The sequence below is a fragment of the Macrotis lagotis genome, chromosome 1 (assembly GCF_037893015.1).
Source record: "Macrotis lagotis isolate mMagLag1 chromosome 1, bilby.v1.9.chrom.fasta, whole genome shotgun sequence".
In the NCBI taxonomy this organism is placed as follows: domain Eukaryota; kingdom Metazoa; phylum Chordata; class Mammalia; order Peramelemorphia; family Peramelidae; genus Macrotis; species Macrotis lagotis.
In genome coordinates this window covers 926,724,560-926,984,805 of record NC_133658.1, presented here as the reverse complement: position 1 = coordinate 926,984,805, position 260,246 = coordinate 926,724,560, and the positions used below count along the sequence as shown (strand labels likewise).

General features: G+C 39.0%; 3 protein-coding genes and 4 pseudogenes across 5 annotated transcripts; 5 read left to right on the top strand and 2 right to left on the bottom strand.

Moving 5' to 3' along the window:
• Positions 1-5,844: 5,844 nt before the first annotated feature.
• LOC141511517 (ribose-phosphate pyrophosphokinase 1-like) lies at positions 5,845-6,833 on the top strand (annotated as a pseudogene).
• A 13,660-nt stretch (positions 6,834-20,493) lies between these two features.
• On the top strand, positions 20,494-43,279 carry LOC141510895 (uncharacterized). Its single transcript, XM_074220300.1, has 7 exons — positions 20,494-21,020; positions 21,558-21,731; positions 22,261-22,403; positions 23,114-23,343; positions 30,719-30,845; positions 32,623-32,718; positions 38,255-43,279. Exons 1-7 carry the CDS (start codon positions 20,755-20,757, stop codon positions 40,774-40,776), a joined length of 3,558 nt encoding a protein of 1,185 aa, XP_074076401.1. The 5' UTR covers positions 20,494-20,754; the 3' UTR covers positions 40,777-43,279.
• Positions 43,280-68,678: 25,399 nt separating this feature from the next.
• Positions 68,679-69,775, top strand: LOC141511588 (uncharacterized; annotated as a pseudogene).
• An 8,347-nt stretch (positions 69,776-78,122) lies between these two features.
• LOC141510965 (uncharacterized) lies at positions 78,123-108,603 on the bottom strand. Of its 3 annotated transcripts, none has more exons than XM_074220350.1 (5): positions 108,450-108,603; positions 107,870-108,042; positions 98,931-99,057; positions 96,751-96,846; positions 78,123-87,234 (listed from the first exon to the last, which is right to left on the bottom strand). In XM_074220350.1, the coding sequence occupies exons 2-5, from the start codon at positions 107,900-107,902 to the stop codon at positions 85,049-85,051; spliced, it is 2,442 nt and encodes an 813-aa protein (XP_074076451.1). In that variant the 5' UTR covers positions 107,903-108,042; positions 108,450-108,603; the 3' UTR covers positions 78,123-85,048. The 3 variants fall into 3 exon arrangements, with proteins under 3 accessions (XP_074076451.1, XP_074076445.1, XP_074076440.1); XM_074220344.1 differs by having other exon boundaries at positions 107,870-108,011; XM_074220339.1 differs by having other exon boundaries at positions 107,870-107,940.
• Positions 108,604-108,851: 248 nt separating this feature from the next.
• On the top strand, positions 108,852-129,400 carry LOC141511158 (uncharacterized; annotated as a pseudogene).
• Positions 129,401-138,794: 9,394 nt separating this feature from the next.
• Positions 138,795-166,826, bottom strand: LOC141511068 (uncharacterized). The gene is made up of 2 exons (XM_074220387.1): positions 163,105-166,826; positions 138,795-152,824 (listed from the first exon to the last, which is right to left on the bottom strand). Exons 1-2 carry the CDS (start codon positions 163,136-163,138, stop codon positions 150,717-150,719), a joined length of 2,142 nt encoding a protein of 713 aa, XP_074076488.1. The 5' UTR covers positions 163,139-166,826; the 3' UTR covers positions 138,795-150,716.
• LOC141510033 (protein EURL homolog) lies at positions 165,639-168,080 on the top strand (annotated as a pseudogene).
• Positions 168,081-260,246: the final 92,166 nt, after the last annotated feature.

Below are 260,246 nucleotides of genomic sequence, written 5' to 3'. Positions count from 1 at the left end.
GAAGCCCCCTCCCCTCCCCCTCAGCCCCAGTTCACCCCTCTGCAGGGGCAGCTGGGGGCCCTGCAGTCGGGGGCCTGAGTTCCAATCCGGCCCAGACACGGAATGCTTCCTGGGCCGTGTGGCCTTGGGCAGGTCACTCCAGCCCACTGCCTCCAATTAACAAATTTTCCCAAGAAGCCTTTCCCGCTCTCAGGATGGGATTAAAAAGGGGCTCTCCACCTTATTGTAGATTGTCTCCCACGGAGAACGGCACTACTCACCGGAATCATCGGAGCAGACCTCGGGGTGCAGGCCTCACGGGTCCTGTGGGTGAGTTTAAGGGCCCTGATCACAAAGACTCCCATGGCTGCTAGCCAAATCTGCTGGGGATCCCGGGACCTCCATCTCTAAGTTGAGCTCCGTGGGAGCCCACCTTTTGCCTCTACTCTAGACCAATAATTTAATCCGCGTTCCTGGACCTAATGTAACCAAGTGTACGCAAAAGCTGTTTTGACTGACGGATGGACCCCTAGCTATTGAGGGGCCTTGGACCCCCATTTACTGGCAATTGCTTAGCTCTGCTAACAAACTGATCATGCTCAGACCTTTGTGCTTCAGTTTTTCTTTATTGCTGGATTTTGTGGCAATCATTGGCAAACCCAGATGGGACCTGAGGGAGGGCCTCCAGCTCCTGAGACGGCCTCGTAGAACTCTTCTCCGGGGATCATCCTGGAGCCCGAACTCTCCTGGAGCCCAGGTAAGGTGCTGAATGGAAGAGCTTTATCAATAGGCCAACAAGGAAATCTAGGTGTCTAGGGCATATAGACAGTTATTGTACAAGTAATGAAATGGAGCACTGCACTTGGAGTCAGGAAGACTCATCTTCATGAGTTCAAATCCAGCCTCACATACTTAGTAGCTGAGTGACATGGGTGAGTCCCTTAACCCTGTTGTTCTCAGTTTCCTCATCTGTAAAAGGAGCTGGAGAAGAAAACAACAAGCCACTCCAGTATCTTTGCCACAAAAACCCTAAAAATGGAGTCACAAAGAGTTGGACAGAACTGAAATGATGAAATAAAACCAGTTGAAACAGATAAGTCTTAAAATCGAGCGTGCCCATTAGAATTTCAGCAGAATTAAAATAAGCAAAATTCATGAAGGAATTGAGGAAAGTCATGAAGACTGAAGAAAATTTTGTATTGCCAGCCATTTCTTCTTTACATCAGCTGGCCCCATATAGAGAAATGGGACAAGATCAAGAAAATCTAGTACCTCTGGCGTGAGGGCTGCCAAGCTTTTTTTCAGGGCTACTTTTCTCCTTTGATGCCCACCTGAGCTCATGCTCACTTGGAACTCCCAGAAGCTGTGGCATGCACAGTGGCCCCACCCCGGTAAACCATTTTGGCAGCCGGGCCAAACCAGATGGAGAACAACCGAGGGGAGCTGAACTCCTGTAGTGAATTAGAGGGGTGTCTGCCTCATGTATGTGAAAACTTCCTCTGGTGCAACAGGCAAATGAGACAGTTGTTCTAAAGGCCATGAAGGCAGCTGAAGCACATGCTGTGGAGTGTTTAGAGCCTAGTTAGATGTCAAAGATGCCAAGATCATCCTCTGTATCTAGGACAGTCCATCGTCCTGACTTTCCTGCCCTTGGACTGTGATGACTCTGGAAGAGAGATTATAGCCATGGACTTCAAGCAACTGTGCCTCATTTAAATCCAATTTATGCACAAATTAAAAGCCATCACTCGTACCATTTTACCATTTTTACTTATCCCAAAGTTCTGTGGCCAAGAGACAAATGGCCAAGCAACAGATGTGGATACACTGGGAACCATAGTCACAAGCATCGGGTAGCCAAAGCCACAGGGTAGTCTCCACATTGGAAGCAGCAGTGGGATTTGGCAGCCCCCTGGGGAACTGAACAATCTTTTATAATTCACTCAGCTCACTTCCAGGTGTGAGGAAGGGTCTAGAAAGGTTTCCTACAAATTGTCTGCTAACCCAATCCTGGCCTGATTACCACAGCAGGTGGAGATCCCACCCTATGGCCAAAACACACAAAAAAGTACAAAAATTCAAGTAAACATGATTCCACTCAACATCAGTACATGAAACGTTTATATACTTATAAACAATATAAAATCCAATAGACCTGAAAGACAAACAGTTTTTGTTGCTAGAGAACTCAGCAGGTATCAAATCCAAATAACAACCCTGAATAAAACAGGACCAGAAGGGCTGCAGTGAAGGGGAACATGTGAAGCTGGGGTTGGTAGATTTTACAATCAAAACCAATCTAGTGAACAAATTTGTACGCCTAAGAAAAGGAGTGAATGATAGGTTCATGACAATGCGATTGCCACTTCCAGGGAAATGCCACACTGCTATCAACAGTGATGAACCCTGATAAGGTCAAAGAAAAATTTTATGAAGACACGGAGATCCCTCATTATCAATGTGCCAGAAGAAGACAAGCATATAATTCTCAGTGACTTTAATGTTTGAGTAGGCACAGTCTACCAGACATTGGCAGGGAGTCCTTGGGAGGAATGGAGTTGGAAACAGCAACAGCAGTGGTCACCTACTATGGGAGTTTTGTGTATCTCATGAGCTTCTGATCATAACTGTTTTCTGTTTACTTAAACACAGCAAAACCTCCTTGATGCACCCTTGCAGCAAACATTGACATCTAATAGACTATGTGATTGTCAGGAGAAAAGACAGACAGGATGTGAGTGATGAAGACAACGTGTGGTGCAGAGTGCTGGACTGATCATAGACTTAGCCTCTCCATATTAAACATTCACATTTGACTGAAGCAGGAGCTTCAAGGCAAGATGAGAGGTTAGAGGGCTCCTCTGAGTAGGAACAATTCTTGCTAACTTGGGAGAAAAGTTGAGTCAATACACAACTGGAAACAGAAGCAGAAAAGGAGTGGGTAGCTTTCAGATATTTGGTGTACAGTATCGAACTTGTTCATCTGGATCAGAAGACTTGCAAACATCAAGAGTGGACTGATGAGAATGATGGGGAAATACAGAAGCTGCTAAATGAAAAATGAGACATTCCACAGGATTTACCAGCAAAGCCTAGAGAGATGCAGGATTCTTGGATCAGTAAAAAGGTAGATTTAATTCAGTTTATGCTGAAAATAACAATCCAAAGTGCATTTTATGTTGCCCTGAAAAGCCAAAGACTTATGGTGTATCTCAAGAATGCTGTGCTGATGGAACTATATTGATGAGTTTAAGGACATAATCCTGGAGAGTTCCTAACAGACTATCTTGAATCAATGCTAAAGCCATTCATCATTTACCTCAGTTTGAACTCAATCCCTCCCTTGTCAAATTTCCAATTGAAGAAGAGGTTTTGAATCCAATTAGGTTCCTGACCTGTAACAAAGCACCTGGTGCTGAAGCTATTCCAACTAAGATTTGCAAGGTGGGGGTTCACTCTTTAGACAAAAGCTGACTGGAATTTTCTGGGTTATATGGCAAGAAGAGATTATTCCCCAGGACTTCAAAGATACTGTTTTTCCTGGAAAATAAGACCAAGCAAGATTTTTCAGGTTTATAATATAAGCCCTATCTCCAAAATAAGACCCAGTTAAGATTGTCAGCCAGATGGATGCATTTAGTATATCCACTGTGACACACACAATGGGTGTATAAATTATAAATTAATAATAATATATAATTAAATAATATTTATAATAATACTTAAAATACATGATAATAAATTATAATTAAGTCTTTGTAAATGCCCAAATGATCACCTTTGAAGGAGAGGTAAATGCATAAGTAAACAGATGAACTTGAAACCTATTGCTGAATGACTAATTGGAGTATAGACACAATGCATGAATACAGTGTGCACTTGATAATAACTTCTGGATGGAAAGAAAGTCCCACCTCTAGTCATCTCTAAAGGAAAGAAAGATAAGACTGAATATGCAGTACATGCAAGCAGTTGTATGTAAGTGATCAATTTAATGCTGTCACTTTTTTAAAATTTTATTTTTATTTTTTATTTTGAATTTTTTACAATTTTCCCCCTAATCTTGCTTCCCTCTCCCCACCCCCCCATCTGTTAGTCTTTACATTGTTTCCATGGTATATATTGATCTAAGTTGAATGTGATGAGAGAGAAATCATATCCTTAAGGAAGAAAAATAAAGTATTGTGCCTGATTGTTGTACTAATGGAATGAGCAAGGTCATCAAGGTTGATCATTACTCCCATGTTGCTGCTAGGGTGTACAATGTTCCTCTGGTTCCGCTCATCCTGCTCAGCATCAGTTCATGCAAATCTTTCCAGGCTTCCCTGAATTCCCATCCCTCCTGGCTTCCAATAGAAGTTCCATCACATACACATACCACATTTTGTTAAGTCATTCCCCAACTGAAGGGCATTTTCCCAAATTCTTCTCTGCCACCATGAACAGAGCTGCCACAAATAGTCCTATACAAGTGATATATTTATATATATATATAATTACTAATATATTCTTGTTTAAGAGTATACATAATACCCCCTCCCCCTCAAAAATATAGAACCTCATGAGAAATAAAGTAAAAGAAAGAAAAAAATGTGTTTCAGTCTGTGTTCTGATACCATCAGCTCTGTCTCGGGTGGATCATATTCTTTACCATAAGTCCATCAGAGAAGTTACTTCCATATTTTTCCACTGTTGCTGTTGCTGATTGTAATTGCCTCCATCCATTCCTCCCCACTACCATATATTATATTTTCTCTCTCCTTTCACTCTATCCCTCTTCTAAAATGTTCTGTAGTGTAGGTGAGTGGTGCAGTGAACTGATCAACAGCCCTTGGGCCAAGAGGCCCTGAGCCCATATACCATCCCTGAGACCCAGCAACCACCCAGCCCTGTGGTCTTGGACAGGCCACCCAGTCCCAGACCCTTGCAAGAAGTAAAAAAGAAAATATGTTATATCTGACTATTCTTTCCTATGGTCTACCCTCTCCTCTATCACTCACATCTGCCCCTGCTTTTCCCTTTCCCCCTACTCTCCTTTTTTCTCTATACTGTCACTTCTTTTGTGAAGTGGCCAAAAAGGGCTGCTCGTCTGGGATTCAGCCAGCACTCACTACACTAAAGACATGAACTTCCTTGTAGAAAGAAGAATAGGTCAAATAATGATTCCCATAGGAATGACTGCCTGTCTTCAGACATCCCTTGAAAATAATCCCTAATGCATCTTTTGGAGCAAAAATTAATATAGGACCCAGATTTTTTTTGGGGGGGGGGAATACAGTTCCTCCATTTTCTATCTATAAAGCAAAGGAAATATGTTGCCTTGTAAGGAACACAAGGGACCCTCCCTCATAGTCATTGCTGGTGAGATTCTTGCCAGTCTTTTTTTTTTTTTAGATTTTTTGCAAGGCAATGGGGTCCAGTGGCATGCTAGGTAATTATTAAGTGTCTGAGGCCGGATTTGAACTCAGGTACACCTGACTCCAGGGCCTGTACTCTATCCACTGTACCACCTAGCCGCCCCCCAGTCTTTCTTAATAGACTGATCCTTCACCTGGAAGATGGTCACCTACCTGAAAGCCAATGAGGCTTCAGAAAGGATCAAGGAAAAGTCAATATGATGTTTGCTGCCTGATACTCCAGGAAAAATGCCAGGAGCAGAACAGAGACCTGTATACATTGTTGTATACAAGAACTCTGATACCATTGCTTGGAAAATTATGTTAAAATGTGATTGTCTAAGATGGCTGAGGTGTCGTGGTAAGTGCGCCTCGCTGCCGAGTCACTCATCCCCAGCCTCCCCGGCCGGCCTCAGGCCTCTGCGCCTGGACCGCTCTCCCACTCGGTGGCCGCAGAGGTCCACCCAGCCAGGCCCGCGGGCTGAACATGCCGAACATCAAGCTTTTCAGCGGCAGCTCGCACCAGGACTTGTCCCAGAAGATCACCGACCGCTTGGGCCTGGAACTGGGCAAGGTGGTGACGAAGAAGTTCAGTAACCAGGAGACGTGTGTGGAAATTGGTGAAAGCGTCCGAGGGGAGGATGTCTACATCGTGCAGAGTGGTTGTGATGAAATCAATGACAATCTGATGGAATTTGATCAATGCCTGCAAGATCGCCTCAGCAAGCCGAGTCACTGCTGTTATCCTTTGCTTCCCTTATGCCCGACAGGATAAAAAGGACAAAGTAGGAGCAGACTCCAATGTGAGCCGAGCCCCAATCTCAGCCAAGCTTGTGGCAAATATGCTGTCTGTTGCAGGAGCCGATCATATAATCACCATGAACCTTCATGTCTCTCAGATTCAGGGTTTTTTTGATATCCCAGTGGATAACTTATATGCTGAGCCAGCTGTCCTGAAATGGATAAGGGAGAACATTGCTGACTGGAAGACTTGCTGTATTGTATGCCCTAATGCCGGTGGAGCTAAAAGGGTAACTTCGATTGCAGATTGGCTGAATGTTGACTTTGCTCTGATTCACAAAGAATGAAAGAAAGCCAAAGAAGTCCACCGAATGGTATTAGTTGGAGATGTCAAGGACCAAGTGGCCATTCTGGTGGATGATATGGCTGATACTTGTGGTACTATCTGTCACACAGCAGATAAACTCCTCTCAGCTGGAGCCACCAAAGTTTATGCCATCCTTACTCATGGAATTTTTTTCTGGTCCAGCTATTTCTCGAATTAACCATTCCAGCTTTGAAGCAGTGGTTGTCACAAACACAATACCTCAAGAAGACAAGATGAAGCATTGTCCCAAAATACAGGTGATTGACATCTCTATGATCCTGGCTGAGGCCATCCGGAGGACTCACAATGGCAAGTCGGTTTCCTACCTGTTCAGTCACGTTCCTTTATAATCATTGTTGCTCTTCACTTTGGAGGCTTTTCTGTGCTAAGCCATTACTTGGTATATTTCAAAAGTTCAGTAGAATTCTCCACTTGTTCATCTTGCTCTCCACATTTTTTGCTCACATACAGTTTCCTGGGAGTCCGCTTTTATTTCATTAGTCTATGTGAGCCTTTCTGCTTTCACTCTTAACTCTGGAGAGCCAATCCAGTCAGGGAGGGGAGGGCAAACATAACACTTTGCATGTAAACTTCAGTTCTGGTTGGTTGGTTTGTTTAAAAATAAAAATCTGCAAAGCCTAAAAAAAAATGTGATTGTCTGGAGAAGTTTGTCAGTACAGTACTTCAGTTTCATTATGGAATGTTTGCCCAGATTCTGGACAATGGACAACACACTCATGCTGCTTTCCTGATCACCAATGGAGTGAAACAAGGTTGTCTCCTTGCTCTTATGCTTTTTAGCAGGATGTTTTCAGTTATTTTATCAAATGCCTTCACAAACAGCATTAGGATCGGCTACCATACTGATGATAAAATTTTCAACTTGAAAAGGTTAAAAGTCAAGACTAAAATGGAGGGAGAGTTGGTACATAATTTTTTGTCTTCTCAGGCTGAGATGCAACAAAGAATGGGTCAGTTCTCTGCTTATGTTATTGGACTAACAATTAACATCAAGAAAATACAGGTGCTGCACCAGCCAGCACCATCCCAGTCCTATGTGGAATAATTGGTTTCAGTAAATGGGGTTTTGAATACTGTGGATGGAGTCACTTACATCCTGGGATGTACATTTTGATAAACAGTTTCAAGTATCATCAGAGATAGCTCAATGTGTGGGAGACTCTTAAAAGAAAATGTAGGAGAAAAGAAGTATTAGACTACCTACCCAACTAAAAGTCTGCAAAGCTGTTGTGTTGACCTCATTAGTGTATGCCTGGACAGTCTACCGGTACAAACCAGAAAACTGACTCACTTCCATTTGAATTGTCATAGGAAGATTCTAAAAATTCCCTGGCAGCATAAGAGAACAGACACTGAAGTCCTTTCTCGAACAAAACCACCAAACATTCAAACTCAACTACAAAGAGCTCTGGTGGACTAAGCATGTTGTTCAAATGCCAAACATATGCTTGCCTTAAACCCTATTTACAGAGAATTCACCCAAGGCAGGTGCTCACCTGCTGGTCAGAAGAAGTGATACAAGGACACTCTCGAGGCCTCTCTGAAGAATTTTGGAATTGATTGTACAATCTGGGAGACACTAGCACAGGACCACCCAGCATGCATGGCATGCCCTCATCAGAGAAGGTGCTATGTTCTATGAGCAAAGCAGAATTGAAATAGCTTAAAAGAAACACAAGATACACAAATTTAGAGATTCCATCCCAAATGTTCACATAAATATTTATGACTGACCTGTGATAGAGCATCCCAAGCTTTTAGTGGTCTAATCAGCCATGGTCAGTCATGCTGAGAATGTAGAACAACAACCAACCCACCAACCAACTAGGCAAAACAAGATGGAACTTCAGTTGTAATGTCCCCTTACTTTTAAGTGGTATTGGTATTAAGGGATAAAACAGCTTTTCAGTTGATAAAACAATTGACTACCTAAGTTAATTTTTTTTTTTTAGGATTTTGCAAGGCAAATGGAGTTAAGTAGCTTGCCCAAGGCCACACAGCTAGGTAATTATTAATTGTCTGAGGTCGGATTTGAACTCAGGGACTCCTGACTCCAGGGCCGGTGCTCTATCTACTGCTCCACCTAGCCACCCTATAAGTTAATTTATTTTTCATAGACTTTTCTAAATTGGCTCAGTCATAAAAGAGGAAAGACTGTGGGTAATCTTTGTATTCCAGGCCTTGACTGAAAGAGGGGAATGCCCCCAATCTTTGCAACTGTCTGGTCACTTCTGGCAATTTCCTAATTACTGAACCACTTGTGATTTCTATCAGTGGTTTCTCATTTAATATCCTTTCAAAGGATGAAAATGGAAGTAGTTAGCAGTGTTCTCACAGGGCCCCTCATAGTGCTAAAAAAAACTGGGGTCAAGGTAAGCTGCCAGTTTTGCTAAGAATAAGGAAAGCACATGCTGCTTTGTTAGACTGAGTAACTTTTGTTCTAAGACTGCTAGAGGTTTCAACTGATGCATTATTTTGGCATGAATCTTATACTTTCAAATGTTCACTGAACAATCTCACCCAAAACTGGGATGTGGAGCAACTCTGCCTGATGGGACATGCTCACTGCTCTTTAAAAGGTTCATTTCTGTCTATCCTGTTGTGTCTGTACCTTCCACCCTATTCTATTCTATTTGGTTAAAAAAAAAAAACTAACCTCTTTTAGACAAGAAGGATTGGCTGCTGGAAGGTTTTTCTCTCCAATAGGCTTGGTGCCATTCAGCCTGGAAATATGATACTCTTGAAACTCTATTTTATAATCCCATAAATTCCCCAATATGAAAGGAGAGATTAAAAAGAGAGTGAGAGAGAGAGAAAACCTAGATAGAAACCTCAGGCAACCTTGGTCATTGCCCAAATACCTCTGGTTCCTTTTTGACCCCTGTCTGAGGAAATGGGTATGCCTTTATTGCCATAAAAGGAAGCATTTTACTAGAGATTGCATAAAGAAAGTGGGACCTAAGAATCTTTAAGAATATAGAGTACTACAACACTCAGGGACAATTTGGGGCTGTCTGCAATGGAGAATACCATCTGTATCCAAAGAAAGAACTGTGGAGTTTAAGCAAAGACCAAAGACCTTTAACTTAGGGAAAAAAATCTGTTATCTTATTATGTAATTTTGCTCTCTCTTATACTTTATGTTTCTTCCTTAAGGATATGATTTCTCTCTCATCACATTCAGCTGAGATCAGTGTATACCATGGAAACATTGTAAAGACTGACAAATTGCCTTCTGTGGGGGGTGGGGGGAGGGAAGCAAGATTAGGGGAAAAATTGTAAAACTCAAAATAAATGAAATCGTTCTAAAAAAAAGAAATAAAAAAAGTCTAAAAAAAGAATTTAGAGCACTGGCCCTGGAGTCAGGGGGACCTGAGTTCAAATCCAACCTCAGACACTTAATTACCTAGCTTGTGGTGACCTTGGGCAAGTTACTTAACCCTACTGCCTTGCAAAAAAAAAAAATTTAAAAAAAAACTTTAAGAATGAAAATGGGGTGCTGGATAGCAAAATAGAAATTTACAGGATGAAAATATAGAGGAGTAAGTGTCTGTCTTTTCTCTGTTCTTTGCTAATCTACACCACCAAGTTTTTCCAAACCTTGGTTTTGTTTCAGATCCTGATAATACACCCTATCTTTTTACTTTGTCCTAATCAACCCAGGGGAAAACACTGTAAAAAATGAAACTTTCAGAAGTCTTCAGAAAAGGCAAATATCTCTTTTCTCTATATTTCCAATACTGAACATGTTGGAAATTGCAGAGATTAAAGACAGACTTTAAAAAAACTAATAAGACACTAAAATTGTAATTAAAATTAAAAAAATTTCTCTGTTGAAATTTCTAAATTTTAATTTGAATATTTTTATGACTATTTGGTGAGATGAGAGTACTAGTAAAGTTTGATGAAATAAAAAAATTGGTGAATCAATTAGAATATTTTAAAAATGTTTTCTACTTAACATTAAAATAATTTGTTGAAGTATTATTAAGTGACATTAGATCTCTAACTGCTCAGGGTTTACTTAAGAAAAATCAGTTCTACTTTTTGATCAGCAGAATACTTCCAAAGTGTTTTCAGTTTGTTAGTTTTTGAGTCTGAAGTTTATGGGGGCCACCCTGTGCAATTGATTTTACAAATTCTTGAAAAATGAACTTAAAAATTGTACTAAAATGGGGTGGCTAGATGGTACAGTGGATAGAGCACCGGCCCAGGAATCAGGAGGACCTGAGTTCAAATGTGACCCCAGACACTTAATAATTACCTGGCTGTGTGGCTTTGGGCAAGCCACTTGAACCCGTTTGCTTTGCAAAAACCTAAAAATAAAAATCAAATAAAATTTAAAAAATTGTACTAAAATGGGATGACGGATTTTATTATGGGAAAGCAATGTGATTTTTTTCTGATTAAAAAGGCAGAACAGAAAAACTCAGACCATCCTTAGTGTTCTCTCTCCAAAACAATAAAAGTAAGTAAAGTTGGAACTTATTTACCCATCTGTTTCTTTTTGCTTTTAAACAAGCCACCTGAAGACACCATGCAAGCCTTCTTTTCAGTCCCTACGTGGCGACTCCCATATTGAAGGTGAATCCCAAAGTGCTCCCAGAGAGAAAAAGTTTGTTTTAAAATCAGGAATCAACTGGAAAGTAAGTAAAATTTAATGGTTTTCTGTTAAGGCTGTAATAAGTTAGGGTAAGAGAACAGAAGAAATAGACTTAACCTCTGAGTTATTTGAAAGATAATAGAGAAAAGATTACACTTTGAGCCTTTCAGAAAATTAGTCTCATCATACTGTTTTTTCCCCCAGTGGTGCAGTTCTTGTTAATTAATATATAAAGTAAAATTGTGTTTTTAATAGAAGCTGGTATTTTAAATCAAGAAATTATTAGGCTACAAATCGAAGAATCTTTCTAATGCAAATCTTTGTTGATCATTTGACAATGAGGCAAATTGTATTATAGATTATAAAGGACAATCTGACATTAGTTAGTAAAAACAACATAAAGTCATTAAGGAAGGGATATTCAAGGCTATATGAGTCTCTTTAAATGTCAAAGATCTTATATGATGTTTGTCCTTCATTATTGAAGAAGACCAGCAAGGTGATGCTACAACAAGCACATGAATTGGATTTGAGTGGGGGTTGGGGGGTGGGCTTTGCTAAGTCACCAGTTTCATTTTTCTCATCCAAAGCCATCTGAGTCCAGTGGCCAGATATGAATCAGCATGACTGGAGATGGCCTTGGATGTGAGGCAATCAAGGCTAAGTGACTTGTCCAAGGTCACATAGCTAGGAAGTGTCAAGTGTCTGAGGTCAAATTTGAACTCAGGTCCTCCTGACTACAAGGTCAGTATTCTCTCTACTGCACCTCCTAACTACCCAAGGATTTGTCTAAGTGTACTGTCAAAAGGTACTGTCGTTTCAGATATACTTCACTGAATCAATGTGATGTTCACAATTACATCAAATCTCACCATCACTTTTCAGAGTTCATTTTTTCCAAAACTTAAAATTAAGATAGCTGATATCAGTGGGTCCTAAAATTTGAGATTCTGACAGTTAACAGCCCTTATGAGAATTGAGATTTTAAACTGCTAAACATTAGTGGTTATAGAACTATTTTAATTTGGTTGAATCCAAAAATTAAATGTGTGAAGATCACTTTTCATTTAAAATCATTAGAAAATTAATTTTTCTTTGAAGAGAGACACAAACATAAAAACTCCTAATTGCTTAATTAGATACAATAATTTAATAACCTACAGTGTTAGAAATATCACAAATTTTGTAAAAGGAAAAAAGGCAATTAGGAACTAAGATCATTCATAGTCCCTAACTCTCATAATTGGAAGGGATAATTATAAAAGAAATCATTTGATTTTTTTTTGGGCAATTTAAAAAATAAACAGTTATGGGAAGTTAAGGTGACCAAGAATTTTTTGTCTCCCTTTATTTTTATAGTGATGGACAATGGAGGCATTCTTGAATTCCTGGGGAATAACCTCCTCATACCATGTAACCTGGAAAATATCAGTCAGTTTTTGTATGAACCTCTTCCCCCCCACCTTGTAGATTTCAGCTGGAATAGAATCAATACCAGGTGTTTTGCCACACAAGAGGAATTGGCATCCAAAATCTCTTCAATTGGAACTTCAACTTAAGACATTAATCTGAACCAAGTTGTGTCAAGTTCTAGTTGTATAATGTCAAGACCTTTTCGTCTGGTATCAGTGGACAATAGTGTCCCATCTCTTACTCAGGAAGTAGCAAAAATATATGGTCCTTGCTTGCTACCCCATGGCTAGCCCGATATACCTTAGATACCTTAGAGGAAGCAATACAACCCTAAGGGGCAGATTCTAGGTCAGAGAACAAAGTTGTCCTGGGGATGGCTAAACCAACTGTGAGATGTGATTGTAACAGAAAGTCACTATGATGTAAGAAACAAAAATCATGAGGAATCCAAAGAAGTATGGGAAGATTTCCATGAACTGAGGTAGAGTCAAGAAAACCATCCTCTATGATTTTTCTCTCATCACATTCAATTTAGATCAATGTATTCCATGGAAACAGTGTAAAGACTAACAGACTGCCTTCTGTGGGGGATGGGGGGGGAAGCAAGATTAGGGGAAAATTATAAAACTCAAAATAAAGAAAATCTTTCTAAAAAAAAGAAGAAAACCATGCTCAGGATGATGACAACAATGTAAGGAGAGAAAGACCAAGACAAAGCAAACAAAATGAAATGTTGCAAACTTGGATCAAAATAAACGCACAAAAAGAAATCTCCCCCTCCAAGCCCTTGCAGAGGTTGAAATCCGCAGGTGTGGGACACTGCATATAAAATCTGGTTTTTTAAAGGTGTCAATCAATTTTGCCAATTTTTTTCTTTTATTTTAAAAAATTCTCTCTAAGAATCTCTTTGGAAAGGGGGGTGCACAGGGAAATGGCGGGGGAGATACAAAATCAAAGGATATTGACAAAAATATGTTTTTTAAAAGGAAAAAGTTGTCCTTGCCCAGGGAGGCCAGGTTTCCATAGTTCTCCAACATCATATCTCTTTTACAGGGCCTTCTTTTTTTTTTTTTTTTTTGCAAGGCAATGAGTTAAGTGGCTTGCCCAAGGCCACACAGCTAGGTCATTATTAAGTGTCTGAGACCAGATTTGAACCCAGGTGCTCCTGACTCCAGGGCCAGTGCTCTATCCACTGCGCCACCTAGCTGCCCCTACCCAGTCTTTCTTAATAGACTGATCCTTCACCTGGAAGATGGTCACCTACCTGAAAGCCAGTGAGGCTTCAGAAAAGATCAGGGAAAAGTCGATATGATGTTTGCTGCCTGATACTCCAGGAAAAATGCCAGGAGCAGAACAGAGACCTGTATACATTGTTGCTTTATCCACTATGCCACCTAGCCACCCCTTTACAGGGCCTTCTGACCAGGGTCCAGCTCCTCCCGGGTGAAGTCAATAGTCATATCCTTGAATGTCACCAGTTCCTGAAATATCAGACAGATTCCTGGCCATTCAGTGTCCCTTCTTCCTCACATATCTGTAGAAACAGAGGAAGCAGGGCATTAGTTTGGTATTCAGAAGGCTGATAAAATTACTCACACTCCTAAGAGAAATCTACAAGTTGATATGATGTATAAATCTCTGAGATCTACTCAAACTGCCTCATTTTATAAGTAAGGAAACTGAATCCCTGGGAGGAGAAGTGAATGGCCCAAGGTTACATGAGTCTTTGAAATGGCAAATTTCAGCCACCTCATTTGATTTAAACCAGATCTTCTGTCTCTGGAATCAGTTCTCTTTTCACTCTTTCCCATGGCAAAAAAATAGAAATTTCTTTCTAATTTCATAATGACAAACTTTTCTCTTGGTTGCTTCCACTAGGCTTGTAATAACATACCTGGCAGGGAACTTTTATTGTGGACTTAGTCATTTCCCTTTGTAATGTTGCTAGGCAGTACAGGAATCGGGGTTTCTCTGAAGTTTACTGTGATATTTTGCCTAAGCAGTTAAAAAGGGAGTTTTCTTTGGAGAAATTCACTTTCACATATCCAACTGTCTGTCCAGCGTGATGTAGTTCTGGGTATTCTTTTCACATTGGTCATATTTCAATTGCTGTGAAAATTTTAATAAAACTTGATACCCACTATGGAGAAAATCCTTAAAAAAAAGGACTAAAATTGATTATGTTCTTTGAAAAACTTGGAGTTATCTTTTGCTTTTTGATGGCCTTCATTTTCCCATGAATTTCCCCATCTCCTGCCCAGAGAGTTTTCCTTATAATAAAAAATAAAGAAAACAGATCAACAAAGTTAAGCAATACATCTGTCAATTGACATAAAGGAAATTCTGTACCCCAGTGTAGCAAAGAAGAAAAGGTTGGGGTATATTCTCCTTATGCTTCTTCCAGGACAGGCTTATAACTTTGAGTTTAGCTTCAACTTATTTTTTTGGCTTTTGGCACAGCAATAGGGTTAAGTGACTTGCCCAAGCCTACACAGTTAGGTCATTATTAAGTGTCTGAGGCTGGATTTGAGCTCAGGTCCTCCTGACTCCAGGGCCGTTGCTCTAGCCACTGAGCCACCTAGCCACCCAGCTTCAACTTTCATTGCTGAAGTCATTGTATAGAGAAAGATAACTCCTAACCATGATAAGAAATATTTACTTAAAATACTGATAAAATCAGATTGGAGGGACAGTAACAATTTAAAATGATATAAAAACATCAAGGATAGACTGTAACTGAATCATAACCTTAATATTCTTTTTTTTTTAGGTTTTTGCAAGGCAAACAGGGTTAAGTGACTTGCCCAAGGCCACACAGCTAGGTAATTACTAAGTGTCTGAGGCCGGATTTGAACTCAGGTCCTCCTGACTCCAGGGCTGGTGCTCTACCCACTGCACCACCTAGCCACCTCTAACCTTAATATTCTTGAATGAAAGCAGAGGTCCAAGGGAAATGCAACTCAAGGAAAGGTGATTGACTGCATAGTGAGAAGCTGGTTTTCATTAAATAATCAAAGACAATAGAAAACTATACTTTCTACCACACTAGTCAGGGGTCATAATAATAATAATAATAATAAAATAATAACAGTAATAGCTTTAGAGCTTTAAGGGTTACAAATAAGCTTTGCAAATATTATCTCATTTAATCTTCATACCCATCCTGGGAGTTAGGAGCTATTATTATCCTCATTTTACAGATGAAGAAACTGAGGCAAACAATGATCAAATGACTTTCCCAAGATTACTACGAGTATCTTAGACTGAATTGGGCTGGATTGGGCTTCCTGATCTAGAATGCTACTCGGTGCCCCACCTAGACCACCAGCAAGATAACTGAGCTTAGTTGTAAACTTCTCCAGCAGTAGATGAGGGGATATAGGTTAGCTCTGGCACGACTCCAAAGAGTCTTTGGCAATCAGCCTTCCCTGGAATGTGACCTCTGGGAAACCTAGTGAGGCCAAAGAGTCCATGGCATTGTGGGTGGAATGTTGGACCTGGAGCCTTGAGGTATGGAAGCCTGGCTCAGAGCCTTGGTTTCCTGATCTTTGCAAGAAGGTGGAACCTTCCTCCCTCTTCCTTCTTTGGCTATTTAATGAAAACCAACTTCTCACTGTGAGGTGAATCACCTTTCCTTTAGCTGCATTTCCCTGCAAGAATATCAAGGTTAATGTGATTCAGTTACAGTCTATCCTTAATATCCCCTGTTTTAAAGGTCTGGTGGGCTAGGGGACTGAAAGTTGGACACTTAGCAAGGTCATTTCAACTCCCTAGTGTTCAGTTTCCTCAAATAAGGTCAAATTAGGTTGTTACATTAGGTGAGGAATTCCTTACCTGGAGTCTTTGAATTTTTTAAAAACTATTTTTGAGGGGGGGTGGTGGAGCCAAGATGGCAGCATGAAGGCAGGAATTCCCTCAAACTTGTTCTCCAGAAACTTCAAAAGCCATCAAATGATGACTCTAGCCAAAATTTAGAGGGGCAGAACCCACAGAAAGACTGTGTGCTACAATTTCCCAGTCCAAGACAACTTAGAAGTTCTGCATGAAAGGTCTGTTTCATTGGGACTGGGAGTTGGAAAAAGCTGCTGTGAGCATAGGCAAAGCGTAGCGGGGCCAGGTGCCTAGATCCCTGGGGGCACCCCTGTCATGGCAGAGGGGGTGGTTTGCAGACCTCCTAGCCCAGGGATGACTGGGAACAGTTTGAAAAGGTGGCGAGAGAACTCTGCCACACTAGAGTGAGTATGGAGTGAGCACAGGCCTCAGAGCAGCCCTGCAACAAGAATCTGCAGCAGGAATCAGGGAAGCCAGCCTGCACCTCCAGAGCACAGCCCTCAGATGGTAAGGGGGTCGGGGGTGACTTCAGAGGCCTCTCTGCTCTCCCTGGGGCAGGACTCTACTGTTTGTCCACTAGATCCAGGTTGCAGTCTGGGTCTCTGCAACACCCCCATGGCTGAGCAGGGACTGCCCTCACAGCTCCAGGGCAGAGGGGAGGGCCTGAACACAGGCAAGAAAGCAGCAAAGCCTCTCATAAACCCTGTGGGTTGTCCCCAAAACCCCCTCAAAGTCCTGGAAGTGAGGTAAATCAGTCATAGGCTGAGAAAATGAGCAAACAAAAGAAAAAGAAGAATCTGATCATAGAAAATTACATTGGTCCTATGGAAGATTCAGAAGATGACAAAATTGAAGCTTCTATATCCAAAACCTTCAAGAGAAATGGAAAATGGGCTCAGGCTACAGATGAGCTTTCAATGAAAGGGGGTCTTTCAAACTTTCCTATTGAAACAACCACAGCTGAACAGAAAGTTCAATCTCCAAGTACAGGACTCAGGTGAACCATAGAGGGCGTGGACGAGAAGGACTAACTATGAGGAACTTAATGATGTTGAACTGTGTGTATTCCTGCATGGGAAGAAAATACTGATCACTCATATGAACTTTCTCATTGATAAGAGCTGTTAGAAGGAGCATATGTAGACAGGACATAGGAAGAGGCGGAATATAATGGTATAGTAAAAAGATGGAGTCAATGGTGATAGAGGAAAGTACTGGGAGGAAGGCAAAGGAGAGTTACAAGGGACTAAGATATTTCACATAAGAGTCAAGAAAAAGCTTTATCAATGGAGTGGAATGGGGGAAGGTGAGGGGGAATGAGTGAGCCTCCATTCTCATCAGAAATGGCTCAGAGAGGAAATAACATACATACGTACATAATAGGGTATAGGAATCTATCTTACCCTAGAGAAAAATGAGAAGAAAGGAATAACATAAAGAGGAATGGGGGGAGGGAAGAGAGGGAGTAGGTGATAGAAAAGAGGGAAGATCATGGGAGAGAATACTCAGATACAACACACTTTTGAACAGGGACAGGGTAAGAGAGAGAATAGAATAAATGAGAGGGGGGAGGAATAGAGTGGAGGGAAATGCAGCTAGTGATACCAAGTGTGGGAAAGATATTGAAGCAATTTCTTTGATAGATTTATGATAAGGAAGACAACAGAGCCATTGGAATCTGAACACAGACTGAAGTACATTTTTTCTCTCACGCTATTCTTGAGGTTTCTCATCTTTTTTTGAGGGGGAGGGGATTTATGTTTACTCTCACAACAAGATTATTGTAATAATATAAAATAAACCCCCAAAATATTTTTGATAACTATATCTGAATACGAGTGATTTATTTGTAAAGGCAGTTAGGTGGAGCAGTGGGTTGGAGTTGGAAGATCTGAGTTGAAATTCAGTTTTGAACACCTACTAACTGTGAGACCATGCACAGGTCACTTAACCTCTGCCTTAGTTTCTTCATCTGAAAAATGAGCATCCTGATTTTACTTCCTTTCTAGGGTGGTTGTAAGGATAAAGTTAGAAAATAATTGTAAAATTTCAAGTACCACAGAAATGCTAGTGAGGAGCTGTTATTATTAATGATCTGTGTTTCATTTGATGCATGTAAGAGCATTCTGAGAAAAGGTCCCTTGGCTTCACTGGGCTGCCTACCAAGTTGGTCTAAGGCACAAGAGAAATGAAGAAGCTCCTTCCAGCTCTCATTCCAGGATCATCAAGAGTCTTCTGGGAAAGGTGACTGATCTTCAGGCCCCCAGGATGTGATTTGGATGGGCCAGAAGGTATTTTGAGAACTGAGACAGTATTCCAGGAGAGAGTCAAAGTCAACCTAGTTGTGCCTCCCAAGATGCTAGGAGCCCTTCACCCTCTTCCCCACCTCCTCCTTTAGGATCCTTTTTGAGGAAAGGGTAGAATTCTGAGAAGGCAGAGCTACAGGAGGAAGGTAATCTGAGAGAGAGAGAGAGAGAGAGAGAGAGAGAGAGAGAGAGAGAGAGAGAGAGAGAGACTGGTCTGTAGCTCCCAATGTTCCCAGGGTGGGATGCTCCCCAGAGAAGTTGACCAGAGCACAAAATGAAAACAGGGCTGAAGAAAATGCCTGTTACCTTATGGAGTGAGAGAGCTGGGTTAAGGCCTTAAATACTGAGAACTCAGTTGTCCCTGTGGTCTCCAAGGGTGTCATGGGCTGCTAGCATCATCCTCCACAGAGGGAAGAAGCCATGAGGAGTAGTGGAGAAGCAGCGGGCCTCGCAGGCAGGAAGCCTGGGCACGAGTCTCACTTCTTGAGTACAGAAAAGTCACAATCTCTTAAGAATCCAAGGCAAACCTGCAGGGCTCCAAGCTCCCAGTGAGTGGTCATGGAGTCTTTGACATTGATAAAATGGCAGACAGGACTTGGCCAAAAAAGAGTTGAGTGACAGCGCCATCTGGTGAGATGGCTTGGAACTTTAGGGGCCATAGAGAGCTGACCACCAGGCTCAGCTGGGGGATGGGATTCCTGTCCCACAGCAGCAATCCAGGGTGCCATGAAATAAAACGAGAGGAAGAAAGAAAATCAAATTTCAAAGCTCATCAGTTCATCCAGAGTCTAACATTATATGCCATTTCCCACATATATGCGTCCCCATTTCTGCTGAGAAATGTGATCCTTCTTTAACTTTTTGTACGTTTTTATACACACATGTGTATATGTAACTATATATTCATACAGCTATCTATATGTTTACATTTATAGATATATCGCTATTATTCTAATATTACAGAGAAAACTCCAGGGAGACCTATATGGAGTGCAGTAGCTGGAGAAAATGGAGACTCTGCAATTGGACTTCACTTGAAGAGATCAGGGATAAGTAAAGAAAAGGGGAAAGAATATGAATATACAACTTTAATATTAAAGATCATACTATAAAAAATGAAAGGATCCTAAACCGCTCCCGGGTGTGGGAAGGGTGTGACATTTTAAGCAAACAAGGAGATAAAAGGAAAACTTGTAACTGAAAGACAACACTAAGGGATCTAAGAGAAAGAGGAAAGTGGGCAAAGGGGGCAAAGCTTTGTAACAAAATTTCTTTGAAAAGTTTGGTTACCAAAAATATGGAAATCATTTAGGTACATGTTTATATATGTATATATGCATGTAAATGTATGCATATTTATACACATATGTGTATATGCACACTAGATATATCTACTCATTATTTTGGTTGTATTTTATCCCCAAACTTTCTCCTTTCCAATTTAGTTAATAAGAATTAAGATGAAATTTCACTCTTCCCTTCCTGGCAATAAGGATGAATGTCTGTCTGTCCCCTAAGAGCCCACTGCCCAACCCAATCACTCTTTCGTTCAAATTACAGGTCTCCGTCATTCATATCCTTTGTGCAAGATAAGGTCCAGGAAGGCTGACCTTTTGCTAACAAAAGTGGAAGGAAGGAAGGAAGGAAGGAAGGAAGGAAGGAAGGAAGGAAGGAAGGAAGGAAGGAAAGAAAGAAAGAAAGAAAGAAAGAAAAGGAAACAAAAGAGAAAAGAGAAAAGAAAGAAAGAAAGAAAAGAAAGAAAGAAAAGAAGAAGAAAGAAAAAAGAAAGGAAGGAAGTAAGGAAGGAAGAAAGAAAGAAAGAAAGAAAGAAAGAAAGAAAGAAAGAAAGAAAGAAAGAAAGAAAGGAAGGAAGGAAGGAAGGAAGGAAGGAAGGAAGAAAGAAAGAAAGAAAGAAAGAAAGAAAGAAAGAAAGAAAGAAAGAAAGAAAGAAAGAAAGAAAGAAAGAAAGAAAAGGAAGACTGCTTCCATGGGTTTTGAGCAGCCTCTGCTTGAGTCTTTCTGTCCTCCATCAAGACTTCCTGCCATCCTTGTGGCCCAGGACCAAGATGCTCAGCTTCCTGCACCTCTCCCCTTCCCATGGGGACCTTGATTTTGAGGGGTGCAGAGGGAAGCAGTTGGACCTCCCAGGGGCTGGACTTCGGGGACTCCCTTAGGTGGCAGCCAAGCTCTGCTCATAGAGAGAAGGTTTCTATCCTGTGTCCTGGGACTTTCTGCCTCAATTCCTGCTTAGGATCCAGCTCTCTTCCAGTGAGAGAATATCTCTTAGGGAAGGAGACAGAGGGAAAGACCCCTCAGGGTGGGGTTGGGCCAGGACAGGTCCGGGATGGAGACAGACCAGGCTGGTAAATGTTGGCAGCTTCTAGGAGAGGGATGGCGGGGCGGGCAGGGCTGGGGGCCAGGCGGCAGGGAGACCAGGGACAGCTCCCGGAGGGGGTGAGGGCCCGCCTGGGAGAAGCAGGAGGCTGGAGGATGGGCACCTGCTGGTGAGGAGGAAGATGGGGGGAGCAGGCCAGGAGAGGCTGCTGAGGAGGAGGAGGGTTGGAGATCCCGAGCAGGGCAAGGGAAGGAGGGGAGATCTCAGAGATGCCCAGCCTGGGGGAGTGCCCAGGGGGCATCCAAGCCTGGGAGGAGGCGAGAGGGGGAGAAGGGGCCATTCCAGTGGCCAGGACGTGGCACGTGATGGAGGGCAGGGCTTGGGAGGAGAAGCGGGCAGGGGCCTGGGGCCTGGGGCATGATTGGAGGAAAGGGCCCGGCCTGGGGGTCTGGGGGCTGGGCAGGGTGGGGCCTCCCCCAATGGGCTGCCTGGAAACAGGAACTTGAAACTGAGATCGCTCTGCCTTCTTCCCCCTTGAGCTGAGATCTGTTTTCTCCGCTCACAGCTGCGATCTCCCTGCCTTCCTTGGAGCTGAGATCACTGTATTATCTGGACCTGAGATCTCTGTTTTCCCTGGACCTGAGATCTCTCTCCCTTCTCTCGGAGCTGAGATCTCCCTGCCTTCCTGGAGCTGCGATCTCTGTCTTCTGAAAAGCATCTCTGCGCGTGGAGGTGGCAGGTGGGTCTGAGCTAGGCCCTCTCCTTGCACCCCACTTCTGCTGGCTACCCTTTCCATTGAGCCTCTTCCCTATGTGCCCTCTCGGAGAGTGTCTGGCAGCCCTTCCTCATGGGCCTGGCTCCTGGGGCTGCTCCACCTCCAGGCTCCCTGTCACATCCCATAGATTCTAGGGGGCCACCCCCCAGGTTTACTATCGAGTCACAGTCTCCTTCCTAATCTTCCTTTATCACCCACAGCATTATTTGGAGGGAGAGCTCTGGGGCTGGGGTCACTGAGGCTCTGCCAGGTCTCCTCTCCTCCGGGATTCCCAAGCCCCTTCCACCTCCTGAGTCCACCTCCACCGCCTGAGTTGGCGCGTGAGGCTTAAGAGAAGGAGGTAGAGAGGATGACAAGTTCTCTTCCTGTTCAGACCAAGTTCACTTCCCAGCTTGGCCCTCCTGCTGCATTCATCTGTTGGTTGGAGTCTCTCTGAGGGCAGGAGCAGGGCTTTGGAAACTGCTCTGATACATCACTCTGTAATTTCGGGTAGGCCAGTGTCCAGCCTAGGAAGAGAAGACAAAGACAAAGTCTTCCCCCCTCCGCTATCCTTGACCCTCCCCAGCTCAGTCTGCAGTGGATCAAAGCCTGGAGCCAGAGAGAATGGCCCCTGGGACTCAGAGACCCTCATCCCAGGTGAGTGCTGTCCATCCCCGACCTGACCAGCATCAGTAAAGGCTGGACTGAGGAGAGCCAAGGAGGCTTCCTCCTGTTAGACATAGGTCATCCTTGGCAGTGAAGTCAGAGGAGCAGAGAGGTCCTCCTGGGTCCACTCATGTCCTTCTGCCTCAGGTCACACACGTCTTCCCAGGTATCTCTGAATTCTTCCCATTTAGCATGTCTTAGGTCAGGTCCAGAAGCTTTTAGAAAGAGGCTCTTGTCTGACAGTCCTGTGGAGAGGCAAAGGAAGGTTTTCAATACCAATCCCTGCCTTCCATGAGCTCACAGACCCATTGGGAGAGAACATCTCACCAGCTGTGTCCAAACAAGCTGGTGTACAGATGGGAGGCACCAGAGACGGAAGGCTCCAGCAGGGACCAGGAAAAGCCTTATTTTTAGAAGGGGAGTGTGGGAACACAGGCTAGTCTAACGGCCATGACCCAGGTCATTTCCAAATAACCACCACCTGGACACATTCTCAGGAGCTGGCATGCTGCCCTGAGAGATAAGGTGTGCTGGAGTCCTTGGGGAGCTGGTCTTTCTGCCCCACAGCCCAAGGGCACAAAACACAGCTGTGTTTAACCACCTCCCCCCTAACATACCCCCTTATCCTGTAACACAAATGTTGCACGTAGACCCCAATTGTCACATTCCTCATTTCCTCATTTTTCTTTGTTACATCCCAGAAGACCCTGAAACGAGACAATCCGCAACAGGGGAGATTTTACCTGAGATGTGGAGGAAGCCAGGGGGACCTTCCAAGCAGGAGATGGTCATTAGAAATCCTCAGTGTTGGAGGGTAGAGAATCTTGGTCAAGGATCAGCCGGGAGGCCAATGCCCCTGGGTCAAAGAGGAGAAGAGAGTCAAAGGATAAGAAGACTGGAAAAGTTTCGGACTGGTCCTATGGTGTCTGCTGTGAGTCCAGAGTCATAGAAATTGTATCTCATTTGGTCCTGTATGAGAATTGTCCAGGTCTTTGCTAGGGAAAGCCAGAATAAGGCAGCAGAGGTTACAAAAATAAGGAAGGTTTTTGATCTACTCAACAATTGGATACTTGCTTCCTTCAATCCCAGGAATGAAATATTATGCATGTATTTATATGTATATATATATATATATAGTATATATGTGTGTATGTGTTTATATAGTTACATATATGTGTGCAAGAACATAATCATATATAAGTGTGTGTATATCTCTTTCTTTGTCTCCCTCTCTACCCTTATATCTATCATTTATCTATCCTTGCTTGTGTAGCTCCTTGATCTAGTACCTTAAGCAAGGAAAAGAATAGAAAAGAAAAAAAATGAAAAATAGAAAAAATAGAAAAAAAAGAAAAGAAAGTAGAAAAAAAAGAAAGAGGCTATTTCCATTGTTTTAAGGCCTTTAGTAGCTGGGTGGTGAGTGGGTAGAGTGCTTGGCTTGGAGTCAGGTCCAAATTCAACCTTGGACACTTTCTAGCTATGTGACCCTGGGCAGATCATTTCACCTGGTTTATCTCAGTTTCCTCAGCCAGAAAATGGACTGGAGTAGGAAATAGCAAACCACTTCAATATCTTTGCCAAGAAAATCTAATATTTTCTTTTGTAATATTGAGACCCACTGTGGGAAGTAAGGTAGGAAGACTGAAAAAGCAGGTGATGTCTAGGTCATGATGGGTATAGAATGCAGTAGGGTTTCAATAGAGAAATACTGGCATTTATAGAGTAAGGGGTAACATGGTAGGTCCAGTAATTTGGACCCTTCACACTGTTGGCTAAATGGAGGGTGCACTGGAGGGGGAGGATCTTGAAGCAGACAGACCCTCCAGTTTGTTGTTACCCTCCAAGGGCAAGGTTGCAGTATCAGCAGAGAAGGGAATGCGATTGGATAAAGGAAAGGGTAGGTGAGAGAAAGGAGTCAAGAATGACACCTCAGTTATGAGTTTGAGGAAATGGGGGAGGGTGTTGTCCTCTACAGTAAATGGGGAAGATGGGTGGGGGGAGGCTTTGGGGGAAAGATAATGACTTCCATTTTAGATATATTGAATTTAAGACATCTATTAGAGGTCCATTCAAGATGTCTGAGAGGATGCTGGGTGGAGAGGGTTGTTTAATGTAAAAGACCTCAGTTTTCAAAGTAAAATAAGAGGCAAGACACTTAGATGAGAGTGTTTGAATCATCAATAGTTAATCAATATTTATTAAGCACATATGTATAATGTGTGCTGGACACTGCCCTGAACACCAGAGAGTCTAATAGAAAGTCCCCTGCCTTACCAGAGTTTACAGACTAAGTGAGGAATGCAGCTCAGAAAAGGAAGCTGCAAAAGGGGTCAGGAAAAATACCCTAGCGCTCATGGTTTGGGTGAAGAATTCTGTACTGGGTCCTTACCTAAGCCTTTAATCCCAGACTGAGAGGGGCCTGGGGAGAAGGACAGCTATTTCCCAGAAAGCCTGGGTCACAACCTCACACCCTGTCTGGTCCCTTCCTGCTGTGATTTCTAGAAGGTGCTGTAGGTCTTCATAAAGCTGCTCCTAAAAGCTGAGGCCTCCTCAAGATTATGGTTGGAACATCACTATGATGCTGAACAGTTTGTCTTGGATTCACACAGATGTCATTCTGCCATTTTTGGACTTCTCTCCAGACCTGCTTTTCTCACCCTGTATTGGCTCTGAGGGCTGCTCCATTCCTCCTAAAGGATGCATGCTCACACTGGTAGATGTAATGATCCCCCATTCCCATCCATTGAAGTTCCCTGACACCCAAGAGATCGACATTGCAGTTCTCCATCTCCTTAGTTCCTAGATCTTCCATTCCCAGTTTCTGTGTACTATTGAGCTTTACAGCATTCGACATTGCTTTCATCACCAGATGCATCTACAGCTGAGCTTCCTTTTGACTTTGGCCCAGTTTCATTCTTTCATACTTGTAGTTGTCCTCTCTTCTTTCCTAGTCCTGTTTGGGGCACCTTCTGGCCTCAGGGGCTAATCTTCCAATAGCATCTCTTTTGCCATGTTAATGCTGACCTGAGTTTTCTTGACAAAGATCCTGGAGTGGTTTGCCATTTTCTTTCCTAGTGGATCACCTTTTGTCAGAACCTGTGCCTCTGGGGTAACTCTACATGGTGTAGCTCCTGGTTTCATTGAGCTACACAAGTCCCTCTGCCATGACAAGGCAATGATCCAGGAGAGAAGACTCAGTGGGTACTTAAGACATTTGCTTCCTTGTTTCCTACATACAAACTATACACAAGGTAAATTGTAGGGAATGAAATCTGGTGGTGGACCAGGTGACTAAGAAGGTGGACCAAGAAAGGCTTCTTGCAGAAAATGGGATTTTAGACAAGACTTAAAGAACTCCAGTGAAACCCAGAGGCAGAGACGGCGGGGGGGCAGCAGATGAGGCTTGTGGGAGGAAGGGGGGAGCCAGTGAAAAGTAAGAGACACTGGATATTGAGAACATGGAAGGGAATAAGAGGCAAGGGTGGGAGAGAGGTGCAGGAATGGGGGAAGGTGAGCAATCTTGGAGGTGGTAGTCCTGGTAGAATTCAAGCCCTGGATTGGAGATTGGTAGCCTGAGAGAAGTCTAGGGCAAAGAGGTGTCATTGCAATGGCAATGGTATTCCAGATGATGGTGAGCAGGGCTTGGGGCATAGAAACAAGCAGGACCCTGAAATTGGATGTCATTGGAGGAAAGCTCTGATGGGGGAGGAAGGGCTTACAGGCAGGGAGGGACTCTTGGGAGTAGGAGAACTCACCCCAAAAGTTGGATAAAAATCAGAGTCCTTAGCCCTAAGATCCCTATGCCTTCTTTCCTTAGTGCATATCACTCTGTCTTCTCTTGGAGCTGAGATTTCTCTGTCCTTCTCCCTTGGATCTGAGATCTCTGACTTCTACTGTTTAACCTGAGATCTCTCTGCCTTTCCTTGGAGCTGAGATGTACCCAAGTGCTCAGCTGATGAGATAGAGTCTGATGGAAGCTTCACTCAGCTGAGTCTGGTTCTAGCAATGATCTGCAGAAATAATGATTCTGTAATACAAAAGGTAGAAGTGCAGAGGGCCCAGAACAGAGCTTTGGAGAATATGGATAGTTTTGGGGTTGTAAAGTGGTTGCTGGGCAATCAAAAGGCCCTGAAAAAGTGTGGTCAGACATGTGGGAGGTAAAATGGGAAAGAAAACTCCCAAAGAAATGAAGACCCTAGAGGAGAGAGTGGTCAGGAGTGTTGTCTGAAGAAGTGAGGTCGGTCTGGATCAGGAGTGAGACAAGATCATCAGATTTGGCATTTAAGAGTTCAAAAATAACTTTGGAGAGAGCACTTTCAGGAGAGTGAGGAAGGAGGACAATTTGTAAGGGGTTAAAGAGTGAGTGTGAAGGGGGATAATAAAGCTCAGGCAAATTTTTCAAGGAGTTTGGTTAAGAAAAGGAGGTGAGATGAAATGAAAGCTCCAGGCTCAGTGAAGGTTTAGGAAACTTCACAGCCAGGCTTTGTGCTTAGTGGTGGTGGGAGACATCTGCACTCAGGGAGCTCACAGTCTAATGGAGAGATGATAGGCTCCACACAAATGCCTACACACCAGCTTTTGACGGGTCACTGGGATATAATTAAAGAATGACGACACCTAAATAAAGAAGAATTGGGATAAGATTTCTGTAAAAGGTGGAGTTTGGAAGGAACCCAGGAGGCTGAAATGGGGAGCCTGAGAATTCCAGCTACTTTGGGGAGCCAGAGAAAATTCCTGGAGCCTAGAGACGGAGGGTCTTCTCATGGCACATCCAGGAAGCCAGTGACATTGGAACAAAGAGAAAATGATTTGAAGATGTAAGAAGACTGAAAAAGTAGGGTATCTTTAGGTCATGATGACTATTTAAAGCAAAATAATAGGCAAAAATGCTCCAATGAGAGTGCTTGGATAGTCAGTAGTCACAAGTATTTATTAAGCTCTTTTATGTGCCAGATACTGTTTGAAAGCCTGAGAATTTAAAAAAAAAAACGACTTTAAAAAAAGGAGCTTATACTTTTAAGGAGGAAGACAAAACATAAAAGGAAGCTGAAAAGGTAGGGGTGGAGATTGGAGAACATCAGACCCTGGGAATGGTGCCCCCAAACAGTGCTCTAATCAGAGAGAGAGAGATAGAAGAATGAAACAAAAACCAGTTCCCTTGAAGATCTACAAGATAAAAGAATAGTAACATAAACAGAAAGTAAACAGAAAGTAGCCTTAACATTATAAAGAGAGTTGGGGGGCAGCTAGGTGGTAGGGGCAGCTAGGTGGCACAGTGGATAGAGCACTGGCCCTGGAGTTAGGAGTACCTGAGTTCAAACCTGGCCTCAGACACTTAATAATTACCTAGATGTGTGGCCTTGGGCAAGCCACTTAACCCTATTTGCCTTGCAAAAACCTAAAGAAAAAAAAGAGAGAGAGAGAGTTGGTACAAGGTCTGTTTTTTTAGTAGATTGTACATGATGGTCCAAGATGGTTCCAAGATGTATGGACTATGCATTTCTAATGATCATGTTTTTCAAAGAGTCCACCATCTGTACTTGAAGGATACAAACATTTGAAATATATTGATGTGGTAATTACAGCATTGATGAGATGAGATTATAAGTAACCTTAGATTAAGGCAGGTATTCTGATACAGTTTACAAAAAGTGAATGAGAGTATATGCATACCTGTGATCATCCATTGGGAATTGATTTGCATTTGTGTGTCAGACCTTTCTGGCAGTTTGGAAACAATTTGATGTCAGTTGAGAGAAAGGAAAAATTTTCTGCACTTTGAGGTAGACGAGGATTATATCAAATTCTATCCACTTCTGAGTAAATTTCCTGTGGATGATCACAGGCAAGTACATATTCTCATTTGCTTTCTGTAAACTGCACTAGAGTGGCTGCTTTAGTCTCAGTTACTAAAGCAGAATATATATAACTGGGGAAGTTTTTTTTAAATAATTGGTGGTCATGTTGTGGTCTGAGATAGAGAAACAGGAAAAATAGATTCAAAAGGATACTCTAGGGAAATTATTATACTTAGTGATTTAATAATGAAATAATATGAATGTTTGCTCAGCAAATGGGAAAATATCTATCAATCTTCATAGAATATAAGAAGAAACCTATTTCCCAACAGTATATGATGATGTTTGTCTTTCATTTTCAAAGAAAACCACGACATCAGGGCAATGATGCCATGACAAGCAAGTGAACTGGATTTGAGTGAGGGGAGCTGTGCCAAGTCACCAACCTCATTTTCCCCTCCAGAGCCATCTGGGTCCAGTGGCCAAATAGGAATCAGGAGACCTGGAGATGATCCTGAATGCCAGGCAGTCAAGGTGAAGTGACTTGCCCAGGGTCACAGAACTAGTCACTGTCAAGTGTCTCAGGCCGGATTTGAACTCCTGTTCTCCTGATTCCAAAGTCAGTGCTCCATCTACAGTACCAATTAGCTGTCCAATCAATATGAGAATTGATAAAGATTGATCATGTGATAGTTCCTCACATGTGATCAGTACAGAAAATCAGGAAGATTACTTGGAACCAACAAAATAAAAAGTAAAGTATTTAAAAAGATATTTGAAAGTGCAGTAGGGAAAGACTATGTAGTTCTGTGGAAGGAATACAACTATTCAGAGGGTTTAGATTCTATTCTTGGGTTCAGGAACTGGAGGATGTGAACTAATGGAATATTTAAATTATTGATTCTGCCTATTTGGGTTTGAAAATTTAAATTTATAATTTTACTTTCCTTTTTGCCATTAGAGGGAAATTATATATTATGGGGTGTGTGTGTGTGTGTGTGTGTGTGTGTGTGTGTGTGTGTGTGTGTTTGTTTCTTCAGAAACATTGGCCAGGTTTAAAATAAATGAAACTACTACAAACCTGAACATTTCTGTGGAAGAATTCAACCAGCTAAGATTCATGAGTGATGGTCCTTGTGACCGATAAATTCGTTGATTTTCCAGAATATCAAAAAAGGAAGTTAAGATGAAATATGGAAGAAAAATAGAGTATAAATCAGATGCTTTAAAGCAGAAAACAAAATAAAGAAAAACTGAAATTACAATTTATCCACATGATAGGAAATGATAATGCTAGAACTAAGTAACAAAATTATTAGATGGGGTTAAGGGGAGGAGTCAGAGTTGAGTCAAGGATGACATCTAATTGTAAGTTTGAGGAACTTCAAAGTAACAGAAACTCTGAGAAAGTGAATCAGATCATTCTACTTGCAATGGAAGAGCATCAAAGACTAAGTGCAATGACCAATCATATGGTCTACATATAGCAGGTTTGAAAATTAGATGAACTCTCCCAAGTATCAAAGGATTTGCAGATAGGCCACTCTTTTATGGCCATCAGTCTGCCTCTTAACTCATTCTCTTGACTTTTCGACATTCTAGAATACCTCAAGTCTATTTAAATAATTTATTCCTCTTATTCTGTCTTTCTTGTAAATTTGCCTCAGTTAATAAAATAGTATATTTCCTTCATAGTCATCTAAGAAACTAAATATAAAAATTAAGGAATAGGTGCCACAAAAAAATCATAAAGCAAAGACAAAAGCTGTTTTGTCTGTGATACATACCATCATACCTCAAAAAAAAATAGACTTCATTGACTGTAAACTGTCCCATACCATTTCATTCAGCTAAAATTGAGAGTTCTCTCTCTCTCTCTCTCTCTCTCTCTCTCTCTCTCTCTCTCTCTCTCTCTCTCTTTAGTTTTTGTAAGGCAATGGAGTTAAGTGGCTTGCCCATGGACACACAGCTAGGTAATTATTAAATGTCTGAGGCTGGATTCGAACTTAGGTCCTCCTGACTCCAGGGCTGGGCTCTATGCACTGTGCCACCTAGCCACCCCAAGAGTACTATCTTTTAAGAGTCCTCTTCATGCTTTCATCTAGGTGAAACTTTCTTTCAGCCTTTTAGGAAATTAGAAAATTTTCTTTGCTTTCTCTTCAGTGAAAATAAATAATATTCTCCCCCTCCTGATCCCCGTCCCCTTCCCTCAATATAGAGTACTTGCCAACTTTTCACAGACTCTTCATAGAATTTTTTTTTAACATTTCACTGATGACACTTATAATGAGGAGGAATTTTAGATCACGGTCCTTCTCCTCTATAGATTCTCAGAACTCATTAGTAGAGCACATACCTTCTCCCCCATTCCATAGGGAAAACATTTCATATTAAGACAGTTCTTCAGCTTTTATTACTCCAACATGACTCTCACTTCAAAGGAGGGTTGGACTAGATGAAGTCTGGAGTCTCTTTCAGCTCTAAATCTTGTGACATTTGATGATTTAGGAGTCAGTGACATTCAAGGATGTGGCTGTGGACTTCACTGAGGAGGAGTGGTACCTCTTGGACCATTCTCAGAAAGAGCTGTACAAGGAGGTCATCCTGGAGAATGTCCAGAACCTTCTCTACCTGGGTAAGAGTCGTTTCCTCTGGGAACTGAATCTACCGACAGAGGAATGTTTTCTTCTCCTACATTTTGTGCAGATTATGAGCAGTTATCAATAATTTGAAAGGCAAAAAGTGGTCTTTCAACAGGGTCCTCCTGCTGCATGACTTTACTGTTTAAGGTCTTTGAATTATGTGATAGGGTACTGGGAGTTTTCTTTGTTCATCTTGGAGTTGTCTCTTCTTTATTTTAGAAAGTTTCAGGTCAAAAATTAATCCAGATTCTAACCTCTAACTGGAGGTGAATTTTGACTTCAAAATCTTTGAAAATTGCTTGGGCAGCTTTTCCTTGAAAATGGACAGTGAAGGGTGCTAGGTGGCACAGTGGATAGAGCACTGGCTCTGGAGTCAGGGGACCTGAGTTCAAATGTGGCCTCCGATACTTGATACTTACTTAGCCATGTGACCTTGAATAAGTCACTTAACACCATTGCCTTGCAAAAATAAAATTTAGGAAAAAAAAAAGGACAGTTAAGGGAACCCTCTATCTGCCAAGGAAACTGCTTCCTCTTTGGGATGGGTCTAAAGTTTAGAAACATCTTGTTAACAAGCATAAAATGTAACCAAGAACCCAGTGCTCTTAAGCCTGTCTAATGTTATGTGTAAAACTGAATAATTGAATGAAGATAAACTTTGTTATCAGGGGAATGCTACCTCCCAATAAAAGGATCCATGGCTCTGCCTCTGATCAAAAATCCCAAGCAGATAGTCAGATCGTCTTTTATAGGCTTTGAGGAAAACAGAATAAAGAACAGAATAGAAGACATCATGGGATTGAGGACAACATGACTTGTCACAAAGTTGAGGTGCAGGGAACAATATGATTGATTAGAAGTTTGGTAATGAGGGGATAGGAACAAATCCTTCCTTCTTCCCTGTGACTAAGAATTGGTCATTGTTTTAAAGCACCTGCAGGGTCTTAGAGATAAGAGACCAGACTTTTTGGACAGCAAACCAGACATCTTTGAAGGATGGCTTGGTGTTCTAAAGATATTAGGCCCAACACCCTTGTATTTGTAAACATTCCTAAAGAACAGCTAAATTTCTTGAGGCAAGAATGAATCATTGATTAGCTGGAGAACTGGATTTGTTAGCCCATTACCTGTCAGTTGAATTCTGAACTAAATTCAGAGAGAAAGAAGCATGATTTAAGTAATTATTGGACAAAGCCAATTAATTGTAGATGGGATCAAGAAATAAATAATGCTGAATCAATGTAATCGTGTAATCAGTATAACAAGTTTATCCTTAGCCTTCATTCTTTCTTCAAATCCTAACATAGATGGTGGAGAAAGAGGGGAAGGCCATAAGCCTCTTTATATACCTACCATTTGTGAGGCACTGTGCTAAGGAAGTTATATTTTCTCATCAGAACCTCACAATATCTCTGTAATTTTAGTACTAGCATTATCTTTACTTTATAGGTGAGGAAACTGAGGCACACATTAGGGAAGTAATTTTCCTAGGGACTCATAGCTACCAAGAGTCTGAGGCTGGATCAGCTGCTTCTAATTTCTAAATAATGGAAACTATAGAGTTTGCCTTTCCTTCTATGATAGATGTAAACAAAGATGGAATATTCTGATTTCCAATAGGAAGATCTCTTGTCCAAAGATCCCTTGGAAACCATGCTTGAAGAATCCTGAGAACCATTCTGTGGCTCATGCTAGTATGTCCCCTTTCCCAAAAGAGGACCAAATTATAAATTTCTCCACTCTCATCCTTTCTGTATTCCTCGTGCCTAGGATTTCCAGTTACCAGAGAAGACTTGACCTCCTATTTTCATGAAAGGGAAGAATCATGGATTGTGAAGCCAAAAGGCCCAAGAAATGTATGTCCAGGTGAGTGACATAGAAGCAGATATAAGGGTCTTTTATCATGATTTCTTTATGTATTATAGTAAAGGGGGTACTAGCCTTGGGAACAAGAAGCTCTCACTCAGAATTTTTTAGATACTTTTTAGCAATGTGATCCAGTGTTATTCACTGAACCTCTGAGCCTCAGCATCCCTATGTGTAAAATGAGGTGGTTGTATTCTATAGCCTTCAGTAAGCTTTAAGAAATCATTGTTTGGAACTTTGGAACATAGAATTCTCTTGAAAGCATCCAAAAATGGTTGAGGCTGTCCAATATGAACACTTTCCTAGATTTTCTTCAAACCAATCAACATTTATTAAGCACTTACTACATTCCAGACCCCATGTTAAGGATTAGGAATACAAAGAAAGGCAGGGAACAAGTCCTGCTCTCAAGACTTCACAGTCTAGTGGGGAAGACAACAATACATCCAGGACCAATTGAAGCTAATCATGAAAGGTAGACACTAAGGCTAAGGAGGACTGGGAAGAATTATTGGAGAATGAGGGGTCTTAGGTGGGACTTTAGGGAAGCCAGAGAAAACATGGAGTTAAAGAAGGAGTATCCTGGCCAAGGAACAAAGAGGAGGTCTGCACCACTGATTTTTTCACATGTGGAGAAGGGTAAGGTGAAAGAATATGGGAAGTAAGAGAGGGTTTAATGATAAGGGACTTTTAAGAACCAAGCAGAGGATTCTATATTTGATCCTGGTGATAGGAAGCCAAGAGTTTATTGACTAGTCAGTGACATGAAGAGAAACAAATTTTAGGAAGATAAATTTAACAGTTGGGTGGAGGACTGATAGAGCAGGGAGAGACTTAATTTGAAGAGGCCAACTAAAAGACTCTTGCAATAATAACATAAGTATGAGGTGACTGGGGCCAGATTTAAGAAAGTGGCAGTTGGGAGACAAGGGTATGTAGGCAAGAGATGTTGCAAAGGCAGAATGAAAAGGACTTCCCATAAAACTGAATTGGGAGTGTGAGTGTGTGAGAGATGATGAGGAGTAGGTGGCTTCTAGTATTAGCGTGGACAATGCGGATGCTGGTGTCGTGGATAGTAATTGCAAAGTATGGGAAAGGGGAAGACAAGGGGAAAGATATTGAGGTTTCTTGATTTTCTCTGTCTCCATTCAGTACTATGTGGGTAGGAATGAAGCCTACTGCCCTAGGTGGAAGTCTCAAGACTGAGACTTGGACAAGTCATCACCCCAAGGTCCCTTTCCTGATCTCTCTGGTTCAATCTTTGTCTCCATTCTCAGGACATTGCTGGCTATATTTATGTAGGGGCCCACCATAAGGTTAGACAGTTTATTGGTAGAGACTCCCAAGCATCCTATTGACCCAAACTATTTGGAAGGCTAGAAGCCTTTGTGATCTCCAGTATTTAGTTTACCCAGATCTCATTGGTGTTGGACAAAGGTAACTTCCTATAGCTGATAAGTTCTAAGACAGAAGTAGAGCAGGCATCGGAAGCTGTATTGGAAGAGGAGAGAAACCAGAATTCGAGGAATGAGGTCATGCTTGGGATTTGGTCTCAGACCTGTGTCCAATCAATCAATCAATCGATCAATACTGATAAATCCCTATGATGTTCTAGGTGCTGTGTAAGCTTGGGAATACAAAGGAAAGTAAAAGATAATCCATGCTCTCCAGGAACTCACCATCTTGTACACCCACAGGAGATGGTTTGGGAAGAAGCAACAACAGATCATGAGCCTCACTCTTCGTTGAGCCAAGCAAAAAAGAAATGTTTTGCTTTGGAAATACATAAGTTCAAGAAGGAAATAGTGAATTGAAGGAGAGAGGAAAGTAGTAGTTTAAGGACAGTAGGGCTGGTGAAGAAATAATCAAAAATTACAATAATAATGGCTGATATTCATAGAGTGCCTACTATATTCCAATTGAATTACAGATATCTTATTTGATCCTCAAAACAACCATGGGAAGTAGGTGCCATTAATATTCTTACTTTACAGATAAGGAAACTAAGGCAAACAAAGGGGCTGTGACTTGTTACATTGAGAGAAAATATCTGAGTTTGGATTTGAACTCCAGTCTTCCCCTCTGTGCCTGGCCACTGTGCCACCTTGTTGCCTTATGGTGGAAAATAACTTTGCACCATAAGGGAAGCTTCAAATAGAGGAAACGAAAGGATAAGAGACTTTGAAGATAATATTGCGACCAATCATCTGCAACTGGGATAGATGAGGCCACTTTAATGCTTAATTACTGGCATTGATCCCATTCCCTTCCTCACCTACTTTTTGTTTCTAAGAGCAATAGCAAGGACAAAGGGGATAGATCATAGGATATCATGGAGAAAACAATTAATTCTCATAATAAAATATACATAGGATGAATGCACCTTTAACAAAAATAAGAGAATAGCAGGATACATTAGAAACAGAGTCAGACATCATGTTGAGTATAAGAACCCTTTTGACTCAAAGATTCACAATGTATTAAAATAAAAGAATATTCTGTGTAATGCCTTTTGCAACTATAATTCTAAACTCACTCCACTTTGTGCCCTTTGACCCCATGATAACCACTAGACTTATACACTAAAGGGATCACAGAACATTGGAAAAAGTCATATTTACATAATACAAAATTACAAGCTACTGTTTCTTGCTATTGCAAAGATCTGGATAGAAAAACAATACCCTTGTATTGTGAAGTGACTAAAGAAATGATGGTCTAAAAAGAAATTTGAAGATTATAGAGCAACAAGAAATAATGAAAGGCACAGGGTCAGAGAAACCTAGGAAGAGTTGTCCAAACTCATACAGAGAGATGTGAGAACTAGAAGACTATCCTATAGCAACTCTGATCAATGCAATGAAAAACCATAACTTCACATCTTTTGTTTTCAGAACTTCTTTTGGGGACACCTATAAAGTGTATTGTGACACCCCCTAGTCATTTAATTGACTACATTTATGCATTTTTATTTTATACATTTGCTACTCATTTAATGAGAATGACCTAGATAAATTTTACCTCTAAAGCTACAAATGAATACTTTAAATTCATAGAATAATTATAATTTATAAAAATTTATTCTAATTTAAATTCTAGAAGAAATCTTTTTAGTCTAATAAGACCTTGTTTACTATTACCTGCAAGACTTCAGTGTAAATTTTCTTATTTTATAGATTTTGTTGAATAGAAATAGCATTTTTAATCCAATTTGGAATGTGTTAAAAAGAACAATATATGAAATTAATTTCAAAGTTGGACATTTTATCTGAATGAGTGTTTGCAGTATTTGACTCATTAACTGACAAATCCCATCTTCACTTTGGTTCTGCATCAGGTTGATTTAATAATAACAACAAAACCCAATAACAATTAGCATTTGGTAGTGCCTGATATGTGCTAGTTACTAGGTTAAGTGTTTTATGGATATTTTCTCATTTGGTCTTCACAGCAATGCTTATAGTTAGCTACTGTTTTCTCAATTTTACAATTGAAGAAACAGAGGCAGGCAGAGGTTGTGACTCATTCAGGATCATAGTGATGGAATTTGAACTCAGGTCTTCCTGACTGCTAAGTCCAATTCTCTATCCAATGTGATTGATTGATTGATATTCAGAATACAGTGAAAATGTTCTCTTACACTTATATGAGATAGAAACTGGAGGGAGAATTTTACGAGCTCTCTTGTAGAGAAATGGAAATTCATATTTTGTTTTTAGCCTTCAAACTAGGCAACAAGGGGCGGCTAGGTGGCACAGTGGATTGAGCACAGGCCCTGGAGTCAGGAGGACCTGAGTTCAAATCTGGCCTTACTTAATAATTACCTAGCTGTGTGGCCTTGGGCAAGCCACTTAACCACATTTGCCTTGCAAAAACCTTAAAAAAAAACTAGTCAACAAAATGAATGACCAGTGTTTTTAAAAATATATATATATTATATTATATTATATTATGTTATATTATATTATATTATATTATATTATATTATGTTATATTATATTATATTATATTATATTATATTATATTATATTATATTATATATAAACTAATGACAATTAGGAGTGCATTAAATGTACAAAACATAAGGAAAGACCCCTTTTGACCAAACTTTCTTCTTTCTCCCACTGGCACACTGGCTACATTCTCTCAGAAACTCTGTGAAATGACTGACCTGGGTTGCCAACTATAGTTCCCTTGAAAATTCCCTAGATAGAAGAATAGTAACATGCACAAAAAATAAGTTCAAATCAGAAAATAACCTTAGCACCACAATGAGAGGCAAGGTAAAATTTGTTTTTTGTAGAATATCCATGATGGTCCATGATGGTTTCAAGATCATTTGTAATGTGCATTTTCAGTGATCATGTTTTTCAAAGAGCCTGCCTTCTGCATTGGAAGAACACAAACATTTTTAATGTGGTCATTATAGAGCTTATGAGATGAGATTACAAGGTAGCCTTGGGATGAGGTATCTACTCTGGTGCAGATTGCAGAAAGCAAATGGGGGTTTGTGCATGCCCTTGACCATCCATGGGGAAATGACTTACACTTGTATGTCAAATCTTTCTGGCAGTTTGGAAACATTTTGATGTTTGGATGATAAATTGAAAGAATTTGTTGCACTTAGAAATGAACAGTTTGATGTTATCCCTCCAAGAATACTAACACCATTGTATGCCTCATCATAACAGTTTGGAATCAATGAAGATATATGTTAGAAAATAAATGGATAATGGTTAATGACTGTTCTAAAAGTGATAGGTCAAAACAGAATAATTTATACCTCAGAGGAACAGAAAAAAATGGTTGGTAATCATACTGTGATCCCAGACATGGAAACAGGAAAAAAAATGGATTTAAAATGACTTAGCAAGGAAATTATTAAGCTTAGTGATCTTAAGAGATAGTGAAATAATAAGAAATTTTGAATTTGTGAAGAAAATAGCAAATATCTATCAATCTTAAAAGAATATAAGAAAAATTGGATATAATACTGAATATCATTACATGACAGTTAAAAAGAATAAATTTATTTCTCAACAGTATATGTGATTCACTCTATTACATATAGTACATCAAAGTTGATCAGTATAAAAGAAATCAGGAAGATTAACTGAGATTGGAAAAACTAAAAGTAAAAACAAGGCATTTGAAGAAAGTATTGAAATGGAGCAATGGAGAAAGGCCATCCAGTGCTGTGGAAGGAATGTTACAAGGTTTGAATTCTAGTCTTAGCTACATGGATATGGGTCAGCCATTCTGAGCTCATGGCATGAGTGGTGCCCTACCTCTATTATAGAATTGTTTTGAAGCTACATTGTTATTGGAACTTCTTTGTAAGCTCTTTGTAAATTAAATCACAAGGTGGATGTACGCTAATAGCATTTTCAAGTGATTGAATCTATTTAGGTATGAAAAATTCTTCTTTTTAATGTGGGAAATAGAATAAGAATTATTCTCTGCCATTCTAGGGAAGATGAAATATTTATAGGTGTATGTATATGTCTGTATGTTTTTTGTTTGTTTTTTAATGCAGTGACATGGTTTAAGGTGAACAAGACTACTACAAGCCTGAGCATTTCTGTGGAAGAATCTGGCCAGTTAAGATTCATGTGTGATGGTCCCTGTGATTTCAATGTGAATGACATCTGTGACTCTGATATCAAGGTAGATGAAAATCCACAGAATTCTTGTGAATCTGATGAAGGAAACAGTTGCACACAATATTCAGTCCTAAATAATTGCAAGACAATGATAAGGAATGACTGTTTTCAGTACAGTAAATATAGAGAATGTTTTACTGAACAGGTAGAGCTTATTCAGTCCTATGAGAAGCCTCTTGAAATGCAAATACATCAAGGTAATCAACAGAAAATGACTTTCAGCTTGAGTTCAGACCTCACTGGACACCAGAAAAACTACACTGGCAAAAAGCTTTATGTAAATAATGAAGGAGGAAAGGCCTTCAGTCAGAATTGTAAGATCATTAGTCATCAGAAAATCTGCACTGGAAAGAGTCCTTATGAATGTAATAAAGTTGTAGCAACCTTAACCACTAACTCATCTCTTCCTTACCAATCTGAATTTCCTACTGGAAAGAAAACATATGCATGTAATCAGTGTGGGAAGGTCTTTCCTTCAAAATCAAATCTAATTAGTCATCAGAAGATTCATACTGGAGAGAAGTCTTATAAATGTAATGAATGTGGAAAAGCCTTCAGCTACAGATCACGTCTTATGAGCCATCAGAGAATTCACAGTGGAGAGAAACCTTATGAATGTAATGAATGTGGGAAAGCTTTCTGCTATAAATCAGCCCTTCTTGGTCATCAGAGAATTCACACAGGAGAGAAACCTTATGAATGTAAACAATGTGGAAATACTTTCCGATGGAGCATCAGTCTTGCTATACATGAGAGAATTCACACTGGAGAGAAACCTTATGAATGTAATCAGTGTGGAAAGACTTTCCACCAAAGCTGCAATCTTGCTGTACATCAGAGAATCCACACTGGAAAGAAACCTTATGAATGTAATCAATGTGAGAAGGCCTTCTGCTCCAGATCAAACTTTTTACTCCATCAGAGAACTCACACTGGAGAGAAACCTTATGAATGTAATCAGTGTGGAAAGTCTTTCCAACAGAAGTGCAGTCTTGGTGCACATAAGAGAATTCACACAGGAGAAAAGCCTTACAAATGTAATCAATGTGTGAAGGCCTTCTGCTCCAGATCAACCTTTTTGCAACATCAGAGAATTCACACTGGAGAGAAACCTTATGAGTGTAGTCAATGTGGGAAAGCTTTTCAACGCAACTCTGACCTTGTAGCACACCAGAGAATTCACACTGGGGAGAAACCTTATGATTGTGATCAATGTGGAAAAGCTTTCAGATACCTCTCCAGTTTTGCAGCACACCGGAGAACCCATACTGGAGAGAAGCCTTATGAATGTAATCAATGTGGAAAGACTTTCCGACAGAACTCCAATCTTACTGTACATCAGAGAGTCCACACAAAAGAGAATCCTTATGAATTTAATCAATATGGAAAGGATTTCCCATGGAACTCCAATCTTCCTACATACCAGAGAACCCATATTGCAGAAAAAACTTATGAATGTACTCAATGCGGAAAGACTTTCCAACAGAATTCCAATCTTATTGCACATCAAAGAATCCACACTGGAAAGAAACCTTTTAAATGTAATGAATGTGGAACAACTTTCCGAAAGAAGTCTCACCTGATTTCCCATCAGACAATTCACACTGGAGAGAAACCTTATGAATGTAATCAGTGTGGAAAGGCTTTTACAAGGAGGTCTGGTCTTTCTACCCATCAGAGAACTCACACTGGAGAGAAACCTTATGAATGTAATCAATGTAGAAAGGTTTTTAGGTACAGCTCTAGTCTTACCACACATCAGAGAATCCACACTGGAGAAAGACCGTTTGAATGTAATCAGTGTGGTAAGGCTTTCACAAGGAGGTCCAATCTTGATACACATCAGAGAATCCACACAAAAGAGAATTCTTATGAATGCAACCAATGTGGAAAGACTTTCCGACAGAATTCCAATCTTATTGCACATCAAAAAATCCACACTGGAAAGAAACCTTTTAAATGTAATGAATGTGGAATGACTTTCCGAAAGAAGTCCCACCTTATTGCCCATCAGACAATTCATACTGGAGAGAAACCTTATGAATGTAATCAGTGTGGAAAGGCTTTTACAAGGAGGTCTGGTCTTTCTTCCCATCAGAGAACCCACACGGGAGAGAAACCTTATGAATGTAATCAATGTAGAAAGGTTTTTAGGTACAGCTCTAGTCTTACCACACATCAGAGAATCCACACGGGAGAAAGACCATTTGAATGTAATCAGTGTGGTAAGGCTTTCACAAGGAGGTTCAGTCTTGATACACATCAGAGAATCCACACAAAAGAGAATCCTTATGAATGTAACCAATGTAGAAAGACTTTCCGACACTACTCCAATCTTATTGCACATCAGAGAATCCACACAAAAGAGATCTTTTATAAACATTATCAATGCTGAAAGGTTTTGTGACTTAATTACAATCTAGCTGAATAACACCGAATTCACACTGTTGAGAAACATTCTGAATGTAATTAGTGTGGAAAGACTTTAATCTTGCTGAACATCTGAAAATCCACAATATAGGAAACTTCATGAATGTCATGAATGTTGTTACCAGTCTAAGTGAATTGAACATGACAGAATCCATATTGGAAAGAAATGTTAGGAATATAATGTTATAAAAACTTTAGGCGACAGACATCACTTTTTTTTTCAGTAGAGAATTCACACTAGAAAGAAATCATCACTGTAGTTACTGAGAAAAGGCATTGAAATAAAATACATCATTTGTTTAACACAAGACAATCATTCAGAGAAGCTCTATATAGGCTCAGTTAAAGAAGGCCTCCAGCCAGAGATCATCTCTGTGTTATAACAAAGGATTCAGCATAGAGAAGACTTGTGAATGTTCTCAATGGGAACATGCTTTTTTCTGGAAGAATGAGATCTATAGACAACACTATTCATATTGGAAGGAAGGCTTATTAAAGCAATATTTATGGGAAAAACTTCCTTTGCCTAGTGCTCATATTTGATTCTACATTGGAGAAAACATACTAGGGATAAAAGTCTTGGTTCTAATGAACAAATGAAAGTCTTCTGCCAAAGCAAAGACTTCATTTGACCTCCCAGCATAAGAGATTTCATTAGAAATCCTAAACTTCATATTATGCATAAAGTCCTATGTTGTTGACTGTCACAAAAAGTCCTCATATGAATATTTTGATATCCATTAGAAAACTATTTCTGTCATGCTTTCTTTAAGCAGCTAGATATTCCAGTGGATAAAGGGCTGTGCTTGTACTCACAAGACTGGAATTTAAATTTGGTCTCTGAAATGGACAAACTATCTTATCCTGAGCAAATCACTTAGCTTATTCTTACCTTAGTTTCCCCCATCTGTAAAATGGGCATATTAAGATCACCTTCCTACTAGGGTTGATGTGAACATAAATGAATGAGTATTTGTAAAATGCTCTCCAGGACATAAATCACCATAGAAATGCTAGATTTTTAAATGATTGTTATTCCTCAGGTCCTAAGTTTCAGAGTAAAATCAAAAGGCTTAAATACCTGTACAGTGAAATCACTTTTCATTCAACTTAATATTTAGAACAGTGTAGATGATGGCATTATTTGTAAATGATGGAACTCTGCCTTTGGAATCTGAAAGTTTGGAGGTTTAAATTCTGATTAAAGTACCTCTAGTTCTGTAACTCTGGACAAGTAACTCTGTGCCTTACTTTACTCAGCTCGAAAAATGAGCTTGGCCTCTGCATCTACAATGCATCTAAAGATGTGTTCTATGTTCACATGTTTCTTCCATCCTCTTCCAATATTCTAGGAAGGAGACCCAGCAAGACTAAATCTAGAATGATACTAGAAAATGGTTGTCATCTAAACTATTTTATCTTACTTAAAAATAAATATCTTGAGAAATGGAATTGATCAGGGGTCTAATATACAAAAGAAAGTGAGTTTAGAAACTGTGTGTTCTATCAATCTAAAGACTTCCATTATGGAGTCAGCATGTAACTAATGACTACAAAGTATTGGAAACACTGGAAAGTAGTCTGGTAGAAAATAGATTTAGACCAACATCTCCCACTGTTGATCAAGATTAGCTCTTAATGAATTCATGTCTTAGATGTGAAAGATCACCTCAGATAAATTAAAGGGACAAAGAAGAAGAGACAATTCTGAAAGGTGGAAGAGTTCATCACCAAACAAGGGACAAAGGATCACAGAAAAGAAAATCATCAGTTTTTGTCATTCAAATTGCAATGCAGCTAAAATTGAAAGGACTTCACTCCATTAAGTGGGGTGAATTTTAGGGCTAAGTCAGAAATGTTCTTGAGACATTTCTTGGTCCCATAAATAAAATTGGTTATTAATATAAAAAGAAAATGATCATTTTTGTGGGTTCAATTAAAACCTGATTGAGTCCTCTGATCATGAGGATCTCTAAGTCATTCTCTTATTCTATGCATTACAAAATCTGACTATCAACTGTATTCAAGAAAAGGGGTCCCATTTTGAATCAAGACTGGAGTCTGTTGAGACTGATATGACTCATGGGTATAACTGTGATACATATTACATCAGATGGAATTTTGGAATTTTATAATTTTATAATTAGTGACCAGAAAGATTCTCACAGACACTTGCATATTATAAACAAACTTCTAAGTCCTTCCCTCCTACTTTGGCTGTTAGAGGTCTTAATTATGCTTTCCCACTTTAGAATTGAGCAATTTTCTTTCAGCTTCTTCTTTCCAAGAGCTGATAAGATTTTTATGAACTTCCCTAAAGAGAAGATCCCAGGGGCTGCTAGATGTACAGTGGTTACAGCATCGGCCCTAGAATCAGGAGGATCTGAGTTCAAATCAGCCTCAGACACGTAATACTTAACTGTGTACCTTGGCAAGTCATTTAACCCCATTGCCTTGCCAAAAAAAAAGGGGGGGGGGGAAGAAGGTCCCAAGATAACAAGTGAGTCCTTAAAGAACTTCCTAGATAAGGAGAATTTACAAGGTATTATTTTTATGGAAAATATATTCAATTAAAATATCTAGCAGTTTTTAAACATTGTAACCATATCATCTAATAGCTTAATTCATCATTTCCATAGTTTATAGCTCAAAAGAAGACTTACATTTCCTAAGAATACAGTGAAATCACTATATTTAGTAATTATTTTTTACATCAACATCTCTTTTACGCTTGTTTCCCAAAACTCTTATACATTTGTTTCCCAAACTCTTTCAATAAAAGAAAAATCAGAAGAGTAACAATAACATAAGCAATATTACAGATTTAAAACAAATCTTTTGACAAGATTTGAAACAAAAACTTATTGCCAATCAAATAACATCAATTTAGTTGAATGTATTTATAAATTATCTTACATAGGAAATCACTTCATCCAACTTTCAAATTGCCTTTGTAGACTGATCACATTACAATCTATTTAATCACATTTAGAATCCAATTTAAAATAATTTTGACCTAATCATGCTTTTAATTCTTGTTCTAACATTTTCTAAATCTATTGCCTCATGCAAATTGTAAGCATATTTGGCATTATTACAGTTATCCTAAGAAAAACATAAGAAGTAAGCCACATTATAAATTTAAAACAAACTAAGTTTGTTTTAATTCAAATTAAATCTGGATTTTTTAGGTAAAAACAGTAATGTTCAGAACCTTAATTTTCCCAAGAGTCATTTACTGCCAAGACCTGAATTATTTTTATTTTTATTATTATTATTATTATTAGTTTTTGCAAGGTAATGGGGTTAAGTGGCTTGCCCAAGGCCACACAGCTAGGTCATCATTAAGTGTCTGAGGCCAGATATGAACTCAGGTACTACTGACTCCAGTCCAGTACTCTATCCATCGCGCCACCTAGCCACCTGAGACCTCAAATTTTTGAAGTCATTCTGCTCAAAAGAAAAAGGTTCTAAATCCTAAAGCAGGTGAAGGAGAGGAGGTAATGAAGGAATGAGGGAATTAAAGTTTTTAGGGGTGACCAGTCAGTAGGTAGTGGTCCAGGTAAAACTGAAGCAACTCAAAGGAAATGTGACATACATTGTTTAGGGTAAGCACCCCAGATGTTTATATGACTATGTCCACCCAACCTGTGGTAGAGCATTCTGAGCTCATTTTGGTCTGATGAGCCACAGTTGGACTATATTTTGTCTCAAACATAATGATGTCATTTTGGGGGCAGCTAGGTGGGGTGATGGATAAAGCACTGGCCCTGGAGTCAGGAGTACCTGGGTTCATATCTGGCCTCAGACACTTAATGATGACCTAGCTGTGTGGCCTTGGGCAAGCCACTTAACCCCGTTTGCCTTGCAAAAACCTAAAAAAAAAATAATGAAAGACAAGAACCAACCAGTAGTCTAGGTGGAATTGAGATGGAAGAGATGGAAGCTGGTGGACTAGAGAAGACCAGGGCTGATGAGGCCTCAAGGCTATGACATTGTTGCTGATAGAAACCCTGTGGAGAGAAATGCAGGGGCCTGGGGGCCTGGCCAGAGTATGATTGGAGGATAGAATAATCAGAGGACCTCAGAGCCCAGGCAGAGAAGGCTTCTTGGCTCTGATAGAACCCTCCCAGAGAGGGCTGAATCTACTGAGGCCCCTTTCTCCTCTTCTGCCCCTTATATGAACAATCCTTTTCAGGAGCTATGACATGGACTCATCCTCTTGGCCTCACCTTGGCTGGAAGAGAACACTGTCTCCTAGAAACTTAGTGCTGGGCTTACAGAGCCCAGGTAGGTCTGAGCCAGAAGGTCATAGACTTTAGATGAATTTGTGGTATTCTACCTAATTGATCCAGCCTTCTAAAAGCAAGACCTCTGATGCCACACTAATACTTTAATGCCCCAGACTCAACTTTTTAACTCCCACCCAGAAACTCTGCTCCCCTGATTGCAGAAAGCTCCCCGTGACTAGCCCAACCAAGACTTCCTAATTGCTGCTCTCTGCCCTTCTTCAGGCCATGCATGCCTCTCTCAGTCTCTTTCTTCCTTTAACTGTGAAAAGCATATTCGCATCTTTTGACCTAATATCCCCCTATACTCATCAATAGGGCTGTCATATTGCAAGTAAGTAATAGCTATTGAAAGTGTATTTTTGAGAGAACAGACCTGACTCCATTTCATGCTATATTTACTTTTATTATATAAATGTGGGGAATGTTTCTTTTGGAATCTTCCTTCTCCCAATCACTTTAATGTTACAAAAGAAAACTCATGGAATTTGGATAAGTATAGATACTCACTGTTCTTTATTCTGTCTAATAAAGCACAGAGTAGGAGATGAACAAATGTAATTTCATTACCTGATGGACAAAGAAGATATTGTTTTCTTTGTACTGATATAAATGATTCTGCTAATGGTCTTTGAAACAAGTTAAATATCCTTTTAGTAAAAATATAACTTTTGTGGGGTGGGGAGGTGGAACCAATGTGACAGAAACTCAAATGAACCCTCCAAAATTCATGTTCAAATAACTATAAAATAACACCTCAAAACAAATTCTAGAGCGGTAGAACCAAAAAAAGGATGAGATGAAACAATATTCAGCCTGATAACTTAGAAAATCAGCAGGAAAGGTCTGTCTTACTTGGGCAAAGGGGAACACAGTACAGTGCTGGTAGTGTCCAGGAAATCCAGCAATCTAGTGGGAAACTCTGAACCCACATCAGGTGTGAAAAACAGCAGGTCACCTGTGAGGCCTTGAGTCCACAGCACAGCAGTTCAAGGGCCCCATGGCCCCAATGTAATAGGCAAGTGGGCTGACCCTGTGGCCCTGAAACAGTAGGTCAGAGGCCAAGCCCCTGGCCCCTGAAAGAAGATTGAGACAGTCCTACCTCAGCCCCAGGAGCAGATGCCAACTTCAAAACTGGGGAAATGAACAATAAAAGAAAATGACCATAGAAAGCTACTGCAATGACAGGAAAATCTAATCACATTCAAAAGAGGACAACAATTTCTTTTTTTAAATTTTTAAAAAATTTTATTTTGAATTTTTTTTACCCCAGCTACATAGAAGTTACATTTACAAAGTTGTCAGCTTCCCTTACATTCATTCTACATTTTAAGGAATTATTTTCTTCTGAGAACTTTTGTATCTCCTTTTCCATCTGGCCAATTCTGCCTTTTGGACTTTTTTCATTTGATCCAAACTGGTTTTAAGATGTTATTTTCTTCATTTTTTTTTGTAAATCCTTCACCAAGCTGCTGACCTGGTTTTCATGATTTTCTCCACACTGCTCTCATTTCTCTTCCCAGTTTTTCCTCTACCTTCCTCATTTGATTTTCTTTTTCTTTTTTTTTTTTTTTTTTGAGTTCTTCCATAGCCTGAGACCAATTCCTATTTTTTGGGAGGCTTTGGCTTCAGGCTTTTTTTTCCTTCTGATGTTTGCTTGTTTCCCCAGCCTATAACTTGATTTTAACTCTTTGTTAAGGTGGGGCTCTGCTTCCAGGTGGAGTAGGCACTGTCTCAAACTTTTGAAGGTTTTTGCAGCTATTTTCAGGGACCCTCTCCCCCACCAGGGACTTCAATTTCTCCAAGGTCTTATGAGAGGCTCTGACTGCTTTACTGGCCTGTGCTGAGATTACAACCAAATATCACTTACATGGCAAATCTGAGAATAATCCTCAGGAGGGGAAAAAAAATTCAGTGAAATAGAGGACTTTCAAGAAGTCCTGATGAAAAGACCAGAGATGAAGAGAAATTTTGATTTTCAAACACAAGAATCAAGAGACTTATAAAAAAGTAACCCAGAAAGAGAAAACATAAACGTTCAAAAAATAACAATTTAGGATAGTTGGAAGGAGGATACATAGATAGAGGCTGCAGGTATATGCTGACTTTGCTGTTGTTTAACATCCCATAAAAATCAATTTATACTCACATCCTCTCCTGATAGAAGAGAGGCCGGATTCAGAGAGGTAGTGTTCAGAAGCAAAACATTACTGTGAATGTTAATGCAATGATCTCACTCATAAAATGGAAGTGACAGGCAGAATTTGTTAAAAAGCGCAATTCTATAATATGTTGTTTACAAGAAACACATTTGAAGTAGAGGCAGGCATAGAATATAAATAAGGGACTGGAGCAGAATCAATTATGCTTCCATTGAAGTAAAAAAAAAAAAAGCAGGGGGCAGCTAGGTGGCGCAGTGGATAGAGCACTGACCCTGGAGTCAGGAGGACCTGAGTTCAAATCCAGATTCAGACACTTAATAATTACCTAGCTGTGTGACCTTAGGCAAATCACTTAACCCCATTGCCTTTCAAAAAAAAAAGAAAAAACAAAAAAAGCAGGGGTAGTAATCATGATCTTAGACAAAACAAAAGCAAAAATGAATCTATTTAACAGAGATAAGGAAGGAAACTACAACTTGGTAAATTGAAGCAATATCAATACTGCATATATATTTATATATATGTGCACCAAATAGTATAGCATCCAAACTTTTTTTAATTTACATAAGGTTTATTTATCAAAATTTTAATTATAGTTTGTTATTTGTAGATTGGAAAGCTACTGTTTTTTGTTTGTTTTTAACATTTTATTTGTTTTCCAATTATATACAATAGTAATATGTACCCATCATTTTTTGCAAGGCTCTGAATTCTACAATTTCACCCCTCCTCCCTTCCCCCCCCCCCCCCGGCTGTCTGACAGTCTCTATATTGTTTCCATGCCATACATTGATGTAAATTGAATATTATAAGAGTAAACATAAGAATAAATATAACCCTCCCCAAGAAGATGGGAAACCTTATGAACAGAGAGAGAGAAAGACAATGTGCTTTTGTCTTTGTTCAGATTTCAATGGTTCTGTCTGTGGGGTGAGTTGCTTTCCCTATCATAAGTCCACCAGAGAAGTTGCTTTAGTATTTTTCCCTCAGTTGCTATTACTAGCTGTATTTCCCTCCACTCTATTTCTCTCCACTCTCATTTATTCTATTCTCTCTCTCCTTTCATCCTGGCCCTGTCCAAAAGTGTGTTGCATCTGAGTACCCTCTCCCTTGATCTTCCCCTCTTTTATCACCTATTCCCCCCTTCCCTCCCCCCATTCCCCCTTATCCTGCCCCTTTCCTCCCATCCTTCTCTAGGGCAAGACAGATTTTCTCACCCCATTAAGTGTGCATGTCATTTCCTCCCTGAGCCATTTCCAATGAGAATGAAGGCTCACTCATTCCCCCCTTGCCTTCCCCCACTGCACTCCATTGAAAAAGCTTTTTTTTATTCTTATGTGAAATCTCTCAACTTCTTCTTCATCTCCTTTTCCTTCCTCCCAGTACTTTCCCCCATCACCCATTGACTCCACCTTGTTACTATATTCTACCATCATATTCCACTCCTTCCTGTGCCCTGTCTATATGTGCTCCTTCTAACAGCTCTTATCAATGAGGAAGTTCATATGAGTTATCAGTATCTTCTTCCTGTGCAGGAATACAAACAGTTCAACATCATCAAGTTCCTCATAGTTAGTCCCTCTCTTCCACTCCCTCTATGGTTCACTGGTGTCTTGTACTTGGAGATCAAACTTTCTGTTCAGCTTTGGTCATCTCTCATTAGGAAAGTGTGCAAGTCCCCTGTTTCATTGAAAGTCCATCTTTTCCCCTGAAAGAGGATGTTCAGTTTTGCTGGGTAGTTGATTCTCGGTTGTAAACCAAGATCTTTTGCCTTCCGGAATATCATATTCCAATCCCTATGATCCTTTAATGTAGATGCTGCCAGATCCTATGTAATCCTGACTATGGAGCCACAGTAGTTGAATTGTTTGTTTCTGACAGCTTTTAGAATTTTCTCTTTGATTTGGCAGTTTGGGAATTTGGCTATAATATTCCTGGAAGTTTTTCTTTTGGGATCCTTTTCAGGGGGTCACCGGTGAATTCTCTTGATTTCTATTTTACCCTCAGCTTCTAGGATCTTAGGGCAATTTTACTGTATTCTTTTTTTTTTTTTTAGGTTTTTGCAAGGCAATGGGGTTAAGTGGCTTGCCCAAGGCCACACAGCTAGGTAATTATTAAGTGTCTGAGACCGTATTTGAACAGGTACTCCTGACTCCAGGGCCGGTGCTTTATCCACTACATCACTTAGCCACCCCTACGGTATTATTTCTTGAAAAATGAAATCTAGGCTCTTCTCCTGGTTGCGGCTTTCAGATAGCCCAATAATTTTCAGATTATTTCGTCTGGACCTGTTTTCAAGGTCAGTTGTTTTTCCAATGAGATATTTCACATTTTCTTCTAATTTTTGTCTTATTTTTGGAAGAGTTTTATTTCTTCCTGCTTTCTTGCAAAGTCATTAGCTTCCTTTAGTTCCATTTTGCATCTGAAGGAGTTATTTTCTTCAGAGAGCTTTTTTATCTCCTTTTCCAGCTGGCCAATTCTGCTTTTTAAGGCATTCTTCTCCTCATTTGCCTTTTGTTTTGCTTTTTCCATTAGGCCTAAACTGGTTTTTAACACATTATTTTCTTCAGTATTTTTTTGTATAACTTTCACAAAGCTTTTGATTTAGTTTTTGTGATTTTCTGCATTGCTCTCATTTCTCCTCCCAATTTTTCCTCCACCTCCCTTAATTGCTTTTCAAAGTCTTTTTTGAGCTCATACACAGTCTGAGCCCATTTTCTATTTCTCTTGGAGGTTTTGAATATGGAAGCTTCAATTTTGTCATCATCTGAATATGTGTTTTGATTTTCCATGGGATTGAAGTAATTCTCTATGGTCAGATCCTTCTTTATCTGTTGTTTACTCATTTCCTCAATCCAAGACTAATTTACAGCACTTCCAATGCTTTGGGATTGTTTTTTTTGGGGGGGACACCCCACTGGGACCTTTATTACTCCAAGCTCTTATGCTCTCTAGCCTGTGTTTTCATATGTGGATGACCACAGCACTGCCCTCTGCCCTGAGGCTATCTTAGTATGGAAGCCCAAACTTCAAACCGTGAGTGTAGGCAAACAGAAGAGTCCTACCTCAGGGAGAGCAGAGAAATCTCTGCAGACTTCCCTTACCATTTCTGGGGGTGCAGGCTGCTTTCTCCCAATTCTTGCTGCAGGTTCTATGGCCAAGCTCCTCACTCCACGCTCACCCAGGTGCAGCAGAGTTCTCTCACGGCCCCTTCAAGCTGTTGTGGATGATCTCTGGACTGTGCTGGGCTGTGCTTTGCTGGGCTGGGCTGTGCAGAGGCTTTTTTCCCAACCCCAGGTCTTGGTGAAACACACCTTTCCCATGGAAATTCTAAGTTATCTTGGACTGGGAAAATCTATCACTCAGTCTTTCTGTGGGTTCTGCCCCTCTAAATTTTGGCTAGAGTCATCCTTTGTTTTTTGGGGTTTTGGGGGGTCAGAGTTGGGGAATGCTGCCTTCAAGCCGCCATCTTGGCTCCCAGCTTTATCCAAACTTTTAAAGGAGAACTAAAGTGAGTTACAGGAGGAAATAGTAAAACTAGTGGGTAATCTCAACTTTCCCCTCTCAGAACTAGATAAATCTCATGACAAAATAAGCTTAGGAGAGAAATTGAATTTTAGAAAATTTAGATTTTATAGACCTCTGGAGAAAACTAAATGAGAAAAGAATAGAATATATCTTTTTTCTCAGTACTACATGGTACCTACACAAAAAGTGATCATACTGTAGAGCATTAAAAAAAATCTCACAAATGCAGAAAATCCAAAAATTTTAAATGCATCCTTTTCTCATCATGATGAAATAAAAATTACTTTCAACAAAATGCCATGGAAAGAAAGATTAAAATTAGAAACTAAAAAAATCTAATCCTAAAGAATTAATTGGTTAAAGATAAAATCATGGAAACAATTTCATTACAGATAATGATAAAAATGAGAATACAGCAAACTTTATGGGATAAAGGCAAAGCAGTACTTAAGGAAAAATGTATATCTCTAAGCTCTTACATCAGTAAAGTAGAGGAAGAGCACATCACTGAATTGAACATGCAATTAAAAAACTTAGATGGAGAACAAATTAAAAATTTCCAATTAAATATTAAATTGAAAATTTTTTAAATCAAAAGTGAGATTAAGAAAACTGAAAATAAGAAAACCATTGAACTAATAAGTAAAATAGGAGCTGGTTATGTGAAAAAAAAAAACTCCAACACAATAAAATAGATTAACCATTGACTAATTTGATTTAAAAAGAGAAAGAGGGGGGCAGCTAGGTGGCACAATGGATAGAGCACCAGCCTTGGAGTCATAAGGATTTCAGTTCAAATCAGGCCTCAGACACTTAATAATTACCTGTGTGAGCTTGGGCAAATCACTTAACCCCATCGCCTTGCAAAAACTGAAAAAAAAAAAGAGGAAGTGAACCACATTACCAGTATCAAAAAATGAAATATATGAATGTATGAAGAGGAAATTAAAACAATAATTAGAAATTATTTTGTCCAATTATTTGCCAGTAAATTTGATATTCTCTAAACAAAATAGATGAATGTTTACAAAAAATATAAATTGCCCACATTAACAGAAGATTAAATAGAATACTTAAATAACCCAATCTTTGGGGGGAAAATTGAATTACAAGAATTAATAATCCACAATTCCAACCAAGCATACAACTAGATATGTTAATTTAAATTGATTTACTGCTTAAGCAATTCATATACAAAAATTTACTAGTGCAGTGAATAAAAACAAAAATTAAACACATAGACAAGCACAAAACTTTGGCAATCCATGGGCAAAATACCAGCAAATACCTTTCTTTTGACATAGGATATAAAATAAACCAACATAAATCATCAGTATTCATATATATATATATATATATATATATATATATATATATATAAAACACACACACACACACACACACACACACAAACAAACACAGCAGGGAAAGAGAGAAATTCCATTAAAAAAAAAACTAGAGAATAAAAAATACTTGGGAGCCATGAAAAATCAAGGAATTTACAGATACCCTTCTAATCATGATTTTTTCCCATATTGATTTTGATATATTTTGGGTTGGCATAAGAAATTAAATGGGAATTTTTTGCGAATTTTTCACAAGCCACAGACAACATAGCCAGCAGCTAGATGACACTGAAAAAGTTTAGAAACTCTGAAATATATAAAATGTATGTATAGTATCATATATTATCAACATATTTTATTTTTTAATACCATAAACAAAAGTTCTTTTATGAAATTAAAATAAGTAAAAACTTAAATTTTTCAAAAAGAATGTGAAGCTAGCAGAGAACACATAAAGGCTATTTTTACTTAACATTGACCTATATATAGCCTGTGACCAAATACTTAACCCAAATTTTACAAGGTACTGTAAATATACCATAAAAGAAAAAGAAAAAAATTCAGATTTCTGTGTTAGGAAGGGAGGGCCAAAACATTTTACTCAGATTTTCCACATCACAAGGCACTGTGTCCCTGATGCCTTGATGTGGAAGGAATTACTAAGCTAGTCTGTCATGCTGTTCTTCTGGGAATGGTGTCTATTCTGAGAAATAAAATAAACTCAACTCTTTCACAAAGAAAAAAGTCTCATCCTCAAGGAGCTCACAGGTAATGTAGGAGACCACATGTAAGTAACAATGTCCAAACAAACTCAATACAGTATAGATAGGAAGCTGGTTGGTTGATTGGTTCTTGTCCTTTATTGAAAAAGATCAAATTGACATTACTATGTTTGAGACAAATTACAGTATGATCAACTGATCAGACCACTATGAACTCAAAATGCTCTACCACCATTTGGGCACAAATAGTCCATGTGAACTCCTGGGGTGGGTACTCTAAACTTAGGGATGTCACCTTTCCCTTGAGCTGTTTCCATTCTGCCTTCCTCATAGCGTGCAGCTCTCTCACTGATGAGGGCACACCATGCTGGGCAGTTCTGTGCCAGTGTGTGTCCCAGGCTGTATTATCAGTTCTAAAGTTCTTAAGAGAGACCTTCAGGATGTCTCTGTATCGCTTCTTTTGACCCTTTGTTAGCATTTGCCCTGTGTGAGCTCTCCATAAAATAGTCTTTTTGGCAAGCATCTTCTGGCATTCTAACAATGTGTCCAGCCCATCATAGTTGTCCTCTCTGTAGTAATGTTTGAATTCTTGGCAATTTAGCCTGAAAAAGGACCTCAGTGTCTGGTACCTTCTCCGGTCAGCTGATTTTTCAGGTTTTATAAGACAATTTACATGGAAGCGATTCAAGTTCCTGACATGGTGCTGGTAGATTGTCCAGGTTTCACAGGCATATAGCAATGAGATCAGCACCATGGTGCTGTAGACCTTCAGTTTGATAGTCTAATACTCTTCTCTCCCACACTTTCTTTTTTTTCCTGTTTTTTTTTAAGGTTTTTGCAAGGCAAATGGAGTTAAGTGGCTTGCCCAAGGCTACACAGCTAGGTAATTATTATTAAGTGTTTGAGGTTGGATTTGAACTCAGGTACTCCTGACTTCAGGGCCGGTGCTCTATCCACTGCTCCACCGAGCTGCCCTCTCCTACACTTTCTTTCAGAGACTCCCAAATACTAAACTCTGGTAATGTGTGTGTCAACCTCATTTTCAACGTGTACCTCCCTGGAAAGGTACCAAGGTAAGTGAACTTGTTCAGTGCTCAAAATAGAATTCTCCATTTGCTGTGATCAAAGGTTCCCCCTGTGGGTCATGTTTATCTTTCATTCTTGGAAAAAACCATGACAAGCACATGAATTAGATCTGAGTGATGGGGGGAGAGCTGTGCTAAGTCACCAGTCTCACTTTCTCCTCTGGAGCCATCTGGGTCCAGTGGCCAGAAAAGAATCAGGATGACTGGAGATGGCCCTGGATGTGAGACAATCAAGGTTAAGATCACAAAACTAGCAAGTGTCATGTGTGTGAGGCGAGATTCGACTCCTGTCCTCCTGATTCCAAGACCAGTGCTCTATCCACTGCACCACCTAATGGCCCCCATCCAGATGTGGATAATGTGATGCTGGCTGATGGAGCACCTGTGTTTTCTGGGTGTTCATTGTTAGAACAAAAGTAGCCAACGGCAGAGAATCAATCCACAGTTTGTTGCACCTCTGCTTCAGAGACTGCATTGAGGGCACCATCATCTGTCAACAGAAGGCCTTGCACCAACACTCCCTCTACTTTGATCTTGGCTTGTAACCTTTTGAAGTTGAAGAATTTGCCATAGCTGACTTTGTTCATCTCAGTGAAGGAGTCTGATAACATGGCTGAAGATATCATGCTAAAAAGCAAGGCAGCGAGGACACATCCTTGTTTCACTCCATTGGTAATGGAGAAATCGTGAGAGCTTGATCTACTGTCCAGAACCCAGGTAAGCGCGTCGCCATGAGACTGACATACTGTAAGTGATACATTTCTCCAGGTAACCAAATTTGGACATAATTGTCCATGAATCCTCAAGACCGATGATATCAAAGACCTTGGCCAGCTCTATAAATGTTGTATGCAGACCTCTGTTCTGCTCCTAGCATTTTGCCTGGAGTTGTCGGGCGGCAAACACCATACCGCCACTTGTTCCTTGACCCTTTCTGAAGCTACACTGACTGTCACGGAAGTCACCAGCTTCCAGGGGAAGGATCAGCCCATTGAGAAGGACTCCGGCAAGAATCGTACTGGCAGGGACTAAAAGAGAAATAACCGTGATCGATCGTCACGGGACAATCTATTCCCTTCACCTTTATAGAGATGGATGATGGAGGCATCCTTGAATTCTTGGGGTGGGAGAACCTCTTCATGCCATGGGACATTCCAGTCAGCTTTTGTATGAGCAATGGAGCCCCACCTCGTACCTCCCACAATTAGCACCAGACCCTTTGCCCAGTGGCATTCCAGACCTCTTCCTCGGTTGGCGCTTCAGCTAGGGACCGGTTGACTTCAAGTCGAAGATGGGAGACACCGGGCCAGGGAAGGCTCTGGGAGTTTTGGGGGCCAGAAAGCTTGTTTTGAGGGGAGGCTTTAGCTGAGATGGGGGAGGCCAGGGAGGGGGGTCACCTTCCAAGCTGGAGAGGCTCCGTCGGGGGATGGAGGGTCTTGGTTGAGGATCAGTTTATCAATCATTTGATCCATTAGAGCCCACATTCAGGTCCTGCTGTGACTAGGGAGGCTCCGGAAGGGGTGAGGGGGCTCCTGGCGCCCTTCCAAGCCCCTCCCCCCTCTGGTGCAAGGTGGGCTGGGGGTCCTGGAGACACGGAGGGGTGTCCCGGGGGCAGGGGGTGAGGTGGGCGATGGGGCTCCCCCCCACCGTGGTCTTCTTAAGGGTGAAGTGCCTCGGCCAAGGTCATTGTGTGAGGTCGGATTTGAACTCAGGCCCTCCTGACTCCCCGGCGCCCGGTCCCACTCCGCCGGGCCACGAGGCCGCTGTGAGCCTCAGTTTCCCTCTCTGTAAGAAGGGCACAGCGCCCCTTCGGGGTTCGCGCCCATTTGGCGCCTCCTGGGGGCGAGGCGGGTCCGGACCCTGCGCCCCCCCCGCAGCCCCTCCCCCGCCGGAGGCAGCCCCTCCCCCGCCGGAGGCAGCCCCTCCCCCGCCGGAGGCAGCCCCTCCCCCGCCGGAGGCAGCCCCTCCCCCGCCGGAGGCAGCCCCTCCCCCGCCGGAGGCAGCCCCTCCCCCGCCGGAGGCAGCCCCTCCCCCGCCGGAGGCAGCCCCTCCCCCCGCCCCTCCGGGGACCAGCACCTGGGCTCCGAGCCCGGAAGGAGGGCGGCCACGTGCGCCGTGACGTCACTCCGTCTCGGCCCCGCCTCCCGCGGCTGGGGAGCTCGAGGTGCGCAGGCGCGAGGGCAAGGAGGAGTCGGTGCGCAGGCGCGGGCCGGGCCCCGCCCCCTCTTCGAGCCGCCCTCTGCCGCCCCCCCACCCCGCGAGGACCCTTAGTGTGGCCGGGGCTCTGGCGGCGGTGTGCGCGTGCGCGGGGCCACGTGGGGCGGGGCCACGTGGGGCGGGGCCACAGCAGGGGCGGGGCCACAGCAGGGGCGGGGCCACGTGGGGCGGGGCCCTGGGTCGGCCGGCCCCTCCCTCCCTCCCTGGGGCGGGGGTGGGGCCGGCACGTGGGGGCCCGCTGGGGTACAAGCCCGGGGGTGTCCCGGGGGCCCAGGCCGGAGGAGGGTCGGGGCGCCCCGGGCTGGCAGCTGCTCCCCCCACCCCGTGGCCGGCCCGTGACCGCTAGTGACCGCGGCCCCAGACACGGAGGGGCTCCCCGCGCCCCCTCCTCATGCCCCGGGCTCGCCCTTTCCTTTCCTTTGGTTTTGGCAAGGCACAATGAGGTCGAGGGACTCGCCCAAGGCCACACAGCTGGGTCATTATGAAGTGTCCGAGGTCGGATTCGAACCCAGGTCCTCCCGAGCCAGGGCCGGTGCCCCGTCACCAGCCGCCCCTTTGGCTGCTCGGATGATGCCAGGCCCCGTGTGCCACGCTGGTGCCCAGCCCAGGGCACGTGTTTCACACTCACTTGCTTCCTCTGCAAAACATGGCGAAGAGAAGGCTCGGGAAATCAGGCCGAGGAGGAAGCTTCGGAGAAAAGGGCGTTTTAATGCAATTTTGTATTCAAGGTGATGGTGACCCCCGAGGCCACACAGCTAAGCAAGCGGTAGTGCCAGCGGCCGGATTTGAAACCAGGTCCCCCGGCTCCAGGGCCCGAGGTCCCTCCGCTGCCGGCCCAGTCGCCCCAGAAACAGAGATTTTGGTGGAGACCCGAGGGAAACTGGAGAAACCAGAGGCAGAGCCAAGTGGAGCAGTGCCCAGCGGTGGGCATGGCGTCACCTGAGGAGTGGCCAGGAGGCTGGGGTCCCCGGAAGCTGAGAACCCCGAGGGGAAGGGGCCGAGAGCCAGAGAGGGGAGAAGGGACGGGAACACACCTCTCTGCCTTCTGGAAGCCTTCCCCACAGGGGAGCGGCCCAGGTCGCTTTGAGCTTGTGCCCTCCACACCGGGCCTCACCTAGTCTGACCTCCAAATGTGCCAGTCATTCTCCCTCCGAGTCCCGGCTCCTGGGCCTGCTCCAAGCTTCCCCAAAGTCCTAGGGCACCCATCCCTCCAGGTGTCTGACCCGTGTGCCTCACCCATAGTCCGATGGAGGGGACTCTGTGTCCAGCCACTGAGTCTCTGACTGAGCTCTCTTCTGGGATCCCGGGTCCCTACTATTTGGGGGTCTCTTGACAAGAACGAGAGAGAGGACGGAAGGGAAGGAGTAAGCGAGGGTGGGAAGTGGTCTTCGTTTTCAGACCTTTTCCTAGCCCCTCCTGGCTGCCCTTCCCTGCTGGTTAGTCTAGTCTCTGAGGCCATGGCCCAGGGCTTCTTAACTCCTCTGAAACCTCACTCTCTGCAAATCCCTACAGGCTGGCCTCCCACCTAGGCCTCTGTGATCCCTGTTCCTTTCCAGCCCAGCCCGCAGAGGACAAAGACCCAGCTCAAACAGGGAGCCTGGAGGCAAAAAGGAATGGTCTCTGAGAGCCAGAGACCCCCACCCCAGGTGAGTGCAGTTTATACTTGGACCTGACCAGCATCAGCTAACATGGTCATTTCCATCAACATAGAGGATCATCTTTGAGGCCATTTCTCTTACTGATGGGTGGTTTCAAAATATTTTTTTACAAAAATTGATAGAAAATTGAATGTGATAGTGGACCGCACTGCCCTGCTCTCTTCTTCTGTGTTTTGAAGTGTATCAGTGGCACTGGTTTATCTTGAGTGCTCTACCCTCCACCCCAAATGCTGCCCTCTCTGTGGGTGCCTTTTTAGGGTTTCCCTTGTTACAAATGACTGACAAGGACGATGACCACTTCACTCCTTAGTCCCTATTCTATAGGCCTCATGACTCCTCTCTTTCTGCATACCTTTGCCCACCTCCCCCCACACTCTGTCCCCTCCTCTGTTTTTTTGTGACTAAGCTCTCCCTGTAGCAACTGAAGGTCTAGGTGAAGTCCCTCCACCCTGGAGTCTTGTCTGGACAGCCTGGGAGCAGAGTCCCGAAGGCTTCCCCAGCTCTTGTCCTTGTCTATGATGTCCTCAGAGCAGAGATTGTCCTCCTGGTGCTGCTCATGTCCTTCTGCCTCAGTTTACACACGTCTTTCCAGATTCTCTGAATCCCTTTCCTTGATCATTAATTTGGACAGGTCAGTAAGCATTAGAATGTGGCTCCTCAGTGCCCAGTCATTGTCCTGGGTGTTGAGAAGCAACCAGTGCTACAAGTCAAAGCTTGATGGGTTTGTTGATTTTCTAGAAACAAGAGAATAATGATCATGATGAACACTCTGCAATATGTGTTGTTCTTGCACTTGTTTCTTTTTAGAAAACTGGTTTTACTAGCATCCTTTGCCTGGCTCCCTCCTACCTTATGTTTCTGTGCTCTGGGGATGCCAATACACCTCCTTCCTCTCTTATGTGAGGATCTCAGGAAAGCTGTTTATCCCTTGTGGGATAAGAGGAAATGGGAAGTAGTTCATGGAAGAAGTTTAGAGAAAGATACTGATAGCCCATTAGTGGTAGTGGACAGAGCAGGAATGAATGGTAAGAGAGAATGGATGGTCACATAGAGATCTAGACATCAACCACCACGGTCAACTTTTGAGAATAATTAAGAATAAAAAGTGAGGAAAAGAGCTAAAAAATGACTCAGTGATTCTGATGGAGTTATTCCATACCAGACATTGTAATAATTGTGAAGGAAAAAGCAATAAACAATAGAGTAATCCCTGCTCCCACAAGTTCCCATTCCAATAGAGGAGACAAGTACCCATAAAAAATAGATATTTCATCAATATAGGAGAGAATAAAGTCAAATAAATACAAAAGGTTAAATGGAGAGATTTGAGAAGGAGGCTACCAGCAGTGAGAGATAGTAGATAAGACTTCTTGCAGTAAATGGTGTTCAATTCTTCTCAGCAACATGATGATCAAGATAAGGACAAAGGATTCAAGAAGGAAAATGCTGTCCCCATCCAGACAAAGAGCTGATGGCCTCTGAACACCCATGGATGGAAGCATATTTTTTCACTTTATTTTTTTATTGTTTTTTCCTTTTGACCTGTTTCTTCTATCACAACTGTGACAAATATGGAAATATGTTTTACATGATAACACATATGTAATGTGTTGGGTTCCCCTGCTCACCAGGGGTTCATTCAGCTCAGGAGAGAAATCAGGTGGGTAATGTCAGCAGGATATCTGACAGAGCTGGTTTATTGAAAACATCAAACAGTTCTTATAGATGAAAACCACAAAGTTAGCATACAGGATAAAAACATGATGTAACTTTGGTTTGGGCTGGGTTTAACCCAGCAGGATGTGACCTAGGTCAAGAAGTTCAGAAACAGGGCTTATTGATAAGTGGTTGTATAATCAAATCAGAGTTCTGTGGAAGCTGTTAGCTCAAGGGTTACCAGAGCTTAGGTTTTTTGGCCATAACTGGCCTTTGACCCCAACTTGCTTGAGCAGCCTCTACACTAATGCATAAATTGCCTACCATTTTAGGAAAGGGGGAGAAGAGAAAGAGGGGAAGAAAAATTTGGAACTCAAAATCTTCTAAGAATGAATGCTAAAAATGTCTTGTATTGTAATTAGAAAAAATACTATGACTGGAAAAAAGAGGGACTGCAAGATAGAGTAAAAGAGGGAGGAAGAGAAGGACAATTGGCAATGCACAGAGACAGAGGTAGCTGGTGGGGCTGGGTGGCACAGGGCAGGAGGGTGAGGAGCTTCTAATGAGCCTGAAAGAGAGGTCGGGACCAGGTTGTCTGTGGTTCAGGGCTCAAGAGAGGGGTGGACAGTTAATCTCAGAGGTCTGGCATTGGCAGTAATTTGGGCAGGGTCCAGAGAGGGGAGGGCCAAGAGGCAGGGCAGTCAGTTTGGAGGTGGTTGAAGGAAGGGAAGAGGACACACATCTCTGTAATGTTGTCTGGGCCAGGCTGAGCTAAATCCTACATAAATATGATCTCATCTGGTCCTCAAGAGAGCCTGGGAGTTAGTCGCTGTTATTACCTTCATTTTCCAGCTAAGGAAACCTAGGCATGCAGTAAGTGACTCATCCAGGGTCACACAGCTATTTTCTGAGGTTGGAGATGAACTTGGGTCTTTCTGATTCCAGATCCAGGCTGGTCCAATTCTTTGTCACTTCACTGCCTCTAGCTTAACTTCCATTACTAGAAGTTGGATGTTTTCCCTTAAAAGGGGACTGAGATCATCTTCCAGGCTTGCTGGCTAAGGAGACCAAAGTCTTAAAACTGTTGGCTTTACTTTGTGGTCTCCTGATTTGATGGGATTGAATCAATGGCAGCTTCACTGAGCTCCAAGAGGAAGAGTGTAGAGGGAGAAGAGCAGAGGGTCTAAAACAACTTTAGGGAACATGAACAAGTTTGGGTTGTGATGTGATTGCTGGGCCATCAAAGGGGTCTGGAAGACATATAGGAGGTAGAACAGGAGAGAAAATCCGGAGCAAGGATCCTGGAGGAGAGGGTGGTCATCAGTGTATCTGAAGATGAGGGGTCAGTTAGGATCAGGACTGAGAAAAGACCATCCATCAGATTTGGCAATTAAGAGAGCACTTTCAGAATAGTGAAGAGGGAGGCCAGTTTATAAGGGGTTTAGGAATGAGCGAGAGAGAATAAAAATCAGAGATTTCAAGGAGTTTGTCTAAAAAAAGGTGAGAGAGAATGATGGGTAGGGGTGGGAAGGGTTTAGTGAAGTTTCCTTAAAGATGGGGGAGACAGATATGTGTGGAGTCTCTAGAAAAGGGATCAGCTGATAGAGGAAGGGTGAAAATTTGAGAGAGGTGGAGAGGAGTAACTAGGGGTGCAAACTGTGGGAAAGACAGGACAGGGTGGGATCAAATGTCCCTTAGATGATTGGCCTTCACAAAGACCAGGACTCCCACTGTCTTAGAGAATGGAAGAAAGAGGGCACTCGCTGTCAGATCACCTGAAGTTCTGAGAACAGAATGGAAGCACTTGTGCAGTAGAAACCACTCATGAAGAGCCTCCCATGTGCCAGCCCTGTGCCTAGTGGGGGGCACACAAAAAGAGGCAAAGAGGAGCACCTGCCCTCAGGGAGCTTAGTCTAATGGGGAGGTAAAGGAACACAAACATGTTCACACAAGCCATAGACTGACAATGGCATATAATTAAAGAAGGAGGGCAGCTGAATGAGGAGGAGCTGGGAAAGGCTTTCTGTAGAAGGGGGAGTTTTAGTTGAGACTTGAAGGAACCCAGGAGGGAGGCTGAAATGAGGAGGCAGAGAATTCAAGGAACTTTAGGAGCCAGGGAAAACATCTGGAGATGGAGGGTTTTTGAAGTTGTGGCATAACAAGGAGGCTGGTGTCCTTGGATCAAAGAGGAGGTGGCAGGAAATAAGGTGGAAGACTAAAAAGTAGGGGATGTCTAGGTCATGATGGGCTTTGAAAGTAAAGTTAAAGGGGCAGCTAGGTGGTGCACTGGATAGAGCACCGGCCCTGGAGTCAGGAGGACCTGAGTTCAAATCTGCCCTCAGACACTTAATAATTACCTAGCTGTGTGGCCTTGGGCAAAGGCACTTAACCCCATTTGCCTTGCAAAAACCTAAAAAAAACAAAAGTAAAATTGGAGTCAAGGTGCTCAGGTCAGAGTGTTTGGGTCAGTGTTCAATAAACATTTATTAAGCTATACCAGATTCTTTAGGTTAAGGTCTGGGGGATTCATATATAGATAGGAAGAAAACTATCCTGTCCCCATGGAGTTTACACTCAAAAAAGGAAGTCAGCACTGAAAAGGAAGAGATTTTGAGCAGAAGACACCAGACATTGGGACATGGTAGAGAAGCCAGAAGTCTCAAAAGTAGTGCAGCCAAGTGAGAAATGGGGAGATGTGGGAACTGAACTTTATTTATCTGGTGATTGGAGTACAAAACCTCACCCCTTGGTGCTGAGGAGAGAATATGCAAGGATGGAGAAGCTGGAACAGGTTCTGTTAAGAGCAAGTTAGGGATTTAATAGATTATCAGTCAATAAAAGGATGTCCTTGTTATACTGATTCCTTTTTTTTGTTTGTTTTGTTTTTAGCTTTTGCACGGCAATGGAGTTAAGTGACTTGCCCAAGGCCACAAAGCTAGGTAATTATTATTAAGTGTCTGAGGCCACATTTGAACTCAGGTACTCCTGACTCCAGGGTTGGTGCTCTATCCACTGCGCCACCTAGCTGCCTTACTGATTTCTTTTTAAGAAAGATTTTATTTTAAATTTTACAATTTTTCCCCTAATCTTACTTCCCTCCCCGCCACCTCCACAGAAGGCAGTCTGTTAGTCTTTCCATTGTTTCCATGGTATTCATTGATCTAAGTTGGATGTGATGAAAGAGAAAATCATTTCCTTAAGGAGGAAACAAAGTATAAGAGCAAAATTATATAATAAGATAACTTTTTTTTTACTGATTTCTCACAATATGGTTAAATACACAGCAATGAAAAAATGATGATTCAGGAGACCCTTGAGAGAAATTTTTTAAATTCTTGGAAAGCTAAAAAGTTGGGAAAAGATTAATACATTGTTTAATTGCTCAGAGGTTCAATAATAGAAATAAAGGAAACTAAAAGTGAAATTTAGGTTCCAAATAGAATACAAATCACATTTTAAAGAAGAATCAGGGAAGCTAGGTGGTACAGTAGATAAGATTTTTTGGTTTAGACACATCATACCGTGTATTACTCTAAGCCCTCAATATTACAACAGATAACTTTTCTTTAACTTACCTGTAAACAGTCTCATACTATTAAGTTCAGTCCAGATTGTAAGTAATATTTCTGTAGAATCCTCTTCATGAGTTCATCTAGATAAGATTTTATTTCAACCTTCTAAAAAATTTACTCAAAAATTCCTTTTTTTGGTCCTCCTCAAAAATCATAGTATTGATTTTTCTCCAGAAGACACAGTACTTGCTCACTTCTTACAAACTCTTCATAGAATTTTCTTACAATTATCACTTCATGACATTTCTGATGAAGAATTTCATGCCTCCCTCTGGCTTTCTCTTCCACAAATTCTCATAACTCACTGATAGATCACATATCTTCCTCCTGATTCCATAGGGAGAAGTGTTTCCTAGGAATACCTTGTTTCAACTTTTGTTATTCCAACATAATTCTCCCTACAAAAATAAAATGTGTTTTTCAATATTCCATTAGGCTCTTAATGACTGCGGTTTCCAGTATTGGCTCTGACTCTCTAACAGATTATGTGTTAGGGACACATCCTTCAGTTTCTTCCTTGAAGAAAGGAGTGTGCTTCAGTTTCTTCCTTGAAGTTGATAAGGCTCAGCCTAGGTGAATTCTGGTCTCATTTAACTCCAAATCTTGTGACATTTAATGGTTTAGGAGTTGGTGACATTCAAGGATGTAGCTGTGGACTTCTGAGGAATGGGGCCTCTTGGACCATTCTCAGAAAGAGCTGTACAAGGAGGTCACCCTGGAGAATGTCCAGAATCTGCTAACCCTGGGTAAGGACTTTTGCTTCCAATCCTGCTAGGTATAGCAAATTTATCCTTACTCTTCCTTCTTTTTTCCCTCAAATTCCAACCTGGAAGGTTGGAGAATAATAAGCATTTAAATAAAACTTTTCTATGTCTAAAACTGGGACCTCTGTGAGTTGAATTCTGTTATTGTTACATAATTTTATAGTTGATGAACCTGAGAAAAGCAGAGGCTACATACTATCCCAGGAACACCCAGGTACCACATATCTGGGGCTGGTTTGGTCTCTTCTTTGAAACTCCAGGATCATCCTCATACCTCTTCAGTAAGAGCTTCCTCTAATGTCGAGATATCAGAAGCTGTGGTGGAATTTTCTGATTCCAAATGGGCCGTATGATCTCTGACCCTCTCCAAAGATTCCAACACTCAATATCATCTTGGAGGCATCCTGGTAACCACCTATGGTCTTTGCTTGCATGTCCCCTTTCCCTAAAAAGAACTAAATCATGTGTTTTTCTCTCTTCAACTATTCCTTCTATATTCTCAGGGCTTCCACTTCTTAGAGAAGATTTGATCTCTTCTTTGAAGCAAGGGGAAGCATCAGGGATGCTAGAGCAGAAATGTCTAAGGACCTCACCAGCTGAGTGAGATGAAAGCAAGTGTTTGAGGACTGTTATGGAAGTAGCCTCTATGTATGTAATAAAGGGAGGGCTAGACTTGGAGCAGCAGTGGGATTCTGAGCAAATCACTGAATTTCTGATCCCCAGTTTTCTCATCTATAATAAAGGAGAGAGGGTTATACTCCTTGGCCTTTCAGTTCTCTTCCAATCATGAAACTGTGATGTAGAAAGTCATTGTTTTTCATTTAGAGGCATGGAACTCTCCTGAAAGCATCTAAGGGGGATTGAGATTATCCAATATGAAGTCTTTCCTGGTTGGTTGGTTGTTGTTGTGTTGATATCACTATGTTAGAAACAGGTTACAGCGTGTCCAACTGTGGTTGATCAGATCAATCCAAGCTTGGAGTTTTCTGCCACTGGTCTGGCACAGAAAATCCATGTGAACACCTGGGGTGGATTCTCTAAATTTGCACATATTATTTCTTTTGAGCTACTTCAGTTCAATTTTTCTCATAGAGCACTGCACTCTCTTGGATTAGGGCATGCCATGCTGGGAAGCCCTGTGCCATGCATCCATTTGTCATGCAATCAGTTCCACAGTTACTAAAAGAGATATCAAGACTATCCTTATATCACTTCTTCTGACCATCATGTGAGTGCTTGCCATGTATGAGAAGACAAGAGAATATCTTGTAGAAAGCATAATTAATTGTCATAAGAATTGTGTATGAATCATCCCATAAAAATAGAAAGGGATAACAGAATGCATCAGAAAGTAGAGCCAGACTCATTTTGTGTATATAATAAAGAGCCTTGACACAAAGATTATCAAAGCTTTAAATTGAAAACTTGGCCTTCTATATTACCTCCAGAGCTATTCACTGTATTCCCCTTGATGTTGGGATAAGTGACAGATCAGATCTATAAACTAAAGGAATCACAAAAAGAGGAAAATGACCCATTTATATAACAAAAGTTTACAATTTCTGCTTTTTTTGTTTTTGCAAAAATCTGGAAAAAATTATGGTGCCCATATGTTGAGAAATGACTGAAGAAATGATGATCTTAGAATACAATTCAAGATTATTGAAAAGCACAGGGAAACCTTGTACAGTTCTGTCTGAACCGATATAGGGAGAAGCTATTACTACCAGAAGCATAGTTTATATGTTAACAACATTGACTGATGCCTTTGACCAACATGACTTTAGGACAGTAGTTCTCAAAATCTTTTGTTTTTAGAACTTCTTTCCAGAACAAAAAAGTGTTGTGAACCTAATTCTAGGCATCTATTCTATTCCTCATTTAAAATGTATACATCAAGCACATATTATAATGCCCTGGATCATTTTGACCACACAAGATACAAATTCATGCTTTAATTCTCCTTGGAAATTATAAAATATAAAATTTTATTATACTTTAGATTCTGAAAAATGATTGTAGGAGCTTTCTGTAAGAACTTTTAATACAATAAAACCTCATGTTATGATCTACAAGAGTTCCATTTACGTTTATTTTACAGATTTTATTTGAATGGTATTTTTCACCAAAAAAGTTGCAGCTTTGAAAAAGTTTAACAGAATACATGTGATAATTTCAAAGTTGGATTTTTTTCTCTAAAGTGAAAGTTGCAGTATTTTGTTCAACACCTAACAAACCCAACCTTCGATTTGGTTCTGCATCAAGCTAATTTAATAGAAATAATAACAACCAAAACAATTATAAGTAGCATTTCTATAGTGCCATCTTTGCATTTTACACGGACTATCTTATTTGATCTTCTGGGAGGTTTAGCAGTTGAGGAAACTGAAGGCAGTCACAGATTAAGTCATTTAACCTGGAGCACAGTACTGATAAACTTTGAATGTGGGATTTTAGCTTGAATCTTTTTGAGTAATAGGCATAGTTCTCTGTCCACTGTCCTAAAAGTACAGACAGTTTTCACTTTATATAAATTTGCATCATGCAAATTTGACCTTCCCCACCTGGCAGCACCAAGGTCCTCTGCTGCAGGCACTAAAGCCACTCTGGCTGTGGGCACCCAGGTCCTGAAGTTGTTCAGGCTTCAGGATCACAGAGAAAGAGAACTGAGCAAGAAGAATGGAAGGTCTATTGAAGGATCCACTTAAGTTAAGCAGGGATTAGCTGTATTTTGATTTATCACTAAACTACTGGTGAAAATGTTTCCTCAGATATGGATCTAGAGTTGGAAAATGATTAGAGAATTTTTTTTTTTAGGTTTTTGTGAGGCAAATGGGGTTAAGTGGCTTGCCCAAGGCCACACAGCTAGGTAATTATTTAGTGTCTGAGGCCACATTTGAACTCAGATGCTCCTGACTCCAGGGCCAGTGCTCTATCCACTGCGCCACCTAGCCACTCCATGTGATTAGAGAATTTTACAGGCATTTTTGTTGAGTGATGTAAATTTTTTTAGTTCCCAAACTAATCAACACAATAGATGACTAGTTGTTTTGTATAAATGACTTGTCCAAGATCACACCTTTAGTAAGCATCAAGTGTCTGCAGTTGGATTTGAACTTAGCCCCTCTTGACTCCAGGCCAGCATTCTATCCATTCACCACCTAGCTTGAGCCCCAAGATTGATTTTTCTGTTGGCTAATGACAGATAATGTATTAATAGATATACTTCAAGTTGAATGGCATATACAAAAGCACCTTTGTAAGGAATGAACACTTCAGACATAATTTTCTTCCTTTTACTACAGGAATGCTAGCTATATTTTCATAGAAACTCTATGGAATAACTGACCTGAGTTGCCAACTAATTCTGTTGAAAAACTAAAAGAATAGCAAAATAAGCAGAATATAAGTTCAGACCAGAAAATAGCCTTAAAACTAAAAAGAGAAGCAATGGAAGGTCTGTTTCTATAGAATTGTGTGATGATTCATGGTGATTTCAAGATAGCTTGTAATGTATATGCCTAATTATCATTTTTTCAAAGACCCTACTATCTGTACTAGAAAAATACATACTTTTGCAGCTTTTTGGTGTGGTGATTACATCGCTGATGAGATGAGTTGATAAGGTTGCCTGGCAAGGAGGTAACTCCTCTTTTGCAGAGTACAGAAAGCAAATGAGGGTATGTGCATACCTATTAGTAGTCACTGGGAGTTGATTTACCCTTATATGTCAGACTTTGATGGAATAGGTCAGATTTAGATGGAATCACTGTGTAAATATGAAAGTCATTTTATGCCCAAGCATGATGATTTAGAATCACTACACAAGGATACCAATTATGCCTCAAATATCCACATGGTTGTTGTCCAGAGGAAAAATATATGAGTCAAAAAACTGGGCAATTCTTTACTGTATTAAGTGCCACTAAAAGTTTTTTAGATGTGACTCCTTGGACATCATCCTAGACCTTCAAAGTTTTCTTGAACCACTAAATGTGCCATGGTGCTAGAGAATCAATATTGAATCACTGTTCACTTTCTGACAAAAGAATAATGGACTCAAGATTTATTATGACACAATATATGGTAGATAATGAACAATTATGGATAATTAATCAACATGCAGCAAGTAGCATAATATCTTTGGATCAGAATAGAAAAGAAGGAACACCAAAATATTGAAAATTATTACACAAGAGTTAAAATTTGAGGCAACCTGTTTCTCAGCTTAGCGTATGATTTTAGTGTATCCATAGTGTTTCAGTAGGAAGACGACCTGAGATAACAAAATGACAAGTATGAGCAACAAAAGATATTTGAAGAAAGTAAGTACAATAAAGAAAAGTCATTTAATACTGTGTACAGAACACCCTCAGTTAAAGAATTCAAGTTCTAGTCTCAGCAGCAACTCAACTATTCTGAACTCATGACCTGAATTATAAGGAGAAGGCTAAGCTTTTTCAGATCACACATTTATTTTGAGAAGCTAATGTTTTTGTACATGAAGCTAAGCTCTTTCTAAAATAAACCATCTTAAAGTTGTGGCCAAATGGCATTTCCAAACATTGATTCTGATAGTTTAAGACTGATAAGTTTTCTTTTTTAAGTGGGGGGAAAACCAAATCAATTTACTTTCTGTCTTAAGAGGAAAGAACACATGTTTAGGTGTGTGTATGTGTGTGTGTGTGTGTGTGTGTGTGTGTGTGTGTGTATGTACATATATATATATATTTATTATTGTTTGTTTTCCTCAATTGCAGAGACCATGTTTGAAGTAAATAAGGTGACTACAAAGCTGAGAAATTTTGTGGAAGAATCTGGTCAGCAAAGATTTATGAATTACAATATTTGTGATTTCAATTTGAGAGACTGTGACTTGACTATGAAGGTAGATAAAAATCCAAAGCATCACTATGAATTTGAAAAAACTGGAAAAAATCATTGTAAGAAAATGATCTCAGGAAATGACTGTTTTCAGGATAGGGAACATAGCAAATGCTATCCTGAACAATTAAAGCTTTTTCAGTCCCATGAGAAGCCTCCTGAAATGCAAATATATCAAAGTAATGAAGAGGAAATAGTCACTGCCCAGAGTTCAGACCTTCTTAGGCATCAAAAAAAAATACTGGAGAAATGCTTTATGTAAATAATAAAGTTGGAAAAACCTTCAATGAGATGAACTCTCAACTTATTAATCAGAAAATTCACATTAGGAAGGAGCCTAATGAAAATAATGAATATGAAGTAACTTTATCACATTAATCATCCTTTCCTTACCATCCTAGGCTTCATGCTAGAATGAAGCCACATGCTCATAATCAGTGTGAGAAAGCTTTTGGTAGGAACTCATACCTTTTCAGACATCAGAAAATTGATAGTGGAGTGATATTTTATAAATGTAATGACTGTGGAAAGGCCTTCTGCTACAGATCACTTCTTTTTAGCCATCAGAGAATTCACACTGGAGAGAAACCTTATGAATGTAATCTATGTGTAAAATCTTTCACATATAGTTCCAGTCTTGTTAAACATCAGAGAATTCACACTGGAGAGAAACCTTATGTGTGTGAACAATGTGGAAAGACTTTCAGATTCCATTCCAGTTTTACTAATCATGAAAAAATCCACACTGGAGAGAAACCTCATGAATGTAATCAGTGTGGAAAGGCTTTCACTCAGAGCTCTAGTCTTGCTGCACATCATAGAATCCATACTGGAGAGACACCTTATGAATGTAAACAATGTGGAAAGACTTTTACAAAGAACTATAGCCTTGCTGATCATGAGAAAATCCACAGTGGAACAAAACCTTATGAATGTAAACAGTGTGGAAAGGCATTAACAGTGAAGGATAATCTTGCTAGACATCAAAGAATTCACGTTGTGTAGAAACCTTTTGAATGCCAACAATTTGGAAAGACTTTTACAAAGAGTTAGAGTTACAGTCTTGCTGCATATCAGAGAATCTTCCCTGGAGAGAAACTATATGAGGGTTATTGAAAGTGGTAAAGCTTTTAGTTATCACTCTTAACTTATTTACCAAAAAAGAATTCATACTGCAGAGAAATCTTAGAAATATAATCAATGTGGTAACATCTTCAGACCACAATCATCTATCATTTTCCATCTAAGAATTTGTTACACAGAAATCTTATTGATGACATGAATGAGGAAAGGTATTAAAATGACCTTGTTCACTATTACAAAATTCATTCTGATGAGCAGCTCCATATCAATTCAGCATGGGATGACTTTCAACTGAAGATCGCCACTTATTCTATATCAGGGAATTCACAGTGGAGAGAAGCCTCATGAATGTGCTAAAGCATAATGAGCAGGACCATCAGTAGACAGCAGTAGGGAAGTGCTTCACCTAGATCTCATAGTTGTCTGTCCTTTGGAGAAATCATACTGTAAAAAGACTCATTATGAAAGGAAGGCCAGGGGTGGCTAGGTGGCGCAGTGGATAGAGCACCGGCCCTGAAGTCAGGAGGACCTAAGTTCACATCTGGCCTCAGACACTTAATAATTACCTAGCTGTGTGGCCTCGGGTAAGCCACTTATAACCCCATTGCCTTGCAAAAACCTAAAAAAAAGAAAGGAAGGCCTCTCCTGCTGCAGCACAGACTTCATTGGACCCCCCAACAGAAAAGACCTCTTTAAAAATTCCAAATTTATACTGTCTGTAAAACCTTATAAATATAATGAATTTATCTCTGAAATCCTATTTGTTATCACTCCTCAATATTTCATGGCATTTATATATTATAATTCTTTAGCTATTCCTTGATTGATGATTGATTGACACTTTGTTTTCTGTTGTTTGCTGGCACCAAAAAAAGACTTCACATAAATATTTTGGTTATTGTTGGCGTTTATTTCTCTCATCCTTTCTTTTTTTTTCAGGTTTTTTGCAAGGCAAATGGGGTTAAGTGACTTGCCAAGGCCACACAGATAGATAATTATTAAGTATCTGAGGCCGGATGTGAACTCAGGTCCTCCTGACTCCAGGGTTGGTGCTCTATCCACTGTGCCACCTAGCTGCTCTCATCCTTTCTTTAAACAACTACATGACCCTGTGAATAAAGTTTTATATACTTAGAGCCACAATATCTGAATTCCAGTTTGGGCTCTGGGGACAGCTAAATGGTACAATAGCCCTGGAGTCAGGAGGACCTGAGTTCAAATCCAACCTCAGAAACTTACTAGCTGTGTGACCTTGGACAAGTCCCTTAACCCTGATTGCCTTGCATCTAGGACTATCTCCAGTTATCCTCAATCATATCTAGTCACTAGTCCCACATGGTTCCAGAGGAGAAAGTGAGACTGGTAACTTAGCAAGACATCTCACTCAAATCCAATTCATTTGCTTGTCATGGCATCACCTTCCAGATGTCATGGTCTTCTTCAAGAAGAAGGACAAACGTTATCATCACCATCAAACAGAATTTCAGTAACTCAAAATAATTATGAGATGTGCAAATAAAGAAATTCTAGGAAGTTACCTATTTTATTTTTTATATCTTATTTGGAGGTGAATTTTTCTACTATCCATAATGTATCATATTCATGGTTCCTCTAATTTGTTTGAGATGACTTTCTATATCTGTCTTATTAAATTATCATTATTATCCACATTTATTTTCTGCTGGGCTACCTTCTAGTATTTTCTGTATTACATAGTGGTAAGTTTTGACCTGGTAGAGGTGGTCTTTGGATTGAACACATGCTCACTATACTCACTTTCTTTTCTCCTCTTTCCTTCTCTCTCTCTCTCTCTCTCTCTCTCTCTCTCTCTCTCTCTCTCTCTCTCTCTCTCTCTCTTCTCTCTTCTCCCTTTTCCTTTTTTTTTTTTTTTGATTTTGGAGGCAATATGGGTTAAGTGACTTGTCCAGATCACACAGCTAGTAAGTACCTGAGACTAGATTTGAACTCAAGTTCTCATGACTCCATGACTCCACCTAGATGCCCCTACTATCCTCATTTACTTTAGCGTATTGCCCAGCTATCTCTTCAGTTTTTCAAGATCTTTATTTTTTTTTTGTTTTAGTTTTTTTAGGTTTTTTTTTTTTGCAAGGCAAATGGGGTTAAGTGGCTTGCCCAAGGCCACACAGCTAGGTCATTATTAAGTGTCTGAGGCTGCATTTGAACTCAGGTACTCCTGACTTCAGGGCCAGTGCTCTATCCACTGCACCACCTAGCTGCCCCAAGGTTGTAGGGAAAGAGGATTCTGAGATGATTAAAGCAGGAAATTATCTGACTTCCTCAAATCCCTCCACAAACAAGTAAAAATGATGTCTTGGTGAGCAGCAGGAATAATTTTAGAAGGGTAGATCTGTTGTCCCCTTAAGACAAGTTGGAAGGGCCTCAAGAAAGATCCAACCACTCCAGGGTGGTGTTGGTGGTGTTGGTGTTGGTGATTTGAGTGAGTTGCAGATACCTCCAGTCAGATACCTCTGAATGTGAATGGATGAACTCACTCCTAAATAGAATGGAATAAAAATCAGACTCCAAAAGTATGTTGTTTACAAAAAAACATTAAAATGAGAAAAACATGAGGAGTAAAAATAAAAGACTAAAATATAATTTATGCAAAAAAACCCGAGTAAGCAATCATGATTTCAAAGTTAAAGCTAAAAGAGATTTAATAAAAAGAAACAGGAAAACTACACTGTGATAAAAGTAACTTAGATAATGAAATATCAATTCTAATTGATATTAATGCAAATGCATCAAATGCTATGGCATCCACATTTTTAAAGGAAAAGCTAAATAAATTCCAGTTGGAAACAGAGGGCAAAAGTATAATAGTGTGGGACAGCTAGGTGACACAATGGATAGAACACCGGCCCTGGAGTCAGGAGGACCTGAGGTGAAATGTGACCTCAGACACTTAATAATTACCTAGCTGGGTGACCTTGGGCAAGTCACTTAACCCCACTGCCTTGCCAAAAAAAAATCCCAACTGTAATAGTGAAGGATTTCAACCTTTTCCTCTAAGAACTAAATAAATCTAACCAAAAAAATAAATAAGAAAGAAGACAGAGATGAATTGAATCTTAGCTCAGCTAAATATGATAGATATATGAAGAGAAATGAATTATAACAGAAAAATCTAATTTTTCTCAACAATACATGGTATCTTTAAACAATGACCATATATTAGGGCATAAAAACTTTATAGTTAAATACAGAAAAAAATATTTAATAAATTATTTTCCTTAATAAACACCAGTTTATGTCAGTTTTTGATAAATATCAAGTAGTCACAATGATATTGTGGTCCTACTCACTGGATAGAACACACTGAAGACATAACTGGTTGGCATTTGGGGGAATATGCCATAATTGGAACCAAAGAGTAACAATATGATAAATTACATGGCCATCCTCTTGGAATCCTCCTAGAATACTAAGGGAGATGTAGTAAGCTAAACTCTGGAAACTGTCAGTGACAGTAGAAGTTTGGAAAATGTTCCTCAGTTTTTACATACTCTATAAATGTAATTAATAAAATATTAATTAACATAGGTCCAAGTAAAAAATGCCAAGATTGCTCCCTAGTGACCTCTATTTGTGGAGACTTTGAACCATCAGCAAATATTTCAAACCATTCTCCAAAAGAAGCCCCATTACAACATATAGGATCCTCCTGCTTTAAGAACTCCATTGAAGAAGCACCACTACTTCCATGGAAGTCCATTCCCTTTCTGGACAACTGTAAGAATGTTTGTTTTTGTTTTTGCTTTTTCGTCCTCCTAACATAAAGTCTGAATTCACTTCTTTTTAATTTCTATTCACTGCACCTGGTTCTGCTCTCTGAACCCAAACAAGTAGAGGTTTGCTTCCATGTTTTAGATCTTCGTGTACTTGAAATGGGCTACTGTATCTCACCTAGTCATTCTCTCCTCCAGACCAATCATCCTCTTTTCCTTCGACCAATACTCATAAGGCATGGTCAAAGCATTTTACCTTCTTGGTGGTCCCCTACATTTGTTTCAGTTTATCCATATCCCACCCCCCAGTAGAGCTACCTAGAAATCAATACAAGAAATGATATAAGCAGATTCAAGATCCTGTACTCCTATCCCCTTTTCTGTGACTATATCCCCATCCTCTGTCTCTACTCCCTCTTTCACCCTTAACTTTTCATGGTTCTCATCACTGTTTCCATTGCCATGATGGGGATTGTATCACAGTCCACTTTACCTTCCCTTCTTCCCTTGCTTTTTGACCATGATGTCTATTGGAATGCTTCATTGACATCACTAATTCCTCATCTCTCATTTTCTTTCCTTTTCTTCACCACCTGAATCCTGCTATCCTCTTCCAAAGCTGCTCATGATCTCAGTATTAAATCTTGGAATAATGATGATTATATATCCTATATATTTTCGTGCTGGGCCTTCACTAGTGCATGAAAAACTTCTTATCTATCATTCTGGACATCCCTATCTCATTTAGCTCTCATGTTCCTCCTTCCCAACTCTGCTTCCATCAGGAACCACACTACTAATACTTCTCTGAGAATGAAGACATCCAAATTGAATCTCCTCATCACCTATCCTCCCTCCTTACAGGTCACTGTCTTCTCTTGTGCTCATTTCAGAAATCTAGATAAATCTCTCTTTTCTGAAAAACCAACCTTTAAGTCTGATAAAGCTTGTGTTCACTGGGATCTTGTTTCAGCATGACCCCTTTCTACTCTCTCTTTTCCTGTTTCATTCTTTGCTGGTTCATCTTTCTTCTGCTAGGGGCTCAGTGGATAGAGTGACTTGGTGTGAAGTTAGGAAGATCTGGTGCTAATCTGACCTAAGACATTTATTAGTTGTGTGTCCCTGGGCAAGTCACTTAACTCCTGGCTATATCCTCAACTATAAAACATAGATTATAACAGCATTTTCTTCTCAAGGTTGTTATAAGGGCTTGGTATATAGTATAAGTATATAGTATATAGTAGTATAAATGCTTCTTTTCTCTCCTCCCCCTTCTCTTCTGCTATTCCCATAACTGTTCCTCCTTGGTCCTCTTCAGTTTTCTCCTTCTATTCACTCCTTACACTGTGTGTTGGAAAAATACTTTGAGTCAAGGGACACTGTTTCCAATTGCCATTTTGCAACAATTCCGAAAACTTGCAAAGTGATTTTTCTCTTCTCTGGGATTCCTTTTCTCCTCTGAATAGTGGGAAAGTAACTTCTGATCAAAGGATTTCTTTCACTACAACCATATGAATTAGGAAAATCATCACCTTGATAAGAAGAATAGGGTTAGTGGCGGGGATGACCTTTGCACTGAGGTCTTCTGACTTTATGTGCTCTGCTGGTTGTGGTAGGACCGCTTCTAAACATTTGCTTATGAAAATCACTTCATAATCTGTTGCTACATAAATAGGAGGGGGAATTATCTCTTTTATTTCTAGACACACATGCAGCCCCATGTAACCTGGATTAAGAGTTTCAGGGAAACCTGGAGCCTTCTAGTCACCTGTCTTCATTGTTGAATTTGCTCCCTTCTCCTGATACTCTATCGGACTAGCCTCCAATGATTAGCATAATCCAATCTCATCTTCCTTACCTACTCTCAGTTTTATAAATATTCTACTAGGTCCTTCCCTGCTATGTCCAAATATGCCCACATCTTTATTAAATGTCATTTGATCTTATTTTTTGGTCATAGCTTTTATCCAGGATCTCTCTCTATGCCACCTAGATCCTTGGATGGATGCTCTCTGTATTTTTGACAAAACTTGGCTAAGCACAGCAGAATTGATGCTTTTGAATTATGTTTCTAGAAAAGACCTTTGAAAATCACTTGAATAGCAAGACCAAGTCAGTCAATATTTAAAGAAGTTAATTCAGGGTATTCAGTGGAAGGTCATAAAGTGAAGCTGAAGCCTAAATACTTTGGCTACATAATGAGAAAACAACTCATTGAAAAAGTCCCTGATGTTGGGAATGATTGGAAGCAAAAAGAAAAGGAAATGGCAGAGGATGAGATAGAGGGTTAGTGTCATGAAAACAATGAACATGAACCTGGACAGATTTCTATAAATAGTGGAGGATAAAAGACTGGAATGCTGTAGTCCATGGGTCAGGAAGAGTTAGACACAACTGAGAAACAAAACAATGGAAACACTTCCTTTTCAAAGATGTCCCTTTTCTTTTTTCTTATTTTTATGTTATTTCATTTTACATTTTCAATTACATTTAAAGATAGTTTTCAACATTCATCTTTTTGTAAATTTTTGAGTTCTATAATTTTCTACCTCCCTTCCCTACCCCTTCCCCATGATAGCAAATAATCCATACATAAAAATATACAGTCACTTTGAACATATTTCCATTAGTCAAGTTGTGAAGATAGAATCAGAACTCCCCAGTCTGTTTTTTTTTTTTTAGGTTTTTGCAAGGCAATGGGTTAAGTCTCTTGCCCAAGGCCACACAGCTAGGTCATTATTAAATGTCTGAGACTGGATTTGAACCCGGGTACTCCTGACTCCAGGGCCGGTGCTTTATCCACTACACCACCTAGCCACCCCTCCTGGCTGATTTTTAACCAAGACTTTTGATCTCTTGAATCTGTGTCTTTCCAATGGCTCTCTCTCATTCTTGGAATGTCCTCCTTCCTCATCTCGGCTTGCTGGCTTCCTTAAATCTTACTTGGTGAAAATAACCATTTCGTGGTCCCTGAAACTGCAAGAATCTTTCCTCTCAGAGTGTCTCTCATCTTTATTGTATATACTGTGTCATTGGACACAGATGCTCATTTTTTCCCTCCAAATTAGAATGTGATTTCCTTGAGGTCAGGAATTGATTTTTTTTCTTTTCCTGGAAGAAGTAGCTCTCCCACTTGTTGAGAAATACCTCTCTCTCTCTCTCTCTCTCTCTCTCTCTCTTTCTCTCGATATAGATATTTACAGATAATCCTATCCAGCAAATTTCCCCATAATTTATCCTCTTGTTTTATTCTCTTCCTTCTTGCTTTCATTCTCAAAGAAGATCAAAATGACATCATTATGTTGGAGTCAAGGTTGAGTGTGTGTCTGCTTTGTTCATAAAATGCAATGCATTCTTTAATATGACTCCACCTTCTGGGCAGTCTCTTGCCAGTGTCTCCCATGATGTGCAGGCAATTCCAGAATTCTTCAAAGAAACCTTAAGTTTCATTGTTCCCATCTTCCAGGTGATCACTTGCCTTCTGTGAGTTCTCTGTCAAATAAAAAGCCTTTTAAACATATATGTACGTTTGACATTAAAATAACAAGGCCAGTCAATTGAATTTGCACTCTGTAGAATAGTTTGAATAATTATCAGTTTAATTTGAGAGTGGACCTCAGTATTTGGTACCTTATCTTACCAGGTGATCTTCAGAATCTTCTTAAGATAATTCTAATGGGTAGAGCTAGGTGGCACAGTGGATAGAACACTGGCCCTGTAGTCAGGATGACCTGAGTTCAAATCCCACCTCAGACACTTAATAATGACCTAGCTGTGTGGCCTTGGGCAAGCCACTTAACCCCGTTTGCCTTGCAAAAACTTAAAAAAAAAAAAAAGGATAATTCTAATGAAAACAACTTAGTTTCCTGATATGGTGCTGGTAGACTGTCCAGGTTTCACTGGCATACAGCAAAGAGGTCAGTACAATGGCTCTATAGACTTTCAGTTGGGTGATCAGTCTAATATTTCTTCTCTCCTATATTTTCTCAGAGGCTCCCAAACACTGAGCTAGCTCTGACAATGTATGCATCAACTCATAGTCTACATGTAAATCCCTGGAAAGCCTACTGCCAAAGTAAGTGAACTTATCCAAAACTTTCAGTATTTCTCCATTTGCCATAACCAATAGTTCTACATGCGGATGGTGTGGTGCTGGGTGCTACATAGAGAACCTGTGTTTTCTTTTTTTTTTTTAGGTTTTTTTTGCAAGGCAAACGGGGTTAAGTGGCTTGCCCAAGGCCACACAGCTAGGTAATTATTAAGTATCTGAGACCAGATTTGAACCCAGGTACTCCTGACTCCAGGGCCGATGCTTTATCCACTGCGCCACCTAGCTGCCTTAGAACCTGTGTTTTCTTAATGATTTTGCTGTTTTCAGTCCAGCTTCCTGTTGCTCTATTTTGACCGGTTTGTTATCACATAGTCCTTCTCCAGAAATGTTATTTGCTAAACTGAAAAGGTTTGTCCTTCAACTTATTCTGTAAAAATTTAGTATTATGCCCAACTTTTCTTCTTTTCTATTCACATCCAAAGATATTATGCCATTTGCTGCCCATATACGAAAGATTAATGTTATCACTGCGTGATTGGGAAAAGGGGAGAACCTGGAAGTGTCAATGGGAAGCAAGAAGCAGTCCAACTGCCCTCTCCAGCAGTGAGCTGAGGAGAATGAATGAAGGTGCAGTCAGCACTTTAAAAGGGAGCCAGGGAGGCTCCCTCAGCAAGGGAAAGCCAGTTTTCACTGAGTGCTGGGACAGGTGGAGTGGGAGGAGAAACTTATTGTCTATGGAGCGAGCATTCCAAAGAACACAGGCAAAGGGATTCATGAAGGTTAGGATGAAATTTTGAGGTGGAAGTATTAAGAAAAAGGGGATGAGGAATCAGGAGTTTGGGGTTGTGAAGTAGTTTGGAACTCTCTCTTTTTTAATGGAAATCTTTTATGAATAGCTTCATTGTTTCTAGCACAATGCTAAAACAGATGCAAAAACCTAAGGGACATACAACAAAAGGAAGGACATTTCCCATACTCCTTCTGAAGGATATTCGTGTTATGTAGCATGTTTGAAGTGGAAGTAAACTGAAGAACATAAGTTTGAGCAAAATCAGTCTATTAACTGGGATATGTATCACTGTTAACAAAACAGGTCAGACTGGCAACCTCAATAAAGTCAGTGACTCCAATGAGAAGTAAGGGACATTTACTGATCATAAGAAAAGGTCTGGGTAGTTGTGAAACATTATGAAAGTTAGATTGACATTCAGATGATATGAATCATTTAAAAAATGTTAATTGTTTTATGGAGTCAGAAAGGAATCAGCTTACTAAGTTCAAATTTGACCTTAAGACACTTATTAGCTGTGTTATACTAGGCAAGTCCCTAAACCCTGCATTCTTGTTTCTTCATTAGTGAAAGGAGCTGGAGAAATTGCAAACCAGTATCTTTGCCAAGCAAAACAAAGCTCAAATGGGGTCACAAAGAGTTGGATATAACTAAAAAATGACTGAATAACAAAAATTACTTTATGGTGAATGGGATAAAGACTGATATTTCTTCAGGAAAATATTATAGATTAGAATAAGTTGAACTATGGGTTATGTCTCTTCTGCCCCTCCTTCCCAGACAAAGAACTTCTGAGATGTCAATGAATGATTATCATGACCGGAATGTAAAGAGCTATTGACTTTGCTCCTTATCTACTGAGTCTGGATACATTTCCTCAGGGCTGGAGGAGATATATATATCTCTGTTTGGATTATATGCTTTTCTTTAAATTAGCTTACACACTTAGTTTGTGAAGACCATATTCCTAACCAATGAGGATGGGTCAGTGGGGGGGATCATGTTAGGAACCACATAAATATATATGTGTGTGTGTGTGTGTGTGTGTGTGTATTTCCTGTTGCTCATGTCTCACTACCTTTTAATCTCCCATCTATATGGTTGAGTAGAGGTCCACACAATGGGATCCATTGGTATCCTGAAGCTATTAATAGAGGAGATAGCAGACTCTTTGGTTTCTAGGAGTGACATTAAGACCCTACTTAATTGTACTAGGAGAGGTCAGAATGGATAATATATTTTGTGGAACTATACATGATCAGCTTGTAGGTCTTCAAAAATAGCAAACCTATGTCCTAGAATTTCCCCAGTTGTTAAAAGTATGGTAGATATCAGATTTATTCTTTAAATATTGTTTACCATTACTACTACTGCTGCTGCTGTTCCTTCTCCTACTCCTCCTATTCCTTCTACTACCACCTAAAGCCAGTAGCAGAGTAAGATCCTAGACATCCTATTTCAAGAATTTTTTTTAAACTGTCCAGTTCTGTTTAGAATGTGAGGTCAAAATGGAAATGTAAAGAATCTACAGATTACCTCCAGAAAAAAATAAAATAAAAACTCACAAGGCTACCCTATTCAAATACTACAAGAATACAGAAATAATTCAAACACTGAGGAATCATAGTCAGGATCACACATAATTTAGCAGCCATCACTACAAAGGAGCAAAGAACTTGCAACATTCTGGAAGACAAAGAATATTGGTTTACAACCAAGAATAATTTTCCCAACAAAAATAAGTATAATCCTATAAAGGAAAAAGAGACCTTTTGATCAAATAGGCTTTAATTCATTGCTAATGAAAAGACCAGGCAGCATGGAAACAGTTCAAAAACAGGAGTCAAGAGAAACATAAAAAGAAAGGAAATACAAATAAAAAATCAGTAAGCACTAAAAAAGGATAAACTGCTTACATTTTAATATGGGAGATGATCCTGGTGACTCCTTTGAAACTTGGGAGATAAGAGTAATTAGACAGAAAGTCTGAAAGTGAGTCTACTATGTCTGGATAATATTAAAGAATAGAAAAGAAAGAGGGATAGAATAGACAGGGAAGTGGTGGAAGGAAATTTTAGGGAAAGTTATCTCACATAACAAAGAAAAATCAGGTGGGAGAAGCAGCTCACATTTGAACTTCACTCTCATCTAAACTGATCAATGGCAGAAAGAAGACACACACATATTTGGGTATATACCTACATTTCACTTAACAGGAAACAGGAATGAAAATATGGAAAGGTCAATAAAAGGAAGGCTAGATTAAGGGAGAAATTAATCTCAATTATAACAACAATTGGGAATGGCTGAACAAGTGAGTGTTTATGCATTTGATGGGATAACTATTTTAAGAAAATATGAAGGGGATGATTTCACAGAAATCATGAAAAAATTGTGTGAATAAACATGAGTCATATGGAAATATGCTTCATGTATAATTTACATCAGATTACTTGCTGTCATGGGGTGGGGGGGAAGAAAAGGAGGGAAGTAGAAAATTGTAGAACTCAAAAACTCACAAAAAAGATGAAATGAAAATTATCTTTGCATGTAAGTGAAAAAATAAAATAACATTAGAAAGATTGTGTGAACTACTGTATAGTAAAAAGAACCGCAACAATTAAGAAAACTTAGAAAAAAACTGACTGAAGAAGTATTATGCAATATTAAGCCTCAACTTGAGAATACAAGATGCAAGAGGCTACCCATCCTCCTAAGAGATGAAGAACTCAGAGTGCAACATTTTTTTTTTAACACAGACAACATAGGAATGCTGTACTTGATTGTACTTCTTTGTAATGTGGATTTTGTTTTCCTTTCTTGATTCCGGGTGAGTAAAATGAATAGGTGGAATTTGTTTAGTTTTTAAAAAACATAGAACACACTGTGACTAAATGAATTCTTGATCTAAGATAATGATTTTTAAAAAATATAGATAATTTTAATTACATAACATTTAAATGTTTGAATAAAATACATGGCACAGTAGAAGAGCACTGGACTTGGAATCAGGAAAATTCATCTACTCGAATTCAAATCCAGCCTTAGGCACTTAGTAAGTATATAAGCCAGGGCAGCTAGGTAGCACAGTGGATAGAGCACTGGCCCTGGAGTCAGGAAGACCTGAGTTCAAATTTGACTTCAGACACTTAATAATTACCTAGCTGTGTGACCTTAGGCAAGTTGCTTAACCCCATTGCCTTGCAAAACACAAATAAACAAGTATATAACCCTAAGAAGGAAACAGTAAACCACTTTAGTATCCCTGTCCAAAAAAAAATGCCAAATAGATTCACAAAGAGTTGGATACAACTAAAATAACTAAAGAATAACAAAAACAAAAAAAAATGATTGAAGTAGAAAAGAAATTGTAAAATGGAGAATATATCAAATATTACCTGGAAAATGATCCAAAAAAATCATTCACGTATCCAAGATATGGAGAGAAGCAAAATTCATGTGTACCAGGAATGATGGCCAACAACTGAGAGCTAAAATGGTAGGAAGTTTTCCAAAATTGTGACAAATGACAAATGGAAACATATTCCAAAGCACTGATAAAAAGAAAGTCATATTAAGTTAATTTTGCCATATCTTATCATGCCTTCAAAACTGGTGAAAAAAGAAACCATCAATATTTTTTTATTTTGAAATTCACAAACAAAATAAAGTGACCATTTTTATAGATATCATAAAATAGATAAGAGGTTTGCATATGAAACAAGTTCTAATATGCATAGTTTGATTTTCCTTTTCAGTAATTAAAAATTCAACATGGCCCTTTCAAAGCTATTCTCATTCCTTCTGGATGTCCTTCTTTTCTACTGCATATATTATCAAAATCCATCAATTTCTTTTTATTTTTCAGAGGTTGGAGACTGTGGGGAGAAAAATTCTGTTCCTAGTCACCCTCACACTACCATTCTTTTCTATCCAAAATTGAAAAAAAATTGATACTGAAAGCACAGTCAAGCAAAATCAATTCCCACACTGTCCATTTCTCAAAATGTACTTTTTCATGTACATTTTGTATCCATCAACTCTTGATCAGGATGCAGGCTGCCCAGACCTTTGTAACTCCCCATTATAGTGGTTGATCATGACAATAATCAGAGGTGTGACGTCTCACAATGTTGTGATTATCAACAATTACTCCCTGCAGTCTGAATTTCATACAACTCTTCCAAAACTTTATGGAAGCTTCCATGTGTTTTTTTATGACATATTCAATTTATTATTCATAGGTCAAAATTTGTTCAACCACTTTTTACATAACTGCATATAATCAGAATTTCCTCTTTATATGTTGTACAGGAGACCTTTATGCAAATCTTTTCTAGCTATTTGCCTCTCTAAATTTTAGATGCATTGGGTCATTTTGTGTGACAAAAGCTGATCAATTTTTTTTTCCTGTGATGCTTTCTCTCCCTTGTTTGGTGCTAACTTCTTCCACTCTTCAAAAATGTCCTTTCTTCATGGTTCCTTTAATTGTGGTAATCTTTTATATCTAAGTCATGAATTCATTAGGAGCTAATCTTGCTCTACAGTGCGAGATGATGGTCTTATCTATTTTTCTGCCAGATTACTTACCAGTGTTTCCAACACTTTGTAGAAATAAATTCAGTCCTGGCTCCATAATGGAAGTCTTTGGATTGGTTGAACAAGTAGTTACTATACTCATTTTCTTTTGCATATCACAAACCTGATCAATTCTATTTCCCTTGATCTTTTTAATTTTAAGCAGGACAACATAGCTTGGATGACTACCACTTTCTAGTATAGTGGACTTGGTAGACCTCCATCCTAGAATATTGGGAGATGTAGAAAGAAATACAAGAATGTACTTTGGTTGAAAATTCATCTTTAGAATTGGAAGGAACTACAGAAGTTCGAGCCAATCTCATTTTAGAGATAAGTAAAGTAAGGCACAGAGATGTTGACTTTTATCTAATTACAAAGCTAGAAAGAATTGAAGTCAATATTTTGAACCAAAATCCTCGATTCCAAACACAAAATTCCATCCTTTATAAAGTAATACCTTCATATACACAATTCTTGATATCAATTTAAATGAAAAGGAACTATCTAGATATTTAAGCCTCCTGAACTCACTATGACACTTATGACCCAAGGAGCAATAATCATTTTTAAAGCCAGTATTTCCAAAGTGATTTATGTCAGAGAGTGTTTTAGAAACATTGTCTCATTTGATGCTCACATCAACCCTGGAAGCTAAGTGCTCTTATTCCCATTTTGCAGATTGGGGAAACTCAGGCAGGAATAAATCCTGACTTGCCTAGGTTAATTTAGCTAGTACATTTCAGAGACCAAATCTGAACTCAGGTGTCATGTTTCCAAGCACAACTCTCTATCCAAAGAAATGACAAATAAAGTATGGCTAAAATGAAAAAATAAAATTAATTGAATATAATTAAATTGAAACATGTTTAATTAAAAAAAGATGCTTAAAGTGAATATGATAGATATAGATGTCCAACAGATATGAAAATACTTCGATGAGCACTTTTTGTGCCAGCAAACAAAAGGATATAAAGGGAATACCAGTTAATGGGAAAATGGCTGAAACAATGAGAAGTAATGACAAATATAAAGATTTCAGAGAAAAAAATCATTATGTTTATAGAATCTAATAAAGTATCTCTTATTGGGAGGCATCATTAAGTCTGTCCTGCAGTAAAAGAACTTCTCTTGGTAATGAGATCCAAGAGCTATATCTCTAATATAATTTTTTTTAAATATGAAAAAAAGGGTAAAAACATCACATGTACAAAAATGTTCATAGCAGCTCTGTTTGTGGTGGCAAAGAAATGGAAACTGAGGGAATGTCCATTAATTGGGGAATGGCTTAACAAACTGTGGTATATGTATGTGATGGAACACTATTTTTCTATTAGAAACCAGGAGGGATGGGAATTCAGGGAAGCCTGTTAGGGATTTGCATGAATTGATGCTGAGTGAGATGAGCAGAACCAGAAGAACACTGTACACCCTAACAGCAACATGGCAGTGATGATCAACCTGTACTATAATTTTCCAAGAAGGAGCTCTATATGAAGTAAGCTCTTCCCACAACTATTGCTTCTTTATGTCTTCATTCCAATATAATATATTGTTGTCTAAAAATTTCTTTCCTCCAGAGAAAAGCATGTCCTTTTTGGGAGCAGTCATATGTCTTCTCTCTATACTGAATCTTCCAATGTAAAATAAGAGAGGATCTCTGGCTAGAGGCCTTCTTTAATTGAGTATATGTAGAATTATATTTCTCATGTTAAACAAGCTCTGTATTTCATTTCAAGGCCTTTTCTCCTTCATTACAGTGATAAGATTTTTATCTAGTATCAATTCTTTGATGGTAAAAAAGGGATGAATGTTGCCTGAGTTATACCACATTGATTAGATTCATCAGATCTCTTTTCCAGTGTGAATTCTATCATGTTCAATAATCTTAAAGGCTCTACTACATTCATGACACTCATGAATTATCTCTGTAATGTAGATTCTCATGATGCTCATGAAATGTCTCTATAATGTAGATTCTCACATGTTCAGCAGGACTGGAGCCTTCCCACACTGATTACATTCAGAAAGTCTCTCAGAACTGTGGATTCTGTGATGTTCAGCAATATTGTAAGTAAATCATACAATCTTTCAACACTGATTTCATACAGGTTCTCTCCAGCATGAATTCTCTGATTGATCTACTGCAAGACTGGAGTTCCACAGGAAAGTCTTTCCACATGGACTATGTTCAGATGGTTTCTCTTTTGAGTGGATTCTCTGATGAACAGAAAGATTGGAGCTCTGGGTGAAAGCTTTTCCACATTGATTACATTCATAAGGTTTCTCTCCAGTGTGGATTCTCTGATGTGCAGCAAGACTGGAACTCCTCGTAAAAGCCTTTCCACATTGATTACATTCATAAGGTTTCTTTTCATTGTAGATGCTCTGATAAGTAGCAGTATTAAAGTCCCATTGCAAAGTCTTTTGACACTGATCATGTTCATAAGTGTTCTCTTTTGTGTGGATTCTCTGATGTACAGAAAGATTAGAGCGTTGAGTAAAAGCTTTTCCACATTGTTTACACTCATAAGGTTTCTCTCCAGTGTGGGTTCTCTGATGTGTAATGAGACTGGACCTCCTTGTAAAAGCCTTTCCACATTGATTACATTCATAAGGCTTCTCTCCAGTGTGGATTGTCTGATGGGCAGCAAGATGGGAGTTCTTTCGGAAACTCTTTCCACAATGATTACATTTATAAGGTTTCTTTCCAGTGTGGGTTCTTTGATGTGCAATAAGATTAGAGCTCTGTCGGAAAGTCTTTCCACATTGATTACATTCATAAGGTTTCTCTGCAGTATGAGTTCTCTGATGTGAAGAAAGACTGGAGTGGTTTGTGAAAGCCATTTCACATTGATTACATTCATAAAGTTTCTCTCCAGAATGAATTCTCTTGTGTTTCGCAAAACTAGAGAGGTACCTGAAAGCCTTTCCACACTGATTACATTCATAAGGTTTCTCTCCAGTGTGAATTCTCTGATGGGCAGCAAGGTCAGAGTTACGCTGGAAAGCTTTCCCACATTTATTACATTCATAAGGTTTCTCTCCAGTATGAATTTTCTGATGATGCAAAAAGCCTGATCTGGAACAAAAGGCCTTCCCACATTGATTACATTTGTAAGGTTTCTCTCCAGTGTGAATTCTCTGGTGGGCAGTAAGACTGCAATTCTGTTGGAAAGTCTTTCCACACTGATTACATACATAAGGTTTTTCACCAGTGTGGATTCTCTGATGGTGCAAAAAGCTTGATCTGGAGCAGAAGGCCTTCCCACATTGATTACATTCGTATGGTTTTTTCCCAGTGTGGATCCTTTGATGTACAGCAAGATTACAGTTTTGGTGGAAAGTTTTTCCACATTGATTACATTCATAAGGTTTCTCTCCTGTGTGAATTCTTTCATGTATAGCAAGACTGATGCTCCATCGGAAATCTTTTCCACATTGTTTACATTCATAAGGTTTCTCTCCTGTATGAATTCTCTGATGTCCAATAAGGACTGATTTGTAATAGAAGGCCTTTCCACACTCATTACATTCATAAGGTTTCTCTCCAGTGTGAATTCTTTGATGACCAATAAGGCGTGATCTGTAGCCAAAGGCCTTCCCACATTCATTACATTTATAAGGCTTCTCTCCAGTATGAATCTTCTGATGTTTAACAAGATCTGAATTCAACTGAAAGGTCTTCCCACACTGATTACATGCATGTGTTTTCATTCCAGTATGTAATCTAGGATGGTAAGGAAGAGATGAGTGATGTGATAAGGTTGCTTCACATTCATTATATTCATCAGGCACCTTTCTACTGTGAATTTTCTGATGAGGAGTGAGTTTAGAGCTCTGGTTGAAGGCCTTTCTACCTTCATTATATATATAAAGTTTTTTGACTGTATACGTTTTCTGATGTCCAAGAAGGTCTGAACTCAAGCTGCAGGTCATTTTTTGTTGATTACTTTGATACAGTTGTATTTCAGAAGGTTTATCATGGGACTGAAGAATCTTTACCTGTTCAGTAAAGCATTCCTTATATTTACTGTATTGGAAACAGCCATTTCTTGGGGTCATTGACGTGCAATGATTTAAGACTGAATATTGTGTGAAGCTCTTTCCAACTTCATCAAATTCACAAGGATTCTTTGGATCTTCATCTGCTTTGATATCAGAGTGACAGATTTCCCTCACATTGAAGTCAGAGGAACCATCACTTGTGAATCTTAGCTGGCTGGATTCTTTCACAGAAATGCTCAGGTTGGTAGTAGTCTCATTCACTTTAAATCTGATCACTGCATCTGAAGAAACAAACACATACATTTATCTTTATGCATATATACACACACACACAAATATATAATTTTCTCTCTAATGGAAGAAAGAAAACTAAATTTTATAAATTTTAAATTTTAAACCAAAATAGGCAGAAATAATAATTTAAATATGCCATTAGCATCCTGCAGTCCCTAAACCTGAGATTAGAACCCAAACCCTGATTATTTGTACTTCCATAGCACCAGATGGCCTTTCGCCATTGCACTTTCAACACTTTCTTCAAATCCATTTTTAAAAATTTTACTTTTTATTTTGTCTTTCTCAGGTAATCTTCTGTCTTTTTTGTACTGATCAGACTTGATATACTATCACATGATCATTTTTATAAAGCTCATATACTGTTGAGATTCTTCTTTCTATCATATAATAATATTCAGTGTTACCTCCCAACTTTTCTTATATTCTATGAAAACTGATATTTGCTATTTGCTGAGCATATTATAAACATTCACATTATTATTCATTAAATCACTAAGTATAATAATTTTCCTGATGTACTCTTTTATATCTTTTTTTCCATGTCTCAGACTACAACATATTTACCAGTCATTTTTTGAAAAATTCCCCAAATATAATATATTCTGTTTTGGCTATATGAGATGAAGGCAGTTTCTCTAGTGTAGTTTACAGAAAAAGAATGAGAAGAAGGGGCAGCTAGGTGGTACAGTGGATAGAGCACTGGCCCTGGAGTCAGGAGTTCCTGAGTTCAAATCCGGCCTCACACACTTAATAATTACCTAGCTGTGTGGCCTTGGGCAAGCCACTTAACCCCATTGCCTTGCAAAAAAAAACTAAAAAAAAAAGAATGAGAAGAGGCATCTAGGTCCTGCAGTGAATAGAACTCTGGTCCTGAAGTCAGGAGGACCTGAGTTCAAATCTAGCCTCAGACACTTAATCATTACCTAGCTGCTTGACATTGGGTAAGTCATTTAACCTCCTTGACTTGCCAAAAAAAAAAGAGAGAATAAGAGAATGTACATGCCTGTGACCATCCACAGGAAATTTATTTAGAAGTGGATAGAATTTGATATAATCCCTGTCTACTTCTAAGTGTAGCATATTCTTTCTTTCTCTCAACTGACATCAAATTGTTTCCAAATGGCCAGAAAGGTCTGACATACAAGTACAATCAATTTCCAATGAAAAGTCACAGGTATATATGTACTCTCATTTGCTTTTTGTAAACTGCATTAGATTACCTGCCTTAATCCAAGGTTATTTTATAATCTCATCTCATCAGTGCCACAATGACTAAATAAAGATTTTGCAAATGTTTGGATCCCTCAAGTGCAGATGGTGGACTCGCCAAAAAACATGAACCCTAGGAATGTACAGTACAAACACCTTGGAACCATCATGGACCATCATGAACATTCTACAAAAACAGAGCTTGTATCTCTTCTCATTGTAGTGTTAGGCTACTTTCTGTTTATGTTATTATTCTTTTATCCAGTGGATCTTCAAGGGAGCTGGTTGGCTCCAGGGTCAGTCATTCCACAGTTTCTTAGTCTATATCACTAATGTGCCAGTGATAGAAAGAAGAAAGTTGGGTCTGAAGAGGTTTTTCTTTATAAAGGTTGTTTTATCATCTTAATGCACTACTTGTCATTAGCCAATAGAAAAATGGGGAGCCTCTGGTGGAAAACCACCAGCCACCAGTGGAAATGGCCATTAAAGTAAATGTTAAATAAATATGATGTATATTTTTTTGACTTTTTGTTTTTATACAGCAACTAGCCATTCATTTTATAGACTGGTTTGAAGGCTAAAAACAAATATGAATTTCCAGCTCTCAACAACAAAACTTGTAAAAATTCTTCCCCGTTTTCTACCTCTTCTATGTGAGAGGGAGTATTTTCTACTGTATTCTGGTAATCAATCAAAAGGTAGCAAGGTGCCCATTGAAGAAAGACTTGGACTTAGTATTTCATGAGAATGAATGAAGTTCAAGTTCCATTTCAAGATAGTGGCTAGCACTGTCGTCCTGGGTGAGTTACAATATCTGCCTCTGCTTCCTCAATTGTAAAATTGAGATAATAAGTACACCTACCTTTGAGCATTAATGTGAAGATCAAGTTAGATAATGAGTTGTTTGGATTTTTTTTTGGTGAGGCAATGGAGTTAAATGACTTGTCCAAGGTCACACAGCTAGTAAGTATCAAGTGTCTGAGGCCAAATTTGAAATCAGATCTTCCTGAATCTAGGGCCAGTGCTCTATCTACTGCACCATCTAGTGGCCCCATCTAGCCGGTAACTGCACCTATTGATAATTATTATTGGTTTTTGCAGTCATTATATTATTATGCAATCTCCTTGATGCACAGCCAAAAATTGAAGACGGAGTTTGCCAGGTGATAAAAACTGCAAACTTTTGGTCAGAAAAAAAAGTCCAACTTTGAGATGAATATCGTATATTATGTTTTGTTCTCTGCATTCCAAGTTGTAACTACTTTTGAATAAAAATGTAATTCCTATTCAACAAAATTTATAAAAAAAATTTTGCATTAAAGTTTTGCAGGTAATAGTAAACATGTTTTCATAGATTTGAAAAAAATTATTCCAGAAAGTCCTACATTAAATTTTTACAATTTAGTGAGTTCTTCTTCCCAAAACTGGGGTTTGGGGTTTATCTAACACTAAATGTCTCTAGTCGTTTACTATGTACACCTAAACTATTACACTCACCCATTACTCTCTTTCGTAGCCAGTATCAGTGTTTGGATAATTATCATTTTCTATTACAGTTTGGGATCTGCTATGGCTCAATCACTTTCTATCACATTTGATATATGATATTTTTACTTGAAATAAAATGATTTCTTTCCGAGGAATTTTGTCATGATTTCTTTTAGCGCTATAAAACAAGTTTTTGACATAGAATTATCATCTTTATGAAACTGGCAAGGCCTACCCAGAGCAATTGATATTTTCTAATTGTCTAGATCTGACTTTATCTCGGGAAAGGTGCTTTGTAATTGTATTCATACCTGTCATGGAGTTCACTTGGCAGGTAGATGCCCAAGTATTTTATAGTGTTTACAGTTATTTTAAATGGAAATTCTCTTTCTATTTCTTGCTGCTGAATTCTGCTGCTAATATATAAAAATGCTGATGATTTGTGTGGGTTTATTTTATATCCTGCAACTTTGCTTAAATTGCCAATTTTTCCAAACTAGTTTTTTTAGTTGATTCTTTAATATTCTCTAATATACCATCATTTCTTTTGCAAAAAAAGTGATGGTTTTGTTTCCACTTTTCCTATTCCATTCCTTCAATTTCTTTTTCTTTTCTTAAAACATTTCTAGTACAATATTGAGCAATAAGTGTGATGATGAGCATCCCTGCTTTACCCCTGGTCTTATTTAAGTGACTTGCCCAAGATCACACAGCTAGGTAATTATTAAGTATTTAAGGCCATATTTTAGCTCAGGTCCTTCTGACTCCAGGACTGGTGCTCTATCCTCTGCACCATCTAGCTGCCCTACACCCCTGATCTTATTAAGAAGATTTCTAACTTATTTTCATTACAGATAATGATTGCTGATGGTTTTAGATAGATATTACTAATCATTTTAAGATTTTTAATAGGAATTGTTTTGTCGACAGCATTTTTTGTATCTACTGAAATAATTATATGATTTCTATTGGTTTTCTTATTGATATGGCCAATTATACTGATAGTATTCCTAATATTGAACTAGTTCTACATTCCTGATATAAATCCCACCTGGTTAAAGTATATGATCCTATTATATATATTGCTATAATCTTTTTGCCATAATTTTATTTAAAGTTTTTGCATCCAAATTCATTAGAGAAATTGGACTATAGTTTTCTTTCACTTCTTTTACTCTTCCTGATTTAGGTACCAGCATCATATTCATTACCTGTCTTAGTACTGGAATTCATTACTCTTTAAATATCTGATAGTGTTCAGTTGTGAATCTAGCTGGTCCTGAGAACTTTTTCTTGGGAAGTTTATTGATTACTTGTCCAATTTCTTTTTCTAAAATTGGGCTAGTTAAGTATTCTATTTCCTCTCCTGTTAATCTAGACAATATTTTCATTAATATTCATCTACTTTATTTCGATAATTAAATATAATCATAATTGGGCAAAATAGTTCTTATCTATTGCTTTAATTTACATTTGTAGAGAATTCAACAATTTCATTTTTTAATATTAGTAATTTGGTTTTCTTCCTTTTTAAAAAATCAAATTAACCAATCATTTATCTATTATTTTGGTGGATTTTTTCCCATAAAACCCAGCAACTAGTTTTTTATTCATTCATGTTTTCTTACTTTGAGTTTTATAAATCTCTCCTTTAAGTTTTGAGATTTCCAATTTGGTGTTTAATTGGTGATTTAAATTTTTTTATCTAATATTTTTAGTTGCATACCCAATTCATGGATCTGCATTTTCTATATATTACGGATGGAATTATGGATTTTCTTTGCACAGATCACTGTTACTTCAGAATAAACTCTTCCCCTAGTTCTGTTCACTTCTTTCTACATCAGTTCAGACAGTTCTTTGTAAATTTCTGACCCTGTGCCTTCCATCATTTCTAATAGTTCATAATCTTCCATTACATTCTTAGATGATCATTTCTTCAGTCGTTCCCCAATATGTGGGCATCAACTTTGTTTCTAGATTTTTACAACAATAAAAAGCAGCAGCTGCAATTTTCTGTTACATATAGTTCTTTTTCATCTTTCTCTGCTTGCTTTAGTTTATGTTTAATGGTTATCATAGCTCCAAAGGGTAGAATGGAGTGAATGTAGGGGCAGAGTTACAAAAGATATTACAAAATGTCATCCTTTCATTTTTATACCTTATGAATCTTTGTGTCAAAAGTGTTTCTTCTGTACCACATGATATCTGGTTCTGCTTTCTACCTCACTCTGCTGCCCTCCTCATTTTTTACAGGTGCATTCATCCCATCCACATTTTATTACAAAAATTCTATTTTCTTCACAATATCCTATGATCTGTCTCTATCCTTAGGGAGAAAAAGTGTATGGGTGAAGCGGAAGTGCTCAGCACTAGGAAGTGATCATTTAAATGGCCTGATTCCTCCCTCCTCACCCCCCCTTGCTTTCCATCCACCCCAGCCCCAGATGACTGGCTGCAACACTATCTTAAAAGTCTCATCATGTTATCTGTCTTCTTTGAAACTTCCTCTAGGGTGCAAAGTTATTTTTGAGCATGAGATACCTAGATGGTACTATGGACAGAGTACTAAACCTGGAGTCAGGATGACTTGAGTTCAAATCCAGATTTAAAACACCTTCTGTATGATACCATGAAAGTCATAGTACCTCTGTGTTCCATTCTAAGCTCAATGTTGTTCAGTTGCTTTAGTCATGCCCAACTCTTCATGACTCCATTGTGGTTTTCATTTCACACAGCAAATATCAAGAGTCTGAGGTTGGATTTGAACTCATGCCCTCCTGACTCCAGGACTGATGCTCTGTCCACTGGGCCACCTAGTTTGCCTTCAAAAATTAAAGACTAACATCAAACCTGTTGGTGATGTTTGTCCTTTGTTCTAAAAGACCATGACATCAGGGAGGTGATGCCATGACAAGATGGATTCGATTTGAGTGAGGGGGACTGTGCTATGTCACCAGCCTCACTTTCTCCTCCAGAGCCATTTGGTCAGATATGGATCAGGACAACTGGAGATGGCCCTGAATACAAGGAAATCAGGGTTAAGTGACTTACCCAAGGTCACATGGCTAGTATCTGAGACCAGATTGGAACTCAGGTCTTCCTGACTTCAGGGCTGGTGCTCTATCCACTGTGTCATCTAATTGCTATTTGGTACCTCAGTTCTAAAATGAAGATAATAATAGCACATGGCTCCCAGGGTTTTCTTTTCTTTTCTTTTTTTTAGGTTTTTGCAAGGCAATGGGGTTAAGTGGCTTGCCCAAGGCCACACAGCTAGGGAATTATTAAATGTCTGCAGCCGGATTTTTTTAACTCAGGTACTCCTGACCCCTGGGCTGGTGCTCTATCTACTGTGCCACCTAGCTGCCCCTATCCCAGGGTTTTCTGAAGATCAAATGAGCTAATATTTTAATTGCTTGGAACATAATAGGCACAATGTGAATATTATCTATTATTATTATTATTATTTTTGTGATTTTGACTATCAATTCTACACACCTTAAACTACTATTCTCCTCTTTCCTTTTCTTCACTGATTTCTCTCTTGAACTTAATGCAGTTTAATAACAAAACTCTCTTTTTGCCTGACTCATCTAAGAATGAGGCTCAGGATCTGTTGTTTCTTTCCAAACCATGTCCATATGGACTATATGACTAAAGCTACTGGACAGCAGGGACCATCTTTTACCTTTAACATGGTAGGCATTTATTAGCGATTATTGACTGACTGGGCCTGGGGCTACACTATGTACCAACCTCTACTTCAATCCCTGAATTCTGGTCTCCTAGTTTCAAAGGCAGGTTCTGGCCTCAGTCCTCTTTCTTCTTCTTCTTCTTTTTTTTTAGTTTTTTTTTTTTGCAAGCCCAAGGCCACACAGGTAGGTAATTATTAAGTATCTGAGACCGGATTTGAACCTAGGTACTCCTGACTCCAGGGCCGGTGCTTTATCCACTGAGCCACCTAGCCACCCCTTCTCAGTCCTCTTTCTCTTTCTAATACCTTGTCAGCTACAAGGAATTACCTTTTTCTAGTTCCAACTCAATGAGACCTGACCAGACTGGATAGCACAAAGGCTTCTAGACTTCCAGACTATCTGGTTCTATGGGATGTCTGGGGGTCTCTACTTTCAAAACTGCCCAACTGAGATCCTTTCTTAAGCTAAACTACCAGGTGGTGTCAAATGTTAATATATAGAGTGTAACTCCAATGGGCTGACCATGTTTTCAAAATCCAAACACAGCCTTGCCATAAAAGCTATTTTATGGAGAACTCACACAGGGCAAGAACTCATTGGTGGGTCAGAAGAAGCATTACAAGGACACTCTGAAGGTCTCTCTAAAGCACTGTAGAACTGATTGTGCAGCATGAGAGACATTGGCATAGGACTGCATAGTATGGTGTGACCTCATCAGAGTGGGTGCCATGTTCTCTGACTGAGGCGGAATCAGAGCGGGTGCCGTGCTCTCTGGGTGAGGCAGAATGGAAGCAGCTCAAAGGAAACATGAGATGCACAAGTTTAGAGTAATCACCCCATTTGTGCCCAATCTATGGTAGAACATTTAGGCTCATCTTGGTCTGATCAGTCACAGCTGGACACACTGTTAACTTGTCTCTACATAGTGATGTTGTTTTAGTCTTCTATGATAATGAAGGACAAGAACCAATGAACCAACAAACTAACCCATGAACCAACCAATTTGAAACTGCCCAACTGTACAGTAATCACCTAAAAGAATATGGCTAACAATTTTCTGAGAATGAAGACAAAGACTGAGCCAGAGAGATCAGCAAAGGGACCTTAGGGTGATGATTTCCGCAAGTCTCAGCCTTAGCTCACTATTCCCAACTAGAGCAGTAGATTTCATTCCTACCCACATGGTATTGAATAGAAACAGAAAAATATCAGGAAACTGGATTCTTTGGACCCATTGTAAATTTAGATTATATGATTTCTTCTGGGCCTTCTCTGTAAGAATGAAATCCCTTGTCATTTCCCTAATGCCCTATCCCGCTGACCAAAGCAACTTTTCCAGAGTTTTCCATTTCTCCCCGACTCTTATTTCATTTGCTTCTCCAGTTAAACACTTGGCCTCAGTTTTCTAAAAGCTTCCCAAGAGCTCTCATCTCCTCCTCATCCCACATAAATCAGAAGCCTTCTTTTAGTCCTCTGTCCTGACTTTCATGAAGAGATGACTTCTCTGGTAGCCAAGACAAATCCCTTTGCAAGTATAAATGATCGCAGTCCATCCTACCTTTTACCCCAGGTTTTCTTCTTGGATCAATCCCGTTTTACTCTAATTTTCAATCTTTCATTGTTACTGCTCTTTCCCTACTGTCATAAAAATGAAAAAAGATGTCTCCCCAATCCTGAAAAAAGCCTGAAGTGGCTCAGTTATACCCACTAGATAGAATCCTCTATTTTTTGTTCCATTTCTGGCTGAAAACCTGGAAAGCATCATCTACAAGTGTTTTTTCTAACTCCTTTCCTATTTCAGACTCTGTACAACAGCTTTCACATCATTGTTCAGCTTAAACTGTTCTCTACAAAGTTCCAAAAATCTCCTAATTGCAACATCTAATTTTTTTCTCAAACTTTATCTTTTTTGACCTCTCTAGGACATAGTCCATCAACCCCTTTTCCTTGATATTCTCTTCTCTCTAGATTTGGGGGAACATTACTTTTTCCTGGCTCTCCTAGGATGTCTGCAAGTAAATTCATTATCTTTTCTCCATTATTTCCCCCCTCTTCTTACTTTCCTTTTACTATTCAGGGCAACCCCTCCCAACTGTCTGGCCTCATAACCCAGATATCATCTGTTCCTCATCATCTCTCACAAACTTCTATCCCACATGCCCAATTCAACCTTATGTAAAATCTCTCCCAAACATCCCCTTGTCTTAGTTCAGACCCCAATCACCTCACATCTGAGATATTTATTGCAAGAGTCTTTTGGATGGCTTCACTGCATAAAGTCCCTTCCCTTGTACACTCAGTCCTCTACTCAGTTCTCAAATTCATCTTCCTAAAGAACTTCTCTTCATGTCCCCACCTATTCCATAAATTCCTTTGGCTCCCTATCCTCAGGATCATATAATCTTCTCTTAAAGTCATTTATCATCTGCCTCTCTTACCTCCCCCATCTTTATTCACCTTACTACCTCTTCACAGATGCAATAATGAGTGGTGCAGGTCTCCACTTTGATCCTTATTGAGAATGCTCCATGTCTGGACTCCATGTTTTCTTTGACTTCCCTGAAGTCCCACCTCAGTCCCCTCATTCTACAGTAAGACTCCTCCAGGCCTCCTTAGCTTTAGTGTCTCCCTCTCTTGCTTAGCTCCAAATGATCCTAGATGTATTGGCTTAGTACAAAGAGGTGCCTGCTGTCTTCCCCCACCAGAGGATGAAGTCCTTGAAAACAGGACTTATCTTCTTGCCTTTCCTTATGTCCTGGGTGCTTAGCGCAGGGTCTAGAATGCAGCAGGTGCTTAAAGAGTAATAGCTGACCTGAAGAAAATCTGGGACAGCCCCAGTCCTCTGTGGACGTTTTCAGGAGAGTTCTATGCCCCAAAGCTCCAAACAGTGGATTCTTATAGGGTCACAGATTTATCGCTAGGAGAGAATGAAAATGCTACCTCATTCTACAGATGGGGAAACTGCATCGCTTGTGTCCCTATGCTAAAAAGAATCTAAAAAGGAGTTCCAAGTCAGATCTTCAGGCCCCCAAGGTTAACATTCCCTTCATTACAATACAGAAATGCATCATGAAAAAGACCTCAGATATTTGCTTTCATTTCACTCACCTGGACAACTATCCCTTGAGCCTCTTGGCTCCAGAATCCACGGTGCTTCCCCACGTTGAAAATAGAAGGTCAGATCTTCTCTGGTAACTGGAAGTCCTAGGCAAGGGGAAGAAGGAAAGGATAAGGATGGAGAGCAAATTTTAATTTGGTCCTCTTTAGGTATGGGGACATGCGAGCAAGAACTACAGGATGTTCCTAGTATTTTTCAAGAATGGTTTCCATGGGGGCTGCTAAGTGGCACAGTGGATAGAGCACCAGCCCTGAAGTCAGGAGGACCCGAGTTCAAATCTAATCTCACTTAATAATTACCTGGTTGTGTGACCTTGGGCAAGTCACTTAACCCATGCCAAAAAAGCAGCCTTGCCCCCCCCCAAAAAAGAATGGTTGGATTCTGTGCAGAGGGGATGATGGGATATGCAGCCAACTGGGAATCAGAAAAGCCCATTTTTGTTCACTTCTTTCACAGAGGAATGGACATAGTCTATAATTTAGAAATTAGAAGCAGCTGATGGTACAGTGCTGCATCCTGGGTCTAAAGACAGGAAGGCTTGATTCCAAATCCAGCCTCACACACTTCGCGGATGTGAGACCCTGGGAACATTGCTTCACTTATGAGTGCCTCAATTTCTTCAACTATAAAATAAAAATATGAATAGCACTAAAATCAGAGAGATGTTGTGAAGTTATAATGAGAAAATATTTGTATGCAGTCTTAGTTTTCAAATATCAGAGCTTAGATAGATATTCTAAATGTCTTCTCTTTTTTTTAAGATTTTTTTTGGGGGGGGGTAAGGCAATGGGGTTAAGTGGCTTGCCCAAGGCCACACAGCTAGGTCATTATTAAGTGTCTGAGGCCGGATTTGAACTCAGGTACTCCTGACTCCAGGACCAATGCTCTATTCACTGCGCTACCTAGCCGCCCAAGAAAATATTTGTAAATACAAAGTAAAAAAGCCTCACAATTACTAGGTTTTGTATAAAAACAATACTTTCTCTTTTTAAACTAGAATTTGAGGGAATAATAAAGGTGAATAAAGGTAAACTTGCTGTACTATTGAGATGATTAAATTAATTCACTATCATTTATTTCTTGATCCCATCTATAATTAATTGGTTCTGTCTAGTAATTGCTTAAGTCATGGTTTTTTTCTCTCTGAACTTAGTTCAAAATTCAGCTGGCCCGAGATGGGTTAACTTTAAAAATCCAATTTTCCTACTCATCACTGATCCATTCTTGAAGTCCCTGAGAGATATATTTGATTGGATGTTGGGCCTACTAACTTTAGGGCAACAACCCATCCTTCAAGCATGCCTGGTTTTTCATCCAAAATGTCTGGTCTGTTAGATCTCTAAGAATTTGCAGGTGCTCTAAAACAGGAAGGTCATAGGGAAGAAAGAAGGGGTTGGTGATAGCCCCTTATCAACAAACTTTCACCAGATTGTATTGTTCCCTGTCTGCTCTGTAGCCAGTCCTGTTGTTGTCAATGCCATGATGCCATCACCCTATTCTGTTATTTGTTCTATATTCCCCAAAATGTATAAAAAGGGAGCTTACTTGGGATGTTTGTCCAAAGGCAGAGCCAGGGACCCTTTTATTGGTAGGCAACGTTCCCAAGCTAATAAAGGTTATCTTGCTCAGAGAACTGCCTCTGTTTCCTTTATTTTTTAATTTCACACACAACACTAGGCAGGATTAGTGCAAGTGAACTATGTAGAAATGAGTCTGCCTGCTAACAAAAAGACCTTTTTAAACTCTAGGATGTATTTCGAAAGGAAGGGGTTGCCCTGGCAGATAGAGGGCTGACTACCCAGCTTCAAGGAAAAGCTGCATGGGCACTTTTCAGAGATTTCACAGACAAAATTCATCTCCAGTGGGAGGTTAGACTAGAAATAACCTCTAAGATGAATTCTCTAATACTGGATTGATTTTTGACTTAAAGCTACCTAAAATTAAAAAAAAGGGAAAAATTCAGAAGGAACAAAGGAAAGTTCTAGTATCCCATCGCATAATATTCAAAGACCTTATAGAGCCAAGTCAGGCAGTAGAAGGAGTCTGGCAAGACACAAACTTTTTTTGCCTTTCAAATAATTGATATATGCTCAAATTCTGCCCACTAGGTAGGAAATGAAGATATTACTTGGCTGGAAGATTCAGAGTTACCAGAGGATATGGTTCTTACCTAGGGAAAGCATGTTCTGGAAGGTTTCCAGCATGACCTGCTTGTACAGCTCTTTCTGAGAATGGTCTAAGAGGCCCCACTCCTCCTTGGTGAAGTCCACGACCACATCCTTGAATATCACTGATTCCTAAATCATCAAAAGTCACATGATTTAGAGCTGAAGGAGACTCCAGAATTCATCTAGTCCAACCCTCATCAATTTCAAGCACAGAATTGTGTCCCAAATTCATAACCTGTTAGTGTCAGAGTCAACTCTTGAAACCATAATCAATAAAACCCAATGGTGTATTGAGAAAACATTTTATATCTGAAATGAGATCATGTTGCATTAATAAAAGTTGAAGAAATATCTTACTAAGAAATGCTTCTCCCTATGGAATCAAGGGGAAGATATCTGCTTTATCAGAGAGGTATGAAAGTCTCTAGAGGAGAAAGAAGGTGATATGAAATTTCTCCTCATCAGAATTATCATAAGTGAAATATTGAGAAAATTTTATGAAGAATTTGTGAAAAGCTAGCAAGCATTGTATATTCTGGGGAAAATGTTACTTTGATCACTGAATAGAGAGCAAAGAAGTCAGTTATCTATTTAATTTCCTAAAAGTTGGAAATAAAGTCTCACCTAAATGAAAGCAGGAAGAGGATTCTCAAGACATACTCCTCATAATCTGGGTTGAACTGAGTGCTATGGAACTATTTCCAGTCAAATTAAAAAGAGCTATCTATTGTTTTGTTGAGGGTTTTAGATGGTAATGGATATGATGTATCGTAGAGAAGACATCTTTTGCCATTGCTTTCACTTGTCACTTAATTTTTCATTATTAGTTACATAGAAATGAGTAACTTATGGTGGGGTATGATTAATTCCCAAGAAAGAACATGACAGAACATTTATGAGGAATAAATTATTTAAATAGAGCTGTAGAAATCTAGAATGTTGGGCTTCAAGAGTCAAGAGAATTGGGGAAGCAAGGTGGTACAGTGGATAGAGCACCAGCCCTGGAGTCAGAAGAACCTGAGTTCAAGCCTGACCTCAGACACTTAATAACTGCCTGTTAAATGACTTGGGCAAGTCACTTAATTCCATTGCGTTATGTAAATAAAAATTAAAAAAAAAGAATCGGGGGGGCTAGGTGGTACAGTGACTTGGGCAAGTCACTTAACCCCATTGCCTTGCAAAAATAAAAAAATGAGGATGAGTAAAAGTGCAGACTGATAGCCAAAGAAGGTGGACATATCTGCAAATCCTTTGAAACTTGGGAAGGGTTATCCGATTTTTCTAGTCTGTTAAATGCAGACCACATATTTGGATTTGGCCACTGCACTTAGTTTCTGATGATCTTCCATTTCATGGAGAAAGATATAATTCACTTTTTCAGAGGTTCTGTTATTTTGGAATGCCTCAAGCTTATAATTTAGATGTGTCACCCTTGACTTTTATATCTTACTCTCCCCTGCCCTCCCCACTAATCCAGTAAATCTGTTATTTGGCTCCGTTATTAACATTCTCTATTGTAGATGAAAATTCATTTTCATTCTTTCATCACTTGGATTTTTTTCTTTAAGACATTTGATTTATCTTCTTATTGTCATCCTTATTTCACCTTTAACTTCCTTTATTACTATTTCTGAAAAATCAAAGAATTTGCCGGGGTTTTTTTCCACTTTCTGAGATTCCCAAGAATTTACAAACCTTTCCTTTTCTTTATGTTTTTGTAAAGCACGAGTCTTCATTGAACAGTATTTATTCTTGGTATGGGCAATCACAATATGAAGGCAGACCTTTTCATAATTAATAATTGATTTCTAATTGAATCTCTCTAATTTATTCCCAACAAAAGTTATACAAGACCTCTTTCCTTCTCCTTCCTCCCACATCTATTAGTCACCATCATGGTCATGCCATGAACTCAAAACATCCATTTAAGCAAAAGAAAGCACACAGATCTCATTTCTCAACTCGTTCTACTACATTGGAACTTTTCTATCAGACTTCTCCAACCTGCCCTAAGAAGCTTATGATCAGTAGCAACTCTTTTAGTAGTGATAAAGAATTGGAAGTCAAGGGGATGCCCGTCATTTGGGGAATAACTGAACAAATAATGGTATATGAATGTTATAGAACACTATTGTTCTATAAGAAATCATGAGGAATGGGATTTCAGAAAAGCCTGGAAAGACTTATATAAACGGATGCTGAGTGAAGAGAGCAGAACCAGAAGAACATTGTTTATACTAATGGTAATATTGGGTGATCAATAACTATGATGGCCTTGCTCTTCTCAACAGCACAATAATCAAAGACAATTCAAAGGACTTGTGAAAGAAAATACCATCCACATCTAGAGAAGGAACTATGGAGTTTGAATACAGATGAAAGCTTATTAATTTTTACAAATTGTTTTATATATTTTGATTTTTCCCATCTAATGTTTCTTTTTCTTTTTGATTTGATTCTTCTTTCACAACATGATTAATATGGATATATGTTTAACATAATTATTCATGTATAACCCATATTAGACTGCTTTCTGTCAGGGGAAGAGGGAGGGAGAAAAATGGGAAACTCAAAATAATATAAAAAAAGAATGTTAAAAACTATCTTTCAGTTGAAAAAATAAATAAAATATTATTAATTTAAAAAAACAAGAAGTTTATGACCAGGATAACTAACCTCTTCTTCTTTTAACACCTTATCAACCTTGGTACTCTAGTTCATCTCTCTTCTCTCTCCCTTTCTGATTAGAAAACTATTTTGGAACATCTGACTGAATATGGCACCATGTCCTAGGGTCTGGGGTTTTCTCTCTCTCACCTCCCCAACCCCTTGACCATTGAACTTCCTCTTTTATTTTGACTTCCCACTTCAATGTATTAGGTCCTTGAGGAAAGGAATCATCTTTTTTCTTTTGTTTTTGAATACTCCAGGCCTTAGCATAGTGTTGAACATATAAAAGATGCATAATAAATGCTTGCTAACAACCTACTATGCAGTTTCATCTGTGTATTTAGCCTCTTCCCTTCCTTACCATGACCTTGACATCACTTACTATTTTAGTCTTCTTCCACCTTACTTCCTGCCATCTTCTCTTTGATCCAATGACACTGGCTTCCTTGTTATGCCAGAAGACCCTCCATCTTAAGGCTCCAGTTTCCCAAAGTGACTGGAATTCCCTGCCTCCTCAATTTGGCCTCTTGGATTCCTTTAAGTCTTTACAAAACACCAGCTTTTACAGGAAATATTTCTTAGTCCCTCCTCATTCTGCCGCCTTCCTTCTTTAATTATATCCTATTTGCCTGTCCATAGCTTGTTGTCTCTTCATTAGACTGGGAGCTCCCTGAAGGCAGGTGCTCCTCTTTGCCTCTTTTTGCATGGCCCCACTAAGCACAGGTCTGGCACAGGGAAGGCTCTTCATGAGTGTTTCTATTGAATAACACCTTCCATTGCCTCCTCAGAACCTCTTCAGGTAGATGATTTGACAGTGAGTGACTTTGTTCCTCCATCTCTAACACAGTGGAAACCCTGGGCTGTGTGAGCACCAATCATCTAAAGGCTATTTGATCCCACCCTGTCCCCTTCTGTGCCACATCTCATATTTTCAACCTTTCTCTGTCAGCTGGTCCCTTTTCTACTGCCTTCTAACAAATCTATCTCCTCCACCCAAATAAAATGACCTCCATCCAGACTTTTCTGAAAGTTCGTTTTCTCTCTTCTCTCTCTCTCTCTCTCTCTCTCATTATTTAATTCTTAATTGCCAAATCTGATGGGTTTTTCCCTTCCTGGTCCTCACCAACTTCACTTCTTCAGACAACACTGACCACTCTCTCCTCCAGGGTCTTCATTTCTTGGGGAGTTTTCTCTCCCATTTTACCTCCCACATATCTGACCATACTTTTTCTGGTCCCTTTCATGGCCCTCTGGGCCCTCTGCTTTTCTACCTGATTGAACTATCATCTCCACAGGAGATCTGAGACCTACATCTCCACTGTCAGTTCTAGACAACCAGCTTCCACTCAGTAAAGCTCCCAGCGGGCTCCAGCACATCACCTGAGCACTTCAGCATATCTCAGTTCCAAGACATAAGGACAGAGAAATCTCAGCTCCTAGGAAGATGGCAGAGTCATCTGATCTCTAAGGAAAGAAGGCATAGGGATCTCAGGGCTAAAGGCTCTGGTTTTTATCCAGCTTTTTGGGTGAGTCTTCCTACTCCCAAGAGCCCCTCCTTGCCTATAAGCCCCTCCTCCCCCATCAGAGCTTTCCTCCAGTGACATCCAATTTCAGGATCCTGCTTGCCTCTATGTCCTAAGTCCTGCTCACCATCATCTGGAATACCATTGCCATTGGAACAACACCTCTTTACCCTAGACTCTTCTCAGGCTACCAATCTTTACTCCAGGGCTTGAATTCTACCTGAACTTCCACCTCTAGGAGCTTCTCCTCCCCCATTTCTACAACTCTTTCCCATCCTTGCCTCTTATTCCCCTCCATACATGCAGTGATACTGGCCTCCTTGATGTTCTTCACAGGTGACTCTCCATCTCCTGACTCTTCCTTTTCACTGCTTTTCCCCTTCCTCCCATAAGCCTCACCTGCTGTCCTGCCTCATCTCTGCCTCTGGGTTTCATTGGTTTCCTTCCAATGTTGTCTAAAATCCCATTTTCTGCAAAAAGCCTTTCTTGGTTCACTTTGTTGCTTTCATTCCCTACAATTTACCTTCTGTATGGTTTGTATGTAGGAAAGAAGGAAGCATACATGTCTTAAATGCCCACTAAGTCTTCTCTCCTGGGTCACTGCCTTGTCATGGCAGAGGGACTTGTGTAGCTCAATGAAACCAGGAGCTATACCATGTAGAGTTACCCCAGAGGCACAGGTTCTGACAAAAGGTGATCTACTAGGGAAAAAAATGGCCAAGCCACTCCAGGATCTTTGTCAAGACCCAAGGACAGTATTAAGATGAAGCAACTGAGCTAGAGTCAAAAGGAAGCTCAGCTGTAGGTGCATCTGGTGATGCTATAAAGATCAATAGTGCACAAGAACTGGAAATGGAAGCTCTAGGAGCCAAGGTGGGCTAGATGTGGTCAAACAGGAGATGGGGAACTGCCATGTTGTCATCTTGGGTGTCGACCCAAGGATCACATCCTCCTCTCTGCTGATACTGCAACCACCTTGGAGCAGGCCCTTACCCTTGGGCTATGACAGTCAACTGGTGGGTCTCCCTGCTTCAGGATCCTCTCATCTTCAATGCATCCTTGGGTGTCAGGGAACTTAAATGGATGGGAATAGGGGATCATTACATCTACCAGTGTGAGCATGCATCCTTTAGGAGGAATGGAGCAGCCCTCAGAGCCAATACAGGGTGAGAAAAGCAGGTCTGGAGAGAAGTCCAAAAATGGCAGAATGACATCTGTGTGAATCCAAGACAAACTGTTCAACCTCATAGTGATTCAAAACTATGTTCCAACCATAATCTTGAGGAGGCCTCAGCTTTTAGGAGCAGTTTTTTTTTTAAAAAAATGTTATTTAAAGGCAATTGGATTAAGTGACTTGCCCAAGCTTACACAGCTAGGCAATTATCAAGGTTTGAACTCTGGTCCTCCTGACTCCAGGACCAGTGCTCTATCCACTGCTCCACCTAGTCCCTAGATCAGCTTTATGAAGACCTACAACATCTTTTAGAAATCACAGCAGGAGGGGCCCAGACAGGGTGTGAGGTCATGGCCCAGGCATTCTGGGAAATGGTTGTCCTCCCCAGGCCTTTCTCAGCCTGGGATTTCAACCCTAAGTGGGAACTTAGGACAGAACATTCTACCCAACGATGAGTGCTAGGGTGCTCTCTCCTTAGCCCCTTTTCAGTTTCCTTTTCTGACCTGCATTCCTCACTTAAGTCTATAAATTCTGAGAGGGCAGAGACTTTCTGTTGGATTCCCCAGTGTTCAGGGCAGTGCCCAACACACCACTGGTGCTTAATAAGTATTGATTGACCATTGATGACCCAAATACTCTCATTTTGCCTCTTATTTTGCTTTGAAAATTGAAGTCTTTCACATTAAGAAACCTCTCCTCCCAGCTTCCTCTCAGACATCTAGAATGGACATCTAATAGAGCTCTTAAACCCAATATATCTTAAATGGATCTCATTATCTTTTCCCCTAAAGCCTCCCCCACCCATCTTCCCCATTTACTGTAGAGGACAATACCATTTCCCATTCCCTCAAACTCATAACTGAGTCATCCTTGACTCCTTTCTCTCACCCCCCCCCTTTTCTTTATCCAATCTGTTGCTAATACAGTCCACATCACATCTACAATCGCTCTCCATCACATCCCACTCTCTACTGATACTGCAACCACCTTGGAGCAGGCCCTTATCCTTGGGTTATGACATCAGTCAACAGATGGGTCTGCCTGCTTCAAGATCCTCCCCTCTCCAAAGCATCCTCCATTTAGCCATGTGTGAAGTGTCCACATTGCTGAACCTACCATGTTATCCCTACTTTATAAACTCCAGCAGCTCTCTGTCACCTCAAGGATCAAATGCAAAACCCTCCTGCATCCAGCACCCATCATGACCTAGACATCACCTGCTTTTTCAGTCTTCTTACCTTACTTCCCACCACTAGGCCTCTCTGATCCAAGGATGGTAGCCTCCTGGTTACACCGGTAAAGACACTCTAGACCCCAGCTCTAGGCTCCAAATATTTTCTCTAGATTGCCCACATGACTGGAGTTCTCTCTCTCCTCTCACTTCTGCCTCCTGAATGCCTTCAGATCACAGCCAAAATCCCATTTCCTACAGGAAGCCTTCCCCACTCGCTCTTAATTCTCCTGTCTTCCTTCAGTTAATCATTTCTCATTCATCCTGTGTATTCATTGTTTGTAAATATTGGTTTACAAGTTATCTAGCCTATTAGACTGTAAGCTCCTTGAGGGATCCACCCCCCATCTCCAGGGCTTAAACAATCTGTAACACAGTAGACCCTTAATAAGTGTTGATTAATTGATTGAGCCTCAAAACAACTTTGAAAGATGATGCTATCCTCATCTTCATTCTTACAAAGGAGGAACCTGAGGCAGAGGGCAATAGTTGCTCTATTAAATATAGATGTTCTCCATGTTCCTTTTTTGAAAACCCTTCTGTTCCATTCTAGGCATTTTGAAAAATACTTCAATCACTTTTTTCTTTTTCAATGAAACATAGGCACTGCCCACAGGAGGGGGCCATACCTAACTAGAATAAGGAAGATCTATGTTCAAATGTGGTCTCAGGCATTTTGTAGCTGTGTGATTCTGGGTAAGACACTTAGCCACTGTTTGCCTCAGTTTCCCCAACTGTGAAATAAGATAATAAGAAGCATCCACCTCAAAGGTTGGGGAAGAGTGTCCAGAGTGGATTCTGGGGAACACAAAAATGGTTCTATTTGGTCCCATTGTACATTTTTTTTTTTTAGGTTTTTGCAAGGCAATGGGGTTACATGGCTTGCCCAAGGCCACACAGCTAGGTAATTAATTAAATGTCTGATGCCGAATTTGAACTCAGGTCCTCCTGACTCCAGGGCAGGTACTTTATCCACTGTGCCACCTAGCCGCCCCTCATTGTACTTCTTGACCTTAAAATCTGATGCCTCTTGGACAGGAACTGGATGTGTCCTTCAGAACCTCCCCAGTCTAATATTACCAAAGAAAATTCGGAGGACTAGAAAGAGTTCTAGGAACTCACTCCCTTCTGTTTATCTACCCCAAAAGGCAAAGAGCAGCAATTTAATAAAAAGAAGATGGTTTCCTTTGTTGATGATATCCAGTCCTTTTAGTCCTATCCAAATTTTCCTGACACCATTTTGGATTTTTTTGGCAACGATACTAGAGAGGTTTGCCATTTCCTTCTCCAGCCCATTTTCTGGCTCAGGAGACTGAGGCAAACAGGGTGAAGTGACTTGGCCAGGAACACACAGCTAGTAAGTGTTTGAGGTTGAATTTGGGATCAGGAAGATTTTACTCCAGGCCAAGCACTGTATCTGCAGCACTACCCATCTGCTAAAAGTCTTGGAATAGTGGAAGCCTCTTCTTTCTTTGTTTTTAAAGTTCCTTTTCAATTCCTTTCCTTGCCTAAGGGTCCTTGGTGAAGGAACTAAGGAAGAAAGAATAGATAGATAGACAGACATATTGATAGCTAGATATACATACAGACACACCCATACAAACAAACACCAATTTATATACAAATACACACCTACACAATATCGGATCCCTGGGACTGAAGAAATCAATGTCCATCACTCTTGAGTGGATCAGAAACCTGCCACATGTCTGTCTATAACCTGTGTTGCCTTATTCTGGTCATCTCTAGGAAGGACCTCTCACACAGGTCCAAATGAGAAATATTTCTGTGGCTACTGGCAACAGCAGACACCGTATGACCAGTTCCAAACCCCTTCAGTCTGGTCCTCTTCTCTCTGACCCAGGGACACTGGCCTGTCGACTGACCCCTGACCAAGACCCTCCATCGCCTGATGACCATCTCTTCTTCTTGGAAGGTCCTCCCTCCTCACTGGAGCCTCCTGGCTTCCTTCCTATCACAGCAAAAATCTCACCCTCTGAAAACAAGCTTTTCCTCCACACTGTGGAGAGCTTGTTTGGACATAGCTGCTGAGATGTTTTCTCTCAACTGAACTAGGAGCTCCTGCAGGGCAAGATATTTATTTAAACTTTCTTTGCAAATTAAGTAGGTAACCCAGTGCTTGGCTTGGCCTCAGAAAAGGTAAACAGGAAGGATTCAGAGAGACTTGGGAAGATTAGTGTGAACTGAGGCTGATGGAAAAGGGCAGAACCAGAAGGACAATCTCCACTCCGCTGACAGCACTGCCAAGGATGACCGATGTCTAAGAGGAGGATGCCTCCTTGGCTCTCTTGGATTCCACCTTTGCTGTTGCTGGTCACTCACCTGGGGTGAGGGTCTCTGACTCCCAGTGGCCATTGTCTCTGGATCCAGACTTTTGCCCTCTGCAGACTGACCTGGGGAGGGTCAAAGATGAGACAGCAGGAAGACTTTGACTTTGTTTACTCTTCTTAGGCTGGATACTGACCTGGCCAGAATTATAGAGAGTGAGGTAGAATCTGCACTTAGGAGAGAGAAAAAGGAAAAGGGGAGCAAGAAGGAGGTTTGTACTTGAACTTAATCTGAACAGGAAGAGGATTTGTCACCCTCTCTAACTCCTTCCCTTTGGCCTCCTACTCCTCCCCCATCCTCCTACAGATACCCAAGAGGCAGAATGGGCTCCGGATCCCAAATGGGTGCCATGTGAAGGTGGGGCAGCTACCCAGTGGTAAAGCTGGAGATGGCACCTTAGCACCTTTGGAGTGTGAGGGGAGCCTCAACATGAAGCGGGGGAAGGAGGCAGTCCTGAGAGGCAGGCCTGGGAGCAGTCCCTCTGCAAGAGGTCAGATGGGGAGGAGGAGGCTCCGTGCAAGGGCAGCATGCAGAAGCAGGGTTACAGCAAGGGACCCTCCCTCAGACCACCTACCTGTGACTTCCATGTGGAGAGCTCGTTTTCAGAAGACAGAGAGATCGCAGCTCCGAGAGAAGGCAGGGAGATCGCAGCTGTGAGCCGAGAAAACAGATCTCAGCTCAAGGGGGAAGAAGGCAGAGCGATCTCAGTTTCAAGTTCCTGTTTCCAGGCAGCCCATTGGGGGAGGCCCCACCCTGCCCAGCCCCCAGACCCCCAGGCCGGGCCCTTTCCTCCAATCATGCCCCAGGCCCCAGGCCCCTGCCCGCTTCTCCTCCCAAGCCCTGCCCTCCATCACGTGCCACGTCCTGGCCACTGGAATGGCCCCTTCTCCCCCTCTCGCCTCCTCCCAGGCTTGGATGCCACCTGGGCACTCCCCCAGGCTGGGCATCTCTGAGATCTCCCCTCCTTCCCTTGCCCTGCTCGGGATCTCCAACCCTCCTCCTCCTCAGCAGCCTCTCCTGGCCTGCTCCCCCCCATCTTCCTCCTCACCAGCAGGTGCCCATCCTCCAGCCTCCTGCTTCTCCCAGGCGGGCCCTCACCCCCTCCGGGAGCTGTCCCTGGTCTCCCTGCCGCCTGGCCCCCAGCCCTGCCCGCCCCGCCATCCCTCTCCTAGAAGCTGCCAACATTTACCAGCCTGGTCTGTCTCCATCCCGGACCTGTCCTGGCCCAACCCCACCCCGAGGGGTCTTTCCCTCTGTCTCCTTCCCTAAGAGATAGTCTCTCACTGGAAGAGAGCTGGATCCTAAGCAGGAATTGAGGCAGAAAGTCCCAGGACACAGGATAGAAACCTCTCTATGAGCAGGGCTTGGCTGCCACCTAAGGGAGTCCCCGAAGTCCAGCCCCTGGGAGGTCCAACTGCTTCCCTCTGCACCCCTCAAAATCAAGGTCCCCATGGGAAGGGGAGAGGTGCAGGAAGCAGAGCATCTTGGTCCTGGGCCACAAGGATGGCAGGAAGTCTTGATGGAGGACAGAGAGACTCAAGGTGAGACTGTTCTTGGGGGTGGAGGGAGCTCAAAACCCATGGAAGCATCCTTAATGAACCTCCTTGCATTTCTCTCTCTCTCTCTCTCTCTCTCTCTCTCTCTCTCCTTCCTTCCTTCCCTATTTCTTTCCTTTTTTTTCCCCTTCTTTCCTCCTTTCTTTCTTAACCAAAAGTCAACCTTTCTGGATTTAATCTTGCAAAGCAGTATGGGTGACAGGGACCTGCAATTTGAAGGAAAAGGCTCCCAGGCTGGACTGGGGCCAGAGGGAACAGAACCTCTGCCAGGTGGGGCAGAGTAGGATTTCACCATAGTTCTTCTTAGCTAAATTGGAGAAGAACAGGAAAAGTCTGGGGATGAAAATACAACCAAACAGTGAATAGCCATATAGAGGTAGGCATTGCATGCACATGTGCACATACATACACACCTTTACATGCACATATATACATATGTTATTTAAGTGATTTCCTATTTTGGTGACCATTTTCTTTTGAGAAATTTTGTTACAAAGCTTTGCCCCCTTTGCCCTCTTTCCTTTTTCTCTTAGATCCCTCAATGTTGTCTTTCAGTTACAAGGTTTCCTTTTGTCCTTTATAATCGCCTCCTGTCTTGTTTGGCTAAAATGTCACTTCTTTCCCACGACTGGGAGGGGTGTAGGATCAGTTTCTCATCTAATTATTTTTTTTTGCAAGGTTATGGGATTAAGTGACTTGTCCAAGGTAATTATTCATTTGGAACATAGGTCCTGACTCCAGGACAGGTTTTCTATCCACTGCGCCCCCTAGCGGCCCCCATCTAATTATTTTTTATAGTAAGATCTTTAATATTAAGGTTGTATATCCATTTTGACTGTTCTTTGGAGTGTGGTGAGCGCTATAGATCTCAGCTTACTTTGGAGCTGTTTCCCTGCTTTTCCAGGAGATTTTTTTTTTAGGTTTTTGCAAGGCAAATGGGGTTAAGTGGCTTGCCCAAGGCCACACAGCTAGGTCATTGTTAAGTGTCTGAGGTCAGATTTGAACCCAGGTCCTCCTGACTGCAGGGCTGGTGCTCTATCCACTGCACCACCTAGCCACTCCCCGCCAGGGAGTTTTTTTTAAATCAAATCAGGAGTTTTTCCCTAGGAAATCTATTTTCTCATCAAACACTGAATCTTCCATGTCTAGTCTTTTCCATTTGTCTGCCTTTTTTTTTTTGGTAACCGATTCCAGATGGTTCTGATGACTGCCACTTTACAATGTAATATAGCTGAAGGTCCGGAAGTATTCCTTCATCATCCTTCTTTTAGACTATTGAGGTGATTCAGTGACAAGAGGACTGGACCTGGAGTCAGCAAGACCTAAGTATTAAATCTGACCTCTGACATTTACTAGCAGTGTGACCCTAGGCAGTCATTTCCCAGGCCCCTTCAGTTTCCTTATCTGCAAAATGGAGATAACACTAGCATCTACCTCCCATGGTCATTTTGAGGATCGAAGATCATTGTAAAACTCTTACACAATTTTCACTATGTAAATGTTAGTTATTATTATCATTTGGGGAAGTTTAAAGTATCCTTCGCTTCCTTTTACACTTTTTGGTTAATTTTACCTCATCTGACCAAAACCTGTCCCATAAAATGTGAACATTTACTGAAAACCTGAAACATTCTTCGGAGAAAAAAATCAGAGGAAGAACCTCAACTGTCCCTTGGCTCCATGGACATTCTCCTTCTCAATCAGCTTCTCTGGGAGCCCTCTACCTGAAGTATAATCTGTAACCTGACTCAGTTTACCTGCAGAGTTTGAGTCCTTAGGGAATGTATGAGATTATTGTTTGCCTTTTTTGACATTGAAGGAAGTGGGGGATTATGGAGCTTCCTTCTCTTGAAATGTTGTGATCTATGGAAAAAGTACCAGATTTCAATATTTATCTTCTTTTTTCTTTTTCTTTAAGGCAATGGGGTTAAGAGTAACTTGCCCAAGGCCGCACAGCTAGGCAATTACTAAGTGTCTGAGGTCGATTTGAACTCAGGTCCCCCTGACTCCAGGGCTAGTGCTCTGTCCACTGCACCACCTAACTGCCCCCAGATTTCAATATTTAAATGAAGGATTTTCTCACTCAGTCTTGGTTTTTCAAAAAAAAAAAAGCCTTCTTCCAATCTTTGTGCTGGTTTGCGTTTTCTCAGAGGCCCCAATCTAGACAAGCACATTCCTAAGACTTTGATTTGTCAACAAGATTATGATTTCCATGCTGACCAATGATATATGTAATGAGTATACTCACAATTTGGAGTTTTTCCAGAGCTCCCTTTTCACAGGCAGCTCTGGGCCAGAGAAAACAGTGAAAACAAAGTAATGGAAGTCATTCATCAACCATGGCGGGCCCTGCCTTGAATTGTGCTTAAGTGAAGTTTATCAGTATAATTTGTACTCTGGGAAACCCCAAAACTATACATTCAGCCCAGTTGTTCCTACGGGACTCCTACTTGGATGTCATCATTGTATTGTCCTGTCCAGTGTGCTTGTCCTGGGAAGGTCGCTCAAGTCCCAAATCTAATTGTTCTATCATCCACCTGCTCCCTTAAGAATATATTTATAGGGCGGCTAGGTGGCGCAGTGGATAAAGCACGGGCCCTGGAGTCAGGAGTACCTGGGTTCAAATCTGGTCTCAGACACTTAATAATTACCCAGCTGTGTGGCCTTGGGCAAGCCACTTAACCCCGTTTGCCTTAAAAAAAAAAAGAATATATTTATAATATATCTGGCTCTACAACAGTAAGGAGGAGTTCCAAGGATTGGAGGAATCCCATGATTTACAAATTAGTTCTTTCCAAAGAAAGTAATTAATAAACCTCTATCGGGAGCAGCTAGGTGGTGTAGTGGACAGAGCATTGGCCCTGGACTTAGGAGTCCCTGAGTTCAAATCCGGCCTCAGACACTTAATAATTACCTAGCTGTGTGGCCTTTGGCAAGCCACTTAACCCCATTGTCCTGCAAAAAAAATAAAAATAAAAAATAAACCTCTATCTGCTTTACTGACCCTTTATCTTGGACCTGCTTTGTCTGACCAGGTCAGAGGCAGCTCAGTAAAAACTTGGTTAACATGAATTGGTGGCAGGGTTCTCTAATGGAATGGTCATGGAGAAGGGAGCCTTGGGCTTTCCAGGATCTGAATTTAGAACTCGGAGCACTGGAACTCTTGTAGAGGTGTTGTAGAGGTAAACTCTCTGGTAAGTTCAACTGACTCCTGCTCCATGATGGGGCCCAGCCTTTGATTAGGCCTTCCTTTCATTGTGAGGAAACTTTTTTGATCCCTGATCATGACCACGATCACTCTGGGGTAAAACTGGTTTTTGTGTCTTGTTTTATTTTTTACTTTTTGGTAACTGGCACACAAACTGGCAACGTTTTTGACTGTATTTTTTTTCATTTTTGTTTAAGTTTTTATTGGTGAGCACATAAATTTTTGAGTAAGAATTGTTTATTTAGTTGGTTTTTGTGTGTGGGTGAGTTGACATTAACATCTTTATTTTTCATTATTTTTTTTTTTTTAGGTTTTTGCAAGGCAAACGGGGTTAAGTTGCTTGCCCAAGGCCACACAGCTGGGTAATTATTAAGTGTCTGAGACCGGATTTGAAGCCAGGTACTCCTGACTCCAGGGCCCGTGCTTTATCCACTACGCCACCTAGCTGCCCCGACATTAACATCTTTAATTGTGAGCTTAGAATATTGGGGAAGACAGCTCTGATTGCACTTGGGATGAGCTTCCTCTAATGTGTCTACATAGTAGCAGATGATAATTTTGAAACTTAAAATTTTTCACGAGTTGAATGAATAATCTATTATATATGGAAGGGCTCCCTAAGATCTGTGACACATTGCAATTCTGGTGCTAAACTTTCCTTCCCAAGAAACAAAGACTTCCTCCCACTGACACTTTGATCCGACTTAGTGGAGAGGTTACCATGTCAGATGGCCATGATCTTTGTCCTGTTCCTATCAAGAACCCCATTTCCACTGACCTCCCAGGAACTGGACCATTAAGGCTAAAACCCAAAAATGAAACCAGGATTCATAGTACAAGAGGTCCCCTCTCCAAACATGCCATGGTGAGGATGCCTGTCTTCTGAGCATCTTCTAAGCTAGTTTAGAGTTCATCATTTTTTTTCTTACAAGGCAATGGGTTTAAGTGACTTGCCCAAGGTCACACAGTTAAGAAAGTATTAAGTATCTGGGGCTGAATTTGAACTCAGGTCCTCCTGACTCCAGGGCTGGTGCTCTATCCTCTGCGCCACTGCCCAAAGTTCATCATTAAAGAATAGACAGCGGGGCGGCTAGGTGGTGCAGCGGATAGAGCACCGGCCCTGGAGTCAGGAGGACCTGAGTTCAAATCTGACCTCAGACACTTAATAATGACCTAGCTGTGTGGCCTTGAACAAGTCACTTAATCCCACTGCATTGCAAAAAAACAAAACCAAAACCAGAAAAACAAAAAATAGACAGATCCAGGTTTTGCCACCACAGCAGTTCACTAATTAGCAATCTAATAGCAGAAGTTGTCCATCATGACCCAAATGCATTCCTTCTTTTCTCATCTCTCCGGCTTACAATGCCAAGATCTCACCAAACTTCAACTTAACTCTCATTTCCTGGTTTTTCCAAATATTGGTGTTATCATCAGGACTGTAATTATTGCTCATGTCCACATTCCATTTTATTTTTTGTGCATCATAGAATTCACATAAAAGAGAATTCTTATGAACCTGATTAGTGTCAAAAGACTTTGTAATGGGACTTCAATATTGCTACTTATCAAAGAGTTTACACTGAAAAGAAATTTTATGAATATAATCACAGTAGAAAGGCTTTTACAAGAAGTCACTGTCTCACTGCACATCAGAGAATTCACACCAGAGAGAAACCTTATGAATGTCATCAATGTGGAAAGGCTTTCACTCCAAGTTTTCTGTATATCAGAGAATCTGAACAAAGAAAAGTCAAATGATCAGTGTCAAAAGGCTTTGAAATGGGACTTCAATACTGCTACTTATCAGAGTCTACAATGAAATCACATTGATTATGAGCAAAACATTCTCTTTTGTGTGAATTCTCTGAATTGATTACAGGACAAATGAAAGGACCAACCTATTTCTCAGCTTGAAAATATAACATTTATGGTGAATGGCTATATGACAGAGTGTCTAAACTGGCCAATACAAAGCAGCAGGAGGCTAGGCTGAGATCAGCAAAATCATCAAGAAAATACAGGCTGTGCACCAGCCAGCACCACACCATTCACACGTAGAACCACTGATTATAACAAATGGAGAAATAGTGAACACTGTGGATAAATTCACTTACTTTGGCTGTATGCTTTCCAGGGAAGGTCACCCAAGCCCCAAATTTAATTGTTTATCATCCACCTGCCCATCTATGATCCTCAAGTTGATGCATACATTGCCAGAACTAGCTCAGTGTCTGGGAGACTCTGAAAGAAGGTGGGGGGAGAAGGATTAGACTGACCACCAAATGAAGGTCTACAGAGCCCTTGGGCTGACCTCATTGCTAGATGCCTGTGAAACTTGGACAGTCTATTATCTCCATACCAGGAAACCAAGTCACTTTCATTAGAATTATCACAAGAAGGTTCTGAAGATCACCTGACAAGATAAGGTACTAAACCCAGAAATCCTGTCTCAAATTAAACTGCCAAGCCTTGAAACTGTTCTACAGAGTACAAGTTCAATATTTGTCACTTTTGTTTTTTCTCATATTAGCCAATTTGATAGATATGGAGGGGGAAGGGTACCTCAGAGTTATTTTAATTTGCATTTGTTTAATCAATAGTGATTTAGAGCATTTTTATCTTTATGACTATAGCTAGTTTTAATTTTTTCATCTGAATACTGCCTGTTCACATCCTTTGCCAATTTTTCCAATAAGGGAATGACTTGTATTCTTATAGTCAAAGTTATTTCAAATTCCCCTCCATACATTCTGAACTTTAGAAGATGCTCCCTGTGTCCCTAGTCCAGACTCTACAATTTGGTTCCTTGAAGTCTTTACAACTCTAACCTGACCAATATCTACTCATTTTTGATGTTTAACTCAAATGCTCCTTGATGCTTTCGTAAAAGCACTCCACACCTAGGTATGCTTGTTTTGTAAAATTTCATATGTGAATGCTTTGTGAATTCCAATCAAAGAACATCATCTTAGAAGAATCAAAATAAAAAGAAACTGGGGAACTGGAGGCAGTGTTGTATCCCCCATCCTGTGATTCCATGCTTGCCTAAAGGTGGGCTGTTGCCTCACTGTGTAGCGTAGTATCCTGTATCTAGATGTTTGATAAGTCCTGAGGAATTGACTGGAAGTCTCATTATGCACTGAGATCCTTAGAGAGTATGAATGATTTGGGGAAACGGAGGATGGGGAACATAAAGCCTCAGGGATGGCCCTATACGGACCAAGTTATGAGAAGTTCTAGTTGTATGTCAGCAGAACCTTTCCTTTGGAAACAGTGGATAACAATGGCCTTTTATTCTTTAAGCATCAAAAATAGCTGGTCCTTGCTTGCTACCCCATGGCAGGTGGATGCACCGACATCTCGTAGGAAGCAATACAGCCCTAAGGGGCAGAGAACAAAGCTGTCTTGGGGCTGGCTCGGGCCACGGTGGTGGGTGAATGTAAAGGAAAGTCCTCATGCCGCAAGGGACAAGTCATAATGAACGCAAAGGAGCGCGCAAAGATTTCTAGGAACTGATGGAGAGCCGAGAAGACAATCTACACAGTGACGACAACAGCGTCACAGGAGAGAAAGGAACCAAAACGGTGCAAAAACAGAGCAAAGAGGCGCTCCAAAGAAGCAAGCAATCTTCCCCTTCTAAGCCTCGGCAGAAGCTGGCATCCGCAGGTGTGGTGCACTATAAAAAATACATTTTTTGGAAGTGTCAATTAATTTTTTTCTATGTTTTTGCAAGGCAATGGGGTTAGGTGGCTTGCCCAAGGCCCCACAGCTAGGTCACTATGAAGCGTCTGGGGTCGGATTTGAACTCAGGCCCTCCTGCCTCCGGGGCCGGGGCTCCACCCACAGCGTCACCTAGCGGCCTCTGGGAGTATCAGTTTCACCAAATGCTTTTCTTTTTACACATTTTCTATTATAAGGGGAAAGGAGGATGCGGGGGGGGATTCGGACAATCTAAAAAGCAAAGATACTGATAAAACTATTCTTCTAAAGGGAGCCCTTGTCCGTGCCCAGGAGGGCGGGCCTCCGCCGCTCCCGCGTGGGCCCCGTGGGCCGCCGACCCCGAGCCCACAAGCGACCTCAGGGCGCGCGGTCTCCTGCCCCGGGCGCGGCCCCGGAGACCCCGGCCCCGGAGACCCCGGCCCGGCCCCGGCCCGCCGGATCGTCGCGGCGGGCGCTGGGGGTGCAGGGGAGGGTGGGTTGTGCCTGTGTGCGCGCGTGTCTGTGTGTCTGTGTCCGCGTGGGTGCGTGGGTGCGTGTGCGCGCACGCGTGTGGCGCGTGCTGTCTCTCACGTGCGCGCGCATGCGTGTGCGTGGCCGCCGCGGGCGCAGCATCCACAGACCCGGATGAGCCCAGGCCCGGGCCCGCGGGCGGAGGGAGGCCACGTGACCGGCCCACGCTCACAGCCCCCCTTTCAGGGCCCACGAGGGCCGGAAGCACTGACCCGGCGCCGGCCGGGCGCCCCCCCCCCCCCCCCCCGGGAAGGGGAGAAGGGGGGAGGGGGAGACGCCGCCCGTGGCCCCGGGCATGCTGGGAACGTCGAGGTGCGCAGGCGCAGCTCCCCCCCCCCCCCGGGACCGGGACGTGGGTTCGACTCCCACTTGCGGCGCGAGTTAGTGCGCAGGCGCCGTCTCGGCCACGCCTCCTCGCGGGAGCCCCGCCCCACCCCGCGAGGACCCTAGTGTGACCGCGTCCCCGGGGGCGCGTGCGCGTGCGCGTGCGCGTGCACGAGGGGCTTACTAGTCGTGACCGCGCGTGCGTGGGCGTGTCCTGCGGAGGGGCCGGGCCGGAGGGGGTCCGTCTGGCCGGAAGCGATGAGGCGGGGCGGGGGCGGGTCCAGAGCCGGAAGGGGCGGGGCCAGGAGCCGCCGCGGACCTGCTGCGTGCCGGTCTGTGCCCGGGGAGGTGCCCGGGGGGTGCCCCCGCGCGCCCGCCGGACGCCCCGAGCCCGGGGGCTGCAGCGCCGCGGCCCCGCGCCCCGCTTCTCCCCGGGCCTCTGCAGGCCTCGCTGCGGTCGCCCCCGGCGCTCAGGAAACGCCTGCGGCGGGATCCGCACCCAGGCCCGTTCTTGGCCCGGAGGAGGCGGCCCCAGGCCACGCTGGGTTTAAATCATCATCATCATCATCATTACTATTATTATTACTGTTATTTAGTTTTTGCCAGGCAATGGGGTTAAGTGACTTGCCCAAAGTCACACAGCTAGGGAATTATTGAGTGAGGCTGGATTTGAACTCGGGTCCTCCATCCTCCAGGTCCAGAGCTCTATCCACTGGGCCACCTAGTTGCCCCTACTCTTCCTGGTGGAGGCATTAGCTCCATATCCATTTCACCAAAGAGTTTGCCTATTAATCCAAATAGTTTATTCAACATTGGAAAAAGTTCATCTTTAAGTGTTTGGTGGGATTCACTTATAAATCCAACTGATCTTGACCTTTTTTAATAAAAAGCTTCAATTTAGGGCAGCTAGGGGGTGCAGTGGATAGAGCACCGGCCCTGGAGTCAGGAGTACCTGAGTTCAAATGCAGCCTCAGACACTTGATAATGGCCTAGCTGTGTGGCCTTGGGCAAGCCACTGAACCCCATTTGCCTTGCAAAAGCCTAAAAAAAAAGCTTCAATTTTTTTTTCTAAAATAAACGTAATCTAGCCAGTTTATATTTTTGTAGGTATTCTTCTAGTTCACTTAAATTGTTAAACTTATGTATACTCTGTCCACTGTGCCACCTAGCTGTCCCTGACAAAATAATTCTTGAGAATTACTTTGGATTCATCTTCATTATAGTTACTCTTCATTTTTGATACTAGCAATTTGGTTTTCTTCTCCCTTTTAGAAGCTCATGTGATTAGTTTATCAGTTTTGTTGTTTTTTCCCCACAAAAGCAACTTCTAATTTTATTAGTTTGCTGGTTTTCTTACATTTAATTTTATTAATCTCATCTTTAATTTTTAGGATTTCCAATTTGTTGTTTACTTGGAGAGTTTTAGTTCATTTTGTTTTTTCTAATTGCATACCCAATTCAGTGGTCTCTTTAATTTATTGATGTAAGCCATTAGGCATAAACATTTTTCTCTGACTACTACCATGGCTGCATTCTATAGATTTTGGTATGCTGTCTCCTAACCCATTCATTCTTTAAGATTAGGTCATTTAGTCTCCCATTAATTTTAATCTGTTTCCAGGGTCCCCTATTAAATATAATCTTAGGGCATTAAGATCTGAAAAAAAAGATTCATTTAATAGTTTTGCTTTTGTACATTTAATTATAAGGGATTTTTTTTACCTAAGTTTTGGTTGATTTTTCTAAATGTACTGCCGAAAGAAAGGCATATTCCTTTCTATTACCATTTAATTCAAGTTATCTATAATGTCTAGCTTATCTAAGCTTCTATTCATCTCCTCAACTTCTTAGTTTTTGGTTAGACATCTAGAAGAATTTTACATTCAATCATCTTCATTCTTTTATTTTTAAAGAAAGTACACCCTTAAGGAAGAAACATAAAATATCAAAGATAACAAGATCAGACAATAAGATAGCAGTTTTTTTCCTAAATTAAAAGTAATGGACCTTGGTCTTTGTTCAAACTCCACAGTTCTTTCTCTGGATACAGATGGTATTCTCCACTGCAGAGAGCCCCAAATTGTCCCTGATTGTTGCACTGATGAATGAGCGAGTCTATCAAGGTTGAACATCACCCCCATGTTGCTGTTAGGGTGTACAATGTTCTTCTGGTTCTGCTCATCTCACTCAGCATCAGTTCATCAGCAGAGTATTTTAAATCTTTATCATTTGATCCTCACAAATTTTGTACTATTATTAATCTCGATTCATAGTTGAGCTTGGTGTACAAGGCAAGTTTGAACTAGTCTTTTTGACTCCAGATTCAGGCCTATTAGCACTGCATCAACTGCTTCTAATTTCTGGATAACAGAAACAAAGGAATGTGCCCATCCTTCTATGAAAGAGGTGAATAAAGGTGGAATTTTATGATTCCAAATGGGCCACATGGTCTCTGCCCCTCTTCAAAGATCTCAGTACTTAATATCCTGGGAACCATTCTGAGGTCTTTTCTTCCATCTCTCCTGAAATAGAACTAAATTGTGTGTTCCTCTCTCCCCTCATCCCTTCTTTATTCTGTATCTCCAGGGCTCCCAGTTCCTAGAGAAGATTTGATTTCTTCTTTGAAGCAAGGGGAAGCATCAGGGATACTAGAGCAGAAAGGCCCAAGGACCAGTACAGGTGAGTGAAATGAAAGCAGGTGGTGACCCAGACACTGAAGATGCTCTGGCTGTAGGATCACAGAGAAGGGGGACCAAGCAGGGAAGGTTTATGGAAGGGTCCATTATATTAAGCAGAAATTGAATATATTTTGATTTATAATTAAAGTAACAGCATAAATAATTCCTTACATACAGATGAGGTGGAAAATGATTGGTTGGTTGTTGTCCTTCATTTTCAAAGGGAATCAAAATGACATCACTAGGCTAGAGTCAAGGTACAGTGTGTTCAACTATGGCTGATCAAACCAATATGAGCTTGGGATACTCTCCCACAGGTTGGGGACAGAGAGACCTTGTGAACCTTTGGGTTGGAGATGTCTCTAAACTTGCACTTCACATTACTTTTGAGCTACTGCAATTCTCTGTCGCTCACAGAGCACAATACCTTCTTTGATGCTGGGCAGACCTTTGCCAGTGTCTCCCATATAAAGCACTCAATTCCAGAGTTCTCGAGGATGTCCTTGTATTGCTTTTTCTGACCGTCAAGTGGGTGCTTACCGTGTGTGAGTTCTCTGTAAATAGGTTTTTTGGCAAGTGCAACTTTCATATTCTAGTTTGAGAGAGGACCTCAATGACTGGTACCTTTTCTTGCTAGAATCTTTCTAAGACAATTCAAATGGAAACGATTCAGTTTTCTGGCAAGGCCTGGGTTTCACGGGCATATAGCAAAGAGATCAACATAGAGGCTTTGTAGACATTCATTTTGGTAGTTGGTCAAATACCTCTTTTCTCCCACACTTTGCTTCAGAGCCTCTCAAATACTGAATTAGCTCTGGCAATGCATGTGTCAACCTATTTATCGATGTGTTTGGTATCAAGATAAGTGGACTTAACCAAAATATTCAAAATTTCTTCATTTGCTATAATTGATGGTTCCACATGTGGATAGTGTGGTGTTGGTTGGTGGAGCACCTGGGTTTTCTTGGTGTCATTAGGCCAAAATTAGCACAAACATCAGAGAATCGATGCATACTTTCTTGCATCCTAGCTTCAGAGGTTGAATTGAGTGTATACTCATTTGTAAACAAAAAAAGTCATGGACCAACTCTCCCTCCACTTTACTCTTAGATTGTAGCCTTTTAAAATTAAATAATTTGATGTCAGTGAAGCAGCTGACCTTGAGGCTGTGTTCATCCTCATTGAAGGAGTTTGATAACATGATTGAGAATATAATACCAAAAAGCAAGGGAGCACAGACACAGTCTTATTTCATTTCATTGATGATCATAAAATCGAGAGCATTGTCTACTATCCAGAACCTGGGCAAGCATGCCATCACTGGGAAACCATATTCTGACATAATTTTCCATAAACCTTTATGACTGACCTTGGTCAGATAATGGGTGTTGTGTATAGCCGCTGTTGTGCTCTTGGCATTTTTCCCACAGTTGTCAGGCAGCAAAAACCACATCGATTGTTTTTTGGTCCTTTCGAAGCCACCTTGGTTCTCAGATATATGACCATCTTCTAGGTCAAGGATCAGCCTATTAAGGAGGAACCTGGAAAGAATCTTGTTAGTAATGACTAAATGAGAGACTCTACTCTAAACCCAATGATTGTCCTTTACCTTTACTGGAAATGAAAAATGGAAATATCCCCAAACTCTAGGGGAATAACTCTCTTGTTGAGAGGTATAAATAATTTTTTTTAGCCCTCAAAGCAATCAACAAATAAATGAGTAGTTAACATATATAAAATTTCTTTCTCATGGCTAATGACAAGTATATTAAAGGTAAATGTACTTGAAGCTGGATTGCATATTTGTTTGGTTTTTTAAAACCATTTACATATAAATAGATAAAATAACTTTTGTAAGGAAAGAACACTTTAAACTTAACTTTTTTCTTTCTACCACTGGCACACTGGCTATATTCTCACAGAAAGTTTATGGAATAACTGATCAGGGTTGCCAACCAGTTCCTTTGAAAACCTGTGAGAGATAGAAGAATAGCAAAATAAGCAGAAGATTAGTTCAAATCAAAAAGTAGTGTTAATTTTGCAATGAGAAACAATGACAGGGCTGTTTTTGTAAAATGTGTGTGATGGTCCAGGCAGTTTAAAATGGATTGAAATGTTTATTTGTAGTTACTCTGTTTTTCAAAAACTCTATCATTTGCACTAGAAGAACGTAAATATTTAAAACTTATTGATGTGATTATAACACTGATTAGGTAAGATTACAAGGTAACCTTGGGCTGAGGCAGCTATTCTGGTATAGTTTTCAAAAAGCACATGAGGGTATGTAGATTCCCTTACCAAATCCATTGGGAGTAGATTTATTCAGTATGTCAGAATTTTATGGCACTGTGAAAACAATTTGAGGACAGTTGGGAAACCAAACTATTGTTATACTTATTTAGAAGTGTTCAGTGATTGATACAATTGCATGAACATCAGTTATTTTATGCCAAATCATGATGGTTTAGAATCATTGTCCATGTACAGCTTATTGTCCAGAGGAAAAATATATTAGTCAAATTGGTTTAAAAAAGGGGACAGTTCTTTATTGCATAAGGTGCCATTAAAGACTTTATGGCTAAGACTCCTTGGGCATCATCATGAACCATTAAATGGCCAAAGGGCTAGAGAAACCTTAGGGAATTATGCTGTTCACTTCCTCTCAGAAGGATCATGGGCTCAAGATTTAGTATGAGACTTATATAATAAATTAATGAACAAATATCAATATTTAGTATATGTGCAGCAAGTAGCATGATATCTTTGGAGCAGAATAGAAAAGAAGAAACACTGAAATACTGAAAATTATTACATGGGCATTTAAAAGAGCCTACTATTTCTCAGTTTAACATGAATTTGACCAAGAAGGACTTTGTGATAGTGCATCTACCCTGATCCATACAGAATAGCAGGAAGATAACCCAAGATTGACAAAAGTAGAAGTATAGTCAACGAGAGACATTCGAAAGAAAAAAAAATGCAATAATGAAAAGCCATTTAATACTGTCTCCAGCGTCATAGTTCTAGTCTTAGCTTTAGCTCAGCCACTCTGAGCTCATGACCTGAATTATAATGAGAATGTTGGTCCTTCCTGTGTCACATATTTGTTGTGAGAAGCTAATGTCATTGTATGTGAAGCTCTTTCTAAAATAAACAATTTTAGGGTTGTGACGAAATGAAATTTTCAAAGATTGATTCTGCCTGTTTAAGTTTGAAAAGTTTTTTTTTTCAAACTGGGAAAAAAATCAGTTTACTTTTTGTCATTGGAGAAAGGAACATATATTTACATGAAGATGCCTTTCTGTATATATTTATGATTTCTTGTTTGTTTTCTTAAGTTGCAGAGACCATGTTTGAAGTAAATAAGATGACTACAAAACTGAGAATTTTTGTGAAAGAACCTGGTCAGAAAAGATTTATGAATGACAATACTTGTGACTTCAGTTTGAGAGAAATCTGTGACCCAAATATGAAGACAGATAAAAATCCAAATTTGAATTTGAAAAAATTGGGAAGAGAGTCAGTCTTCAGTCCTAAATCACTGTAAGAAAATGACATCAGGAAACGACCATTTTCAGGATGCTGAATGTAGTAAATCTTTTCCTGAGCAAGTAGAACTTTTTCAGTCCCATGAGAAGCCTCCTGAAATGCAAATGTCTCAAGGAAATAAACAGGAAATGATCCTGAGCTGGAGTTCAGACTTCATTAGACATCAGAAAAATGGTACCAAAAAAATGCTTTATATAAATAATAAAAGTGAGAAGGCCTTGAGTCAGAACTCTTAAGTTCTTTACTCATCAGCAAATTCTCATTAGAAAGGGGTCTGCTGAATATAATGAATGTGAAGCAATCTCAACTCATTACTCAGGTCTTCCTTACCATCCTCGATTTCATACTGTACTGAAACCATATGGATATAATCAATGTGAGAAGACCTTTGGTTGGAACTCAGATCTTATGAAACATCAAAAGATTGATAGTGGAGTGTCATTTCATAAATGTAATGGAAAGGATTTCTGCTACAGATCACTCATTATTGGCCATCAGAGAATCCACACTGGAGAGAAACATTTTGATTATAAGCAATGTGGAAAGGCTTTCAGAGAGGTGCTGCATCTTTCTTTAGATCAGAGAATCCACAATGGAGAAAAACCTTATGAATGTAATAAGTGTGGAAAGACTTTTCAATTTAATTCCCATCTTGCTGTACATCAAAGAATTCATACTGGAGAGAAGCCTTATGAATGTAATCTATGTGTAAAAACTTTCACATATGGCTCCAGTCTTGTTAAACATCAGAGAATCCACACTGGAGAGAAACCTTATATATGTAAACAATGTGGGAAGGCTTTCAGATTCTGCTCCAGCCTTACTGATCATGAGAAAATCCACACTGGAGAGAAACCTCATGAATGTAATCAGTGTGGAAAGATGTTCAGAAAGAGTTCCAATCTTGTTGCCCATCATAGAATCCACTCTGGGGAGAAACTATATGAATATAATCAATGTGGAAAAGCTTTCACAAGGAGCTCCAGTCTTGCTGCACATCAGAGAATCCATACTGGAGAGAAACCTTTTGAATGTAAACAGTGTGGAAGGACTTTCACAAAAAGCTGCAGTCTTGCCGATCATGGGAAAATACACAGTGGAGAGAAACCTTATACATGTAATCACTGTGGAAAGGCTTTCACAGTGAAGGGTAATCTTGCTAGACATCAGAGAATCCACACTGGAGAGAAATACTTTGAATGTTAACAAGCTTCCACACAGAGCTCCAGTCTTGCTGCACATCAGAGAATTCACACTGGTGAGAACCCTTTTGAATGTAAACAATGTGGAAAGGCTTTTATAAAGAGCTATAGTCTTGCTGATCATGAGAAAATCCACAGTGGAGCAAAACCTTATGAATGTAATCACTGTGGAAAGGCTTTCACGGTGAAGGGTAATCTTGCTAGACATAAAAAAATCCACACTGCAGGGGCAGCTAGGTGGCACAGTGGATAAAGCACCAGCCCTGGAGTCAGGAGTACCTGGGTTCAAATCCGGTCTCAGACACTTAATAATTACCTAGCTGTGTGGCCTTGGGCAAGCCACTTAACCCCATTTGCCTTGCAAAAAAACCTAAAAAAAAATCCACGCTGCATAAAAACCTTTTCAATATAATCAGTGTTGAATGATTTTCAAAGAGAGCTCCAATCTTGCTGACCATCAGAGAATACATACTGTTTTGAGAAAACATATAATGTAAACAATGTGAAAAGACTTTGACAAAGAGTTCAAGTCTTGCTACACAGCAGAGAATCCACACTGAAGAGAAACCTTATGAATATAATCAAGTGGTAAAGCCTCTAGGGCAGCAGTCATCTCTTATTTCCTGTTTGAGGATTCATGTTACATAGAAATATTACTATCCTGAATAAAGAAAAGCATTTAAGTGGAGTCCAGAGCTCATCAGTTCCATATTAACCTGATGTAGGAAGACTCAATTGGAGATTTTCTCTTTATATCAGAGGATTTCTACTGGAGAGAAGCCTCATGAATGTACACTTCTCTCTGGAGGAGGATGATTAGTAGACAGCAGTATTCATACTGTGAGGAAGGACTATAAAGCCAATGGCTATAGGAAGGGTTTCACCTAGATCTCACAGTTGACTTACATATCTAATTAACAAGGGAAGGCCTTTTGCTGACACACAGTTTACATTGCACCACTCTACAGAATATATTTCATTAAACATCTCAAATTTCATCCTGACCATAAAACTATAAATATAATGGATTTTTCTCTGAAACCTTAATATTTGTCATCATTCTTCAATATTTCATGGCATTCATATACTAGAATTTCTTCAATCATTCCCCAACAGATTGGCATTCACTTTGTTTCCTACTGTTTGTTGGCATAAAAAGTTCTCAAATATTTTATTAACTGTTGAACATTAATTTCTGTAATGCTTTCTTTAAGCGGCAAGGTGGATAGTAGATGAAGTGCTGTGCTTTGAGTCACAAGCCCTGAATTCCAGTTCCATCACTGGCACTTAACTTGCTGTCATGTAACATAGACAAGTTCTGCCTGGATTTCCCCAGTTGTAGAATGAGGATAAGAGCACCTAACTCCGAGTGTTGATGTGGGCAACTAATAATAATACACTATTTGTAAAATGCTTTTCCACAGTGATAGAATTCAAATAAATTAATAACTGGCTCCCCAAACTCAACATAAAATTAGGTATTGGTTCTACTGAACCAATAGAACCAACTGAATCCCTCCACTACTTTTCAAGACTTCAGTCACTATTGAAATGCTAAATTTTTCAATAATTATTATTCCCTGGATCAGTAAAGTCAATTTGAAAATTAGTTTACTTCTCTTTTCATCTAAATTGATATTCAGAACACAATAGAGGAAGACATTAATTGTAATGGATAAGGCATTGATTTAGAATCAGGGAAACAAGTTTAAATTCTGACTCAGATCCTTCCTAACTCTGGGCAAGTACAACTTCTCTGTCTCATTTTACTTATTTCTAAAATAAGAAGATTGGACTTAATGGCTTCTCTGGTCTCTTCCAACTTCATGTGTTCTCATCAAAAGTATGTTCATATATATCTTTCCCACAGTCTCTTCCAATATTCCAGGAAGAAGGCCTAGCAAGACCAAATCTGAAATTATTATAGTCAAAGATTTTGAGCAAGTGAAGAAATCAAGTGTATAATATACATAAGAAAATGAGTATAGTTACCTTGTATTCAGTCCATCTAAAGACCTCAAGGGGTTCATACTAATCACTATAAAATGCTAATAACACCAGAAAGTAGTCTGGCGGAAAATACAAATGAACCAGCATCTCACTTTATGGACTAAGATTACCTCCTAATGGATACATGACTTAGATGTAAAAGATCTCAAGCATATTAAAGGAACCAGGAAGGAGATCTAGTTATGGATGGTAGAAGAATTCATCTCCAAATAGGGGACAGAAGAACACAGAAGATAAAGTGATTTTCCTCATAGAAGAAGAACCCTACATCTTAAATATTAAAAGAAGCAACTGACTGGGAAACGGGTTTGCAGCAAGTGTTATTCATAAAGACCTCATGTAAAAAGTAAATAAAAAACCAGTAACTGATTAATATATATATGATGGAAACAATAGTTACATGATCAAAAACTATGACAATTTTGAAAGGAAGTACAAATTATCACCTACTCTTTGGGAAAATACATCTACAATTAATCCAAATCAGTAGTAATTAGATTTTCAAATTGATAACGTTAATAAGAAAATAAGAAGTACAAATGTAGGGAATCTATCTCCTCAATTGTGTATTTGTTATGAGTTTTTTATTTACCTTTCCACCTAGGAAGGGGTAGATCAGTGGGGAAGGAAATAAATGTATTTTTTAAAAAAACAAGGTTATGCAAAAATGCTGCAAATCAATAATTAGATGAATGCAAATTAAATGAATTTTCAGGCTTTTGCTCTCCCTCATACAAATGACAAAGATGATCAAAAAAAAGTCTTGGAAGAAGGGGAAATTAATTTATTATTATTGATAAAGCTATGAAGTCCTCCCTAATTCATGAATTTGGGTATGCTTTGACTCAGTGATACCAATAGGGGGCACAATCCTTTCAATGAGAAGGACTCAAGTACACATCAATATTGACACTAGTTCCTTTTATTATGTCAAATAATTGGAAAGTAAGTAGTTATGTTTTATAATAGCACAAAAGTTGAACAAATTCTGGAATGTGAATATTACGGAATAATAATATACAGGAAAATACCAACAATTTTAGTGACACTTAGGAAGAGTTGTATGAACTCAGGCAGACTAGAAGGAATAAGGCCGACCACTTAACAAGATGTCAGAATTCTTTATTATTGTGATAATGTTACCAGGAACTTCTCAAGATCTGTTCAGCTTGCCTCTTGATCCATAGGTGATGAATACTAAATATAAAATAAAAAGTACATTTTTGGGAAATGGGTACTGTGGCAATTTCTTTTCCTTGACAGTGTGATTTCATTAGAAATTATTTTATTTTCCCCAATGGATAGATGAGATTAGTAATGTGAGGGAGACTAGAAATAAGATTGCTCTCCTCCATCTCCCTGGAAAACCCAAAATAATAGAGAAATTGATGGATTGTAATATTATCTGGGCTACAGGTGCCACAGTGTTTTATGTGCCAGGCCTGGTCAGATTCAGGAAGACTTGCTTTCATGGATGCAAATTTGGCCAAAGACATTTATTAGTTGTGTGACCCTGGGCAAGTCACTTGCCTGTGTTTGCTTCAGCTCCTTATCTGTCAAGTGAGTCATAGAAGGAAATGACAAAACACTCCACAAAACCCAAAGAGTCAGACACAACTAAATAAGAACACTAATACAACCAAGAAAGTCAGAAGTAATAAAATCAGTCAAAATGCTTTGAAAGTGCTGCCATATTGGATGTTTTATTACTCAAAAAGACAGTCAAAATATGTATATTAGAACTTATTGTATGTACAATCTTTTTCTATTTTATGGTATGTGGTAAATCCAGTACAAATGCTGTAAGTCCTTATCCAGTTGTGGGGAGCAGGATGTTTCATAAAAATCCCATTCTTGTTGCTTTAAAGATTTTTTATTCAGAGAAACCAAAGGAATAATGAGATGGCCAGATTTATACCTTTGTACTGTACAGCCTTGGTGGTGGGAGGATGCAGGGTCCAGTCCATACATAAATCTATCTGCATAGCCCAAGTTTGCTTATCAGTTCCCCAAGTTCCTAGTCTGCTTCTGCTGTCCACTTGCTGTCTGCCATTGCCCGTTCCATGTTGCAAACTAGTTTGCAAGTAAGCCTGGCCTAACCACTCTGCTTGGTCTGCCTCCTAGCTTGGACAGTTATAAGGGTCTAGAACAAAGCTGGTATCATGCCAAATCTAAGACTCCCATAAGTATCATCAGGTATAAACAAATTATATAATGGTGACTGCTTCCATGCCCAAATAGATTATACTTCTGTTTTTTTTATATAACCCTTCCTAAGTGAATTCTCCAAATATGAGCCTTCTCTATGATTAAAGGAGATTCATCCTCACATCAAAGCCAGATGTCTTGCCTTATATTGCAATGTTGTGAATTTTAATTTTTTATAATTAAAAATCTTTTAAAAAATCAAATGATGATTTCCTTTTTGTCATTTTCACCAATTTTGAAGGCATGACAAAATTAGTAACATTATTTTTCATATGACTCATAATCAGTGGTTTGGAGCCTATTTTCATATGTCATTTATAATTGTCAAGTTTTGGGAAGTTCCTATCCTTTCAGCATTTATTTATGGGCAATGTCTTCAGGTACATTTGGGTGTCAGTTCTCTCCATATTTTGGATATAAACTAATTTTCTTGGTTATTTTTATGTGATATTTTATATATTCCAGACTTTAATTTCTCTTTTAATCTGATCTTTATGTTACTCAAATATTTAAATTTTATGTAGTTAGAATTATCTGTTTTTTAAAAATTTTATACCTTGGATCAAGAATTCTCCTAGCCACAGTTGGGAAAAGAACTTCAGCTTTTTCATTTTTTTTGGAAAAATTTTAAAAATCAAGAACAATTCCATGTACCTCTTCACTCCCTCAACTTGAGAAAGGAAAACAGGTGTAGTCAAGATTGCTGAGTAAAGGCAGGGACTCACCTGAGCTCTCTAGAACCACTCCAAATGCCTCTAAATAATGAAGCTAAACATATTCTAGAGTTGCAGCAGCCACAAAAAGATGGAGGGAAATTTTCTAGCCCAGGACAACTTGGAATATCTGGGGGAAGAGTCTGCTGCACTAGGCTAAGAGAAGCACAGTGCAACAACCATCCCTGGCAATCCAGGAACAGACTGCAGGGTGCCTTAACCAGTGGTAGAGCACAGTCCAGTGCAGATCAAACCCCAGCAGACCGAGAGCAGGCTACTGATGCAGCAGGAAAAGATGCTTCTGGAGCTCTCAGATAGGACTCTGTTGCTTTGCCCATACTCAGATCTGGGTCGCAGTCTGAGGCCCCAGTTCCATGAAGAAGAAAAAGCATAACAGAGCTTACCCACTGTAAGTGACCCTCCTCACAGTTGCAGGGCGGGGGGGGGGGGGGTGCTTGTCACCCACAGACCAGATCAGGAGAGCAGTCCTAACCTCTCATAAGACCTTGGAAGATTTGAGAACTTGAAAGTCCCTAGAAATACCTCCGAAAACAGCTGGGGACAGCTGAGAAAGCTTGGGACAGTGTATCATCCATCCTGGAAGCCAAGAAATAAAATCAAGTCATAGATAGCAGAAATGAGCAAACAACAGAAGAGAAAGGCAAACAAAACCTCCATTGCAAGTAAATATAACCAAAGACAACATTTTGTCATTACTTCATTCCCAAAAGTATATTTGTAAAAGTTTTATATACTGTTAAGAAAAATGTTTATTTTTGAGTAATTCTCATTTAGAAGATGCCTTAAGCCTTTTAGCTCTAGTCTCTTTACCATAATGTTCAAGTCTGTTTTTCTTTTTATCATTTTGTGAGACATTCAAAATTTGAAAGTGACAATGAAATATTCTCTTTTGTGTTACTGGATCTACTTATAACTCAGTTAATATTTTCTTTACAAACTTAACCTTTAAGCCATTGGGAGCATAGGATTTTAGAAGTGGTATATAATAATATAAATAAATAAATATAATTAAAATTAAATCTAATATAAATAATAATATAATCCTTGCTTATTTTCCCCATGTTTTTAATGATTGTTTTTGCTTACTGATAATATAGTTCTGACTCCTGTTTTGTGGATCCACCTAACAACTAGTAAAGCATAATAATGGAAAACATGATGTCAACAAAGGATTGCTCCTCTTCATACCAAAGGCTTTTCATGGTGGTGGTGGCGGGGATCAAGTAGGTAGCAGGAGAGGGAAGTTGCCTTGAGATAGTATAAATGGAAGTAGTGCTGCAGATCTTCAATAACACTACTAAAATTCTATGCTCTCAATGGATTAAAGGTTAAAGCTATAAGTCATGAAAAAATGGTCAAAATCACTATGAATTAGGAAAATGCAAATTAAAACACCTCTGAGATGCCATCTACACTTATCAGACTGGCCAAGATGACTAAAAAGGGAAATGATAATATTGGAGGGGATGTAGGGAAATCTGGGTCACTGATGCATTGGGTTTTTTTTTTTAGGTTTTTTGCAAGGCAAATGGGGTTAAGTGGCTTGCCCAAGGCCACACAGCTAGGTAATTAAGTGTCTGAGACCTGATTTGAACCCAGGTACTCCTGACTCCAAGGCCGGTGCTTTATGCACTATGCCACCTAGCCGCCCCACTAATGCATTGTTGATGAAGTAGTGAATTGATCTACTCATTCTTCAGAACAATTTGAAACTTTTCCCAAAGGGCTATAAAATTGTGCATACCCTTTGAGCCAGCAATGCCATTACTAGGTTCGTATCCAAAAGAGATCATTAAAAAAAAACAGGAAAGACCCAAATGTACAAAAATATTTATAGTAGTTTTTTTGGTAGTGGCAGAGAATTGAAAATTTAGGAAATGCCCATTAATTGGGGAATGACTGAACAAATTATGGTATATGAATGTCATGGAATATTATTGTTTTCTAAGAATTGATGAGCAGGCAGAGTTCAGAAAAAAAAGACTTACTTGAACTGATGCTGAGTGAAGTGAGCAGAACCAGGAGAACATTGTACATTTTTAAAATGACATTTTGTGATGATCAACTTGATAGACTAGGCTCTTCTCGACATCAAAGACAATTCTAAAAGATTTGGGATGGAAAATGCCATCCATATCTGGAGAAAGAACTATAGAGTCTGAATGCAGACCAAATGTTTTCATTTTTTTAAATTTATTTTTTGTCTTTTCTGTACTGTGCCTTTCCTCTTTTGTTTTGATTTTTCTTTTACAACAAGACTAATGTGAAAATATGTGTATCATGATTGTGCATGTATAACCCATATCAGATTGCATGCTATCTTAGGGTAGGAGGGAAGGATGGGAGGGAGAAAACTTTACAAAATGTATGTGAAAACTGTATATGTACTGGAAAATAAATTAATTAAAATTAAAAAAGATATATAGTGAAAGAGCAGAATCAGGAGAACATTGTTCACAGAAAATATTACATGATCTTTATATGAAGATTATATTCTCTCTTTTTTTCCTCTTTCTTTTTCTCTCTTCCTCTTTCTGAATTTTCTTTCACAAAATGACTAATATGGATATGTTTTACATGATTGTACATGGAGGAAAATAGGAATAGAAACTAAACTTTTTTTAAAAAATGCTAAAATTCATGGAGAAAAAATAAAATCATATTAAAAAAGAAAAAAAAAACTTGTGTCTTGCCTTATTATGCTATTTGTGTCTCTTTTGTGAATTATAGAGTTTAAGAATAGTAGGTTCCTGGGGCGGCTAGGTGGCACAGTGGGTATAGCACCAGCCCTTGAGTCAGGAGGTCCTGAGTTCAAATCTGACCTCAGACACTTCATTACCTAGGTATGTGGCCTTGGGCAAGCCACTTAACTCCACTGCCTTGCAAAAACCTAAAAAAAAAATAGTGGGTTCCTTATTGCAGACAGAAAGGAACCTTATACAATTAGGAAAATCCTTATCATAAACAAACAAGAATATTGATCAAAGGGCTTTAACCACAATACACTGGGAAATCTGTGCTGTTTGATCTGTGCTTTTTGCTAATTCATAATGGCATGTATTTCCAAACATTTATTTTTTCATTGAATTTTTTTCACAATGATTTTTTAATTTTTAATTTATGTAATAAAATAAGCATTTTCATAACAGTACAATAAAAAGATGATTTCACATGAAACTGAGAATCTGCCATGTGTAACTTGTTATTACATATATAAACATATGTAATATATAAATGAAATTATCAAGCAAATTTTTTCTCTTCCTTCTTCATTCCAGTCAAGAGATAGCTACCATTAGATACAAAATAGATATAGATGTATGTAAAATTATTCTATAGAAACTTCTTTTTATCATCTGTTTCTCTGTATGCCAATAGTATCTTTTCTCATGTCCTTTATATTTAATTTGGATATTTATAATAGTTAAAATTACTTTTTTGTTCAATGTCAATCTTAAAACAATATTGCTGTTACTAGATATAATGTTCTCTTGGTTCTGCTCATTTCTTCATTATTTCATGAAAATCTTTGTTTTTCTTTTAAAAAATCTTATTTAATATTTTATTTTTCTCTATTACATGTAAAGTTAATCACAGTAGATCATACAATATTGCTGATACTATGTACAATGTCTCCTGATTCTGTTCATTTTACTTGGCATCAGTTCATTTCAGTCTTTTCAGCTTTTTCTGACTATCCTGCTCATCATTTCTTAAAGCATAATGGTATGTCATCATAATCATATAAAACATCTTGTTCAGCCATTTCCCAATTGATGAGTCTTCTCTCAATTTCCATTTCTTTGCTATCACTAAAAGAACTGCCATGAACATTTTTGTATACATAGGCCCTTTTTCTTTAAATCTCTTTGGGATAAAGGCTTAGTAGTGGTATTGCTTGGTTTCATAATATTTTGGGCATAGTTCTAAATTGCTCTTCAGAATGGCTGAATCCATTCATAATTCAAACAACAGTGCATTAGTGTTTTAATTTTCCCATAGCCCCTATAACATTTGTATTTTCTCTTTCTGTCATATTATTCAATCTGAAAGTTTTGTGGTAGTAGCTCAGAGTTGTTTTAATTTATATTTGTCATCAATAGTGATTTAAAGCACTTTCTTATATGACTAAAATAGTTTTGATTATTTTGTTTGAAAACTGCCAGTTCACATCCTTTGACCAACTGAGGAGTAGTTCTTATTTGCAGAAATTTGACTTAGTTTTCGATGTTGCAGAAATGAAGTATTCATCAGAGAAACTCACTGTCAAATGTTTTTTCACAGTAACGATTATGAACTATGTATTTTTCCCTCCATTCTATTCCTCCCCCAATTTATCCTGCTGTCTTTCTCCTTTTACCCTGTCCACTTCCAAGTATTTTGCTTCTGACATTTATCACCCCCAAACTGCCCTTCCTCCTATCAGCTCCCCACCCCACCCTTTTCTTATCCTTTCCCCTATGTACTTCCTGTATAACAAAGATTTCTAGACCCAATCGAGTGCAGATATTCTTCCCTCTGAGCCAATTCTGATGAGAGTAAGGTTCATGTGCTCTGCTCCCCACTTCCCTCATTTCCCCCTCCACTGAAAAAATGTCTTTCAGGCCTCTTTTATGTCAGATAATCTATCTCATTCTACCTCATCCTTTCCCCTTCTCCCAGACATTCTTCTTTCTCTTTTTTTTTTTTTGGCTTATCATTCCACCACATTCAATTCACACCTCTGCTTGCTGTCCATGTATATATACTCATTCTAACTGTCCTAATAATAAGAACATTTCTAAGAGTTATAAACATCATTTCCCCATGTAGGGATATAAACAGTTTAAGCTTGTTGAATCCCTTATGGTTTCTCTATTCTGTTTACCATTTTATGCTTCTTTTGCATTTTGTATCTGAAAGTCAAATTTTTCTGTTCAATTTTGGTCTTTTCATCAGGAATATTTTGAAGTTCCTTATTTCATTGAACATCCATTCCCCACCTCCCCCCTCCTGAAGGATTATATTTAGTTTTGCTGGGCAGGTGATCCTTGGTTGTAATCCAAACTCGTTTACCCCCAGGAATATCATATTCCAAGGTATTTGATCCTTTAATGTAGAAGCTGTTAGATCTTGTGTAAGCCTGACTGTGGCTCCATAATACTTGAATTATTTGTTTTTGGCTGATTGCAGTATTTTTTCCTTAATCTAATAGCTCTGGAATTTGTTTATAATATTTCTGTCAGTTTTCATTTTGGGATCTCTCACAGGAAGTGATTGGGAGATTCTTTCAATTTCTATTTTACCCTCTGGTTCTAGAATAAGTTTTCATTGAAAGATGAAGTCTAAACTTTTTTTATCATATGTTTTAGTTAGTCCAATAATTCTTAAATTTTCTCTCCTGTAACTATTTTCCAGGTCAGTTGAACTAGTTCACATTTTTTTTATTCTTATGAATTTTGTTTCATTGTTTCTTGATGTCTCATGGTGTCATTAGCTTCCACTTATTTAATTCTAACTTTTAAAGAATTGTTTTCTTCAGTGCACTTTTGTACATCCTTTTCCATTTGGTCAATTTTACTTATTGCATATTTTTCTTTTGGTAATTTTGCTTTTTATAAATTAATGCTTTTCAAGGCATTTTTCTCTTCATTTGATTTAATGCCTCTTTTACTGTTTGACTTGCTCTGTTTTTTAAGGTATTCTTTTCTTTTCTTTTCATCTTTTTCTATCTCCTTTACTGTTGACTCTTTTTTCATGATTTTTTTTCATTACTCTCATTTCTCTCCTGAATTTTTCCTCTCCTCTTACTTGATTTTTTGGGGAAAAAATGAGTTCTTTCATGGCTTGAGCTAAATTTATATTTTACTTTGATGCTTTGGGGTTAAGTAATTTTGACTTTATTGTCTTGAGTGTAGTTTTGATCTTCCTCGTCACCGCAGTAACTTTCTAAGATCAGAATTTTTTCTTGTTTACTCATATTCCTATTATTTTACTTTTAACTCTGTGCTGAAGTGGGACTCTGTTTCCCAAGTTTCAAGATTTTTAACATAACTATTTAAATAACTATTTAGAGAGGTAATTCTGGGAACTGTAAGTTTTTGTCTCTTGCCAAGTGGTATGATCTAGGGAGCATTGTATGTACTAACCTCCTATATACTGTGCACTGGTTTGTGAGTTATGGCAAGCACTCTTTAACTCTGGAACAGTGACCAGGGTTCCTACTCCCATGCATTCCCAAGTTCTACTGGGCTAGTGTTTCTAAGAACGTCATACTAGGATTAAGACCTAGAATTGTGACCCAAATTCAAATATGGGCAATGCAAGAGAATCCTGCCCCAATGCCAGTAAAGGGACTCCTGTAAATTTTCTTCTAAATCTTTGTATGATATTCTTACTGTCTGTGAGTTGAGAAGTCTGAAAACTTCCAATGCTGTCACTGACTCAGTTGTCCAGGACTTGGTCCTAGTTTGCTGGTCCCCAAATAATTTGGAGGAACGAAGAGGCAACATCAAGCAAATCCCCACCTTTACTCTGCCATCCTGGCTCCATCTCTCCATGTTTTTCTAAGATCATTGAGCTCATCATTTCTTACAGCACTATAGTAATCCATCATAATCATATACCATAACATATTCAGTCATTCTCCAATTGAAGGTCATCCCTGCAATTTTCAGTTCTGTACTCCAACTTTGGAAACACACCAAGTAAAGGAATTACTGGGTCAAAGGTATAATTTGGGCATAATTTCAGATTGCTCTACAAGAGTTAGATCAGTTCACAATTCCACTAACAATTAACATCCCAATTTTTCCATATCTGTTCCAACATTTGTCACTTTTCCCTTCAATTTACTTAACCAATCTGCTAAGTGTAAGATGATTTCTCAAGGTTGTTTTAATTTACATTTCTCTAATCAATAATAGTTTGGAGCATTTTTTCATAAAAAAACTCAAAGTACATATCCTTTGACCATTTATAATTTGAGGAATAACTTATTTTTATGTCTTACAAAGATTTCTTATAGACTTTTTGGTATTTATCTGAGAAAGTCTATAATTTTGCCCCCAGTTTCCTGCTTTCTTTCTAATCTTGGCATCTGATCTTTTATTTATAAAAAATGTTTTCATTTAGTGAAAATGAAATTATCTGTTTTAACCTTAATTTTTTCTCTTGTTTATTCATAAAATATTCTCTAACCTGCAAGTCTAATAAGTAATATATTCTATCTTCTTTTTTCTCATAATATCTTTATTTTTAGATCCTGTATCCATTGTTCTGTGTGCCTCCCCCACCCCATCTAATCAACCAAGGGAAAAAAAGTGAAAAGGGGAAAAAGTAAAACCTTCATAAAGTTTTCAGAAAAGACAAATCTCTCTTTTCTCCCTACATTTCAAATCCTGATCACATCAGAGATAGCAGAGATGAAAGATTGACAAAAAGAAAAAAATATGAGACAGGATTTGTTAGATCTCTACTGGAAATTTCTAAATTATGATTTGAAAATTTTGTGTGTCGATGGGATTTTAAAATATCAGCAAACTTTGTAAAGTTTAATAAAAGTGGACAAATAAGTTACTCTATAAAAGAGACTTGAACTGTGTCTAATGGTAGCCATACAAAGGACAGAGGGAGGGAGGGAAGGAATATAAGAAGAAAAGAAATTTACAAAACAACTTTACTATATATTTAAGAAGCAAATTGTAGACAAAAATTTGTAATTTCATGTGTAATCATGTTATTAGTGTCCTTTGAAAAATGCTTATTTTATTCCCTAAATTAAAAATAAAAAACTTTAAAAACTGTTTTATTAATCATGGAATATATTCAGAAGAGATTCAGTGAAATAGTTTCAGTAAAATCCAACATGTTAAAATAAGAACGATTTAGGAAAACAGTGTAGAAGACATTAAAATAAAATTTCTGCCACTTTAAATAATTCTACAATTCAGAATATTCAAAGAAATATATTTGCTAAGCCCAAAGCAGTTTCAGTACGTCAGTCTCTGAGTCTTAAGTTTTTCTTGGGTAGTACCACCCTGGGGAATGGGTTTCAAAAAACTTTTAGTCCCAAAAGGAATATTAGTCAGTAAAGCTGGAATTTATTTACTGGTTTTAAATAACCAACCTGCCCAGAGAATCACAAAGCAACTAAAAAGTAATTAAATTTTAACTATTTTATGTCTTTATGTGTACCTGTATGAAGGCTATGATAAATTAGGGTGTGAGTTACTAAGGTTAGTATTAAATAAGAACATATTATTATAGGAAAATAAAGAAATGAACTACATGCATATACATGTAACAGAGAGTGCTCGATCTAAACTGGATCAAAATAAAAGGAATATATGGTTTATAAATGTGGTATATATGGTTTATAAATGTGGTAAAAAACGAATTTTGAGAGAACAAAATAGAATTTGCAAATTATTTCAGGATGTTTCTTGCCTCACTGTCAAGCATAAATTAAAGCATAAGCACATTAATAATATTGTACCCTAAAATTTGAAACTTTAGCAGTTAATGGCTTTTATCAAAGTTGTGATTCTTAAATTATTACCATTCCTAATTATTCGGCTATATTTCATTTAGGAGAATTCAATGCTCTGTTAGTATAATGGAGATCTCTGTTCATTTAAAATCATTGGAAATTAAATGACTTATGACCTGCAGGACTGAAAAGTATCAAAACTTTGTAAAAGAAAGGAACAATTAGGGAATCAAGATCAACAACATCAAAATGGAAGCTGCTTTTAAAGAATGTTATTAAACTATATATATGAAGAAATGGGCAGTTTAAATGTAGAGGATACTGTTCAAATTTTCATTTGGAGGACATAAGGGAGGAAAAAATAATGTCCTGTTGTGAGAGGAATAGAACTTTTCAAGATGCCATTATTTGTCACATTCCTCTGCCATATTCAGATCTTGACCATGAAAAAGGGATGAATACCTTTACAGAATATAATTGGTTGGGGCAGCTAGGTGGCACAGTGGATAGAGAACCAGTCCTGGAGTCAGGAGGACTTGAGTTCAAATCCTGTCTCAGACACATAATAATAATGACTTAGCTGTGTGACGTTGGGCAAGCCACCAAACTCTACTGTCTTGCAAAAACTAAATACATGTACATATATACATATATATATATATACATATGTATACATATGCATATGCATATATATATATATACATATATATATATATATGATTGGTTGACTCCAAAAAGGCAATAGAGGATTTCTCTAAAGTCATCAATGAGGGACTAGGAGGGACCTCAAACTTTGCAGTTGTGTTGAGTAAGTATTTTTTGGGTTTACTTGAATGTCACAAAAAACCCCAATAATGTAAAAAAATTGGAAATAACTGTGCAGTGATAAATCCTAAGGAACCAGAAAAAAAGGGGTCTGTGTGTGTGTATGACAATATTAAGTGAAGTTTAAGTCTGCATAACTGGGAAACAAAAATAAGAGAAATTAAACAAGCAGGAGAAGGTAAGATAAGTGTGAGATAAGGTAACAAGCAAAGTCCAATTTGGAAGGCCTTTCATCGAGGTTCACATAAAAAGAAAGGAATTAAGGGAGTTTAAGCAAGAAGAGGTAAGAAAAGGATGAGTAGAAAAGTTATAGAAAAGTGGAATCTTTCCTGACAAACTGTGAACAAGAGCTTGAAAGAAATGGGGTTAAATTCTGAAATAGGAAATTTGAAGACCAATTTAAAAAAAAAAGATTTGGGGAATTTTTTGACAAATGTCTTAAGGTACACTAGTAATATCAAATCTGAAAAATAAAAGGAATTAATTTGGCTTTGGATGATTCAAAGAAATAAAGAAGCAGTTGTGGGGGGTTGGGAGCATTACCATGAATTTTCTTGAACAGGAGTCAATTAAAACCAACTGGCCATTGAGAAAAATAAAGTTTAGTTATTGCCACTTGTAATTATAAATCACGCATTGATTTGTGGGAATATTTTGTTTAGAAGCTAGATTATAATTCTAGAATATTAGAGAATTTGATCCATTTCTGAATGCCAAGAGGATAAAAACATTAGCACCTATATCATGGGAGTACTGCAAGAAACAATAATTATTATGCTTAACATAGTGAACTCAGTTTTGGAGTAAATAATTTATCAAAGATAATAACATGAATGGAAAAGGAGAAGTTAGGATTTTATTCAACTGAAGAGATAAAATTTGACTTGAGAAGAGCTTGAGAAGTCTGCTATGTTTAAAAACAAAAAAAAAAACACCATGATTTTCTTTAGGGTTTTTTTGTATTAGGTGTTAAGGGAATTATGATTTTTATATTGATAAATATATGAGTAATGGCTTTAATAATACTATAGCTTCTAGAGATTCTTTTCTGAATCTGAACAGGGAAACAGAAAATAAAGTAGCTAAGAGTAATTGATTTTAATCATGACAAGTCCTGCATTCTTTTTCCTGTTTTAAGTCAAGCGGTACAGTCCTATTCTGTTCTGTACTGAACAACCCAAAACTATACAATCTACCTAGGCATTCCCATAGGACTCCCTACTTGAATGGTCCCAAGTGATATAATTGATGTAATATCTTACATGGTGGATTTGTCCAGGGAGGATCACTCAAACCCCAAATCTGATTGTTTTATGATTCATTTCCCCCCTTATGTTCATGTATAAAATATCTGGCTCCACCACAGAAAGGGGGAGTTCCAAGGAATGGAACAAACCCATAATTTACAAATCAGTCTTTTGCAAAAAAAAGTAATAAACTGCTATCTGCTTTACTGGCAATCTGTCTCTGATCTGCTCTTTCATGACCAACTCAGTTAAAACTTGGTTAGCATGGGGAATTTAGGAAAAATTAATTAGAGATAAGCTTGGAAATGTGAATTCTCTTTTAACTGGAAGAATATGCTTTTTAAAAAAATACTGTTAAGTGAAATTTTTCTAAGATTATGCAAAATATTGTTAGGTCAATTCCATAGTGAATATTTTCCCCCTATTGAATTTTTAAAATAAATGTTATAAAAATCTTTTTAAAAATTATAATAATGAAATACCTTTTGCCTTAAATGCTTATGATTTAATAAAATATTTAAAGTCCCCTTCTGAGGTTGTGATCTAAATTTTGTAACTGTGCTTGGGTACAGTTACTTTGAAATGAACTAAATTGAGATTATTTGGCTAAATTAAGATTATCTTTTTTTTTAAGGTTTTTGCAAGGCAAATGGGGTTAAGTGGCTTGCCCAAGGCCACACAGCTGGATAATTATTAAGTGACTGAGACTGGATTTGAACCCAGGTACTCCTGACTCCAGGGACAGTGCTCTATCCACTGCACCACCTAGCCACCCCAATTATTATCTTGTATACTAAAGATAGCAAGATTGTTTTAAAAATACTAATAAATAGGGGCGGCTAGGTGGCGCAATTGATAGTCCTCATTTACATTTATGTTAGGGCTAGGAAAAGAGTTTAGGGGACCATCATTTAGGTACTGACAGTTTAATAAAATAGAACAAATACTAAGGCAGGGATGATACAAAGGGACTTTTTTTTTGGTTTTTTTTTCTTTTACCCAGGCAATGGGGTTAAGTGGCTTGCCCAAGGCCACACAGCAAGATAATTATTAAGTGTCTGAGGCCAGATTGGAACTCAGGTACTCCTGACTCCAGGGCTCGAGCTTTATTCACTGCGCCACCTAGCCACCCCCAATACAAAGGATTTTTAAAAAGAATTACAAGATTTACCAGTGAAGCAATACTGGGACCTCCCCCATCCCATCCTCCTCATCCTGGTCTGGATTTATGTTAAGTAACTCCTTTGTATACAGCAGGACAGTCTTCCTAGAGTCTAGTAACTCTCTATAAGGCATTATATAATATTTGAATTGATAATTTAAAATTTGCATAATCAGTTCTTAAGAAACTCTGTAGAACTTTGAGGATGGTTTTCTCCAACATATTTAGAGTACTCATCATCTTCATCTTACAAGTTTTTAAATCCTGAGTGAAATGACCCCCCAAAAAGCATGCCAATCTTTTTTCTTAGGGGTACAATTATCATGTCACACACTTTGACAAAAAATACCAACTGTCCATTTAGAAGAATTTGTGATGGATAGTGGAGGGCTCAGATTCAGTCTACCTCTGCTTGCTGATCCACGTGTTAAAGGTGGAGGCAGAGGCCAGGATGGAACCTCCAATACAGACAGGTATCTGCCCTCAAGTGGGCCCATGATCTTGATTGTCATTGTGCTGGGAACTAGGGTTGTAATCTCCTGCAGGCTGGATACATGGTGGTATCATTAGACAATATGGTTTTAGCATACAAATCTTTGCAGATGTCAACATCATACTTATGGTGGAGTGGAAGGTAGGTATGTGGATTCCACAGGATTCTCACCTAAGGAGGATGGCTGGAAGACAGAATCTGGGTACCAGAATCTCACATTGTCCCTGGTGATAACCTATCAGTGAGTTCAAGGTTTTTTGAGAAGAGCTGGATGCAGCAGTGGCCATCTCCTCATCAAAATCTTGAGGGGATAAAATATATGGTTTTTCTCAGCTGTGCAGTGAAACTGTACCTTCTCTGTCAGGATCCATATGAGATAGTCTCAGATCATAGCCAAAAAGATCTAGGTAAAGTTTGAGATGTAGAAGGGCATAGCCTTCTGTGAACAGGACAGGAGCTCTTCAGGGGCCCCAAGGAACTCATTGTAGAAAGTGTGACTCTAGAGCTTCTCCATGTCCTCCTAGGTGATGGCAATTCCATGTGCAATGGGGAACTTCAGGGTCAGAACACCTCTTACTCTGGATCCCATCCTTCTTGGGGCTGTCTTCCTGGCCTATACCCACCATCACAACCTGATTTCTGAGGTGCCCATTAGAAGGGAAGACAACTCAAGGGGCGTTATCTCCTGCAAAGCCAGTTATGCACATTGCAGAGTCACTGTCATCATCTAGGATGAACCTGGAAGTGGCCAGTTTAAACCCTTGGAGAAAGGAGTGGCATGGTACTTGGAGGCAGGGGGAGGCAAGTTAATGTTTGTCCTTCATTTTTCGAAGACCATGACATCAGGGAGGTGATGCCATGACAAGCACGAGGATCGAATTTGAGTGAGGGGGTGCTGTGCTAAGTCACCAGCCTCACTTTCTCCTCCAGAGTCATCTGGAACCAGTGGCCCAGGGTCTCATATAGCTAGTATATGGCAAGTGTCTGAGGCTGGATTCAAACTCCCATCCTACTCACTCCAAGGCCAGTGCTCTATCTACTGTGCTACCTAGCTGCCCAAGGGGAAGGCAAGTGAGTGAAAGAGTTCACAGCTTACCAAAATTCTTTAAAATAATCTTTAAGAACTAGGGAAAAAACCTGATATGGTAAATAAACATTATAGAAATCAATTATTGCTAACTCTTTATTATAATGTAATTATACCTTACCAAATCACTCTATAATGGATTTTTTTTAGGTTTTTGCAAGGCAAACGGGGTTAAGTGGCTTGCCCAAGGTCACACGGCTAGGTAATTATTAAGTGTCTGAGACCGGATTTGAACCCAGGTACTCCTGACTCCAAGGCCGGTGCTTTATCCACTGTGCCACCTAGCTGCCCCTATACTGGATTTTAAATATCAACAGATATGATTCCTGAAATGTCAAAAGAGATGGAATGATTGTCCCTGTAACATCTTTTGAAAGTGTTTTCTATTGACCCAGCTTTCTTTTGCACTATACTCATTTTAAAAAAAGCTGTTGAGAGGTTACTTTTGAAATGGATGCCATTGGATCAGAAACATGTATTTTAGAATATAACAAAATGTTTGAGAACTTAATGGTATATTTGGTAATAATTATGACAATAGTGATATGATAAATGACTATTGGGAGAAAAGCATAGATCTTTGTGGGGCGGCTAGGTGGTGCAGTAGATAGAGCACTGGCCCTGGAGTCAGAAGAACTTGAGTTCACATCTCAACTCAGATCTTAATAATTACCTGTGTGATCTTGGGCAAATCACTTAACCCCTTTGCCTTGCCAAAATCCAAAAAAACCTTAACAAAAAAGATCTTTGTGAGGTTCCTTTATTCTTCTTCCTTAAACTTAGCCCTGCTGACACTCTGGTGTCAATTTAAGGAACTAGGACCTCGCCCAAAGTAAGAAAATAATAAGTGAGTTTCATTCGAGACCATTTAGAAAATCATGTAATTGAATCTAATAATTAGCAAATAGTCAAGTTATATTTTTGAACCAATTTTTTACCAATGTATAGTGTATTTTTTATGTCAAACTACAGAATTATTTGGGCCAATATTCCACCTTATCCAACATTTAGCCAACTTGCCTCCCCATCATTTCCTGTTCTAATTTCTCCTTTTATTCACTCAGTGGATTAAACCTTTTTAATTCCTCTTAGCAAGCCGCACTGTAAAGGCCACCTGCAGTGACCAGGTGTAATTCATGCTCTAGCCTATCAGACTAGACTAAGGTGAGAGTTGGAAAACCCATCACATACTTAGATATAATTTAGAACATATGTGTTTGTGCTTAATTTTGCCTCCAACAACTAGGAATGTATAAAAATATTAATAAAATTACATGAATTTGAACTAAGCCTGTTAAGATGACTGTTATATGAACACAATTATATCCTGTCCTAATATATGATTAAGGTTTGCTGTGAGGCTAAATCTTGTGTGACTTTAATCTGATAAACTTCCAAGTTTTGATTTCAAGAATGAAAGCCTCATATGGCCACAAGTGCAGCATTTAAGGAAAATGGCCATAGTTCAACTGGAATGTCATCTGTCCTTGGGCACTAGCTGGGGACAGGAGCCACCTCAGGAAGGTTAACTTAAAGATCCTTGACTCAATTTTCTTTGCAAGGCATTGCCCCACTAGGTCAATTCTGAGCCTTCTGTCAGAAAACTGATTGCCAATGATTTATCCCAAAGACATCAAAGAAAAAGGAAAAGGACCTATATATGTACAACATTTATTTATAGCTACACTTTTATGGTGGCAAAGAATCAGAAATTGAGGGGATGTCCATCCATTGGAAAGTAACTGAACAAATTATGGTATATAATTGTGATGGAATACGATTATGTTTTAAGACATGAAGAGCAGGATGCTTTCTGGAAAAACCCTTGGAACTCTTAAACAAATTGATGAAAAGTCAAGTGAGCAGAACCAGGAGAATCAAGGTACACAGCTATTCTATCAATGCAATGATCCAAGATAATTCAGAAAGACTTAAGGTGAACATGCTATCCATCTCCAGAGAGGGAATTGATGGAGTATACGGGGAGATGGGAGTTTATTTTTCTTGGTTTTTTTTGCCAACATGGTAATACTTTGCATGATTTCACATGTAAAATTGATATCATATATATTGCCAAAACAGTGGATCAGGGAAAGGTAGGAAGGAGGAGAGAATTCAGAATTTACATTTTTTTCTATTTGTTTCCTATTTTATATATTCCTTTTTCTTGTATATTTTAATTTTCCCCTTGTATTTCAAAAATATTTTTAACATTTTCTTTTTAAATTTTGACTTTGAAATTCTGTCCCTACCTTCTTCCCTTTTCTCACCCTGAGATAGTAAGTAATCCAATATAGGTTATACAAATGTAATCATATAAAACATTACAAGAAAAATTTCATAGACTGGGTCTAAGCAAAAGAAAGTTGTATTTACTCTCACTCTAGAGAGGGTGCACTCAAGTCAGAGAACCGTGCTGAAAGTACAACAAATTTGGTTAATACACTTTTTTCAGTTTATGCAGTTTATACAGTTTATGCAGTTTCCCCCCCTTTCTCCCTAACCCCTTCCCTTTTAGCCCACTGGTTGGGTTTCAGGGGGTACAATCTATTCATAGAAATCTACCCTAGCAATAGATGTAAAGAAAGGAATGTAATATTTCCAAAATATGTATCTCACTATATGGTGGGGGGACCTGTTACTGTACCTTCTTAGTTTAGACATCTTGGTGACCTTCATATTGTTTTGATTAGAAAAAGTAGGATTCTCACGGTCAGTGTTTCAGTGAGCAAAGGTATTACTGCAAAAGCAGGATGTCCTGGGTCCCTTGGAATGCAAGGTTTTTCTTAACATAAATACTTCTTTAACCTGAGAGGGCTTCACTAGAAATTATCCCACTCAGGTTTAACTTGGCTCATTGTATTGCTGAGAATAGTGGTCATCCACAGGGACTCAAAATGCTTTAAAACTGAATGTTAAAAACTTAGAATAGAGTGATAAGTCAAAAACAAAAAACATAAACAGCATATTGCAAGAAATAAAACAGGACAAATACCCAGAATTTCTGAACACAGCAGATTCAGTCCTTTTCAAAAGAATATACATATTAAGATTTACACACAGGAATACACATGCAAAAAACCTTTAGACTGTAAATTTTAGAATATTAATTTAATGAAACAATTCCACTGAAAAAAAAAAAAGAACTCCCACAAGAAACCAGGTCAAAAACCATAAAATATAAAGAAAATTCAAGATTCAAACACAAGCCTAATCTGTAACCATTAGAATCCATGAGACACAATGATATTTTCTAAAGAAAAAAGGAGCCAAAAATGATGTTGAAAGTGACCTACCACAGCAGGACCCACAAAGTGGTTGAGACACAAAAAAATCTAAAAAATTTCTTCAAATAAGGTTCCAGTCACCATTGGTGCATGGAACATGCACACATTCATAGACAACACAAAATCCAATAGACCTAAAAGAACAGCTCTTTTTGTAAGAGAACTCAAGAGGTATCAGATCCCAATAGCAACCCTGGGTGAAACAAGACTGGCAAATGAAGGCCTACTGAAATCAGAGCTGGATACATTTTTTTTTTCTGGAGTGGTTGCAGTGAATGGGAGTGCTGTAAAGCTGGGATAAGTTTTGCAATCAAAACTAATCGTGTCAACATTCTTGAATGCCTACCAAAAGGAGTGAAAGACAAGCTCATGACAATGAGATTGCCACTTCCAGGAAAATGCCATGCTACCATCATCAGTGCCTATGCTACCATTGTGATAAACCCTGATGAAGTTAAGGAAAAAAAATTTTTAAGACTTGGAGACCCTTATCACTATACCAAAAGAGGATAAGTTTATAATTCTGGATGACTTTAATGCTGGAGTAATCTTAGATTACCAGACATGGCAGGGAGTCCTTGGGTGGAATGGAATTGAAAAACAGTGTGCCCTCAGTGAGAAGGCTGCACTCTATGAGAAAGCAGAATGGAAGCAGCTCAAAGGAAATGTACATCTGTAAGTCTAGAGTACCCACACCAGGGGTTCACAGGGACTATTTGTGCCTGACCTGTGGTAGAGCATTCAGAGCCTATAGTGGTCATTTGTCTCAAACACAGTGATATCATTTTGGTATTCATTGATATCGAAGGACAAGAAGCAACCCCACAAATGTGAGCCCAACTATAAACGAAAAAAGATATTTAAAAGCTTCCTAGATGGGGCAGCTAGGTGGCGTAGTGGATAAAGTGCCGGCCCTGGAGTCAGGAGTACCTGGGTTCAAATCTGGTCTCAGACACTTAATAATTACCTAGCTGTGTGGCCTTGGGCAAGCCACTTAATCCCGTTTGCCTTGTAAAAAAAATACCTAAAAAAAAAGCTTCCTAGAAAGAAAAGCATACTGGCAAAAATTATTTGCTTCTCAAACCTCTGAAACAAGATACAATAACCAAGTACAACCAAAAACCCCCCAAAATATGAACATAAAGGTGAAAAAAATGTAAAAAAAGAAGTCATAATCCTCATATCATCCTCCAGAATTGATTTTTTTTGGTGAAAATTACAGAATGAGGAAGCACTTAAAAAAAAAAGGAAACTAAAAGAGGCAGATATGTTGTATCTTAATGAAATCAAAGGCTAACAAGGAAAGGAACTAAGAGAATCTTCAGGAGAATGGGTAGAGAGAAAAATGGAAGGATGGAAAATGAGAGAAAAAGGAAATGTTTCAAGGCTTAGAAAGGATAGCACTAATTAATACACACCTGGAATAAGGGATAACTTGCTTTTTTTCCTTAGTCATTTTATTTTTTTCCAAATATAAGTAAACACAATTTTTGACATTTAATTTTTACAAGATTTTGAGTTCTAATTTTTTTCTTTTCCTCTATTCCTTGTCCTCACCCTAAGACAGTAAGCAATTTGATGTGACATGGGGGCAATCACATAATACGTATTTCCATATTAGTTATGCTGTGAAATAAAAAACAGGACAAAAAGAGGAAAAAAACAAAGTGAAAATAATTTGGGGCAGCTGTGTGATGCAGTAGAGCATTGGCCCTGGAGTCAGGAGGACCCAAGTTCAAATCCAGCCTAAGATATTTAATAATTACCTAGTTATGTGACTTGTGCGAGGCACTTAACCCCACTGTCTAGCAATCCCCCCTCCCAAATGATTTGCTTTTTAGACCCCAACAGTTCTTTCACTGCATGGAGAGAATATTTTCCTTCATGTACCTTTGGACTTGCTTGGATCACTGTATTTATTGCTGAGAATTGATAACACAACATTGCTGTTACTGTGTACAAAGTTCTCCTGGTTCTACTCACTTCACTTTGCTTCAGATCATTTTAGTTTTTCCAGGTTTCTCTGAAATTCCCATATTCCTCATTTCTTTTAGCACAGTAGTACACCATTTTATTCATATATCAAAACTTGTTTAGCCATTTTCCATTTGATGAACATCTCAATTCCAAATCTTTACTTCCACAAAAAAAGAGCTGCTATAAATATTTTTGTATATGTAGGTTCTTTCCCCTATATTATGATCTCTTTGGGAGAGAGATCTAGTAGTGATAATGCTTCATCTAAATGTATGCAGTCTAATTGCTGATAAAGGATCTCATGCAAAGAAAGATTAGGAACTTATAATGGCTATTATCTTCTGGGATTTGCTATTTAGAGAGGTCGCTCATTCTATCTGAGGGGAAGGAAAATCAGAGCTTCTGGGAACAACTGAGATTCAGAAAAATAGAAAAGCATGAACCCTAATTAGGAAAGATGATCATGAGGAAGTAAAGAGTAAATAATAAATTATTCAGGGCGTAGGAGGATACCTATAATGGGGAAGTATCCTCTCACCTGCAAGAACTCATATTTCAGAGTGAAAAATAACAGCAAAATGGGGGCCAAGGAGAATGATATCCAAAGCAATATCAGAATCTCTTTAGAAGAGGGAAGTCAAAATACTGATGCCTCCTAAAGAACGAGTGGGTCAAAGACTCAAGCATAGAGATAATCAATAATTTTATTAAAGAAAATGACAACAATCAGATAGTATACCAAAATTTATGGAATGCAGTTAAAGCAGAATTTAGGGGAAATGTTATTTCTTGAAATTCTTACATCACCAAAATAGAGAAAAAGCAAATCAATGAATAGGGCATGCAACTAAAAAAATCTAGAAAAAGAACAAATTAAAAATTCTCTCAATTTGAGCATTAAATTGGAAATTCTGAAAATCAAGGTTGAGATTAATGAAACTGAAAGAAAAGTGTTGAACTAATTATTAAAACCAAGTGTTGGTTTTATGAAAAAAAATGAAATAAACAAGCTATTAGCTAATATAAAGCCCAAACTAGAAAAAGAGGATTGTACATAAAACAATTGTGCACAGCTTGACTTTCTTTTTTGAGTATTAATGAATTTTCAACAAGACTTTCAAAGCTCTCTTCTTCCTTCTGCTCTATAAGGGTTTTTATAATATATCAATTTCATTCCTCAATGTGGAGGTTCAGGGGAAGGACAATCCTATCACTAATATCCATGTCATTATTATTCTTTCCTATTCGAAACTGAAAAAAAAAAAACAACCAAAAAGCACATAATCAAGGACCACAAACTGCCACACTTTTCATTTCCCCACAATACTTTTTATTCGACATCTTTTATCCATCACCTCTTGGTAAGGGGGGCAAGTTGCCCAGCATGGGATAAGTCCCTGATACACTGACCAATCATAGCATTAAGAGGTAGGATGTATTGCCAAGTTGTGACCTTCACAGAGTTGTCTTTGCTTTCAGTTATTACTTGGTCTACATTACTCCATACAACTCTTCCAGGTTGTGGAAGAACTACCTGTGTTTTGTGGCATATTATTGTGCCATAACATTCAAATGCTAACATCCATTCAGTTGTTTCACTATTCAGTGTAGGACATCATCACATCTGATTTTCTAGTCTCCGACATAACAAAAGGAGCTGGTGTCAATATTTTTTGTACCCTTGGGTCCCTTTCCTTTTTTGAAAGGTATATGCTCACTACTGATATCACTGAGTCAATCATTTTACAATTTCCAGGGAAGCTCACAGCTTCAGCAACAGTAAACAGATGTCCAAGATGCCTTCCAACACTTGATTTTTTTCTTTTCATCTTTGTCACTTATATGGAGTAAAGTGGAGCCTGAAAGTCATTTAATTTGCATTTAACGAATTACTGATACAGGCCATACTTAAGTGTTTTTTAAAAAATTACAATTTATTTCCCCCTACCTTCAATGATCTCCCCTCTGTGAACTTAAAAAAAAATAGAAAACTCTTGTATGAAATACACAATTAAACAAAACAATTATACACAATATTTGTGATGTTCATTTTCTTACCACATTTACCAACCTGAAAAACTTTCTAATTACTAGTGATTAGTGTAAAACTGCAGTTTTGACCCTGCTGGGCTTTGAATATAGGAAGAGGCAGTGGAAAAGAGACATATGGATGTACTTTTGATTAGAACACATAAAAGTAGGAAGACAATGCTGAAGTCACTGAATCAATCCTTTCACTTTAGAGATGAGGAAAGTGAGACACGGAGAGGTTGATTCTGGCCCATAGTTCTAGTTAATATGAATTTTGAGATGGGAAATAAAGAGATAATTGCCTGAAGATACTGCTATCTTGATTATATTCTTAAAGATTCTCTCATGCTGTGGAAACTCTTCTGTTAAATACTTTTAGAGAGGTAACTAAAAACTCTGCCATGTTTGTGACACTCATGAGGTCTGTCTCCAGTATGGATTCTTTGCTGTTTAGCAAGACTGGAACTCAGTGACATTCATAAAGTTTCTCTTCAGTGAGGACATTTTAATATCGAGCAACACTGAAGTTGTCTTAAAGCCTTTTTACATTAGCCATGTTTCTAAGGTTTATTCATAGTGTGAATTTTCTGATATGTTGCAAGATGCGAACTACATTTGAAAGCTTGATGTGAGGCAAGATGGGAACTCTGTGTGAAAGTCTTTGTACAATGATTACATTTAAAAGGTTTCTCTCCATTGTGTATTCTCTTATGCCTAGCTAAAGAGGAGCTATAGGTGAAAGTTTTTCCACATTCATTGCATCCATAAGGCTTTTCTCCAGTATGAGTTCTCTGATGTGCAGCTAGAGAGGAATTATATGTGAAAGCCTTTCCACATTCATTACATTCATAAGGCTTCTCTCCAGTATGGGTTCTCTGATGTGCAGCTAGGGAGGCACTGTATGTGAAAGTCTTCCCACATTCATTACATCCATAAGGCTTCTTTCCAGTGTGAGTTCTCTGATGGGCAGCAAGTTGGGAGGGGAAACTGAAAGTCCTTCCACATTGACTACATTCATAAGGCTTCTCTCCAGTGTGAATTTTCTGATGTGAAGCTAGTTTGAAGCTCTCTGTAAAACTTTTTCTACATTGATTACATTCAAAAAGTTTCTCTCCATTGAGGATTTTCTGATGTCTACCAAGACCAGAGATGACTATTAAAGACTTTCCACACTGATTAAATTCAGGTTTCTTTCCAGTGTGGATTCTCTGATGGATAGAAAGACTGAGTTTTTGTGTAAAAACCTTTTCACATTGATTACATTCAAACAATTTCTCTCCAGTGTGAATTCTCTGATGGGTAGCAAGCAGGGATCTAGATCTGAAAGTTTTTCCACACTGATTACATCCGTAAGGCTTCTCTCCAGTATGAATTCTCTTAGATGAAGAAAGACTGGAGGAAAGAAAAGTCTTTCCACATTGATTATATCCATAAGGCTTCTCTCCGGTGTGGATTTTCTGATGCACAGCAAGACTGTGGCGGAATATGAAAGCCTTTCCACACTGAATACACCCATAAGGTTTCTCTCCAGTGTGGATTCTCCGATGTGCATTAAGATTGCCCTTCTGTGTGAAAGCCTTTCCACATTGATTACATTCAAAAGATTTCTCTCTAGAGTGGATTCTCTGATGTTTAGCAACATTGGAGCTATCTGCAAAAGCCTTTCTATATTGATTAGATCCATAAGACTTCTCTCCATTATGAATTCTCTGGTGTACAGAAAGATTGGAGTTATGAGTGAAAGCCTTTCCACACTGATTACATCCATAAGGTTTCTCTCCAGTGTGGATTCTCTGATGTGCAGCAAGATTAAACTTCTGGGTGAAAGCCTTTCCACACTGATTACATTCAAAAGGTTTCTCTCCAGTGTGGATTCTTTGATGTCGAGCAAGAATGAACTTCTGTGTGAAAGCTTTTCCACATTGATTACAATAAAAAGGTTTCTCTCCAGTGTGTATTCTCTGATGGCTAATAAGGAGTGATCTGTAGCAGAAAGCCTTCCCACATTCATTACATTTATAAAATTTCTCCCGAGTATGAATCTTCTGAGATCTATCAAGATCTGAATACCCAATAAAGGCCTTTCCATACAGAGCACATGCATATCTTTTTATTCCAGGGGAACATCTAGAATGGTAAGGAAGAGATGAGTGGTGGGATGAGGTTGCTTCACTTTCATTAAATTCCACAGGCTCCTTTTTAATATAAATTTGCTGATGAGTAAAGAATTTAGTGTTATGAGTCAAAGCCTTTCCATCTTTATTAGTTTCAGAAAGTATTTGCCTACTTTTCTGATGTCTAATAAGGTTTGAACTGTGTTTCAAGGACATTTCCCATTGATTACTTGGATCCATTTGCATTTCAAGAAGTTTCTCATGGGATGGAAAAAGTTTTAAAAGTTCAGTGATGCATTTACTATATTCACTGTCTTGAAAACAATCATTTCCTGAGTTTACTTTCTTAGAAAGATTTAGAACTGCAGATTGTTTGAATCTCTTTCCAATTTCATCAAATTCACTCTTTGGAATTTGATCTACTTTCATATTGAAATCCTGGGTTTCTCTCAAATTGAAGTCACAGGAACCACTGCTCATGAATCTTTGCAGGTTATGTTTTTCCACAGAAACTCCCAGCTTTCTAGTCATTTCATTTACTTCAATTCTGGCCTCTAGTGAAAAAAACAAACAATTAAACATAAATGTGCAAAAAAGATATTCATACATAAATAAATGCAATAACAATGGTTACTGAAGACTTATGAAGCTCATGACTTTCTCATCACCAAACTAAATGAAATAAAACTTTTGGGATATGCTCTTGAAGTAAACATTGGCATTAATAGACTATGTTAATGTAAGAAAGTGTATCAGGCTGTGAGAATGACAAAGGAGATGTGCACCTGAGTGCAGGACCCATTATAGACTTATTCACTCCACGCTAAACATTCAAATTCAACAAAAGCAATGGCCACAAGGCAAGATGAGGACCAGACTGAATGTCACTAGATTAGAATGATTCTCCATGGGAGTTCAGTTTGTTGCTAATGTGAAGGAAAGATATACCAACACCCAGTTTGCTACATTTGAGTGCAAGAGGAGCAGGCAGCTTTCAGAAATTTGTTGTACAGCCCCACATTTACTCATCTGGGCCAGAACACTTGTAAACATCCAAACTGCTTGGGTGAAAGTAACAAAGGAAGAAAACTCTACAGAACCTATAGTGGGTTGCATCATCCATTTCTAAAAGCCAGCATATAACTCCACCAAAAGTTATGAGCAAGCAAAGCTTAGAAAGGTTCAGGATTTTGGATTCACCAAGGAGGTAGATGAAATTCAGCTTGGTGCTGATAATAACAATTTAAAGCACTTTTATGATGCCCCGAAGATTATTTATGGGCCAAATATGGGGTGTGTGTGTGTGTGTGTGTGTGTGTGTGTGTATGTGTATATATACATATTTATATATATACATATATATATATATATATATATATATATAATCAACTATTTAGTGTTGATGAAGTTGCATTGATTAGTGATGACTCACAACAGACCTTCATTACGCATTGCTGAAGCTACTGACCATTTACCTCAATCCTTTTTTATTCATTCCTCTACTGAAGGGCAACCCAACAATTTCTAATTCTTTGTCACCAAAAAAGTGAACTGCTAGAAATATTTTAAAACATATTAAGTTCTTTTCCTTTTTCCTTAGTCATCTTGGAAAACAGACCTAATAGTGGTATTGAAGACTCAAAGGGTATATACACAATTCTATAATTCTTTGGACATAAGTCCAGATTCCCCATAATGGATGGATCATGTCAAAGTACCACCACCAATAGTGAAGCCATGTCTCAAAAATAATATCTCAAGGTTGATTTTATCTGAATTTCTCTAACATAAAAGGACAGAGAGAATTTTCTTACATGAGTGTAAATTTTGGGGATTTCTTCATTGGAAAACCATATGTTTTTATCTTTGACCATTTATCAACCTGGAATGACTTGTAAGTCTTTGTATATTTGAACTATACATCTGAGAAAATGTCTACAAAAATGGTTTCTCAATTTTCTTTTTTTGATTTTTGCTATATTGGGTTAATGTATTTGAAATTACCCATATCATACCTCACCATGCTCTTTATTTCATGTATTCATAAATTGTTAATCTACCCATAGATAAGTCTGATAAGAAATATGTAACATGTTCTTTTAATTTCTTAAGATGTCTGTTTTTGAATCAGGCAGAAACATGCAAGCATCAAACATGTGTTTGTTTTCAAAATGTGTATGTTAACCTAAAAAAGAAAAAATAATTAAAAATTATCTAGCTTGGAAAAAAAAGATGTCTGTTTTTATATCTTGGTCAGGCATTCATTTTGAAGTCTTATCTTAGTAAATAGTGTAAGATATTGGTCTATGTCTGATTTTTGCCAGATAGTTTTCCAGCTTTTTCAACAACTTTTACCAAAAAATGAATTATCACAAAACGTCTTTAAAGACATTTTCCAAACACAAAGTTACTGTAATAATTTGCTATAATATATTGTATATCTACTCTGTTCTACTGATCTACTTTTCTATCTCTTAGTACCAGATAAGTTTTTAATTATTATCAGTGTATTATTCTTAAATTTTTATTTATTTTCATTTTAATTCATAGAATAAAACAAGTATGTCTATAATATATTATAATTAAAAAAGATGATTCCACATGAAAAAGTAAATCAATTATGTACAACTTGATATTCCAATGTGATAGTTATTAGGTAAATTTCTTTTTCTTTTCCTTGTTTTTTCCCCTGAAACCCTGCCCAAGAAAGTTGGCTACTATTAAACACACATATGTTGTTCCTAAAATAAAATGGCTGTTACTGTATACAATATATCCTTGGTTCTGCTCATTTCACCCTTAATTATTTTCTGCAAGTGCAAATCATTCAGCCCCCCATTTCTTTAAGTATTTTATCAAAATCATATATCACAACTTGTTCAATCACCTCCAAATCAAGGGGCATCCCTGAAATTTCTACTTCTTTGTCACTAGGAAAAAGAGCTGTTATAAATATTTTAGAACATATATTCTTTTCCTTTTTCTCTAATCAACCTGGAAAATAGCCCTAGTAGTGAAATTACTAGTTCAAAAGGTAGACGGTTTGATAACTGTCTGAGCATAATTCTAGTGTGCTCTCCAAAACATCTGGACCAGTTCACCTTTCTATCAACAATGACTACGGGTCCAGATTTTTCCTCATTCCCTCCAACATCTGTCACATTCCCACCAATCTGAAATGTGTAAAATGGTATCTCAAGGTTGTTTTAATTAGCATTTCTCTATCAATAATGATAAAAAATATTTTTATATGTTATTATCCATTTGACATATCACTCTGTTCTGTATTTAGAAATTATTCTTCTATCTATAAATCTAATAAGCAATATGTTCTTTGCCTTTCAAATTTTTTTGCAAAATTTCTCATATTTAGATTGCTCATATTTGATGCTAACTTTTAAATGGTGTAAGATATTGGTCTTTTTCAAATTTCTGAAATACTTCTAACAATTTTCTAACAGTTCTATCAAATAATGAATTCAAGGGGCAGTTAAGTGGCACAGTGCATAGAGCACTAGCCCCAAGCTCAAATTTGTCCCCAGACACTTAATAATTACCTAACCATGTGACCTTGAGCAAGTCACACCACTGCCTTGCAAACCTCCCCCCCAAAAACAAAAACAAAACAAACAAACAAACCAAAAATTCATTTCTGGTCTGAAAATCTTGTCTATATACATGCAGGGAAAAAAAAAAAGATTACTACACTTACTTGCGACTGAAAATTGCATTCCTAATCTATTGCTTTGATTTGTCTTTCTATTTCTTTGTATCAGTTTTTGCTAATTGTTATCTTATAATAGAGTTTAAGCTCTGATACTGTTGAGCCTCTTTCCTTTATATTTTCATTATTAGTTATTTTGAAATTCTTGACCTTTTGTTTTTCCAAATGAATTTTGATAATGCTTTTCCATGCTCAGTAAAATAATTATTTGAGAAAATACCTGGCAGCAGAACCAAGATGGCAGAGTAAAGGCAGGGATTCTCTGAACTCTCCCCCAAACCACTCCAAATACCTTTAAATAATGATTCTTAACCAAATTCTAAAGTGGCAGAACCCACCAAAAGACTGAGTGAAACAATATTCTAGTCCAAGACAAATTGGAAGATCTGAGGGGAAGAACTGGGGTTAGAAAGGGACCATAGTGCAGCCCAGGCCACATCAGTGTGAACTGGCTCCAGTCAGCTAGCAATAGACCACAGGATACCTGGGTCTGTGGCAGAGGTGTTGGTTTTCAGACCTCTCAGCCCAGGTATAGCCAAGGACAATTGGGAAGATCAGCAGGAAAACTCTACTGCACCAGAGTGAAAATGGAGCCTAATCCAGTGCAGGTCTCAGCACAGACCCAACCCCAGAGGATCAGGAACAGGCCTGGGGAGCTACTTCCAGAGTGCTTAGCCCACTGATGGTAAGGAGGTTAGGGGGAGATTGCAGAGGTCTCTGCTATCCTTGAGGTAGGACTCTGTTACCTTTTCCCATTATAAGATCCAGGTAACAGTCTGGGGCCCCAGTCTCAGGAAAAGGAGCAGAAACACAACAGAGCTCACAGCCTGCAGAAGAGCAGGGATACTCCTCATGGTTCCAGGACAGAAAGGAATGCTTGTGGTCATCCATGGACCAGAGCACACACTAAGAGTGCAGTCAGAGCCTCTCATAAGACCTTGGAGGAATTGAAGTCCCGGTGTGTGTGTGTGTGTGGGGGGGGGGTGTATTCCTGAAAATAGCTACAAAAATGCTCAAAAGCTTGGGACAGTGCTTCCTGCACCCTGGAAGCAGACCTCCACCTTAACAAGGAGTTAAAAGTCAAGTCACAGACTGGGGAAATGAGCAAACAACAGAAGAAAAAACTCTGTCTATAGACAATTACTTTGGCCCTATGGAGGATCAAAACTTCACACACTCAGAAGACAGAAAAGTCAAAGCTTTTGCATCCAAAGCTCCACACACTCAGAAGATAGAAAAGTCAAAGCTTTTGCATCCAAAGTCTCCAAGAAAAATCTGAATTGGTCTCAGGCTTTGGAAGACCTCAAAAAAGATTTTGAAAATCAAGTAGGGAGGTAGAGGAAAAATTAGGAAAAGAAATGAGAACAATGAGGGAAATCATGAAAAGTGAGTCAGCAGCTTGGTGAGGGAAATACAAAAACATACTTAAGAAAAATAGCATCTTAAAAGCCAGTTTGGGTCAAATGGAGAAAGCAGTCCAAAACGTCAATGAGGAGAAGAATGCCTTAAAAAGCAGAACTGGGGAAGCTAGTTGGCTCAGTGGATAGAGCACTGGCCCTGGAGTCAGGAGTAGCTGAGTTCAAACCCAGCCTCAGACCCTTAATAATTACCTAGCTGTGTGGCCTTGGGCAAGCCACTTAACCCCATTACCTTGCAAAAACCTAAAAAAAAAAGAAAAAGAAAAAAAAAGGAAAAGAAAATAATTCCTTCAAATGAAGAATGGAGGTAAGGGAAGCTGATGATTTTGTGAGAAATTAAGAAACAGGGGCGGGCGGCTAGGTGGTGTAGTGGATAAAGCGCCGGCCTTGGATGCAGGAGTACCTGGGTTCAAATCAGGTCTCAGACAATAATTATCTAGCTGTGTGGCCTTGGGCAAGCCACTTAACCCCATTTGCCTTGCAAAAACCTAAAAAAACCACCAGAAATTAAGAAACAATAAAAAACAATTAAGAAACAATGAATGAAAAACTAGAAGAAACTGTGAAATGTCTCACTGGAAAAACAACTGACCCTGAAAGAAGATTGAGGAGAAATAATTTAAAAATTATTGTCCTACTTGAAAGTCACGACCAAAAGAAAAGAGCCTAGACATCATCAAGACATCAAGAAATTATCCAGGAAAACTGCCCTGATATCCTAGAAGCAGAGGGTAAATATTGAGAGAATCTATCAAATCACCACCTGAAAGAGATCCCAAAATGAAAACTACCAGGAATATTATAGATAAACTTCAAAATCCCCAAGTCAAGGAGAAAATATTGCAGGCAGCCAGAAAGAAACAATTCATACATCATGGACATAGTCAGGATAATGCAAGATCTTGCAACTTCTATTTTAAGGGACCATAGGGCTTGGGAATTGATATTCCAGAAGGCAAAAGAGATGAGATTACAATCAAGAGCCCAGAACATATTCTTTCAAGGGAAAAGATAGACATTTGATGTAATAGGGGACTTTCAAACTTTGCTGATGAAATGACCAGAGCTGAACAGAAAGTTTGATCTTCAAGTACAGGACTCTGGTGAAACAAAGAAAGTGTGGATGGGAAAGGATCTGATATTGAACTGCATGTATTCTTGCATGGGAAGATGATACTGAAAATTCATATGAACCTTCTCATTTATTAGGGCAGTTAGAAGGAGCAAATATAAGCAAGGCACAGGAGGGAGCTGAAGAGGAAGCTGAATTGGAAGGTAAAATGTATTTTAAAAACGGAGTTAATGGGGGAGAAAGGAAAGGAAAGGTAGAATGAGGTAAGTTAGTTCACATATAAGGGCAAGAAAAAAGTTTTTGTAGTTGAGTGGAAGAGGGGGAAAGGTGAACGGCAGTGAGTGCCTTACTCTCATCAGAAGTGGCTCAGAGAGGTCATAAAATACACATTATCTTATCTTACCCTAGAGGAAAATAAGAGAGGAAAGGGATGAGAGAAAGGGGATAGGGGATGGGGAAGTTGTAGGTGCTAGAAGGAAAAGAAGATTGTGGGAGAGGGTAGTCGGATGTACCACACTTTTGAGGAGGGACAGGGTGAAAGGAAGAGAAAGAATAGAATAAATGGGAGTAGGGAGGAATAGGAAGGAGGGAAATACAACTAACAATGGGAAAAAAATATTGAAACAAGTTTCTGATAAAGACCTCATTTCTCAAACATAGAGAACTGAGTCAAATTTATAAAAAATAACAGCCATTTCCCAAATGATAAATGATTAAAGTGAATAGAACAATTTTTAGATGAGGTTATCAATGCAATCAATTTAAATATTTTTTATATTAAATATTTTAAATATCACTATTTTGATGAGATATGTGAGTTGGAATAATTCTGAGGTACACCTAATTCTGAGGTACATTTGGATTGACTAATAGAACAGGAGAAAATGACAAATGTTGGAAGGGATATTGGGAAATTCAGACACTGATGTTGTGAAATGATTCAACAATTTTGTGGAGCAATTTGGAGATATAACCAAAGGACTATAAAACCATGCCTACCCTTTGGCCTAGCAGTGCCACTATTAGGGTTATAATCCAAAAGAGATGAAATATGGGAAGAAAAGAATCTGTATGTATAGGTATATTTATAACATTTCTTCTGGTGGTAGGGAGCTGGAGATTGAGGGGATACTCAGCAGCTGGAGAATGGCTGAACAAACTGTGGTATGTAATTGAGATGAAATGTTGTTCTGGTATGGGAAATGATGACCAGGATGCTCTCAGTAATAAACTTACATGAGTAGATGCAATGGGAAATTCACCTTATTCAAAGTTACAGCAATATTACAAGATGATCAGCTGTTATTGACCTATCTTTTCTCAGCAATGCTGAGACCCAAAAAAGAAAGCTATCCATCCCAAAGACAGAGTTGCTGGTGTCTGAATACAGACTGAAGTATACTTTTTTTCCCATTTTATTTTTCTTCAGGTTTCTCTTTTGTGTGTGTGTGTGTGTGTGTGTGTGTGTGTGTGTGTGTATGTGGAGGGGGGGTTGGTTTATGTTTACTTTTACAACATGACTGTTGTAGTAATGTAAAAAAAGGAAATACCTTAGTTATAATAAAAAATTATTATTTGGTCATTTTAATTGAGAAGTCATTGAATATATAAATTAGCTTAGGTGAAATTGTTGTATTGACTCTGTCTATCCATGAACAACTGACATTTCTCCAATTATTTAAATCTGATTTTATTTCTATAAAAAGTTTCTTATATTTGTGTTCATGTATTTCGTGGATTTATTTTAGCAGATATACTCATAGGAATTTTATACTGTCTAGAATTATTTTGAATGGGATATCTCTTACTATCTCCTCCTACAGGGCTATGTTGGGGATATTAAGGTCAAAGATTTATATGACTTTATATCTTGATGATTTGTTAAAATTATTAAATGTTTCAACTGTGTTTTTAGCTGAGTCTTTTCAGGATTCCAACCATATCACATTGTCTGCAAAACAAGATAGCTTTATTACCTCCTTCCCCAGTCAGATTCCTTCTTCCTTTTTCTTTTCTTTTCTTATTGCTATTGCTAAGATTCTAATACAATATTAAATATTTGTGACAGTGGGAATCCTTGTGGGATCTTATTAGGAAGGCTTCAAGCTTATTCCCGTTACAAATAATGCTTATTGATGGTATCAGATAAAATGTTTTTAATCAATTGAAGGAAAAATTCATTTATACTTGTACTTTCAATTATTTTAATAGAAATAGGTGTTGTACTTCAAAAAAAGTCTCTTCAACTACTGTTATAATCATGTTTTTCTTAGTTTTATTAATGATATAACCAATTATGTAAATAATTTTCCTTAAACTATTTTTGCTTTCCTATTTAAAAATCCAAATAGTCACAATGTACATTATTTGTAATGTATTGTTGTAATCTTCGAGCTAATATTTAAGATTTTTGCATCCATATTCATTAAAAAAAATTGGTATGCAATTTTCTTTCTCGTTTTAACTCTTCCTGGTTTAGGAATCAAAACCATACTTGTTTCCTAAAAAGAGTTTGGTAGTAATCCTTTGCTTATTTGCTTATTTTTCCAAATGATTTATTTAATATTTAAATTAATTGATTGCTAAATGTTGGATAGAATTCCCTTGGAAACCTGTCTGGTCATGGTATTTTTTCCTTAGGAAGCTCATTTATGACCTATTCAATTTGTTTTTTAAAAATGGGTTTATTTAGATATTCTATTTCCTCTTCTGTTAAGCATATAAGAATAAGATTACTTCAATCTCACCTGCTTCCCTTGAAAAAGTTCTTCCTTTTTGGACTTGTTTTTATGTGATTTTGTTCTATTTTACCTCTCTTTACCCAATTTTATTTTTTAAAATCAACTGATCATATTCAATTCAGCTCAAGCTTTGGGTACTAATACAATTTTTACATATTAAAAAAGCAAGAGTCTGACTTAATAGAGTCCCTTTAATGTTTACTTTCTGTTATTCCTGGATTTTCTATGTTCAATTTTCCATTGAGTTCTGGACTTTTTGGCATAAATACTTCTATTTATCTTATTCTAGAACTTCAGGGTAATTTTCATTAATAATTTCTTAAAATATTGTATATAGACTCTTTTTTAAATTATAACTTTCAGGTAGTCCAACAATTCTAATATTATCTCCTCAATTTATTCTCCATATTATTTGTTCTTCTAATGAGATTTTTCACATTCTCTTCTATTTTTTCATTTTGTTGGTTTTGTTTTAGTATTTCTTCATGTCTTACATCATCATTAACAACCTCTTGCCTGATTCTAGTTGTTATAAGTTTTCTTCCTTAGGTTTTTGGATCTCCTTTTCTAATTGGCTGACTTTCTTTTCAAAATTTTCTTTGGTTGTTCTTTTCCTCAATCTATTTTTGGGCTTGTAACCATTTGACATTTCTGTTTGAATTAGGAATGGCTCTTAAAATTTCGCTTCCATCCTCTGAGTATAATAAATCCAGATCATTTCTATCCCCATAGTAGCTATCTATGGTCAGGTTACTTTTCCTTTCCTAGCTCATTTTTAAAAATTCCCACTGTCACAAATATTCAATATTGTATTAGAAATTCTAGCAATAAGAAGAAAAAGAAAGAAGGAATATGACTGAAGAATGAGATAATAACATAATCTCTTTACTATATTTTTACCATTAATTTTGTCAGGTTCTAGTCCTGAGGTATGTTAGATGATCCCCTAAGCTTCAGGTGCTGTTATCTTCATAGGTCTGACAGGGTCCTCTCCACCCGAGTCAAGGTCAGGACCTCTAGTCAGAGTGCCAAAGCAAATGCTTTCACTCCCTGTGAATCTGCAGCCACAAATCTCAGCTCACTACTGTGTCCAGAAAAATGAAACCAGGGACACTACTTTTGTAAATGCCCACAGCTAGCAGGGTCTGTGCCCCTCTACTATAGAATTCACCAGGTTTGGGTTTGCTCCTCTGTGGCCACAGTCACAGTATGGAACCATGTTTGCTCAACATAGCAGGGCTTGATGTCTAGACATAGCAAAGGGTCTTTCAATCTTGCCCCAGTCTGACACCCACAAACTCTTCTTAAGGTAGGAGCTTGTGGGCTCTGGACTTTTTTTTTTTTTTTGGTTTCTGCAAGGCAGTGGGGTTAAATGACTTGCCTATGGTCACACAGCTAGGTAATTATTACGTGTCTGAGGCCAGATTTGAACTCAGGTCCTCCTGACTCCAGGGCCAGTGCTCTATACACTGCTGCCTATCTACTTAGCTGCCGCCCCTGAGCTCTGGATTTTTAATCTATTCTGCTACTCAAAATTCACTTTGAGGTGACTTTTTTCTTGGTTTTTGGAGATTCTTGAAGAGCCAAATATTTCCTGTTTTACTCTTAACATTTTATAAGAATTCCCTTCCATTCTTTTAGCATGATGTTTTCAGTGACTTTGTCAGACACCTAGACCAAAGATGAATATGGCAGCAAGGTCAGCTATCTGACTGATTGAAAATTATTTAATTTGGAGAGGACACCAGCCAAGACCAAAGTGGATGGAGAGCTGGTGCACACAGAACACTCGATGAAGTCTGAGGCTGAGATACAACAGAGTATGAATATATTTAGACCTGATAATTAACACTGAGAAAAGGGAGGAAATGGTCCTTACCCAGGTAGAGAAGATTCCGGGCATTCTCCAGCATGACCTCCTTGTACAGTTTTTTCTGAGAATAATCCAAGAGACACCACTCCTCCTTGGTGAAGTCCACAACCACATCTTTGAGGGTCACCAACCCCTAAAGCATCAAAAGACACAATTTTAGAACTGAGATTCCAGAAGTCATCTAGTTCAACCCTCCTCAAGCAGAAACTTAAACATTGAAGGGATTTGCCCAGAACTCATAATTATGAAATCAGTCATTAAGAGTTCAGTGAGGGCGGCTAGGTGGCGCAGTGGATAAAGCCGGCCCTGGAGTCAGGAGTACATGGGTCCAAATCTGGTCTCAGACACTTAATAATTACCTAGCTGTGTGGCCTTAGGCAAGCCACTTAACCCCATTTGCCTTGCAAAAAAACCTTAAAAAAAAAAGAGTTCAGTGGAATATTAAGAAAAGCATTTTATATTTCAGGTAAGAACCATACTGGAATACTAAAAGCTGGAAAAATGTCTTACTTTGAAATGCTTCTCCCAATAGAATTAAGGAGAGGGTACAAGTTCTAATAATGATGTATAGGAATCTGTGGAAAAGAAAGTCATCTGAAATGCCACCAGAAGTGTCACAAATGATAGATTAAGAAAATTCTATGAAGAGTTTGTGAGAAATTGCTAAGTATTGTGTATTCTAGGGAATTAAAGATTAACAGTGATCACTGCAGAGTGAGCCAAGAAATTATCTGTTAAATTTCCTAAAATCTTAAATAGATGAAAGCATGCAAAGAATTATGAAAAAACATTATTAACAATCTCGACTTATAAATGAGTGACATGAGATGTTTCCAGCCAAGTGAGGAAGCATTCTCTTCTGGGTCTCACATATCATGGTCAAAAACATCTTCTGTTTTTGCTTTTGGTTATTTCCAATTGTTCGTAGCATTTCAATATTTAATTATTGAGAAAAAAAAAGAGTTACTATATGGAGAAAAGAGGGTTCCTTAATTAATTAAAATGCAGAATTTTATCAACTAGAGTTGGAGATGGAGGCTAATGATTGGAACGATACTGACAGTTTATTTAGGAAAAGCAAATTATTTAAACAAGTTGTTAGAATTCTAGAAGACTGAGATCAGGAGTCAAAAGAATAGGATGGACAACAAATAAAAACAACAGTGGCCACTTCTGCAAATTCCTTGACACTTGTGAGGGGTCATCTATTTTTCAATTTTGCTACATGTAGAATGTGTATTTAGTCTAAGCACTTGACATTGTATATGCTTCCATTTCTAGAAAAATGAAAGGAATCACTTTTTCCAAAGTTCTTTTTTGCAGATAAAAAATCATTTTTTCACTTTTTTGGTCATTTTTCTTATTAAAACATCTGGTTTATGCTCTATTTGCAATCTATATTTTACTTTTAGTGCTCTTTACCACTATTATTGAACATCTGAGCAATTAAAAATTTAACCTTTTACTAATTTTTTAGATTCCCAAGGGAAAAAAAAATTTCCTTTTGAAGACATTCACTTAGTCATCATTATTATTACATTTTATTTGTTCATAGCATGACTGCAAGACCATTCTCTGATTGACTTATAATCAGCTATTCCTTCTAAATCCATAAGGGTTAGGAATCTGGGAAATCAGTGAAATTTTTGGCCTTCCCTTTGTACCAGAGAAGAAGTCTGAATTTTTCATTTTCTTTTATTGGGTGTTGACAGTACTGTATTGTAAAATTTAGCTTAAATATTTGGTCAGTGGCTTTGGGCATTGGCTGGCCTTAGCAAATTGTTTGCAGTTTCTGCAAACCTCCCCAACAAGTTCCTTTGAAATGGCAAAGTACCTGGTGCTGATTTTATTCCAGTTGAGATTTACAAGGTTGGGGGGAGGGGGGGGTCTATTGCTCATCTGAAAACTGACTGAAAATTTCCAGGTTATATGGCATGAAGAGGTTATCCCCCAAGAATTCAAGGATGCCTCCATTGTCCATCTCTATAAAGGTAAGGGAAACAGATTGTCCTGTGACAATCTCATGGGTGTTTCTCTTTTAGTCATTGCTGGTAAGACTCTTGCCAAAGTCCTTCTCAACAGGCTGATGGTCAGTTTCCTGAAAGCCACTGTGGCTTCAGAAAGGGTTGAGGAACAGTTGATATCGTTCTTACTGCCCAACAACTCCAGGAAAAATGCCAGGAACAGAACAGAGGTCTGTATACAATATTTGTAGTTCTGTCCAAGGCCTTTGATACTGTCAGTCATGAGGATTTATGGAAAATTATGTCAAAATTTGGTTGCCTGGAGAAGTTCATCAGTATCGTATGTCTCTTTCATGATGGCATGTTTGCCCAGGTTCTGGATAGTGGACAATGCTTTTCAGACTTCTCAGTCACCAATGGAGTGAAACAAGGATCTGTTCTTGCTCCTATACTTTTGGAAAGTTAACAAACATCTTCACTGAGGATGAACATGGCCTCAAGGTCAGCTACTGCACTGATGGTAAATTCTTCAACATGAAAAGGCTACAAGCCAAGACCAAAGTGGAGGAAGTGTTGATGCAGGATCTTCTATTTGCAGATGACTGTGCACTCAATGCAATCTCTGAAGCTGAAAAGTATGGATCGATTCTCTATTGTCTGTGCTAATTTTAGTCTAACAATTAACATCAAGAAAACACAGGTGTTCCATCAACAAGCACCACACCATCCAAATATGAAACCATCAATTACAGAAAATAGAGAAGTTTTGAGTACTGTGGACAAGTTCACTTACCTTGGCAATGTTCTTTCCAGGGATATACACCCTGACAATGAAGTTGACATATGCATTGCCAGAGTTAGCTCAGTATTTGAGAGGCTTCGAAAGAAAGTGTGGGAGAGAAGTATTAGACTGACTACCAAACTGAAGGTCTACAGAGCCGTTTTGCTGATCTCATTGCTATTTGCCTGTGAAACCTGGACAGTCTACCATCACCATGTCAGAAAACTGATTTGCTTCCATTTAATTTGACTTAAGAAGATTTTGAAGATCACCTGGCAGGAGATACTAGACACTGAGGTCCATTCTCAAGTTAAACTGTCTAGCATTCCAACATTACTACAGAGAGTGGCTGGACACATTGTTAGAATGCCAGACATGTCTTACCAAAAAGACTATTTTATGAAGAACTCACACAGGGCAAGAGCTCACAAGGATGTTAGAAGAAGGGATACCAAGACACACTGAAGATCTCATTGAAGAACTTTAGAATGGATTGTACAGAATGGGAGACACTGGCACAGGACCACCCAACATGTTGTGAGGGGGCTGTACTCTATGAAGAAGGAAGAATGGAAGCAGTTCAAAGGAAATGTGACATATGTAAGTTTAGAGTACCTACCGCAGGTGTTCACATGAACTATTTGTGTCCAACTTGTGGTAGAGCATTTTGAGTTCAGGTGGTCTGATCAGTCGCAGTCAAACACAGTGTAATTTATCTCAAATATAGTGATGTTATTTTGGTCTTCTTCAAAAAGGACAAGAACCAACCAACCAATCTCTAGCCTCCCACATTCTCTTTTAACCAACAGAGGGGAGGTCTTGTACTCCATAAAGAAGGCTCACTCCCACACTTCCCCATTTTTTTCATCTGGCTGAACTACTTTGGAACTTATGACCATCTTTGCCTACATGTCCTTGTGCTTAATAAATGCTTGACTATTAACAACCCAAACACTCTCATCTGAAAATCTTGTTTTTATTTTGCTTTAAAATCCCCTGACCTGGGGGTGGGGTGGGGGTGGGGGGGCGGGGAGGACTGAGCAGGGAAGCGGCACAGTCTAACTTAAGACTTCCCTAGGGTGGTGAGAAATGTTTCTCCACAAATGTCTAAAGAAAGACTGGCAAGAATAATTGAAGAAACCTAAGAGTTGGGAGGTATGTGCCACAAATGAGAACAAAGAATAATTAAGAGACCAGGGGCAACCATGAAAGAAGAGCAGTTTGTAAACATTGACTTAAGTGATGACAACATTTGCAGTATTTGTAAATTGGGAACAGAAAAATTAATACTATCCTTCTGCCATCTTTGTTTTGAGCTAAATATTGAAGAAAACTGAGTGATATCAGTGTTACAAACAAAAAGAATGCTTCTATCAAGGAACTGAGTGGAAAAGAAAGAATTGAACAAGTAGAGTTCAGGTCTATGCTAGCTGACTAAATGGTGGAAGCTGCAATGAAAATATAACTGAAAAATCATCAATGACCAAATTCTAAGAGTACCAAAATCTAATCTCTCACATACCAGATCATTAAGGGGCCACAAAGAGTGTTTTGAAAAATTCTATTTGATAGCAAACCAGGATTGTCCTACATCTAAACTCTCCAAAAGCACTTATGAAGAAGTCAAAACTATATTTAGTAAAAAAGATAAACTGGATAATACAACATGCTCAGAATAAGGATAAAGAGTTTGATCCTAAATGTTCCAAAACTTCCCAGCACCCTTTTTAAAATTTTTACATGTAAGTCAGATAAAAGCTATTACCACAATTTGATTCCCAAGTACCAAAGTATTCTGCAAAATGGATAGATGGAGCAACAGCACACATTTCAAATCATGCACAAAGAATTTTGGAGCAAAGAATGCAAGTTTCCAACTTGATATGTTGTAAGATCCAAGTGTCCCTTTCTGCTATAATAGTGTTTTGTGGTCTCATCACCAGAAAACTCAGAAAAAAAGAAAAGAAAGCTTCTGTTTCAGACATCTGTGACCGGAGACAGAGTACTTATTATACAAAAGAACAACTGAGTTCAATGAGTCTGAAGTACAGCAGCTCAATGAAAAGCTTCACCAACAAATCCAAGAAATTTTTGAGCATCTGGCACAACAAGTACAAGAAAAGGATTCTTTGTCTTCTGAACTCCATGTCCGACATATTGCCATCAAACGACTACTAAAGAATCATTCCAAGTGGCCATGTCTTCAAGCAGGGAGACAAGGAATGAAGTGTGACTGAACAAGACTTATACTTAATTCTATCAATTTATTGATTGGTCTTGCATACAAACTTCTAATAAATATGTTGAAAATTGGAGTCTATCTGAAAATATTTGATTTTTTCCTCCCCATTTGCATGTAAAAACAAATTTTAACATTACATTTTCAAGTTTAAAGTTCCAAATTCTATCTCTACCCCGCCTTGAGGCAGTAATCAGATAATCAATCACGTAAACCATTTCCATAACAATCATTTTGTGTAACAAAAGAAAGAGAAAAATAGTATGCTTCAATCTGTAATCAGAGGCATTTAGCATTTTTAATCATCCTTTAGTCCTTTGGAATGGTCTTAGATCACTATATTGCTGAGAATTCAGTGGTTCACAGTTGTTCATCATACTGTATTGCTATTACTATGTAAAATGTTTTTCTGGTTCTGCTCACTTCCCTTTGTATCAGTTCATGCTAGTCTATGCAGGTTTTTCTGAAATTATCCTGCTTGTCATTTCTTAGAGCACAATAATAATCTCCAATGCCATTCATAAATCTGAGAGCAAACTACTCCACGCTCTCCTAATTTGCTTTGTCACCTTGTAAATCATGTATCCACTTCGACCTTATCTTGGTGTATGGTTTGAAATGTTGTTTTGTACCTAATTTCTGCCATACTGTTTCTAGTTTTTGTCCAATAATGAGTATTTGTCACCAAAACTTTAATCATTGGGTTTAGCAAACACTAGTTTACTGTGGTGATTTTCCTACAGCATATTGTGTACCTAGTCTGTTCCACTGATCCGCCATTCTGTTTCTTAGCCAGTATCAGATAAATGCTTTTTATAATTACTGCTTTGTAGTACAGTATGAGATCTGATACAGCTAGACTGCCTTCTTTTGTATTTTTTTTTATTAATTCCCTTGATATTCTTAACCTTTGGTTTTTCCCGGATGAATTTTGTTATTTTTTTCTGGCTCTATAAAATAATTTTTGGTAGCTTGATTGGTATGGCACTGAATAAGTTTATTTAGATAAAATTGTCATCTTAATTATACTGGTTCAACCTGCCAATGAACAATTAATATTTTTCTAATTATTTAGATCTGACTTTGATAAATGTTTTGTAATTGTGTTCAGAGTTCTTGGGTTTGCCTTGGCAGGTAGATTTCCAAATATTTTATATTGTCTACAGTTAATTTAAATGGAATGTCTTTTTCTGTTTCTTACTGCTAGACTTTGTTGGTAATGTGTAGAAATATTTTGCTAAAGTTAATTTAAAAAAAAATCCCCTGACCAAGACATCACCTACTTTTCCAGTCTTTTTTGACCTTACTTCCTGCCACTTGAGTAATCTAGTTCTTTAAGCTAATGACACTGGCTTCCTTGTTATGCCAGGAAGAAGACCCTCCATCTCTAGGCTCCAGTTCTTTTTTTCCTGGCTCCCAAAATGCCAGGAATTTTCTGCCCAATGGGTTCCTTCAAGTTTCAGTTAAAATCCCACCTTCTACAGGAAGCCTTTCCCAGCTCTTCTTCATTCTGCTGCCTTCATGCTTTTATTTGCCAGTGTACAGCTTGTGTCTACAGATCTGTGTGTCTGCTGTCATTACCATTAGACTGTGAGCTCCTTGAGGATACACATTGGTTTTGGGTTCTTTTTGCAGGACTTCAACTAAATCCAACATTCTGTACACAGTGGTCACTTAATAAATATTTTTAAATAGCTTGTGTTCTCTCCTCAAAAACACTTCATGTAATCTTACTGTGGTTTCTGTTCTCTATTTCCACTCATGTGTCATTCTTAGAGATCCAGTTTGAGGTTTTCTTGACAAAGATAATGAAGTGATTTGTCATTTCCTTCTCCAGTTCACTGTATAGATGAAAAAACAAAGTGACTTGTCCAGGGTCACACAGCTAGTAAATGTCTGAGGCCAGATTAGAGCTCATATAGATGAATCTTCCCTACTTCCAAGCCCAAAACTCTCTCCACTGGGTCACCTGACTCCTCCCCCAATCCCACTCATTCCTTAACCCTCTACAGAATGGCTTTCCTTACTCTCCTGAAAGCGTTCTCTCCAAATTAATCACTAAACTTTCTAACTGGCAAATTGGTCTTCTTTCAGTCCTGATCCTGCTTGACTTTAATCAATATTCTTGACCACCATCTTCTATAAGAAACCTTTCTTGGTCCACTTTCTCTCTTTGATTTCCTGAAATTTACCTTATATGTACTTTATAAGTAGGAAACAAGGAAGGGTAGCTAGTGGTGCAGTGGAGAGCAGGAACCCTGGAGTTAGGAGGACCTGAGTTCAAATTTGACCTCAGACACTTGAGACTCACTAGCAGTATGACCCTGGGCAAGTCACTTAACCCCAACTGCCTCACCCCACCTCAAAAAAAAAAAAGATGTAAAGAAAACTTGTCTTAAGTGTCTACCACGTGCCAGGAACAAGGACTTTACAATTATGATCTCATCTGATCCTCCCATTAACTGTTATGAAGGTCTACCTGCCACCATTTTTACAGTAGAGAAAATGGAAAATATCGAGGAAGTGTTTGAGGCCAGACTGAAACTCAAGTTATCCTGAATGAGGCAAAAAACTCTACTTGCTGTACTTTTGGGCTTGATTATGAATGTATATATGCATACTTGTTTGTAGTGATTTAAAAATTTCTGTTTTCTTTTTCAGTTCTTGGAATCCCTAAAGCCTTTAAGTTCCTCGGTTCATACCAGATGCCTAATAATACTTGTGGACTTGTGTATTTGACTAAACATACTGGAATTGTGACCTTATTGAGGGCAGGAGTCTTTATACCTTGAATCATACCCCAAGTAGTTAGCACACTGCCAGTGCTTAAGAAAAGTTGGCTGAAATACAATGATTCAAGACAATTGTGAAGGACTTATGATGCCAATACTACCCAACTCCAGAGAAGAAATTGATGGAGTATGAATGCAGAGAAAAGCATAGTTTTTAAACTTTATGTCTCTTCTGTGTATTGTAGGAGGTTGGAGCTAGCTTTATCAAATTTCTTTTGCCACATGGCTAAGATGGAAAGATGATTTTCATGACTTCACATGAATAATCGACATAAAAACTACTTGCCTTGTCAAGAGAGGAGTGAAAGATGAAGAAAGACAATCTGGATCTCAAAAAAATTTTTAAATGTTAAAAAAATTACATGTAATTGAAATAAAATATAAAAAGACAAAAAAAAAAGAGAAAAGTTGACTGAATAACCAACCACAAGTGAACTCTAGAGAAGCATGGAACGAATTACAGGAAGTGCTGCTGTGCAAAGAGAGAAAATTGTATACATTAACAGCAACACTGTGAATTGATCAATCCTAATGGATGCAGCTTCTCTCAGAAGTTCAGAAAGCTAGGACAACCCTAGGAGATTGGCTATGAACAATGCTATTCCCAAAACACAAAACAAAACCAAAACCAAAACCAAAAAACCCACAGAATATGAACACCATATTCACTTTAAAAAAATAATTTTTGTGTGGTTTTTTTTCCCCCTATCTCATGGTTTTCTTTCTTTGCCCTTAATTCTAATTTCTTATACAGAAAATCACTAATTTGTAAACATACTAAACAGACTGTTCACTGCTTCGGGGATGGGGGTGGGAAGGGAGGATGGAAGGAAATAATGTAACAACATTCATATGCATGTGGATGAATGTTGAAAAACTTCCTTAAAAAACTAGAAAAATATCAATTAAAAAAATAATCATGAGGGAACCCCCAGATCCTGGGGATTAGAGTCATTCCCTGAATTTTTCAGTCTAAGATCTGACAATATACTTCTCCAGTGTGTCCCCCCCAAGGCAATGTGGTTAAGTGACTTGCCCGGGGTCACATAGCTAATGAGTGTCAAGTGTCTGAGGATGAACTTTAACTCGGGTTCTCCTGACTCCAGGGTGGTTACTCTAGCCACTGTGCCATCTTGCTACCCCAAGACCTGACAGTATCACCTGTGTTTAAGGAAGGGTCCCATTCTGATTCAAGGCTCAGATCTGTTGAGCCTGAGTTGGCTCAAACGTGTAACTGCCATAAATAATATCCCAAGTGACTTTAATAATTTTTCTAAACTATTTCACTATTTTCTTTAGGCAATTTCTTTCCAAGGTTGGTAAGATTCTATGACCTTTCCTAAAAGAAAATCTTAAAATACCTACATGCTGTAAGTCCCCAAAGAACTTTTCAGATATGGAGGCATTAAATTCTTTTGTACTTTTCCACCTAGCCGCCCCTGCTTACGTGTTTTTAAACAATGTCTTTCAAAATAGAAGAAACATTATAACCACAATAATATAAATCAAATAAACTTCTTGCCAATTAAATAACATCAATTTAGTTGAATGCTTCTCTAAATTATCTTTCATAGAAAATCACTTTATCCATTTACTAGTTTGACAATCTACACTGGTTACATTCAGATAGATACTAGTCATTCTAAGGTAATGATGCTCCCAATTCTTTTCTTCATCATTTGCTGCTTGCCAAAAAGATTATTTTATTGAGAACTCATACAGGAAAGGCACTCATCATATGTGGCATACCCGCATCAGAGAGGGTGCTGTGCTCTCGGAGCAAGGCAGAAGGGAAGCAACTCAAAGGAAATGAGAGCTAAGTATAGTGACATCTCTACCATCAATATTCATATTGTTCCTGTCCTATGGTAGAACCTTCCAAGCTGGTATTGGTCTGTTCAGTCAGTTGGATGCACTGTGACTTGTCTCTAACACAATGATGCCGTTATAGTCTTCTTCAATAATGAAAGACAAAAAGCATTCCAAAGGGCTTCAGGAAAATGGTGGAGGGGAGAGGTAGAGACAGGACTAGATTGAGGTGGGGGTGACATCATAGTGACATGACTTCAGGTCCAGCGCTCCCTGTACTGTGGCACCACCTAGTGGTTGCTACGAGTGCCTTCACTGTCCTGGTCACCCAGGCTGAAGCTGTTGGGGACATCCTGGAATTCTCCTCCACCTCCTCCTTAGCATGTTAATCAAAAACTACTACTGATTCCCATTTCATTGATTTCTCATTCATCTTTTCCTCTCCATTCTCCCTATCAAGAAGCATCAAGAAACTCAACCTTCTTTGAGGCAATTCTCTACAAATGGAACAAGGCTTTTTCTGAGCAAAATCCATATAGTTCTAGGTCCTTAGAGGAAAAGTCTATATTGAAATTCTAGAATAAAAAAAAATCGATGTCATAAGTGAAATATTAAGAAAATCCCATTAAGAGTGCAGGAGAGGGGAGGCTAAGTGGAATAATGGATAGAGCACCGGCCCTGGAGTCAGGAGTACCTGAGTTCAAATCTGGTCTCAGACACTTCACGATGACCTAGCTGTGTGGCCTTGGGCAAGCCACTTAACCCCATTGCCTAGTAAAAACCTAAAAAAAAAAAGTGCAAGAGAAAATGGCAAGTACTGTGAATTGTGGACAGGAAAAAGTAACAGTGATCTCTGAGGAAAGAACAAAGAAAAAGGCCTAGAACATTCCTCTAATATCTTAAGTAGATGAAAGTATAAAAAAGAATTCTTAAGATATTACTTAAAAATCTGGCCTCAGGGGGCAGCTAGGTGGCACAGTGGATAGAGCACCGGCCCTGGAGTCAGGAGTACCTGAGTTCAAATCTGGCCTCAGACACTTACTACCTAGTTGTGTGGCCTTGGGCAAGCCACTTAATCCCATTTGCCTAGCAAAAAATTAAAAAAAAAAATCTGGCCTCAACTGTAAGACTGTGTAACAAGCATCTTCTTCTCTTATACTGAAGGCTGACAATGATGAGCAAAGTCAATTGTTCATGGAATATATGTATTCATTTTAACACTTAATTATAAATAAATGTGTAAATATATGGGGAAAGAAGGGTTTCTTCATTAATTAAAAATGTAATAGCTTGTGAACTGGCACTAGAGATTGAACTACTGCATAAGATCTTGTTTATTTATGAAAAAGATTATTTCAACATGCTACTAGAACTCTTTGACATTGGGGATCAGGAAAAAAAATAGTCAAAAAGGCAGACTGATGGATATCAAAATAGGGCCAGAGCACTGACCTTGAAGTAAGGAGAACATAAGTTCAAATATGGCCTCAAGACACTCAACATTTACTAGCTGTGTGACTTTGGGCAAGTCTAAGCCCCTTAACACGGATTGTCCCACATCCAGGGTCATCTCCATATCTAGCCACTGGACCCAGATGACTCTGGAGAAGAAAGTGAGGCTGGTGACTTAGCACAGCTCTCCTCACTCAAATCCCATTCATGTGCTTGTCATGACATCATCTCCCTGATGTCATGGTCTTCGAAAAATGAAGGACAAACATTAACTAATTATCATGCAAGAGAGTAGCCATATATGTTTGGGAGGGATCATCTATTTTTCCAACCTGTTACAAGCAAAACATGTTTGGTCAAGAGATCTGGCATTGGATGCTCTTCTATTTCATTTTCTTCTACTTGTACAAGAATGATGATTTACTTTTTATTAAGTATTATTTTAGAGCAATTCCCTTTCACGTAAATAAAAATCTTTTTTTCACTTTTATCACTGTGATTTTAAAATACCACATTTACCTTCTATTTGTAATTTATATTTTACTTTCAGCTTCCTTTATTTCTATTGTTGACCTGAGCAATTAATGGATTTATTAGTTTTTCCCTGACTTTTTAGATTCCCAAGACTTTACCCAACTTACCTGTTCACTTCATATTCTGAGTCATGATTCTTCTCTACATAATATTAATGTTTAGGAAAAGGTTTTTATCCACTGAAAATTAGTCTACTGAATGCCTAACTTATTCTTCTCAGAAGCTCTTACCCATCTTTCCTTCCCTGGAGACAAAAAGATAGGGTCAGTTCACCCATCTCCATATTTTGCACCTGCCTGCACAACTTTAGAACTTCTGACCACCTTTGCCACCATGGCCCAATGTCTGCTATCTTTTGCCCCAAACCTTTTCCTACGGTTTATCTCTAGTTTCTGCAATACTATTGTCCAGTTTCCCCAGCAGTTTTTATATTGTATGATATTGAATAATAGTGCGATGGGAGGCATCCTTGTTTCATCCCTGAACATACTGGGAATGCTTTTAGATTATTTCTATTACAAAGAATGCTTGCTAATGGTTTTAGATAAATACTGCTTATCATTTTAAGGAAAATCCATTTATTTATATGCTCTCTAGCGGGCTGTATTTTCTTAAAACCTTTTTCCAGCAACTAGAGTCTGAATGTAGATCAAAACACACCATTTTCATTTTTTAAAGTCTGTTTTTTTCTTTCTCCTGGTTTTTTCCCTTTTGTTCTGATTCTTTTTTCTCAATATAATATAGAAATGCTTCCCATGACTGATTATATATCATACTGTTTGCTATCTTGGTGGGGGAGAAAACTTTGGAACTTAAAATCTTACCAAAATGAATGCTGAAAAGTATCTTTGCATATCATTGGAAAAAATACTATTTAGAAAGGAAAACAAAAAAAAAAGGCAGTCTCTTCCAATTGTCTTCCCCTTAAAGGTATAAACTCCATGAGGACAAGACATATGAACAGGCAGTTTTTGGATGAAGAAATGAAAATTATAGTCATATGAAAAATGCTCCAAATCATTGATTAGAAAAATTAAAACAATTCTAGGTACCATCTCACACCTATCAGATCGGCCAATATGACAAAAAAGGAAAATTATCTATGGAGACAGGACAATCTGTGTCCTTTTCTATTTGAATCCCCAGGCCTTAACCCAAGTGCCGGGCAAAATAAGTGACTTCATATTTACTGACTACTGATGATCCAAACACTCTCATCTTTTTATTTTGCTTCAAAAGCTCACTGTGAATTAAAAATCAGTTACTTTTACATTTCCTTGTACTTTATGTCCTGCCACCTCCTCTTGGATCCAATGATCAGCTTTGTCATGCCAGAGTAAAGATCTCCAGGTGTTTCCTCTGGCTTCCCCCAAAGTCTTAAACTTTCTGCTTCTCATTTAGGCCTCCTGGCTTCCTTCAAGTCTCAAATCAAAAATCCTACCTTTTATTTTTCCCCAACTCCCAGTAATTCTGTTGCCTTCCTTCTTTGAATTATATCCTACTGATATCCCCTATGTAGCTTGTTCATCCTCATGTATGTGCTCTTCTCTCCTCCTTAAATTGGGAACTCCTTGAGGGCAGACAGTACTCTTTGCCTCCTAAAAGCTCCACAACTAATCACCATTCTGGAGAGCACCTAGGAGGCATTTTATATATGTTTACTGAAGGACTGCTTGCATTCTCTCCTCAGAACTTTTTCATATAATCTTTTTTTTTTGTTATGGCAAAGCAATGTCAGTGCTCTGTTCACTGCACCACTCAGGTGCCCCTTTTGTAGTTGCTTCTTTCCTCCGTTCTCTAAGAGAATGGGAGCCTTTGTCTTTACAAAATCCACCCAGGTAACAAGGCCAGGTGATCTCACACCTGTCATATCCTCTCCAATAGTTATCACATTCACTCATTCACCAAACCCAGTTCCCTGATATTTTTAACCTTCCTCTACCAGTTGGTCCCTTTCCTACTGACTTTAAATATAAATACCTCCCCCATTGTAAACCCTCACCACCCTTTGAGCAATCCATTCTATTTCCCCTCCTTTTCTCAAACTCCTTGAAACATCTGGCTGAACTTTCTCTTTTCTCTTTCATTCACTATTTAGTTGTTATTCACTTGTGTGAGTAGTGTTTGACTCTTCCAGACCCATTTGAGATTTTCTGGGCACATACTGGAATGTTTGCTATTTGCTTCTCCTGCTCATGGTAGAGATGATGATCTGAGGCCAACAGAATGAAGTGACTCAGGATTTCACAGCTGGAAAGTGTCTGGGAGGCCAGATTTGAACTCAAGCAGATGAGTCCTCCAGATTCCAAGGTCACATGAATACCACTCACTCTTCTTCCTTTCCTAAAAGGACTCTCCCCTGAGTTATCATTAAATGCTTAAACTGTTAAATCTTTTATCATTGTTCAATCCTCATCTTGAGTGACTTCTCTGCTTGGATAAACCATTTTCTAAAGAAGCCTTTCCTGGCCCACTCTGATTTCCATTTATTTATTGTATATTATACCCCTACTTTGTGGAGGCACAAGCACTTTACCAACATTATCTCACCCGATCCTAACACAACTCTTGTCATCTAGGACCTATTGTCACCATTTGACAGTAGAGAAAACTGACAATGACTCTCTAGGCAATGTCGTAGACCAAATGTGGACTCAAGATTTCCTGAATCTAGGCCCAGAATTCTATCCATTGAACCTCCCATCTTCTGATTCAGTATGTATATATGCATGTTTATAGTTACTTAAAAACTATCTCCTATTTTCCTTCTCCTTCTTAGAATTCCAAGAGTCTATGAATTGCTTAGCTCATACCTGATGATTCATACAAGTTCACTGACTAGTTTATATGACTAAATCCATTGGAAAGTGAACTCCTTGAGGGAGGGACTGTCTTACTTTGCTTTGTACTTCCCCAGCATTTAGGCCCAGGGCCTGTCTGCTACATAATCATTGCTTGTTGAATGACAAGCGAGTCCCCAGATCCTGGGGATTGCAGCCATTCTCTGATTTTCTGCATTCCGAGATCTGACAATATTCAAGAAGGGGGTTCCACTTTAAAGGCTTGGCTCTGTTGAAAGAAGTTGGCTGCTCAAATATGTAACTGCCATACATTATAGTCCAGGTTAAATTTTATAATTTGCCTAAACCACTTCATTACTTTCCTTTAGGCACTGTCTTTCCAAGGCTGATGAGATTGGATGACCTCACTCAAAAGAATGTTCCAAGGTACCTATGTACTAAGTGCCCCCAAATTTCCAAGATAAAAATAATTTACAAGCTCTTTGTACTCTACCCGTGAAAAAAAATTATTTCTTTTAAAACAAAATGTACCTAATTGAATAGGTAAGTTTTTAAATACTGTGACCATATAGTCTTACAGCTCAATCCATTATGTCACTGCATCTAGATCAAAAGAGTTTATTTCTTTAGGGTACAAAGTAAGCAGTCGCTAGATATTTTTCAAATGAACAGATATCACAGTAAAATAAACATAAGAATCATAATAATATAATATAAACTTCTTGCCAGTCAAATAACATCAGTTCAGGTGAATGCATTGCTGAATCATCTTACACAGGAAATCATTTTTTAATTAGGCGTTGTGGACTGATTGCATTCAGGTATAAGGACAGAGTAATTTTGATCCAATGATGCTTTTTATTCTTGTCTTTAAATTTCTAAATACAATGCCTTAATGCTAAAGTTTAAGAGTATTTTTCATTTTCATCCCCCTATAGAGGGTCAAGCATCAGCAGTAGCCCAGAAGAGTCTGAGGCCGGGCCTCAAGCTATAGGGCCGCTCCTTTGGGTGGTTTTACTTAAGGCTGCACAAGGGGGCGACGATCCACCTTGATGGAGTCGCTCACCCCATCAGTGCAAGATCGGGGACCATCTGGGGCTGTCGAAGGCCATGTGCGGCCAGAGCAACAACTGTGGGGCTGGCACAGCGCCCCGGGCCGGCTACCCCTAATTTAGAAAAAGCACCTGCTGCCATCTGGTCCGACCTTGCTCTCTCTTATCCTTTGGGTTTCTTCCTTAAGGGTCTGATTGCTGTCGCATCGCACTCAAAGTGGATCGACGTTACCATGGAAACGACGGAAAGACGGACAGACTGCGGGGGGGGGGGGGGGGGGGGACTGTCAAACTCACACAAGTCCGGCGCGGCCTCGAGGCCTTCCCCACCGAGAGCGGCTGCGGCCCCGGGCGGGGAGGGCGCGGGAAGGCGCCGGCCGGAGGCGGCGGGGGCTCGGGGCCGGCCGGGGCCCGGGGGCGCTGGCCGAGGGGGCCGGCCGGGGCCCGGGGGGCGCAGCACTCACCGGGGAGGGGGGGGGCTCCGGCTCCCGGGGGCCATTCTCCCGGGCTCCAGGGGCTCCTCCGCGCGCGGACCTGGGGGCTCTCGAGGGGCGGGGGGTCCCGGAATGCTGCCCCTCCCCCGCCACGCGCGCCGGGGGGGGGGTGACCAGCCCCCGCAGCCCGCTCGGCGCGGCCCCTCCCCCACACGGCCCGGCGCACGCACGCACGCACGCACGCACCGGCCGCAGGCGCTGCCCCGCCCTCTCGGCCCCCCCCCAGGGCTCGGGCACGCCCCCAGCTCAGACCGCGCCTGCGCTCTGACGACGCTCCACCCCCTCGCCGCCTCCCCGAGCGCGTGCCCGGAACCACCCGGAAGTGTGGCGCTTTCCTCCCGGACGCAGGCTGCGCGCCTCGGCGTCCCAGCGTGCCCCTCTCCCGGGACCGCCCACATCCGGGAGACCTTCCCTAAAGGGGCCGCGGCCTCCCCCGGCATCCGGGCCTCGCGCCCCGACGGCTCCGGAGCAGAAACTGAGCCTTGGAGAACCAGGCCCCCCCCCCCGCGTCGCGGCGTCACCTCGGTGACGTCACGGCCCTCTGGGAGGACAAACAGGGCCACTTCCGGCGGTGGGCGGGGCTTCTTTGGTGCCCCCCCCCGGGCTCGGGGGCCTCTGCCCCGTGGGAGGGGGCGCAGCTCTCCAACCCTCTTTACAGACAAGGAAACTGAGGCAGCGGCTCAAGCCGGGGTGACCTGGGCGGGTCACGTGGCCTCCCCTTGCCTCAGCTTCCCCCTGTAAGATCATGGGCCCGGGCCCCCCACGGGTGGTGAAGATGGGGCTGGGGGAGCCGCCCCTGCCCCCACCCCCAGTGCCCCCCCGTTTGGCCCACAATGGGCTCCTTCAGAGCCCCCCGCCTCAATTCCACCAGAAGCCTGGGGGGGCCTGGAGGAGTTGCAGGAGCCACACCTCTGGGTCCTCGCTCCTCAGACTGGGCGCCCAGGCATCCATCGGATCGATCAGGCGATCGATCAGGCGATGGACGGGCGCTGCCCCGGCGGGCCGCCTCTGGTCTGGTCCGGGGAGACTCGCGAAGGTCAAGTGCAGTCCCATGACCCTCCGGCCTTCCCCTGGGCGCTACCCGGTGCCAGGCGGCTGGACAGCCGAGTGGGGGCATGGGACCCCCCCAATTGCCTCTTACCACTCCTCACAAAGGCATTAACTCCCTTGGGTGGGTTCTCTCTAAACCGACCTGGACTACCGGAGACCCCTGGATGGGGGGCTTTTAGCCCCCTGGCCAACAGCTATAAGACAATCATTCTGAGGCCTTGAGCCAATTCCCACAGTTGTGCTTCTTGGGCCCTGTGAGAAGTTTCCAAGTGGAGGGTCTCACTCCTCTGGACAGAACCAGGGGCACAGCAGGGCCCTAGTTCTGCTTCCGGTGATGGAGGAGGGGGCCTAAGACCCTCAGGGACCACCTGCCGCCCGTCCAAGCCTTACCAGGGGGCGAGATCATCCAGGTGCAAAGGATTGTTGTGTCAACCCCGGGGGCCTTAGCTCTGGGAAATGGAGTATTTCCAAAATGTTTGGACATTTCCCCCTTTTGGCCAAAGGGACGGATCTGAAGGAACCACTAAGAGAGGCAGGTCATAGGGTGGCTAGGTGGCCCAGTGGATAGAGCACCAGCCCTGGAGTCAGGAGTGCCTGGGTTCAAATCCGGTCTCAGACACTTAAAGATGACCTAGCTGTGTGGCCTTGGGCAAGCCACTTAACCCCATTGCCTTGCAAAAAAACCTTAAAAAAGAAAGAGAGAGGCAGGTCTAAGTCACCGTGCTACAAGAGGTCAGTTGGACTAGGATGAGATAATGCCAGGGGGTTCCTTTCCTGAAGGGAGCTTCCTATGGCAAAGCGGTCCTGTAGGTCGCTGATTTGTTTCTTGGGTTCGGTTCTGCCCCTCGAAGAATCCCAACTCCGACTCAGGAATGCAGGTTTTGGAAAGAAAATAGAGATGTATTAAAGGAAGTTACAGCATATTGAGAAAGGGATAGAAAAAATAAGACCATGTGGACTAGCCAGGCCAGCTGGCCAAGGCTCAGCAGGAGACGAAAGTCAAAAAGGACTAGCCCCACCCTCAGATCTCCTTAAATTCTCTCCCAGAGTCCATGGAATGACCCAAGTTCCTTATAGGAGCTTTTGCCTCTTGGGGAGGGCCCCTTTTTTGGGTGGTCTTCCATGACCTGTGCCCCTTGGCTGCTCCACCAAAAAAAACAGTATAATCCAAATCAGATCGAAGGTCAGGCCCTCAGGTGTGGAAGGACAAGGAAGATTTCCCTTTACAAAGCAACAAACGATTTACTAGGTTTGTCTCCAACTCACCTCTCCCATGCCCAGGTTTCTTGCATCAGTCCCAGGTATCATTGCTAGCTAGTGTTTAAAAAGGGGGAAGGCCAATCAGAACCTTGATGTAGATTCAGTTATGTCTGGAGTCTTGGGTCCTAGTGGCTTTTGGGTTGGGCCTAGAGGAAACCTGGAGGTCCCTGGAGGGCTTGACTAGGGTCTTTCTTCAGAGAATCCAGGAGTCCACACCCATGTTTTTGGCAATTATGGCAGTAGTCGGAAGGAGCCCATGGGGCCCCTCAAGAAAACTTCCTCTTTGAATCTGAGTTTCTGGTCTGCATGGCTTAGTTATTGGTTAAGAGGCTTTAAAGGACACTGGAGATAATCCAGTTTCCCAGCCACACAAGGGTGAGGTTTAAACAATGCAATAATTTTTCTCACAATTCTAAGAAGGGAGGTTTACAAGTCACCAAGGTAACCTAAGAAGCTTAAACATTAACTTCAAGTCTCATCTAATGGTCTGGAGTTAAGGGAACCCTGTCTTGGCAAAGCAGAGTGGGCAGAACCAGCCAGTTAGGGGAACAGAGCCTGCAGACAGGAGAGTCCAAGGTGTTTCAGGGACTTCTCTGGGGTCTAGATCTCCTTTCCTGAACTATAGGCTTTATTCTCAGGGTATCTATAAAAAGAGCTTCTCTGGTTCCAAATCGAGAGGTTCCTGGAGAATTCTGCACTTAAATCTTGTTCTCCAATTTTGAAACTTCAGAGAATTTCAGTTTTATCTATCCTTCCCTAAATCCTGTACCTGATATAATATTCCATAGAACTGAATGTTTGCTCCTAGTGTTTTTTTCTGAGGAAGCTCATTTATGGTCTATTCTGCCTTCTAGAATTATCACACAGATGCTTTTCAAAAGGAAAATAATTTCATTTCCTTTACTATTCTCCAAATTATGTGTAAAAATCTAATTAATTCTTAATAGAAACTTAGAACTCATTACAAAACAAACTAAACCAATTTAGAGCCTAAATTTCCATGATAAATTTGTAAGCTTCTGTCCATGGGTCTTAGAGAAAACAGTCTAATCTTGTTGTTTTTCTTGAAATTTACTATTCCATGTAATTAGAAAACTTTTATATTATATCTTTGTCTTATTACCTTGTCCAATCTTTTTCCTCTTTGAAGGATCTTATCCCTATGTTGTAATTTGATAATGTCCCCTGTCCACCAGGGGATGGATTCAGCTCAGCAGAGAAAAGGAAAAACGCATTAACACACAGGTGGGGAGTATCAGCAGGACGATTGACAGAGCCAATTTATTGAAAACATTAAAGGGCTCTTAGAAGAAAACGGCAAAATTAGCATACAGGATGAAAACAATGGTGTAACTTTGCTATGGACAGAAATGAACCCAGCAGGATGTGACCCAGGTCGAGAAGTTCAGAAACAGGGTTTATTGAATAGTGAGGCCAAGAATGATGCAGTTGTCTTATCAAAGCAGAGTTCCCCGGAAGATTGAATCCAGCTCAAGAGTCAACAGAGCTCAGGTTATTTTGGCCAATAACTGGCCTCTTGACCCCTAACTCACTTGAGTGGCCTCTACAATAACAAATATAGATTAAAATTGTAACATGTTCATACTCGAATCCTAATATAGTAACTCAGAGATGCTCCAGTATCACATTATTTATCAGTCTATTATTAGGGGGCAGCTAGGTGGCGTATTGGATAGAGCGCTGGTCATGGAGTCAGGATGGAGTTCGAATCCAGCCCCGGACACTTGACACTGACTAGCTGTGTGACCTCGGGCAAGCCTCTTACCCTTATTGCCTCTCATCCAGAGCCACCTCCAGGTCATCTTGATCCATATCTGACCATGGCTCTGGAGGATAAAGTGAGTTTTGTGACTTAGCACAGTCCCCTTCACTCAAATCCAATTCATGTGCTTTTCACGGTATCACTTCCTTGATGTCTCGTCTTTGAGAAAACATTCTAGACTATAGAAATTTGCTGTCTGACAACTTCAGGAAAAATGACATGAGTGGAACAGACGTCTGTATACAACATTTGTAGAACTGACCAAGCTCTTTGATACACCTGCAGACCCTGGGACACCCTAGGAAGAGACCAGCTGGGGTTGGAGGGTTTCTTCCATACCCCTCCTACAATGGAATACTTGCCCCCCCCCAAATTCGCCCAGGGAATCCTGGGACCAGGTGAGAAGCCCATGCAGTACTGTCAATCTGGTTCTCCGAGATCCTGTGGACCCCAGAAGCCCCTCCCCCACCAGATAGAATGATAGAAAGATAGATAGATAGATAGATAGATGGATGGATATATAGGTTAGAAAGACAATATATAATTTCAGGGAAACCTGGAGGGATTTGCATGAACTGATGCAGAGTGAGATGAGCAGAACCAGAAAAACACTGTCCACCCTAACAGCAACATGGGGGTGATGTGCAACCTTGAAGGACTAGCTCATTCCATCAACAATTTGGGGCTGTCTGCAAAGCAGAGTGCCATCTGTATACAGATAAGGAGCTGTGGAGTTTGAACAAAGTACAAGGACTATTCCCTTTAATTCGGAAAAAAAAACCCAGATGTCTTATGGTTTGATCTGGTTACCTCTGAGAATTCTGTCCTCTTTTAAGGATATGATTTCTCTCTCATCACACCCAATTTGGATTGAGGTACAACATGGAAACAAAGTAAAGACTGACGGAGTGCTATCTGTGGGGTGGGGGTGGGGGTGGGGGTGGGGGAGGGAAACAAGATTGGGGGAAAACTGTAAAACTCAAATAATATCTTTAATAAAAATTTTAAAAAAAGAAAGACAATATATATAGAGACAGAGATGCATACACACACACACATATACACATAAATGTATAAAAGTCTTAAATTCAGAAAGAAGAGTAGGCAACATGGAAGATGCTGAGTAAGAGGGTGAGAGAATAAGATAAGAGAGTATAAAGAAGGGTATTTAGATCAATAGGGAGGGTGGCTAGATGGTGCAGTGGATAGAGCACTGGCCCTGGAGTCAGAAGGACAGGAGTTTGAATCCAGCCTGATATTTGATATTTCCTAGCTGTGTAATTTTGGGCAAGTCACTTCACCCTGATGGCCTCACATCCAGAGCCATCTCCAGTGGTCCTGATTTATATGACCTCTGGAATCAGATGGCTCCAGAAGAGAAAGTGAGATTGGTGACAACACAGCACACCCTGACTTCAATTCGTGTGCTTGCCATGGCATCACCTCCCTGAATTCATGGTCTTCTTTGAGAACAAAGGACAAACATCATAAGGGAGGGGTTCTTGGAAGGCTGGGAGGTAAAAGGAGGGCAAGGTAGCAAGTAGAACTGAAGTAAAGGAGTGAGAAGAGGTTGTTGCTTTCAGGTAGGTTATAAAAATGAGTATGTGTATCTGTGCATCTTTGCTTATGCAGATGCATATATCTGTGTATATAAAAATATATGTGTGTCTATGTATTTGGGTGCATATAAATATATATATATATATATGATATATCATATATATATGAATATTCATGTTTCAAAGGAAGAGAAGAGAGGGTTCCATCATATTTGGGAAAGCATATGATGGGGTGTGTGTGTGTGTGTGTGTGTCTTGATCCTCCTGACAAAACAGTGAGTCAGAGGCTGCAGAGCCAAGACATTTCACAGGGGGATAGGAGAGAGGCTACGGGGTAAGGGGAAGGAATCAGCCGTTCTACAGTACCTTTAAATTCTTACAACTACCCTAGGAACTAGGTGCTGTTATTATCCACTATATACAGTCAAAGAAACTGAGGCAACAAGAGGCTAAGTGACCTGCCCAGGCTTACACAGTTACTAAACTTGAGAAGCCAAATATGAATTACAATTTTTCAAACTCCAGGGCCACTATTCTAAACTCAAACTCCTAATTCTAATGGTTTCTCAATGAAATGACTTTTTCTAAGGATTGGGAACCAGGATGTCTGCAGCTCAGCCAAATCTGGGATCCTAGTCAAGACATCTTTCACAGACCTCACCAATGCCCTGGATATCCCTTGGTCCTGGAGGCCATGCCTCTGAGGACTCCTGGAGTAAAAGGCAGACCCTCTAGACAGTCCAGATGGCTCATCCTCCTTGACCCTTTGGAGCTGCTGAAAGACTGGGGCTCCTACAGACATCCAAGGCATCTTCATAAGATCTAAGGGAGGTCTGCAAACACATCACTGGGGAGAAACAAATTTAACCTCTGCCTCCTGGAAGGAGATTAGAATCATGCAGGTGAATTAAAATTGGCTGGGTAAGGAATTCCACAGCCTCCCTGAGACCTTGGTTCAGTAGTGTGCTCTCTCTCTCTCTCTCTCTCTCACACACACACACACGCACACACAAAATACACTCACACATGACATACCCCTCACAGTCAACAGCAAAATCATAATCATAATATGTAGGAAAGGGAAAGAAAAAAATTTAAGAAACTGTTGAGAAAATGTAGGGAGTTAAAACCTTATTCTACAGCAGTAATTAAACTGAAAAAAAAAAAGAACACTTTTAACTATACATGCAGGAAGAGGATGAAGTGTTCACATTATCCTCAGCATTATCAAAGTCAATAATTTGTATAGCCTATGCTACTGGCCAAAGTCTAAATTCTCAGTCTGTAACAAAGGATCATAAGGTTGGAATTTCTCTCTCTTATTAACTGTTCTAACAAATCACAGGAAGACATAAGAATCTGGAAAACCTGACTAGTTATCTTTCTGAGAACCACATAGGTTTACAAGATAACAATGTAGGGATGACATATTTGCTGGAAAATGTGTAATCAAATTCACCAGCCGCCAGGTTTAATGATTTCCTTTTGCTTGTTTATTATATAAACATCCCTGTTTCTCTTAGCTGGGGTGGTCATCTCCAAAGATGGTCCTCACCTATAGGTTTCTTGTTAAATCCTAGCAGATAAGTTTCATGTCTAACTTATATCTCTGACATTTTATTTTCACCAAAAAAAAAATATTAAGTTTTGCAGTATCCTGTCTGCTCCTGGCATCCCCTGTAAAGGGTAATCTTGTATCAACAATTTTTTAAAAAGTAGAAAAGTTATTTATCCCAGCATTGTTTCTATCTAAACTCCATAGACTAGAGAAAGAAAAATCATCAACAATAAAAGATGGTAACAGGATGAATTATCCAGGCACATGAAATCTGAAATTTTCCATTAAGTTTTCCAAAATGCTCTAGATAAATTTTCTCAGTTGAGCATAAAAAAGTAAAGTACTATGTATTTTATGTGCTTACTAGTAATAAGTTTTTATAACCCCATTTTAGAGATGAGGAAACTGAGTTTCAAAGATATAACGGGAAGAGCCCTTGGTTACCCAGCCAGTAAGGGGCAGAGATTAGGTCTGGATTGCTGTTTCAGCAGCCACAGACCTCCAGAGTCTGGGGCAGGCAGCATCTCGGAAGAGCTGAGAAAATCAAGATACACTGAGTTGAGGTGGGGAAGGAGGGTGGGGATGGACCAGGGCTCCTTCTCCCCTAATGGACTGTGACAGGAAGCAGACATCCTGAACTCAAGGGCACTTCCATAATGGAACTAGGACAACTGCATCAGCTTTATGGCACTGTGAGGTCAGACTCCTGGAATGGATCTCCCCCTGCCCCCTTCAAATGTTTGGTCTTTGACTCATCCTGTCCTAGGACAGGACTCCTGCCTGGAGCTCACGTGCAGACATAATTGCAAAATGATAACCTCATATTTGTTTTTCTTTCTTTCTTTTTTTAATTTCTTTTTGTGTGTGTGTGTGGTTTTTTTGGGCAAGGTAATGGGGTTAAGTGACTTGCCCAAGGTCACACAGCTAGATAATTATTAAGTGTCTAAGGCTGGATTTGAACTCAGGTACTCCTGATTCCAGGAGCAGGGCTCTATCCACTAGCTGCCCCATGATTTTCTTTCTTAAGCAGAACTCTGAGATGGATAGGACCCAAGTCTCTTTGACTTCACGCCATATGCTTTCACATCGAGCACACTAACAATCTATCATCTAAACATTGTCAGTGTGTTTATAGGAAGATAATAGCTAAGGTCTATAGTACACTGAGGTTTGCAAAGATCTGAGAATCATCTCATTTGTTCCTCATTCTGACTTTGGGAGATAGGAACTATTATTATATTATTACAAATGGAGAAACTGAGGCCAATTTCAGCTAAGTGACTAAGGATCATAAAGCAAGTATGAGGCTGAATTTGAACTCAGATCTTCCTGATTGCAGGTTCAGCACTCACTCTATCTCACTGTCTCATAGCTTTAGAGCAGACCCTGGGTCTCACCAACTCCAAACCCAAGGGCCTTATTTCCTAGACTCTACAGCCTCTGAAGTTGAAAGCCATGGACTCTTTTTGAGAAAAGTACAGAACATTAAAGTTGCTGCAATCTGGAGTGACAATCATATAGAAACATCATTTATAATAACTCAGTAATTGTCCTCTATGGCCTCATGGTCCTGTGGTCCATATGGAGAGAGACAGCCTAGATTGACTCTTTTCTCAGGACAGACTTAAAGGTTCTCCCATGCTGTATGAAGATAAGATATGCATCCCATGGTTATAACAAGAGGGTGCTGATGCTCACCATGCCAATGCCATGGTCTCCGGTAACTCATTCTAATCTTCCTGGTGCCCAAACACAAAGGTCTCAGCTCCCAGCCCCCTGCATGCTCCAGGGAGTTCCCCAACAGTTACATGCTCAAGCTTAGAGAGGGGTCCCCTGCCGGGTTTTTATTTACAACGCCGGCTTCTTTATGCTAGTCCGTCCTCTTACTCACCAGTCCAACGCGTGATGAGTCTTCGGGGTACCTCCGGCCCCCACTCTTTGATGGGGGAAGAACCAGACAGAGCGCCTGAGGTGGGTCATGAGTCTTTATTCTTCTGTGATCACATTCCCGCTCCCTCCCCACCTCTCAGCAGACACTTTTATCCCTCCTGTCCTCCCTCCCATGAACTCTTACTCAATGAGGGGCCGAGTTCTGTAACATTCCCTTATAAGGTGATTATGTTTCCCCCTCTAAGCGACCGCCAAGCCTCTTCCCCCCGCCCCCAACATCTCCCCCTTTCTGTTTTACAAGGTTATCACTTGGTGTGACCTTAAGCGGTGCTGAGGTTAGCCTTAAGCGGTGTCATTTCTACTGGCCTCTGATAGCCGGGGGCGAGGAACCCTGTCTTAGGTCATCTCCTTCAACCCAGGACCTTGCCCGTCTTAGGTGGCTGGGTCAGGAGAAGTTGCCCGTCTTGGGGTTTACCTCGTCTTACCCCTAGGTGTCACATGTCATGCATGGCGGCTAGCCAGACTTGGGGATCCTCCCCCGTCTCCATGGCCATGAAGGCTTTCTGAGTAAGAAGCATATAGCCCCTCTGTCGCCTAGCTAGGCGGCAGAAACAGACAACAAGTAGGGTGATTCCCAGAATCAGCGTCCTTGTTCACCCTCAAGGGGGTATCCTCCCGCCATCTGGCAATCCCTCCATGGTGTGGGATCCTCGATGTCTTCCCCTGTGGCCACACATGAGGGGCCCCACCGAGGCAGAAGGGAGCCCCATCGATGTATTGGTCACTAGCAGGCGAGGGTAGATCGGGGAGTTCCGTGCTACCGGAAGGGGAGAGGGAATAACTCGGAGTATTCCCCATGTCGGATTTCCTTCAGATGGAGCACCTCCAAGGATCCCTACGATGATCAGAAGGCCTGAAAAAGAAAGAAATTCCTCTCACCCCGTAGGGTTGGGCATTAATCAAGGTCTCTTATCTTGTAAACAGGGAGCCATCTTTCTGGCTCTTCTATCTTATCCTCAGGATGAAATGACAGGTGGCCCTGTCTTCTGTTCTTTACCGTTACAGGGCCATGCCAACCTCCCTCTTCATCTCTCCACATGACTTTAGAGCCTGGTAGGGCCTTGGTGGGAGAGGGCAGGAGCGTTGGTTCTTTCTTAGCATGTCCTTTTGGGGAGAAAAATCTCTGGGCGGCTGTAGTGCCGTCATCCCTGACTTGTAGGAAATTCATGGTAAATAGTACCTGAGACAGGTCTGAATGGGTCAGTGACCTGCCAACTCCCCCTTTCTGTTTAAAGAGCGTAGTTTTGAGTGTGCGATTTGCTCTTTCTACCAAAGCTTGGCCAGTGGGATTGTAAGGGATCCCGGTGGAATGGGAAATGGAAAATTCTTTGCAAAAGGAAGCAAAGGCTCTCGAGATGTAGGCAGGCCCATTATCGGTTTTGATAGCCGAGGGGACGCCTAAGACAGCCATCTGGGCATATAGATGTGAGAGAACGTGTTTAACCGCTTCTCCTGGCTGTAGAGAGGCGAAGGTGAAGGAGGAGAAGGTGTCCACCGAGACATGGATGTACTTACGACCCAGGTGAGTAATGTCCATCTGCCAAAGAGCATTGGGGCCGTCCCCACGTGGGTTAGACCCCTCTGCGGGGAGGGAAAAGGCAAATTTTTCTTTGTCCTCCGGGTGGAGGGGAATGCTATAGAAGCAGTCTTTAACATCAATCACTATAATAGTCCACCCTTGCGGGACTGCAGTGGGCATAGGGAGACCAGGTTGGAGGGTCCCCATGGGTACCATGTTGGCATTTACTGCCCGAAGATCAATCAACATTCTCCAACTCCCCCCTTTCTTTTTTATGACAAAGACGGGGGAGTTATACGGGCTAAGGGACGGTTCCACTTTGTTCTCGTGCAGGAGGGTCATTACTATGTCTGTGAGGGCGATGAGCTTTTCTTTTGTCAGGGGCCACTGCTCAACCCAAATAGGTTTCTTATTAATCCATGTTATTCTGGGGGAAAAGCTCATCTCTAGAGTGGCCCCAATTAATTTCCCCACAGGCTATCAGGGGTGGCAAGTGTCAGGTTAAGCTGGCTCAAGATATCTCTTCCCCATAATGCATAAGGGAGGTCGGGTAGGCACAGTGGGGTGAAGAGTCCAGATTCTTCCAAAGCTGACCACCGTAGGGCGTGTGCTGCTTTCATGGCAGATCTATTGCCCCCCACCCCCGTCACTGCTTGAGGGCTCTGTAGGAGTGGCCACTCGCGCCTCCACTGTCCCCTATTTATGACAGAGCAATCGGCTCCAGTGTCAATTATCCCTTCGAGCTTCTGATTTTCCACCGTGACGGTTAACAGTGGTCGCCCAGAGCTGACCGGGTGGACCCAGTTCACATGAGCGGGAGGGGCCCGCAAGGGCAGCGCCTTTCCTACCTCTTGGCCCTGTTTTACCAAGGTGGGAAAGGGGTGGGGGTTTGTGACCCTTACGGATGTGGGACTTCCGGGACCAAAAATGACCTGGGTATGGGTGACTAAGTCCACACATCTCTCAGCCCCTGTGATGAGCGCTGGGAAAATATTTAGCTCAATGGGAATCATCGAGGTTTCCCAAGGCCCGATCTCTCTCTGCTGTGTCCCTTCTCTATAGTCAACCCTCACGGGGATAGTCACAGTAATGGGGCCGCTGTCTTCGAGCACGGGGGGGGGGCCCCGCGGCCGGGCCCCTCCCTTTCCCTTTTCCCGACTTCCCTTTGGATCGGCAGAACCTGGCTATGTGACCTGGCTTTCCACAGGAATAACAGGAACTGAAGTGGAGGGGGGCCGCTGCCTGCACTGTGCTTTGAGGTGCCCTGGCTTTCCGCACCCAAAACAGGTGGGTCTCACCTGCATACCGTGAAGGGCGGTCAGGAGGCTATCCTCCCGGTTCTCCATGGCAGTCACTAAGGCTTGAATTGAATCCTCGCTGGGCATGTCCAGCAATTTGTCAACAATTCCTTCTAATGAAGCGTCGGGGGGAAGGCTGCTAATGGCTGCGATCCCTTTGGGGCGAAGACCCTCTTAATCAATTGTCTCATAAGTAGATCAGATCCCGGGGTGTCTCCCATTATACGAGTCACTGTCTCTTTAACCTCGTTCACAAATGAGAGGGGTGTCTGATCTGCTCTCTGCTTCAGCCCAACCAACTTCTGTGTGGCTCTCCCCCCTTTCATGGCTCCAATCTTATCCCAAGCTGCAACATGTGTTTCTTTAACAGTCTCTAGCTCAAACTGGCCATACTGGGCCTGAACAGCAGGGTCAGTATAGGCTCCAGTTCCACACAGGAGGTCAATGGCTAAATCCAGGGGAGTATAACCCCGGGATTTTGCCAGCTTAGAGGCCTCTCTGCGGGCCTGAGCCTTAAAAGCTAAATATGAGGAGGCATCTAGGCACGCGGCTGCAATTTCGTCAAAGTCAGCAGGGGTCCAAGGGTGCGTAGCAAAGAGGTTTTGCATCAGTCTTTTTACATAAGGGGAGCTTGGGCCGTATTTAGTCACGGCCTCCTTAAGTTCCTTAAGCATCTTAAAAGGGACAGGGCGGTAGTCTCGGGCTCCGGTAAGGGGGTCCGTAAATACCGGGTAGAGGCCCCAGTCATCCCAGTCCACCTCCTCCCCTTTCTCTATTGCTATGGAGGCACTGGTGGCAAGTAGGCCGGACGGGCGGAGCCCTTGAGGGGATCTCTGAAGGGCGGACAAGGAACACGGGGGATTTTTTGCCTCTGTTTCCTGGCTGGGCCGCCAAGCCTGGGGCGCGGCAGCTGTCCAATCAGCGCGGACTCCTCCCTCCTCGTCAGCAGCCTCCCGGTCCCACCTACTCACGCTCCTCTTCCTGCCACCCCTGAGGACTGTTTGCACCCCTCCCTTCCCGCGCTCGGAAACTTCCGGCCCTGAATCTCTAAGTGTGCCACATTCATCGCCCTCCCCCTTTTCATTCTGTCTCGGTAAGGAGGGGCATGCGGCATTTTCTTCTCCCTGGGGGCCCCTTGTTCCCCCATTGTTTCTTCTAAGTTCCTCCCACGGATACAGGGGAGGGGGTGGCCTTCCCTCTTCCTCTGAGCCCTCTGAATCCGATCCCGCCAACGAGCTACCCACCTGAGTGCTGATTGGTCGTGCCAAAGTCACCTTCTGGGGATACAGGGCTGCATCCACTATCTTATACACTGTAAAATCCTTGGGGGTCAGTTTTCCCGGGCAGGTGTCATTATAGGAGGCCATCTGCTGCTCTACCACCTTCCATTTATCTGGTTGGATCCCACTATGTTGCACCCAAGGGCAGATGTTCCAGATATTCTCAACAAAAGCACGGCACGTCTTGATAGGTAATTTACGGCCATGCTTAGCGCAGAGTTTATAAAGCTGCGCTGCAACGACCCCTTTCTCCTCCGGCTGAAAGGCGGGAATACTATTCCGGCCCCCCATGCTGTCTACTAGCCGAGGCTGCAATCCTAACAGGTGGCAGAACTGGAAAGTTCCCGTTCGGCAAAAGAGAAGGAGGCAGCAGGGCACAATCAGACAGGCCAGCACGGCAAGGAGCGTGATTAGAGCAGAAGGAGAAAGGGAAGGGAAAGGAAGCATAGTCAACACAATAGGGATATGTCCCTCAGGCAATATCTGAGAGTAAACGCCCTCTCCTTCCTCCCGGTCAGAAACGACCGAGGCTGTCTGGAGAATCCGACCAGCGGATTCAGACGTTCCCTAGCAAAATCAGGTCCCTGTTCCGGGGGCCACTTGCCGGGTTTTTATTTACAACGCCGGCTTCTTTATGCTAGTCCGTCCTCTTACTCACCAGTCCAACGCGTGATGAGTCTTCGGGGTACCTCCGGCCCCCACTCTTTGATGGGGGAAGAACCAGACAGAGCGCCTGAGGTGGGTCATGAGTCTTTATTCTTCTGTGATCACATTCCCGCTCCCCCCCACCTCTCAGCCGACCCTTTTATCCCCTCTGTCCTCCCTCCCATGAACTCTTACTCAATGAGGGGCCGAGTTCTGTAACATTCCCTTATAAGGTGATTATGTTTCCCCCGCTAAGCGACCGCCAAGCCTCTTCCCCCCGCCCCCAACAGTCCCCCTACATCTCACAGGCCCATTCCCATTCCCCAGGAGTTATGACTGGTAAGCCATAGGAGAGCAACCAGTACATCACTGGCATATCCCAAGCCATCCTGATGGGACCATCTGAGCTACTTCATCCCTTCCAGACTTTCACACACATCAGTCTTGATTAGACATGGCTAGAGGAAAGGACACTGGCCTAGGTTCCAGTCTGAGCCCTTAAATTGAGGTTGTAACAGTGGAGTGAGGAGAGAGTTGGATCTCCTAGTCAGCAGAGCCCTGACTGACCCTATTCACATCTCCTGGTTGATACCCCTGGCTTCTTCAAGGCTCCACTCAAATGGTCTCCTCTACAGAAAGTCTTCCCAGGTCCCCCAGCTGTTAGAGCCTTCCCCTTGAGGTTGGCTGGTAGCTACTTCATCAACACAAAGACTCAGAACAAATACATACCTGTACATTTCACATTATGCAGCATAGATTTATATGAAAATAGGTATATACTTCAAATTGATTGTTCTCAGTTATCAACTCTAACATGCTCTCTTCAGAATTAAAAAGAATGGGGGCAGCTAGGTGGTGAAGGGGTTAGAGCACAAGCCCTGGAGTCAGAGAACTTGAGTTCAAATTTGACCTCAGACACTTAACAATGACCTAGCTGTGTGGCCTTGGGCAAGCCACTTAACCCCATTGCCTTGCAAAACAAACAAACAAAAAGAATAAAAGAGAATGAAAAAGTCAAAGAAATAACTTGATCAAAGTTAGTGATACAACCAGGAGGAGATTGTTGGTCCCTAGACCAGGGCCATAACAGAATTGTACTTAAGTCTAAATCCACAAATTAGGCCAAGGACCAATGGCAGGTGGTTGCCTTCAGTTAAGTCAGGACAGGAGAGCTGGTACAGGCTACAAAGGCCTGAAATCTTGGGTCCTTCTCCTTAGGCATCCAGGAACAGGGAGATATTCTGGGATCCATAGATAGACACTTCAGGCAGCTAGGTGGTAGCTCAGTGGATAGAGCACCAGCCCTGCAGTCAGGAGGACCCGAGGACACTTATTAATTAGCTGTGTGACCTTGGGCAAGTCACTTAACCCCGTTGCCTTGTGAAAAAATACTCTCTCCATGCAATAAATGAACTGTTGGAGTCTAAAAGTGGATCAAAGCAAATTATTTTCTTTTTGGGGGGAGGGGGGGGTTGTGATGGTGGGTATAGGCCAGAAACTATGTTAAACATTCATATTAATTGTGCTGTAAAAGAAAAATCAGAACAAAAGGGGAAAAAATCATAAAGCAAATTTGTAAAATAGAAAATAGTTCAGTTAGTTCCTTCTCTGGATGAAGGTGGTTTTTCCCATCTCAAGTCCTTTAGAATCGTCTTTGATCATTGTACAGCTAAGAAAAGCAAGTTCATCATAGGTGATCAGGTGATAAGAATTTTTAAAAGATACTGAAAATTTTTAACCATGAGAAAGGCTATGTATGCTTTGCCTAAACAGTACAATGAAAACTTGAAACATTTGTAGTAGTAATAGCAGTCGCAGTAGTACTTGTACTAGTCATAGGAGTAATTAATAATGATCCTTTTTTAATTGATACTTTATTTTTCCAATTACATGGAAAGTTTTTCAATATTCATCTAGTGGCATATTTATGTTACACATTTTTCTACCACCACACCCCCTTCCCTTAGCTATGAATAGTCTGGTAAAAGTTCTTTGTGTTTTCCATCTTTTAAATTTTTTTTGTATGAAAAATTAGGACTCGGAAAAAGAAAGAAAACTTAGGAAGAAGGAAACACAAGAGAAGTTTTTTAAAAGTGAACATCGTGTCTATGATTGTAACAACGACTCACAGCTAGCATTTCAAGGTTTGTAAAGCCCTTTACATATGTGAACTCATTGAATCCTCATAATCTGTTAAGGGAGTAGGATTGCTATCCCCATTTTACAGATAAGGAAACTGAGGTACAGTTTATGGAACTTTCTCAGGGTCATACACTTTAAAAACTTTTTAGCAAGAATTCCTTTGAAGATGTTTGCTTTAAATGAGAGACCTCTCTTGTTTCAGCCTGCCTCCCATTCATTATCTGTGTACTGAAGTTGAAGGAATGAGGATTAAACTACAAATATTTACAAAATGTTTGGAGATCTCTAGTCTGTGGCATCTCACATTGCTACTGAATAAATGTGTCAATAACTAACTTTTAAAAATATAGTTTCAATTTAGGAACAGCCTTCACTGAGACAAGACTTTTATTTCCCTTCCTTTGCTTTGTAAGGTTTGGTATATTCGAAATGACCTATTATCTGTACCTTTTCCTTTCAAGGTTGAAAATGCTTTTCTTGGTCATAGTAGGGAAAAAGTGACCTTATCTGTTATCTTTATTTTCTTCTCTCATGTACTCATTTTGACTTCATTGTCATATATGGTATAAGATGTTAGTAGGAACTTATTTTCTCTTAAGTCTCTTTCTTGATTTTTTTCGAGTAAGATTTATCAGATAAAAATTGTTTTTCAAAGAATTTCTGCTAGATCTCTTTCCTAGGAAAGAAACTAGCTAAAGTACTTGTGATGAGAACACAATTTTAGAATTGGAAAGGATTACTGGGCCAATCTGCTCATTTGAGAGCTGAGTAAAGTGAGGCACAGAGAGGTCATTCCTTGTCCAGAGTGAGAGAACCAGAGAATATCTGAGTCAAGAATTGAATCCAAATCCTCCTGAGTTCAAATCCAGAGCTCTATGCTTTACAAGTAATGTCTTCCTCTACACTGTTCTGAATATCAATTTAAATGAACAGAAAAGTGTCTCAACTGTCCAAGTGTTTAAGTCTATTCACTTTACTGTGAGGCTTAGGACTCCAGAAATAATAATCATCAAAAAATCAACCATTTCCATAGGATTTTAGGATCTCGTGAAGGTCATATCAAACCTGGGAGTTAGATGCTAGTATTCTGATTCTGTAGATGGGGAAACTCAAGTCAGAAAAGGTTTAGTGACTTGATTGTCATTCAGTAAATTTCAGAGATCTGATCTGAACTCAGGACTTGTGGCTATAGAAACAGCATTCTATTCCCCATACTACCTAACTGCTTAAAGGATTACAGAAATTGATGTTGAACAGATACCAAAATATTTACATAAATTTACTTTCTTTACTTCACTTACACAAGTTTACTTTCTTGTATTAGTAAATAGCAGAATACAAAGTGAATCCAATCAACTGGGGAATTACTGAAGAAGGTCGAGTTTATGGATGCCATGAACTATTGAGGAGTAAGGATAAACATCAGGATTTCAGAGTAAAATGCATTTCATTTATATATTTTTATGCATTGTATTAAATCTGGAATGTCTAAGGAGTTTCTTAGACTGGGAGGTCTAATGTGCTACATCAAGAGACTTTCCCCTGTCCATTAGATCCTTAAGTTTGTCTCTAGCATAATTTCTCCAATGTCTAGTCAAGTATGAGAGCTAGGTGAAGGAAGACTAATATTCTGTTGCCAAGTGATTGTGCTCTTCAGGAGAAAGCATGTTTCGTTTGAGAGCACTCACTAGTCTTTTTTTTTTTAATTTGAATCCTCTGATGTAATGGCCTTCTAACAATAAGTCCATAAAGAGAGTCTCAGCTTCACTTTTCTAATGATGAGCAAACTCTGTACTCTATTTGAATGCCTTTCTTCATTAATGATAGTGATTGGATTTGTATCTACTAGGAATTCTCTGATGGGAAATAAAGAATGACTTGCCTGAAAGCTTTACAACATCGATTATATCCCTAAAGTTTCTCCCAGTATGGATTCTCCCATGTCCAATAAATGTAGAGAGGTAAGTAAAAACCACCACATTCATGACATTCATGAAGTTTATCTGTATGATGGATTCTTTGATGTTCAGAAAGATGGGAGCTCTGTGGAAAACTTTTCACACTGATGACATTCAGAAGGCTTCAATCTAGAGTAGATTCTCTGATATACTAGGTAAAAAGTCTTCACCAGATGCTTCACCAAATATCTCACACTGATGAGACTTTTCTCATTTGGATTCTTTGAGGCTTAGCAGGACCAGAGCTGCATTTGAAGTTTTTCCCTCATTGATTATCATTGATTATCATTCCCTCATTGATTCTCTCAGTGTGAATTCCTTGATGTTCATCAAGAACAGAACTGCATCAGGAGTAAAAGAAACTTCTTTTTAAATGACTGTTAAAAGTTATTTTTTTCCATGTAATTGAAAAAATGAAACATTAAATTAAAAAAAAAAGAATGGAACTAGCTGCATCTGAAAGACATTTCACCTGGATTACATTCAAAAGATTTCTCTCTCTCTCTCTCTCTCTCTCTCTCTCTCTCTCTCTCTCTCTCTCTCTCTCTCTCTCTCTCTCTCTCTCCAAGGTGAATTCTCTGATGGTCTATAAGGATTGATCAGTAGCAAAAATCTTTCCCACATTTCTATGGCTTCTTCCAGTATGTTTTCTTATATCTAAGAAAATCTGAGTACCAACAAAAGGCTTTTCTGCACTGATTACATGTGTATGTTTTTATTCCAATATAAATTCTAGGAAGGATGAGATACTAATATCATTGCATCTTCATTATATTCACAAGGTTTCTTTTGAGAGATTTTTGATGGCTGAAGATCTCAAAGTTTATGCTGAAGGATTTTCTTCCTTCAACACAAGTACAAAGTTTTTTGCCAGTATAATTTTTCTGGTGTCCAAGGAAGTCTGAACTGAAGTTGAAGGCCTTTTCCTGTTAACTACACTGGTAAATATGCATTTCCATGAGACCTTAGCACTATGCCTGAATTCTCTCCACCATCTTGGCCCTAAGTATGCATTTCAATTGGCTTCTCATCAGCCTGAATACACTGTATCTATGCAAGAAAACATTCCCTATATTTACTGAAAACAGTCCTTCTCGGATGTTACTTTCTGACAGTGATTTAAAAATGAATATTGGATCAAGTTCTTTACAACTTTATCAAAATCATAGGAATTCTTTGGATTTTGATCTACCATGATTGCAGAGCCAGAGATTTCTCACAAACTGAAGTCACAAGGACCCTCATGAATCTGAAATGGCAAAATTCATTCATAGAAATGCTCATATTTTTAGTTTAATTCGCTTCAGAACTGGTTCCTTTATCTGAAGAAACAAAGAAATACAGATATATAATATACACATATAAATATATCCTCTTCCCTCTGAAGGCATGAAGAAAACTGATTCTTCTATTTCCACGAAAAAAAGAATTTTCAAACTTAAATGGGTAGAACAATCATTTGAAATGCCAATAGCTCACCTCAGCAGTATGATTTAATTTACAAAGAGCTTGAAATACAATAATACTAGATAGTCACCACAGACCTATGACAAAATCAGGGCAGGATTCTCATTACATTTTACAATTTGGGGCCATAATCTCAGGATGGTAGTGACAAAACTCAAAATCATTTAAACCATGTAAGGAGGAAAGTCCTTACCTTCCTTGCATCAGTCATCAGATCCATTGAAAAATGTCTGGAGTCATCATGACCTGTGTGTCCTGGCTTCACATGCCAGTGACTTGAGAGTGTTTGATCTATTATACTTGATTGCCTTTCTCCATTTCACTTTCAATACCTTTTTCAAATGCCTATTTTCTTTTTCTTTTTCTTTTATCAATCTCTGGCAATCTTCTTCCTTTTCCATACTGATCAGTTGTTTTTGTTTTGTTTTTGTTTTTTAGGTTTTTGCAAGGCAATGGGGTTAAGTGGCTTGCCCAAGGCCACCCAGATAGGTAATTATTAACTGTCTGAGAAGGATTTGAACTCAGGTACTCCTGACTCCAGGGTCAGTGCTCTATCCACTGCACCCTAGCCATCCCTATACTGATCAGTTTTGCTGTACATCACATGATTATTCTTTAGAAATTTCTTCTGATCAAATGAGAAATATCTTTACTCTTTTTTAACTGTCATATAATAATATACAATATTATTTCATACATATACAACTTTTCTTATGTTCTATTAGGATTGACCGATACTTTGCCATTTGTTGCACATATACAAAATGTTCATATTATTTGATTATGTATTAAATCATTAAATATAATAACTTTCCTGCTGAACTTTTTTTATTCTTATTTTTTTGGTTAACATATCTGAGAGTATAACATTTTTTCCTATTTCCCTGAAATATAAAATTGTTTTGACCAATGACTTCTTTAAGATAGACATTATCCATGTATTTTTAAAAATTTATCTTCAGTAACTCCAAACTATCATCATCTGGCATAGAATGATTTTGGTGTTCATGCTGTAATTATATTCTTTCAGTTTCTCAACGTGACAGCAAATTGTTTACAAACTTCGAGACAGGTAGGCCATACACGTGCAAATCAGTTCTCAATGGATGGTCACAGCTATGCACATATCTTCATTTACTTTCAGTACATTGCAACATAGTAGTCTTTTCCTTCAAGATTATTTTGTAATCTTGTCTCATCTGTGCTGTATTTTCCATGTCAAGATGTTACCAAATGTTAGTATTCTTTTAGGGCTGAAAACACACTTTTTGAAAAACATGATTAGTAGCCATGTATCTTACAAACCATCATGAAAACATCAAGAACCATCTCACACATTCTAAAGAAACAGATCTTGCAGGGTCTCTGTTAAGATTACTTTCTTGTTTGAATTTATTTTTTGTTTATGTTTAATATTCTTCTAACTGGTAACACAAGTTAATCATTCCATAGAATTTCTGTGAGAATCAACAGTGGTAGAAAGGAGAAAATTATGTCTCAAAAGTTCTTTCCTTATGAAGATTGTTATATTCTGCCAACCAGGTAAAGCCTACACTTCAAAATGCAGAGCAGTTCAAGTTGGGTTGAAAGCAGAAAAGTTTTATTGGGAGGAAAATCATACACCATTGCTCAGATCCCGGGGACAAGGTAGAAAATGAACCTAGAGCCCAGGAGAGGCAGAGGGGATTTATGCCAAAAGGGAGATTCAGGAAGGGATTAGGAAAAAGAATGGACAACATCTGGACATCTCCCAGGAACAGGTGAGCATAGAAGCAGTAAGTTGTGCAGCAACAGTTGACCACAAGGCTGGTTTGTGCCAGTTTGCAGGGGGGGCAGGGAGAGAGAAAGTGATAGCACAGGGCACACCTCAGCAAGGATGGCCAATGAACAGCAGCAAAGGCATCTTACTCTCTGTCCAGTGCATCTGTGAGGTAAAGTAACTCATGGAAAACAGACAAAAAATATGAATATCAGAGCTACTTCCATAACCAAAGTCAAACTTGACTTTACCAGGCTCAGCTTCCTCCTGGCCCAGGTGTGAGAAATATGGGGGGAGGGGGAACATAATGAAAGTCTAAAAGTCACTTCACCCAGCCTGGGTTAGTTAGATGGCCTAGGGTCAATGCTGCCACCCCTACTCCAATAATGCAGAAATATCTTCAAGCAAAGACCTCCTTCATTTGAGCTTGATTATCTGATCCTAGACTCACCCCTTCCCTCCACTGCATTAGATGCTAGACTCACCAGAAGTATCTGTTATTCTTCTATGACTGGAAAGACCTTTAGTCTATTACCTCCCCAGTTGCCCATACTTCATTATTCCCTATCACATAATGATTTATAATCATTAATATTTATATTCCCCATCAAGTTTTTCAATGAACTTTCAAAAAACTGTTACTTTACACCTGAACTATTACAAGTTATTGATCTGCCTGTCTCATCTCTCCCCATTTTAGCCTTTCATTCAGTCCCCAAAGTCATTTTCCTAAAGTGCTGATCTTAGCTATGAAAACATCTGATAAACTAGGGTCTAGGGATTCAATAAATACAGAGAATGTATAAGTATAAATGATAATTATTTCCCTTTGACCATTTCCCCATTTCCATTTTATTTTTTTTAAGTTTTGTTTAAGGCAATGGGGTTAAGTGACTTGCTCAAGGTCACACAGCTAGGTGATTATTAAGTCTTTGAGGCTGGATTTGAACTCAGGTCCTCCTGACTCCAGGGTCAGTGCTCTATGTACTGCACTACCTAGCTGCCCTCCCCATTTCCATTTTAAAGAAAAAAATCCCATTTATTTTGGACAATGTCAATATATCTGAACTAAAAATATAATGGAGAGCTTTAAGAGAAGTCCATCTGAAACCTTTGCCTTTATCTACCTAGATTCCAGTAGGATTAAGTTGTTTACTGATCATCTATATCCAGAAAAAAAGCATAGCCCCAGTGAGATATTTGTAGGGCTTCTCTCCACAATGAATCCTTTGATAAAAAGTTAGAGATGATCTCTAACTGACTACCTTCCCACACTGAGCACAGAGGGAACTACTCAGATTGTTTTTGTTAATGATGAAACAGCTCTGAACTACATTTGAATGCCATTCTTTATTCAAGCCAACTATCAGATTTCTATCTAATATGAATTCTGAGATAGGACATAAGGGCTGATTGTTCCCTGAAGGCATTACCACCTTGATTATATTCAAAAGATTTCCCTCAAGCATGGAATCCCTTCTGTTAAGTATTCCAAGACAGGTAACTAAAATCTCTGCCATGCTCATGACACTCATTAGGTTCGTCTCCAGTACAGATTCTCTGATGTTACGCAAGTCTGCAGCTCAGTGAGAAAACATTCCACATTGATTACATTTATAAAGTTTCTCTTTAGTGTGGACTTTTTGATATCTAGCAATACTGGAGCTCTGTCTGAAAGGCTTTCCATGATGATTACATTCCTCAAGTTTCTTCCCAATGTGAATTTTATCAGGGAAAGCAGAATGGCACTAAATCCACATTAATTACATTCAAAAGGTTTCTTTCCATTGTGAATTCTCTGATGTTTAGCAGGACTGGAGCTCTCTCTAAAAGACTTTCCACCCTGATTATATCCACAAGGTTTCTCTCCAGTGTGAATTCTCTGATGCTAAGAAAGACAGGCACTTTCTCCAAAAACCTTTCTACACCAATTACATCCAAAATGTTTATCTCCTGTGTGACTGCTCTGATGTCTAGCAAGATGGTTATTGTGTCTAAAAGCATTTCCACACTGATCACATTCAAAATGTTTTCTTCTGTGGATTCTCTGATGTTTGGTAAAATGAGAGCTGTACATACAAGTTTTTCTACACTGATTACAATAATAAGGTTTCTCTACAGTGTGGATTCTCTGATAGGCAATAAGGAATGATCTCTAGCAGAAAGTCCTCCCACATTTATTACATTCAAAAAAACTTTCCTTGGCATAAATCTTATGAGGTCTATCAACATCAAAGCTCCAACCAAATTCTTTGCACACAGAGAACATGCATATTTTTCCATTCCAGTATAAAATCTAGAATGGAAAGAAAGACATGAGTGGTGGGATGCTGTTGCTTACCATTCATTATATTCAGTAACTTTTTTCCTGATGTGAATTTATTGATAAGAAAAGAATTTAGAGTTCTGACTCAAGGTCTTCCCACCTTTATTATCATCATCATCATCATCATCATCATTATTATTATTATTATTATTATTATTATTATTATTTAGGTTTTTGCAAGGCAAATGGGGTTAAGTGGCTTGCCCAAGGCCACACAGCTCGGTAATTATTAAGTGTCTGAGACCAGATTTGAACCCAGGTACTCCTGACTCCAGGGCCGGTGCTTTATCCACTACGCCACCTAGCTGCCCCCCACCTTTATTATTTATGGAAAGAATTTCTCTAATTTCATTTTTCTGATGGCCAATGTGATATGAACTACAGCTCAAGGCCATTTTCCCACTGATTACCTGGACATACTGGTATGTTAGGAGGCTTTCTCAAGGGACTGAAAAAGCTTTACCTGTTCAGTAAAACATTTGCTATATATCCTGAAAATAGTCATTCCCTGAAGTCATTATTATAGTAAAGACTGTCTGAATACCACTCTAATTTCATCAAATTCACAGTCACTTATGTGCTTTTGATCTACCTTGATATTACAGTCATAGGTCTCTCTCAAATTGAAGGCACAGGGACCATCATCTTCCACACTCTTCCATAACAATTTCCAGCTTTCTAGTCATCTCATTTACTTCAGATCTCATCTCTACAGCTGAAGAAAACAATCAAACATATATGCCTCAAACGATTTATACACATAAATATAGGCCATAGCAATGGAGACTTAAGATTTAAGCTGCTCATGATATCTACAAGATAAATGCCACAAACCTTCTTGGATGTATTCTTGTAGCAAGTATTAGCATTAGAGGGTCATTGTAAGGATCACTATCAGACATAATATCAACAGTTTAGAGAACAGTTTGTGTTAGCAAGGAGGGAAAGTTGAGCCAACAGAGTTAGCAATATTTGGGCAGAAAAGGAGTGGGTAGCTTTCAGATATTTGTTACACCATATTTTTACATCTGGGCCAGAGCACTTGGAAACATCCCAAGTGGTTAAATGAAAATGATGGAACAATTCAGAGGGTACAAAATAAAAACTGAGAACTCTCCAGGGCCTATCAGTAGGTTAGTTCATCTATCTCTAAGAAAGCAGTGTTTAACTCCACCAAAAGTTACATGCAAGCAAAGCTCAGAGAGAGATGTAGCATTCTGGACTCAGTAAGAAGGTAGATGAAATCCAGTTTCATGCTGGTAGTTGGAATCCAAAGGGCTTTGATGAAGCCCTAAAGCCTATTTAGGGGACAAAGACCTATAGTGTATATCAACTCCTCGGTGCTGATGGAACCACATTGATTAATGATTAGGACATGGTCCTGGAGAAATGGGTTGAACACTTCAGAGCATTCTCAGCAGCCCATTGGCAACCATGCCTGAAGCACACATACTAGTCATTCCCTACAATTTTCAGTTCTTGACCACGAAAAAGAGAGCTTGCTAAAAATATTTGAAAACATTAAATTTTTTCCCCTTTTTCCTTCATCATTTTGGAAAACAAATCTAATAGTGGTTTTGCTAGGTCAAAGGATACACACAGTTTTATAACTCTTTGGTCATAATTCCAGATTTCCCCCCAAAATTCACAAACATTAATTAATTAATGTCCCAAATTTTCTACCTCCCCTCCAACATTTGTCACTTTCCTCTTCTATAATTTTAGCCTATCTGATAGGCATAAGATGATGTCAAGATTGTTTTAATTTCTGTTTCTCTAATCTAATCCATAATTCAGAGCATTTTTTTCATGATAGTAGATAGTTTTGATTTTGTCATCAGACACTGCTTGTTCCTTTCCTTCAACCATTTATCAACTGGGAAATGACTCATAACCTTATAATTTGACAACTGTATAAATATATATATATATATATATATATATATATATATATTTGAGTTTTGAGATCTTTATCTGAGAAATTACCCCCTAATTTTCTACTATTCTTGTGATCTACTACATTAGTTTTATTTGTACTAACCTTTTACCCTTTAATGTAATAAAAATTATCCATTTTTTACCTCATCATGCTTTTATTTATAAATTATTCACCAATACATAAATTTGATAGTTAATGTATTTCATGTTGTTCTAATTTCTTATGTCATTCTTTTATATCTAATGTATCCATTTTGACCTTACTTCAGTAAATGGTGTAAGATCTTGATCTTTGCCCAATTTCTGCCAGACTGATTTTCAGCTTTCCCAGTAATATTTACCAAATAGTAAATTCTCATCCCAAAATCTTAAGTCTTCACTCTTTTATTTGCTTCTGTGAAGTATATATGTTTATTATCTTCCATTGATTTATTTTTCTATCTTTAGCCAGTATAGTTTAAATAAGTGTAGTTTAAGAATGTGGCACAATGGGTAGAGTTCTGGTCCTGAAGTCAAGAGGACCAAGTTTGAATCCAACCTCAGATACTTAACACTTACTTGCTGTGTGACTTTGGGCAAGTCACTTAGCCCTGACTGCCTCATATCCAGGGCCATCTCCAGTCATTGTGATTCATATCTGACCATTGAACCCAAATGGCTCTGGAGAAGAAAGTGAGGCTGGCGACAGTGCACAGCCTTCCCCCTCCCCACTTAAATCCAATTCCTGTGCATGTCATGGTATCACTTCCCTGGTGTCAGGGCCAATGAAGGACAAACAACAACAGTTTAAGATATGCTTCTTCTAACTTTCATCCCTATACAATTTTATTAGTTCGTTTCATAAGCATAACCTTTTGTTCTTCCAAGTAAATGTTGGCATTATTTTTTTTCTAACTCAATAAAATAAGCCTTTGATAATTTAGTTGCAATGGCATTAAAGATATACATGAATTTAGGTGAAATTGCCATTCTTATTATATTGGTCTTGTAGACCCATGCACAATGAATATCACTCCAATTATTTATACTAAAATGTTTTTATATTTATGTTTCTATAGTTCCTGGATTTATTCTGGCAAGAATTTTATATGATCTCAAGTTATTACAAATGGGGATTCTCTTACTGTCTCTTCTTTTGGGTTCTGTTGATAATACATAGGAATGATGATGGTTTATAAATTTATAAATATATGCCATTTTGCTAAAACTATTCATTGTTTCAACTACCTTTTTAGTTGAGTCTGAGATATTCGATGTATATTACCTACAAATAGAGATATTTTCATTCCCTGTTATGATTCCTTCTATTTCTTTTTCTTCATTACATTCTAGGATTTACACTACACTATAGAATAATATTGGTGACTGATCATTTTTTCCCATATGTGATCTCACTTGGGAAGGTTTCTGGATTATCCCCAGCACAAGTAATGCTTGTTGATGTTTTTAGGTAAATGTTTCTAATCATTATAAGGAAAAATCCAATCAAAACTATACTTCCATAGATTTTTTTAAGGTTTTTGCAAGGCAAATGGGTTTAAGTGGCTTGCCCAAGGCCACTCAGCTAGGTAATTATTAAGTGTTTGAGATCAGATTTGAACCCAGGTACTCCTGACTACAGGGCCAGTGCTTTATCCACTGTGCCACCTAGCCACCCCCTTGTATAGGTTTTTAAAAGAAATGGATGTTCCATGAACTCAAATTTATTATTATTTTTTGGTTGTTGCAAGGCAATGGGGTTAAGTGACTCACCCAAGGTCACACAGCTAGGCAATCATTTAGTATCTGAGGCCGGATTTGAACTCAGGTTTCCTGACTCCAGGGTCAGTGCCCTATCCACTGTGCTACTTAGCTGCCCCATTCTAAAGCTATTAATAGACACATGATTTTTGTTTCTTTAATTCATGTAATCAAGACCTGTGAATAATTTCTGTTATAGTAAATGATTCTTTGCATTCCTGATATAACTTTTGTAATATATTGTGGTGATCTCCTAGTTAATGTTTTATTTAGGATTTCTGCATCCATATGCATTAATGCAATTGGCCTATAACTTTCTTTTCCTTTCTGATTTGAATATCAATACTATGTTTTATAAAAGGAATTTGGTGGTACCCTTTCTTTGCCTGTTTTCTAGCACATTTATTTAATATTGGAATAATCTGATTTTTAAATGTTTGGGAGAATTCCCTTTCAAATTTATCTCCTCTTGATGCTTTATCCTTAGGAAGCTCATTTATGGCTCATTCAATTTCTTTTTCTAAACTAGGATTATTTGGATATTTCATTTCTTCTTCTGTTTAATTATATGAGACGAAGGTTCCAACATTATCAGTTCCTCCACTCCCATGTGCTTCCTCTGTATCGGTCCTTCCTTTCAGGACTTGTTTGGATGTGAAAATTATTCCATTTTATTTCTCCCTAACCAATTTTATTTTATGGAATCAACCCAATATATTGAATTCAGCCTAAGCTTTTCTTTCAAACTACTCAAGTAATGATGATATTTTTAAGAGTACTGATAACATTTTTACATCTAAAAATAAATAATAGGACCGTATTGAGTCCTGTATAACTGGTCTTTAATGTTTACCCTATGGGATATTCTTTGTCTAATTTTTCATATGAGTCTTTTTCCTCATAAAATCTGAAAATCTTTCAGTTCATTAAATGTTCATTTTTTTCATTCAGGTTATACTCAACTTTACTAGGTAAGTTATTTTTAGTCACAACAACAGTTCCCTTGTTCTATGAAATGAAATGTCCCAAGCCCTGTGGTTTTTTTTTTAATGTAGAAGCTAATAGGTCTTGTGTTATCCTGATTATAGCTCCATAGTATTTTTTTCTTGATGCTTCTAGTATTTTCTCATTAACCTGAAATTTGGCTATAATAGTCTTGTTAAGTTTGCATCATGGGATAATATTCATGGGGTAAATGGTGAATATTTTTCTTTTTTTCCCCCTTTACCTATTGTTCTAGAATGTCAGGGCAATTTTCCTAAATAATTTCTTGAAATATTGTATCTGGACTTTGGGGGGATCAAAACTTCAAGTTAGCCCAACAATTCTTATATTGCCTCTCCTTGACCTATTCATATCATTTATTTTTCTAATTAGATGTTGCAACATTCCCTTCTACTATTGCTTTCTTTTGGTTTTTAGTATTTCTTTGTCTTATAACATTAGTTATTTTTGCCCAACTCTAACTTTTAAGAAGGGATTTTCTTAAGTTTTTGGATGTCTATCTCTATTGTGTGGACTTTCTTTTCATAATTTTCTTGATTTCCTAGGCAGCTATTTTCTTTTTTTCTAATTTTTCCTCAGCTTCTTGTTTCATTTTGAAGTCCTTTTAAAGTTACACCAAGAACTCTTTTTAAACTTCTGATCATTTGACATTTCTATCTGTGTTGGGAGCCAGGGTCTCTAAGCTGTTTGACACAGTCGCAGCAAGAAGACTCAAGGCAGTCACACTGCCTGATGGAACAACATTTCCTTCTTCAATATATATAGGGATTTCATGCATATCAATATTTATAGGTTTATTATTGATTACAATATTTACTCACCCTAATACTGGAATGACTATAAAGGAAGGACTTCAGAGAAATTCCTTGAATAAAACAGATTGTAAACTCTGTCCAAATTTAAGAGGACTGCTTCTCTCTGAGGAGAGAGGCAGTACAAAAGGCTTCAACATTATGAAATCTCTGGAAAACCCAACACTGGGAATTCCAAGGAGATGCCAGAATATATACAGGGAAAACAGATACAAGATGGGTCAGAAAGAATTCCAGGGAAATTAATAGTTTTTTCCCCCCCCTTATCACACACAGGAATATATGAAAAAGAGGGTGAGAAAACAGTTTCTACAGGTGACTGATATGTGAACCCCAGCAGCCTAAGTTTCACAGGAAAAAATAAAAAAGTCACAGAAACTATGGTTTCTACCAACAAGGCCAGAAAGAAAAATTGGCTATTTTAAGAATTAATGGATGGGTGAACAAGCATAAAGACCCTCACTACAGACTGTTAAGGAAGTGTATCAAAAAACATCACTTACACAAAAAATATAAAAACTTTCCATTAAAAGAATTGCTTAATTAATAACTTTAAGTGAATTAACAATTTTACAATGTAGTAATAAATATGGTAACAGACAGGTTAAGGTCATCGTGGTCTGAGTAGGGATAAGAAATCAATTAACTATATGATTATTAATTAAACTTGTAATCACGTGATTAAAACTTGTAACCACATGAATTATATGATTGATGATGAAAATCGTATACCTTTGTAACCAAGGAAATGATCTTAGCTTGCTTGCTTGATACACACATGATACTGAGACTATAAAAATAAATCCAAGCAGCTGACAGTCAGTCAACCTGCTTCTGCCTTTACCCCCTTGTTGACTCAACTCATTTCGCCGACTCTGTCCCTCCTGTCAGGTTCCAAGGACCCTGTGGAGGCTGGACCCCTGCAGACTGGTGCCATGAACAGGGACTTGACAGGTAATATACCCCCCTTTTTTTTATTTTCTTAGCGGGATAGATAGGTTTCTGCTCGGGAAATCTGCAGGCCCCCTGATGAGAGTTATATCAGGCGAGAAAGGGCAGTAATCTCAAGAACACCATGGGTAATAATAAAAGTAGGCAGAGAGTTCTATTTATTGAAATTCTGACTCATTTATTACATAAAAGAGCAATCAAGGTTTCTAAGGTCCGAGTCACTCAATTCATCTCATTTGTGCATAATTGCTGTCCTTGGTTTCCTGAAAGTGGGTCTATAGATCTTGAAATTTGGCAAAAAGTAGGAGAAGATATCAGAAACTATTATCCAGAACAAGGACCAGAGAAAGTTCCTACAGATGTGTTCAGTTTGTGGAGCCTGGGCAAGGACACTCTCGATCCTGACCATGAAATTACAAAAATAAGTACTAAGTTATCATCTGCAGTTTGTGCTACAACTGAGGAAACTCCTTTATTAATAAAATCTAGAAATAACTCAAGGGCATCTCTTAGAGATGAGCCTGAGGAAGATCCTCCTCCTGATGAACTAACTCCTGAGGAAGAGGAGGATCTGGAAGATGAAGCAGCTAGATATAATAATGATTGGGGTGCATTTACAGTAGAAAAGAAAAAAGAAGAGGGTAAGAAAAGCAAAAAAATAGTGACCCCACCTCCTTTATCAGATGTGGGATTTTATGGGACTATTAAAGAAGCTCTTAAAAATGGAGATACCAGCTTTGGATGTTATCCTCTCATTTTTGATGAAGAATTTGAAGATGATGAGGCCCCCCGATGGGAACCGCTCCCATATAAATTATTAAAAGAAATAAAACAAGCCTGTGCCTCTTACGGCCCATCCTCCCCTTATACTTTAACATAAATAGAGGCTTTAGGAGGGCGATGGATGACCCCATATGATTGGAAGCAGACTGTGAAAGCTTGTCTAGATGGGGGTCAGTATCTTTTGTGGAAAGTTTAATATGAGGATTTAGCTAAAATTGAAGGAAAAACACCTCCTTTCAAAAGGCTTGGTACCACAGCTGATATGTTACTAGGAGAAGATCTGTGGGCTACAGCCCGAGATCAGATGATTCTGCCAAAAGAGGTGTTGCATGTTGTTAGCTCCATAGCATTAGGAGCTTGGAAAAAACTTCCCAATAAACCAGGACAAACTTCAGCATTGTCTGACATTAGACAGAAATCAGATGAAAGATATGAGGACTTTTTGAATTGGCTTATGGATACTGCTAAACGATTGATAAACAATGAGGAGGCAGCTGAGTTCATCATAAAACGATTGGCTTTTGATAATGCTAATACTGCCTGTCAAAATATGATGAGGCATCTTAAGAAAACAGGAAGCCTCTCAGATTATGTTAAGGCTTGTGAGGATTTTAACCCTTCCTTCCTATAAGGCATGACACTAGCTGCAGCTTTGCAAGGACAAACTTATTCATCTTTTGTTAAACAAGCCATACAGAACCAAAGGCAATGAGGTGAAAGAGGAGGAACCTGTTTCTCTTGTGGGCAATTAGGTCATTATAATAGAAACTGCCCAAAGATTCAACAGCAGTGTGTGCCCAGGAGAAATAATCAGACTTGGCGAGAGAACAGTACTGACCCACAGGGTAACATGCCAAAAACACTCTGCCCAAGATGTATGAAAGGTTATCATTGGTTTAAGGACTGTAGATCTAAATATCATAAGGATGGGCGCTTGCTTGCTACAGGTCAGGGAAACTTCAGGAGGGGCCAGCCCTTGGCCCCTCAACAAATAAAGGGACCTCAAGGATCAGTATTCACAACCTCCTCAGAGCCACCCCAGGGAGGGCAGGATTGGATCTATCAGCAGCAACCTCAGTCATACTAACCACTGATTCTTTCCCTATGAAAATTAGAACAGGAGTGTATGGTCCTCTCCCTGATAATACAGTAGGATTAATTTTAGGGAGATCATCAACATCCTTACAGGGGATATCAGTAATCCCAGGAGTGATTGATTCTGATTATACAGGAGAGATTCAAATCATGCTTACCCCACCAATAGGAAAAACTGTTCAAATTCACTCGGGGCAGAGAATTGCACAACTCCTTCTAATATCTTTGCTTAAGGTTGGGAGCCCAGCCACAAAACAGAATAGAGGAAAATTGTGGCTTTGGTTCATCCGATTTTGCTTTTGGGATTCAAGCAGTAGGAAAACACAGACCATTAAAAACTCTGAGGATTAATGGAAAATATATACAAGGCATTTTAGACACTGGTGCGGATGTCCTTGTATATCTGGAAAAGATTGGCCTTTTTCATGGCCAGTCCAATCCACCCCCAATAAGTTGATTGGAATTGGACAAGCCACAGGGGTAGGGCAAAGTTCACAAATGTTTAACTGGTTTTCTGATAATGACTCAGGGAAGTTTCTGCCTTATGTTATTCCTTCATTGCCCACCTCTTTATGGGGTAGAGACATCCTGTCCCAAATGAGAGTCCTGCTTTCTACCCCAGAAGATTCTAGTCCTGTTGTCAGTTTCTTTTCTACTATCCCACCTCCTTTTTAGGAGGGGCCACTGTTCCAAAATTAACTGCAGACCCAATGTCATGGAAAGCTAATGAGCCTATATGGGTGGAGCAGTGGCCCCTTACTACAGATAAATTGCAGGCTGCTTTAAAATTAATTGAAGAACAATTGCAATTAGGACATAGAGAACCCTGTAATAGCCCATGCAATACTCCCATTTTTGTTATAAGGAAGAAAAGTGGAAAGTGGAGATTATTACAACATCTCAGAGCAGTTAATAAGACTATGGAGCATATGGGAGCTCTTCAGCCAGGTTTGCCTTCACATTCAACAATACCTAAGCATTATTCTATTATCATTATAATTGACAGGATTGTTTTTATACAATTCCATTGGCATTTGCAGACAGAAAAAGATTGGCTTTTAGTATACCATCTATTCATTTGAAAAGACCTTTCCAAAGATACCAGTGGAAGGTTCTGCCACAAGGGATGAAGAATAGTCCCACCTTGTGTCAATAGTTTGTTGACACAGCTCTACAAAAAATAAGAACAGAGTTTTCTGATTTATGTCTTATTCATTATCTGGATGATATTCTGTTGGCCCATCCTGACAGACATTAATATTAAACAAGACCAGAAATAATTCATCTTCCTTTGGTCTTGTAGTAGTTCCTGAAAAAAATACAAATGAATCCCCCTTATTCTTTTGTAGGGAGGATTTTAAATGGAGATGATACAGTTCCATTTGAACCTTTCACCCTTAGCATAGATAAGCTGAAGACATTGAATGATTTTCAAAAATTCCTAGGAGACATTAATTGGGTCAGGCCTTTCCTCAAACTTACCACCTCTGAGTTAAAACCTCTTTTTGATACTTTACGAGATCCACATCCTTCCTCTCCCAAATCTCTAACTGAGGAAGGTAAAGAAGCTTAAAAGATAGTTGAAAATGCTTTACAAAAACAATTTTTACATAGAATAGATCTGGAATCTCCTTTCTCTTTTATTATTTTACCAACTGCTTATACTCCCACAGGCATTCTCTGGCAGGAAGGTCCCTTGGAATGGATACACCTTCCTTCAGTTCATAAGAAAATAGTCTCCTCCTATCCTAATCTTATATCCTGTCTAATTCTGAAAGGAAGAAGACTTTGTAGAGAATTGTTTGGAGGAGACCTGTCATTTATAATCGTACCTCTCTCTTCTGCTCAAGCTGATAATCCTTCCCTTTAACAGTCACGATTGGCAGATAGCCTTGGTCCCATATCCAGGAGAAGTCCTCTTCCATTTACCTTCGAACCCTTGTTACAGTTTTTTAAGACTCAACAATTTATTTTTCCTGTTTTCTTCTTACAACCTCCCGCGTCAATTATATTCACAGATGGATCATCGAATGGCAAGGCAGTTTTTATAACTGATGGAGAATCTCATGTGGAACAAACCTCTTTTTCCTCAGCAAAGAAGGCTGAATTATCTGCTGTGATTTCAGCTTTTAAACATGCACATAATACTCGTCTTAATTTATATTCCTACTCCTTCCACATTGTTCACTTGTTTCCTGATATCGAAACTGCTTCTTTCCCCTCAACCTCAACTACTATTTTTTCTCTGCTTGTGACTTTGCAACAAATTATTAGAAAACGAAACTTGCCTTCCTTTGTAGGACACGTGAGAGCCCACACTGATCTCCCCGGAGTTATTCATAAAGGTAATGCCCATGCTGATTTTTTAACTAAACCACACATTTTTTCAGCTGTAGAAGATGCTGCCGCCAGTCATAACTTTCATCATCGATCTGCCTCCGCCCTTCGCCATCAGTTTCATATTACAAGAGAAGAGGCAAGGGCTATTGTAAGAAACTGTGGGCACTGGCCTATGACTTTTCCCGCTTTACCCAAGGGGGCAAACCCGAGAGGTCTCCGACCCAATGATCTTTGGAAAATGGATGTGACTCATATTCAAAGTTTTGGTAAAATGTCCTTTGTTCAGATCACTGTAGATAGCTTTTCTCATTATATTATAGCTTCAGCACGCACTGGAGAAGCCTTTAAAGATGTGGCTCAGCATTTATTCTTTTACTTTTTACACTTAGGGATTCCAAGGACTATTAAGACTGACAATGGCCCTGCATATGCATCTAAATCTTTTGAAAATTTCTGTTCTCAATTTTCAGTTACTCATTATTGCAGGGATCCCTTGTAATCTTCAAGGACAATTATTGTGGAAAGAGCTAATCAAACACTTAAGACACAAATTTTTAAACTTCAAGCTAATGATTACAAATATTCTTCTCATCATATTTTATCCCATGTAATGTTTGTCTTAAATCAGTTATCTGTAGATAATAATGGGTTTTCACCTGCAGCCAATCACTGGTTAGTACCTGAAAAGGCTCCAAAGCCATTAGTCAAGTGGAAAGATTTGCTTTCTGGCTCCTGGAAAGGTCCTGATGCTCTTTTAACATCCCGACGAGGATTTGTTTGTACATTCCCACAGGAAGCAGAATCACCTATCTGGATCCCTGATCGATTCATCTGTCATTATGAGGAAAAGACCAAATCCACAAAACCCCCAGAGGAATGATGACTCACAAGGTGTCCCTATTTCTTCCTTGGTGAACCCAGTTTGGAAGCTCTCTCTTGAAGATGCATTTATTCCTCCACTTGTCTCCAGAAGAAGACTTTCCCTCTGTTAGATCATGTGTTTCAGCACCTTTTGCTCTCTTGTTAGTTCCACCTGATGCTGATTTTATTATATAAGAAATGTCTCTAGATTTATTTGTTAACTGTACCGCCTGTATAATTTCTAATTGCATTGATTCTAAATCTAATGTAAATGCTGTTAGTGTAATCCACCAACCCTCTTTTATCCTACTCCCTACTACCCTCAATGAGACATGGTCTGAGGATTCTGGGTTATTTGCTTTAGAAGTTATTAGTAATGCTCTCTCCAGGCAAAAAAAGATTTATAGTTTCCCTGATACTTGGAATTTCTGCCTTAATTGCTATTATAACTTCTGTTGCCTTGGCTTCCACTGCTCTTATTCAAGAAGTGCATACAGCACACATGGTGGATCAGATTACAAAGAATGTTTCCTGAGCCCTAATGTCACAAGAAACTATTGATAGGAAGCTAGAAGCTAAAGTCAATGCCTTAGAGGAGACAGTTCTATATTTAGGGGATCAGTTACAAGATTTGAAAGTTCATCAATCTGTTAGGTGTCATTTTCCCCTGAAATCTGTGTTACCCCTCTGCCATGGAATGCTTCGGCTATTCCCTGGGACAATGTTAAGAACCACGTCTTTGGTATCTGGAATCATTCTGATTTGTCATTAGATTTGTCAAAATTACATTCCCAAATATCTGCCTTATCTTCTGCTCCATCAGCTCTTTTGACTCCTGCTGATGTGACTTCCAAATTTTTAACAAACTTGAAGTCTTTTTTTAATTCTCGCAATCTACTTATATATATTATAGCATCTTTGGGTGTTATCTCTGTTAATCCTCCTTTTTTGTCTTCCAGTCCTCTTCAAGATTATAACAAGATCAATTCGAATGGCCCAAGTTGAACTTTCTGCTATCAAACTAAAAATAAAAGGGGCAAATGTTGGGAGCCAGGGTCTCTAAGCTGTTTGACACAGTCGCAGCAAGAAGACTCAAGGCAGTCACACTGCCTGATGGAACAACATTTCCTTCTTCAATATATATAGGGATTTCATGCATATCAATGTTTATAGGTTTATTATTGATTACAATATTTACTCACCCTAATACTGGAATGACTATAAAGGAAGGCCTTCAGAGAAATTCCTTGAATAAAACAGATTGTAAACTCTGTCCAAATTTAACAGGACTGCCTCTCCCTCAGGCATACAAAAGGCTTCAACATTATGAAATCTCTGGAAAACCCAACACTGGAAATTCCAAGGAGATGCCAGAATATATACAGGGAAAACAGATACAAGATGGGTCAGATAGAACTCCAGGGAAATTAATAGTTTTTCCTCCCTTACCATACACAGGAATATATGAAAAAGATGGTGAGAAAATAGTTAGTACAGGTGACTGATATGTGAACTCCAGCAGCCTTAGTTTCATGGGAAAGAATAAAAAGTCACAGAAACTGTGGCTTCTACCAACAAGGCCAGAAAGAAAAATTGGCTATTGTAAGAGTTAATGGATGGGTGGACAAGCATAAAGACCCTCACTACAGACTGTTAAGGAAGTGTATCGAAAAACATTATCTACACAAAAAATATAAAAAAACTTTCCATTAAAAGAATTGCTTAATAACTTTAAGTGAATTAATAATTATACAATGTAGTAATAAATATGGTAACAGACAGGTTAAGGTCATCGTGGTCTGAGTAGGGATAAGAAATTAATTAACTATATGATTATTACTTAAACTTGTAATCACATGATTAAAACTTGTAACATATGAACTATATGATTGATGATGAAAATTGTACACTTTTGTAACCAAGGAAATGATCTCAGCTTGCTTGCATGCAACATACATGATTCTGAAACTATAAAAATAAATCCAAGCAGCTGACAGTCAGTCAACCTGCTCCTGCCTATACCCTACTTGTTGACTCAACTCATTTTGCGGACTCTATCGTTTCTGCCAGGTTCCAAGAACGCCACTTGGACCCCCGCATATCTGAAGTAAAATTGGCTTTTTAAACTGCATTTTTTCCCTTTGAGAATGAATGCAGATCTTCTCTATCTCCAGATACTTAACTGATGGTAAATCATTTCATTTGAATGGCTACAACCAAGAAAAAAGTAGATAGTGTACACTCTATGTACAGCTTGTATGATTCACTTTTTCAGAAATTCCCTTATTCTTAGAGCTATCTTATTTCATGTAGATAAAAAGCTCATCATTTTGTCACTGCAATTTTATTTAAACCATTAGATTTATGTTCTATTTATAGTCTATATTTTGGTTTTAACTTTATTTCTATCATTGAACATCTGAGCAATTAAGGAATTTATTAATCTTTTCCTTTTTTTAAGATTCCATACATAACTTTTACCTTTTCACTTTGTTTTGAATCATGATTCTTCATTGCGTTGTATTTACTCATGTGAACAATCATTATGGGAAGGACATTCCTTTTTTCAATAAGTCATCTACAGAATTTTTAAATATTTATTACCAGAAGCTATTCAACATCTTTCCTTTTTGAACCTCCTACATTTTTCTTCACCAGCAAGGGTTGAGGCAAGATATTGTAGATCTCCACAATAAGAGAGGGCCAGCTCACATATCTACATATTTTGCACTGTATGACTTCGAAATTCCTGTCTTTGCCAGCACCTCCTAGTGGCTGATGTGTTTTGCCCAAAATCTCTCTTTAATCTTCACCTAGTTTCTGTCATATTAGTTTCCAGTTTTTGTCAAATATATACACACACACACACACACACACATATATACAATATAGTATAATATTGAGTAGGGGCAGCTAGGTGGTCCAGTAGAGCATCAGCCCTGGAGTCACAGGACCTGGGTTCAAATTTGTCCTCAGACACTTAATAATTGCTAGCTATGTGACCTTGGGCAAGTCATTTAACTCCATTACCTTAAATATTTAACCAAAAAAAACCCCTGAATAACAGTGGTGATAAGTATCTTTATTATACTCTATAATGGAAATGCTTTTGGCTTATCCAATTACATATAATACTTCTTGATGGTTTTAGATAGATACTTATTATTTAAGGAAAATTCCATTTATTCCCATGTTCTTATTTTTATTATAAATGTGCTATATTTTATCAAAATCTTTCCCCCAACTAGAGTCTAAATTCAGATCAAAGCACACTATTTTCACTTAAGAAAAACCAGGAAAGGAGAAAAAAATTTAATGTGTTCTGATTACTTTTTTCATAATGTGACTAATGCATAAATGTTTAACATGACTGTTCATATATAACCAGAATGCTTGTTGTCTAAGGAGAGGGGAGGGAAGGATGTGAGAAAGACAATTTTGGAATTAAGAACTTTACCAAAATGAATGCTGACATATATCCTATATAATTGAAAAAATACTAATAAGATTTTTAAAAAAGCAAAAATAAAAATCTGTGTTTACTTTCCTTTGAAATGGCAAACTCCATGGAGACACCATTGTCTCTGTTCTTATTTAAATTCCCAGACCTTAACACAAACACATGCAAGATGCATAATTGCTTAGTGACTACTGACTACCCAAATGCACTCATCTGAGTAACTTGGATTTTATTTGCTTTTTAAAAATTAAGAAAAAAATTTTTTAGGTTTTTTTTTTTGCAAGGCAAACGAGGTTAAATGGCTTGCCCAAGGCCACACAGCTAGGCAATTATTGTCTGAGACCGGATTTGAACCCAGGTACTCCTGACTCCAAGGCTGGTGCTTTATCCACTATGCCACCTAGCCACCCCAATTTTATTTGCTTTTAAAGGTCACTATGAGCCAGACCACTTATTTTTTTCAGTCTTCTTGCACTTCCTTCCTCCTCCTCTTTGATCCAATGACACTGGCTTCCTTGTTCTGTCAGGACCAAGATTCTCCATCTGTAGGCTCTAATTGTTTTCTCTGGCTCCCCATTTAGGCCTCCTGGGTTCCTTCAATTCTGAAGTAAAATCCCACCTCTTGTTTTTCCCAACTCCCCATAACTGTTGCCTTCCTTCTTTCATTGTAGGAAGGTGAATAAGTGATTTCCCAGGGTGTTCTGGGATCCCTAGGATTGGGGGCTTCAGGCTTGTGAAGGGGGAGGACCTAGGAACCCAATTCCATTCTGGAGGGCACCTGGTGCTTGAGTCTTTTGTGCTTGGTTGGGAAATAGAGTGACTTCTTTTTACCTCCCAATTTCCAGATTAACAAACATCACACAGGGAAAGGAAACCTCAGCCTGTGAGAAATTAAGTGCCTATAGTATGCCAGGCACTGTGTTAATCACTAGGGAATCATATGTGCAGTAAAAGAAATCTGGGATCTGACCACCTACAATGAAAAAATCTGGGGGATTGGGGAGGCCACAAAATGCTTATCCCTCTCCCAAGCACACTCAAGGAATCCTGGAACCAGATGAAAAGCCCATGCAGTACTATCAGCCTGGCTCCAAGACCCCAGCAGCCCCCCCCAATATGTATGTATATATGTATAAAGTCCTTTAAATTCAGAAATGAGAGCAGATAAGGAAAATGCTGGGGTGAAGGAATCAGATAAAAGAGTATAAAGAAGGGTATGTAGATCAGTGGGGAGGGTGGGGGCTGGTAGGAAAAGGAGGGCAAGGTAACAAGTAGAAGTAAAGCAAAAGAATGAGGAGGGATTGCTGCTTTCAAGGTATGCTATAGACATGAGATATACATGAACCAAATATAGAAATATCTATGAATATGTATGCTTTGATACATCTTGCTTATGCAGGCATGTACATGTGTATAAATGTCTATATGGATATGTAGATAAGCATAGGTATATAAACCTATATCCATATATGTTAACATACATGTGTATAGGTCATGCTTAATTATTGCCTTCCTGGGGTGGGTGGGGGGAAAATAAAGAGTACCCAGCAGAGAACAGAAGCAAATCTACCAGAAAGCAAAGAAATATGCATTTGTTCAAAATTGTTTATTATATAGGCTTTCTTGAAATGGAAATATATTGTTCAATATCATGAATCCTTTCATGTTTTGCTACAGATGTGATTGTTTCCCTCCAAGCATACATATAATATATAAAAATACATTAAGAATTACACAATTTAATCTGCACCTCAACCCTGGGAGGTAGATGCCTTCATTATCCCCATTCTCTAGAAGGGGAAATCAGGGAGCATTTGGTTACGTGATTTATTCAGGGACACAGCTAGGAGGTGCTAGAAACTTAATTGGAGGGGCAGCTAGGTGGTACAGTGGATAGAGCACCAGCCTTGGAGTCAGGAGTACCTGAGTTCAAATTTGACCTCAGACTCTTAATAATTACCTAGCTGTGTGGCCTTGGGCAAGCCACTTAACCCCACTGCCTTGAAAAATCTAAAGACAAACAAAAAAAGAAACTTAATTGGAATTCAGGTTTTGCAGTTCCCAGAAGGACACTCCATCCGTTGTGCCAGCTAGCTACTAACAGAAATCATTGAAGTTCAATGTACAACAATTATGAAAATATTTGAAAAAGGAGTTTTTCCTCCAGCAAACAGGAAACAAATAGAGTTCCAATTAATAGGGGAATGACTGAAGAAATCATTGTCTATAGAGGCCATGAAATATTGATGAGTGATTAAAAACATGCTAAGATTTCAGAGAAAAATCATTGTATTATAGGGTTTTATGGACAGGATGGAATTTGAGATGTTTAATGTGGTTCCTTTTGTTGAGAGGTTTAATGAAAGTCTGGATTGTAGCAGGAGGCATTCCCTTCTCAATTAGATTCCCTAAGTTTTATCTCTAGCACAATTTCTCCAAACTACTGTCAAGTATGAGCTCTGGGGGAAGCCCTTATCCACCTTCATTCTGGTAGAACTAAGTTTGTCTATGGATCACCCTTCTCTAGAGTAAAGCAAGGCACATTTGTAGGGCTTCTCCCCATAATGAAGCCTCTGATGGAGAATAAGAGATGATCTCTAGCTGAAAGCCTTCCCACACTGAGTGCAGAGGGAACTGCTCCTCAGATTGATTTCTCCAATCCTGAAGAACGTTTGAATTCCCCCTTTCATTCCCCTTCCTTATTCCATGACAACTATGAGACTTTTATCTAATTTGAATTCTGAGATAGGAAATAAGAGATTGTTGCCTGAAGGCATTACCACCTTCATGATACGCATAAGGTTTCTCTTGAGTATGGAACCTCTTCTGTTATATATGCTAGGAGAGTAACAAAATCGTTGCGACAATCAAGAAACTCATGATGTTTTTCTCCAGTGTGAAGCCTCTGAAGTTTTACAAGATTGGGGATCAGTCTGAAATCATTCCATATTGACTACATCGTAAGGTTTCTCTTCAGTGTTGACTTTTTATTGTCCAGCAACATGGAAGCTCTGTCTGAAAGTCTTTTCATATTGATTGCATTCCTACAGTTTCTCACCAGAGTCAATTCTCTGCAGCAACTGACAGCTCGACGTGAAGCAAGATGGGAACTCTGTGTGAAGGTCTTTCCACACTGATTACATTTATAAGGTTTCTCTCCAGTATGAATTCTGATGTAGACAAAGATGGGAGTTTCTGTTGAAACTCTTTCCACATTGATTACATTCATAAAGTTTCTCTCCAGTGTGGATTCTCTGATGATAATCAAGAATGTATCTTTGATGGGGCAGCTAGGTGGCACAGTGGATAAAGCACCGGCTCTGGAGTCAGGAGTACCTGGGTCCAAATCTGGTCTCAGACACTTAATAATTACCTAGTTGTGTGGCCTTGGGCAAGCCACTTAACCCTGTTTGCCTTGCAAAAAAACCTAAAAAAAAAGAGTATCTTTGAAGGTCTTTCCACACCAATTACATGTATATGGTTTCTCTACAGTGTGGATTCTCTGATGTAGATGAAGATGGGAGTTTCTGTTGAAACTCTTTTCACATTGATTACATTCATAAGGTTTCTCTCCACTATGGATCCTTTGATATAATGAAAGACTGGAGCTTCGCGTGAAGGCTTTTCTACACTGAAGACAAGAAAAAGATTCTTCTCCGGTGTGGATTCTCTGATGATAATCAAGAGTGTATCTTTGACTGAAGGCCTTTCCACACAGATTACATGTATATGGTTTCTCTCCAGTGTGGATTCTGATGTATAAGGGAAGAGCTGTCCCCAAAAACTTTACTACATTTATGACATTCATAAGGTTTCTCCCCAGTGTGGATTCTCTGGTATTTAGTAAGTTGGTCCCTCTGTCTGAAAGCCTTTTCACATTGATTACATTCAAAAGGTTTTTCTCCAGTGTGGATTCTCAGATGTGAAACAAGATAGAACTCTGTAAAAGGTTTTCCATACTGATTACAGTCAAGATTTCTCTCCAGTGTGAATTTTCTGGTGTATGTTAAGATTGCTCCTCCTTCTGACAGCCTTTCCACAGTGATTACATTCATAAAGTTTCTCTCCATTATGGACTCTCTGATGTGAAGACTGAAGCTCTGTGTGAAAGCCTTTCCACACTGATGACAAAAAAAAAGGTTTCTCTCCAGTGTGGATTCTCTGATGGCTAATAAGGAGTGATCGAAAGCAGAAAGCCTTCCCACATTCACTACATTTATAAAACTTCTCCCGAATATGAATCTTCTGAGGTCTATCAAGATCTGAGTTCCTACCAAAGGTCTTCCCATTCTGAGCACATAAATTTCTTTTCATTTCAGTAGGAAACTGAGGATGATAAGGAAGAAATAAATGATGAGAGGGGCAGCTAGGTGGTGCAGCGGATAAAGCACTGGCCTTGGAGTCAGGAGTACCTGGGTTCAAATCCAGTCTCAGACACTTAATACCTAGCTGTGTGGCCTTGGGCAAGCCACTTAACTCCATTTGCCTTGCAAAAACCTAAAATAAATAAATAAATAAATAAATGATGGGATGAGGCTGCTTTGCAATCATTATATTGAGCAGGCTCCTTTCTAATTTGAATTTGCTCATGAGTAAAGACCTTAGAGTTTAGACTCAAGATCTTCCCACCTTTATTATTTAAAGTAAACGTTTCTCCAGTATCACTTCTCTGATATCTACTAAGGTCTTAACTCCAGTTCAAAGCAATTTCCCATTGATTACCAGGATACACTGGCATTTCAGCATGATTCTCAGGACACTCTACCTGGTCAGTGAAGCATTTGCTATATTCACTGTCCTGAAAATAACCATTCCCTGAAGTAATTTTCTTACAGTGACTTAGGATTGTGTATTGCCTCAAGCTCTTTCCAATTTCATCAAATTCAGACATTCTTTAGATTTTGTTTGACCATATTATTAGAGTCATGGTTTCTCTCAAATTGGAGTCACAGGGACCATCACTTGTCAATCTTTCCAGATCATTTTCTTCCAAAAAAAGTTCTCAGCTTCCTAGTTATCTCATTTAATTTGAACCTGGTTTCTACATCTGAAGGAAAAAATTAACATAAGTGAACAATGACACATAGAAAAATACATGCAATAGCAATGATTGCTGAAGACAAATGAAATTCGTGACCTCTCATCACCAAACTAAATGCAACAAAATTTCATGGCTATGCTCTTGGAGCAAACCTTGGCATTAAATAGACTATATGTCACTGTAAGAAGAGACAGGAAGGATAAGAGACAAAGATGCACACCACAGAGTGCTAGACCCATCACAGAGGGAAAATTATGCCAACAGACAGTTTGCAATATTTAAGCATTTGCTTATCTGGGACAGAATATTCAAAAACATCTGAAGAGTTTGAATGAAAATGACAAAAATGAGAATTGTACAGGATTTACGGTGAGGTACTTCTACCATTTCTAAGTAAACAGCATACAATTTCATTAAAAATTAAGTGTAAGCAAAACTTAGACTCAGGATTCTGGGCCCAGTAAGATGGCAAATGAGGTTGAGAATAACAATTCAAAGCACTTTGATGATGCCCTCAAGATTATTCATGGGCAAAGATCTATGATGCCTCTCAATTATTTTAGTGCTGATTGAGTCATATTAATCAGTGCTATGGACATGATCTAAACAGACCATCATCAACCACTGGTGAAGCCACTTACCATTTTCTGCCAGTTATACTCAATCCCTCTTTAGCTACATCTTCAACTGACAGATATCTCCACAATTTCCAGTTCTGAGTTACCAAAAAAGAGAACTGCTATAAATATTTTTTAAAATGTAAGTTCTTTTCCATCTTGGGAAAAACACCTAACTGGTATTGATGGATCAAAGGGTTTAGAAAGTTTAATAACTTTTTGAACACAAGCCCAGATTGTTGTCTGTAATGGCTGGATCAGTTCAGTTCTAGCACTAAGGAACTGATGTCCAAAAGAATGATGTCTGAAGGTTGCTTTCATTTGTCTCAAATCAATTATGATTTAGACTTTTTTTTTTTTAACAAGTATAAATTTTTGGATATCTTCATGGAAAACTGCTTGTTCCTACCATTTGACCATTTATTAGATGGGGAAAGCTTTGCATTCTTATTTTTTTTTAAGTTTTATTTATTTAAAGCAATGGGATTAAGAGTCACTTGCTCAAGGTCACACAGTTAAGCAATTATGAAGTATCTGAGGCACATTTGAACTTAGGTCCTCCTAACTTCAGGACCAGTGCTCTATCTACTGTGCCACCTAGCTACCTTTGTGTTCTTATTGATTTGACAAAGTTCTTAATACATTTCAGATATGAGGCCTTTATCTAGGAAACTGTCTATAAAACTGTTTTCCCAATTGTCTGCTTTCCCTTTGATCATGGTTTTGTACAAAGCCATTTTTTTGCAAGGCAATAGACTTACGTGCCTTGCCCAAAGGTCACATAGCTAGGCAATTTAAAAAAAATTTTTTAATTTATTATTAGTCTTCTAATAACGAAGAGAAAAATGACCTTTACTAAAATAGGAAATGGCTGAATTTTCTTTTTTAAATCTTATTTTCATTGCATTTTACAATTTTTCCCCTAATCTTGCTTCCTTCCCACCCCCAGAAGGCAGTCTGATAGTCTTTATCCATTGATCAAAATTGAGTGTTTGCATTGCTCTAATCAATAATGATTTGGAGCATTTTTTTCATTTGATTATATATAGCTTTAATTTCTTCATCGGAAAACTGCCTGTTCATATCTTTTGATCATTTATCAATTGGAGAAGGTTTTGTTACCTCATCAAATTGATGCATTTCTCTATATACCTTAGAAATGAGACTTCTCAGAGAACCCCAGCTGTCAATTGTTTCCCAGCTTTCTGTTCTTCATCTAATCCGGGGAGCATTGGTTTTAGAAATAATTTAACATAGCCAAAATCATGCATTTTGTAGTATATAACTCTCTTGCTTAGACATAAATTTCTCTCCTTTCCATCAATCTCAGAGTATTTCTTGATCTGTTCAGTGGTCTATGGTATCACCCTAAATCCTATACCCATTTTGAATTTATTATGGTATAAGATGTGTGAGATGTGGGTCTACGCTGAGTTTTTGCCATACTATTTTCCAGTTTTATCAACAATTTTTTTGTTGAATAGCGAGTTCTTAACCCAGAAACTAATCAGATTATTGTAATCCTATACTATTGTATCTTTTCCTACCTATCCTACTCCACCAATCCATGAGCCTATTTCTTAGCCAGTACCAGGTAGTTTTAATGACTGCCACTTTATAGCATAGTTTTAGATCTGATAGTTAGGTTACCGTCTTTTATAATTTTTTTCCATCAGTTCTCTTGATATTCTCGAACCTCTGTTGCTCCAGATGAATTTTGTGACTATTTTTTCTAATTCTGTAAAATAGTTATTTGGTAGTTTGATTGGTATGACACTCAATAAGTGTCATAATTAATTTGGATAGAACTGTCATTTTTGTTCTATTAGCTTGACTTAAGTATGAGCAATTAACATTTTTTCCAGTTGTTTCAAGCTGACTTTCTTGGTTTGAGAAGTGTTTTGTAACTGTGTTCCTTCTGGGGCTGTCTTGGGTTACAGATTCCCAAGTATTTTACGTTGTCTGTAATAACTTTAAGTGGAATTTCTCCTTCCATCTCTTGCCCTTGGAGTTTGTTATTCACACAGAGAATGCTAATGCCTTATATGGGTATATTATATCCTACTACTTTGCTGGATTTGTTCCTTATTTTGAGATTTTTAGATGATTTTCTAGGGTTTTCCTATACTATCAGATCATCTACAAAGAAAGTTTAGCTTCCTTACTGCTAATTCTAATTTCTTCAATTTCTTTTTTTCTTGTGTTGGTAAAGCTAACATTTCTAATCCTTTACTGAATAATAGTGGTGATAATGGGCATCCTTAGTTCACCCTGAACTTACTGGAAAGGTTTCTAGTTTATCTATATTACATGACATTTATTGATGGTTTTAGGTAGACACTCTTTACTATTTTAAGGAAAACTATTCCTCTATTCTGTAGTGTGTTTTTTTTAAAGTTTCTTCAATTTATTTATGGCAATGGGGTTAAGTGACTTGCCCAAGGTCACACAACTAGGTAAATGAGTCTGGATTTGAACTCATTCCCTCCTGACTCCAGGGCCGGTGATCTATCTACTACACCACATAACTGCCCCCTCTGTAGAGTTTTTAATAGGAATGGATATATTTCTGTCAAAGGCTTTTTCAGTATCTATTGAGATAACTCTACAATTTCTGTTGGTTTTATTATTGATGTGTTCAATTACGCTGAATGCTTTCCTAATATTGAACGATCCCTGTACACCCAAGATAAATCCTATCTGATCATGCTGTAGTATCCTAGTAATAACTTGCAATAATCTTTGCTCAAATTTTAGATTTTTGCAACAATGTTCATTAGGGAGAATAGTCTCATTTTCTTTCTTTTGACTCTTCCTGGTTTAGGAATCAGCACCATATTGGTATAATTAAAGGAATTTGGCAGAACTCCTATTTTTAAAAATGATGTAGAATTGGAATGCATGGTTCCTTAAATGTTTGGTAAAGTTTGCTTGTAAATTCATCTGGCTGTATACAGTTTTTTTCCTTTAGGGATTTTATTGATGGTTTCTTCAATTTCTTTATCTGAAATGAGGTTAAGTATTCTGTTTTCTCTTGTTAAATTGGGCAGTTTGTATTTTGTAAATATTCATTCATTTCACTAAGGTTATCAAATATTGCCATAGAGTTGGACAAAGTAGCTCTGAATTATCTTTAATTTCCTCCTCATTGGTGGCAAGTTTACCCTTTTCATATTGATACCAGTAATTTAATATTTTTCCTTTTTTAAAATAAAATTAACCAAAGGTTTATTTTACTGTTTTCATAAATCCGACACTTAGTTTTCATTATAGGATCCTTGGGCTGCTTGCTTTCAATTTCCTTAATCTCTCCTTTGACTTTCAGAATTTCTGATTTGGTATTTAATAAGGGATCTTTTACTTTGTTCTTTTTCAGCTCTGTTAGTTGCACACCCAATTCACTGATCACTACTTTCTCTACTTTATTCATGGAAGCATTTAGAGATAAAATTTCACCTCAAAACTTCTTTGACTGCATCCCATAAAATTTGACACAATGTCTCCTTGTTACCATTTTCTCAGAGAAAATGATTATTTCTATGATTTGTCATTTGAGCAACTCATTCTTTTAAATTAAGGTATTTAGTTTCCAATTAATTGTTGGTTTATCTTCCCATGGCCCTTCATTACAGGTAATTTTTATTGTGTCATGAAGTAAAAAGTAGGCATTTTTTTTTATTTCTGTCTGTCTGCATTTGATTGTATGGTTTTGATGACCTACTACATGGTCAGTTTTGGCAGAGGTACCACATACAAGAGAGAAAAAGGCTTATTCATTCCTATCCCCATTCAGTTTTCTCCAGATATCTCTCAAATATAAATTTTGTAAGATTTTATTGACCTTAACTTCCCTGTTAATTTTGTGGATAAATTTATCTAGCTCTGGTCCCCCACCATTATAGTTTTACTGTCTTTCTCCTTGTAAGTCATTCAGCTTCTATTATAAGCATTTGAATGCCACACGAGTAGGTACATATATGTTTAATCTTCTAAATTCATTCCATATAGTACCCTTTAATAAGGCGTAATTTCTGTCCTTATGCCTTTTAATGACATCTATTTTTGCTTTTGTTCTGTGAGAGATGAGGGTCACTACCCTGGAATTTTTGTAATTCTGCAGAAACTTAAGATATCTTGCTCCAGCTTTTTAGCTTTACCCCTGCTTTCTGTTTTATCTCCCCACTGCAAATGTGTTTCTTCTAAACCACATATTATAGGATTTTTTTTTTTTTTTAGGTTTTTGCAAGGCAAATGGGGTTAAATGGCTTGTCCAGGGCCACACAGCTAGGTCATTATGAAGTGTCTGAGGTCATATTTGAACCCAGGTACTCCTGACTCCAAGGCTGGTGCTTTATCCACTATGCCACCTAGCCGCCCCTAGATCCAGTCCTTTTGCTTCCATTTTATGGGAGAGTTTATCATGTTCAGTTAAGATTACTAATTCTTTTTCTATTATCTTTCCCCCCTTGGTAATTTTCCCTGTCCTTTCATTCCTTTTCAATGTTTTGCTTCCTTTCCTATACCTTTGGCCTTCCCTTTTCTTTCCATTTCCCCTACTTCCCTTCAGGGCAGGATAGATTTTGAAATCCAATTGGGAATGTATAGGATTCCCTCTCTGGGCCAAATCTATAGAAAAGGAGTTATTTTGTGTTCACACCCTCACTTCCTACCCTCTGTTATAATAGGTCTCTGTCTTCCACTGGTATCATTTAATCACCAATGCCTAGCATTTTCCTAGGATATTCCTTCTATTTACGACTTTGTCGTCTTCACCCTGATCTTCACTTACATGCCCTTTGTCAAAACGCACTCCTTTTGTGTGATCCAGTCAAAGCACTCTTCCCAAAGGTTCACTGATCCATAAGCAGCACTAGCTATACACATGTTTTGACCATGAAGGTCAAGAACCAACCATGCCCATATCTTCTAAGCATAATGTCCTCAATGCTGTTCACGCCTTTAACTACCCAAAAAGAAATACAATTCTCATGAGTAACAAGCATTGTTTTTCCTTCTAATCTTCTATACAAATTAATGTCATTGACACACTTGTTTTTTATTCCTTGTCTATCTTTCAGGTATCTTTTGGGTCTTGTATTCAAATATAGAATTCTGGTCTTTTTAGCAGGAAATCTTGGAAGACCTCTGTATCAATGAACACTGAACTTAGCCCCCCCCCCCATCAGAATAGGCTGAATTTTGCAGGGCAGCAAATTCTTGCCTCTAACTGAAGGTCCTTTGCCCTCTAAAATATCACATTCCAAGCCATCCAATCCCATAACGCTAAAAGCTTGTGCAGTTCTGACTGTACTCCCCTTGAACCTAAACAGCATGTTTTGGGTGCCTGCTGTATTTTCTCCTTTATTGGCAAATCCCGGAATCTGGCTATAATAATAATTGGAGTTTTTAAATCCAGGGGCTCTTTCTGCTGGCACAGATGTGCACATGCATGGTCTATATCTAGACATTATAGAAGGGGAAAGTCCCATGTGTTCCAAAATATTCATAGCAGCTCTTTTTGTAGTGGCAAAGAATTACAAGTTAAGCAGATGCCCATCCATTGGGGAATGGTTAAACAAATAATGGTACATGAATACTATGGACTACTATTGTTCTCTAAGAAACCATAAATGGTTAGATTCTAGAGAAGCATGAAATGACTTACAGGATCTGATGCTGAGGAAAGGGAGTAGAACCAAGAGAACAAGGTACCCATTGACAACATTGTGAGATGAATAACCTTGCTGGAATCAGCTCCTCTCCATAGTCCAAATAGCTCTTTAAATGTATTTAAATGTATTTAAATGGCTATGGACCATATTATCCCCATCCTGAAAGGGAAAAATAAAAAAAACAAAAACAACTTCTCCAAATCTGACGAACATAATTCTCTTATGCATTTCTTTCCCTTAACCCTATTTCCTCACACTGAAAAATCACCAATTTGTAAACATTTATCAAAATATCTATGTATAGTGCTAGGACTGTTTGCCCTTAAGAACAGTGGGCTGGGAAGGGAGGGTGGAAGGAAATTGTTACTTCAAAATCTACATGTGAATATGGATGAAAATAAATAAAAAAAGGCAGGCTAGAATGGTAAAACGATATACATGGGGACTTCAGGTAGCTTGTCTACAATAATGAAGATGAATTACCTTTACAAAGACAGACTGCAGGGAAGTTTCCCTAGTACATAGACCATTTGTAATATGATCCCAGGCTGCAAATCTTTATGATGATTTCATTTTTCAATCACCAAAAATCATGGGGAGTAAAATTGAGATGATTGTAACTCCTGTAGCATCTTGTCTGCTAGCTAGTCTGAGTAAGGCAGTCTTAGTCTTACTTCCTTTCATCTCCAGAGGGTGGGAAAGATGTGCAGGGAGCTGCTTCATGTAGGGGAGGAAATGCTTCCTTCTATGACTATGCCACTCTTTCAAAGCAAACTGCTGAAAGATATTAGTTTCTGAGCCCCAATTTCATTCAAACTGAGAAAAATCCCCTTTCCATTGAAACAAAAACAGAGCCTAATTGGTTGTGTCTATGATAGTGTGTGTTTAGAAACTGGAGTTCATATGCCATCTGTGACATGAGGTAGACAACCCAAGACAATTCACTTAACCTGTTAGCCTCAATTTCCTCATCTGTAAGATATTAACACATGCCATGTCACTTCTTATAATACGTTGTTGTTTTATTGTAATATCATTTCTAACACTAGAGTTGCAAATCACTTTGATAATAGATAATACCAACAGAATTTCATTTGAGCCTCATAAGCAGGGGAGTAGAGTCCCATTATTATCTTCCTTTTATAGGTGAAGAAACTCAGGAATTGGACAGGGTCACATAAATAGGGTAATTAGAAGGTAACTTAGTTGGATTTAGAACTCAATTCTTCCCCACACAGGCTTTAATGTTTCAGCCTTTGTATTACTTGACCAATTTGTATCACAGGAATTTTATTTTATTCACTTAAAACATGATTCTGGGATGAGGTTGATGAGCATCCCCAAACTGCTAAAGGGTCAGTGACACATTAATGAATTAGTGAATTAATGAAGGACCCCTAAACCTATGACTTCAGGAGCAATATATCATAACTGATTCTTCATGTTGAACATTTCTGATTATCCCGTGGAGATTTCCAACAACAAACCCATCATGTACAAAAGAGAACTCTAATGTTCCCTCCCTAAAGCTTCCCAGTTTCTTCACTTTTGTATTGAAACCACTAAACCTCCTGTCCCTCAAGTTCTCAAACTCCAAGTGATCATTAACTCCACTCTCACCAGCTTCCTCAACTCAGTTTTCAGGAATTGTCAATTTGAACACACCCTCTCCCCTTCTTCTTGGTTTCTATCCTCCCAAAACCTTCATCTTAACGTATGCCTTCTTTAGAATCTCAACTGCACAATTTCAATAATTACTTGTTTGGTTTCCTGAACTCAAGTCTCTTCCCTTGTCCAATCTATCTTCCACATAGCAATCAAATCATATTTCTGAAGAAACACTTTGATTATTTTCTTGACCAAAATTGCCTCCTTAAGTCTAAGGTTAAAAAAAAAAACCCTCTTATTTGATACTTAAAGTGCATATGATTTGAACCAAAGGTCTTTATAGCATAGACTCACTTACCCAGGAGGGGCAGATTGGCTCTCCAGAAGTCACATGCTCCTTCTCCCCTCAGGCTCCTCAATAAGGAGAAAGAAACCAAAGTATTTTCTAGAGCTAGAATTCATTTGCCTTTATCATAGGGCCTCTCCTTTGATTTTTAGCCAAGATAAGTTATTCAGTTAGAAGTAATTACCTTTTAAGGTGATATAGTGTAGTACAGAACACATAGAAGTCCACGATACTGTCTCTACAAGTAGACACACATGTTGTCTAAGGGAAAGTAACCTCAAGTTTCGAGTGCATAAGTAGAAGAGGGGATAACTCACAGATCCTCCCAAATTCATTTTTCTGGGTGGCCTTCTACAGACCTTCCCAGGGAGTCCTGAAATTGTCTTTCCCTAACATATCAACATTAACTTGCTTTACCATGCTGTCTGTAGTCCATTCCTGAGGGTTCTGCTGGGTTGTCAGAGAGCTGCGAGTCACTGGAGCCTCTGAATGTCACAAGTCATTCTCTGTTGGGGAGAGGGAGGTAGAGATTCTCCAACCAACATAAACACAGTTCTCTCTCAGGGGAGTCTCCAGAACTGCTCCTGTATCTATGCTTCCAAACAGTGGAATGAGGTTTCCAAAGTGGCTTGCTCTTTTATATAAAAACCCGTAGGTCAGGAACATTTTTTTCCACTTCAACCAATTACATCATTCTTACTATTATACCCAATTGACATTCCTTTTCATGATTGATTATTTAAATAAGGCCACCTGGATATCATTCATATTTAGGTCCCACTTGTGATTGAGTGATTAAATGGGGAAAGTCCAGGTGACTCTAACTCTTATGGGTCATTTAAGGTTGATTTCAGATGAACCTTGAAGGAACTGAGGGATTTCAAATATTAGAGGTGAAAAGGGGCAGTATTCAAGGCAAAGAGAGTTCAAATCCAGCCTCAGACACTTGAGGGCAAGTCACTTAACCCTGATTGCCTGGTATCCAGGGTCATCTCCAGTCATCCTGATTCATATTTGGCCCTTGGACCCAAGTGATTCTAGAGGAGAAAGTGAGACTGGAGACTAAGCAGAAGAACCCCTCATTCCAATTCAATTCATGTGCTTATCATGACATCACAGGATAATACAGTCAATAAGGATCTGAGGTTAGATTTGAACTTAGCAAAGTGAGTTTTCCTAAAACTAGGACCAGCAGTCTATGCACCCCAAAGTATTTTATAAAGGTTAGTCATCAATCCTCAAAGTTAAAATTTATTGCAAAACTCAAAAAAAAAAAGGTGAAAATACTCAAAGAAACTATCTTCATTCTTTAGGTTTTCAGGGGCCTAGGGAATATATTGCTTCAAATAGAGAAGGACTTCCACATGAAAACAGATCATTAAATCAAGAGTAGGCAACAGAACACAAACAGAAAAGTCAGCACCATCATCCTAGGACAGTGACAGACATAGAATGTTCAGAATGTGGCAACAAAAGCTGGCCACAGCACAGATTTGTTTATTTTGGTGTTTGGTGTGCTTGTTTTGTGAAACTAATAAATGTGGGGAAAGGGTCCTCGAAGATGGGAGTTGTTAACTTTGTTTGGGATGGGTGGCTCAATGAGAGGTGACAGCAAAACTTGAAGAAGCTAGGGGGTGCAGATGATAAAATGTTGGGACCTTAGTAGATAGTTATGTGACTTTGAACAAGTCACTTAAGCCCTGTTTATCTGAGTTTCCTCAACTGTAAGATAATGATAACAGCATCCACCTCCCAGGGTTTTGTGAAGGTCAAAAGAGATATTTGTAATGTAATTTAGCACAGTATCTGGAGAATAGTAAGTTCTATACAAATTCTAGTTATTATTAGAAATAAAAGAGAGCTTTTTAAACATCATCATCAGTTTTCTGTTTTCTTTTCCACATAAAGAGAAATTAGAACTGGCCTGGACTGAACAGAAAATACTACTTAAAAGGTGATAGAGATTAGAAAAATCAGTGAAAATGATTGCCTTTGGGGAATTCAAGTCACCTATATTAGATGAACTAAATCAAATGAGATTCCTGAATCATAATCAAGGTTATTTGAAATATCATGTACAATGGGAAAGGCACCACAATGAAGGAGAAATTCACAAGTGAATTCACTAAGTGAAGAAAATGTCATACATCTCTAAGCTGCAAATTTTTACTTAAAGAAAGAAACTTTCCTAAAAATCAATTTCTTTTTTTTAGGTTTTTGCAAGGCAAATGGGGTTAAGTGGCTTGCCCAAGGCCACACAGCTAGGTAATTATGAAGTGTCTGAGACCGGATTTGAACCCAGGTACTCCTGACTCCAAGGCCGGTGCTTTATCCACTATGCCACCTAGCTGCCCCAAATTTCTTTTTTTAGAAAGATTTTATTTTGAGTTTTATAATCTTTTCTCTATTCATGCTTCTCTGGCCCTACCCCCCACAGAAGGAAGTCTGTTAGTCTTTACATTGTTAAAAAAAAATTTCTTAAAGAGGAATGGTCTATCCTGGAAAACAGTAGACTTTTTCCTCCTCAAAGAATTTTGAATGGAATTTGGATGAGCACCAATCAGTTATATTGTAATGGAGAATGTTTTACATATGTGGATTTGATATGACCACTCAATATTTTCATAAGTTAAAAAGTTAATTTATGTAACTAGAATGCCAGACAAGGTTTTTAATAAAGATCTCAAAAGACCTGAAGAGAAACATAATCTTTCAAAAGTTGGGGGAGTGGGGGTGGGAATGCAAAGAATAGAAATAGAATAGAAAGAAGATAAGAAACAGAACAGAAAGACAATAAGAAAGTAGGAACAAGGTTTTGGAGTTATAAAACTTTGATAAGAGGCTCTTCTGGATTAAGAGTGAGGGGGCGGCTAGGTGGTAGGGGCCACTAGGTGGTGAAGTGGATAGAGCACCAGTCCTGGAGTCAGGAGTACCTGAGTTCAAATGCGGCCTCAGACATTTAATTACCTAGCTGTGTGGCCTTGGGCAAGCCACTTAACCGTGTTGCCTTGCAAAAAAAAAAAGTGAGATAACATCTTTGAGAAGGAATTCACCTTAGTAACATATTTAAAAGTTTGCTAGTGTAAAAGATTGAATCAAGTGTTGGAGATAAGATGAAACAAGATTTTCCCACAAGGAGATTATGTTCAAAGAAGAATTCATGTGAGGTAAGCTATATTATTTTAAATAAACTGTAGAAATAAATATGACATAAATTTGAAAGGGAAAGAGTGTTGAGAACTGGGTTAGATAGATATGTTATAGAGAGATGTAAATCGATAGTTACACTTAGATATATGTAGACGACTGTGGACATTTTAACAAATGTAAACATTCGGTCTATTAGAGACACATCATCGTCCTAATTAAGGAAAAATCTGGTGTCAATAAAATTTAAAATCATTTCTTTATGACAAAAGGGGAAATGCTTCAATTTAATTCTAAACAAATGAGACAGAGGGAGATCCAAATAGATGAATGCTCCTGAATCTACTTGTCTTTTAGAGAATTTGACTAAGTGCGGGCTTGTCAAAGTGACTTTCCTGTGCTCTCAATTGAATGAAATTGGTTATATTCCCTTAGGAAAAGAAAACAGCTGTTGCGGCTTTATTATTTATTCCTAAATTTATAAATCCCTACATTAAGGCTCCATTTTTCACTTGGATGTCAGTTGAGCCTTTTCATTGGGACAGAAACTTTGGAATAGAATGAATCATATTTATAATTTTCTAGAACCCTAATTCTCTCTCACATTAAAAAAAAATAAGCTTAAAATAAACAAACAGGAACATTTCATTAAACAAATAATTTTTTAAAGTAAGCCTATAGGGTGGCTAGGTGGTACAGTGGATAAAGCACCGGCCCTGGAGTCAGGAGTACCTGGGTTCAAATCTGGTCTCAGACACTTAATAATTACTTAGCTGTGTGGCCTGGGGCAAGCCACTTAACCCCATTGCCTTGCAAAAAAAATAAAATAAAGTAAGCCTGTATACAATCTTTTAATTCTGTTATACAATTTTTTTCACCAACAGCAAAATAGAGATGATTTGGGCACAAAGATTGGAATAATGGACAGAGTGCTAGGTCTGGTGTCCTTTCTGAGTGTAAATCTGACCCAAGATGCTTCTAGACACGTGATCCTGGGCAAGTCACTTAACCCAGTTTGTATTACTTTTCTCATGTGAAAAATAAGCTGGAGAGGGCAAGGCGAAGCACACCAGCATCTCTGTCATGATTCTGACATCATGAAGAATCAGACAAGACTGAAGAAAATGAGTGACAACAATCCATGATTTATTAGAGAAATGATGCTTTTCGTCAAACCAAAAATCCATTCAAAATGACAAGAAGTTCCATACTCCCCAGCAAAGTGGATTGATTGTAGACAGTTGGGCCTGGCACTAAAGACTGAACATTACCCATCAGGAAGCATTCCAGAGGGGGTAAGTGTTCTGTCATATAGTAGACGGAGGAGTTCTTAATGGGGTGGGAGACCTGGTAATCTACTCCGGAGGTTCAGGGACTACTGGATCCAGTTGATACTGTCATATGAGAACTGATTATTCCATATAAATATATTTACATCAACAATCAGGTTACACTTCAGATTGATTTATTATTTTGTTGACTTCAAAAAATGATAGAGAAAATATAAACAATGAAGTTAAACTTAAAGTGAGTCATGTGTTTTTTATTTTCTGGAGACTTAGTTGTTAAACATTTAGCAGAATACACTTATATAAGGATACTATCTTTTTTTTTTTTTTTTTTTAGGTTTTTGCAAGGCAATGGGGCTAAGTGGCTTGCCCAAGGCCACACAGCTAGATAATTATTAAGTGTCTGAGGCCAGATTTAAACTCAGGTACTCCTGACTCCAGGGAGGGTGCTCTATGCACTGTGCCACCTAGCCACCCAGGGTGCTATCTTTTGCAGGTTCTATCTAGTTAGGAAGAAAGACCTATTGGTTCATCTCTACTTGTATAGCTTTTGTAGTCAGGACAGTCAAACGTCTTGGCCTTCTGCATCGTCTTTCTTTTCTTGTGTTTCAGGTTAAAAATTCATTTCTTGTTCCTCTGGGCTCTGATAGTGGAGGAGAAACTGACAAAATGACCAAATAACTTGAATATAATTTTCACACTGTGTATTAAACTTGATAATATAGAGAAAAGCTATCTTTTTGCATCCTTTCCTAATTTTTTTTTCTGTATTTTAATAGTTTTTGCTATTCCTTTCTTTTTCTTGCTTCCTTCTTTCATCCCTCCCTTCCTTCAAAAAGCCATCGGTTACCATCTAGCCTCAATGTAAGAATGATTAGGTACTGACACGTACTATATGACCCAAAATGAATCATAAGATCTCAATACTAAATCCCCAGGCTATCCCAGCTTAAGGAAATCTCCAGGACCATCAGCTTCAGCAGAGTTGTTCTCTGACAGCTAATATGACAGGAGAAAATGTTAAATGTTGGAGGGGATATGGGAAAACTGGGACACTAAGGGACTGTGGGTAGAGTTGTGAACGTATCCATCCATTAAGAAGGACAATATGGAACTATGTCCAAAGGTTCATCAAACTATGCCTATCTTTTAATACAGCAATATCACTACTAGGTCTGTATCCCAAAGAGATCATAAAAAAGGGAAAAGGACCCACTTCTACAAAACTATTTATGGCAAATTGTTTTATGGTGTCAAAGCAATTGAGGGACTACCCCTCAATTGGGGCATATCTGAACAAGTTTTTAATTGATGCCTACAATAATATTTTTCTATGAGAAAGGATGAAAAGGCAGGTTTCAGAAAAACTGGACGTGGAATAAAGCAAAGAGAACCAGGAGAATATTATACACAATATTAGTAATGTTGTGTGATGACCAACTATGAGAGACTTAGCTCTTCTCAGCAATGTGGTGTTCAAAGACAATGGTGATGGAAAATGTCGTCCAAATCCAAGGAAAGCACTATAGAGTCTGAATGCAGATTAAAACATGTTTTCAATTTTTTATTTGTTTCTTTTTCTTTCTCATGGTTTCTCTCTTACCTGATTTTTTTTACAACGTGACTAATATGAATATTTTTGATATGATTGTATATGTTTAACCTATATCAGATTGCCTATTCTCTTTGAGAGGAAAATACATTTGGAGCAAAAAAAAATCTTTAAAAAATGAATGTTGGAAACTACATGGAATTGGAAAAAATATATATTGAAAAAAGAAACAAATCAAAAATTAAAAAAAAATGAGTTGTTATGCATTGGTAAAAGTTGTTTCTTCATTGGAAATTATGAATACCAGTGAAGTCACAGGTAAAAACCAAATTAAAAGAAATTGCCCTTTAATTTCCTCCCCCTTAAAATGGAATTTATTACATATATGCAGTATATATGTATATATCCATATTCACACTTATATGGAGGTATATACACACACATGTAAAACACAGGCATACAATCTATATGTATACACACTGGCATTACATATATGTGTACATGTATATGCATGTATATATGTGTTCTCCAAGGAAAAAAAATTCCTACATTGTCCAAGTCTGAAAAGGTATTATACTTCATTCAACTTTTCTAATCTGTTACCATTTTGCTGAGGGCTTTGGCCACATTTTTCATTAGTAATTTTTTACTTTATATATACATGTATTTTATATATATATATATATATATATATATATATATATATATATGTATTTAGTCATCTCTTCTGTAAAATATTCTCCTAATTTTGTTCATTCATAATATTTTCATACACATCTTTCTGAGTTCCTCTTAGCTATCCCATTTGGAAATTTTTCCTACTGCTACAATATTTTGTTATATTTACATGTCACATTTTGTTTTATCATTTCCCAATTTATGGGTGCCACAATTGATGTTAGTTATTTGCTTCTACAGAAAGACTGTCATAAATGATTCTGTGTGCACGTGTGTGTATGTGTGTGTGTACGTACATCCTTTCATATTGCCTTTGAATATTTTGGTATACATGCCTTGTAGGTGACGTTATTAATTTGAAAAATCTGTCAAATTTAATGAAGGATTCTTAATGTTCTTTTTTATTTGGGACCCCTGAAGAATCTTGTGAAGTTTGTGAATTCCTTTTCAGAACAATATTTTAAATGTTTGTGATATCTCTATCTCTACCTGTCTGTCTATCTATCTGATTGCTGAAAGTATGTAAGCCTTCAATAATATCTAATGATCCTTTAGGGATTCTCACAGATCCCTAACAGTGTAGTTTGAGGTTACATTTCCTGAGAAATTCAGAATTGAAGCAGCTCAAAGAAAACATGACATCTGTAAGTTTAGAGTACCCACCCCAGGTGCCCACCCTGTGGTAGAGCATTCCAAGCTCTATCAAGCCATAGTTGGACACGCTGTCATTTGTCTCAAATATAGTGATGCCATTGTGGTCTTCTTTGATAATGAAGGACAAGAACCATCCTGAATTTCCCTAGGATCAAATGCATAACACCATCTTTAGAGTGAGAGATAAAATAGCTATTCTAGAGCACCTGTGAGGGACTTGAACTCAGAGAGGAAATGATTGTAATGATGAAAGGGTTCATTATCAAGGAATAAAGAAAAAAGGTCGAAGAGTCTGACTTTGTCTCTAGTGAACAGCATTAGTCAATCAACTAACAAAAATCTATTAAGCATCTACTACATACTAGATGCTATGCCACATAGAGGAGGTCATCCTGAATGCAAGGGATAGAAAGTATATTGACAAAAGACATTTGCCAAGTAGTTATGAGGCAAGTATTGTGTCCTGTAAATACAGAATTGGTTATAAATCTATTATGTAAGTAGATGGATTCTGTAGTTTGTTATGAGTGGTTTTTATTCTCTTTGATTTCCCATAACTATTGTTTTCTCTTATGACTGTAATTTTTTTTTATTTTAGATTTTTGCAAGGCAAGGGGGTTAAGTGGCTTGTCCAAGGCCATACAGCTAAGTAATTATTAAGTATCTGAGGCTGGATTTGAACTCAGGTACTCCTGACTCCAGGGCCGGTGCTCTATCCACTGCGCCACCTAGCTGCCCCTTTTCTGTGATATTTTAAGGGTAGAGTCAGCTTAGCACAGTTTTTTGGTTTATTTTATTGTATTACAAAAAGAAGATAGAGAAACCTCAAGAATAGTGAGAAAGAAAGAAAAGTGTCCTTCAGTCTGTGTTCAGATTCCAATGGCTCTGTCTCTGGGGTGAGTTGCTTTCTTTATCATAAGTCCACCAGAGAAGTTGCTTCCCTATTTTTCCCACAGTTGCTATTACTAGCTGTATTTCCCTCCACTCTATTCCTCCCCCCTCTCATTTATTCTATTTTCTCTCTCCTTTCACCCTTTCCCTACTCACAAGTGTGTTGTATCTGAGTACCATCTCCCTCAATCTTTCCTCTTCTATCACCTACCTCTCCCCTTTCCTCACCCCATTCCCCCTTATCCCATACCTTTCCTCTCATTTTTCTCTAGGGTAAGATAGGTTTCTATACCCTATTAAGTATGTCTGTTATTCCTTCTCTGAGACATTTCTGATGAGAATGAAGGCTCACTCATTCACTCTTGCCTTCCCCCATTCTACTCCATTGAAAAAGCTTTTTCTTGACTCTTATGTGAAATATCTTAGACCCTTCTTCCTCTCCTTTCTCTTTCTCCCAATATTTTCCTTTATCACCATTGACTCTATCTTTATACTATATTATACCAATATATTCAGCTCTTTGCTGTGTCTTGTCTACATATGCTCCTTCTAACAGCTCTTATCAATGAGAAAGATCATATAAGTTATCAGTATCTTCTTCCCTTGCAGGAATACAAACAGTTCAACATCATTAAGTTCCTCCTAGTTAGTCCTTCTCTTCCATCCCCTCTATGGTTCACCAGAGTCCTGTACTTGGAGATCAAACTTTCTATTCAGCTTTGGTTATTTCAATAGGGAAGTTTGAAAGTCCCCTGTTTCATTGAAAGTCCATTTTTTCTCCTGAAAGAGGATGTTCAGTTTTGTATCTCTTGAATAGCCTGTTTGAAAATTAAATTTTCTGTTTAATTTTTTTTTAATCAGGAATATTTGAAAGTATACTCTCAGAGAGAGTATACTAATTTTGCTGGGTAGTCAATTCTGGGTTGTAATTCAAGCTCCCTTGCCCTCTGGAATATCATATTCCAGCCCCTTCCATCCTTTAACATTGATGCTTCCAAGTCCATCATAATCCTGACTGTGACTCCTTAGTATTTGAATTTCTTCTTTCTGGCTACCTACACATTTTTTTCTTGATTTGATAATTCTGACATTTGGCTGTAATATTCCTTGGTGTTTTCATTTAAGTATCCCTTTCAGGAAGTAATTAATGGATTCTTTCAATGACTGTTTTCTAGAATATCAGGGCAATTTTATGATGATTTCTTGAAAGATGTTGTCCAGGCTTTTTTATTTTATCATGACTTTCAGGTAGTCTAATAAGTCTTAAATTATCTATTCTGGATTTATTTTCCAGCTTTTTTTTCAGTGAGATATTTTACATTTTCTTCTTCTTCTTTTTTTTTTTTTTTTTTAGGTTTTTGCAAGGCAAATGGGGTTAAGTGGCTTGCCCAAAGGCAACACAGCTAGGTAATTATTAAGTGTCTGAGACTGGATTTGAACCCAGGTACTCCTGGCTCCAAGGCCAGTGCTTTATCCACTGTGCCACCTAGCCGCCCCTTCTATCTTTTCTTTAAAAAATTTTTTGCTTACTTATTTCTTGCTATCTCATAAAGTCATTAGCCTCCACCATCCCTGACTGTTCTTCAAGGAAAAATTGTCTTCAATTAGCTTTTGCATCTCTTTTTTCCATTTGGTCACTTCTATTCTTAAAGGAGCTGTTAGCATTTTCCCATTTATTTTTGCATTTGCCCAATTGTGTTTTTAAAGATTTATTTTTATCTTTTAACTTTTGTTTTTCCTTTTACAAGATGTTGGATTTCTCTTGCATTTCTTCTCCCAACTTTTCTACTTTATTTTAAAAATCTTTTCTGAGCTCTTTTAAGAAGTATTTTTGGGCTGGTGACCAATTCATATTCTCCTCTTCAGTTTCACATGTAGTGCTTCATCTCTCTTCTTCTTTTAAGATGGTGCCCTTGACTCTAAGGTAACATTCCCAGTTTTTCTCTGCCCTCTCTTATTCATTCTGTTGTGTTACTGGGCACAATTCAAGCTTCTAGTGTTGAGGAACAGATCTGCTTGCTGACTTTCCACATGGGGAATGCCAGAAACATGCTCAGTGGTCTTGGATATCATGCCCATCACACAGAATGAACTGGGGAGTGGGGTGGTCCAGGGAACTATATTGGAGTTCTCCCAGGTGGCCTGCAGTGCCATTGGCTTACTGAGTCTGAACTCTAGGGGCCTCTACTGAGGATCTTTCCTGTGGCCTAGAACCTCTGGTCCCTGGTTGGTACCTGCTCCACCTGCTACCCACATACACTAGGTTTCAGTTTCCTGACTTGGAACCTTCTTACTCCACTCCACTCTGAAAAATTCTCCACTCTTTTGTAGATTCTGTTGCTTCACAATTCATTGACAGGTTTGAGTAATGTTGTTTATAAGGGAAATCTGGGAGATGTTAAGGAAATTCCTGACTTCTCTCTGTCATCTGGCTCAGATATTTAATAAAGCTGAATATTTTGAAGTTGATGTGATTGCAAGTGCAAGAGGGGAGAAAGTCAGAGATCCTTTCTTTGAAATCTTCACCCACTATTCATTCTCTTGACTGTCAAGCATACTAAGGCTAATTCCTCATCCAAATAATAATTTTTGAGCTTCTTGAGGATACGTAGCATGTTTCCCTTCTAACCTTTTCTTCTCTTCTCCTGGGTCTTTAAGTTCTCTTCATATAGCTTGGATCTTTTCATCCTGCATGGACCTTATTCTAGGACTATTGGTGTAATTTTTTAAAAAAATCATCAATTCTCCATAAAGGATATATTCCTTTAATAGACATTTCTCTTTTACTATTTTACTATTTGAAAGCTATCAACCTATTACCATTTCCTTTTCTCTTACCCTCATTAACCTGAACTAATCAAATTCCTTTTCTATTGCTATATCATCACTATAGAATTTTAAGCCCATTCTCACCCACAAAGCTTCCCTGGTGAGACGCCAAGGACAAAAGATGTCCAATACTTATGAACTTTTCAATTGTTAGAGGAGATGTAAATTTTAGACTTCCAGTATAGTAGCGCTTCTTGATTTGCCATGAATATTCTTGGAAAAATGAATATTCGGAGCAATTTGGCATAACTAAATATTTCTGGATAGAGTAAAACCTAATTTCCCTTACCTGTGCAGTTCTGGGCTACATTTATTGTCTCCTTATAAAATCTGTCAATGGCATAGAAAAAACTAGACCAAGTTGTTGAACTATATTAAACAATATATATTTTCTCAACCCTTATTGGTGATGCTTGCACACTCTTTTACTTAGTTTTCTTCATATGGCTGCTTATTTCATTATAGAGATTCCTTAGTAATCTGTACCTCAGTATAATTAATAGAATATTACCAGTAAATCAGTACATTTAGACAAACTAATCACCAGTAGTAAACCTGTCTTTCATTTGAATTTTAGTTTTTCTTTAGTTTAGTTTTTTTTCTTTTTGCAAGGCAATTGGGGTTAAGTGGCTTGCCCAAGGCCACACAGCTAGGTAATTATTTAAGTGTCTGAGACCAGATTTGAACCCAGGTACTCCTGACTCCAGGGCCGGTGCTTTATCCACTACACCACCTAGCTGCCCCCTTTCATTTGAATTTTAAACAGAATCATTTATATCACTATTCAGCATCATGGAGTGAATTTAACTTGCTCAGCATATATGCTAAACAATGTAGTCTCTCTGTATAGCTATCTCTCATAGATATTTTCAAGTAAGCTCCCTTTAGCAGGGAATAGTCAGGTTAGCATTTTACATACATATTTTGTTAAACATATTTACAAATTAGTAATTGTTGGTATGAGGAATTAAGATTAAGGAAAAGAGATACATAAGAGATAATTCCTATAAAGTGTTCATCAGATTTAGAAGGATTGTTGCGGTTTTTTTCTGTGTTTGGTTTTGTTTTGTTTTTTCCTTCTTCTGGTTGGGGATAATATAGTCCATAACCAGTCAAACACAGTGGTCCCAGATCTCCGGACTGTCATGAGGAGTTGCTTCCATCCAGGTCTTTCATCTCATAATGTTGATATGCACATTGTTCTCTTAGTTATATTCCCTGCACTCAGCATCAGATCTCATAAGTCATTCTGTGCTTCTCTAGAGTAGGACTATTTATGGTTTCTTATAGAATAACATTCCATAGTATTCATGTACCATAATTTGTTTAGCCATTCCCCAAATGATAGGCATCCCCTTGTGAGAAATACGTGGGTGTTTGGGTTCCACAAGAATGTGAAGGTAGGATTGTTAGTTTACATTACAAAGACTTGGCTCTGTCTATTTTGTTTCTTTATGGGTAGGTGGCCTCAATCTGATCAAAAACTGAAGAAACTGCCCCACCTATTTTAAGTTAACCTAGAGTCTTAACCTTCTTTACACATGCTTATGTTTGCTCATTAGTATAATGAGCATCTCAGGGGAAATGTATAGGAACCAATGTTATCAATTAGATTTGTGACCCCAGCCTACTTTTAGCATAAGGGGGCAGAAATAAAGCCTTTCAAACTGCATAAAAGAACTTCCATTTCTGGGATTTCTTGCCCCTTTCTCCCATCAGGAGGGAGGTGTGCCAATTTGTTAAGATATTCTAATAAAAACCATTTTAATCACTTTGGACTAAGTATTCATGAGCCATTTATAACAACCTCAATTTCCAATTCTTTGCCACTATAAAAAGAGCTGCTATGAATATTTTGGAACATATAGGACTTTTCCCATTTTTTACAATTTCTTCTGGATATAGACCTAGAATTAGAATTGCTGGGTCAAAGGGTATAAATAGTTTATTGCTCTTTGGGCATAGTTCCATATTGCTCTCCAGAAAGGTTGGATTTTTTTTCACAACTCCATCAGCAGTACATCAACGTCTCAGTCCTCCCACAACCTCTCCAACATTGGTCATCTTCCCTTTTTCTCATCTGGGCTAATCTGAGAGGTGTGGGATGATACCTCATTGTTGTTTTAATTTGCATTTCTCTATCAATAGTGATTTGTAGCATTTTTTCATATGATTATATATATAGCTTTAATTTCTTCATTTGTAAATTGATCATATCCTTTAACCATTTATCAATTGGGGAATGACTTGTAATCTTATAAATTTAATGCAATTCTCTATATATTTTAGAAATGCGACCTTTATCAGAACTCCTAGTTGTGAAGATTGTTTTCCAGGTTTCTGCTTTTCTTCTAATTTTTGTAACATTGATTTTATTAGTGCAAAACCTTGTTAATTTAATATAGTCAAAATTGTTCATTTTGCAGTTTATAATGTGTTCTAATTCTTGTTTGGTCATAAATTTATCACTTTTCCATAGATCAGATAGAGTATTTTTTGATCTATTAATTTATGTATAATTATCACTCTTTATGTCTAAATCCTGTACCCTTTTGGAACTCATTTTGGTATGGGGTGTGAGATGGGGATCAATGCCTAGTTTTTGCCATTTCCAGTTTTTCCAACAACTTTTTGTCAAATAGTCAGTTCTTATCCCAGAGGCTGATGTCTTTCGGTTTGTCAAACAGTAGATTGCTGTAGTCATTTACTTGTGTTTCTTTTGCAGCCATCCTAATCCACTGATCCATGACTCTATTTCTTAACCAGTACCAGGCAGCTTTGATGACTGCTGCTTTATAGTATAGTTTTAGATCTGGTAGAGCTAGGTCACCTTCCTTTACATTTTTTCTTTTCATCAGTTCCCTTGCTATTCTTGCCCTTTTGTTGTTCAAGATGAATTTTGTTACTATTTTTTCTAGCTTGGTAAAGTATTTATTTGGTAGTTTGATTGGTATGGCACTGAATAAGTAATTTAATTTGGGTAGAACTGTCATTTTCATTATATAAGCTTGACCTAACCATGAGCATTTGACATTTTCCCAATTATTTAGAACTGACTTTATTTGGGTGAGGAGAGCTTTATAATTGTGTTCATACAATTTCTGGGTTTGTCTTGGGTGGTAGATTCCCAAGTTTTTAATGTTGAATATAATTACTTTAAATGGAATTTCTCTATCTCTTGTTCTTGGGGTTTGTTGTACATATATAGAAATGATGATGATTTATGTGGGTTTATTTTATATCCTGCTACTTTGCTGAATTTGTTCATTGTTTCAAGGAGTTTTTTAGATGATTTTCTGGGGTTCTCTAGATATACCATCATATCATCTGCAAAGAGAGAAATTTTTGCTTCCTTGTTGCTGATTCTGATTCCTTCAATTTCTTTTTCTTCTCTTATTGTTACTGCTAGCATTTCTAATACTGTATTGAATAGAAATGGTGATAATGGACATCCTTGCTTCACTCCTGAATTTATTGGAAATGCTCTGAGTTTCTTCCCATTTGGGGATTTTGGATAGATACTATTTATTATTTTAAGGAAAACGCCATTTATTCCTAAACTTTCTAGGGTTTTAATAAGAATTGATGTTGTATTTTATCAAAAGCTTTTTCAGCATCTATTGAAATAATCATATGATTTCTGTTAGTTTTTCTATTGATATGTTTAATTATGTTGTTTTCCTAATGTTAAACTTTCCCTGTCTGCCTGGTATGAATCTAACTGGATCATAGTGTCGTTATTATCCCGGTAACAACTCGCTGTAGTCTCATTGCTAAAATTTTAATTAAGACTTTTGTATCAATATTCATTAGGGAGATTGGTTTATAATTTTCTTTGTTTTGGTTCTTCCTGGTTTAGGTATCAGCATCATGTTGGTGTCATAAAAGGGATTTGGCACAACTACTTCCTCTCCTTATGTAGAAATTTATGTAGAATAGGAATTAATTGCTCCTTAAATGTTTGGTAAAATTCACTTGTAAATCCATCTGAACCTGGAGACTTTTTCTTAGGGAGTTTATTGATGTTTCTGAAATAGGGTTATTGAAGTAATTTATTTCCTCTTCTGTTAATCTGGGCAGTTTGTATTTTTGTAAATATTCATCCGTTTCACTAAAATTGTCCAATTTATTGGCATATAGTTCAGCAAAGTAGCTCCAAATTATCTCTTTTGATTTCCTCCTCATTGGTGGTTAGTTCACCCTTTTAATTTTTGATACTGATAATATGGTTATTTTCTTTGTTTTTTAAATTAGATTAGCTAGAGGTTAGTCTATTTTATTGGCTTTTTCATTAAACTAATTCAGTTTTATTTATGAGATCAATGGCTTTCTTGCTTTCCATTTTATTAATCTTTCCCTTGATTTTCAGAATTTCTAATTTGGCATTTAATCGGGGGGTTGTTTAATTTGTTCTTTTTCTAGCTTTTTTTAGTTGCATACCCAATTCATTGATCTCCTCTTTCTCTATTTTATTCATGTAGGCATTTAGAGATGTAAAGTTTCCCCTCAAAACTGCCTTGACTGAACCTCATATATTTTGGTATGATGTTTTATTATTATCATTTTCTTGGATATAACTATTAATTATTCCTATTATTTGCTATTTGATCCACCCATTATTTAAGATAGTTATTTAATTTCCAATTAGTTCTTGGTTTATCTTTCCCTGACTCTTTATCATAGGTAATTTTTATTGCATCATGCTCTGAGATGTATGTATTTATTATTTCTGCTTTTCTGCTTTTGATTTTAAGGGTTTTGTGCCCCAGTACCTGGTCAATTTTGGTGAAAAGTGACATGTACTGCTGAGAAAAAGGTATATTCTTTTTCTATACCCATTAAGTTTTCTCCAGAGGGCTATCATATCTAAGTTTTCTAAGATTTCATTCACCTTCTTAAATTCCTTCTTGTTTATTTTGTTAGATTTATCTAGTTCTGAGAGGGCGAGATTGAGGTCTCCCACTATTAAAGTTTTGCTATCTATCTCTCCTTGTAATCACTCTATTTTTCTTGTAGGAATCTGGATGCTAAACCACTAGGTGCATACATATTTAGTAACTTTATAGGTTTATTTCCAATAGTGCCTTTTAGGAAGATGTAGTTTCCTTCCTTATCCTTTTTAATGAGATTGATTTTTGCTTTTATTTTTTCTGAGATTAGGATCACTACCCCAGATATTTTTACTTTTCTTGAGGCACATTTTGCTCCAATCTTTTACCTTTACCCTGTGTGTATCTCTCTGCTTCATATGTGTTTCTTGTAAAAAAAATTGTGGGATTCTGGTTTTTAATCCATTCTACTATCCACTTCCATTTTATGGGACAGTGCATCCCATTCACATTTACAGTTAAGATTACAAATTCTGTATTTCCCTCCATGCTATCTTTCTCCATTTCTCTTATTCCTCTTCAACAAATTTTTCTACCTTTCTTCTTTGACTTTTCTTTTAAAAATTTAACTTTCAATACTCTAACAGCAACATGGGGGGTGATTTTTAACCTTGAAGGACTTGCTCATTCCATCAGTGCAACAATCAGAACAATTTGGGGCTGTCTGCAAAGGAGAGTACCATCTGTATCCAGATAAAGAGCCGTGGAGTTTGAACAAAGTTCAAGGACTATTCCCTTTAATTTAGAAACCCCCCCCCAACAGATATCTTATTGTCTGATCTTGTTACCTCTTAGACTTTTTTGTCTCTTCCTTAAGGATATCATCTCTCTCATCACACTCAATTTGGATCAATGTACAACATGGAAACAAAGTAAAGACTGACAGATTGCTTTCTGTGGGGGGGGGGTGGGGGGAGGGAAGTAAGATTGGGTTGGAAAATTGTAAAACTCAACTAATATCTTTAATAAAAAAAGAAACATGCTATTTTTCACTATCATTCATTCATTCTTTTTCAAGTCTTCTTATACAAAATGACTAATAGGGAAATGTCTGATATGATTGTACATATATAACCTGTATCTGACTGCTTACAGTTGGGGGGGAGAATGATAGAAGAAGAAAAGGAGTTGGATTCCAAAACTTTTTTTAAAATATTAAATACATGTTTTAAGATGTAATAAGGAAAAAATAAAATACATATATAAAAAGAAAAAAATTTAACTTTCAGTTTATTTCCACTTATACCTTTCCTTCTCTTTTATCAGTCCCTTCTTCCCTTATCTTTCCCTTTCCCAGTTCCTTCACCCCTTATAGACAAAGTTAGATTTTAAGGTTTTTTTTTTTTTTGCAAGGCAAATGGGGTTAAGTGGCTTGCCCAAGGCCACACAGCTAGGTAATTATTAAGTATCTGAGCCCGGATTTGAACCCAGGTACTCCTGACTCCAGGGCTGGTGCTTTATCTACTGCACCACCTAGCCGCCCCTAAGTTAGATTTTTAAACCCAAGTTGGAATGTATTTTATACCCTCACTGGTTAAATCTATTGAATAGCGTTTACTCAGCATTGACATTCTCCCTCTCTCTCAAATCTTTGTGCCTCTTCCCTTGGTGTTATTTATTACTCTAATATTATTAATCAGGCATCATCAATCACAGTTCAATTATCTGATGGCTTGATAAGCTCCTATTGCTATCAAGATATCATCACAGATTGTTTACTTGATTCTTTGATAAGCAGCATTGACACAAATTGCATCAAATTATAATTATAATCATTTTTTACCTTTACCCCCTTTTCAAGTATCTTTCAAGTGCACAAAATCCTCCTCACAAGTCAAATTATCCTCCAAAGCCATATCATTTCTTGAACTATTTGTGTCCCTCCCTCCAGGCTGATTTTCTTTCACGCTTGTACCTCCTCCCCTCCCCACCCAAGGCATTTCATACCTTGTTAAGTGAAGCAAGGCCCATTGTCTCTCCCACTTTACCCCCCCCATCTCTAGGGTGCTTAAACCCCTAGTTAAGTGAAGCACCCAATGCTGATCTAATTAAATGAAAGGATCTTGAAGATCTCTATGTATTGGGTGACTCTGGAGGTCTCACCTGAGAACTTTATAAATGATTATAAGCAACAGAGACAATCTCATGATGCCCTCATTACATGAGGTGCTTATCACCTTGTGATTAAAGTGAGTCAAAGAATAATGAGACACTTAAGTTAAAGTTAACACCTCTGCTTTTTTTTCCAAGGCTTTTTGTTCCAAAAGTAGTGATGTCATCTTAGACCTCTTCAATTGAGAGACAAGGCCCAATTATATTCACATCCTTAAGTTCATTCTCTTCAATTATATTTTTTCCCTCTAATTATCCTTAGAGAACTAAAGTTCTAAAAAATTAGAAGTGTTATATCTTCCCTTTTAGGGTTGTTGAATAAAATTTGATAGTTGACCAATATTTGTTTAAAACAGTTTTGATTTTTCATTTACCTTTTTTATGCAACTCTTCAGTCGTATATTTGGGGATTTGATTCTCTGTTCACAGGGATAGCTAAGTGGTGCAGTGGATAGAGCACCACCATGGAGTCAGGAGGACCTGAGTTGAAATCCAGCCTCAGACACTTAATAATTACTTAGCTGTGTGATCTCTTTTTTTTTTTTTTTTTAGATTTTTGCAAGGCAAATGGGGTTCAGTGGCTTGCCCAAGGCCACACAGCTAGGTAATTATTAAGTGTCTGAGACCGGATTTGAACCCAGGTACTCCTGACTCCAAGGCCAGTGCTTTATCCACTATGCCACCTAGCCACCCCTAGCTGTGTGATCTTGGGCAAATCACTGAACCCCATTGCCTTGCAAAAACAAAAACAAAATTCTCTGTTCAGTTCTTGTCTTTGTGTCAGGAAATTCTAGAAGTCCTCTATTTCATTGAGCATCCATCTTTCCCCCCATCAGTACATGCTGAATTTTGCAGAGTAGTACATTCGGGGTTTTAATCCCAGGTCCTTAGCTCTCCGAAATATGTTATTCCAGTTCTTCCAGTCTTTCAGTGTTGAGGCTGATAGGTCCTGTGTTGGACTTTATATTTCAATTGTTTTCTTTGGGCTGTTTGCAATATTCTCTCCTTTATTTGAGGGTTCTGGAATTTGGCTATTTCAGTCCTTGGAGTTTTTATCCTGGGGTCTCTTTCTGGAGGATTCTTCCAATGGTTATATTGTTATCTTGTTGTAGTAGACTGGGGCAGTTTTTGTTGGTCCAGGCTTCCTGGCAGTCCAATGATTCATAGATTTTTTTTTTTTTAAAGTACTCAATCTTCATCCAAACTAATAAGAAAATACAACTCCTAGGTACCTTACCCTATGTAAACTACATACTCAGGAGGACAATGATAAGGATGCTGGGAGGCTGGTCCTGCCGGGAAGAGAGACAATATAGAATTGGCCAGCTTCTGTTTAGGGTTGGGATCTTCCCTGCTGGCTTGCTATCTAGCTGCTGGGACCTCTGCTATTATTATGCTGTTGGGACCTGGATTGCACTATGGCTAAAAGCCTTCTGCTGGCTCTCCCTGCTCTCCTACTTCCTGGACTTTACGTCCCCTTTTCCCTCAAAAGAGACAGACCTTCACAGAAGAAGCTCCACAATGGCTGGAGTTGAGAACTTCTTTGAATCTTCTCTTTTTCTTAGTGGGATCTGTAGTGTGAATGTCGTTTATCTTATCTTTGGTAGGGAAAGGCTCTGGGAGCTTGTTAGCTATATGCCGCCATCTTGCCTCCTAAATCCTTAAGTCCTGATACATATATTCCTCTACTTTTTTTTTTTTAACAGATCACAGACTGACTTCTAAAAAAAACAGAGCAATGCAAAAGGAAAAGCCTTTACTTTCTATAGTTTCTAATTGAAGCCAAGTGACTTATTTTTTTATTAAAAATGCTCTGATAGGAAGCTGAAATTTTTAAAATAAACCCAGTTATTATCAGAATAGAATTTTCAGCTTCATCCTTTATTCTAAAACCAAGCACTTGATTCTTTTTATGAGAACTCAGCAACATAGAACCAGGCTCATTTTCATAATGTCTGGATTTAATCTAGCTCAACCAGGAGCACATCCTAAATCATTTCAAATCTGGGTTCTACAGTCCCAGGAAGATTTCATAACTTATCTTTGGATTTACAGTTCTAATACAGTCACATATACACTCACACAAACATCACTTTTAAAACTTTCTCATATCTTCTTCACATGCCCAATACCATCTTATTATATTAATATACTGTCCATTTAACTATATTTCAGACTATGCATTCTTTCTAATGAATATTCCTTTTTGTGTTTTAGCACATATGGATATTAACAGTTGCTTACTCTTACAGCCATCAGAAATCAGACAGGACAGCAAACCTGACCAGGCAGAGACAGCTGAGAATTCGATTCTGCCTGTCCCACATAGAACAGAGAATTTAAACTAACACTTATAAAACACATAAACTGCATCAGGGCACTTCAAAACAAATTTTCATGCCAGAGAGGTTCCAGAGACTTCAGGGAAAACCCACTTTGCTCTCACACTAGAGGGTCCCAAAAACACAACACAAAGGCAACAGGTTACCAGATAAGATATCTTAATTCCAGACACTCTCTGAGATGCCAAAAACAGATTTAATATGCAACAGGTCACTTTCCAAAACAAAAGTACCCCACCTTAGGTCTAGGAACAAATCCTCAACACCGATGAAAAGACAATAATGCCTAAAACCAGAGGTAAAATCCAGAGAACATTTGATTTAAAAATAAAGCAACTGAGTTAAAAAAAAATGATATTTCACTTATTTCAAGACCAGTTTTGGCTAGGTGAAAAATCTGTCCTAGTTGTTTTTAGGGATTCCTTATCCAGCCTCAGAATGGATTTGAATTCAGGTCCTCTTGACCCCAGGGCCTGTACTCTATCCACTAGGGGCATCTAGCTACCCCTTCGAAGTATCTTGACAACAAGTTTTTCATTTCTTAGAGCTTAAAAAATATGAACCTTCAGAGTTATGAAGTCAGTTTTTTGTTTGTTTTTTGTCCTTAAGTAATTTGAAGCAACATCTCTTCATTTAATTTCTGTTTGGCAGTGACACTAAATCCTAACATTGATTTTATACTTTGAGATGTGAGAAGCACGACAGTGCTGAAAGGTGGACAGTATGAATATTCTGCTGGATAAACAGATTTAAGAGGTGGAATTGGGCATCCCGAGTCCATTTCTAATAATATTCTCACTATGCCTCTGAATTGGTATAATGGAAAGAAATGAAAACAGTGAGTAATGAAGATTAAATTCTATTTCTGGTTCTCTCACATTTTCACTACATAATTTAGAATGTAAAACCAAAACCTCATCTCAATTTCCTCTTTTGTAAAATGAGGTTGAATTAAATTTTGACATCTTTCAGATATAAAATTATATGATATGAATGGTTCAAAATGAAACAACTTTTGAGTTATTATTTCACTCCCATCAAACTGGCAAAAAAATAATTAAGAGCAATAGGATTCAATGTTGGAGACATTCTCAGAGAAACTTTTTTGAAAACACACTATACACAATAGAAGCTGTCCAAGAAATTACACTCTTATTTAGATATTCCATTGTTGAGTAGTATGGCCTGAAAGCATTATAGAAAAACGACATAAAAAAAGTTTTCTTAACATCATTATTGATTGAATCTTGTCCTTCGTTATCTAAGAAGGCCAAAATGACATCACTATTTTTGAGACAAATTCAATGTTTCTGACTGTGGCAGATCAGACCAATAGTACCTAGGAATGCTCTACCACAGGTTGGGTACATATAGTCCATGTGAACTGGGGTGCTTATTCTAAATGTACATATGTCACATTTCCTTTTGGTTGCTCAGTTACCAAGTGAGCTGCTGAATCCCACTACTGCTTTTGGTATGGAAAAGACCCTATAGCCTAGATTAGTGGATTGGGCCTACTGCTCCCTGTGTTTTCACATCTGCTGCTTTGTCACTTGCCTGTAGCCATCAGACTTTTAGAATGGAATGGTAAATTGGTATGGATGATGCCTTTTGATGTATGTGTAAATTGTATTTAAGTGAACCAGTTTCAAGAAGTCTTCTGCCTCACTCTCTCTTCCAAAGTCATCATGATCCAATAATGTCAGGACACTGGTGATGGTACTTGATCCACTGGATAACTTTGGCATCTTGGATGTCTAATAAAGCTCTAAGGGCCCCACAGCACCTGCTACAAGTGTCTTCATGTCTTCATGGCTGATGGAACTAAATGTACTCATTTACCCAGCCCACTAGTGGTAGATTTCACATACTTCAAGTAAAGACCCCTCCCCACTACCCACCAACTCACTGTTGAGTTTGAGACTCCCTCAGTTACCCTCAACATGATTTAGCCAGCCTTCTGAAAGGTTTACTTAGCATACCTAGCATGATATGACTTCATGGAAACACAGGTGAGTCAGGTGACTCAGGTGGATATCAAAGGTGGAAAGTAGTCATGAAAAGGGCTTGACAGGCCTCACACCAGAGATACTAGTCTTTCTTAAACACAATCTACACCCCCAAGGTTTATATATATATACATATACATATATATGTATATATATATGGTGTGTATGCGTATTTGTGAACATATATAAATTTGTATATGTGTATATGTATATATGTGTGTGTGTACATAAAATATATGTAAATATTCATAACCTGAAACAATTATGTGATCACAGAGTAATGCATCACCATTTTTCATATTAACGATATATCCAGATTCCACCTGCCTCAAGATATTGAAACAGGAAGCATCTGGCAATTTTTTTACTTTTCCTGCACTTGCAAGTAGCCTTATGATCACTGCTTTTGGGTCTCCTCTATTTTCAATAGGGGAAATAGGATCCTGGCATTCTTTATTCCTCATTTCAAAATCCAAATGAAAAATGGTCCTTTGTTTTAGTTCAAAAGATGATATTCAGTAGGGAAAGGTAGAAAGGAAAATCAAAAAAGTGTTAATTATATAAACATGAATCATACATGAAATAGGCAGTTTTATTACCACACTTTGAAAATTAAAATGTAAGAAATAGATATTTTAAAAAATTGATTGATGTTGATTGACAGAGTAATATTAAAGCTTTTTATAGAATTGCCAAATAGCTTCTATTTGAATTTCCTAGAAGGCTATTTTATATTTCACCACCACCCTTATGGGAATCTAAATCTGAAATTGACTTCTTGTATAACAGAATTCAAAAAAATAAAGCATTTTTATTTGCTCACATAAGAGAAATTATATGGAATGTTTCTGCATGGGTAGTTGAGACATATTGACATTTAGAGATTATTTCAATTCTTCCCAAATTTCTAAATTCTCCTGGTTTGCATGGCTTGTATACAAGGACAACAATGAAAAGCAGATAATAATCTGAAGGAGCAGTCTTTAAACTCTCTGATCAAATGGATTCATGATGGAGAATTAAGAAAATTATTCCCATCAGTACATCAGTAGGAGTTGATGACAGAACTGAGGTGATTCTTGAAAAAAGAAGGGTGGTGGTGGTGGAAGGACTAATGCCTGCAGATATAAAAATGGTGGAGTGCCAGAAATGAAATTTATCAAAAAGGATTAAGAATGTAAAAATGAAGATCAAAATTTATAATTAGAAAATTTATGTAGCAGTTAACTAGAGGGTAGAATCATACTGATGGAAGTAAAGGAAGAACCTGGAAATGGGTTTCCTCAGATGATGAAATAATGGAGACCCATGTGTGAACAAATATCCAACTTTAAGTATGATTTAGTTATTTTTTTTTTCAGGCTATTCATTATATTGCTAGGAGGCAGAAAGAAATGATTTAGAATGATGGTATCTACCGGCATAGGATTTCTGATTTACCCATTCTTGGGTGTTCTACTATGGTCTCAGAAGGATCAATAGCACATAGGAATGAAGATGTAGACAAGTAAGCACCACTAAAGCTCAAGATGGAAAAAACTTCCAAAACTACCTTAGTTTTCCCTGTGGTGCTCTGGTATGTGGGCAAAAATAAGATCCAGCCATGGCAGAAGAGTAGCATGCAAAAGTGAAAAACTTAGTTTCATTAAATATGACCTGAAGGTTTCTAGCCAAAAAAGCTATAAATCCCCCAGGGACAAGAACCCATGTAGCCCAGGGCAATGTAGAAGGCAATGAGTGAACTTGCATTTCACTTCAGTATGATGTGCTCAGGTTCTGAGTGAGGGTCAGTTTCTGGGAGTAGGGGAGAAACCAGTAGTGTTACTTGGACCATGAAGCAGATAAAAATAATAGAAATGGGTGTCTTAGGGGCCATCCATTTTCTGCTCCCTTGTCTTATGACTTTGAAGACTAGAACTACCATGATGGCTTTAGCCAAAATGGAAGAGATGGCCAATATGAATGTGATTATAAATATTGTCTGATGAAGGAGATGTATGACTGAGGTAGGCTTACCAATGAAGATAGGAAGCATTGGCCTAAGGAGAAGATCATGGTGTAGTTGATAGTTATATTATTGCTTTTCACTGTGGGCATATCTTGAAGCTTAACAAAGATCCCAGTGATCACAACTGTCAGGAGAAAGATCAGAGTTTTGCTGGTCGGGATCATGGACAGAGTTTTCTCAAATGTCAGAAAGATCTCTACATTGTGGAAGCAGTGATTTCTCTCCTTGTTTGAATGTTCATCTTCATGATATGCAATGCACTGTTCAAATTTATAAAATACATCAAATCCATAAAACATTCTCAGTGTTTCAAATTGAACTAAATTTTATTAACCCTGGCAGATAGCAATAGAATTTCTCAAACTGGACTTCTTGTCTGCAAAGGGCCTCTCATCAACTGGTTCAGTTCTTCAAGAGATATTAGTCTCTCACACATAGAGCATCTCTAACTCATTAGCACTACTATTTCAGATACATAGATCCTTCTCGATCTGAAATAGATACTTATAAAGTCTTCTTTTTAAAAGTTTCTTTGTAAATAAACTTGATGTGATGGGAGGTAGTCAAGAAACATTTATTAGATATATATATATATATATATATATATATATATATATATATATATATATATATATATATATATATATTGTGATAAGACCTTGGCCTACATATGGGAGCAAATTTATGACAATTCTTCCCTTCAAATTATCATATCCTAATGTGAAGAGTAGGGGAGAAGAACAAAAATAAGGTAGCTGAAAAGTAATAGTTGGGTAGAGGGAAGTAAAGGGAAGAAGGCTGCTGTTGGTGTCAAGCTATCTCTTGGTGGTGGGATGTCAAAGCCTATAGAGTCAAATGCAAAGGCCTGAGAAGAAGGAAGCATGGATAACAGACACAAATTGAGGCCCTGGAAGGAATTCATATATGGGAACATGTGACTACCAAAGCACAAGAATATTCTATGTTGAAAAAAAGATTCTGTGTAACAAGGCATGTTTCAGTATAATAAAATGACCTCAGGGCAGCTAGGTGGTACAGTGGATAGAGCACTGGCTTTGGAGTCAGGAGTACCTGAGTTCAAGTCTGGCCTCAGACACTTAATAATCACCTAGCTGTATGGCCTTGGGCAAGCCACTTAACCCCATTTGCCTTGCCAAAAAAAAAAAGAAAAGAAAATGACCTCATCTTGATGACAAATTACAGAAGAGATATACAAGTCACTGTCATAGTGAGGAAATTACTACAAATTAGACTTCCTATCAATGAAATTTAAAATGCATTTCTAAATTTAAAATGAATTTTCTAAAAATACATTTTAAAGACATACATATGTTAATAATAATTTGGGATTATCCAAGACTTCTTGCTCAAAGTGGAGGACTGGATATTTTCTCTAATTCTTTAAACATTCCAGACTTCTCTCTTCTCTACAATAATTCTTTACAGTCCTGCAAATGTATCTGTTTCTACTTCAATTGAAAACCACTGGATCAAGACACCACATACCCTTACAAAATTAAAATATGATGAAGAGTAAACAAGAATCATCCCTTGTTTCTAAAATGTTTGCTCAGCACCTTTTCCCCAATTTTTGCAAAAGGTTATTTTCCCTTAATATCAGTTTTTATTGGATCAAAATTTTCTTTGTGGATTGTACTACCTGTGTGTAGACACACTAGCTGGGTTGTTCTGGGCAAATCACGTAACCCTTTTTGCCTCATTTTCCTCATTTGTAAACAAGAGTAGAAGGAAATGGCAGGCAATTCTGATGACTTTGCCAAGAAAATGGAATCATAGAGAAGTAGACATACCTGAAATAAATGGAGAAAACTGATTTTTACTTTGACTTTATCTAAGATCATATTTACTACACCTTCCTTTTTCAAAATTTAACTGAAGTATATTAGATTTTGCTCCTGCCCTTGTATCTCTTTTATTCATTCATTCATTCATTCATTCCTTTTGCAAGGCAATGGGGTTAAGTGGCTTGCCCAAGGCCACACAGCTAGGTAACTATTAAGTATCTGAAGCTGGATTTGAACTCAGGTCCTCCTGACTCCAGGACTACTACTGTGCAACCTGCCCCTAGTGTATCTTTTTTAAACAATGTATTGTTGAATTCTGGTTTTCATTCATTTGGTTATCCATTTTCTTTTATCAATAAATAATAAATAAGTTGCTTTGATTAGTATGGCACCGAATATGTAGTTTAATTTGGGTAGATTTGTCATTTTCATATAAATATAGAGGGAAATATGAAATAAATAAATAAAGAAGAAAACATAGGAAAACAGAAGTAAATTTGTAGTAAATTAGTTCAACAAAACAAAATATTGCAAGAACAATTCATTTGCTGTCACATGAAAAGTGGACATTGAATTCCTTAGAGATCCCCTAATGACTATGTGTTGTTTTTCATTAATAGAGAAATAAGAATCATGAACTTGGAATTTATGCTCATAAAGGAAGAAATAATCAGTGGGGGGAAATGATGAATAGATGCTGAAAAAGCCTGTGACAAAATATATCATCCATTCTTACTAAAAAGTTTAGAGAAAATAGGAATAAATGAACTTTTTCATAAAATAACAAGTAATATTTATCTCAAATCATCAATAAATATATTAATGGGGATAAAGTAAGAGCATTTCCATAAAGATAGGGGCAAAATGCTGATGCTCATTATCATCATTACAATTCAGGATAGGATTAGAAATGTTAGTTTTAGCAATAAAAGAAGAAAAAGGAATTGAGTAATCAGCATTGACAATGAAGAAACAAAGCTTTCACTCTTTGCAGATGAAATGATGATATACTTAAAGAACCTGAGAAAATAATCTTAAAAACTACTTGAAAGAATTAATAAATTTATCAGAGTAACAGGATATAAAATAAATCCACATAAATCATCAGCATTTCTACACATGAACAACAAAACCCAAGAGCAAGAGATAGAGAAATACCATTTAAAGTGACTACAGACATTATTAAATACTTGGGTATTTACCTCTCAAGAAAAACCCAGAAACTGAGTGGACATTATTGCAAAACACTTTTCACGCAAAGAGAGTCATATCTAAACAACTGGGAAAAGTGTCAATTGCTCATGATTAGGTTGAACTAATATAATAAAAATGACAAATTGATCCAAATTAAATTACTTATTCAGTGCCATACCAATCACACTACTAAATAACTATTTTACCAAGCTAGAAAAAAATAGTAACAAAATTCACTTGGAGCAGTACAAGGTGAATATGAAGGGAAATGTTGAAAAGAAGGTAAAAGAAAGTGGCCTTGCTCCAGACAGGTCACCCAATCCCACCATCATGCAAATAGTACCAAAAAAAACAAAACCCCAAACTGATGTGTTGTTTTTGACTACCCTCTCCCATGATCTACCCTTTCCTCTATCACCTACAATTGTCCTCCTCTCCCCCTCCCTTTTCTCCCATCCCTTTTTTTCAAGGCAGTAGGGTTAAGTGACTTGCCCAAGGTCACACAGCTAGGTAATTATTGTGTCTGAGTTCACATTTGAACTGTACCACTGTACCACCTAGCTGTCCCTCCCATCCCCTTTCAATCCTTTTTCCTCTAGATTTCTATACCCCATTATGTATGTTGTTTCCTCTCTGAGCTATTTCTGATGAGAATCTTCATTGCTTCATTCCCCCTCACTTTCCCTCCTTCCACTCCATTCCAAAAGCTTATTCTTGACTCCTTTACATGAAATATCTTAGTCCATTCTACCTCTCCTTTTCCTTTTCTCCCAGTATATTTCCTTTTCACCCATTGATTCCATTTTAAAAATCTATTAATCTTCAAATTCAGTTCTCTCCTGTGTCTTGACTATAAAAGCTTCTAACTGCTCTAATAAATGAGATTGATATATTATCTATATTATCTACTCATGCAGGAATACATGCAGTTCATCATCATTACATCCCTCAAAATTAACCCTTCTCCTCCACTCTCTCTATGCTTCTCCTGAGTCCAGTACTTGAAGATCAAACTTTCTGTTTAGCTCTGGCCATTTCAACAGGAACATTTGAAATTCCTCTATTTCATTGAATGTCCATCTTTTCCCCTGGAAGAGGATGTTCAGTTTTCCTAGGTAGTTGATCCTCGGTTTATAATCCAAGTTATTTTCCCTTCTAGAATATTATATTCCAAGCCCTATGAGCCCTTAACGTGGATGTTGCTAAATCATGTGTAATGCTGATTGAAGCTCTGTTATTTGAATTGTTTTGTTCTGGCTGGTTGTAATATTTTCTCCTTGACTTGGAGTTCTGAAATTTGGTTATAATATTCCTAGGGATTATTTTTTGGAGGAGCTCTTTCAGGAGATCAGTGTATTCTCTCAATTTTATTTTGCCCTCTGCTTCTAGGGTATCATGGCAATTTTCCTGTAGAAATTCTTTAAAAATGAAATCAAGGGGCAGCTAAGTGGCATAATGAATAGAGCACCAGGCCAGGAGTCAGGAGGACCTGGGTTCAATTTTGTATTCAGACACTTGAAAAAAATTGCCTAGCTATGTGACCTTGGGCATGTCACTTAACCCCATTGCCTGAAATTAAAATGAAGTCAAGGTTCTTTTCCTGATGACTTTCAGGTAGCCCAATCATATTTAAATTATCTCTCCTCGATCTGTTCTCTAGGTCAGTTGTTCAATGAGATATTTCATATTTTCTTCTATTTTTTCATTGTTTTGATTTGTTTTATTTCTTGATTCCTCTCAAAGTAATCAGCTTCCTTTAATTCCATTCTACATCTTTTTTAGGTTTTTTTTTTTTTGCAAGGCAAACAGGGTTAAGTGGCTTGCCCAAGGCCACACAGCTAGGTAATTATTAAGTGCCTGAGACCGGATTTGAAACCCAGGTACTCCTGACTCCAGGGCTGGAGTTCTATCCACTGCACCACCTAGCCACCCTAGAATTCTACTTTTTAAGGTATTTTTCTCCCCATTAACTTTTTGGACTACTTTTTCCAATTGACCTAAACTGGCT

Excerpts from the sequence above, each read along its gene's own strand:
- LOC141510895 (XM_074220300.1), top strand. The coding sequence starts at position 20,755 with ATGGGGACCTTGATTTTGAGGGGTGCAGAGGGAAGCAGTTGGACCTCC. Across the intron at positions 21,732-22,260 it reads TCTGCGCGTGGAGGTGGCAG|GCCAGTGTCCAGCCTAGGAA; the intron begins GTGGGTCTGAGC and ends AATTTCGGGTAG. Across the intron at positions 22,404-23,113 it reads CTCAGAGACCCTCATCCCAG|AAGACCCTGAAACGAGACAA; the intron begins GTGAGTGCTGTC and ends GTTACATCCCAG.
- LOC141510965 (XM_074220339.1), bottom strand. Across the intron at positions 99,058-107,869 it reads GTCAGAGACCCTCACCCCAG|GAATCAGTGATATTCAAGGA; the intron begins GTGAGTGACCAG and ends TTGATGATTTAG. Across the intron at positions 96,847-98,930 it reads CCAGAACATGCTTTCCCTAG|GACTTCCAGTTACCAGAGAA; the intron begins GTAAGAACCATA and ends CCCCTTGCCTAG.
- LOC141511068 (XM_074220387.1), bottom strand. The coding sequence starts at position 163,138 with ATGCTGGAGAATGCCCGGAATCTTCTCTACCTGG. Across the intron at positions 152,825-163,104 it reads CCGGAATCTTCTCTACCTGG|AGGCCAGAATTGAAGTAAAT; the intron begins GTAAGGACCATT and ends TTTTTTCACTAG.